At 43.6% G+C, this 288,358-nt stretch overlaps 1 protein-coding gene and 2 pseudogenes across 2 annotated transcripts; 2 read left to right on the top strand and 1 right to left on the bottom strand.

The window, feature by feature from the left end:
• Positions 1 to 64,098: 64,098 nt before the first annotated feature.
• Positions 64,099 to 256,793, bottom strand: LOC134353496 (guanylate-binding protein 1-like; annotated as a pseudogene).
• LOC134354189 (guanylate-binding protein 2-like) lies at positions 97,941 to 125,794 on the top strand (annotated as a pseudogene).
• On the top strand, positions 161,781 to 188,772 carry LOC134353923 (guanylate-binding protein 1-like). Of its 2 annotated transcripts, XM_063062465.1 has the most exons (11): positions 161,806 to 161,892; positions 163,626 to 163,946; positions 170,905 to 171,116; positions 171,620 to 171,747; positions 173,625 to 173,734; positions 175,762 to 175,949; positions 176,582 to 176,827; positions 178,556 to 178,836; positions 180,151 to 180,363; positions 182,111 to 182,213; positions 185,704 to 188,772. In XM_063062465.1, the coding sequence occupies exons 3-11, from the start codon at positions 170,945 to 170,947 to the stop codon at positions 186,051 to 186,053; spliced, it is 1,791 nt and encodes a 596-aa protein (XP_062918535.1). In that variant the 5' UTR covers positions 161,806 to 161,892; positions 163,626 to 163,946; positions 170,905 to 170,944; the 3' UTR covers positions 186,054 to 188,772. The 2 variants fall into 2 exon arrangements, with proteins under 2 accessions (XP_062918534.1, XP_062918535.1); XM_063062464.1 differs by lacking the exon at positions 163,626 to 163,946 and having other exon boundaries at positions 161,781 to 161,892.
• Positions 256,794 to 288,358: the final 31,565 nt, after the last annotated feature.

Genomic DNA, 288,358 nt, shown 5'->3' with positions numbered 1-288,358 from the left:
AAAAATTTTTGAACGTTCCCAGACCCAAAAATAACCTAACAAATCATACCAAATAACAAATAAAACCAAAAATAAATAACAGAAACATAGAGTAAAAGCAGGAATGATATGATAAATGCAGAGCATATATAAAGTAGAAATAATGTATGTACAGTGTAGTCGGGAACATGAAGGCAAAACCAATTTGTGGGAAAAAATCGGCACATATGCGCATGCACACATCACGCTTGCACACACACAGCTGCCCGTGCGAGGCTTCATGGTCATGGTAGTCTTTCCTAGGGTAAAGTGTCCCGAGATTTGACTGCTACTTTTGTCCCTTATTTGGGAGTGAGAAAGTTGGCAAACCTAACTGCTGTAAAAGACATGTTGAGGTGAGTTTAACCCTACTTGAACACTCACGCCACCACCCCCCCCAACCCCCGGTCGGCCAGTCTGCAAGAATTTTGTCAATATTAAAACGGTCCACAGAGCAAAAAAGGTTGGGGACCCCTGCTCTATATCCACAGGCAAGGTCCTGGAGGACTGGCAAGTGGCTAATGTACTTGCATTTAAGGGAACAAGGGAAAATCCCGGGAACTATAGACCGGCAAGTCTCATGTCAGTTGTAGGGAAATTGCTGGAGAAAATTCATAGGGACAGGATATATTCACATTTGGAAATTCATGGCCTAATCAGAGAGAGACAGCATGGGTTTGTGTGGTGCAGGTTGTGTCTTACTGGATTGAATTTTTGACAAGATGACGAGAGAGATTGATGAGATAATGCTCGTGTCTATCTGTGTATATAAAAGACATTAGAAGTGTTAAAACTTTGGATAAATAGTAAAGTTTGCCTTAGTTTACTTACTTGGCATACAAATTTCTTAAATAACTTACACTTTACTTAATTAACATACAGATTACTTATTTCTTTGCAGATTTATCAAATTACTGAAAAACACACAAAAATATTGAGTTGTAAATATATCAGTTAAAACAAATTTTTATTTTAGCTATATTTATTTTATTTTTTTATGGACCTAATTTAAGTTGAAAAGTGGAAGAAAAGAAGTTGGGACACTTCCAAAACTTTGATTTACCATTTCATAAAACTCTTTTCTCGAAGCATCCTATAAAGTAAGTGCAATTATGAAGAAAGCACGGCAGTGCCTCTACTTCGTTAGCAATGTGAAGTTGCTGCAAGATATTTAAAACTGACCGTCTTCTATAGATGTGTGGTGGAAAGTATATTTACAGGCTGCTTCACAGCCTGGTATGAAAACACCAATGCCCTTGAATGGAAAATCCTACACAAGGTAGCAGATACAGCCTAGTCCATCATGGGTTAAGTGCTCCCAACCATTGAGTTCATCTATAGAAAACTTTGTCGTGGAAAAACAGTGTCCATTATCAAACACCCACAACCATCCAGGGCATGCACCCTTCTCACTGCCCCCAACAGGAATAAGGTACAAAAGCCTCAGGACTAGCTCCAAGAGGGTCAAGAACAGTTATTATCCCTCATCCATGAAGCTCTTAAACCAAAAAGGATAACTTCACTCAACTGCACTTGCGTCATCATTGAAAAATTCCCACAACCAATGGACTCACTTTGAAGTACTTGTCATCTCATCTTCTTGAGACTTATTTCTTATTTATTTATCATGATTGTTTCTTTTGGTATTTGTATAGTTTTTTGTCTTCTGCACTATGCTTGAATGCCCTTGATGGGTAGTGTTTCATTGATACTGTTATAGTTATTATTCTATATATGTGTTGTTGAGCATGCCCACAAGAAAATTAATCTCAGGGTCATATTTGGTGACACATATGTTCTTTGATATTAAAATTTATTTTGTAATTACCAGATTACCAAACAAAATAAGAGAGACTTTAGTAAAATCATATGCATTGGAGTTGGTTTGTGGACTGGAACTGAGGGAAATACTGGAATCAGGTCACTTATAAGACCATAAGAAAAAAGAGTAGAATTAAGCCATTTGGCCTGTCAAGTCTGCTCCACTATTCCATCATGGCTGATCGAGTTATTTCTCAGGCCTAATGTCTTTCCTTCTATCTGTATCCCCTCATGCCCTGACTAATAAAGAATCTATTAACTGTTGCCTTAAATGTATCCAATGACTTGGCCTCCACAGCTGCCTTGGCAACAAATTCCACAGATTCATCATGCTCTGGCTGAAGAAATGCGTAATCTCAAGACTAAATTGGCTTCCCTCTATTCTGAGGCTGTGTCCACTGGTGTTAGACTTCCCCTCAAAGGAAACATCTCCTCCACATCCACTCTTCTGATGCCATCTGAACATTCCATAGATTTTAATGAGAACCCCCTCATTGTTCTGAAGTCCAGTGAGTACAGGCCTAGAACAGTCAAATGACCGGACACAATTTAGAAAAGATGATATTTATTTCAACATTTTGAAGCAAGTCATTGGCAGCCTCACAATTCCCATTCAGAATGAAACTACAAACATCTCACAATGTAGTCACCTCCTTGTTTTTGTTTGTTCTGCACATGCTGATGCCATCAAGGAAGAATTCATATTTTGTCACTCCCTTTTGGAAAATACAAAGACCTCAACATTGTGGAAATGGTAAAAAGTTATTTTGCCAAACAAAACTTTGACTGGAAAGGTAAACTCCATGCTCTCTGCAGAGATGCCTGGTAATAAATCAGGATTTGCTACTTTAGTGAGAAAGGAAGCTCTTCACATTGTTGTCACTCATTACCTTTTACATAGGTTTGCACAAGTAACAAAGACTCTTCCAACAGCCCTGAAAGAAGTTTTGTTAACAGCCATGAAAGTCATCAACTTTATTAGAAGCAGATCTTTGAATAATCACATTTTAAAAGACTTTGTCAAGAAACGGGCGTAAAATATGAAGTGCTTCTTTACCACACAGAAGTTTGTTGGCTTTCAAGAGGATCAGTCTTGAAGTGTATTTTCGAACTAAGGACAGAAGTTTCACTTTTTCTGAAAGAAAAAGAAAACCCATTTTTGGGACACCTTGAGAAAAAAAGACAAGACCATATCCATGACAGATATTTTTAACAAAATGAATCAAATAAATCTTTCATTTCAAGGTCCTGAAGCCACCATTAAGGATGCTACTGGAAAATTACAAGCTTTCTTGGCTAAGCTGTCAATATGGAAGAAGGGAGTAGAGGCCGATATTTTTGCAGACTTTCAAATACTGAGGGAAGTGCTTTACCAAGATAGAGCTGAGATACAAATTTGTCTGTCAATTTCTTTGCAGAGAGACATCTACAGAGACCTGGAAACACTTCAAAACTCTCTCAAAAGTTATTTCCTTCTTGATGACATTAAAATGGAACCATGGATCCACAATCCTTTTCCTTCTGATATCGAATGTATCAGAGATGTTGATCTTGCCAACATTGATCTTGAGACAAAAAACTGACTGCAATCGGAGTTTACCTCAAAAAGCCGTGGAGAATTCTGTTGTCCCTTGAGAGAAGCCTATCCTCACCTTGTAAAGGGAGCGATGGAAGTGTAAATTCCATTTGCAAGAACATATAATTGCAAACCAGGGTTTTCAATTAAAACCATTAAAACTAAAAGTTGAAATTGATTGGATGTCCAATATGACCATCCCACGTTAATGTTCTCATTCAAGCTAAACAGCAACAGCCTTTACATTGATATGTCTTTAAATAATAAAACTTAATTTTAGCTGGCCTATATTTTAAATATAAAGTCAAGTTATTTAAAACTTTAATAAAGAAATATATATATATTACTATATCTGAAATTTGTTTTTAAAACTTTGATAATTTATATTTCAATATATATGGTTTCTTTTGTATCCGCTGAACTGAATATTATTTATATATCTAAATGCATTATTCTGAGAAGAGGTCCATAGACTTCACCCAACTGCTAAAGAGGTCCATGACATTTTTTTAAAATATAGTTAAGAGCTTTAAGAGCTCATGATCCAGAGATAAACTCATTTTCTCCCAGTGCACTCAAGAATAGGCCCAGCAACTCTGGCAGGTTCTACAACTATTCAAGAATCAATTATCTGTCAAGCATGAAGATGAAATTCCATGTAACAACAATCTTATTCCTTGAATTTGTTATATCTAACGACGACATACAAATGGACCCCAATAAGACCCAGACCATGCGGAAATGGCCACAACCCACCTCTGTGTAAGAGCTCCGGGGTTTCGAGACTTTGCCAGTTTTTACAGGCAGTTCATCTGCAATTTCATTTCAGTGGTGGCGGCTTTATCAAAGTTAAAACAAAGGTTCATGTCCAATCCTATCCTTGTTCCACCAAACCCAGAATTAACTTTTATGGTGAGGGTCAACACATTGGATATGGGAGTAGGTGCCATCTTGTCCCAGTGACCTCCTCAGATCACAAACTACAATCCTGGGCCTTCTATTCGAGACATCCACAGAAGCAGAAGGAGGCACTGGCCAGAGGGGTCCAAACATCCGTTTGAGATGTGGACCGACCACAAAAACTAGCCTGCAGGATGTGAGGAGGCTGAATTCCAGGGAGGCACATTGGTCCCTATTCTTTAATAGGTTCAACTTCCTTATTACATATCACTCAGGATCACAAAATCAAAAACCAGACACCCTCTCTCGACAGTTCAAAGCACCTATCAGGGAAGAGACCCTTCAAATAAAATTCGCAGCCCTTGAGTAGTGGTGCCCATCTGCTGCAACATAGACTTGATAGCACGCTAAGCCCATGAGCAACATGGGGCAGACCCCGATAATGATCTTCATGGATGTATCTTTGTTAACAAACCTGTTCATTCAGAGATGCTCAACTGAGGACACACTTCGAAGCAGGTTGGGCATTAGGGGTGACTCACATCCTAGAGTTCATCAAGAAACGTTACTGGCAATCAGGCTTGACTAAAGACGTCTGGGAATATGTGATGTCTGTGCAGAAAATAAAGAATCCTGAGTGTAGCCTCAAGGTTTGCTTCAGCCTCTCTCCATTCCAACTAGCCTTAGATCCCACATTTCTATGGACTTTGTCATTTGTCTTCCAGGATCTCAGGGTAATACAGTAGCCATGATGATCAGAGAACGATTCTCCAAAGCCTGCTGCATCATACCCCTTCCCAAACTACCATCAGCTTCAGAGAATGTCAAGCTCATGTTGCAGCACGTCTTCAGGGTTCATGGTTACCCCCAGCACATTGTCTCTGATCGTGGCCCCCAGTTTGCCTCTAGGTTTTGGAACGCCTTTTGAGAGCTCATTGGGCCCTCTGACAGGTTCCATCTGTAGACCGATGGGCAAATGGAAAGGGTCAGGCCGGACCTAAAGAAAACACTCAGATGTCTAGCCTTGGGGAACTCTACCACCTGGAGTGACAAACTGATCTGGGTGGAGCTTGTGTACAACACACTTCAGCATTTTTCTATTGGGAAGTCCCCTTTCCAATGCCAATTCGGGTACCATCCTCCACGGTTCTCAGAAGTAGAACTGGAGGTTGGGTTTTCACCAGCGAATCAACTGATCCAGAGATGTCGACATAAATGGATTAAAGTGAGAGAGATGTTCTTTGCCAATTTATGGCAATAACAAGATCAGGCCAACTACTGGAGAAGCCAGGGACCAGCACTTCCTTCTGGTCAGCGGGTCTGGTTTTCAACTAGAGATCTCCCCATTCAGGTTCAATCCAAAAACATCAGTCCCTTATTCCATCGGTCCATTCAAAATCCTGCAACGCATCAATCTGGTTACCTATTGTCTCCAACTCCCAGGAAACCTGTGGTATCACGCCACATTCCACGTATCCTTCATTTAACTTTTGGGAGCCAACCCCTTGCTTCCAGCTCCCAAACCTCCTCCACCTCCCAGAATTGTCGTGGGACAACCCACCTACACATTATGGTAACTTTTTGGACACCCGCATATTTTGAGGTGAAGGGCAGTACCTCGTGGATTGGGAGTGATATGGCCCAGAAAGAAGAAGAACTCTATTTGTTCATGAAACATCCTGGACCCTATGCTAACTGAGTACTTTCACCGGCACCATCATGATCACCCTGGGCCATCAGCAGATGGCCTAACAGGTGGTTCTGTCATGGTCCTGACTGAAGAGCAGCAGGCATCCAAGTTATGGCCTCCAATTCCCCAGAGTATGGTGAGCAGCCACTATCCCTCTAAGACTCAAACTGCCAATTATTGTCTGCCACAGCCCTTCATAGAAAGTCTGTACTTACAGACCTCGTGCTGAGCACTCACTGCTCAATCATAGGAGTTCCATTTCTAGTACTACTTCTTGTGATTTTGCCCTTGGATTTTGTTGGTATTGTCTTGTTCATATCCACTCCTAGGCTGAGTTAATTCTAGACCTTACTCTGTGCTTGGGTTCACCACTCTCCATCGCTCGCTCATTACAGATACAATATGTAACCCTCTCACCATGGGCTTGTAATGAGTTAGCTATTGGTATGCATACAAGCAAACAGCAACATAACTCAACAATGCATTGGAATGACGATGAAAAGGCCATTTCCAATAAATAAACATGTCTAGGTTAAGTATGATTTGGGTAAATTCAAGCATAAAAGTTTTACTGTCTGTTTCAGGGAAAGTAGGACTCTTACTTGTATGAATACTGACACACCCATGGATAACTATTCACCAGGAAGCAATAATTTAACTCACATCAGTATCTCTTAAATTAAAATTGTATTAACATAATATTTTTGATTGTGGTGTAACCAATCCAATTTGTTTCATTTCATTTGCACATGGTACTGAACCAGTTTTGAACTGAAGAACCTGTCCAAGGAAAATTATATTACACAACATCCAACGAAAAGGTGCTGAACTTCTCCAAGGTTGTGTGGTAACCAGCTAACTAAAAGTTATCTGAACATTCTCTGTGAAACCAAAATCTGCATAATAATTTTCCAACATCAGTAATTGTTCTTCCAAATGGATTCTGTGAGCATTTCAACATGTTCTTCAACAATGTTCATTGTCCATTTCTATTTAACTTCTTTACCGTTCTTCGATCCTATGCTCTCTCTAAAGTGGTTATCCCGCTCTTGAAAAAAATGTTAACAAGACAAATCCTATTGGCTAATATAACAAGCCTAACTTAATCAACTGAATTTTTATTTTAAACAGCAACAATGAAATACTCAATTGTATAATGTAATTTACAGGAATACTTGCTCAATAGCATAATTGTATTAATAAAGTCAATCATGGTCTTAAACCAGGATATTACAAATACAACCACAACTCCTTCAGACCCCTGGGTTAGGACTCAGTCTATAATTCACTCTTGCCTATCTGTTGTTCTATAATATAAACTACAACCACATCCCAGCCCGCTTGATCCCTGCTGTCCCTCGAACTCACTGTTATGAAGACCACTGCCCTTGTACAATTTCATTCCTTCACAAAATTAAATAACAGATTGTGTATATAACATGAACCCTCCTGAATTCCTGTACTCACCAGAATTCCTTTCACCGTAGAGGGCACTGAGCTTTCACCAGGATCCAGATTTATTTTCAATGTTGTTAGCACGTACAGTTCACCTGACTGCAATGACACACTTCTGTCCAGGAAACAACTCCCTGAGAGGGAGTTTGCACTTCATAGGGTGCCACCTTAAAACTAAATTACTTGTAGTTTCAGTCAGGTAGAAATGACAAGTATGGGAAATTAATCCAGACTGACATACTTAGATGACTACAAAAACAGACACTTAAATGCCAGTCAGTAAATCGTTGTGGATATCTATCATCAAACATACCGGATATCCCACCTACCACCCACCAAACTCATGATTAGAACCCACCATGTAATCCATTCCCAAAGATCTGTTCTACCCCAAAAGCCTGGATTACATTTCAGTCTGTAACCCGCTCACAGGGGTAGGTTATTCTCTATATAAACCCCTGAACCTTTAAATTGAATCCCAACATGAACTTCCTTCTGGGGATCTGTTCTTCCATATATAACCCTTCGAACCCCTGTGTTAATTCCCAGCCTGTTACCCACTCCCGGTGTTGTAACAATCTATTAATGACCCCCTGAAACCCTGCATGAAGTCCCAGTCATTAACTCAGTTTTGTGTATATCCAGTGTACATCTATAGAATTTTGTCAAAGTCTTTGGATAATGTCTCTTGTGTTTATTCCTGTAAATAATACATTATTTGCCCCTCTCTGATCTATCCCAGATTTTCTACCCTCTCTGGTTTAAAATTCAACATCCATTTGCCTGCACAAGAGATTTCCCAATGTGAACAATGGTGATCTCATCAGAGTTGTAAGGGCAATCCATGGCCTCCTCCTGTGGCCACCCGCAGGGTGGAGGAGCAACACTTTATATTCCATCTGGGTACTCTCCACCCTGATGGCATGAACTTAGATTTCTCCTTCTAGTGAACAAATCCCCCCACTTCTATTTCCCACTCTGACCTTTCCCTTCTCACCAGGTTATTTCCCCCAGGTCCCCTCCTCCTCCTCCTTTCTCCTATTGTCCACTCTCCTCTCCTATCAGGTTTTTTCTCTCCAGCCCATAACCCTTCACACCCATGGCCTTTCCCACCTCTCATCTCCCAGCAGCTCCTTCCACCCCTCCAACTCTTTATTCAGACATGCTCCTCCCTTTCCTTCTCTATCCTGAAGAAGGGCCTTGGCCAAAAACATTGAATATTTACAGTTTTTCATAGATGCTGCCTGAGCTGCTGAGTTCCGCCAGCATTGGATTTCCAGCATCTGCAGACTTTCTTGTGTTTGTGATTTATACACGTGAGGGATTGCTGCATCTACCAGGTGGTATGACAGCAACTCCAAAGTGTGCTGTGGATTCCTGGTACAATGCCTCTTGGCCTTCCTGTTACAGCCGTTCAAGTTCCTGTCGGAACTCAGTGGGGTCGCTTGTATCATCTGGCTCCTTCCTGGAAGAAACATTGCCAGATCCCCACACTGTGGGGGAAGTGTTCCCCCAGCTATACAGTGCAGACCTCTTTCCAGAGACTGAGAGAAGGGTGTTTATCACCCCATTGGAGGACATGGGTCTGTGATGAAGCTCCTCAACTTGCGCCAGGGGTATCGGTCTGCAGCTGATTATTCTATAGAATATTGTTCCTTGGCCACAGAGAGCAGTTGGAATATGGAAGCACTAACTGATCTATTCCATAAGGGATTGAGTGACAAGCTAAAGGATGCCCTTGTGGCCTGAGGCCCAGTGGATGATTTAGTCCATCTTATGGACCTGGGGATTTGACTCGATAATCAGTTAATGAAAAGAAGGGATAGACAAGGGGGATTACATCGAACAGGCTTTGACTTTGACTGACCTCTCTCTTATTCCGATACCCTGGACTAGGCCTCCACATCAGCCACCGTAGATCCCAGCCTCTGAGGAACCTAGGTAACTAGGCTGGACGAAATTCTCTCGAGCTGAAAGGGAGAGAAGGAGGGAGATTTACTGTATTTACTCTGGAGAGGCTGGACATTATCGGACCTCTTGTCTCAAACTGCTGGGAAACTCACGGGTCCATCCGGAGTAGGGAGGGCTGTGATGGTTGTTAGCCTCACCCTCAGTTCAGATCCTGCTAGAGTGGCGCTCCCCATGTCACTGTCACGGGGAGATCAAAAACATTCCCCAAATACCTGAATGACTCCTGTGCAGTGGGAAATTTATTGGAGTACAGAGTGGCCCGAAGATTGAAAATCCCCATTGACATCTCAACTAGCAGCTCATTGCCATGACCTTTGGTGCCGGGACAGATCAACCACCAAGCTTCCCCACTCAAGCTGAAGATTGGTCAGCATGTGGAATCAATCCAGTTCCATCTCATTTGTTCCACAAATACCACTCATTCTGGGTCATTCCACAATCAGACAGTCAATTGGACTACTGACAACAGTGTGGGCTGTTCAATTCAGTGCAAAAGATACGTCTCCAAAAGAGATGGGACACCTTCCAAGACACCTCCTGAATTATCTGTTGAACTGTCCACCCCTAACCTCAGTGATCAGATTGGTCTAGATACATCCAGAACATTCAGACTTGCTGGAGGTCTGCACCAAGAAAAGGCCACCACTCTACCACATCACTGGGACTATGACTATGCCATCTGTCTGCTACTGGGTACTTGCCCTCCTTGGGGACGGTGCTACTCTCTATCGGCTGTACATCCGAAGTTCGGTTTATTGAACTGTCCACATCTCCTGCTGAAGCCTGTTTTATCTTTGTCACCAAGCAGGATGGTGGATGAAGACCCAGCATATACTATACGGGGCTAAACAAGGTGATTTGTAAGACCAATATAGTCTGACAAATATAGGAGCAGAAAATAGAAGATATAGGAGCAGAATAGGCCATTTGACTCATTGAGATTAAAATTGTATTGACAAAATATTTTAAACAATACAAACAAAATATAAAGGACCCATCATGTATGCATATTATTCTGTCATGTGATCTTAATCATTTGAGCTCATTGCTGCGCAATCAATCCAGTTTGCTTCATTTCCTTCACTTATGGTACTGAAATGGCTTTGCCCTGTTGAAATCATCCCAGGAAAAAAATAGTCACACAGCATCCAAGGAAAAGGGCTCAAATTTTCTCCAACATTGTGTGCGAACTAATTAACTGTAAGTTATCTGCACATTCTCTGTGAAACTAAAATCTGCATGAGGATTTTCTGACAGCAGTATCTGTCCATCCAAATGGATCTGTGGGCATTTCAACATTCTTCTGTGATGTTCATTGTCCAATTCCATTTTCTTTCTTTCTCTTCCATCGATCCTGCACTCTCTCTAAAATGGCTACCCCATTCTTTTTTCCCCCGCTCTCTCCAAAATAAAAATGTTAGAAAGACAAATCCTATTGGCTAATACTACAAGACTAACTTAAGGAACTGAAGTTTTATTTCAAACATCAAAAATGAAATACTCGATTGTATAATGTAATTACAGGAACACTTACCCATCAGCATAAGTGTATCACAAACATGACAGAGAGCTGAACATGTTTGAGGATGTGTGCGCGTGTGTGTGTGTGTGTGTGTGTGTGTGTGTGTGTGTTCATATAAGGGACCAGTCATTTTTGTGTAATTTGGTGAGACAATGCCACCGTTTGTGAAGGTGGTTACTGACCGTTCCGGACACCATTAAACCAGTTCAGGGAACTGTATAGCAGCAGACTCATTTGTGAATCTTTGTGTTTTAAGAACAAACTGGAGCCTTGGAGTAACAGTTAGATGCAAAGGAATATAACAGGCATTATGAGTTCAGACACACATAAGTGCCAGATCACAGAGTACATACTCTGTGGTTTGAAGTATGTACTGTTTAATTTTTACCAGTCATTTATATTTTGCATAATGTGGGAATTAGTGTGGAGATATTTGAGGGAGAGGTTATACCCAGTTATATCTGTCGGGATGACACCTTCTGATGTCAGGCAAAGTCAGGTTGAAAACCCTGATGACCCGCCAGACCTTGACCTCGATTACAACCATCCATTACCGCTTGACAGAGCTTCACTTACTTAAAGCTGCCTGAGGGAAATCAGAATTCTGGTGCACGCTTGAAGAAATAGTTGAAATTTGCTAGGTGCACCTCAGGAATATATCTGTGTTAGCAAAAGCCCAGTTCCCAAGGAATATGTGGGACAGTGTGGCCCAAGGAGTGCTGGATGGTACATGGACAACTACAGGGAACATCAGCATTGAAGAGAGATATCGCTTCTTTAAAAGGAAGGTGAGAGTAACTGGGGGCAATAATGTCAGTGGTTCAGAGAGCAGCCATGGATTATGCAGAACATAAATATCGAGTGTATGAGGAGTATTCAGGGTTGGATAATCTAGGGAAGGATGACCCAGTCTCCCTGAAAATGCGAAGGAAGGCCTGAGCTTAGCTCACCAGGAAGTCTTAGACTTGGGGAGAGCAGTGGTATCGACCTACACCGCAATAGTATCATAGGCCAGTGAGAGAGACCAGAGGAGGGGAAAGAGAAGACAAAGTAGCTGCAGGGGATGTAGCTGATGTGATGTCACAGAGAAATTTCTTTATATGCCGGCAACCAGGGAACTGGACAAGGAACTGTGGAATAGACATGGGAGGGTAAAGGAGAGGATTCATTACAGCTGTTTCCTCTCAGGCCATGGTTGGAGGCAATGTTCTGAAAAGAGAGGAAGTTGTGAGAATCACTCACCAAAGCAGACAGAATCCAGAGCAGGGCCCTTTCTGTCTGATTTGACTGCTGGCCAGGTTATAGAGCAGGTGAGGTCAGACAAACTGCTGATAGTAGCCTCCATTGCCAGTGCTGCTGACCCACGGATGTACACAATGGCATCGTTAGGGGGACAGCAGTGCAATATGTTAGTCAACACAGGGACATCGGTATTGATAACTGTCCCACCCTTTTACCAATGACTGGCCAGGCTATTTATATTACAGGAGTAGGAGGGAAAACAATGAAGGAAGAAAGAAGTGAGTCACAGATACTCAAAATTAGCAGTTCCTAGTAGTGTGGGCTAGACACAAGTAAGATTGTGGTCGAGTGAAGGTAAACCCAGTTAAATTAGAGGAGGATCTACACAAACCCCATAAACAGTATCCTATAAAAGCTGATGCAATGACAACTGTTCAGACTATAGTGAAAGTACTGAATCACCAGGAGATACTAAGAGAGACTGTGTCAACAACTAACTCAGCTATATGACCGGTAAAGAAGCCAGATGGATCATATCAGTTAACAATAGACTATATCGCCTTTAATAAGACCACACCAAGATTGCATCCCATTGTGGCGAGCCCTGTAACAATCCTGAATGGACTGTCTCCAAAACATTAAACTTTCTCAGTCCTGGATATCGCTAATGGATTCTGGGGGCTCCGTTTAGCACCTGAGTCCCAAGACTGATTTGTTTTCACCCTGGGTGGGCCGCAGTATAGGTGGACCAGACTCCTCCAGGGATTCCACAATAGCCCCACCATTTCTCATAGAGTCATGGCACAGACTTTGGAAAAGCTCACTATAACACCCTACCAGTTGAGCATCTTACAATATGTAGATGATCTGCTAATTGCTTTGTAATATGAAGCAGGTCATTTATGGGTGAAACCCAGTGTTTTAGAGATATTGCTGGAGGAGGGGGTTTAAAATCAGTCTACACAAGGCTCAGATAGGAAATCAAGTCATACAGTACCTAGGTTACATGATTTCCCACGGGAGGAAGGAAATGTCAAATGACAGACTTTCTGCAATCAGCTCCATGCCCTGCCTAGTAAACGTAAGGGGAGTAGGGCCATGGGGACTATACAATTACTACCGTAATTTCATACTAGAGCCTTCAGCACTAGTGGTGCTGATATAGGCATTAATTAAAGGAGGGCATCTCCCTCTGGAGGAAGTAACATCGGTGCCAGATGAGGAAAATGTTTTTAGAAATATCACGAAAGCTCTGGTCTCTGCACCTGCACTTGTGTTACCAGATGCGGCTCATCCCTTTTATCTATACTGCAGTAATTACAACATACTGATGGTGCAGGACCATTGGGACACAAGAGGACCAGTGGCATATTATTCAATGAAATAGACAGCTACTGTAGTAGCCACCTTTCATAAAATCATTTTGATTGCGTACCCAAGTTAAGCGAATGGCAGGGTGAAGATACATCTCTACTAAAGGAGGTGTAAGGCATATTTTCTCTTCGCAAGCCGGCAGCTCACCCATGGGCAAAGTGTAGCACCTGCTCAGCCCTCCCACCTCCCAACCCTGCCACCGCCCCCCCCCCCGATCAGGGTCACGAAGCCAGGAGAGCAGAAGGTTCATGACAACTGGTGCACATCATGAGTGCTGGTTATGCGACCACGGACGCCAGGCAGACAATCTTTGGAGAGTATTGATAATGGCTGCGGTCACCTGCTTGTAAGGACACCACCCAGAAGGCAGCAATGCAAATCACTTCTGCAGGAAATCTGCCAAAAACAATCGATGGAAAGTCCTTGATCACCATCATAAGGCACTGCAGATAATGACGATGATGACCCAGATTAAAAGGCACACACTTTTACTGACTATGTTGTCCAAATATAGAATGATCAAAGGGCAAAATAAGTTTTCAAAAATTTTTTCTGTAAGGGGTTTCTTCTTTTATGTTACTGTGTAGGCTAATCAAAATGGCTTCTTTGTTATGTTAACTGCGATGTAAGGAGTTCTCTCTCTCTCTTTCTGCTTGTTTGGGTTATATTTTTGATAAGAGAGGAATGAACCAATTGGGATAGATGTTATTCTTTCCTGTGTGTCTGTAAGCTATTGTTTTCGCGGGTTTTGGGGCAGAAGGCGGATGGGGACAGAGAGAGGAGACGCAATGCTGTAAGCTGGCCGACAGGACGGACCCTGAGTGGGAGTTCGAGTCCCAGGGTCTTCGGGGAAGAGAGGAGGCAAAGACAGACTCGTGTGGAGTGTCTGGTCGACCACCGTGGTTGATCACAGGTGGCGGGTCAAGGGGGCGGAGGGGATCGAATGGTGGATAGAAGACTATGTTAATTGACCTCCAACTGTTGTGCACAAAGTGGTTGAAATTGATAAGTTTGGCGCCTTTTACTTTCCTTTTATATTTTATCTCTATTAATTACATAGTTCCAGTAATATCTATAAATTGTAATCATTTAATTGCATATGGTGCATCGTCTGTTATATGGCGGGGTGGGGTACAATCACATAGCATCCACACAAACTTGATTACCCAGTTTGGCGGGGCCGAAGGCTTCTCCCCATAGACGACAGCGAGTTGAGCGAGCCTGAGGCTTACCAGGGGACTACATTTGGGGGCTTTGTCCAAGATTGGAATCAGTGGTGTGCTGTGTGATTGCCCTGTTTAAATCAGTGCTGCTGTATCTCCGCGGGATTGCGGTGACTGTGTGTCTCTGTGGGATTTCTGGTTATTACTGCATGCATGTTGGGTGGGGTCTTTGTTCGAACTCAGATTAGTGCTGATGAGTTGGAGGTGGGACCATGGGCTGTCCATGTTGGGAGAGAGTGGAAAGAGTGGTCTGATTCGGAGGTAGCATCTGCAAATAAATGTTCCAGCTATGGGACAGCTTTTGGGATATTGTCCACCCCTAAAGGGGCGGAGGCGTACGAGACGTGGGGGGAGCCGATCTCTCAGTTGTTAGATGAGTGGCAGTGCTCGGTTGAAGGAGAGCGACAGGGACTGGTTGAAAGTTTGAGTAGGCGGGCTGTTGACGATATTAGAACTGTCAGGTTCAATTACCCCGTAGTGACAGCTGCTAGTTATCTGAAAGCAGGGGGAAATGCATCTGGTTCAACTGGAAGTAAAATGCAGCGCCTGGGGGGCTTTCCATACCTGTGTCAGAAGATTGGGGAAAAGCTTTCAGTGTATCTTCTCTGGCTAGGAGGGCAGCTAAATTGTTTGCAGTGCCAGAGGGATAATTTCAGGGGATCAGCCCCTCCCTCTGTTGTTCAGTTGATCAGAGCGGTGTCGGGAAACTTAGTGGAGGCCCAGTGGGGGAACGGCTAGGGATCTCTGGTGGAGCACGTTCCCAGCAATGTACCAAGGAACTTCTGAAAGGAAAAGACCCTATTCCTGAAGGTTTAGAGGGAGCACACACTCATGTGTCGTTACGGCTAGATGGAAGCTATGCTAAAGCCATCCTCGACACCAGGGCGCAGGTCAAATTGTTGTACAGTTTGTTTTACAAACGGTGTCTGAAGCATTTACCCTTGGCAACATTAAGGGCACTGGAGATTTGGGATACCAGTGCCATTGATTATCCAGAAGACGATTGTTGGTTAGTCAAACTGGAGTTCATGGGGGCATTATCTGTGCACCCAGCATTTCGAGCTGCTTGAGAGGACGTGTGTTTAGCAGCCTTGGTCCGGTACCGAATTTAAATGAGGGCCGATTGTAGTACAGCCTGGGAGAAGTATCTGAGGGTGAGACCCTCTTAGTAGACACTCCGAAATACCATGAGGTAGGGGAGTTGACCGCTGAAGACACCTCGGTGAAAGAGAGGTCACTGCGACTGGACCCTGTAGCCGTGGAAGACGTAGGCAGTGTGTTCATGGATTATGGGACTCTGAACAGGCGCAATGTCATTGACCAGAATACGGCCCTGAGGACCGAAGACGCGATGGTCTGTTTGTGTGGTGCGATGTGGTTTAATGTGCTAGATCTGAGAAGTGGATGCTGCCAGATCCTGATGAGTGAAGCTGACAAGGAGAAGACGGCCATTATAGGTTCCCTAGGATTCTTCCGATCCGAAAAATGCCACAGGGCATGTCCGGCGCCCCTGCAACCTTCCCGCGGGGCATGAGGAAGACCATGGGGGATGTGGAGGTGTTTGGAGTTTTAGTGTATTTGGATGGTCGCCTAGGGTTTGGATTCGCCTTGGGGGACGATGATGTGAGGCGAGTGCCGGAGCCCGGGAGAACCATTGAAGACTTGGAGTTCACGCTCGTCAAAGTGGAAACGGAAAAACAGAATTCCGAGCCGAAACTGCGTTCATGCACTAACGAATTAATCCAGAGAGACGAAACAATGACCAACCTTCGAAAGGATCAGCAGAAACTCAAGAATTGATCCAGAACAGATTGGTGTAATTGCGTCCCAGATGGAGATGGACGTGAAGAATGGGTCGGAACTGCTGAGACTGGGGTGAGAGTTGGAGGAGTCAGAGAAGAAGCTGACGTCTCGATTGCAGGAGGCTGAAGATGCTGCAGAGGCAGCCCAGGCTAAGTACTTCAGTTTGGAGAAAATCAAACAGCAGCTACCGATCGAGGAAATGAGGTTGAATACAGATTGGAAGGATGATGTGCTGGACGTGTGGTACATGCTGCCTTTCGCTGACTTCCCCGTGATTGAGGAAGAGAATTTTGGCCCTTCTCCCACTGAGTCATGTGCAGTCAGGAGGGCTAGCTGTGGGCAGCCTGGATTACTGCAGGGCCCTGAAGGAAAAGAAGCGGGGCCCTGGACACAGGACAGGGGGTACCAAGTTGCAGTGGGGGCATGAGTGAGAGATTGAGAGAGGAGTTGGTAAGCAGACCAGAGGTATCCCCATTAGTGTCTGAGCCTGAAGGGTTTAGATGAGGGGGGTACGGAGGTCTCGGAGGATTAGAAAACTCCCAGATAGGTTGGCCTACATGGCGCCCGTAGAACAGGGCGTAAGGTCTACTGTTTGGAGAGCCATGTAACTGTTTGTACCTGGATTGGGTTTTTGAGTTTGCAGGAAGGGTGGGTGAGATATTTAGATGTCATGAGGAAATGACTTATTTGGTGGGGGAGAGTGTAAGGGGTTTCTTCTTTTATGTTACTACGTAGGCTAATCAAAATGGCTTCTTCGTTATGTTAACTGCGATGTAAGGAGTTCTCTCTCTCTCTCTCTCTCTCTATTTGTTTGGGTTATAAAGGGAATTGTATTCCATTGCTAACCAATTAGGGTAGATGTTATTCTTTCTTGTGCGTCTGCAAGCTATTGTGTTGCGCGGGCTTTGGGGCAGAAGGCAGATGGGGGCAGAGAGAGGAGACGCGATGCTGTAAGCTGACTGACAGGATGAACCCCGAGCGGGAGTCCGAGGCCCAGGGTCTTCGGCGAGGACAGGAGATGAAGACAGACTCATGTGGAGCATCTGGTCAATCACCATGGTTGATCACAGTCGGCGGGTCGAGGGGGTCAGAGGGGATCGAATGGTGGAAAGAAGACTCCGTTACTTGAGCTCCAACTGTTGTGCGCGAAGTGGTTGAACTTTGGTAAGTTTGGTGCCTTTTATTTTCCTTTTATATTTTATCTCTATTAATTACATAGTTCCAGTAATAACTATAAAGTATAATCATTTAATTGCATATGTTGTATTGTCTGTTATTTGGCAGGCTGGGGTACATCACACAGCATCCACACGAATTTGATTACTCAGTTTGGCGAGGCCAAAGGCTGCTTCCCCTTGACAAAAGTGAGTTATGTGAGCCTGATGTTTACCAGGGGGGTTGCATTTCCTTGCAGACAGATGAGAATAGACCACCTTAAGAGTCAAAGTGGCAAAGGCCATCCAATCCAATCCTGTCTATTAGCTCAAGTGGACAGTACTGTATCTTGATCCCTAATATCAGGCAACTTTCTCTACTAATCCAGCAATGATCATACATTCTCTAAGGAAAAGCAAAAATTTCGAAGACAGAAAGCGGGGGTGGGGTGGAAGAGAAAGGGAAAAGAAAAACTCTTCAGAACCCAACAGTCCTACAGAGGCATTCAAAAGAAAATACTATGAATTAGAGAATCTCACCTTATACTCCAGGTGTCTCAATTGATTTTACATCAGCTATAGAAAAAGATATTCCATGTTAAACTTGCCAATTACGAACACTTAATAACAAAGAAGTTACAAACAATTAATAACAAATAAATGTGCAGGTCTGTCTATTTAGAAAAGGCCAATAGTGAAACCACAATATGATTTATAAATTCTCCAGAAAATGATAGTTTAAATCTTTAACAGGCAGCCAAATATTAAGAAGTGAGCTGTAACATTTTCACATGTATTTCAAAAGAATTCAAAACTACTTGACATGAAGTGTTTCAAATGTTGGCTTATCTTGTTGCGGTTTAAATGTTTAATAAGGAGATGTTGCACAGCTCGGGACAAAGATTCTGAATGTGTAGCCGACAGCAAGCCGTCTGCACTCACACCAGCTTTCTAAACAAGGTTTGAATCTTCCAAGTGCAGCTCACCCACTATTCAGACCTGGCCCATTTTCAGAGAAGACGCTGCATATCATGAAATTGAGTGAGTGTGGTGGACGGCAAGCAAGCTCCAACCACAAAGCAGAAGGTAAAACTGACTTGGTCAGAAGGACAGACAGACTAAAACCTGCTTACAGGAGGATGCCAACATGAACAGTATCTCTGCCACGCTAAAGCAACACCAACTCTGATGTTATGTCATCAGGATGACTATTTACAAACCAGCCAGTGCCAGAAGGACCTTGACAACACATCCAGATAGACTTCACAAGGCCCTTGTCAGAAAGCATGGATCACTTCACCGGGCAGGTAGGGGCTTTCCCAACAAGGGAATGCACCGCCAGCATAGCTGCCTTCCTCTAACCCGTGTGTATTACAACACTTATAAAACATGACATGAAGGCTGCAGTTACTGTACTCGGGTATTCTGCCAGAAACGGCTAAGCTGAAGAGAGGCGTCAATACATGAAGTCTACCATTGCATCACTATCTACCACTACAACTTCCATTAAATCTCTGATACTTACCCTATTTTGAAAGTAAGTTCAATGCACTGTTCTTGGTGAGTACACACATTTTATTACCACAAGAAATCTGCATACATAATAGCATTTTTTAAAATGTATCTGAGAACTGACTAAAAAGCTAATTTTATTTTGCATGTATATTCAATACTGTCGGGAACAGTTGCTTTTATAACTTTTATAAGATACTAGTTGAAGTAATGCAAGACTAAAATCATAATTTTAATTGTGACAGCAAAACAAAAACATAATGTGCACTTTTAATAATTTGTATCTGAAACAAACTCATGTTTTCTTCACAGTGTGTGGTGATTCATCCCTACTTACTGGCAGAAAATGGTATATCAGTTATGTAGCAGTTTACCATTTTTCATTTTAATTAGCTAAGTTTTAACACAACATACATGTGTTATCATATTTTAATTACTTTTTGACAGGATTCTGTTATCTAAGGAATTTCTGTTATCTCGAGTATAAAGATGATAGATTTTTCAAAGGTGCCATCTTGTCATTGAAGCTAATGAATCTGTTTAATTTCTCTCATCTCTCATCTGCCTTGTTACGTCATCTGTATCATTGTTTAAACTTAAAACTGAATGATAGTGAAGAATCAATGAATCAAAGTTTCTTGGTCATTCCTGAACTCCTAGAAGAACCAGGGAACGAAAACTACAGAGATCCAACAAAACTGATACTTTTCATTTGGGATCACACTGATTCTTTGACGTTTACTAATATTCTATGGAGTCTATTCACACAATTGTATTGTTCTTAATAAAGTCTCTCTCTCTCTCTCTCTCTCTCACACACACACACACACACGTATATACTTTTATTTTGTTATATTTTATTTTTTTACATCAGATTACCAATGGCAACTGCAGCAAAGAAAAAATACCAGCATTGAGTATCTTGCCCATGGTTTTATTCCATCACCTCAGGACAAAGGGATACCACTGTGGCTAATTGGTAAGACTTCAGTCAAATGAAAGTATGCAACCATATAAACTGAGGAAACATTTGGAGGCAGCACAAAATGAGACAAGTCACTCGATTACTTAAAAAAAAACTATGTGATAATTTTCAATCAAGGCAGACAGTAAAGCAAATGTTCCACGACAAAAGGTTTATTTGCATCCTATGAGATTCCAAACTCAATTACATTCAATCCACATATTATAGGTGAATCATTGATTCTGCCTGCAGTTTTTGTTGTAATTTCTACTGTTGCGAATCAGGGCACATATTAAACGATTCAAGCCATCCTCTTGAGCATCTCATCAGTATCGAGGCATATTGGTGAAGTGGAAAAACAATTAATTACACAACGGCAAGTAAAGAAGTTTGCCCTGCATATTGACAAAAGCACATTACGTGATAATGAATCCCTTCTGATGACATCAGTTAGGTTTTCGAATGATGATCAAGCCAGAGAGGAAATGAATTTTGCCTGAAAGCTTGAGACAGATATCAAAGGTGAAACCATTTTTGAAGAGGTCAAGAACTATTTCTTTCAATACAATATTCCACTGGAAAATATAATGGCTTGTGCAACGGATGTTGCTGGTTTGATGGTAGGAAGGTACAGAGAATTCATGGCTCATTTAAAATTGCTGTGCCTGACATTTGTCGCATACACTGTGTCATCCACCGTCAGTATCAGATTGCAAGTTGATGATCTGATTTCCATCTTGAGCATTTGAAACCACTGCACACTGATATGGAGACCTGCTGGAGATACCTATTCCAGGTTGGGTTGTGGATCCATTTGGGGTGAATGTGAATGCCGTTGCCACCACAACATCAGTATCACAAGAATTGTGCCGCTGAGTGATATAACAGCCCAAGCAAAATTTCTGGATAACAAGTGATATTGAAAATAATTTTCCACAGCTCTGGGAGAAAGCAAGGGTGTTTTTAATTGGAGTTCCCACCTCTTCTCTAATTTAATATATCTGCTGCCGAAGCACAAATTGCCGGCCGCAGGTGTAGTGACATCAGCACTGCACTTCAAGGTGAGTGGTCCCGAGTTCAAGTCCAGCCGGCCGCTTGCACGCTTTCCAACTGTGCTGGGTGGAGCGAGCAACTCGGCCTCATAAAAAAAACTGTCAAGTGCTACTGAAAACTCAAAAAGGCGCCCCTTCTAGTTGAATGTGGTTATAGTCAGGCTCTTCACCTACTGTCAATATCTGCTCGTAACCATCCTGATCTTCGAAAGGCAGATATTCAAAAACTAGCTAATTTGCATTTGTTGCAAGGATCTCACTAAATACCCAAAGCAACCAACAGGAATTCTGCAGATGCTGGAAATTCAAGCAACACACATAAAAGTTGCTGGTGAACGCAGCAGGCCAGGCAGCATCTATAGGAAGAGGTGCAGTCGATGTTTCAGGCCGAGACCCTTCGTCAGGACTAACTGAAGGAAGAGTGAGTAAGGGATTTGAAAGTTGGAGGGGGAGGGGGAGATCCAAAATGATAGGAGAAGACAGGAGGGGGAAGGATAGAGCCAAGAGCTGGACAGGTGATAGGCAAAAGGGGATACGAGAGGATCATGGGACAGGAGGTCCGGGAAGAAAGACAATGAGTTGGGGGGGGACCCAGAGGATGGGCAAGAGGTATATTCAGAGGGACAGAGGGAGAAAAAGGAGAGTGAAAGAAAGAATGTGTGCATAAAAATAAGTAACAGATGGGGTACGAGGGGGAGGTGGGGCCTTAGCGGAAGTTAGAGAAGTCGATGTTCATGCCATCAGGTTGGAGGCTACCCAGACGGAATATAAGGTGTTGTTCCTCCAACCTGAGTGTGGCTTCATCTTTACAGTAGAGGAGGCCATGGATAGACATGTCAGAATGGGAATGGGATGTGGAATTAAAATGTGTGGCCACTGGGAGATCCTGCTTTCTCTGGCGGACGGAGCGTAGATGTTCAGCAAAGTGGTCTCCCAGTCTGCGTTGGGTCTCGCCAATATATAAAAGGCCACATCGGGAGCACCGGACGCAGTATATCACCCCAGTCGACTCACAGGTGAAGTGTTGCCTCACCTGGAAGGACTGTTTGGGGCCCTGAATAGTGGTAAGGGAGGAAGTGTAAGGGCATGTGTAGCACTTGTTCCGCTTACACGGATAAGTGAAGTGCCAGGAGGGAGATCAGTGGGGAGGGATGGGGGGGAACGAATGGACAAGGGAGTTGCGTAGGGAGCGATCCCTGCGGAATGCAGAGAGAGGGGGGGAGGGAAAGATGTGCTTAGTGGTGGGATCCCGTTGGAGGTGGCGGAAGTTACGGAGAATAATATGTCGGACCCGGAGGCTGGTGGGGTGGTAGGTGAGGACTAGGGGAACCCTATTCCAAGTGGGATGGTGGGAGGATGGAGTGAGAGCAGATGTACATGAAATGGGGGAGATGTGTTTAAGAGCAGAGTTGATAGTGGAGGAAGGGAAACTGCTCTTAAACGCATCTCCCCCATTTCACGTACATCTGCTCTCACTCCATCCTCCCGCCACCCCACTAGGAATAGGGTTCCCCTAGTCCTCACCTACCACCCCACCAGCCTCCGAGTCCGACATATTATTCTCCGTAACTTCCGCCACCTCCAACGGGACCCACCACTAAGCACATCTTTCCCTCCCCCCCTCTCTCTGCATTCCACAGGGATCGCTCCCTACGCAACTCCCTTGTCCATTCGTCCCCCCCATCCCTCCCCACTGATCTCCCTCCTGGCACTTATCCATGTAAGCGGAACAAGTGCTACACATGCCCTCACACTTCCTCCCTTACCACCATTCAGGGCCCCAAACAGTCCTTCCAGATGAGGCAACACTTCACCTGTGAGCCGACTGGGGTGATATACTGCGTCCGGTGCTCCCGATGTGGCCTTTTATATATTGGCGAGACCCAACGCAGACTGGGAGACCACTTTGCTGAACATCTACGCTCCGTCCGCCAGAGAAAGCAGGATCTCCCAGTGGTCACACATTTAAATTCCACATCCCATTCCCATTCTGATATGTCTGTCCACAGCCTCCTCCACTGTAAAGATGAAGCCACACTCAGGTTGGAGGAACAACACCTTATATTCCATCTGGGTAGCCTCCAAGCTGATGGCATGAACATTGACTTCTCAAACTTCCTCTGATGCCTTACCCCCCCCCCATACCCCATCCATTATTTATTTATATACACACATTCTTTTTCTCTCTCTCCTTTTTCTCCCTCTGTCCCTCTCACTATACCCCTTGCCCATCCTCTGGGTTCCCTCCCCTCCCCCTTTTCCTTCTCCCTGGGCCTCCTGTCCAATGATCCTCTCATATCCCTTTTGCCAATCACCTGTCCAGCTCTTGGCTCCATCCTTCCCCCTCCTGTCTTCTCCTATCATTTTGGATCTCCCTCTCCCCCTCCCACTTTCAAATCTCTTACTAGCTCTTCCTTCAGTTAGTCCTGACGAAGGGTCTCGGCCCAAAACTTCGACTGTACCCCTTCCTAGAGATGCTGCCTGGTCTGCTGCATTCACCAGCAACTTTGATGTGTGTTGGATGTTTTTTTTTGTTTTTCAAACCATTCTCTTTACATTCTATAGGCTGTTGTGTGTGAAAATCCTCGGAGATCAGCAGTTTCTGAGACACTGAAACCATCCTGTCTGGCACCAATTAACATTCTATGGTCAAAGTCATTTAGGTCACTTTTCTGACATTTATTCTGAACAACAACTGAAACTCTTGACCATGTCTGCATGCATTTATACATTGAGTTGCTGCCACATATATTGGTCGATTAGATATTTTTCGCAAGCTGTGGGTTTCCGGCCAGGCACTTCGCTTTCACTATTAATGGCCTGAAAGATGCGAGCCCTTGCACGGTGGGGGTGTTGGGGGTTTGTCAGTGATTCTGCTGCATGAGTGGTCATTGGGTGTAGGTGGGGTTCGATATTTTTGCTGTGTCTTGTGCAAGTGGAGGGGGGAGGGGAAGCTATGGGGTCGATGTTTCTATCGTTCTGTGGGGTTTCTTCATTTCATTAATTCTGTTAAGAGGATGAACTTCCGGTAGTACACTGTATACATTATCTGATATTAAATGCACTTTGAAATTTTGAACTTTATTTGCATTAACAAGCAGGTGTAGAGGTGTACCTGATAAAGTGGCAGAAGATCAAGGAGTGACCCAGCCCCACCCATCTTCTTACCGTCAATGCCAAGATACTGGAAATGAATACTGAACTCTGTCACACCCAGTCAGAAATTTTTGAGATTTAAAAGTCTCCAGTTGTTTTTCTGAACTTGAGTCTATAAGGTCCTGGAAATGAAATCAATTCTCACGTGCAAGACTTACTATTGCTGGAACCTGTTTGGTAAACCTTCGGTGCAGTCCACCACTGGTGAGAATATATGGAAGGGCACTAAAACTTTCACTGTAACCCCATCAGTCCCCTTTCTCTGTAACTCCCTCTGGCCCTTGTTCTTCTCCCCAACATTATAACCACCCAGCCCAACCAGTCTTTCTCCTGAAATTACCACCAGATATTTCACTCCTCCCTAGCAACGTAATGCCGTCAGGCACTAAACCACCTTCACATATTTGTAAACTCATCCAGCCCTGTCACGCCTCTCTGTCTCTGTAACTCTCCCAGTTCCCTACACCAATGGTTCTCAAACTTTTTCTGTTTGTGGCCCATTTGTGACTTTCATTTACATCTGTGTCTCCCCTAATGTAGTTGTCATTCGGTGCTAAAGTTGTTTTTTCTTATTCAACTGAGCTAATTATTCTAATATATAGACAATATTTGTGTTTTAGCAAGATATTGCTAATATACGTGTGTTACATGTAATGTTACAGGTGTATATGAAAAATGAAATTATTTCAAAGCTCTGGATAGGATACTTTGTTTATAATATCTATAATATTTTTCTGACCAGCAATGAAAGAGCTTTGGGTATTTAAGCAACACACATAAAAGTTGCTGGTGAACGCAGCAGGCGAGGCAGCATCTGTAGGAAGAGTTTCAGTCGACGTTTCAGGCCGAGACCCCTCGTCAGGACTAACTGAAGGAAGAGTTAGTAAGGGATTTGAAAGTTGGAGGGGGAGGTGGGGCCTTAGCACACACTTTATTACAAGAAATCTGCATACATAATAGCATTTTTTAAAATATATCTGAGAACTGACTAAAAAGCTTGTTTTATTTTGCATGTATATTCAATACTGTTGGGAACAGTTGTTCTTATAACTTTTATAAGATAGTTGAATTAATGCAAGACTAAAATCATAATTTTAATTGTGACAGCAAAGCAAAAACATAATGTTCACTTTCAATAATTTGTATCTGAAACAAACTCACGTTTGCTTCACAGTATGCGGTGATTCATCCCTACTTACTGCAGAAAATGGTATATCAGTTATATAACAGTTGAAAGTGGATGAATTGAAAGTGCAGATTGTTATTAATGATTATGATATAGTTGGGATCACAGAGACATGGCTCCAGGGTGACCAGGGATGGGAGCTCAACGTTCAGGGATATTCAATATTCAGGAGGGATAGACATGAAGGAAGGGGAGGTGGGGTGGCGTTGCTGGTTAAAAAAGAGATTAACGCAATAGAAAGGAAGGACATAAGCCGGGAAGATGTGGAATCGATATGGGTAGAGCTGCGTAACACTAAGGGGCAGAAGACGCTGCTGGGAGTTGTGTACAGGCCACCTAACAGTAGTAGTGAGGTCGGAGATGGTATTAAACAGGAAATTAGAAATGTGTGCAATAAAGGAACAGCAGTTATAATGGGTGACTTCAATCTACATGTAGACTGGGTGAACCAAATTGGTAAAGGTGCTGAGGAAGAGGATTTCTTGGAATGTATGCGGGATGGTTTTTTGAACCAACATGTCGAGGAACCGACAAGAGAGCAGGCTATTCTGGACTGGGTTTTGAGCAATGAGGAAGGGTTAATTAGCGATCTTGTCGTGAGAGGCCCCTTGGGTAAGAGTGACCATAATATGGTGGAATTCTTCATTAACATGGAGAGTGACGTAGTTAATTCAGAAACAAAGGTTCTGAACTTAAAGAGGGGTAACTTTGAAGGTATGAGACATGAATTAGCTAAGATAGACTGGCAAATGACACTTCAAGGATTGACGGTGGATATGCAATGGCAGGCATTTAAAGGTTGCATGGATGAACTACAACAATTGTTCATCCCAGTTTGGCAAAAGAATAAATCAAGGAAGGTAGTGCACCCGTGGCTGACAAGAGAAATTAGGGATAGTATCAATTCCAAAGACGTAGCATACAAATTAGCCAGAGAAAGTGGCTCACCTGAGGACTGGGAGAAATTCAGAGTTCAGCAGAGGAGGACAAAGGGCTTAATTAGGAAGGGGAAAAAAGATTATGAGAGAAAACTGGCAGAGAACATAAAAACGGACTGTAAAAGCTTTTATAGATATGTAAAAAGGAAAAGACTGATAAAGACAAATGTAGGTCCCCTGCAAACAGAAACAGGTGAATTGATTATGGGGAGCAAGGACATGGCAGACCAATTGAATAATTACTTTGGTTCTGTCTTCACTAAGGAGGACATAAATAATCTTCCAGAAATAGTAAGGGACAGAGGGTCCAGTGAGATGGAGGAACTGAGCGAAATACATGTTAGTAGGGAAGTGGTGTTAGGTAAATTGAAGGGATTGAAGGCAGATAAATCCCCAGGGCCAGATGGTCTGCATCCCAGAGTGCTTAAGGAAGTGGCCCAAGAAATAGTGGATGCATTAGTGATAATTTTTCAAAACTCGTTAGATTCTGGACTAGTTCCTGAGGATTGGAGGGTGGCTAATGTAACCCCACTTTTTAAAAAAGGAGGGAGAGAGAAACCGGGGAATTATAGGCCGGTTAGCCTAACGTCGGTGGTGGGGAAACTGCTGGAGTCAGTTATCAAGGATGTGATAACAGCACATTTGGAAAGCGGTGAAATGATCGGACAAAGTCAGCATGGATTTGTGAAAGGAAAATCATGTCTGACGAATCTCATAGAATTTTTTGAGGATGTAACTAGTAGAGTGGATAGGGGAGAACCAGTGGATGTGGTATATTTGGATTTTCAAAAGGCTTTTGACAAGGTCCCACACAGGAGATTAGTGTGCAAACTTAAAGCACATGGTATTGGGGGTAAGGTATTGGTGTGGGTGGAGAATTGGTTAGCAGACAGGAAGCAAAGAGTGGGAATAAACGGGACCTTTTCAGAATGGCAGGCGGTGACTAGTGGGGTACCGCAAGGCTCAGTGCTGGGACCCCAGTTGTTTACAATATATATTAATGACTTGGATGAGGGAATTAAATGCAGCATCTCCAAGTTTGCGGATGACACGAAGCTGGGTGGCAGTGTTAGCAGTGAGGAGGATGCTAAGAGGATGCAGGGTGACTTGGATAGGTTGGGTGAGTGGGCAAACTCATGGCAGATGCAATTTAATGTGGATAAATGTGAAGTTATCCACTTTGGTGGCAAAAATAGGAAAACAGATTATTATCTGAATGGTGGCCGATTAGGAAAAGGGGAGGTGCAACGAGACCTGGGTGTCATTATACAACAGTCATTGAAAGTGGGCATGCAGGTACAGCAGGCGGTGAAAAAGGCGAACGGTATGCTGGCATTTATAGCGAGAGGATTCGAGTACAGGAGCAGGGAGGTACTACTGCAGTTGTACAAGGCCTTGGTGAGACCACACCTGGAGTATTGTGTGCAGTTTTGGTCCCCTAATCTGAGGAAAGACATCCTTGCCATAGAGGGAGTACAAAGAAGGTTCACCAGATTGATTCCTGGGATGGCAGGTCTTTCATATGAAGAAAGACTGGATGAACTGGGCTTGTACTCGTTGGAATTTAGAAGATTGAGGGGGGATCTGATTGAAACGTATAAGATCCTAAAGGGATTGGACAGGCTAGATGCGGGAAGATTGTTCCCGATGTTGGGGAGGTCTAGAACGAGGGGTCACAGTTTGAGGATAGAGGGGAAGCCTTTTAGGACCGAGGTTAGGAAAAACTTCTTCACACAGAGAGTGGTGAATCTGTGGAATTCTCTGCCACAGCAAACTGTTGAGGCCAGTTCATTAGCTATGTTTAAAAGGAAGTTAGATATGGCCCTTGTGGCTACAGGGGTCACGGGGTATGGAGGGAAGGCTGGGTTCTGAGTTGGATGATCAGCCATGATCATAATAAATGGCGGTGCAGGCTCGAAGGGCTGAATGGCCTACTCCTGCACCTATTTTCTATGTTTCTATGTTTCTATGTTTACCATTTTTCATTTTAATTGGCTAAGTTTTAACACAACATACATGTGTTATCATATTTTTAATTACCTTTTGATTGGATTCTGTTATCTAAGGAATTTATGTTATCTCGAATATAAAAATGACAGATTTTTCAAAGGTGCCATCTTGTTAATGAAGCTAATGAATCTGCTTAATTTCTCTCATCTGCCTTGTTACGTCATCTGTATCATTGTTTAAACTTAAAAATGAATGATAGTGAAGAATCACTCCTAGAAGAACCAGGGATCGAAAACTACAGAGATCCAACAAAACTGATACTTTTCATTTGGGATCACACTGATTCTTTGACATTTACTAATATTCTATGGAGCCTATTCACACGATTGTATTGTTCTTAATAAAGTCTCTCTCTCGCACACACACGTATATACTTTTATTTTGTTATATTTTATTTTTTTTACATCAGATTACCAATGGCAACTGCAGCAAAGAAAAAATATCAGCAATATTGCATTGAGTATCTTGCCCATGGTTTTATTGCATCACCTCAGGACAAAGGGATACCACTGTGGCTAATTGGTAAGACTTCAGTCAAATGAAAGTATGCGACCATATAAACTGAGAAAACATTTGGAGGCAGCACAAAATGAGACAAGTCACTTGATTACTTCAAAAAAAACTATGTGATAATTTTCAATCAAGGCAGACAGTAAAGCAAATGTTCCACGACAAAAGGTTTATTTGCATCCTATGAGATTCCAAACTCAATTACATTCAATCCACATATTATAGGTGAATCATTGATTCTGCCTGCAGTTTTTGTTGTAATTTCTACTGTTGCGAATCAGGGCACATATTAAACGATTCAAGCCATCCCCTTGAGCATCTCATCGGTATCGAGGTATATTTATGAAGTGGAAAAACAACTAATTGCACAACGGCAAGTAAAGAAGTTTGCCCTGCATATTGACAAAAGCACATTACGTGATAATGAATCCCTTCTGATGACATCAGTTTGGTTTTCGAATGATGATCAAGCCAGAGAGGAAATGAATTTTGCGTGAAAGCTTGAGACAGATATCAAAAGTGAAACAATTTTTGAAGAGGTCAAGAACTATTTCTTTCAATACAACATTCCACAGGAAAAGATAATGGCTTGTGCAACAGGTGTTGCTGGTTTGATGGTAGGAAGGTACAGAGAATTCATGGCTCATTTAAAATTTCTGTGCCTGACATTTGTCGCATACACTGTGTCATCCACCGTGAGTATCTGATTGCAAGGAGATGATCTGATTTCCATCTTGAGCACTTGAAACAACTGCACACTGATATAGAGACCTGCTGGAGATACCTATTCCAGATTGGATTGGTGATCCATTTGGGGTGAATGTGAATGCTGTTCCCACCACAACATCAATATCACAAGAATTGTGCCACTGAGTGATATAACAGCTCAAGCAGAATTCAAATGTAGCAAGTAAAATTTCTGAATAACTAGTGATATTGAAAATAATTTTCCACAGCTCTGGGAGAAAGCAAGGTTGTTTTTAACTGGATTTCCCACCTCTTCTCTAGTTTAATATCTCTGCTGCCGAAGCACAAATTGTGCCAAAGCGCAAATTGCCGGCCGTAGGTGTAGTGACATCAGCACTGCACTTCAAGGTGAGTGGTCCCGAGTTTAAGTCCAGCCGGCCGCTTGCACGCTTTCCAACCATGCTGGGTGGAGCAAGCAACTCGGCCTCGTAAAAAAACTGTCAAGTGCTACTGAAAACTCAAAAAGGCGCCCCTTCTAGTTGAACATGGTTTTAGTCAGGCTCTTCACCTGCTGTCAATATCTGCTCGTAACCATCCTGATCTTCGAAAGGCAGATATTCAAAAACTGGGTAATTTGCATTTGTTGCAAGGATCTCACTAAATACCCAAAGCTCTTGCATTGCTGGTCAGAAAAATATTATAGATATTATAAACAAAGTATCCTATTCAGAGCTTTAAAATAATTTCATTTTTCATATACACCTGTAACATTACATTTAACACATGTATAATAGCAATATCTTGCTAAAACAAAAATATTGTCTGTATATTAGAATAGTTACCTCAGTTGACTAAGGAAAAAAACTTTAGCACCGAACAAAGAATATGTCGGGGGAGTCACAGATGTAAATGAAAGTCACAAGTGGGCCACAAACAGAAAAAGATTGAGAAGCATTGATGCAGGGAACTGGAGCGAGGTACAGAGACAGCAAGGCGTGACAGGGCTGGAGGAGTTTACAAAAATGTGAAGGTGGTTTACTGCCTGAGGGCATTACATTGCTAAGGAGGAGTGAAATATCTGGTGGTAATTTCTGGAGAAAGACTGGTTGGGCTGGGTGGTTATAATGTTGGGGAGAAGAACAAGGGCCAGAGGGAGTTACAGAGAAAGGGGACTGATGGGGTTACAGTGAAAGTTTTAGTGCCCTTCCATATATTCTCATGAGAGGTGGACTGCACTGAAGGTTTACCAGACAGGTTCCAGCAATAGTAAGTCTCACACATGAGAACTGATTTCATTTCCAGGACCTTATAGACTCAAGTTCAGAATAACAAATGGAGACTTTTAAATCTCAAAAATTTCTGACTGGGTGTGACAGAGTTCAGTAATAATTTCCAGTATGTTGGCATTGACGGTAAGAAGAAGGGTGGGGCTGGGTCACTCCTTGATCTTCTGCCACTTTATTAGGTACACCTGTACACCTGTTTGTTAATGCAAATAAAGTTCAAAATTTCAAAGTGCATTTACTATCAGAAAATGTATACAGTGTACTACCAGAAGTTCATCCTTTTCACAGAAGTCAATGAAACAAAGAAACCCCACAGAATGATAGAAACATTGAACTCCACAGCTTCCCCCCCTCCATTCGCACAAGCCGTAGCAAAAACATCGAACCCCACCTACCCCCATTGACCACTCGTGCAGCAGAATCACTGACAAACCCCCAACACCCCCACCGTGCAAGGGCTCGCAACTTTCGGGCCATTAATGGTGAAAGCAAAGTGCCTGGCCACATAGTTTGTCCGGAAACCCACAGCTTGCAAAAAATATCTAATCGACCAATATATGTGGCAGCAACTCAATGTATAAATGCATGCAGGCGTGGTCAAGAGGTTCAGTTGTTGTTCAGACCAAATGTCAGAAAAGTGACCTAAATGACTTTGACCATAGAATGATAGTTGGTGCCAGACAGGATGGTTTCAGTGTCTCAGAAACTGCTGATCTCCGAGGATTTTCACACACAACAGTCTGTAGAATGTAAAGGGAATGGTGTGAAAAGCGAAGATAACATCCAGTTATTTTCAATAGCAATTCTGTGGCCAAAAACACCTCGTTAATGAGGAAGATCAGAAGAGAATGGTCGGACTGATTCAAGCTGACAGGAAGGTGACAGTAAATCAGATCACCACACAATACAACAGAGGTGTGCACAACAGATCTCATACTCACCAGCCCAACACCCTTTCTTTCCCCTCTCATGCCCTTTTGATCTACCCATCACCTGCATATTCTTCACTCTGATTCCCCTCTTCACCTTCTTCCCTTTGTTCCATCTTTCATTGTCCTCTCCTATCAGATTTCACCATCTTCAACACTTCAGTACAGGAGGCTGTGGACAAACATGTCAAAGTGGGAATGGAAATTGGAATATGGCCATCGGGTGATCCTAGCTGGTGTGTGAGTGTGATTGATGAAATGATTCCCCAATCTACATTGAGTCACACTGGTATAGAGGAGACTGCACCGGGAGCAATAAATAACACAGTGGATTCACAGGTGAAGGACATTGCATTTGGAAAGATTACTTAGAGCCCTGAGTAAAGGTGTATGGTCAGGTGTAACACCGAACACAGTTGGAGGGATAAGTGCCTGGAGGAGGATCGGTGGGAAAGAATAGGCTGACAAGGGAATCATAGAGAGAATGATATCTGCAGAGAGGCTACAGGGAGGGGGGAGATGTGCCTGGTGGTGGAATCCCATAAAGATGGTGGAAGTTGCAGAGAATGATAGGTTGGATGCATATGCTTCTGGGGTGGTAGGTGAGGATGAGGGAAATTCTATACCTGGGATTGTGGGAATGATGCGAGGTTAAATATCTGGGAAGCAGAAGTGATGCAGGCGAGGGCTACGGTGATAACAGTAGGGGATCCCCTTTCCTGAAAAAGGAGGATGTCTTGGATTTCCTAGAATGGAATGTCTCATCGCGACACCAGATTTGAAAAGGAAATAGCGTCCTCATGAGTGAGATCTGATGCTATGAAGAGGCTGGACAATCTTGGGTTGTTTCCTCTGGTACAGCAGAGGCTGATGGGAGACTTCACAGAGATTAATAAGATTTATGAGAGGCAAAAATAGAAACGATAGCTAATATGTTTAACCCCAGTGTGGAAAGGTCTAATACCAGAGGACATGCATTTAAAATGCAAAGGGTTAAGTTCAAAGATGATATGCGGGACAAGTCTTTACACGGAGAGTGATGGGCACTGGGAATGCACTGCCAGGGGGGTTAGTGGAGACATAACAATGGACATGTTTACAGCACTCTTAGATACATGAAACCCCTCCACCCACTAACTCACCCCTCCACAGTCCTAACCAACAGACAGTAAATGGTGTAAAGACAGTAAGGTAGAAGAGCTGAAATGTGTGTACCTCAATGCAAGAAGCATCAGGAACAAAGGTGATGAACTGAGAGCTTGGATACATACATGGAATTATGATGCAGTGGCCATTACAGAGACTTGGCTGGCACCAGGGCAGGAATGGATTCCCAAAATTCCTCGATTTCAGTGCTTTAAAAGGGATAGAGAGGGTGGAAAAATGGGAGGAGGGGTGGCATTACTGGTCAGGGATACTATTACAGCTACAGAACGAGTGGGTAATGTAGCATGATCCTCTTTTGAGTCAGTATGGGTGGAAGGGTGGAAGTCAGGAACAGGAAGGGAACAGTTACTCTACTGGGGGTATTCTATAGGCCCCCTGGTAGCAGCAGAGATACAGAGGAGCAGATTGGGAGGCAGATTTTGGAAAGGTGCAAAAATAACAGGGTTGTTATCATGGGTGACTTTAACTTCCCTAATATTGATTGGCACCTGATTAGTTCCAAGGGTTTAGATGGGGCAGAATTTGTTAAGTGTGTCCAGGATGGATTCCTGTCACAGTATGTGGACAGGCCGACCAGGGGGAATGCCATAATAGATCTAGTACTAGGTAATGAACCGGGTCAGGTCACAGATCTCTCAGTGGGTGAGCATCTGGGGGACAGTGACCACCGCTCCTTGGCCTTTATAATTATCATGGAAAAGGATAGAATCAAAGAGGACAGGAAAATTTTTAATTGGGGAAAGGCAAATTATGAGGCTATAAGGCTAGAGCTTGCGGGTATGAATTGGTATGATGTTTTTGCAGGGAAATGTACTATAGACATGTGGTCAATGTTTAGAGATCTCTTGCGGGATGTAAGGGATAAATTTGTCCCGGTGAGGAAGATAAAGAATGATAGGGTGAAGGAACCATGGGTGACAAGTGAGGTGGAAAATCTAGTCAGGAGGAAGAAGGCATCATACGTGAGGTTTAGGAAGCAAGGATCAGATGGGTCTATTGAGGAATATAAGGAAGCAAGAAAGGAGCTTAAGAAGTGGCTGAGAAGAGCAAGAAGGGGGGCATGAGAAGGCCTTGACGAGTAGGGTAAAGGAAAACCCCAAGGCATTCTTCAATTATGTGAAGAAAAAAAGGATAACAGGAGTGAAGGTAGGACCGATTAGAGATAAAGATGGGAAGATGTGCCTGGAGGCTGTGGAAGTGAGCGAGGTCCTCAATGAATACTTCTCTTCGGTATTCACCAATGAGAGGGAACTTGATGATGGTGAGGACAATATGAGTGAGGTTGATGTTCTGGAGCATGTTGATATTAAGGGAGAGGACGTGTTGGAGTTGTTAAAATACATTAGGACAGATAAGTCCCCAGGGCCTGACGGAATATTCCCCAGGCTGCTCCACGAGGCGAGAGAAGAGATTGCTGAGCCTCTGGCTAGGATCTTTATGTCCTCGTTTTCCACGGGAATGGTACCGGAGGATTGGAGGGAGGCAAATGTTGTTCCCTTGTTCAAAAAAGGTAGTAGGGATAGTCCGGGTAATTATAGACCAGTGAGCTTTACGTCTGTGGTTGGAAAGCTGTTGGAAAAGATTCTTAGAGATAGGATCTACAGGCATTTAGAGAATCATGGTCTGATCAGGGACAGTCAGCATGGCTTTGTGAAGGGCAGATCGTGTCTAACAAGCCTGATAGAGTTCTTTCAGGAGCTGACCAGGCATATAGATGAGGGTAGTGCAGTGGATGTGATCTATATGGATTTTAGTAAGGCATTTGACAAGGTTCCACACTGTAGGCTTATTCAGAAAGTTAGAAGGCATGGGATCCAGGGAAGTTTGGCCAGGTGGATTCAGAATTGGCTTGCCTGCAGAAGGCAGAGGGTGGTGGTGGAGGGAGTACATTCAGATTGGAGGATTGTGACTAGTGGTGTCCCACAAGGATCTGTTCTGGGACCTCTACTTTTCGTGATTTTTATTAACGACCTGGATGTGGGGGTAGAAGGGTGGGTTGGCAAGTTTGCAGACGACACAAAGGTTGGTGGTGTTGTAGATAGTGTAGAGGATTGTCAAAGATTGCAGCGAGACATTGATATGTTGCAGAAGTGGGCTGAGAAGTGGCAGATGGAGTTCAACCCGGAGAAGTGTGAGGTGGTACGCTTTGGAAGGACAAACTCCAAGGCAGAGTACCAAGTAAATGGCAGGATACTTGGTAGTGTGGAGGAGCAGACGGATCTCGGGTTACATGTCCACAGAACCCTGAAAGTTGCCTCACAGGTGGATAGGGTAGTTAAGAAAGCTTATGGGGTGTTAGCTTTCATAAGTCGAAGGGTAGAATTTAAGAGTCGCGATGTAATGATGCAGCTCTATAAAACTCTGGTTAGGCCACACTTGGAGTATTGTGTCCTGTTCTGGTCACCTCACTATAGGAAGGATGTGGAAGCATTGGAAAGGGTACAGAGGAGATTTACCAGGATGCTGCCTGGTTTAGAAAGTATGCATTATGATCAGAGATCACGGGAGAAAGGTCTTTACTCTTTGGAGAGAAGGAGGATGAGAGGAGACATGATAGAGGTGTACAAGATAATAAGAGGAATAGAGTGGATAGCCAGCGCCTCTTCCCCAGGGCACCACTGCTCAATACAAGAGGACATGGCTTTAAGGTAAGGGGTGGGAAGTTCAAGGGGGATATTAGAGGAAGGTTTTTGACTCAGAGAGTGGTTGGTGCATGGAATGCACTGCCTGAGTCAGTGGTGGAGGCAGATACACTAGTGAAGTTTAAGAGACTACTAGACAGGTATATGGAGGAATCTAAGGTGGGGGCTTATATGGGAGGCAGGGTTTGAGGGTCGGCACAACATTGTGGGCCAAAGAGCCTGTACTGTGCTGTATTATTCTATGTTCTATGTTCTATGTTTGCTTGTTCAAGCTCTTCATAGAATTTATCTATGTCTTCATTTGTTCCATCTGTTGTTGGTGCATATACCTGTATAATTGCTAAATCAAATGGTTGTGCTCTGAATCTAACAAGGAGCACTCTTTCTGATATTGCCCAACGCCCTAAAACACTTTTTTGCCATGTTTTCATCCATAAGAATTCCTACTCCATTAGTATGGGATGTCCCACAAGAATAAATTAGTGTTTTATTTCTATTCTGACGTATTCCAGCACCCAACCAACAAACTTTCCTAATTTCCATGATGTTAACTTTTTGTCTTTCTATTTCACTTATCACATTGTCCAATCTTCCTGCTTGATATAGGGTTCTTACATTCCAAGTGGCAATAATTTTCTTTTGTGTTACTTGTATTTTACGAGCAGTAGCAGTATGGAGAGAATAGGTCTTGAAGATCATCATGGAAATGGACGAGATTTGTTAATGAATATTTATCATTACTTTTTACTTGGAGAAATTGATGGGTGTGAAATAAATGTGGGATATGCATGTTGATATCTTGGACCACATTTGAATTATCGAGGAGTAGGTATTGGAGTCCTTGGGGTGCATTAAAATGGATAAACCCCAGAGCCTGACCAACTGTATCCTTGGGCCTTGTGGAGAGATTCAAATGAAATTGTGGAGGCCCTTGTGGAGATGTTTGCTTCAACTGTAGCCACAAGAAGACTGGAGGCTGGCTAATGTTGTGCTGTTACTTAAGAAGGGCAGCAAAGACATGCCAAGAGTTATGGACAGGTGAGTGTGACATCAGTAGTAGGTAAGGTACTTGAGGGGATTCTGAGGGATAAGATGTATTTGGTTAGTCAATGTCTAATTAGGGATAGCCAATGCAGCTTTGCGCGTGGGAAGTAGTGTCTGACAAACATGTTAGAGTTTTTCAAGTTAATCAAGAGGATAGATGAGGATAGGGCAGTGAACATATCTACCTGCTCTTTAGCACAGCTTTTGACAAGGTCCCGCATGGCAGGCCAGTCTGGAAGGTTCAATTGCATACAATCCAGGGAGAAATAGCTAATTGAATTTGTAATTGGCTCAATTGTCAAAGGTTGTTTCGACTACTAGAGGCCTGTCGGTAGTGGTGTGCCTCACAGATTGATACTGGGACCTTTGTAGTTCATTATTTATATAAACAATATAGATGTGAACATCCAAGGCACCATCAGTCAGTTTGTGGATGACTGTAAAATAGGTAATATTGTAGAGAGGGAGAAAGGCTATCAAAATATACAGCAGCTGGGTAAGAAGGTCAAGCAATGAGAAATGTCTTTCAACTTGGATAAATGTGAAGTGTTGCATTTTGGGAAGTCAAACCAAGGTATGACTTTCACAGTGAAAAGTAAACTCTGGAGAGTGTTGTAGAATATAGGGGCACAGGTACATAGTTCACTGAAAGTGGGGTCACAGACAGACTGGGTGGGGAAGAAGTCTCCTGGCATGCTAGTCATTATTAGTCAGGTCACTTCATATAGAATTTGAGAGGTTATGTTACAGTTGTATAAGATATTAGGGAGACAGCACTTAATGTATTGTGTTCAGACATCTTTAAACCAGAAAATGCAAAGAGGGCTACGAGAACGCTGGCAGAGCTCAAGAGCCTGAGTTATAGGGAGAGGTTGTGAAGGCTAGAACATTATTCCTAGGAACTTAGAAGACTTTATAGAGGTGTAAAATCAAAGTACAAAGTTCAAAGTGCATACATATCACCAGATACAACCCTGAGATTCCTTTTCCATGGGCATACTTAGCAAATCTATGGTACAGGAACTGTAAACAGGATCACTGAACAACAAACTGCACAAATGCAAATATAAATAAATAGCAATAAATAACAAGAACATGAAATAACAAGATAGAGTCCTTAAAGTGAGACCATTGGTTGTGGGAATACCGGAAGTAGATATCACCTCTTGTTCAAGAGCTTGATGGTTGAGGGGTAGTAACTGTTCTTCAACCTGGTGGTGTGGGTCCTGAGGCACATGTACCTTCTACCTGATGGCAGTAGGAAGAAAAGAGCACGGCCTGGGTTCTGAGGATCTTTGATGATGGATGCTGCTTTTCTATGCAATGTTTCCTGTAGATGTGCTCATTGGTTGGGAGCGCTTTCCCTTGAGGTACTGGAGTGAATCAACTACCTTTTGTAAGATTTTCCACTGAAAGACATTGGTGTTCCCATACCACACCATAGTGCAGCCAGTCAGCACACTTTCCACCACACTTCTATACAAGTTTGCCAAGGTTTTCAATGACATGATGAATCTCGCAGACTCCTGAGGAAGTGGAGGTGCTGTTGTGCTTTCTTTGTAATTATATGATGCGTCCAGGATCCAGGAATTTAAAGTTACTGACCCTCTCCACCAATAATTACTGGCTCATGGACCCCTGGTTTTCCTCTCTGAAGTCTACAATCAGTTCCTTGGTCTTATTGACATTTAGTGAAAGGTTGCTGTTATTACACCACTCAGCCAAATTTTTAATCTCCCTCCTGTATGCTGATTCATCACCCCCTTTGATACAGCCCTCAACTGTGCTGTCGTCAGCAAACTTGTATATGGTGTAGGAGCTATACTTAGCCACATAGTCATAGGTGTAAAGTGAGTAGAGCAGGGGCGAAGCACACATCCCTGTGGTATTCCTGTGCTGATGGAGGCTGTGGTGGAGATCTTTTTGCCAACCTGAACTGACTGGGTTCTGCAAGTGAAGGAATCCAGGATCTAATTGCACAAGGTTTATTGAGGTCCAGGTCTCTGAGTTTATTGATTAGTTTTGAAGAGATGATGGTATTAAATGCTGAGCTGTAATCAACAAAGAGCATCCTGATGTATGTATAACACCTGTGTAGCACTGGTCTTATCGCATATTAGATTAGATTATGAGGACACGCAGTCCTCTTTTATTGTCATTTAGTAATGCATGCATTAAGAAATGATACAATATTCCTCTGGTGTGATATCACAGAAACACAGGACAGGCCAAGACTGAAAAACTAACAAAAAACGCATAATTATAACATATAGATACAACAGTGCAACAATACCATAACTTGATGTAGAACAGGCCATGGGCACAATAAAAAAGTTCAAAGTCTCACTTCTCACTTCCCACTTCTCACGCAGACGGGAGAAGGAAAAAAACTCTCCCTGCCATGCTCGACCACGGTCTGACTCTGAGTCGTCCAAAAACTTCGAGATCCGATCAGCCCTCCAACACCAAGTACCGAGCACGATCGCTGCCGAACGCTTCGACCCCAGCCTCGGTCACCAGCAGCAGGCAGAGCTGGGGATTTTGGGGCCTTCCCTCCGGAGATTCTTGATTGCACAGTAGCAGCGGCAGCAAACCGGGCATTTCAGAAATTTCTGAAGCTGCTCCTGTGTGCCTCTCACGTCTGTCTTCATCAAATCAGAATTGTGCACGGTGTCCTACTTACAAATACGATATCATTTCACCGGAGAGCTGCGCGCGCTGCATCGCGCCGCCATCTTCTCCTCCCGCTTGTGACTAGTCACCCCACTCTTTGAGAAAATCAAATTATACTAGGTGCTTGTAGGCCATCAAAAGCTCTAGATGTTGGAAGGAGGCAGTGAATAGAAACCACACATTTCTGGAAATAAGGTTTGTTTATATGAAAATAAAACAATATGTACAGAATATATACATGAGCAAGAACAATTCAAAATTCCAACATTCTGTTTAGGTACGAAATCTTAGATATCAAACCACAAAGAATTTGTTTTTAATTAGAATCAGTGAGATTCCTTTATTACTCTAATCTAACTAATTAGATCTAGTGTTATTCCCTATTTAAAAGTTTACAGACTAAACTTTCCTTTTTACTTATCCCTAGTTAATTAGAAAACCAAACATATTTCCTATTCTCAAGTATTATGGTTAACTTCAGTCTCAGTTCCAGGCAGTATATCTACAGGTTTAAATTCAAATTCAAAAATTATTCCTTTCACGACAATTTTCCAACATTACAACTTTTAAACAAAGTAAATCTTATTCAGTAACTTATCAAAGTCTTTGCAAAAATAATCAGTTCTTGCAGAAAATCAAATTCAGATTCTTCAAATGAAAATAAACTTTTACATTCAACGCATTAAAACCTCGGCGTCTCTACATATTTCATCCCCACGCTGGTTCTTCTTCTCCGATGGCTTGCCATCTTGTTTCTTGGTTCATTGGATGAAATAGTTTATCATCCACAGAAAGCCATTTCACAGACTTTTACAAAAACTTGACCAGATCACTTCATATGATTTTACAGAACTAATTCCCAACTACATGGTAGGGATTTTGGACGCTCGTCTCTGCTGATATTGTCTCGTTATAGCTGCTGCCTGTTATAGCTGTAGCTTCAATGTAACTTTTCTCACTGTTTCTCTCCTCCAGGCGCTTCACCCTGAGGTTTTTAAGTTAGTAGGGTAAAGGTATTCACTACTACTTCCACTCATAACAGTTCATGTCTTCAGCTTCGAATTGTTGCTGCGTTTCTCTCCTTCTCCGTCCTGCATCAACCACGCCCGCCCTCGCGTATCTTTTTTTTCAAATTCTCTTTTTTTTTAATTGGTAAATCTAGTTTTCATCCCTCCACCGGTGGAACCTTCTGACATTACATCTTTGGGTTTAATTAACCTGGGTTACATATGCATCTTTGCTGTCCAGATGTTTCAGGGTTGTGAGAAGAGCCAATGAGATGGCATCCACTGTAGACCTGTTACTTCGCTAGGCAAATTGGAACAGGTCCAAGTCGCCACTCAGACAGGAGCTGATATGCTTCTGCACCAGCCTCTCAAAACACTTCATCACGGTGGATGTAGCTGCACCGGGAATTGGTATAAATTCATTTGATAAAATGGAATTTAAAATTGGTTGATAACTTGGGATTTAATTTCACTTCCAATTGTGTATTTAATTTCATTCAGTGCTCGGATCCAAGTTGTTTGTAATGTACAGTATGTGAATGATTTGGATGTGGGGTGTGGGGTCAACAGGTGCATGGATGACATGAAGATTGTGGAGCTGTTGACCGTGTGGAAAGTAGTTGATAGGTGACAGAGAGTTATCAATGTATTGGTGAAACGGACTGAAAATTGGAGTTTAATCCAGACAAATGCGACCTAATGCATTTTGGGAGCTACTGATGGGGCATTGATAGAATTAGTATTGAAGAACAGAGAGACCTTGCATATGTCCATAGATCATTGAAGGTGGCAATGCAGGTAGATATCATGGTTAGGGAGGCCTAAGGGACACTGGCCTTTATCAGTCAGAAGTAGAATACAGATGGAGATAGTATATGCAGCTGTTTTATAAAAGTTACAAGTGTGGGGAGGGTGTACTACTAGAAACCTTTCTCCCATAGCATAAGGGCTAGGGGGAAATAGACATGGAAATGGATGAGATATGCAGAGGGGATCCAATGGTGACTTCTGACCCAGAGAGAGATGAGTACCTGGAACACAGAGCCAGAGAGTGTGGTGGAAGCAGAGTCACTGACAGTGTCGAAGAAGTGTTCTTATGAACACTTGCATTGCCCAGGTACAGAGACTATTGGAAGATGGGATAAACCTGGATGGGTGCCGTTGGGTCAGTGTGGATTCAATGTGCAGAATGGCTAGTTTCTGTGCATTAAGAGTCGATCGCTCCATGAAGTGCGCTCAAGCATGCAGGTGCAACCACACACTTATTGATAAACATCCACATACACACACCGATTGACACGTGTACACAAATACCCAGACTAATAGACACACACACACACACACACACAAACGCAGAAGAGGGAGAGGCTAGGGGAAGTTTCTGTTTCTTTCTTACTGCAATTAGAGCAGAGGGAATAACATCATCCTCCACAACTTCTGCATTCCCCTAAAGGTTCCTACTACTAAACATATCACTACCTCCCACCCGCCTCTCGGCCTTCTGCAGTGATCACTTCCTCCATGATTCCCTTGTCCATTCGTCCCTCCCCACTTATCTCCCTCCTGGCACTCATCCCTGTAAGTTGCCTAAGTGCTACACCTGCCCATTCTCCTCGCTCACCTCCATTCAGGGCCCCAAAAAGTCCTTCCAAGTGAGGCAACACTTTACCTGCACATGTGCTGCGTCTGATGCTCACGAGGTGGCCTCCTCTACATCGTATACTGGGGAATTGCTTTGTCAAGCACTCCCACTCCATTTGCCAAAAGCGGAACTTCCTGGTGGCCAATCATTTTCATTCCCATTCCCATTACATGTTGGTCCGTGGCCTCCTCTTGTGCTCAGATGAGGCCACCATCAGGGTGGGGTAGCAACATCTTATATTCCATCTGGGGTAGCATCCAACCTAAAGGCATGATTATCAATTTCTCCTTAAGGTAAAAACAAATTCCCTTCCCCTCTCCTCTTTTTCATTTGCTCACTCTGATCTTTACCTCTACACACCTGCCCATCACTCACCTCAGGGTTCCCTCCTCTTTCCCTTTCTCCTAAGGTCCACTCTCTTCTCCTTTCAGGTTCCTTCTTCTCCAGCCTTTACCAACCACTTGGCTTCACCTATCACCTTCTAACTAGCCTCCTTCCCCTCCCCCCCCACCTTTTTATTCTGGCATTTTCCCCCTTCCATTTCAGTCCTGAAGAAGATCCACAGCCTGAAATGCTGTCTGTTTATTCAGGGGTTCCTAACCCTTTTTTGCACCGCGGACCCGTTTAATATTGACAATATTCTTGCGGACCGGCTGACTGGGGGAGGGTGGTGTTCAAGTAGGGTTAAACTCACCTCAACATGTCTTTTACAGTTAGGGTTGCCAACTTTCTCACACCCAAATAAGGGACAAAAGTCGCAGTCAAATCCTGATGAAGAGTCCCGGCCCAAAACGTCGACTGTTACCTCTTCCTATAGATGCTGCCTGGCCTGCTGCATTCACCAGCACTTTTTGTGTGTGATGACGGAACACTTGCACTTAACCCATAAAGACTACCATGACCATGAAGCCTCACGCGGGCACCTGTGCGCGCATGCGTGCCGTGCGCATATGTGAAGTGCGTATGCGCGTACGTGACGATTTTTTTTTCTCCACAAATCAGTTTTGGCTTCATCTTCCCCACTACACTGTACATACATTATTTCTACTTTATATAGGCTGTGTATTTATCATATCATTAATGGTTTTACTGTATGTTAGAGTTATTTTAGCTTTTATGTGTTATTTGGTATGATTTGGTAGGTTATATTTTGGGTCTGGGAACGCTCAAAAATTTTTCCCATATAAATTTTTTAAAAACATTTTTATTAATTATTATTGAAAATCAACAACAGAGAAAAATACATCAAAATAATCAAGATAACATATCCATATGTGGAGTAAAAGTTAATCTATCAACCAGGCTAAACGGTATATCAATAATAATCAAAAAACAAAGTATTAAAGCTTTTTTTATGGAAAAAAGGAAAGAAGGAAAAAAAACCCTACTAACTAAAACAGAGAAAAACCCCAAATAACTGAAAAAAAAAGGGAGAAAAACCCATTTGGAGCACAAACCCAGAACTATGCGCCCTACAAGCTTCCATAAAAAAAAGACATCAAACCGCCAAACAAATTCATATAACCAAGCATCAGAAGAGGACCATCTTAATTAACTCAAGTCAAATGGTAATAACCGGCAAAAGAGCCCCACCTTTTCTCAAAGTCAAATTTAGGATCAAAAGTTCGACTTCTATTTTTTTCCAAACTAAGACATAACATCACCTGAGAGAACCATTGTATCAAAGTGGGAGCAGAGGCATCTTTCCATTTTAATAAAATAGCCCTTCTAGCCAATAATGTGACAAATGCAATTACATATTGGTCAGATATGGAAATATCGTGAATATGTTTAGGAATTACACCAAACAAAACTGTCAATTTATTGGGCTGTAAATTGATTCTTAAAGCTTTAGAGGTTATAGAAAAAGTAGATTTCCAAAATTGTTTTAACACAGAACACAACCAAAACATGTGTGTCAATGTAGCTATCTCAGTTTTACATCTATCACACTGATTATTTACATTAGGAAAAATTTTAGACAATCTCTCCTTCATCAAATAATAATGATGTACAATTGTAAATTGAATTAGAGAATGACTGGCACAAATTGAAGAAGAATTAACCAGTTTCAAAATTCGCAACCGATCCTCTGTTATCAAGGTCATATTAAGCTCTCTTTCCCAATCTTGATTGATCTTAAGTAAAGAATAATTGTCCTGTTGTAATAGTAAATTATAAATTTTCCCAATAAAATATTTCACTAAAGAGTTCATTTTTAAAATAATGGCTAACAGGTCAGAATCTTGTATATATGGAAAATTACTTAAATATGCTTGTAAAAAATGTCTGACCTGAAGATATTGCAAAAATGTGAATATGAGAGAGTATTTAGTTACTAATTTCACAAATGACATCAATCGACCTTCTTGAAACAAGTCCATTAATGAAAAAATTCCTTTATTCCTCCAAAGAGAAAAGGTAGGATCATTAAGTGAAGGTTTAAATAAATAGTTTCAATAAATTAAAATAAGAAGATTAATTCTTCTAAGATTAAAATACTTACGAAACTGATACCAAATTCGTAATGATTGATTAATCATAGGATTTATACTTGGAATAGAAATTTTGGCTAATTGTACAGGTAAAGGAGCTCCTAATAATGAAGCTAAATGAAATTGTATCACAGTTTTCAATTCCAAGTCAACCCAAGATGGTCGTTCCTTTTTATCGGTCCAATACAACCAAGAACACACATAACGTATATTAACCACCCGATAATACATTCTTAAATTAGGCAAAGTAAGACCTTCATCCTTTTTTAATTTTTGTAAATGACATTTTCCAATTCTTGGTCTTTTATTATTCTAAACAAAAGATAAAATAATAGTCAACTTGATCAAAAAACTTCTTAGTTAGAAAAATAGGAATATTTTGAAATACATATAAAAATTTTGGTAAAATCATCATTTTAACTGCATGAATTCGACCTGCTAACAAAAGTGAAAGTGGATTCCATCTAGAAAAAAATTGCTTCATAAAATCCACTAAGGGAATTAAATTAGCTCTATAAAGGTCTCCATAATTTTTAGTAATGGTAATACCTAAATATTTACAAGAATCCGTAACTTTTAAAGGAATGTTATCATATATAGAAGCAGAATCATTTAAAGGAAATAATTGACTTTTATGCAGGCTTAATTTATATCCTGAAAACAATCCAAATTCATTTAATAATTTCAATAAGCTAGGAATAGATTCTTCGGGATTAGAAATATAAACCAAAAGATCATCTGCATAAATGGAGATCTTATGAATAGTCCCATTTATAGAAATTCCTTGAATATTTTTAGCTTCATGAAGTGCAATAGCCAAAGGTTCCAACATCAAATTAAATAACAGAGGACTTAACGGACATCCTTGTCTCGTACCCCGAGAAAGTTGAAGAAAGGGGGCTCTGCAGTTATTAGTGATAACAGTGGCAATAGGGCTTTTATATATCAATCTAATCCATTTATTAAAATTAGTACCAAAGCCAAATTTCTCTAAAACTTTAAATAGATATTTCCATTCAACTCTATCAAATGCCTTTTCAGCATCTGGAGAAACAACACATTGGGGAGTCTTAGAGAGGGATGAGTATATAATATTTAACAATCTCTGAGTATTAGAAAAAGAATAACGGCCTTTTATAAAACCCGTTTGATCCTGAGAGATAATTTTGCTAATATATTCTCCATCCAATTAGCCATTATCTTTGAAGGAATTTTGGCATCCACACTTAACAATGAAATAGGTCTATATGAAGCACAATCAGTATGATCTTTATCTTTCTTAAGGATTAAGGAAATGGAAGCTTCATAAAATGTGGAAGGTAACACTCCTGATATAAAAGAATCTTTAAGCATTTCTAACATATAAGGAATAAGCAAATGTTCAAATTTTTTTATAAAATCCTACAGTAAAACCATCCAATCCAAGAGCTTTACCAGATTGCATTCAAAGAATAGCTTTCTGAATTTCTCTTTCAGTAAAAGGAGTATCAAGAATTTGCTGATCTTCAACAGATATTCTTGGAAAATCAATCTTTTGTAGAAAGGCATACATATTAGAAGGGTCAGCTGGAAACTGAGATTTATAAAGTTCACTGTAATAGTCTTGAAAAATTTTATTAATATCTTCATAATTACAAGCTAAACTACCATCTCTCTTACAAATTTTTAAAATTTGTCTTTTAGCTCTAATTGCTTTAAGTTGAGATGATAATAGCTTGTTACTTTAATCTCCAGACATATAAAATTGAGTATTTAATTTAAGCAAATTTCTTTCAATCGGATAAGGTAATAGTAAATTATATTGAGATTGAAGTTCAACCCTTTGTTTAAATAGATCAACATTAGGAGAAACTGCATAAGTATTATCTAGATCTTCAATTAGTTTGGAAATTCTATCTAATTCTATTTTTGTCTGTTTCTTGTTTAGCCAAATAAGATATTATCTGACCTCGCAAATATGCTTTGAGTGTATCCCATATAATCAATTTCGAAACATCTCCCGTATTATTAAAAAGAAAGAAATCTTTTATCTGAATCTCTATAAATTTAACAAAGTCCGAACTTTGTAATAAGTTTTCTGGATAGCGCCAAGGCAAGTTTACATTACTAACGTCATTTAACTCAAAAGTCAAACTTAAAGGCGCATGATCCGAGACTGCATGATCCGAGACTGCAATAGCATCATACTCACATTTCTGAACTTCGGATAAAAATCAGAAATCAGCTATCAAATAATCAATCCTCAAATATTTATTATGAACATGTGAATAAAAAGAATAATCTCTGTCATTAGGATGTAAATTTCTCCAGATTTCTATCCAACCATAATCAGTTAAAAATGAATTAATAAGTGTTGCCGAACGACTCAGAAGCTGCTGATTGGTTGAACGTTTGTCAATCAAAGGATTTAAGCAACAGTTGAAGTCACCTCCCGTCAGCAGCATATATTCATTTAAGTTTGGTAATAAACCAAATATTTTTTTTTAAAAAGAAGGATCATCTACATTAGGTCCATATAGATTAACCAGAACGATTTTTCTATTACAAATAGTTCCTTTAATAATTAAAAATCTACCATTATTATCTGAAACAATGTCTTCTTGAATAAATAAAATATTAGATTTAATAAAAATAGATACTCTGTTTGTTTTATTATGACAAGTAGCATGATATTGAAGGCCCGTCCATGTTTTAGAAAACCTACTTTGATCGCCCATTCTGATATGTGTTTCTTGAGCAAAAATTATATTGGGCTGGAATCGATTAATACTTTAAATGTCTTCCTTCATTTCATCGGGTGATTCCAGCCACGTACATTCCAACTAATAACGTGTATCTCTTTAAATACCATTGGATATTATTCTGAGCACGACAATACACGCATACCATCGCGGGCTAATCAAAGATGGCGGTGATGAACATAACCAAATAGAAAATGCGCATGCTCCGGAACTCCATAATGGGACAAAATACAAAAAGCGTGAGTGAAACAAAATTCCCACAATAAACCTCAAGATAGAAAAATACCCCCAGACATCCCACCATCCCCAAGGAAGAAAATCCGGCAAAAGAAAGAAAGAGCCGTAATGCATCCCCAAGAAAAAAGACATAAGAACGGGGTTCCGCGTGCCGCTCAGTTTAAATAATGATTAAAAGTTTTTACTCCCAATTCCCCCCTCCCCCTTACAAAGAAATTACTTAACCTTAAGATAAAAGTGCCCAGCAAAGAAAAAAAATGTTTATACTTAATCAATAAACATAAGCTAAAAGAATGCAACTACAGTCTCCAAAGACGCCAAAACAATACTACAATTATTGAGAACAACAATTAACCCAGTTTGATCTCTAAAGACAGAAAAGCAGCACCATTATTCATTAATTTACTACCTTATGTAACAAAAGAATGAAAGCTAATTATCTATTACTGAACACTCCAAAAAATAAAAAAAAGATCTATATAAACCGCAAGCAACCTATCGCTTAATTAATAAAGAAAAAGAAAAATAAAAACAGATAATCAAACCAGTTCACAATCTATCCGCTGTATTAATTCACTCCGTGTACTAAACAGTCTTCAAAAAAAGTCATTCTTTAATCAAACCAAGAAGACCATCTCTTCTTTAAGTAATCCATCAATCAAAAGATATCTTCAGCATACCGAGATCTTCAAAAACCTGTTTTCTTTCGGAGAATTATTCAGAGACTCTAATATCTTTCATACATCAGACGATTCCACAATAGAATTGACAAAATCCAATGCCACTTGGGGATCCAAGATGACACGAGGAGTAGAGTCTTTAGGGAATAGCTTTAATTTCGCTGGGTATCTCAGAGTTGGAAACAGAGCTTTTTCGTAAGCAATCTTCATGACCGGTTTGAATTTAATGCGTTGTTGCATAACTTCCCAAAGACAATCTTCATAAAAACGGATCTCGGATCTGTTAAATTTTAAAACTTTCTGTTTTCTTGCACATTTTATAATTTGGTCTTTAACTTTAAAGCGAAGAAAGTTGACTAAAATTGGTCGAGCTTTACCAGACGCAGTGAAAATTCTGTGAGCTCTTTCAATGTCGGGAGGCTGAGATAGAATATCCGGGAACAGAGATTGAAACATATTGGCAAAATAATCCAATAGATCTCCACATTCTGAACCTTCCGAAAGACCTAAAATACGAATGTTGTTTCTTCGAGACTTTGCCTCTAAATCGACAATTTTGCGTTGAGCCTGTTCCAGTCAGGTTGAAATATCCGCAATTTGACATTTTGATTCTTTAAGCTCAGTATTCAGGGAAAGAATATTTTCCTCAATAGTCTGTAAACTCTGTCGGAACGACTTCAACTCAGAAGTGTTATTATCCATTTTATTATCGAGATCCATCAACATACGTTCAAAACGCTCAGCCTGGACAGGCATGTCTTCTGATTTTTCTTTCGAAGTTTTCCCCTTTCCATTGCTGGGTTCAAAAGACTGTTTTCCACTTCTTAAAGGATACGACATAATAACCACTATTTGCCTCCAAGATCCAGAAAATAAAAGTTGAATAATTCAAGGATTAAACTGGGGAAAAGGAGGAATTAAAGGCAGCCACAGAATTTGTATGTTAGTCCATTGAGCAGCAGGCGGAATTCCAACCTTTCCCATATCAATTAACAGTTATTGCTTCTTCGCTTTATGCCATTTCAGCACGAAAGGTTTCATAGGAATGTTCTACCTTAGCGGGGGAAATACTGGACAAGGGTGGTCCCGTATGGGACAAGCCAATTTAGCCCAATATACGGGATGTCCTGGCAATTACGGATAGTTGGCAACCCTATGTTCAAGTTCAACAGTGCGTGACAGGGAATGAGGAAGGGTGCAGCTCACTCATATCGTTTCCTCGTGGCCCGGTAGCTCATGCTTTGCAGCCCGGTATCGGTCCACTGCCCGGTGGTTGGGGACCGCTGCGTTTATTCATGTCTGTAGATGCTGCAGTACTTGTCCAGCATTCTGTGTGTGTTGAGTGAGAATGACAGTCATGGCAGTGGAGTGCCCCTCTTGCTGGATGTGGGAAGACAGGGAGACTTCCAGCATCCCTGAAGTCTACACCAACCAGAAGTGCATCCAGCTACAGCTCCTTACAGACTGTGTCCAGGAACTGAAGTTGGAGACAAATAACCTACAGATCATTTGGGAGTCAGAGGGGCTGACTGGCAAAAGTTACAGGCAGTCAGTTACTCCTTGGTCGCAGGAAGCAGGTATCTGGGGGTCCCTCAGGAGAGGGAAATGGAACAGGCAGTCAGTGCAAGCGACCCCTGTGGCCAGTCTCCACAATAAACAATATACAACTTATAGAGGGTAGGACTGACCCAGCAGAGGAAAGTCACAGCAGTCGGGTCTCTGGAACTGGGTCTGGTTCTATGGCTCAGGAGGGAAAGAAGCAAGCAGTGGTGATAGGACTTCACTGGTTATGGAGGATAGACAGGAGACTCTATGGGACTAGAATGACACTCCCAGATGGGATGTTGTCCCCCAGGTGCAGAGTCCGAGATGCAACTGATTGAGTCCATAGCATTCTTAATGTGGAGGGTGAGCAAGCAAAGGTCATGGTCAACATTTGTGCCAATCATACAGGCAGGAAGGGTGATGATGTCCTGCTAAGAGTATTCAGGATGTTAGATACTACGTTAAAAGACAGGACCTCCAGGGTGGTGATCTTAGGATTTCTACCTTGGCCACTTGCTAGTGAGACCAAAAATAGGAAGATAATCCACTTTAACATGTGTCTATGGCGATGGCGCAAGAGGGAGGACATCAGATTTTTGGATCATTGGGCTCTCTTCCAGGAAAGTGGAATAGGCTGGCTTGTACCTGATTTGAAGGATGACCAATATCTTTGTGCAAAGGTTTGCTAATGATGCCCAGGGTGGGGTGGGGGGTGGGGTTAAATGAGAGTTTCTGTGGTGTGAGAACCAGAGTGGCAGGTCAGCGAGTGGAGTGACTTTGGGGAAATATATGTTGAACCTACATGCAAAAAAAGAAGCTGAAAGGCAGAATACGGTGGGACTAATGTTCTGAGTTGTGTGTATTTCAATGCAAGGAGTATTGTAGCTAAGGCAGATGAACTTAAAGCGATGGTAGGCACGAGGAATTATGATGTTGTAGCCATTAGTGAGAACTGGTTGCAGGAGGGACAGGACTGGCAGATGAATTTTCTGGGATACCGTTGTTTTAGACATGATAGATAGAAAGAGAGAGGGACAGAGAGATATAGTGAGTGAGACAGAGTAAAAGAGCTTTTGAAGAGAGAGCTTCTGGCATTATTCATTAGGGAAAATGTCACAGCAGTGTTAGGAGGGGACATACTGGAAGACTCACCTGTGTGGAATTAAGAAGCGAGATGAGCACATTCATGAGATTGTTTATTGACAATAAATTTATTTTGAACTTTGAAGCAAGTTAGAGTGGATAGATCAACTTGCTCACGTGGGGATTGATTCTGGCCATGGTCAACTTCATCGCAGTGGATGTGAACGGTGCTGGGTGGTGGTCATTGGGGCGGCTCACCTTGCTCTTGTGTACTGGTATGATTGTCACCCTTTTAAAGCAGGTGGGAATGTCTGACTGTAGCAATGAGATTTTGATTTGGCCTATTACTACGTGTTGTGTCTTATAGCCATACCAGCATGATGCTACTACCTAGTGGTTTTGCTAATAAGTTTTGAATTTTTCTGGGACTAAATGTTGCAATAAATTTAAGTTAAAGTTCAGTTAAAGTCCAGTTTATTTTCTAATGCACAAATACATGCATATCCAGATGCTGTGAAAAGCTTAGTTACAGCAGCATTGCAGGCACATAGCATCAGATAAGCAACATTCACAAGAAATGGAATGTATAGCAATACCAGGCGATGGCAGTAAAGTCCCTCAGCAGATAAAATGGATGACATTTGACCACCAGACATTCCAAGTTGAGTGAAGAAGATGGAGACAAAGCCACCATATCTGTGCACCAAGATGAGTTAGTCATTAAGCATACTTCACCACCTCTACTTTTAAGACTTGGCCATCCTTTCTTTACCGCAAATAGTGAAGCCATCGAACTACAACCCTGCATTAGAAATTAGAGTCAGCATGAAGCAGTCCCTGATGTCCTTCTGGTACTGCAGTCTTGCTCTGATGTCTTCAATTTTATTTTCCAGAGACTGTACGTTCGTCAGCAGGATAGTCGGCAGTGGGAGTCTAAGACCTTCGTAAATCGTACCCGTACCTGAAACCAGTGCATCATGCCACATATGTTTTCTTAAGGGGATCTGTAACTGTTACAGTCAGTTTTTATGAGAGAAAGCTGGCAGGAAACATAAAAACTGACTGTAAAAGCTTTCACGCATATGTGAAAAGAAAAAGATTGGTTAAGTCAAATGTAGGTCCCTTACAGTCAGAAACAGGTGAATTGATCATGGGGAACAAGGACATGGCAGAGGAATTGAATAACTACTTTGGTTCTGTCTTATTAAGGAGGACATAAATAATCTTCCGGAAATAGTAGGGGACCGAAGGTCTAGTGAGATGGAGGAACTGAGGGAAATACATGTTAGTAGGGAAGTGGTGTTAGGTAAATTGCAGGGATTAAAGGCAGGTAAATCCCCAGGGCCAGATGGTCTGCATCCCAGAATGCTTAAGGAAGTAGCCCAAGAAATAGTGGATGCATTAGTGATAATTTTTCAAAACTCTTTCGATTCTGGATTAGTTCCTGAGGATTGGAGGCTGGCTAATGTAACCCCGCTTTTTAGAAAAGCAGGGAGAGAGAAACCGGGGAATTATAGACCGGTAAGCCTGACATCGGTGGTGGGGAAAATGCTAGAGTCAGTTATGAAAAATGTGATAACAGCACATTTGGAAAGCGGTGAAATCATTGGACAAAGTCAGCATGAATTTGTGAAAGGAAAGTCATGTCTGACGAATCTCATAGAATTTTTTGAGGATGTAAGTAGTAGAGTGGATAGGGGGGAACCAGTGGATGTGGTATATTTGGATTTTCAAAAGGCTTTTGACAAGGTCCCACACAGGAGATTGGTGTGCAAACGTAAAGTGCACAGTATTGGGGGTAAGGTATTGATGTGGATAGAGAATTGGGTGGCAGACAGGAAACAAAGAGTGGGAATAAACGGGACCTTTTCAGAATGACAGGCAATGACTCGTGGGAGTACCGCAAGGCTCACTGCTGGGACCCCAGTTGTTTACAATATATATTAATGACTTAGATGAGGGAATTAAATGCAGCATCTCCAAGTTTGCAGATGACACGAAGCTGGGCAGCAGTGTTAGCTGTGAGGAGGATGCTAAGAGGATGCAGGGTGACTTGGATAGGTTAGGTGAGTGGGCAAATTCATGGCAGATGCAATTTAATGTGGATAAATGTGAGGTTATCCACTTTGGTGGCAAGAACAGGAAAACAGATTATTATCTGAATGGTGGCCGATTAGGAAAAGGGGAGGTGCAATGAGACCTGGGTGTCATTGTACACCAGTCATTGAAAGTGGGCATGCAGGTACAGCAGGCGGTAAAAAAGGTGAATGGTATGCTGGCATTTATAGCAAGAGGATTCAAGTACAGGAGCAGGGAGGTACGACTGCAGTTGTACAAGGCCTTGGTGAGACCACACCTGGAGTATTGTGCGCAGTTTTGGTCCCCTAATCTGAGGAAAGACATTCTTGCCATAGAGGGAGTACAAAGAAGGTTCACCAGATTGGTTCCTGGGATGGCAGGACTTTCATATGATGAAAGACTGGATCGACTAGGCTTATACTCCCTGGAATTTAGAAGATTGAGGGGGGATCTGATTGAAACATATAAAATTCTAAAGGGATTGGACAGGCTAGATGCAGTTAGATTGTTCCCGATGTTGGGGAAGTCCAGAACGAGGGGTCACAGTTTGAGGATAAAGGGGAAGCCTTTTAGGACTGAGATGAGGAAAAGCTTCTTCACACAGAGAGTGGTGAATCTGTGGAATTCTCTGCCACAGGAAACAGTTGAGGCCAGTTCATTGGCTATATTTAAGAGAGAGTTAGATATGGCCCTTGTGGCTAAAGGGACCGGGGGTATGGAGAGAAGGCAGGTACAAGGTTCTGAGTTGGATGATCGGCCATGATCGTACTGAATGTTGGTGCAGCCTCGTCCTGCACCTATTTTCTATGTTTCTATGTTTCTATCTCCAGGGCCAAAGTGACCCCTCAGTACTTTCAGGAGGCTATTGCAAAAATTGCAGGGGTACTTAAAATGGGTAGTTTTTGAACATATCCTTAGCCACAGGTAAGGCACTGGGGGTTAATAAATTTTGTTCTGTTGTTCAAGAATGCTCTAAGAATAAACTGGAAAACTATAGGCCAGTGAGTCTGATGTCAGTCTTCAGCAAATTATTGGAGGGTGTTCTCAGAGACAGGATATTTCAGAATTGAATAGAGAGGGCCTGAATAGAGAATCAACATGGCTTTGTGGGTGCGAGATTGTGTCTGACCAGTCTCACAGAATTTTTTGAAGAAATTACAAGGAAGGTTGTTGATGGAAAGGCTGTAGACATTGCTTATATGGATTTTAGCAAGGCCTATGACAGATCCTGCTTGAAAGGCGGGTCCAGAAGGTTAAGTTGCTTGGTATTCAGGATGAAGCAGTAAATTAGATTCAGCATTGGCTTTGTGGGAGTAGCCAGAGAGAACATGGTTATCTGCCTGACTGGAGACCGTTAACTGGTAGCGTGCTGCCATATCAGTTCTCAGTAAGTTTAGATGACGATGTGGTAAACTGGATCAGCACATTTGCTGATGACACCCAGGCTTGGGGTGTGGTGGACAGCAAGGAAGGCTATCAAAGCTTGCAGTGTGATCTGCACCAACAGATAAAATTGGTTTGAAAATGTCAGAAGGGGTTTAATATAAACAAGTCTCAGGCATGGCAATTTGGATTGTCAAACCAGGGTCAGACTTGCAGAGTGAATGTTAGGGCACTGAGGAGTGAGTTTGATCTGGGATCTGGGAATACAGACCCATAATTCCTTGAAAGAGATATCACAGGTAGACAAGCCATAAACAGAGCTGTTCGCATATTGCCCTTAATTGCTGGTTTAGGATCACACTGCAAACTTTAATAATTCAGAGCATTTAATACAGGAGTTGAGATGTTATGTTGAATCTGTCTAAGACACTGGTGAGGCCTAATTTGGAGTATTGTGTGCAATTTTGTTCACCTACGTACAGGAAAAATATCAATAAGATTGAAAGAGTGCGGAGAAATTCTATAAGGATGTTGCCTGGACTTTAAGATTGAGTCATAAGGAAAGGTTGAATAGGTTTGATCTTTATTCCCTGCAACGTAGGAAAACAAAAGGAGATTTCATCAAGGAATACAAAATTCTGAGGATATAGAAAAGGTAAAACCATGCAGGTTTTTACCCTCTGAGATTAGAAAGAGTTGTTTTTTTAGGTTCATATGGATGGTTTTGGGGATGACATGGAGAACTGGAGGACAGGTTACAGTTAAGGGTTAGGAATGAGGAGGAGTTAGAGGTCAAGGGCAGGAGCCGGTGGTTGAAGTGCTCCTTAGCCATAGGCCAGCGGATCCCTGTGGTCAATGACCAAGAACACTGTGGCCCAAAGTTAAAGGCTTGTGATTCCTTCCCAGGTCAACAAATCGCAGAATTAAAGATCTATTGGAGCAGAAGGCCCAATGATCCCCTCAGGTTGGCAAGGCCCATGCGAATCCCATGATAGGTAATTCCTGGGGTTGGCTCCTAGAGGTCGGTGAAGTGCAGAGGTGGAAGTCCAGAACAAAGCCTGAAGGTCAAAACCCTTGGGTCGGCATTTCCAGAGGTCAGAGTTCTACAAGTTCAGACCAGGAACTGGAGGTTAGAAGCTTGACAATCTTGGGTTGTTTCCTCTGGTACAGCGGAGACTGATGGAGGTCCTCACAGAGATCTGTAAGATTATGAGAGGCAAAACTAGAATAGATAGCTGGTATGTCTTACCCCAGAGGGGAAATGTCCAATACCAGAGGATATGCCTTTGAAATGAGAGGGGTAAGTTCAAAGGAGATATGCCAGACAAGTCTTTGCACAGAGAGTGACGGGCACTGGGACTGCACTGCGGGGGTGTTGGTGGAGATATTACAATCGACATGTTTAAGGCACTCTTAGATACATGTAACCCCTCCACCCACTAACTCGCCCATCCACATTCCTAACCACCAGTCACTTTACATATAAACTATCTCTAACCTAGCTTCACTTGATGGACATACAATCCATGTATCTGTAAAAGCTATCTTTCATATTTATATTTATTGTCTTTTTCATTACTATTATTATGTCCTCATATTATTGTGATTTTTTTTGTGCTGGATTAATCCAGAGTAACAATTATTTCAGCCTCCTCAACAGCTGTGTGCAGGAAATGACATTAAACAATCTTGACTCTTGACTGTGTAGAAGGATGTAATATAGAAATGGAGGTCATTTAAAGGCAAAATTTTGAGGGTACAGGATCTTTATGTTCCTTTTAGGTTGAAAGGAAAGGTTAAAAGTTTGAGAGAGCCATAGTTTTCAAGGGATATTGGAGACGTGGTTCAGAAAAAGAGAGGGATCTACAATAAATATAGGCAGCTTGGAGTAAATGAGGTGCTCGAGGAATATAAAGAATGTAAAAAGAATCTTGAGAAAGAAATTAGAAAAGCTAAAAGAAGATGTGTGACTGCTTTGGCAAGTAAGGTAAAAATAAATCCAAAGGGTTTCTACAGTTCTAATAATAGCAAAAGGATAGTGAGGGATAAAATTGGTCCTTTAGAGAATCAGAGTGGACTGCTATGTGTGTAGCCAAAAGAGATGAGGGAGATTTTGAACAATTTCTTTTCTTCGGTATTCACTAAGGAGTAGGATATTGAATCGTGTAAGGTAAAGGAAACAAGAAGGGTAGTTATAGAAAGTATAGTGATTAAAGAAGAGGAAGTACTGGCGCGTTTAAGGAATATAAAGGTGGATAAATCTCCGGGTCCGGACAGGATATTCCCTAGGATCTTGAGGGAAGTTAGTGTGGAAATAGCAGGGGCTCTGACAGAAATATTTCAAATGTCATTAGAAACGGGGTTGGTGCCAGAGGATTGGTGTATTGCTCATGTTGTTCCATTGTTTAAAAAGGGTTCTAAGAGTAAACCTAGCAATTATCAGCCTATGAGTTTGAAGTCAGTGGTGGGTAAATTGATGGAAAGTATTCTTAGAGATGGTATATATAATTATCTGGATAGACGGGGTCTGATTAGGAACAGTCAACATGGATTTGTGCGTCGAAGGTCATGTTTGACAAATCTCACTGAATTTTTTGATGAGGTTACTAGGAAAGTTGACGAGGGTAAAGCGGTGGATGTTGTCTATATGGACTTCAGCAAGGCCTTTGACAAGGTTCCACACAGAAGGTTACTTAGGAAGGTTCAATCGTTAGGCATTAATATCGAAGTAGTAAAATGAATTCAGCAGTGGCTGGTTGGGAGACGCCAGAGAGTAGTGGTGGATAACTATGTGTCAGATTGGAGGACGGTGTCTAGTGGTGTGCCTTAGGGTCCAATGTCCAATGTTGTTTGTCATATATATTAATGATCTGGATGATGGATGCTAAATTGGATTAGTAAGAATGCAGATAATATTAAGATAGGTGGAGTTGTGGATAATGAAGTAGGTTTTCAAAGTTTGCAGAGAGATTTAGACCACCTAGAAGAGTGGGCTGAAAGATGGCAGATGGAGTTTAATACTGATAAATGTGAGGTGCTACATTTTGGTAGGACTAATCAAAATAGGACATACATGGTAAATGGTAGGCCATTGAAGAATGCAGTAGAACAGAGGGATCTAGGAATAATGGTGCATAGTTCCCTGAAGGTAGAATCTCATGTGGATAGGGTGGAGTAGAAAGCTTTTGGTATGCTGGCCTTTATAAATCAGAGCGTTGAGTATAGTAGTTGGGCTGTAATGTTGAAATTGTATAAGGCATTGTTGAGGCCAAATTTGGAGTATTGTGTACAGTTCTGGTCACCGAATTATAAGAAAGGTGTCAATAATATTGAGAGTACAGAGGAGATTTACTAAAATGTTACCCTGTGTTTCATCTCCTAAGTTACAGAGAAAGGTTGAACAAGTTAGGTCTTTATTCTTGGAGCATAGAAGGATGAGGGGGGACTTGATAGAGATATTTAAAATTATGAGGGGGATAGGTAGAGTTGACGTGGATAGGCTTTTCCATTGAGAGTGGGGGAGATTCAAACAAGAGGACATGAGTTGAGAGTTAAATGGCAAAAGTTTAGGGGTATCAAGAGGAGGAACTTCTTTACTCAGAGAGTGGTAGCTGTGTGGAACGAGCTCCCAGCAGAAGTGGTTGAGGCAGGTTTGATGTTGTCATTTAAAGTTAAATTGGATAGATATATGGACAGGAGCGTTATGGGCTGAGTGCAGGTCGGTGGGACCAGGTGAGAGTAAGAGTTCGGCATGGTCTAGAAGGGCCGAGATGGCCTGTTTCCGTGTTGTAATTGTTTTATGGTTCTATGGTATTCATGAAATTGCATCTGCCATTTTTCAGCCCATTTTTCCAGCTGGTCCACATTCTGCTGCAAGATTTGGTTGTCTTCCTCACTGTCCACTATGCCCCCAATCTTGTTGTCATCTGCAAAGTTACTGATCCACATCAGAAAAGTGGATGTGATGCACTGGTGTTTGATATGGTCCCATACAGGAAGTTGGTCAGCAAGATTAGACCACATGGGATAGGTGGGGCTGATGTCATGACATGGACTGAGAATTGGTTATTGGATACAAAACGAATCAAAAGAACAAATGAGAACAAGGAAACGGGAGCAGGTGTAGGCCACACATCCTCTCAAGCCGATCCCACTGTTTATGGCAGCTCTGCCCCAGGTCTCAATTCCAGTGTTGATCCAGTGTTTCCCAGTGGAGGCAGCTCTGGCCCTGAGCTGAGCAAGTATCCAAAGTGGCTGTTTGTAGAGTGGCACAGCACAGAAAACGAGCCCTTCAGGCTGGAATCTAATCGCGAGTTAGGGATGATGAGATGGAATATACATTACTGTGTAGAGTCTTAGGCACATACAGTATAAAGTTCGGGAGCCTAGGACTTTTGCACAGTACTGTAGTAATTTTATCTATTGCACTGCACTGCTGCTGCTGCAGAAACAAATTATGACATGTAAGTGTTGATGCTTCATCGGCATTTAGCTATGAAAAGATCCAGAGCAGGTTGAAGACCAGAGCCGGGTGTCCAGGAAGAGGAAAAGGGTTGGAGATGGGGTAAAGGGTCATCGTTGTGGGTTGGAGAGTTCTTGCCAAAGAAGAAGGCACGGAGACCGAGCAGGTGGAAGAAGAACTCAGCGTTGTGGCGAGCGCGGACTCACTGAGGTGTGGGTGCAGGGGGACAAAGTGAGGCATTTACTGATGGCATAACGTCCTGCCTCAGAGAGGGGAATGTCAGAGAGGATGATGAAGACCCGGCAAGGACAAGAGCTGGTATCAGTGACGAGAAGAGGGTTGGTAGTGTCTGAGGACAGGGGAGGGTTGGGGTGTTCAAGGACGGTTGGGTGAAAGGAAAATGGATTTCTGAGGACCAAAGAGAAGGCAGTGGGTCCTGAGAGGCACGGGACTTCAGAGTGGTGTGGGAAGGGTAGACTGGGGTTCCAGCGGCAAAGTACAAAGACCCGGCCTGGAGGTGCCGTCAGTCAAGGTCCAGGCTGGGGTCAGGGTTGGAGGTTCTGCAGTCAGCACTCTAGTGTCTGGGGTCATTGGAAACTGCACTGATGGCGGTGGAGTCCTGATTCTGAATCAGCTCGGGATTGTTAGAACCATTGAGGTTGGCAACAGGGATCGCTGTCTGGGGACATCCGTGGCTGCGGCGTTGGAGACTGTAGGTTCTGCAGTCTGTAGACAGACGACCTTCCGATCCATGGAGCACCAGAGAAAGTTGGATCTCCCGATGGTCACCCATTTCAATTCTACTTCCCATTCCCATTCCGCATATCAGTCTACTGCCGCGATAAGGCCACACTGAAGTTGGAGGAGCAATGCCTTAAATTATGTCTGGGTAGCCTCCAAACTGATGGAATACACATCGATTTCTCAAACTGCTGGTAATGCCCCCCTTCCGCATTCCCATTTCCCTCTCTCACTTTATTTCCCTACCTGCCCATCACCTCCCTTTGGTGCTCCCCCACCCCCACTTCCCTTTCCTCCGTGGCCCTCTTTCCTCTCCTATCAGATTCCCCGCTTCTCCAGCCTTTTATCTCTTTCACCAATCAACTTTTAGGCTCTTTACTTCAGCCCTCCCACCACCCGATTTAACCAATCACATTCCCTCCCTCCTCCCCTCCTCCCCTCCTCCCACTTTCTTACTTTGACTTCTCATCTTTTTCCCTCCAGCCCTGATGAAGGTCTTGGCCCGATATGTCGATAGCTTACTCTTTTTCATAAATGCTGCCTGGCTTGCTGAGTTCCTCCAGCACTTTTTGTGTGTTGCTTGGATTTCCAGCTTCTGCAGATGTTCTCTTGTTAGAAATTCGGCTGAAGTTACCTTGTTATGTTCATATGTTGATTACTGAAGCTCCTGGACACTCAGATTGTTTGGGTCTGGTCAACGCAGCCCATTACAGCTGTTAACATATCAGAAATCTGTCCGTCGACCAGTGCATAAGCACGAAGAAATTTGCTCAGCATTAGCATGTCACCAAAAATATTGACACACCTCTATAGATGTGCAGAGTTGAGTATTCTCATAAGTTGCATCATGGCATGGTATGTAATCAGCAATACCCAGGAATGCACCAAAAATCTATAGGAATTGATTGATACAGTCCAGTTCATCACAGACAAATTTACATCATGTGCTGCCATAAGAAACCAGCATCCATCTTCAAAGATCTCCCCTGAACTATTACCATTGGGCAGGAGGCAAAGATGCCTCAGCCAATCCCCCGCCATTATGTTCAGGAAATCGTCTTACCCTACAACAATCAGGCTCCTGATACGGAAAATAAAACTGTTTAAATCAATTTACCTCCTAGGGTTTTGGGGAAATTGGAAATCTATGCTTTTTACTTCTGGAAAAAACTACTTTAGAGTCCATCCAATTTTTGTTTTACAACTGGATGAAACACCTCAGGCATAAGTGTCACTATCAAATATAGGAACTATAGGCAAGTAGTCACACCGGGGCCTCAGGAGACAGATAAGTGGGTAACAGTCAGGAGAGGAGAGGTCAAGGGTCAGATACATGTGCCTGTCCCCCTTAACAATAAATACTCCTCTTTGAGTACTGTTGGGGGGTGGGGATGGCCTACCTGGGAGAAGCAACAGTGGCTGCGCCTCTGGCACAGAGTCTGGCCCTGTGGCTCAGTAGGGTAGGGAGAGGAAGAGGATGGCAGCAGTAATAGGGGACACTATAGTTATGGGGTCTGACAGGTAATTCTGTGGAGGCAGGAAAGAAGCACGGATGGTAGTTTGCCTTCTCGGTGCCAGGGTCCGGATGTTTCTGATCACATCCATGATATCATGAAGTGGGAAGGAGAACAGCCAAAGGTTGTGGTACATATTGGTACGAATGACATAGGTAGGAAAACGGAGGAGGTCCTAAAAATAGACTACTGGGAGTTTGGAGAAGCAGGACCTCAAAGGTAGTAATCTAGGGATTACTGCCTGTGCCACGTTTCGGTGAGTACAGAGGTAGAATGAGGTGGAGGATAAATGCATGGCTGAGGGATTGGAGCAGGGAGCAGGGATTCAGATTTCTGGATCATTGGGACCTCTTTTGGGGCAAGTGTAACCAATACAAAAAGGGTGGGTTGCACTTGAATTCAAGGGGGACCAATATCCTGGCAGGGAGGTTTGCTAAGGCTATCGGGGAGAGTTTAAACTAGAATTGCTGGGGGTGGGAACTGAACTGAAGAAATGGAGGAAGGGAAAGTTGGCTCACAAATAGAGGAAGCTTGGTGACAGTGGAAGAGGGAGTATAGACAGGTGATAGAGAAGGGATGTGCTCAGAACAATGGTTTCAGATGTGTCTATTTTAATGCAAGGAGTATTATGAACAAAACGGATAAGCTTAGAGCATGGATCAGTACTTGCAGCTATGATGTTGTGGCCATTACAGAGACCTGGATGATTCAAGGGCAGAAATGGTTACTTCAAGTGCCAGGCTTTAGACGTTTCAGAAAGGACGGGGAGGGAGGCAAAAGGGGTGGGGGCGTGGCACTGCTGATCAGAGATAGTGCCACAGCTGCAGAAAAGGAGGAAGTCATGAAGGGATTATCTACTGAATCTCGTTGGCAGTTAGCAATGAAAAGATCCAGAGCAGGTTGAAGACCAGAGTGGGGAGTCCAGGAAGAGGAAAAGGGTTGGAGATGGGGGAAAGGGTCATCGTTGCGGGTTCTTGGCCGATAAATGTGAGGTGCGACATTTTGGTAGGACTAATCAAAATCGGACATACATGGTAAATGGTATGGGATTGAAGAATGCAGTAGAACAAAGGGATCTAGGGATAATGGTGCATAGTTCCCTGAAGGTAGAATCTCATGTGGATAGGGTGGAGTAGAAAGCTTTTGGTATGCTGGCCTTTATAAATCAGAGCATTGAGTATAGGAGTTGGGATGTCATGTTGAAATTGTGCAAGGCATTGGTAAGGCCAAATTTGGAGTACTGTGTACAATTCTGGTCACTGAATTATAGGAGAGATGTCAACAAAATTGAGAGAGTACAGAGAAGATTTACTAGAATGTTACCTGGGTTTCATCTCCTAAGTTACAGAGAAAGGTTGAACAAGTTGTGTCTTTATTCTTTGGAGCATAGAAGGTTGAGGGGGGATTTGATAGACGTATTTAAAATTTTGAGGGGGATAGATAGAGTTGACGTGGATAGGCTTTTTCCATTGAGAGTGGGGGAGATTCAAACAAGAGGACATGAGTTGAGAGTTAAGAGGCAAAAGTTTAGGGGTAAGATGAGGGGGAACTTCTTTATTCAGAGAGTGGTAGCTGTGTGGGACGAGCTTCCAGCAGAAGTGGTTGAGGCAGGTTCGATGTTGTCATTTAAAGTTAAATTGGACAGCTATATGGACAGGAAAGGAATGGAGGGTTATGGGCTGAGTGCAGGTCACTGGGACTAGGTTAGAGTAAGAGTTCGACAAGGACTAGAAGGGCCGAGATGGCCTGCTTCCGTGTTGTAATTGTTATATGGTTATATGTGTAGCTCCCCTGGCCACCCTCAGGGTCTCCCCCACATCCTTCCCATCTCTACCCCCCTCCCCCCTCTCCCCCGCACCCTCCCCCTCTCTCCCCCACACCCTCCCCCTCTCTCCCCCACACCCTCCCCCTCTCTCCCCCCGCATCCTCTCCCCTCCTGCCCTTCGTCCTTCTCCCCTCCTCCTCCTCTCCCATCCTCCCCTCATCTTCTCCCCTCCTCCCCCTCATCCTACTCCCTCATCCCCCATTCACTTCCCCATCATCCTCCCCTTCTCCCCGTCATCCTCCCCTTCTCCCCCTCATCCCACCCTCTTCTCCCCATCCCACCTGCATCCTCCCCTACATCCTCCCCATCTCCTATCCTACCCATCTCTCATCCTCATTACCTCCATCTCTTCCCCTCATCCCCCAATTCTTCCCCTCATCCTCCCCATCTCTACCCCAAATCAAACCCTTCTCTCCCCACATTCTCCCCAACATCCCCTCTGCCCGTCACCCTCCCCATCTCTGCCGCTCATCACCCTCTCCCTCCCCGCATTCTCCCAATCTCTGCCCCGCATCCTCCCTTCTCCCCATCCCCCTTTCTCCCCCTCATCCCCCTTCTCCCCTCATCCCACCCTCTTAACCTGTTCTTCTCCCCCTCATCCCACCAACTTCTCCCCCTCATCTCCTCCCTCATCAACCCCATCTCTCCCCCAATCACCGACTCCCACTCCCGCATCCTCCCCATCTCTATCTCTTCCTCCCCCCTCCTCTCACTCTCATGTTCCTCCCTCCTACCCCTCTCTCACCCTCCCTCCTCCGCATCCTCCCCTCTCTCTCCCTCATCCTCCCCCTCCTCTCCCTTATCATCCCCGCTCCCTCTCATGCTCCCCCCTCCTCCCCTCCCTCCTCCACATCCTCCCCCTCTCTCTCCCTCATCCTCCCCTCCTCTCCCCTCCACACCCACATCCTCCCCCTGCTCCCTCTTATGCTCCCCCCATCCCCGTCTCTCCCTCCCTCCCTCCCCCCCCGAGCATCCTCCCCTTCTCTCTCCCTCATCCTCCCTATCACTTCACCTTATCCTGTCACAAAATGGGATGTTGGGAGCAAGGGTGGACCCAAATGCAAGCCACTAATACATTTTGTGAGGTTAACTTAAATTAAGTTTATTGCTTGTTACAAGGAGAGCAAAGCAGAAGCAGGAATAGCGTACTGGACAAGGACTAGGCTGGAACTAAGGGTCTGGGCAAGGACTTGGAATCACGGATTTCCAGGGCCAGGATGTGATACTTGCAGCCCCCTGGAGCCGGGGCTCGATACTCACAGCCCCCTGGAGCCGGGGCTCGATACTCGCAGCCCCCTGGAGCCGGGGCTCGATACTCGCAGCCCCCTGGAGCTGGGGCTCGATACTCGCAGCTCCCTGGAGCCGGGGCTCGATACTCGCAGCCCCCTGGAGCCGGGGCCCGATACTCGGAGCCTCCAGAGCCAGGAACTCTTCTTATTCACGGGACAGACTCAGACACAGTACATAAAACACTGAGCCAGGAATCCTCCGTAGACACAGTACGGAGTTGGGACTCTTCTTATTCATCGGACAGATTTAGACACAGGACATAAAACTCTGAGCCGGGAATCCTCCGTAGACACAGGACGGAGTCGGGACTCTTCTTGACACAGGGTCAGGACCCTTTCAGGGTAGAGGGCCGGGACCCCTTTTTGACGCACGACATGGATACAGAGACCACACAACGATGGACAGACCTATAACTGGGTTCAAGTACGCTCCAAGCCACAGCGAGCTCTTGACTCACCCCAGCGGGTTAACTTTGACTGACCGGTACTGACAAGGGAAGGCGGCTTGCTGGCACTCGCTTCGGGAGGAGACTCAGCTTGCTCCGGCCAGATGATATTGGCTCGCAGTACCTTCAGAGACTTTGTTAACGCTCTCGCACCGAATGGCTGAAAGCCGGAGACTTATAAACTGCCGGTTCAGCCGAGAGTAAATTGCCTCTAATCACCAAGGCCGAGGGACACAGGAAAACAGGGAACCGAAGGGAAACATGGAGTCAACGGTTCGGATAGTAACATAAAATAAATTGAAAGGGAACCCAATCCGGACCATGACACATCCTCCCCATCTCTGCACGTCATCCTCCTCATCTCTCTCCCTTATCCTCCCCCCTCCTCCTCCCCCTCCCGTCATCGTCCTCCCTCCTCCCCCGTATCCTCACCCTTCTCCTCTCTCAACAATGAAGAAAGCAATGTGAGATGGCTTTCAAAAAGGTAAAAGAAATGGTGACATGAGACACTGTACTGTCACATTATGATCCACATCGTCCAGAGAAGTTTTCCTGCGATGCCTCGTCTTGTGGTATAGGTGCTGTCATGTCACATATTATGAGCGATAAAGTGACCTATACATGATTCTCACTTACCACTGCAGAGAATACATATTGGATTGGAATGACAGGCAGTAGGGAAGATGGGTAGTGTGAATCTGTCTTCTGATCCTGTGTCACCTCTTTCTAAAGATTTAATTTCATTTTTTAAAGATGCAGGATCCTTGTGGATGGAGCTAAGAAAGTGCAAGTGTAGAAAGAACCTGATGAGAGTTGTATACAGGCCTAAGAACAGAAGCCAGGAACAATGGTAGAACAGGGACGTCAAAAGGGCAATGTTGTGATAGTCTTGGGTGGGGGGGTTGTTTTAATATGCAGGTAGATTGGGAATATCAGGCTGGTCCTGGATCACAAGTGAGGGAAATTGTAGAATGTCTATGAGATGGCTTTCTAGAGAAGCTCATGATTTCTCCCATTTCCCATTAGAGGATCAGCCATTGGATTGGGTGCCATGTAATGAACTGAATTTAATCAGGAAGCCAAAAATGAAGAAGTGAACAGAGGTGATACTGATTGAAAGGAAGGGCCGTGCAGGTACATTTCAAAGCCAAGGTGTAACTTGTTCAAGGCAAAGTTGCAGATGGAGTTTGGTATCGGTGTTGTAGTTGGAGTGAACAATTTTGATAGGAGTCTATGTGGAAGTGTTTCAATGCTGGTTCACCTAACCCGGGTGTGAGTTTGGATTGATCAAAGTGCGGAGCCAATTTCGTGAGATTGAGAGAAGCTTTGGCCTGTGCAGCTCAAGTTTGTCGCTGCACTGGGATCTGGGTCCTAGAGCGAGGTATTACCCAGTGCTTGGAGATTTAAACGACAGTCTAGATAGACTGGGAAGTTTGAGTGTCAGGACCAGAGGCGAGGGTTGGGATGATTTTGCTCACTCTCCTGTGATGTTCATACTTTTCTCTGCAGCACCGAGGCTGTGAACTGCCCATCTGAGAGTTTTCCAGCATTTTTGCCCGGCTAATATGATGAACTAAGATTGAGGCCTGGGCCGCCTCCTGCTGCTCTGGGGAGCGGATCTAAGGACTCAGTCTAGTCGGGATGCCGTTGTTTGCTCTGATTGTTTGCATGGTGTGTGTGCGTGTTTTATTTTCTCTTTCTCAGCGCAGTGGTTATGGTCTTTATTTTAAATTATGTTCTTCAGTTTTCTTGCTCTGTGGCTGCTGCCTGTAAGCAATCAAGTCTCAAGGTGTATAATTTATAGATTCTCTGACAATAAATGTTTTTTCAATCTTTGAAATGGATGCTGGCCTGGACCAGAACCAATAAGAAAATGTAGCACAGTCAGATAATCCATAGCCAATGACACAGAAATGCAACATCTGATAGGGATTTGATATAAAAGCAGAGGGTTTCAAATACAAACTAGCAATAACTTCAAAGATTAACCATCTCAGAACAAGAGTGAGAGACCCTACGTGAAACACATGGAGAGTGGATCAGGACTACAAGGAACACCTGGCCAGCGTAGACCCTTTCTACTGTTTGGCCGTTCAGCAGAGTCAGGGAAACCAACTGTGAGTGCAGACAGGTACTTGTTTGTTAATTTTCATGTGCTTGTTAGTATAGACAATGAAGGTAGTTGTTGGTAATCACAGATTCTCTCTGTGCCTCTCTGATCATTATTACAAGGGGTGATCCTTGTAGCAGTGCAGATAGATGCAGACCAGAGATGAAGAAGTATTCTAAAGGGAGGATGACACCTCCTAGGCTGACAAGGTTAGTCAAAGACAGAATAAATGAGATGGCATATAATATGATAAAAATTAATATGATTCCAGAGGATTGGGAAGCTTTTAAAGACCAACAGAAGGGAACTGAAGAAGCAATAAAAAGTGAAAAGATAAAATATGAAGATAAGCTAGCCAATAATATAAGAGGATATCATTTTTTTCAAATATATAAAGAATTAAAGAACGCTGAGAGTGGATATCAGACCTCTGGAAAATGACACTGAGCGTGTAGTAATGGGGTCAAAGAAATGATGGACAAACATATGAATTACTTTGTGTCAGTCTTCACTGTGTCAGAAATTAGAGAGTGTCAGGGGGCAGACATGAGTGTAGTTGCTATTACTAAGGAGAAATTGGTCAGGAAGCTGAAAGGTCTGAGGGTGCATCAGTCACTTTGACTCAATGGACAACACCCCAGTGTTCTGAAAGAGGCAGCTGAAGAGATTGTGGAGATATTTGTAATGATCTGATGACTAGTGGTGTTCTGCAGGGGTTAATGTTGCGATTGCTTCTTTTCAAGTTATATGTCAATGATCTGAATGTCAGAATTGCTAGTTTTGTGGCCAAGTTGGCAGATAATACAAGGATTGGTGAAGGGCCGTTTGAAATGAGGAAGCAGGGAGTTTGCAGAAAGACTTAGAAGAGAGAAATGGGAAGTATTGGCAGATGGAATACAGTGTTTGGAAGTGTGTGGTCATGTATTTTGGTTTGTTTCATGGTTATCCAGAGAATAAGAATCTCAGAGTTTCATATTGCATACATATTTTGATAATAAATGAACATTTGAGCTAATAATCTCCAATTTTGCCTACAGAGGTACAGTCATTACATTATTCTACTCCCAGAATGTCCTAAGTGCAATAGAGAACAACTTTTTGCTTCACACCAGACCTTTATTGGAGTTTCACAGATTTATCAGCAAATACAAACTGCTAGTATTTAAATCCACACTTCCATGTTGTGGGATGAGGATCCAATGTCTAAGTTCATCCACACATATATATCCTGATTCTTATTATTGCAGTTACATTGATTCAGCTAATTGGAAAGATTACTGATTTATACATAGAATTATATTGTCTTTAAGTGTAGCATCTATGTTACCTAACAAATCTATTAGCTAAAACTATTCACTCAACTTATATAAAGCAATAACCTGCTGGAGGATCTCAGTGGATCAAGCACCATGTGTTTTAGGAAAGGAAATGTTGACATTTTTGGTCGGGTCCCTGTGCTGAGGACACTCCTATCAGTCCTAATACATGATCTTGACCCAGCTTCACCAATTCTTCTCCCCCATCCCTGCCAAGAGATACTGCTCAACCCAATGAAGATTCCTCCACCTTTCTGATTGTTGTTCCGGATTCCAGCACCCGCAGTCTCACGTATCTCTACTGAATGTGCATCTGTTCCTGCATTTCAGCTTCTAATTGTTCATTGCTGGCGGTCAGATTTATTGCCTGGATAATTAGTGTGATCCAGTAATCACACCGATCGAGGATTGATGGTGGGAATGTAGCAGCCAGAAGGAGATGACAAGTTCCCATCAGCCTCTGGGAGGAAACTCTGCTGGTGAGAGAGATCTACAGAGCACAGAGCAGAGTGGAGGAAGGCCACATTATCAACACAGGCTCAGTATTGAATAGAGCTGACTGCTGACCCAGAACACTGAACCAGCAGATAAGGAGCATGTGGGAGCTGACATTCTGTGCTAGGGAGAGTTTGATGAATTGCCCAAGGAAAAACAGACCCCCTTATAATTGATAGTTCAGATAATTGTGGAACAGTGTGGACAGGTATATGAGAGGATTGAAAAAAAACATGGATAAGAACTGGATACATAGCTTTATAGCTTTATGTCCATGTGCTGTGGGAGGGAATTCAGTGGTTGGGGTGGGGGAAGTCGGTGGTGCGGGAGAATGTAGATGGGCTATAGGAGGGAATTCAATCGGTGAGAAGAGTGTCTCTGAGCAGCAGGAGAGGATTCAGTGGATGGGGAGAGTTGGTAATTGGGAAGAGTCTGTGGGCTGTGTGAGGGGATTCAGTAGGTGGGGGAGTTGGTGATGAGGGAGACAGTCTGTGAGATTGCAGAGTGGGTTCAGTGGAAGGTGGAGCTGGTTTTCGGAGAGTGTGTCCATCAGCTGTGGGAGAGGATTCAATGAGCTGGAGGAGGGAAGAGTTGGTGATGACAGAGAGTGTACATGGAATCTGTAAAATGGTTTGGTGGGGGTGGGGGGAAGTTGATAATTGGTAAGATTGTCCGTGAGCTGTGGGAATTTGCTCAGTGGATGGTGGGAGAGTGATTGGGCAGAGAGTCCATGGGCCGTGGGAGGCGTTCGGTAGGTTAGGACAGTTGATGACGGGGGAGAGTGTCCATGGGCTGTGGAGGGCATTTTAAGGAGGGGAGTCAGTGACGGGGAGAGTCTTTTGTAGGGTGTGGGAGGGGATTTACTGAGTGGGGGTGAGTGTCCATGGACTGTGGTAGGGGATTAAGTCAGTGGGGAGAGTCGGTCATGGGTGAGAGTGTCCGTCAGCTGTGTGAGGGGATTGAGTGAGTGGGACTTATTACATTGGCCCAGTCACATCCCTGGGGCTCTGAGATTCACCAGCAGGAATCTGGCCCCACTTTAGATGTTTCAGTGTGTGTCTCTGATATCCGGCTGGGGATTGGATGTGGAATGTGTGCGGTGGACAATATTTGGGGTCCAGTTCACTGATCAGACTGGGGAGGGAAGCTGGTAGGGATGTCACAGGATTGGTGATGTGGACACATTTCTAAATGTACATATTTTTTGACTGCTTTCCTGCTATGGATTCAATTTTGCCACAGCGCCTACCACAGTTACCTGATCTGAAATAATCTCAGCAGTCTTCTTATGAATTTCATGAAACTCCATTCTGTTGCCACTTTATATTTCTTCTTCAGGTACTCATACCTCTGCTGAGCCCTTACTACATCCTTCATCCTGCCTTCAACTTCATATTTCTTCATTTCACTCCTCATAAGCTCCATGGCTTCCTTCAGCTCCTCCACGCTGCACATTTTACCCTCCTCAAACCTCTTCTTGATCTGCTCCATGATCTCCTTATTCCTACATTCCTCAAATGCTTTCCTCTTCTGCTCCATCTTCTCCCTCTCACGTTTCACCCTTGAGAGCTCCTCTTCCAAAGCTGACAAAAGGGGCAGAGGATGAATTGGTTAGTCCATGCAGAGAGTGGTGAAGGGGTCATTTCCTTATATGTGTGTGACAGGACATTGAGAGGGAGCTTCATTCACTGTTCAATCTAAGAAAACACACAGAAAATGCTGGAGGAACTCAGCATGTCAGGCAGCATGTATGGAAATGAATAGACAGTCAATGTTTCACCTGAGTCCTGATTTCAGGACTGAGGAGGAAGGGGGAAGATGCCAGAATAAAAAGGTGGGGGAGGGGAAAGATACTAGCTGGAAGGTGATTGGTGAATCCAGGTGGGTGCAAAAGATCAAGGGCTGGAAAGGAAGCAATCTGATAGGAGAGGAGAGTGGACTATCAGAGAAGGGGGAGGAGGAGGGAACCCAGGGTTTAGTAATGGGCAGGTGAGAAGAAGTAAAAGGCCAGAGTGGGGAATAGAGGAAGGAGAAATCAATATTCATGCCATCAGGTTGGAGGCTTCCCAGATGGAATATAAGGTGATGTTCCTCTACTCTGAGCATCGCCTCTTCTTGGCACAAGAGGAGGCTATGGAACGACATGTCAGAATAGGAATGGGAATTGTAATTAAAATATTTGGCCATTGGGAATTCCTACTTGTGGCGGATAGTGCGGAGGTTCTCAACAAAGCAGTCCCCCGGCTTTTTTCCATTCCCATCACCCACAACCAAGATCGGGGTAAATGCTGGGGTCCCACTCCTGCAGTCATCTTCCCACCGTGTAGCCTGTGTTTCTAATCTACATTATCAAACCCCTCTCTCATCTCATTGTATTCTCCCTTATTTCGGCATAATACACCAGGTTTTGGATCAAACTGTTGACTCTCCATTTGTATAAATGTAGGTATTTATGCTCGAGTTCCACTTACATCATATGTCAAGCCCTTCTGTTGTCTTTGCACCTATATCTCTTCAAAAAGAATTACCCACTCCTCACTGATGACCCCTTCTCCAGCCTCAAATCTACTACCTCCTCTTGGGCACTCTAATATGGATTTCTGTTTATGTTCTTCGAGAGACCCAACACCAACTTCTTCATGTGAATAAGTCCAAGAACATCGACTCACCCCTCCCTGATCTCCCTATGACTTTGCTGCTTCTGATGAACTCGGAGGTGAAGCACCCAGCAAGAGTGTATCACATTTTTAGTTTTCAGACTTGAAGAGTTAATTTTAAATATACAGATACACCCTGACCAGAATATCTTGAACATTTTGTTTATTTTCTCACCAGAGACATGCTTTTGTTCCTCTGTCAGCCTGCTGTCTATTTTCTGTACCTGGTCTAGATAAGGTTTTTCCTCTTCCAGGAAGTGGGTGAGGACAGCCCAGCCCTACAGAGAAGAGAAGATACAATCGTTCATGTCCCACTCTCTCCCATCACAGCAGTCCAAAGGAGACCGGAGACGGGCTCTCCCCATCAAATATCTAGTGCTGGGGACTGATACACAATTAAGTAGCTCGTCTTATCAATCTACAGGAAACTGGTAAAACCACAATTGGAAAATATGTACAATTTATATTGTGGCTTTGAATGAAGGCAGAATTTATTTTAATGGCACAAGGCTAAATTGTAAAGATGACACACAGTGGTGACAAAGAGTAGAGAACTGGTTGTGTGAATGGACAAGGATTGATCAGATCTCAATCATGAGAATGCTATTTCATAGAAACATAGAAACATAGAAAATAGGTGCAGGAGTAGCCCATTCGGCCCTTCGAGCCTGCACCGCCATTCAGTATGATCATGGCTGATCATCCAACTCAGAACCCCGCCCCAGCCTTCTCTCCATACTCCCTGATCCCTTTAGCCACAAGGGCCATATCTAACTCCCTCTTGAATATAGCCAATGAACTGGCCTCAACTGTTTCCTGTAGCAGAGAATTCCACAGATTCACCACTCTCTGTGTGAAGAAGTTTTTCCTAATCTCGGTCCTAAAAGGCTTCCCCTTTATCCTCAAACTGTGACCCCTCATTCTGGACTTCCCCAACATCAGGAACAATCTTCCTGCATCTAGGCTGTCCAATCCCTTTAGGATTTTATATGTTTCAATAAGATCCCCCCTCAATCTTCTAAATTCCAGAGAGTATAAGCCTGGTCGATCCAGTCTTTCATCATATGAAAGTCCTGCCATCCCAGGAATCGATCTGGTGAACCTTCTTTGTACTCCCTCTATGGCAAGAATGTCTTTCCTCAGATTAGGGGACCTAAACTGCACACAATACTCCAGGTGTGGTCTCACCAAGGCCTTACAACTGCAGTAGTACCTCCCTACTCCTGTACTCGAATCCTCTTGCTATAAATGCCAGCATACCATTTGCCTTTTTCACCGCCTGCTGTACCTGCATGCCCACTTTCAATGACTGGTGTATAATGACACCCAGGTCTCGTTGCACCTCCCCTTTTCCTAATCGGCCACCATTCAGATAATGATCTGTTTTCCTGTTTTTGCCACCAAAGTGGATAACCGCACATTTATCCACATCAAATTGCATCTGCCATGAATTTGCCCACTCACCTAACTTATCTAAGTTACCCTGAATCCTCTTAGCATCCTCCTCACAGCTAACACTGCCACCCAACTTCGTGTCATCCGCAAACTTGGAGATGCTGCATTTAATTCCCTCATCTATGTCATTAATATACATTGTAAACAACTGGGGTCCCAGCACTGAGCCTTTGCAACATCTGGTGTCGTAATGAGACATTCCATACTAGGACATCCAAGACGTTCTCCTTTTTCAGGAAAGTGTTATCACCGTAACCCTCACCTGCATCACTTCTGTTTCCCATATATTTAACCTCACATCGTTCCCGCAAACCCAGGTATAGAATTTCCCTCAACCTCACCTACCTCCCCAGAAGCATATGCGTCCAACCTATCATTCTCTGCAACTTCCACCATCTCTGTGGGATCCCATCACCAGGCACATCTCCCCGCTTCCTGTAGCCTCTCTGGAGATATCATTCTCTGATTTCATTTTTAAATCTTTTCATTAATATAATCTTCTACAGCTATAAAGTACAGACTCAATAAATTAGTATATATATAATTAATAAAGCTGAAGAAAAAAGCCATATATATGATAATGAAAAAAAAAATTACAAGAGAATAAGAAGGAAAAAAGAGACCCCAGTGGAAAGCAGCCAGTGAGTGAGTGGGCCAGTGAAGGAGTGGAGCTTTGAGGCTTTGACTCGAGAGGCTCGATGAGAGGAGGCGGAGGACAAGCTAGCTCGCAGTTAGTCTTTACAATGTTACCTGAGATGGTGATGTGCTTCTCATGTGAGATGTGGCAGTCTTGGGGGAACTCCCCTCTCACGCAGAGTCACATCTGCCAGAAGTGCATACGGCTGGGCGATCTGGAAGACCGTGTAAGGAATCTGGAGCAGCAGCTGGATGACCTTCGACTCATAAGGTAGAATGAGGCAGTCATAGATGAGAGCTACAGGGAGGTAGTCACACCTAGGCTGTTGGAAGCAGGTCGCTGTATGACAGTCAGAGGGGGGAAAGCGAAGGTAGGCAGACAGGTAGTGCAGAGCACCCTTGTAGCCATTCCCCTGAATAATAAGTTTACCATCCTGGATACTGTTGGTGGGGACGACCGACCAGGTGTGTGCCACGGTGGCAGGGCCTCCAGCACTGAGTCTGACCCTGTGGTGCAGAAGGGTGGGGCAGAGAAGAGGAGAGCTGTCGTCATTGGAGACTGTATAGTCAGGGGAGCAGACAGGAGATGTTGTGGGCGCGAGAAGAACACCCACATGGTTTGTTGCCTCACGGATGCCAGGGTCCGGGATGTCTCTGACCGGGTGCACGACATTCTATTACGACAGGGAAAGCAACCAGAAGTCGTGATACATGTTGGGACCAATGACACAGGCAGGAAGAGAGATGAGATCCTGAAGTGTGAGTTTCGGGAACTAGGCAGAAGGCTGAAGAACAGGACCTCAAGGGTGGCGTTCTCAGGATTGCTGCCAGTGCTATGTGACAGTGATGGTAAGAATTGGAGGAGATGGCAGTTATATGCGTGGTGAGGAATTGGTGCAGGGAGCAGGGGGTTAGATTTTTGGACCATTGCTATCTCTTCTGTGGAAGGTGGGACCTGTACAGATTGGATGGGTTGCACCTGAACTCGAGGGGGAGCAATATCCTTGCAGGTAGGTTTGCTAGCATGGGTCGTGAGGGTTTAAACTACTTTGCAAGGGGGATGGTACCCAGAGCGATAGAGCAGTGAAAGAAGTGCATGGGGTAAAGCCAGATCTAACATATAGAAAGGCTTTGAGGAAAGAGAAGCAGAATAAATGGTGTAAAGACAGTAATGTAGAAGGGATGAAATGTGTGTACCTCAATACAAGAAGCATCAGGAACAAAGGTGATGAATTGAGAGCTTGGATAGATACATGGAATTATGATGTACTGGCCATTACAGAGACTTGGCTGGCACCAGGGCAGGAATGGATTCTCAATATTCCTGGATTTCAGTGCTTTAAAAGGGATAGAGACGGTGGAAAAATGGGAGGAGGGGTGGCATTACTGGTCAGTCATAGTCATTGTTATAGTCATACTTTATTAATCCCGGGAGAAATTGGTTTACGTTACAGTTGCTCCATAAATAATAAATAGTAATAGAACCATAACTAGTTAAATAGTAATATGTAAATTATGCAAGCAAATTATGAAATAAGTCCAGGACCAGCCTATTGGCTCAGGGTGTCTGACCCTCCAAGGGAGGAGTTGGAAAGTTTGATGGCCACAGGCAGGAATGACTTCCTATGACACTCTGTGCTGCATCTTGGTGGAATGAGTCTCGGGCTGAATGTACTCCTGTGCCCACCCAGTACATTATGTAGTGGCTGGGAGACATTGACCAAGATGGCATGCAACTTAGACAACATCCTCTTTTCAGACACCACCGTCAGAGAGTCCAGTTCCATCCCCACAACATCACTGGCCTTACGAATGAGTTTGTTGATTCTGTCGGTGTCTGCCACCCTCAGCCTGCTGCCCCAGCACACAACAGCAAACATGATAGCACTGGCCACCACAGACTCGTAGAACATCCGCAGCATCGTCCGGCAGATGTTAAAGGACCTCAGTCTCTTCGGGAAATAGAGACGACTCTGACCCTTCTTGTAGATAGCCTCAGTGTTCTTTGACCAGTCCAGTTTATTGTAAATTTGTATCCCCAGGTATTTGTAATCCTCCACCGTGCCCACACTGACTCCCTGGATGGAAACAGGGGTCACCGGTACTTTAGCTCTCCTCAGGTCTACCACCAGCTCCTTAGTCTTTTTCACATTAAGCTGCAGATAATTCTGCTCACACTATGTGACCAAGTTTCCTACCGTAGCCATGTACTCAGCCTCATCTCCCTTGCTGATGCATCCAACTGCGGCAGAGTCATCCGAAAACTTCTGAAGATGACAAGACTCTGTGCAGTAGTTGAAGTCTGAGGTGTAAATGGTGAAGAGAAAGGGAGACAAGACAGTCCCCTGTGGAGCACCAGTGCTGCTGATCACTCTGTCGGACACACAGTGTTGCAAGCACATGTACTGTGGTCTGCCAGTCAGGTAATCAAGAATCCATGACACCAGGAAAGCATCCACCTGCATCGCTGTCAGCTTCTCCCCCAGCGGAGCAGGGCGAATGGTGTTGAACGCACTGGAGAAGTCAAAAAACATGACTCTCACAGTGCTCGCTGGGTTGTCCAGGTGGGCGTAGACATGTTTCAGCAGGTAGACAAAGGCATCCTCGACTCCTAGTCGGGGCTGGTAGGCGAACTGGAGGGGACCATAGGCCGGAGCAGCTCCAGAACAAGTCTCTCCAGGGTCTTCATGACCTGGGAGGTCAATGCCACCAGTCTGTAGTCATTGAGGCCGCTGGGGCACGGCATCTTCGGCACAGGGACGAGGCAGGACGTCTTCCACAGTACAGGAACCCTCCGGAGCCTCAGGCTCAGGTTGAATACATGGCGAAGTACTCCACATAGCTGAGGGGCACAGACTTTGAGCACCCTGGTACTGACACCATCCGGTCCTGCAGCCTTGCTTGGGTTGAGACGTTTCAGCTGTCTTCTCACCTGTAGAGCTGTGAAGCCCACCGTGGTGGTTTCATGTGGGGAATTGGTATAGTCATGAGAGCAGGCTGGGGGACTGTGAGGAGGGGTAGGAGGGGAGGCTTGAATATGTTTTGGTTGGGGGCCGACAACAGATGGCTCATGTGGGGGATGGGCAGGGGCCACAACGTCAGATCTGTTAAACAAGTGCATGGAGTAAAGCCAGATCTAACATATAGAAAGGCTTTGAGGAAAGAGAAGCAGAATAAATGGTGTAAAGACAGTAATGTAGAAGGATGAAATGTGTGCACCTCAATACAAGAAGCATCAGGAACAAAGGTGATGAACTGAGAGCTTGGATACATAGATGGAATCATGATGTAGTGGCTATTACAGACACTTGGCTGACACCAGGGCAGGAATGGATTCCCAATATTCCTGGATTTCAGTGCTTTAAAAGGGATAGAGAAGGTGGAAAAAGGGGAGGAGGGTTGGCATTACTGGTCAGGCATATTATTACAGCTACAGAACGGGTGGGTGATGTAGCATGATCCTCTTTTGAGTCAGTATGGGTGGAAGTCAGGAACAGGAAGGAAGCAGTTTCTCTACTGGGGGTATTCTATAGCCCCCTGGTAGCAGCAGAGACACAGAGGAGCAGATTGGGAGGCAGATTTTGGAAAGATGCAAAATAAAACAGGATTGTTATCATGGGTGACTTTAACTTCCCTAATATTGATTGGCACCTGATTAGTTCCAAGGGTTTAGATGGAGCAGAGTTTGTTAAGTATGTCCAGGACGGATTCCTGTCACAGCATGTGGACAGGCTGACTAGGGGGAATGCCATACTAGATCTAGTACTGGGTAATGAATCGGGTCAGGTCACAGATCTCTCAGTGGGTGAGCATCTGGGGGACAGTGTCCATCGCTCCCTGGCCTTTAGCATTATCATGGAAAGGATAGAATCAGAGAGGACAGGAACATTTTTAACTGGGGAAGGGCAAGTTATGAGGCTATAAGGCTAGAGCTTGCGGGTGTGTATTGGGATGATGTTTTTGCAGGGAAATATACTATGGACATGTGGTCAATGTTTAGAGATCTCTTGAAGGAAGTTAGGGATACATTTGTCCCGGTGAGGAAGGTAAAAAATGGTAGGGTGAAGGAACCATGGGTGACAATTGAGGTGGATAATCTAGTCAGGTGGAAGAAGGCAGCATACATGAGGTTTAGGAAGCAGGGATCAGATGGGTTTATTGAGGAATATAGGGAAGCAAGAAAGGAGCTTAAGAAGGGGCTGAGAAGAGCAAGAAGGGGGCATGAGAAGGCCTTGGTGAGTAGGGTAAAGGAAAACCCCAAGGCATTCTTCAATTATGTAAAGAAAAAAAGGATGACAGGAGGGAAGGTAGGACCGATTAGAGATAAAGGTGGGAAGATGTGCCTGGAGGCTGTGGAAGTAAGCGAGATCCTCAATGAATACTTCTCTTCGGTATTCACCAATGAGAGGGAACTTGATGATGGTGAGGACAATATGAGTGAGGTTGATGTTCTGGAGCATGTTAATATTAAGGGAGAGGAGGTCTTGCAGTTGTTGAAATACATTAGGACGGATAAGTCCCCAGGGCCTGACGGAATATTCCCCAGGCTGCTCCACGAGGTGAAGGAAGAGATTACTTAGCCTTTGGCTAGGATCTTTATGTCCTCGTTGTCCACGGGAATAGTTCCGGAGGATTGGAGGGAGGCGAATGTTGTCCCCGTGTTCAAAGAAGGTAGTAGGGATAGTCCGGGTAATTATAGACCAGTGAGCCTTACATCTGTGGTGGGAAAGCTGTTGGAAAAGATTCTTAGAGATAGGATTTATGGGCATTTACAGAATCATGGTCTGATCAGGGATGGTCAGCATGGCTTTGTGAAGGGCGGATCATGTCTAACGAGCCTGGTAGAGTTCTTTGAGGAGGTGACCAGGCATATACATGAGGGTAGTGCAGTGGATGTGATCTGTATGGATTTTAGTAAGGCATTTGACAAGGTTCCACACGGTCAGCTTATTCAGAAAGTCAGAAGGCATGGGATACAGGGAAGTTTGGCCAGGTGGATTCAGAATTGGCTTGCCTGCAGAAGGCAGAGGGTCATGGTGGAGGGAGTACATTCAGATTGGAGGATTGTGACTAGTGGTGTCCCACAAGGCTCTGTTCTGGTACTTCTACTTTTCGTGATTTTTATTAACGATCTGGATGTGGGGGTAGAAGGGTGGGTTGGCAAGTTTGCAGACAACACAAAGGTTGGTGGTGTTGTAGATAGTGTAGAGGATTGTCAAAGGTTGCAGAGTGACATTGATAGGACGCAGAAGTGGGCTGAGAAGTGGCAGATGGAGTTCAACCTGGAGAAGTGTGAGGTGGTACATTTTGGAAGGACAAACTCCAAGGCAGAGTACAAAGTAAATGGCAGGATACTTGATAGTGTGGAGGAGCAGAGGGATCTAGGGGTTCATGTCCACAGATCCCTGAAAGTTGCCTCACAGGTGGATAGGGTAGTTAAGAAAGCTTATGGGGTGTTAGCTTTCATAAGTCGAGGGATAGAGTTGAAGAGTCACGATGTAACGATGCAGCTCTATAAAACTCTGGTTAGGCCACACTTGGAGTACTGTGTCCAGTTCTGGTCGCGTCACTATAGGAAGGATGTGGAAGCATTGGAAAAGGTAGGGAGGAGATATACCAGGATGCTGCCTGGTTCAGAGAGCATTCATTATGATCAGAGATTAAGGGAGCTAGGGCTTTACTCTCTGGAGAGAAGGAGGATGAGCGGAGACATGATAGAGGTGTACAAGATAATAAGTGGAATAGATAGAGTGGATAGTCAGCGCCTCTTCCCCAGGGCACCACTGCTCAATACAAGAGGACATGACTTGAAGGTAAGGAGTGGGAAGTTCAAGGGGGATATTAGAGGAAGGTTTTTTACTCAGAGAGTGGTTGGTGTGTGGAAATCACTGCCTGAGTCAGTGGTGGAGGCAGATACACTAGTGAAGTTTAAGAGAGTACTAGACAGGTATATGGAAGAATTTAAGGTGGGGGCGTATATGGGAGGCAGGGTTTGAGGGTTGGCACAACATTGTGGGCCAAAGGGCCTGATTGTGCTGTACTATTCTATGTTCTATGTTCTATGTTCTAACTAAAAAAATCCCGCTAACTATAAAACAAAAAAAAAGAGAAACAAAAACCATTAGGAACCAACTCCCGGAGTGATACATCTTACAATCATTTATATATATGTATATATACACAAAAGAAAAAGAAAACAACAACCATAAAATCACATTTATATCACATAAAATTGGAAGGAAACCATGTAAATTGATTCAAATTAAATGATAATATTTAGCAAAAGAGCCCCACCTTCTCTCAAAATCAAATCGGGGATCAAAAGCTCTACTTCTAATTTTTTCCAAACTAAGACATTACATTACTTGGGAAAACCATTGAGTTAGCGTAGGAGCAGAGGTATCTTTCCACTTCAGTAAAATAGCTCTTCTTGCCAACAATGTAACGAATGCAATTACATGTTGGTTTGTAAATGAAATACCCTGAATAGGATGCAGAACTATTCCAAATAGAACAGTCAATGTATTAGTTTGTAAATTAATTTTCAAAGCTTTAGAAATTGTAGAAAATAAAGATTTCCAGAAAGGTTTCAGCAAGGGACATGACCAGAACATATGTGACAAAGTAGCAACTTCATTTTTGTACCTATTGCAGTAATTGTCTATATTAGGAAATATTTTGGATAGCCTCTCCTTTGTTAAATAATAGCGGAGAACAATTTTAAACTGAATTAAACAATGATTGGCACATATTGGAGAAGAATTCACCATTTTCAAGACTTGCAACCAGTCTTCATTAACAAAAGTCATACTAAGTTCTCTCTCCCAGTCTTGTTTAATCTTTAGTGAGAGGTTATCTTTTTGTAGTAAAAATAAATTATAAATTCTACCAATGGAACCTCTCACTAAAGGATTCATATTCAAAATAGTGTCCAACAAATCAGATTCTTGCCTATTTGGAAACGTAGAGACATATTTTTGTAAAAAATGCCTGACATGTATATATTGCAAGAAATGTGTGCGAGAGAAAGAATACTTAGTAATTAGCTCTTCAAAAGACATCAATCGACCATCACTAAATAAATCTGCAAAGGAACAAATCCCCTTATTTCTCCATAAAAGAAAAATGGGATCAGTCATTGAAGGTTTAAATAGAGAATTTGGAAATGCAGGGCCAGACAATTTAAATTGTTTAAATTAAAAAAGTTGCGAAACTGAAACCAAATCCGTAAGGACTGTTTAATGACAAGGTAAAAGTTTAAGTTAGAAATTTTAGCATGTTGTAAAGGTAATGAAGCTCTTAATAGTGAAGTTAAATAAAATTGATTAATAACTTTGAATTTTAAATCAATCCAAGCTGGTTTTTGGTTCTTATTGAGCCACTATAACCAAAAACATAATTGTTGAATATCAATGGCCCAATAATACAATCTTAAGTTAGGTAGTGCGAGTCCACCTTCTTTTTCAGGTTTTTGTAAATGAAACTTATTAACTCTTGGTTTTTTATTCTTCCAAATAAAGGACGAAATAGTAGAATCAATTTGATCAAAAAATTTTTTTGGTTAGAGAGATAGGTATACTTTGAAAAATATATAAAAATCTCAGTAAAATCATCATTTTCATGGCATGAATACGAACTATTAAAGAAAGTGTAAGAGGAATCCATCTAGAAAATAATTGTTTCATAGAGTCCAATAAAGGAACTACATTAGCTTTATAAAGATCTTTATATTGTTTTGTAATGGTAATACCCAAATATTTAAAAGAATTCACAATTCTGAATGGAATATCCTTATATATAAAAACAGGAACATTTAAAGGGAACAATTCATTTTTATTTAGATTAAGTTTATATCCTGAAAATTTTCCAAAATCATTCAATAATTCCAAAAGGTTAGGAATAGATTCTTCAGGATTCGAGATATAAACCAAAAGATTATCTGCATGAAGAGAGATCTTATGTATAGTCCCATTTATAGAAATACCACGAATATCTTTAGCTTCACGAATTGTTATAGCCAAAGGCTCCAATGCGAAATTAAATAATAAAGGACTTAATGGGCACCCTTGTTGAGCACCTCATGAAAATGAAAAAAAAGGGAGACCTAGGATTATTAGTAATAATGGTACTGATAGGATTCTTATAGATCATTTGAATCCATTTATTAAAATTATTACCAAAGCCAAATCTAATACATTAAACAAATAAGTCCATTCAACTCAGTCAAATGCCTTTTCTGCATCCAGAGAAATAACACATTGGGGTGTTTTAGATAATGGTGAATATATAATATTCATCAATCTCCGAACATTAGAAAAAGAGTAACAGCCTCTAATAAAGCCTGTTTGATCCATAGAGATAATTTTAGATAAAATGTTTTCCAAACGATTAGCCATTATCTTAGAAAGAATTTTAGCATCCACATTTAATAACGAAATAGGTCTATAAGATGAGCATTCAGTAGGATCTTTATCTTTCTTAAGGATTAAAGAAACAGAAGCTTCATAAAAAGAAGAAGGTAAACTACCTATCTCAAACCATTCATGAAATATTTCCAAAAGATATGGAGAAAGTAATTTTTCAATTTTCTTTGTAAATTCCTATTGAATAACCATCGAGTCCAGGAGCTTTACCTGATTGCATTGACCATATAGCTTTCTGAAGTTCATGCTCAACAATTGGAGCATCAAGGGTCTGTTGATCTTCAGCAGTGATTTGAGGAAACTTAATCTTATATAAAAAAGCTTTCATTTTAGAGGGATCTGATAGAAACTGAGATTTATAGAGATCCGAATAAAAATCCTGAAAGATACTATTAATATCATCATAATTACTTACTATATCTCCATTATCTTTACGAATCTTTAAAATTGATCTTTTAGCTTTAGCAGCCCTTAATTGGGAAGCTAATAGCCTATTATTTTTATCCCCAAAAATATAAAACTGCCTTTTTAATTTAAGCAAATATCCTTCAATAGGATAAGTTAATAATAAATTTTATTGTGATTGTAGTTCCACTCTTTCCACTCTTCTTTTAAACAATTCAACGTTTAGAAAGATTGCGTTGAGATTATCTAATTCTTTAATTTGTTTAGCAATTTTATCTAATTCTATTTTTGTCTGTTTCTTCAATTTAGCTAGATAAGAAATAATCTGACCATGTAAATAAGCTTTTTAAGGTATCCCAAATTACTAACTTTGAGACGTTTCCTGTATTGTTAAAGAGAAAAACCTCTTTTATCTGAGTTTCAATAAACCCAACAAAATCTGAACTTTGTAACAAATATTCTGGAAAACGCCAAGGTGGTCTTGTTGAAACAATATCTTTCAAATCAAATACTAAATTTAAAGGAGCATGATCGGAAATAACAATAGCATCATATTCACATTTCTGAACATTAAATAGAAGTCGAGGGTCGGCTATAAAATAGTCAATTCTTGAATATTTATTATGAACATGTGAAAAAAAGGAATATTCTCTATCAGTAGGATGCATATGTCTCCAGACTTCGATTAAGCCATAATCAATTAAAAAGGAATTAATAAGTGATGCAGAACGATTAGGGAGTTGATGTCTAGATGATGATTTATCTAACAGAGGATTTAAGCAAATATTAAAATCTCCACCCATTAATAACATATATTCATTTAAATAAGGTAATAGAGCAAAAATATTCTTAAAAAATGAAGGATCATCAGTCTTTGGTCCATATATATTAACCAAAACCATTTTTTATTTTAAATGGTTTCTTTAACAATCAAAAATCTATCATTGATATCAGATATAATATCCTCCTGATTAAAAGGAATATTGGAATCAATAAAAATGGAAACACTCCTAATCTTACTTTGAGAGATTGCATGAATCTGAGGGCCCTTCCAAAATTTAAAAAATAGGTTGTTATCACATAACCTGACATGTGCCTCTTGTACAAAAATTATATCAGGTTGGAATCGATTAATAATTTCAAATGTTTTCTTACGTTTAATAGGATGATTCCAACCACGGACATTCCAACTTAAAACATTTAACTGTTTAACTAACATCATGAAACTTTGTATCTAAAGAAAACAGTTAAACACATGTCAGGATAAAGAAATTTTAAATGGCGGTAATAAACACAATAATAATAAATTGTATATGCTCCGGAATTTCATCATGGGAATAAAAAAATAGAAATTTTAAAAAAAGAAAAAAACCCACCCAACCTACAAAGCCCAGAAATGAGTAGATATTAATCGACGCAAGCCCCAAGAAATGCATAGAAGCAAATCTGAACTCCACTTGCCTAGTTAAAAGGTACAAATGAAAAAGTAATCTGTCTCCCTCTCCTGGGTATACGATTCATTACAGTCGACAGAGAACCCATTACAATTAAATTAGAAAAAACAGTTAACAGAAACGGCCTTCGATTTGGAAAATAACTTTCATAACATTAGATAAGAAAAAAAGCACTTCCAAAACAAATTCTTGAAATATTTGCACAGGAAAGAAAACATTGTCATCTTTAAATTTTTACATCTAACTATAAAACGTAAAAAAAACAAATAGTAGTTAAGAGTTCTTAACAAAACCATATAAAGCAAAAAGAATCAATTATATCGTATATATAGCGAACAGAAAGAAATTTTAAGTGGTTTAAAATTTCTACAATCTTCCAATAGATCTCAGAAAATATCTTCTAAAGTTAAAACCGTCCAAGCCAGTCTATCTCAAAAATAAAGGTACATCTTAATACCAAGACTTTCTGTATTTCTCAATTCTTCCGATTTCATCATTCTTTATATCGCAAAACGATCAAATAGTTGAAGTCTTTAAAACTTCTGGCTTTGGACTCATCCAAGAGAGAATTAATAAAATGCATGCACCGGCTGGATCTTCAAGATACGAACCCCAGAGTCTTTAGCGAAAAGCCTTAGTTTAGCTGGATAAAGAAGGAAGGGATGCATCTGCTTTTGAAAGGTCATTCGCATTACGGTCGCGAATCCAGAACGTTGTTGAACAACTTCGCGTGGAAAATCTTGAAAGAAACGAATCTCAGAGCCTTGAAATTTGAACAGTCTTTGTTTTCTTGACAGTTTAATAACACAATCTTTGTCTCGAATATGAAGGAAACGCACAATAACATGACAATCTTTACCTTCTTTTGGAACTCCAATTCTGTGAGCTACCTCGATATCGGGCAATTGTGAAAATGCCTCAGGAAATAGAGATTGAAACATTTTAGCGAAATAGTCCAGGTATGTCAGCAGATTCTGATCTCTCTTTCAATCCAATAATTCAAATGTTATAACAACGAGAATGAGATTCCAAATCAACAATCCGACCTTGTGTTTTTTCCAAAAGAGAAGAAACGTCAGCTACATTACGGGTTACTTCTTTAAGATCCGAGCTCAAAGAATCAATTTTTCCCTCCAAAGGAAGAAGATTTTCTTTTAGTTGAGTTAATTCAGTGACAATAGAGCTCTCTCTAATCTATTAACCCAGGCTGGCTCTTCAGAAGCTGTGTCAGTTTTTTTCAATTTACCATTACCAGTATCGGGAATTTTTTTTGAGCTTCTTAAGGTAGCCATAGTTATAATTAACACTTTGAAAGATCCGACTGAATAAAGTTAAAATTTCAAAATTTAAGTCGGGGAAGGAAGAAATTAAAAGCAGACAGAAAGATGCTGTGTCTTATATGTCCACAGGCAGAAGGCCGGTATCATTCTCTCCATGATTTCCTTGTCTGCCTATCCTTTCCCACTGATCCCCCTCCAGGCAGTTATCCCTACAACTGTGTTTGGTGTTACACCTGACTATACACCTTTACTCAGGGCTCTAAATAATCTTTCCAAGTGACAATGTCCTTCACCTGTGAATCCACTGTGTTATTTATTGCTCCCAGTGCAGTCTCCTCTATACCAGTGTGACTCAATGTAGATTGGAGAATTATTTCATCAATCACACTCACACACCAGCTGGGATCACCCGATGGCCATATTCCAATTTCCATTCCCACTTTGACATGTTTGTCCACAGCCTCCTGTACTGCTGAGTTGGCGTTTCACACAGATTTGAGGAAGAAAAACTCATGTTCTACCTTGGTAGTGTCCAATCTGATGGCATGAATATTGATTTCTCTAACTTCTGGTAACCACTTCCCTCTGTTTCCCCTCTTTTATCTCTCATATTCACCAGCCCAACACCCTTTCTTTCCCCTCTCATGCCCTTTCGATCTACCCATCATCTACATATTCTTCATTCCCATTCCCCTCTTCACCTCCTTCCCTTTGTTCCATCGTCCATTGTCCTCTCCTATCAGATTTCACCATCTTTCCACCGACCAGGTAGCCCTTTGCCCCCACTGGCTATCTGCTCTCTTTCCATCCAGTCCAGATGAAAGGTCTCAACATAGAGCATGGGCTGTCTGTTTTCGTCTGTAGATGCTATCTGACCTGTCAAGTTCCTCCATTTTTTATTGTGTGTGGATCTTTTTATAGCTCTCTTCTAGTCCAGGCATAATCTAGTAAATCTTGTGGAGTCCTTGTACTCAACATCTCCTGTATTACCTGTCTGCCATCTACAAGTCAGCAGGGTGATGATGCACTTCCCACTTCTCTGGGTGGAATCAGTTCATGCACTCCACATGACCTCACTTCCTCCTACAGGTCAGCAGTGTGCTGGAACACTCTCCACTTCCCTGGGTGAGAGTGGCTCAGCACCATCCAGAACAAACCAACCCATTCGATCTGCTCCCCATCCACCTGAAACACAATTGCTGTCCCCCACTGACACACAGTGGCTGTACTGTGCACATCAGCACACTTTATCACAATTTAATTTACCACAGTGTTTGTCCATGTAACTCCAGTAGCATCGAACACACACAACACCACTCTCTCAACCAGGACAAAGGCGGCAGGTAGAGGAGGGCTCCTGGATCACCCACCAATTCCTAGTTCATACTGACTTGGATATATATTCAGTGGCCACTTTATTAGTTTCAGGAGGTGTATGTCCTTGGTGGTTGGCTGCTGTAGCCCATTCACTTCAAGATGCAACTTTCTGTGTGTTCAGAGATGCTCTTGTGCACAGCTCTGTTGTATCGTGTGGTGATTTGATTTACTGTCACCTTCCTGTCAGCTTGAATCAGTCCAACGATTCTCTGCTGATCTTCCTCATTAATGAGGTGTTTTTGGCCACAGAAATGCTATTAAAAATAACTGGATGCTATCTTTACACATACATGAGGAAATCTGCAGATGCTGGAAATTCAAGCAACACACATCAAAGTTGCTGGTGAATGCAGCAGGCCAGGCAGCATCTCTAGGAAGAGGTACAGTCGATGTTTCGGGCCAAGACTCTTCGTCAGGACTAACTGAAAGAAGAGCTAGTAAGTGATTTCAAAGTGGGAGGGGGAGGGGGAGGGGGAGATCCAAAATGATAGGAGAATACAGGAGGGGGAGGGATGAAGCCAAGAGCTGGACAGTTGATTGGCAAAAGGGATATGAGAGGATCATGGGACAGAAGGCCCAGGGAGAAAGAAAAGGGGTAGGGGAGATCGTTTGTCTAAACACCTATGCTCTGTCCGCTAGAGAAGCAGGATCTCCCTGTTGCCACACATTTTAATTCCACATCCCATTCCCATTCTGATATGTCTATCCTCAGCCTCCTCTACTGCAAAGATGAAGCCATACTCAGGTTGGAGGAACAACACCTTATATTCCGTCTGGGTAGCCTCCAACCTGATGGCATGAACATTGACTTCTCAAACTTCCGCTAATGCCCCACCTCCCCCTCGTACCCCATCCATTATTTATTTATATACACACATTCTTTTTCTCTCTCTCCTTTTTCTCCTTCTGTCCCTCTCACTATACCCCTTGCCCATCCTCTGGGTTTTCCCCCATCCCCCTTTTCCTTCTCCCTGGGCCTCCTGTCCCATGATCCTCTCATATCCCTTTTGCCAATCACCTGTCCAGCTCTTGGCTCCATCCTTCCCCCTCCTGTCTTCTCCTATCATTTTGGATCTCCCCCTCCCCCTCCCACTTTCAAATCTCTTACTAATTCTTCCTTCAGTTAGTCCTGATGAAGGGTCTCAGCCTGAAACGTCGACTGTACCTCTTCCTAGAGATGCTGCCTGGCCTGCTGCGTTCACCAGCAACCTTGATGTGTGTTGGATGTTATTTTTGTTTTTCAAACCATTCTCTTTACATTCTATAGGCTGTTGTGTGTGAAAATCCTCGGAGATCAGCAGTTTCTGAGACACTGAAACCATCCTGTCTGGCACCAATAAACATTCTATGGTCAAAGTCATTTAGGTCGCTTTTCTGACGTTTGTTCTGAACAACAACTGAAACTCTTGACCATGTCTGCATGCATTTATACATTGAGTTGCTGCCACATATATTGGTCGATTAGATACTTTTCGCAAGCTGTGGGTTTCCGGACAAACTATGTGGTCAGGCACTTCGCTTTCACTATTAATGGCCCGAAAGATGCGAGCCCTTGCACGGTGGGGGTGTTGGGGGTTTGTCAGTGATTCTGCTGCCCAAGTGGTCATTGGGAGGGGCGGGGGGTTCGATGTTTTTGCTACGGCTTGTGCAAATGGAGGGGGGAAGCGAAGGTATGGGGTCGATGTTTCTATCGTTCTGTGGGGTTTCTTCATTTCATTGACTTCTGTGAAGAGGATGAACTTCTGGTAGCACACTGTATACATTTTCTGATATTAAATGCACTTTGAATTTTTGAACTTTATTTGCATTAACAAGCAGGTGTAGAGGTGTACCTAATAAAATGGCAGAAGATCAAGGAGTGACCCAGCCCCACTCTTCTTCTTACCGTCAATGCCAACGTACTGGAAATTAATACTGAACTCTGTTACACCCAGTCAGAAATTTTTGAGATTTAAAAGTCTCCATTTGTTTTTCTGAACTTCAGTCTATAAGGTCCTGGAAATGAAATCAGTTCTCATGTGCGAGACTTACTATTGCTGGAACCAGTCTGGTAAACCTTTAGTGCAGTCCACCACTGGTGAGAATATGTGGAAGGGCACTAAAACTTTCACTGTAACCCCATCAGTCCCCTTTCTCTGTAACTCCCTCTGGCCCTTGTTCTTCTCCCCAACATTATAACCACCCAGTCCAACCAGTCTTTCTCCTGAAATTACCACCAGATATTTCACTCCTCCTTAGCAACGTAATGCCCTCAGGCACTAAACCACTTTCACATTTTTGTAAACTCCTCCAGCCCTGTCACGTCTTGCTGCCTCTGTACCTCCCATCAGTTCCCTACACCAATGGTTCTCAATCTATTTCGGTTTGTGGCCCACTTGTGACTCTCATTTTCATCTGTGACTCCCCCAACATATTCTTCGTTCGGTGCTAAAGCTTTTTTTCCTTCGTCAACTGAGCTAACTATTCTAATATACAGACAATATTTGTGTTTTAGCAAGATATTGTTATTATACGTGTGTTAAATGTAATGTTACAGGTGTATATGAAAAGTGAAATTATTTCAAAGCTCTGAATAGGATACTTCGTTTATAATATCTATAATATTTTTCTGACCAGCAATGCAAGAGCTTTGGGTATTTAGTGAGATCCTTGCAACAAATGCAAATTACCCAGTTTTTGAATATCTGCCTTTCGAAGATCAGGACGATTATGAACAGATATTGACAGCAGGTGAAGAGCCTGACTAAAGCCACACTCAACTAGAAGGGGTGCCTTTTTGCGCTTTCCGTAGCACTTGACAGTTTTTTTACGAGGCCGAGTTGCTCGTCCACCCAGCACAGATGGAAAGCGTGCAAGCGGCCGGCTGGACTTGAACACGGGACCACGCGCCTTGAAGTTCAGTGCTGATGTCACTACACCTGCGGCCGGCAATTTGCGCTTTGACACAATTTGTGCTTCGGCAGCAGAGATATTAAACTAGAGAAGAGGTGGGAAATCCAGTTAAAAACAACCTTGCTTTCTCCCAGAGCTGTGGGAAATTATTTTCAATATCACTAGTTATTCAGAAATTTTACTTGCTACATTTGAATTCTGCTTGAGCTGTTATATCACTCAGTGGCACAATTCTTGTGATATTGATGTTGTGGTGGGAACAGCATTCACATTCACCCCAAATGGATCACCAATCCAATCTGGAATAGGTATCTCCAGCAGGTCTCTATATCAGTGTGCAGTTGTTTCAAGTGCTCAAGATGGAAATCAGATCATCTCCTTGCAATCAGATACTGACGGTGGATGACACAGTGTATGCGACAAATGTCAGGCACAGAAATTTTAAATGAGCCATGAATTCTCTGTACCTTCCTACCATCAAACCAGCAACACCTGTTGCACAAGCCATTATCTTTTCCTGTGGAATGTTGTATTGAAAGAAATAGTTCTTGACCTCTTCAAAAATTGTTTCACTTTTGATATCTGTCTCAAGCTTTCACGCAAAATTCATTTCCTCTCTGGCTTGATCACCATTCGAAAACCTAACTGATGTCATCAGAAGGGATTCATTATCACGTAATGTGCTTTCATCAATATGCAAGGCAAACTTCTGACGAAGGGTCTCGGCCTGAAACGTCGACTGCACCTCTTCCTACAGATGCTGCTTGGCCTGCTGCGTTCACCAGCAACTTTGATGTGTGTTTCTTTACTTGTCGTTATGCAATTAGTTGTTTATCCACTTCACCAATATGCCTCGAGACTGATGAGATGCTCAAGGGGATGGCTTGAATCGTTTAATATGTGCCCTGATTCGCAACAGTAGAAATTTCAACAAAAACTGCAGGCAAAATCAATGATTTACCTATAATATGTGGATTGAATTCTTTTGTAATTGAGTTTGGAATCTCATAGGATGCAAATAAACCTTTTGTCGTGGAACATTTGCTTTACTGTTTGCCTTGACTGAAAATTATCACATAGTTTTTTTTTGAAGTAATTGAGTGACTTGTCTCATTTTGTGCTGCTTCCAAATCTTTCCTCAGTTTATATGTTTGCATACTTTGATTTGACTGAAGTCTTACCAATTAGCCACAGTGATTTTCCTTTGTCCTGAGGTGATGGAATAAAACCATGGGCAAGATACTCAATGCTGATATTTTTTCTTTGCTGCAGTTGCCATTGGTAATCTGATGTAAAAAAAAATAAAAAAAAACAAAATAAAAGTATATACGTGTGTGTGTGTGTGTGTGTGCGTGTGTGTGTGTGTGTGTGAGAGAGCGAGACTTTATTAAGAACAATACAATTGTGTGAATAGGCTCCATAGAATATTAGTAAATGTCAAAGAATCAGTGTGATCCCAAATGAAAAGTATCAGTTTTGTTGGATCTCTGTAGTTTTCGATCCCTGGTTCTTCTAGGAGTTCAGGAATGAGCAAGAAACTTTAATTCATTGATTCTTCGCTATCATTCATTTTTAAGTTTAAACTATGATCCAGATTACATAACAAGGCAGATGAGAGATGAGAGAAATTAAACAGATTCATTAGCTTCAATGACAAGATGGCACCTTTGAAAAATCTATCATCTTTATACTCGAGATAACAGAAATTCCTTAGATAACAGAATCCTATCAAAAAGTAATTAAAATATGATAACACATGTATGTTGTGTTAAAACTCAGCCAATTAAAATGAAAAATGGTAAACTGTTACATAACTGATATACCATTTTCTGCCAGTAAGTAGGGATGAATCACCACACACTGTGAAGAAAACATGAGTTTGTTTCAGATACAAATTATTAAAAGTGCACATTATGTTTTTGTTTTGCTGTCACAATTAAAATTATGATTTTAGTCTTGCAATAATTCAACTAGTATCTTATAAAAGTTATCAAAACAACTGTTCCTGACAGTGTTGAATATACATGCAAAATAAAATTAGCTTTTTAGTCAGTTCTCAGATCCATTTTTAAAAATGCTATTATATATGCAGATTTCCTATGGTAATAAAGTGTGTGTACTCACCAAGAACAGTGCATTGAAATTACTTTCAAAATAGGGTAAGTATCAGGGATTTAATGGAAGTTGTAGTGGTAGATAGTGATGCAATGGTTGGCTTCATGTATTCGCGCCTCTCTGCAGCTTAGCCGTTTCTGGCAGAATACCCGAGTACAGTAACTGCAGCCTTCATGTCATGTTTTATAAGTATTGTAATACACACGGGTTAGAGGAAGGCATCCATGCTGGCGGTGCATTCCCTTCTTGGGAAAGCCCCTACCTGCCCGGTGAAATGATCCATGCTTTCTGACAAGGGCCATGTGCAGTCTATCTGGATGTGTTGTCAGAGTACTTCTGGCACTGGCTGGTTTGTAAGTAGTCATCCTGATGACATAACATCAGAGTTGGTGTTGCTTTAGCATGGTACTATACATGTTGGCATCCTCCTGTAAGCAGGTTTTAGTCTGTCTGTCCTTCTGACCAAGTCAGTTTTACCTTCTGCTTTGTGGTTGGAGCCTGCTTGCCGTCCACCTCACTCACTCAATTTCATGATATGCAGCGTCTTCTCTGAAAATGGGCCAGGTCTGAATAGTGGGTGAGCTGCACTTGGAAGATTCAAACCTTGTTTAGAAAGCTGGTGTGAGTGCAGACGGCTTGCTGTCAGCTACACATTCAGAGCCTTTGCCCCGAGCTGTGCAATGTCTCCACATTTAAACCGCAACAAGGTATAAGCCAACATTTGAAACACTTCATGTCAAGTAGTCTTGAATGCTTTTGAAATACATGTGAAAATATTACAGCTCACTTCTTAATATTTGAAATGCAAACAACAGGAATTCTGCAGATGCTGGAAATGCAACTTTGATGTGTGTTTCTTAATATTTGGCTGTCTTTTAAAGATTTAAACTATCATTTTCTGGAGAATTTATAAATCACATTGTGGTTTCACTATTGGCCTTTTCTAAATAGACAGACCAGCACATTTATTTGTTATTAATTGTTTGGAACTTCTTTGTTATTAAGTGTTAGTCATTGGCAAGCTTAACACAGAATATCTCTTTCTGTAGCAGATATAAAATCAATTGAGACACCTGGAGTATAAGGTGAGATTCTCTAATTCATAGTATTTTCTTTTGAATGCCTCTGTAGGACTGTTGGGTTCTGAAGAATTTTTCTTTTCACTTTCTCTTCCACCCCGGCCCCTTTCCATCTTCGAAATTTTTGCTTTTCCTTAGAGAATATATGATCATTGCTGGATTAGTAGAGAAAGTTGCCTGATATTAGGGATCAAGATACAGCACTTTACAAATGAGCTAATAGACATGATTGGATTACATGCACTTTGCCACTTTGACTCTTACGGTGGTATATATCCAATCTATTCTCATCAGTCTGCAAGGAAATGTAGCCCCCTGGTAAGCGTTAGGCTCGCACAACTCACTTTCGTCAAGGGGAAGCAGCCTTTGGCCTTGCCAAACTGGGTAATCAAGTTTGTTTGGATGCTGTGTGATGTACCCCACCCTGCCAAATAACAGACGATACACCATATGCAATTAAATGATTATACTTCATAGCTATTACTGGAACTATGTAATTAACAGAGATAAAATACAAAAGGAAAGTAAAAGGCGCCAAACTTATCAAAAGTTCAACCACTTCATGCACAACAGATGGACCTCAATTAATGTAGTCTTCTTTCCACCATTTGATCCCCTCCGACCCCCTCAACCCACCACCTGGGACCAACCACGGTGATTGACCAGATGCTCCACATGAGTCTGTTTTCATCTCCTCTGCTCGTCAAAGACCCTGGGCCTCGGACTCCTGCTCCGGGTTTGTCCTGTCAGCCAGCTTACAGTTTTGCGTCTCCTCTCTCTGCCCCCATCCGCCTTCTGCCCCAAAGCCTGTGCGACACAATAGCTTGCAGACACACAAGAAAGAATAACATCTATCCTAATTGGTTAGCAATGGAATACAATTCTCTTTATAACCCAAACAAACAGAGAGAGAGAGAGAGAGAGAGAGAGAGAGAGAGAGAGAGAGAGAGAGAACTCCTTACATCGCAGTTAACATAACAAAGAAGCCATTTTGATTAGCCTGCACAGTAACATAAAAGAAGAAACCCCTTACACTCTCCCCAACCAAACAAAATCATGTCCTCATGACTTCTAAACAAATCACCCACCCTTCCTGCAGACACAAAAACCCAATCCAGGTACAGTCACATGGCTCCCCAAACAGTAGACCTTATGCCCTGGCCAACCTATCTGGGAGCTTTGTAATCCTCCGAGACCTCCATACCCCCTCATCTAAACCCTTCAGGCTCGGACACCACTGGGGATACCTCTGGTCTGCCTACCAACTCCTCTCTCAATCTCTCACTCGTGCCCCCACTGCAACTTGGTACCCCCTGCCCAATGACCAGGACCCGGCTTCTTCTCCTTCAGAGCCCTGCAGTAACCCAAGCTGCCCACAGCTAGCCCTCTCCACTATACCCGACTCCGTGGGTGAAGGGCCAACAGTCTCTTCCTCAATCAAGGGGAAGTTAGCGAAAGGCAGCATGTACCACACATCCAGCACATCATCCTTCGAATCCGTATTCATCCTCATTTCCTCGATCGGTAGCTGCTGTTTGATTTTCTCCAAACTGAAGCATTTAGCCTGAGCTGCCTCTGCGGCATCTTCAGCCTCCTGCAGTCGAGACGTCAGCTTCTTCTTTGACTCCTCCAACTCTCGCCCCAGTCTCAGCAGTTCCGACCCACGCTTCATGTCCATCTCCATCTGGGACGCAATTACACCAGTCTGTTCTGGATCAATTCTTGAGTTTTTGCTGATCCTTTCGAAGGTTGGTCATTGTTTCGTCTCTCTGGATTAATTCATTAGTACATGACCGCAGTTTCGGCTCGGAATTCTGTTTTCCCGTCTCCACTTTGACGAGCGTGAACTCCAAGTCTTCAGTGGTTGTCCGGGGTTCCGGCACTCGCCTCACATCATCGTCCCCCAAGGCGAATCCAAACCATAGGCGACCATCCACATACGCCAAAACTCCAAACACCTCCACATCCCCCATGGTCTTCCTCATGCCCCGCGGAAGGTCGCAGGGGCTCCGGATATGCCCTGTGGCATCTTTTCGGATCGGAAGAATCCTAGGGAACCTATAATGGCCGTCTTCTCCTTGTTGGCCTCACTCATCGGGATCTGGCAACATCCACTTCTCAGATCTAGCACATTAAACCACATCGCACCACACAAACAGACCATCGCGTCTTCGGCCCTCAGGGTCGTATTCTGGTCAATGACAGTGCGCCTGTTCAGAGTCCCATAATCCACACACACGCTGCCTACGTCTTCCACGACTACAGGGTCCAGTCGCAGTGACCTCTATCTCACCGAGGTGTCTTCAGCGGTCAACTCCCCTACCTCATGGTATTTCGGAGCGTCTACTAAGAGGGTCTCTCCTTCAGATACTTCCCCTAGGCTGTACCACAATCGGCCCTCATTTAAATTCGGTACCGGACCAAGGCTGCTACACACGTCCTCAAAAGCAGCTCGAAACGCTGGGTGCACAGACAATGCCCTCATGAATTCCAGTGTCACTGACCAATAATCGTCTTTTGGATAATCAGTGGCACTGGTACCCCACATCTCCAGTGCCCTTAATGTTGCCAAGGGTAAATGCTTCAGACACCGTTTGTAAAACAAACTGTACAACAATTTGACCTGCGCTCCGGTGTCGAGGATGGCTTTAGCATCGCTTCCATCTATCCGTAACGACACACGGGGGCGTGGTCCCTCTAAACCTTCAGGAATAGGGACTTTTCCTTTCGTAAATTCCTTGGTACATTGCTGGGAACGTGCTACCCCGGAGACCCCAAGCCGTTCCCCGCTGGGCCTCCACTAAGTTTCCCGACACCTCTCTGATCAGCTGAACAACTGAGGGAGGGGCTGATCCCCTGAAATGATGCCACTGGCACTGCAAACAATTTAGCTGCCCTCCTAGCCACAGAAGATACACTGAAAGCTTTTCCCCAATCTCCTGACAAAGGTATGGAAAGCCCGTCCAAGCGCTGCATTTTACTTCCAGTCGAACCAGACGCATTTTCCCCTGCTTTCAGATAACTGGCAGCTGTCACTGCGGGGTAATTGAACCTGACAGTTCTAACATCGTCAACAGCCCGCCTACTTCAACCGAGCACTGCCACTCAGCTAACAACTGAGAGATCCGCTCCGCTCACGTCTCATACGCCTCCGCCCCTTTAGGGGTGGACAATATCCCAAAAGCCAGGCGGAGCCAGCCATAGCTGGAACATTTATTCGCAGACACTAACTCCGAATCAGACAATTCTTTCCTCTCTCTACCAACCTGGACAGCCCATGGTCCCGCCTCCAACTCATCAACGCTAGTCTGAATTCGAACAAAGACCCCACCCAACGCGCATGCAGTAATAACCAGTAATCCCACAGAGACACACAGTCACCGCAATCCCGCGGAGATACAGCAGCACTGATTTAAACAGGGCAATCACACAGCACACCACTGATTCCAATCTCGGACAAAGCCCCCAAATGTAGCCCCTCTGGTAAGCCTCAGGCTCGCTCAACTCGCTGTCGTCTAAGGGGAGCAGCCTTCGGCCCCGCCAAACTGGGTAATCAAGTTTGTGTGGATGCTGTGTGATGTACCCCACCCCCGACAAATAACAGACAGTACACCATATGCAATTAAATGATTACACTTTATAGATCTTACTGGAACTATGTAATTAATAGAGATAAAATATAAAAGGAAAATAAAAGGCACCAAACTTATCAAAGTCCAACCACTTCGTGCTCAACAGTTGGAGCTCAAGTACCGGGGTCCTCTTTCCACCATTCGATCCCCTCCGACCCCCTCGACCCGCCGCCTGGGACCAACCACGGTGGTCGACCAGACACTCCACACGAGTCTGTCTTTGTCTCCTCTCCTCCCCAAAGACCCTGGGCCTCGGACTTCCGCTCTGGGGTCCGTCCTGTCGGCCAGTTTACAGCATCGCGTCTCCTCTCTCTGTCCCCATCCGCCTTCTGCCCCAAAACCCACGAAAACAATGGCTTACAGACACACAGGAAAGAATAACATCTATCCCAATTGGTTCGTTTTCTCTCTTATCAACAATATAACCCAAATAAGGAGAGAGAGAGAGAGAGAGAGAGAGAGTGAGAGAGAGAGAGAGAGAGAGAACTCCTTACATCGCAGTTAACATAACAAAGAAGCCATTTTGATTAGCCTACGCAGTAACATAAAAGAAGAAACCCCTTACAGAAAAGTTTTTGAAAACTTATCTTACCCTTTGATCATTTTACATTTGTCAACATAGTCAGTAAAAGTGTGTGCCTTTTAATCTGGGTCATCATCATCATTATCTGCAGTGTCTTATGATGGTGATCATGGACTTTCCATTGATTGTTTTTGGCAGATTTCCTGCAGAAGTATAGCGTTGTACACTTCCAGCAGGTCTGGGCCCATCCAGTTCCACAGAGCCGAGTACAACTCAGCCGGTAAGCCGTCACTTCCGGGAGTCTTACCGGACTCAAAGGAACGGATGGAGCCTGTCAGCTCGTCCAGGGTCAGGGACTGATCCAGACTCTCCCGCTTGCCGTCGTCTAAGACCTGCGTGATAGACGACAGGAAGTTGCAGGAGGCTGTGGATTCTATGGCCTTTTCGTCGTACACAAGCAGAAGGGGGAAAGGGAGGACATTAGAAATTGGAGACCCATCTCTCTCCTGAATGTGGATTACAAGATCCTGTCCAAGGCTATCACCAACAGGGACAAGTCTGCTCTGGGACAGGTGATCCACCCGGACCAAACCTGTGCTGTACCAGGCAGGAAGATCTCAGACAGCCTCGCGCTGCTGAGGGACACCATCACCTACGTGCAGGACAGGGGGGTGGACGCCTGCCTGGTCAGCTTGGACCAGGAGAAAGCCTTCGACAGGATATCGCACACGTACATGGCGGACATACTCTCCAAAATGGGATTTGGGGAGGGAATCCGGAATTGGATTAGACTGCGCTACATAGACATCCGTAGTGCAATCCAGGTCAACGGGTGGGAAACAGACAGCTTCCCCATCAGGTCTGTCCCCTCTCCCCTGTCTTGTTTGTCTGCTGCATAGAACCCTTTGCGGAAGCCATCAGGACGGATGAGGGCATAAGAGGGGTGATGCTGCCAGGCAGTGGAGGGACCCAAGTGAAAACCTCCCTGTACATGGACGACGTCACCGTCTTCTGCTCTGATCCGAGGTCAGTTCGCAGGTTGATTTGCATCTGCGAACAGTTCGAGCTAGCGTCGGGGGCCATGGTCAACCGCACGAAGAGCAAAGCCATGCTCTTCGGCAACTGGCCCGACTGATCCAGAGTCCCCTTCACCATCAGGTCTGATCACGTGAAGGTATTGGGGATTTGGTTCGGAGGGGCTGAGGCATGCAAGAAGAACTGGCAGGAGCAGACTGCCAAGGTGAAACAGAAACTGGGACTGTGGGGAGGGCACTCCCTGTTGATAACGGGCAAGAACTTCGTCATCAGGTGTGAGGTGCTCTCAGGGCTGCTGTACTTGGCGCAGGTGTGGCCCGACCCCTGCTCCTACAGCTCGGAAATTACCCGAGCTGTCTTCAGATTCGTCTGGGATTCCAAGATGGAGCGGGTGAGGTGGACCGTCATGAACAAGTCCCTGGACAACGGGGGCAAGAACGTCTCCATTGTCGCCCTCACCCTGATGGCCAGCTTCGTATGTGGCTGCATCAGGTTGTGTGTAGAATCCAGGTATGTGGGCACCAAGTACCACTATATGCACAGGTTCTACCTGTCGCCCTGGCTACGAAGGGTGGGTCTGGCTCCACTCCCGCGCAATGCCCCAGTCAGCTGGTCATTGCCGGCATACCTGTCCTACGTAGCAAAGTTCTTCCAGGAGAACGCCTTTGACCAGAGGGCCATCAGGCAGTGGTCGGCACGTAATGTCCTGCAGGCACTGCAGGAAAAGGACGTGATGGACACAGTGGGGTGGTTCCCTGAGCAGACCGCCCAGTTCAACTGGCAAAATGCCTCATCGCCAGATCTCACCAACAGGCACCAAGACCTCGCCTGGCTAGCGGTGAGAGGGGCCCTGCCAGTTAGAGCCCTCCTGTATGCCCGGAACGTTGTCTCCGCACCCCACTATCCACAGGAGGACTGCAGTGAGGAGGAGTCTCTGACCCACCTCTTTGCACACTGTCAGTTCGTAGAGAGGGTGTGGAGGAGGATGGACGGACTAGTGTCACATTTCATCCCCAGCAGCTGCGTAACAGAGGACTCTCTGATCTACGGGCTGTTCCCAGGGACGCACATGGAGACCAACATCTGGTGCTGCTGGTAGATCATCAACTCGGTGAAAGACGCTCTTTGGTTGGCCCGAAACTTGATGATCTACCAGCACATGGAGATGTCTGTGGGAGAATGCTGTCGACTGGCACATTCTCGACTGCAGGAGTACGTGCTGAGGGACGCACTGAAACTCGGTGCAGCCACCGCAAGGGCCCGGTGGGGAAGGACCACAGTATAGGTTTCTCCACCCGTGGGAGTGGGGGGGGGTTGGATGGTGGGGAATATACCCCTCAACAATTATGTGGTAAGGTGAACAACTGGAGTGCCACGTGGGTGGCCATAAATATGGATATGTACTGACTTTAATAGAAACCTATGTAAAGGATGGAAAGTTATTGAATGGTTTGTTGTATATATTTATTTTTGAATAAAGTATATTTTGAAATAAAAAAATTTCCTGCCTTCTGGGTGGTGTCCTTACAAGACAAGTGACCTTAGCCTTTATCAGTACTCTCCAAAGATTGTCTCCCTGGCATCCGTGGTCGCATAACCAGCACTTATGATGTGCACCAGTTGTCATGAACCTTCTGCTCTCATGGCTTCGTGACCCTGATCGGGGGGGGGGGTGCGGGTGGTGTTGGGAGGTGGGGGGGCTGAGCAGGTGCTACACTTTGCCCATGGGTGAGCTGCCAGCTTGCGAAGAGAAAATACCCCTTACATCTCCTTTAGTAGAGATGTATCTTCACCCTGCCATTAGCTTAACTTGGGTACACAATCAAAATGATTTTATGAAAGGTGGCTACTACAGTAGCTGTCTATTTCATTGAATAATATGCCACTGGTCCTCTTGTGTCCCAATGGTCCTGCACCATCACTATGTTGTAATTACTGCAGAATAGGTGAAAGGGACGAGCCGCATCTGGTAACACAAGTACAGGTGCAGAGACCAGGGCTTTCGTGATATTCCTAAAAACACTTTCCTCATCTGGCACCGATGTTACTTTCTCCAGAGGGAGTTGCCCTCTTTTAATTAATGCCTATATCAGCACCGCTAGTGCTGAGGACTCTGGTATGAAATTACGGTAGTAATTGTATAGTCCCCATGCCCCTACTCCCCTTACGTTTACTGGGCAGGGCATGGAGCTGATTGCAGAGCGTCTGTCATCTGACATTTCCTTCCTAAAGGGAGCCCCCAGAATCCATTAGCGATATCCAGGACTGAGAAAGTTTAATGTTTATACACAGTCTATTCAAGATTGTTACAGGGCTCACCACAATAGGATGCAATCTCGGCGTGGTCTTATTAAAGGCGATATAGTCTAGTGTTAACTGATATGATTCATCTGGCTTCTTTACTAGTCGTATAGCTGAGTTTGTTGTTGACAGATTGTCTCTTAGGATCTCCTGGTGTTTCGCTGTCCCTGTGTTGACTAACATATTGCACTGCTGTCCCCTAACAATGCCATTGTGTACATCCGTGGGTCAGCAGCACTGGCAATGGAGGCTACTATCAGCAGTTTGTCTGACCTCACCTGCTCTATAACCTGGCCAGCAGTCAAATCAGAAAGAAAGGGCCGTGCTGTGGATTCTGTCTGCTTTGGTGAGTGATTCTCACAACTTCCTGTCTTTTCAGAGCTCTGCGTCCAACCATGGCCTGAGAGGCAACAGCTGTAACAAGTCCTCTCCTTTACCCTCCCATGTCAAGTCCACAATTCCTCGTCCAGTTCCCTGGTTGCCAGCACACAAAGAACTTTCTCTGTGACATCACATCAGCTACATCCACTGCAGCTTCTTTATGTCTTCTCTTCCCCCTCCTCTGGTCTCTCTCACTGGCCCACAATACTATCACAGTGCAGGTCGATTGCACTGCTCTTTCCAAGTCAAAAACTTCCTGGAGAGCTGAGCTCAGGCCTTCCGTCACATTTTCAGAGAGTCTGAGTCATCCCTCCCTGGATTATCCAACCCTGAATACTCCTCATACACTTAATATGTACGTTCTGCATAATCCATTGGCTGGCTCGTCAGCTCTCTGAACCACTGACATTATTGTTCCTCAGTTACTCTCACCTCCTCTAATTGCTGCCTCACTTCCCTTTTAAAGAAGTGATATCTCTCTTCAATGCTGATGTTCCATGTACCATCCAGCATTCCTTGGGCCACACTGTCCCACATATTCCTTGGGGACTGTGCTTTCGCTAACAGATATATCTTTGAGGCGCATCTAGCAAATTTCAACTATTTCTTCAAGCTTGCACCAGAATTCTGATTCCCCACAGGCAACTTTAAGCAAGTGAAGCTCTGTCAAGCGGTAATGGATGGTTGTAATCGAGGTCAAGGTCTGGCGGGTCATCAGGGTTCTCAACCTGACATTGCCTGACATCAAAAGGTGTCATCCTGACAGATATAACTGGGTATAACCTCTCCCTCAAATATCTCCACACTAATTCCTACATTATGCAAAATATAAAGAACTGGTAAAAACTAACAGTACATACTTCAAACCACATAGTATGTACTCTGCGATCTGGCACTTATGTGTGTCTGAACTCATAATGCCTGTTATATTCCTTTGCACCTAACTGTTACTCCAAGGCTCCAGCTTATTCTTAAAACACAAAGATTCACAAATGAGTCTGCTGCTATACAGTTCCCTGAACTGGTTTAATGGTGCCCCGAGTGGTCAGTAACCACCCATCACAAATGGTGGCATTGCCTCACCAAGTTACAGAAAAATGTCTGGTCCCTTATATGAACAAGCACACACACACACACACACACACACACACACACACGTTCAGCTCTCTGTCATGTTTGTGATACACTTATGCTGATGGGTAAGTGTTCCTGTAATTACATTATACAATCGAGTATTTCATTTTTGATGTTTAAAATAAAACTTCAGTTGCTTAAGTTAGTCTTGTAGTATTAGCCAATAGGATTTGTCTTGCTAACATTTTTATTTTGGAGAGAGCGGGGGAAAAGAATGGGATAGCCATTTTAGAGAGAGTGCAGGATCGATGGAGGAGAAAGAAAGAAAATGAAATTGGGCAATGAACATGGCAGAAGAACATTGAAATGCTCACAGAATCCATTTGGATGGACAGATACTACTGTCAGAAAATCCTTATGCAGATATTAGTTTCACAGAGAATGTGCAGATAACTTACAGTGAATTAGTTCGCACACAACATTGGAGAAAATTTGAGCCCTTTTCCTTGGATGCTGTGTGACTATTTTTTTCCTGGAATGATTTCTACAGGGCAAAGCCATTTCGGTACCATAAGTAAAGGAAATGAAGCAAACAGGAACAATGACCTCAAATGCTTAAGATCACGCGATAGAATAATATGAGTACATGATGGGCACTTTTTATTTTGTTTATATTGTTTGAAATATTTTGTCAATACAACTTTAATCTTGATGAGTCAAATGGCCTAATTCTGCTCCTATATCTTATGGTCTGACAAATGATCTCATTTAGCCCCGTATAGTCTCTGCAGGGTCTTCATCCACCATTCTTCTTGATGACAAAGATAAAACAGGCTTCAGCAGGAGATATGGACAGTTCAATAAACCCAGCTTCTTGGATGTAGAACTGATAGAGAGTAGCACTGTCCCCGAGGAGGGCAAGTACCCAGTAGCAGACAGATGGAATAGTCATAGTCCCATTGAGGTAGTGGAGTGGTGGCCTCTTTCTTGAAGAAGACCACCATAAAGTCAGAATATTCTGGATGTATCTAGACCAATCTGCTACACTGGGGTTAGAGGTGGACAGTTCAACAGATAATTCAGGGGGTGTCTTGAAGGTGTCCTACCTCTTTTGGAGACATATCTTTTGCACTGATTTGACCAGCCCACACTGATGCCAGTAGTCCAATAAACTCTCTGATTGTGGACTGACATCCAGGGATGACCCAGAATGAGTGATATTTGTGGAACGAATGAGATGGAGCTGGATTGATTCCACATGCTGACCAGTCTTCAGTTTGAGCGGGGAAGATTGGTTGTTGATTTGTCCCGACACCAAAGGTCATGGCAATGAGCAGCTAGTTGAGATGTCAATGGGGATTTTCAATCTTCTGGCCAGTCTGTGCTCCAATAAATTTCCGACTGCACAGGAGTCACTCTGGTGTCTGAGGAATAGAACATAGAACATAGAACATAGAATAGTACAGCACAGTACAGGTCCTTCGGCCCACAATGTTGTGCAGACCGTCAAACCCTGCCTCCCATATAAGCCTCCACCTTAAAATCCTCCATATACCTGTCCAGTAGTCTCTTAAACTTCAAGAGTGTATCTGCCTCCACCACTGACTCAGCCGGTGCATTCCACGCACCAACCACTCTCTGAGTAAAAAACCTTCCTCTAATATCCCCCTTGAACTTCCCACCCCTTACCTTAAAGCCATGTCCTCTTGTATCAAGCAGTGGTGCCCTGGGGAAGAGGCGCTGGATATCCACTCTATCTATTCCTCTTATTATCTTGTACACCTCTATCATGTCTCCTCTCATCCTCCTTCTCTCCAAAGAGTAAAGCCCTAGCTCCCTTAATCTCTGATCATAATGCATACTCTCTAAACCAGGCAGCATCCTGATAAATCTCCTCTGTACCCTTTCCAATGCTTCCACATCCTTCCTACAGTGAGGTGACCAGAACTGAACACAATACTCCAAATGTGGCCTAACCAGAGTTTTATAGAGCTGCATCATCACATCATGACTCTTAAACTCTATCCCTCGACTTATGAAAGCTAACACCCCATAAGCTTTCTTAACTACCCTATCCACCTGTGAGGCAACTTTCAGGGATCTGTGGACATGTACCCCCAAATCCCTCTGCTCCTCCACACTACCAAGTATCCTGCCATTTACTTTGTACTCTGCCTTGGAGTTTGTCCTTCCAAAGTGTACCACCTCACACTTCTCCGAGTTGAACTCCATCTGCCACTTCTCAGCCCACTTCTGCATCCTATCAATATCTCTCTGCAATCTTTGACAGTCCTCTACACTATCTACAACACCACCAACCTTTGTGTCATCTGCAAACTTGCCAACCCATCCTTCTACCCCCACATCCAGGTCATTAATAAAAATCACGAAAAGTAGAGGTCCCAGAACAGATCCTTGTGGGACACCATTAATCACAATCCTCCAATCTGAATGTACTCCCTCCACCACGACCCTCTGCCTTCTGCAGGAAGCCAATTCTGAATCCACCTGGCCAAACTTCCCTGTATCCCATGCCTTCTGACTTTCTGAATAAGCCTACCGTGTGGAACCTTGTCAAATGCCTTACTAAAATCCATATAGATCACATCCACTGCACTACCCTCATCTATATGCCTGGTCACTTCCTCGAAGAACTCTATCAGACTTGTTAGACACAATCTGCCCTTCACACAGCCATGCTGACCGTCCCTGATCAGACCATGATTCTGTAACTGCCCATAAATCCTATCTCTAAGAATCTTTTCCAACAGCTTTCCCACCACAGACGTAAGGCTCACTGGTCTATAATTACCCAGACTATCCCTACTACCTTTTTTGAACACGGGGACAACATTCGCCTCCCTCCAATCCTCCGGAACTATTCCCGTGGACAACGAGGACATAAAGATCCTAGCCAGAGGCTCAGCAATCTCTTCCCTCACCTCGTGGAGCAGCCTGGGGAATATTCTGTCAGGCCCCGGGGACTTATCCATCCTAATGTATTTTAACAACTGCAACACCTCCTTTCTCTTAATATCAACATGCTCCGGAATATGAACCTCATTCATATTGTCCTCACCATCATCAAGTTCCCTCTCATTGGTGAATACCGAAGAGAATTATTCATTGAAGACCTCGCTCACTTCCACAGTCTCCATGCACATCTTCCCACCTTTATCTCTAATCGGTCCTACATTCACTCCTGTCATCCTTTTTTTCTTCACATAATTGAAGAATGCCTTGGAGATTTCCTTCACCCTACTCACCAAGGCCTTCTCATGCCCCCTTCTTGCTCTTCTCAGCCCCTTCTTAAGCTCCTTTCTTGCTTCCCTATATTCCTCAATAAACCCATCTGATCCCTGCTTCCTAAACCTCATGTACGCTGCCTTCTTCCACCTGACTAGATTATCCACCTCACTTGTCTACCATTCTTTATCTTCCTCACCGGGACAAATTTATCCCTAACATCCTGCAAGAGATCTCTAAACATCGACCACATGTCCATAGTACATTTCCCTGCAAAAACATCATCCCAGTTCACACCCGCAAGTTCTAGCCTTATAGCATTATAATTTGCCCTTCTGCAATTAAAAATTTTCCTGTCCTCTCTGATTCTATCCTTTTCCATGATAATACTAAAGTCCAGGGAGCGGTGGTCACTGTCCCCACGATGCTCACCCACTGAGAGATCTGTGACCTGATCTGGTTCATTACCTAGTACTAGATCTAGTATGGCATTCCCCCTAGTTGTCCTGTCCACATACTGTGACAGGAATCCATCCTGGACACATTTAACAAACTCTGCCCCATCTAAACCCTTGGAACTAATCAGGTGCCAATGAATATTAGGGAAGTTAAAGTCGCCCATGATAACAACCCTGTTATTTTTGCACCTTTCCAAAATCTGCCTCCCAATCTGCTCCTCTGTGTATCTCTGCTGCTACCAGGGGGCCTATAGAATACCCCCAGTAGAGTAACTGTTCCCTTCCTGTTCCTGAATTCCACCCATACTGACTCAAAAGAGGATCCTGCTTCATTACCCATCCTTTCTGTAGCTGTAATAGCTGTAATAGTATCGGCCTGTAACATCATTTACACCATCATAGCCAGATTACAAACCCAGCACCCGAGTGCCCTCATTACCATCTCGGGTGACTTCAACCAGGTTACCATGGCTGGAACACTGCCCAACTTCACGTAGTATGTGAGCTGTACAACCAGAGGGGAGAGGACTCCGGATTTGATATACACTAATGTTAAGGATGCAAACAGCTCCTCTCCCCTCCCCCCACTGGGAAGGTCAGATCACAACCTGGTGCATCTAAAACCCTGCTACGTGCCTCTGGTGAAGAGTAAACCTGCAACCTCGAGGACAGTGAGGAAATGGTCAGAGGAGGCTTATGAGGCACTCCAGAGTTGTTTTGAGGTGACAGACTGGCAGGCACTCTGTGAGCCACATGGGGAGGATATTGATGGGCTCACAGAGTGCATCACTGATTACAACAACTTCTGTGTGCACTGCAATGTTCTGACAAGAACTGTCCTTTGTTATTCAAATAACAAGCCATGGGTGACAAAGGACATTAAGGACATCCTGAACGCTAAAAAGTGGGTGTTTAGAGATGGAAATAGGGAGGAGCTGAGGGCAATACAGAGTGACCTGAAAGCCAGGATCAGGGAGGCTAAAGACAGGTACAGGAGGAAGCTTGAGTGGAAACTCCAGCAGAACAACATGAGAGAGGACTGGACGGGGATGAGGACCATCACAGGGTTCCGTCAAACTTGCAACAGAGGAGCAGAAGGCAGTGTGGACAGGGCCAATGAACTTAACCTGTTCTTTAACAGATCTGACGTTGTGGCCCCTGCCCATCCCCCACATGAGCCATCTGTTGTCGGCCCCCAACCAAAACATATTCAAGCCTCCCCTCCTACCCCTCCTCACAGTCCCCCACCCTGCTCTCATGACTATACCCTTCCCCACATGAAACCACCACGCTGGGCTTCACAGCTGAACAGGTGAGAAGACAACTGAAACGTCTCAACCCAAGCAAGGCTGCAGGACCGGATGGTGTCAGTACCAGGCTGCTCAAACCCTGTGCCCCTCAGCTATGTGGAGTACCTCGCCATGTATTCAACCTGAGCCTGAGGCTCTGGAGGGTTCCTGTACTGTGGAAGACGTCCTGCCTCGTCCCTGTGCCGAAGACGCCACGCCCCAGCGGCCTCAATGACTACAGACCGGTGGCATTGAACTCCCACATCATGAAGACCCTGGACAGACTTGTTCTGGAGCTGCTCCGGCCTATGGTCAGGTCACACTTAGATCCCCTCAAGTTCGCCTACCAGCCCCGACTAGGAGTCGAGGATGCCATTGTCTACCTGCTGAACCGTGTCTACGCCCACCTGGACAAGCCAGCGAGCACTGTGAGGGTCATGTTTTTTGACTTCTCCAGTGCGTTCAACACCATTCGCCCTGCTCCGCTGGGGGAGAAACTGACAGCGATGCAGGTGGATGCTTCCCTGGTATCATGGATTCTTGATTACCTGACTGGCAGACCACAGTACATGTGCTTGCAACACTGTGTGTCCGACAGAGTGATCAGCAGCACTGGTGCTCCACAGGGGACTGTCTTGTCTCCCTTTCTCTTCACCATTTACACTTTGGACTTCAACTACTGCACAGAGTCTTGTCATCTTCAGAAGTTTTCAGATAACTCTGCCGTAGTTGGATGCATCAGCAAGGGAGATGAGGCTGAGTACATGGCTACGGTAGGAAACTTGGTCACATAGTGTGAGCAGAATTATCTGCAGCTTAATGTGAAAAAGACTAAGGAGCTGGTGGTAGACCTGAGGAGAGCTAAGGTACCGGTGACCCCTGTTTCCATCCAGGGAGTCAGTGTGGACACGGTGGAGGATTACAAATACCTGGAGATTGAATTGACAATAAACTGGACTGGTCAAAGAACACTGAGGCTGTCTACAAGAAGGGTCAGAGTCGTCTCTATTTCCCGAGGAGACTGAGGTCCTTTAACATCTGCCGGACGATGCTGAGGATGTTCTACGAGTCTGTGGTGGCCAGTGCTATCATGTTTGCTGTTGTGTGCTGGGGCAGCAGGCTGAGGGTGGCAGACACTGACAGAATCAACAAACTCATTCGTAAGGCCAGTGATGTTGTGGGGATGGAACTGGACTCTCTCACGGTGGTGTCTGAAAAGAGGATGCTGTCTAAGTTGCATGCCATCTTGGTCAATGTCTCCCATCCACTACATAATGTACTGGGTGGGCACAGGAGTACATTCAGCCCGAGACTCATTCCACCAAGATGCAGCACAGAGCGTCATAGGAAGTCATTCCTGCCTGCGGCCATCAAACTTTCCAACTCTCCCCTTGGAAGGTCAGACACCCTGAGCCAATAGACTGGTCCTGGACTTATTTCATAATTTGCTTGCATAATTTACATATTACTATTTAACTAGTTATGGTTCTATTACTATTTATTATTTATGGAGCAACTGTAACGAAAACCAATTTCCCCCGGGATTAATAAAGTATGACTATGACTATGACTATGACTGACCAGTCATGCCACCCCTCCTCCCATTTTTCCACCGTCTCTATCCCTTTTAAAGCACTGAAGTCCAGGAATATTGAGAATCCATTCCTGCCCTGATGCCAGCCAAGTCTCTCTAATGGCCAGTACATCATAATTCCATGTATCTATCCAAGCACTCAATTCATCACCTTTGTTCCTGATGCTTCTTGTATTGAGGTACACACATTTCATCCCTTCTACATTACTGTCTTTACACCATTTATTCTGCTTCTCTTTCCTCAAAGCCTTTCTATATGTTAGATCTGGCTTTACTCCATGCAATTCTTTCACTGCTCTTTCACGCTGGGTCCCATCCCCCTTGCAAATTTTTTTAAACCCTTCTGAACCATGCCAGCGAACCTACCTGCAAGGATATTGCTCCCCCTCGAGTTCAGGTGCAACTGATCCAATCTGTACAGGTCCCACCTTCCCCAGAGGAGATCCCAATGATCCAAAAATCTAAAACCCTGCTCCCTGCACCAACTCCTCAGCCACGCATTCAATTGCCACCTCCTCCAATTCTTACCATCACTGTCACGTAGCACTGGCAGCAATCCTGAGAACGCCACCCTTGAGGTCCTGTTCTTCAGCCTTCTGCCTAGTTCCCAAAACTCACACTGCAGGACCTCATCCCTCTTCCTGCCTATGTCGTTGGTCCCAACATGTATCACGACTTCTGCTTGCTTTCCCTCTCAAACTAGGATGTCGTGCACCCGGTCAGAGACATCCCGGACCCTGGCACCCAGGAGGCAACAAACCATGCGGTTCTCCTTCTCACGTCCACAAAATCTCCTGTCTGCTCCCCTGACTATAGAGTCTCCAATGACGACAGCTCTCCTCTTTTCCGTCCCACGCTTCTGCACCACCGGGTCAGACTCAGTGCCAGAGGCCCTGCCACCGTGGCTCACACCCGGTCGTTCATCCCCGCCAACAGTATCCAGGACGGTAAACTTATTATTCAGGGGAATGGCTACAGGGGTGCTCTGCACTACCTGTCTGCTCACCTTGACTTTCCCCCCTCTGACTGTCACCCAATGACCTGCTTCTGGCAGTCTAGGTGTGACTACCTCCCTGTAGCTCTCATCTATGACTGCCTCATTCTCCCTTATGAGTTGAAGGTCATCCAGCTACTGCTCCAGATTCCTTACACGGTCTTCCAGATGGTCCAGCCATATGCACTTCTGGCAGATGTGACTCTGCGGGAGAGGAGCGTTCCCCCAAGACTGCCACATCTCACATGAGAGGCACATCACCGTCTCAGGAGACATTGTAAAGATTAACTGTGAGCTAGCTTGTCTTCCACCTCGTCTCGTCGAAGCCTCTCGAGTCAAAGCCTCAAAGCTCCGCTCCTTCTCTGGCCCACTCACTTACTGGCCGCTTTCCACAGTAAATGTATTATCAGTGTACATAGATGTCACCACATACAATACTGAGATTATTTTCCTGCTGGCATACTTAGCAAATCAAAAGTTTTTAGCAAGCTGGCCACATCGAGGATCCAATGGTTGTTGTGGTTGTGGTTGGTGCTGCTCGTACAGGGATGTCCTACCTCATGAACTGTCTTGCGGGAAACAAGAAGGGTAAGGGCAGTGGCTGTAAACTTCTGACTCTAACCTTTCACCTCTGTTTATTATCTATCTTGCAGAAATTATCCCCGAGACCAGTGACACACAGAGCACACTTGCGTTGTGAAGCTGTCAGTAGTGGGAGATGTACTAGAGATGTCACGTTGGTGTTCCTATCATGGTTTTGGACAATGAATCCAGAGAGATCTGGGGAATTTAACCTGCATGTTTGCTTCATATCCTGGGTGCAGATAGCACATTGGTCTCGTTAATGGAGACCAGAGTTACTTGCTGCAAAACCAACACTGTGTTGACCATCAATTGTTCTTTTTCACAAATTCTACAGCAATCCCATTTTATTTCCCATGTTCCCAAACATTCCTCCCAAGCCCTATCTCTCACTCACAAACTAGGGATAGGGTACTCACAACCTGCATGTCTTTGGACTATGGAAGGTGATTGATCCACGTATATTCTTGCGAAGTTGACCTCTTTCTCTCACTATTTCTCTCCCTCTGCAGGATTCTCAATGGATTCAACGGTCCAGTCTCACACCAAATGAATCTGGATGTAGTGTCGATCTCTCCCTCAGAGACCCAGTGAGGTCCTCTTGTTGTTGGACACCGAGGGTCTGAGAGATCCTGAGAAGGTCAGTCCCTCCCTCACAACTATCCCCCTCCTCAGAACAGTGGTTTCATTACCAAATGTGTAACCCACAGACAGGAATGATCCACAGACCAGAGTTCAAATCCCACCACAGGCAGTGGGGACGTTTAAATTCTCTTTACAATCTAGATTTAAAGTAAAACTTAATTAATTAACTTACATTGTCATCTCAGGATCATGCTGAGTCTCAGGGAGGAATTCTGCTGTATTTTCCATTGGAACTGTATGTGGTCCAAGACCATTACCCACTCCAAGTTTCCTGTCCCACTCACACCAATTTCCATCCCCATCCTCACAAATGAAAAGGATGTTAAGATACCATGACAGTGTGCTCTCCCCCAGCGCTGTGTTGGTGAGCACTGGCTGAGACTCGGTCTGTAAGGTTCCCCTTGGCCATACACCTGACACTGGTGGCAATGACTGGAAGGAAGCTATGGAGGGAAGCTTCACCCAGCTAAACACTGAGCAAGAAATGTCCAGAAATAGATGCTTATCTATTAGACTGATCTCTGAGCAAGAGCTCTCACTAACTGCTCATTTGTTCTTCCTGCAGGGAGACAGCCAGAATGATAATTCCATCTGTTCATTGGCTATCCTTCTGAGCAGCGTCTTCATTTACAATGGTGAAAGTCAAATAGACCAGCAAGCCCTGCAGGACCTATAGTATCCTTCACTGGTGTCTCCCAGTCCTTCTTTTTCAGGGTGATATCTGTAGAGTGACCAGTGTCTCTCGTTTCCTCTCTCTTGGGAATATCTGCTCAGTGACTGACGTCTCTCAGTCCAATGTCTTAGACAGAGATTTTACACTGACCAGTTAACCTCAGCCCCTGTCTCTCTCAGTAGGATATCTGTGCGCAGACTTATATTTCTCTATCCCTTTCTTTTGACATATATCTGTACACTGATCACTGTCTCTCAATCATAGTGTCATTGAGTTATACAACAGGGAAAGCATCCCTTCAGCCATACTCATCCATGCTGACAGAAAAGCATTCTTAAGCTGATCCCATTTTCCAGCACTTTCCCATATTCGTCTGAATTCCCCTCATCTTCAGACCTGTTCACATACTTCATAAGTGTGTCTAATGTACATGCTTCACCCACTTCCTCGGCTGGCTGGTTCAATATAATCACCACCCTTTATGTATAAACAAAAAAAAAAATCTCAGCTTCTTATTAATCATTCCACTCTAACCTTAATATTCTGTAGTTTTCACTTCCCCAACCTTGCAAACAAAGAACATTAACCCTATCGACGCCCATCATGATTTTGTTTTTACAGCTATGAGATCACCGCTCAATCTTCTATGCTCAAAAGAATAAAGGCCAAGGTGTCTAAACTCTCAGTTCCATGACTCCTGGCAACATCCTTCTGAATGTTTCTCTGCCATCTTTCTGCTTTAATCACATCTTTGCTACAGCTGCATGTCTGGAACTGTACATAGTTCTCCAAGTGTGACCACACTATTGCTTTATACAAGTGTAGGGTAACCACCCACTTCAAACTTAGTGCACTAACTGATGAAGGCCAGCATGATAAAAAATTTATTCACATCCCTGTTTTCTCTATTTTTGACTTCCCTTTAAGAGAACCACCTCCTTCACTCCAAGGTCCTTCTGTTGTGCAAAAGTATCTAGATCCCTGGCATTCTATGCAAAACTTCTACAATAATTAGTCCTTCCAAAATGTAACTCTGCACACTTACTTGAATTCCATTTGACATTACTGAGCCCGGCTGCCCAGATGACCAAGATCCCATTGCAATTGATGGTACACCTCTTCATTTTCTCCTGTGGCAGTGAAATAATGCTGGAGAATTGTGCCCATCTCCAGCAGTTCCACAAATACATTCCCATTCTGGGCTTTCAGGGGCCCAATTTGCCCCCGTTACTCTTCTTTCACGCCATGCTCCCTTCTGCCCTCCAAACTTCCATCCTGACTTTACTCTGGCATCATCTACATCTAATGATTCGCTTGATCCTACCTGCCAGTTTCTGAATCAAGACATCTCCTCTTTGCACAACCACAGTTACAATAATCCTTGACATCCAGGGTTCACAAACACCAACAGTGTTGCCTTTCACTCATTGAGCCCCTCTCTCTTGGGTAAATATCTCCACAATGACTCGTGTCTCTTAGACACACTCTCTCTAAGAGGGAGATCTGTGCACTGAACAGTGTCTCTCAATACCTGTCTCTAAGGTGGAGATCTGTACTCTGACTGGAGCCTGGGATCAAGCGAATCATTAGATGTAGATGATGCCAGAGTAAACTCAGGATGGAAGTTTGGAGGGCAGAAGGGAGCATGAGGTGAAAGAGGCTGTCTACAAGAAGGGTCAGAGCCATCTCTATTTCCTGAGGAAACTGAGGTCTTTTAACATTTGTCGGATGATGCTGAGGATGTTGTATGGGTCTGTGGTGGCCAGTGCGATCATGTTTGCTGTTGTGTGCTGGGGCAGCAGGCTGAGGGTAGCAGACACCAACAGAATCAACAATCTCATTCGTAAGGCCAGTGATGTTGTGGGAATGGAACTGGACTCTCTGACGGTGGTGTCTGAAAAGAGGATGCTGTCCAAGTTGCATGCCATCTTGGACAATGTCTCCCATCCACTACATAATCTACTGGTTGGGCACAGGAGTACATTCAGCCAGAGACTCATTCCACCGTGATGCAACACAGAGCATCATAGGAAGTCATTCCTGCCTGTGGCCATCAAACTTTACAACTCCTCCTTTGGAGGGTCAGACACCCTGAGCCAATAGGCTGGTCCTGGACTTATTTCCTGGCATAATTTACATATTACTATTTAATTATTTATGGTTTTATTACTATTTGATTATTTATGGTGCAACTGTAACGAAAACCATTTTTCCCCTGGGATCAATAAAGTATGACTATGACTAAAGTGTTGGAGGAACTCAGCAGGCCAGGCAACATCTATGGAAAAGAGTAAACAGTCGACATTTCACACCACGACTCTTCATCAGGACTGGAAGGAAGGCAAAAAATCAGTATGAGAAGGTGGGGAGAGGGGTGAGAAGTATAAGGTGACAGGTGATTTGTGAAACTGGGAGGGGGGAGGTGGTGAAGAAGGAAGCTGGGAAGTTGATTGGTGAAAGAGATAAAGGGCTGGAGATGGGGGAATCTGATAGGAGAGGACAGAAGAGAATGGAAGAAGGGAAATGGGGAGGAGAACCAGAGGGAGGTGATGGGCAGTTAAGAAGAGAAAGTGTGAGAGTGAAACAAGAATGGGTAATGCTGAAGAATATGAGGTTGGTAAATGATCAGATGTTCGAGAAATTGACCTTCATGCCATTAAGTTGAGCACCTTCTCTCTGTCCACCACAAAACGCGGTATTTCCTGGAGCAACCCCCCCCCCACCCCCATTTCACTTCTACTTTCCATTGCCATTCCAACATGTCACTTTGTGGCCTCGTCTGCTGCCATGATGAGGCCACACTCAGGTTGGAGGAGCAGCACCAACCATCTGGGTAGCCTCCAACCTGATGGCATAGATGTTGACTCGATGTGTGTATAACAGATGTGAATGGAAAGCAGATTGGATCCAATTGGAGTAACACATACAAAGTAAGATTTCCAGCAACTGCTTACTTTCTTTTGTTTGTGACTTGATTACCACTCTCTGAAGTCTCTTCCATGGATGCCTACCCTGAAGAAATTTAAAACTTCCCTTCGAGGGGAGTTCAGTGAAACCCTCTGTCATTGCTCCACTCTGTGATCCAACACTGTGACTGCGTACTTACCCGGACACTTTCACTGTGCGATCACCTTGTGTTTCTCTTTCCTCTCTTCCACCTTTTAAATCTACTCTGTACCTTTTTTTCCCCTCCAGTCCTGCAGAAGGGCTTCGGCCCAAAACATCAACTGTGCTCTTTTCCACAGATGCAGCCTGGCCTGCTAAATTCCTCCAGCATTTTGTGTGTGTTGCTCAGATTTCTAGCATCTGCAGATTTTTTCTTGTTTTTGATGGGATCCAATTGGAAGTGTGTGTACTGGAATTGAATGGGAAGGAGTGGGGACAATTGTAATTGTGTTACATTGAAGTGAAAGAGAAGGGGTTGGGATCCCATTGGAAGTGAGAATAGTGGAAATTCATGGGAAGAAGTTGGGATCCCATTGGAAGTGAGTACAATGGAAATGAATGCGAATAAGTAGAGATCCAATTGGGAAAACAGATAATGGGGATGAGTGGGATGGTGTGGGATACCAGCATAAGTGCAGAGGGCAAAAATGAATCGGAAGAGATAAAATCCAGTGCAAGTGAATGGGAAGGTGAATGGACCCACTGGGAATATCAGCTGTGATATTGAACGGGAAGAGTTGGGAGCATGGACTGTGGGATTGAGTGGGATAGGGGTGGGGTCCCATTGAGAGGATGAATGATGGGAGAATTGGAGGGGGTGTGATCCCATTGGAAGTGAGTTAGAATGGGTTGGGTTTATTGGGATATGGAGAGTGGGAATTGAGGTTCTGATCAGATCCCCAGGCACTAACCTCTTGAAACATCCCACACAGGATTTATTCAATTGACCAAGGCATACATGGCCATGATGGTGGATGGGGTCCTACCATGTGTAGAGGGCAGTGTCGCCAAATTAGCGGAGGTGGAAAAGCAAGCAACATTAGATGAAGCCCTGAAATTCTATGATGATGAGATGGCAAAAATCTCAGAATCTGGCAATCTTACTATGAACAAACTCGTAGAGTATTACGATATGAAGAGCAGAAAGGCATTCAATATCTTCCACAAAAAATCTATTAACAACAACAGTGGCAAATACATCCAACAGCTAGAGGTGAGCTTCTAATGTTCAGTGATTACCAACTGTCTCAACTGTACAACAGACCTGGACCCAACCCATACAGACATAAACTGAGAGACAGAGAGCATATATATCATCCTGAAAGTGCTGTCCTTCCCTGAGTGACAGTGGCAGCGACACACCTGTTTGTATACAGGTCACTCCCGATCAGTGTACATACCTCTCCCTGAGAGAGAGAGTGACTCAGTAATACATTTAGTGCACAGATCTCTCACTGAGAGACACTGGTCAATGAACAGATCTCTCCCTGAGAGAGAGCAACTCAGAGATATAGATAGTGTGCAGATATACCACTGAGAGAGAGGGACTGCGAGACACCGGTTAGTGTACAATTGTTTCCTTGCGTACTGTACATCTTCCCTTTACTCCCAGGAGACAATGCGTTCCAGGTACAAGTCTCTTGTGGCCAAGATCAAGGAAAAGTCACAAGATGTGAGACACATCTACAAAAAGTAATGTCATCAATAAAAGCAAACCTGACATCTGGACAGTACCAGAGACCTGGTGGTTTCCAGGAGCTGAAGAAGGATCTTGATAAGGCCATCAAGGAGTATGAAGAAAAGGCTAAGAATGAAATAGAGGTGTGTTCAATATTTTACAGCAAGGCATTTACTTTTCAATTCTTATGGCTTTTTGTTCCTCTGCCTTACATGAATTCAGAGAACACTCTCATTTGCCTCCTCCCTTTCACCCAACAAACATGAATTTGTTTTCCACTCTCCGTACAGCTGGAATGGGATTAACTGGGTAGCTTAGGTTTGTGATCGGAAAACCAGTTTTGGTAGGCTGTGGGAAGAGTTTCAGTGGATAGGATTTGTCAGTGATGGGGTTAGAGCCCTTGGGGTAGTGGAAGGAGTTTCAGTGAGTGGAGAGTCAGTAATGGGGCAGAGTACCCATGGGCTGTGAGAATTATCTTTTAACGCTGGTTTTCAAACTTGTTGATCAAGCTACCAGTTTATCGAACTCAGCTTTGCGATTCATGACCATCTCCCATACATTCACCATCCAGTCCATGTGCTGATTCTGGGTTTTCCCACAGAAGTGTCTAGTCGCAGTCTGTCCTACTTTCTCTAATAATGTCATCTGTCTTTCCAGGTATCAATCCAGGAACCCAGCTCTGAACTGCTTCCAGTGTGTTAGTGTTAAAGGAGACCTATACTGACAATATTCCAGATATAATCTCACCAAAATCTTATATAACTGAAGTATTACCCTTCCACCTTTGTTACACACTCAATCTCTCCCACCTACTTGCACACAAACATTTTGCAAGTCTTGCACTAGGACACCCAGATCCCTCTACATCTCAGAACTTCACAAATTGTTCCATTTGGATAATGTGCTTCTATTTATCTTTCTGCTGTAATGGATATTTTGCATTATCCCACATTGTGCTGGACTTGCATGATCCTCATCCATTCACAGAAAATATCTCTCTACATCACCTCTGTGTGTCATTCTTACAACTTATCCTTGTGTCAATTGGGAAAAAGTTTTGCTTTCATCCAAGGCCACAATATAAATTGCATATAGTTTTCAGGTTGTGGTTTTACCAATTTCCTGTAGATTGGTGAGAGGCGTTTCCAAATTGTGTATCAATCCCTAGCACTAGATGTTTGATGGTGAGAGCCCATCTCTGGTCTCTTGTGGACTAGTGTGGTGGGAGAGAGTTGGCTGTGAATGATTGTATATTCTTTTCTCTGTAGGGATGGGCTGTCCTCACCCATTTCCTGGAAGAGGTAAAACCCCAACTACACCATGTAAAGGAGATAGACAGCAGGCTGACGGAGGGAAAAAAGCGTGTCTCTAGTGAGAAAATAAACAAAATGCTCTAAATATTCAGGTCAAGGTGCATCTGTAGATTTTAAACTAACTCTTTGAGTCTGAAAACTGAAAATGTGAGACAATTCTGCAAGGTACCTCACCTAAGTGTTCATCAGAGACATAGTGAGATCAAGGACGGGTGTGCTTATGTTCTTGGACATGTTCGTCTTCAGAAGAGGTTGGTGTTGGGTCTCTCGAAGAACATAAACAGAAGGTCAGAGTGGGGTACCAAAGAAGAGGAGGTAGATTTGAGAAAGGAGTAGGGGTTATCAGTGAGGACTGGGCAGTCCTTGTTGAAGGGATATAGGTGCAGAGTCAACAGAAGGGCTTGGCATATGATGTCATTGGAACTTGAGCAGAAATACCAACTCATTAACTCTTTATTGTGCATTGGTCATTTATGTTTGAAATATAAATACTATATGTCTTTGCCCTATACTGTACAGCTGCGACAGAACAACAAATTCACATGATATGCTGGTGATAATAAACCTGATTCTGAATTCTGAACTCATTGAGGTGTCAGCACATGGAGGAGAAGGGAAGGCCGTGGCTGAGGACAGAACTCTCCACTTCAGAGAGAGGAAGATCAGACAGACCATTACCGACATGGCAGGAGGTGGAGCTGGGGTCAGTGGTGGGTAGAGGGTTGGAAGGATTGCAGGAAGTAGGGAGGCAAAAAGCAGAGGGCTCAGAGGATTGAATGGGTTGTGGGATAATGGGTAGCATGGGATACTAAGAGTGAGTGAGAAAATTTGGTAGAAGACGAGGAGCAGTACAACTCAGTGGTGGCATGAAATAATGTTACAGTGGCAGAGGCAATAAACAAAAATATCCAATATATATTAGAATAGATCAGCAGGTGCAATGAGGACTTCCTCCTTGAGTGGACAGATCAAATAGGTCAAGGCAATCTTGTGGATGACTTCATAGCTTTCCAAAGCAATGTGTTACTGAACCTACAAGAGAATGTGCTATCTTTTTTCTCATCCTGGGTAATGAGAGATCTTGTAGTTAGAAACCATCTTGGAAAAGGTGATCAGAGTAAAATTGAATTTCTCATACAAATGGAGAGTGCAATAGTTTGATCCAAAACCTGCTGTATTATACCGAAACAAGGGAGAAAACAATGGGATAAGAGAGGAATTGGATAGTGTAGACTAGAAACACAGGCTACATTTTGGGACAGTGGCTGCAGGAGTGAGACCCCAGTATTTACACTGATCGTGGCCTTGGGTGATGGGTACGGAAAAATGCTGTGGGATATTGACCCCTCTTGTGGGCAGAGGAAGGGTGCTCCAGTGGTTGGGGGACCTCCCAGTATTGCTGCTGGGACAGTGAACTCGGTACAAGAAGGATGCAGAACAAAAATGTTGTGTTTTATGTTCAGGCCTCAGGCTAGGCCAAGAGCAGCCTATTTCTCAACAAGGAATATTTTCCCTGGACTTGTTTACTAGGCTTCAGGAATTGTGTGAAGGGTTGAGATGAGGACATTTGCTCCTCTCTACCTCAGGATGTGGCTCTGGATGGACATCCAGACCCAGAAACAATGAGATCATCCTTTAATCTGATACCTTATGTGGAGAGGGTCTATCCCAAAGGCCAGAAACAGGCCCAGATTCCCCTGAGGTGTCTGAGGATTCTTTCACCACTGATGCTGGGGTTAGGATACTTTATACTTGTTCCCAATGCAGCCTCCTCTACATTGGTGAGACCCATTGTAAATTGGGGGACCATTTTGTCAAGTACCTCCACACCATCTGCCACAAGCGGGACTTACCGGTAGCCAAACATTTGAATTCCGAATCCCATTCTGACATCTAGCTTCATAGACTCCTCTTGTACCAAGAAGAGACCACCCTCAGGGTGGAGGAACAACACTTTATATTCCATCTGGGAATCCTCTAAACCAATGCCATGAGTATTGATTTCTCCTTCTGGTAAACAAGTTTCCATCACTCCTTCCTCTATTCCCCACTCTGGCCCTTTACTTCTTCTTGACTGTCTATTACTACCCCGAGTTCACTCCTTGGTCCCTTTCTCCTATGCTCCACTCTCCTCTCCTATCAGATTCCTTCCCCTCCCGCCCTTGACCTTCCTCACCTACCTGGATTCACCTATCACCTTCTAGCTCGTATCTTCCCCCTACCTTTTTTATTCTGGCATCTTCCACTTTCCTCCTCAATCCTGAAATAGGGATACAGCTGAAACGTTGATAGTCTATTCATTTCTATAGTTGCTGCCTGACCTGTTAGAGTTCCTCCAGCATTTTATGCATGTTGTCTTACATTGAACAGTGAATGAAGCTCCCTCTCCATGTTCTGTCTCACAAACCGAGGGGAAATGACCCCTTCACCACTCTCTGCCTGGACTAACCAATTCATTCTCTGCTCTTTTTTGTCAGATTTGGAAAAGAAGCTCTCAAGGCTGAAACAGGAGAAGGAGAAGGTGGAGCAGGAGAGGAAGGCGGCTGAGGAATGCAGAAGTAAACGGATCATGGAGCAGGTCAAGAAAAAGTTTCTGGAGGGGAAAAAGTACGGTGTGGAGGAGCTGAAGGAAGCCATGGAGGATATGAGGAGCGAGGTGGAGAAATACAAAGTCAAGGGCAGGAAGAGGGAAGCAGAAATGGCTCAGCAGATGTATGAGTACCTGCAGAAGAAGTATAAAGAGGCAACAAAATGGATTTCAAGAAATTCGTAACAGTTTTGTGTCAACACCTGAAAGCCCTTATGATATATCTACTTTCATCATAAGACCAAAAGACCTCAAGAAATAGGAGCGGAATTAGGCTATTTGGCTCATTGAGTCTGCTCCACTATTTCATCATGGCTGATCAAATTTTTCCTCTCAGACCTATTCTCCTACCTTCTCCCCATATTCCTTCGTTCCCTGACCAATCAACTTCTGCCTTAAATGTACATACAGACTTGCCCTGCACAACAGCCTATGGTAATGAATTCCATCGATTCACCATTCTTTGGCTGAAGATACTCCTCCTCATGTTCATTCTAAAAGGATGCACCTCTATTTCAAGGCTGTTTCCTCTTCTCTTCAACCATCAGAAACATCCTGTCCACATCCACTCCATCAAGGCCTTTCACCATTCAATAGATTTCAATGAGGTCACCCCTCATTCTTCCTAAATCCACTGAATACAGACCCAGAGCCATCATATGCTCTTCATATGACAAGTTGATCAAACATGGAATCATTTTCGTGAACCTCCTTTGAACCCTCCCAAGTTTCAGCACATCGCTTCTATGATAAGGGGCCTCAAACTGCTCACAATACTCCAAGTGAGGCCTCACCAGTGCTTTATAAAGTCTCAACATTACATCCTTGCTTTTATATTCTAGTGCTCTTGAAACAAATGCTAACATCGCATTTGTCTTCCTCACCACAGACTCGACCTGCAGATTAACCTTTAAGGGATCCTATACAAGCACTGCAAAGTCTATTTGTTCCCAATTAGTTGTATTTTCCCACCACTTAGAAACTAGCCAACCTTTTCATTTCTTCTACTAAAGTAGAAGCGATATACTTCCCCACACTGTGTTCCATCTGTCACTTATTTGTAGCCTTTCTGTAGCCTTTCTGCTACCTCAAAACTACCTGCCTCTTCACCTCTGTTCATATTGTCTACAAGCATTGCAACAAAGCCAACAATTCCATCATTCAAATCATATAACGTTAAAAGAATCAGTCCCAACACAGATCCTGGTGAAACACCACTAGGTACCGACAGCCAAGCAGAAAAGTCTCCCTTTATTTCCACTCTTTACTACCTGCCAATCAGCCACTGCTGTATTCAGACTAGACTCTTTCCTGTAATACCATGGGCTCATAGCTTGTTCAGATACCTCATGTGTGGCACCTTCTGAAAGGCCTTCTGAAAATCCAAAGAACTGAGATTAACTGATTCTCCTTTGTCTATCTTTAGCAAGCAAGTAGTAAAAAAAAAAGTGGTACATTTAGAAATGTGGCAACAGCACCTATCCTGTGACATCCCTAACAGCTTCCATAACCATCACCTTCCACCTCCCACACCGCCACCACAGCAGTCTGATCAATGAACTGGACCTCACTCCACACATTCTACATCCAATCCCCAGCCTGATATTGGGTTGCACACACTGGAACATTTAAAGCAGGGTCGGGAATTTCATCGTAGTTTATGCACAGATTCCAGCTGGTGAATTTCAGAAACCCAGAGATGTGAATGAGATCATTTCCCCATGACCTTGTGCAATATGCCCCCCTCACTAAATCCCCCTCCCACAGCCCACAGACACTCTCCTGCATCACCAACTTTCCCCACCCATCAAATCCCTTACCATGGTCCATAGACACTTGCTCCATCACTGACTATCCTCACCCATTGATCCCCTACCCACAGCCCACGGGCACTCTCCCACCATCCACCGAACACACTCCCACAGCTCATAGACACCCTGTTCAATTACCAACCTCTCCCCCACCCCAACCTCACACACCATATCTCCTCCTGGATACTCCCACCCACCAAGTAGAGTCGTGGACATTTCTTCAGCAGTTGTTGGGCTCCGGAATTACTGCTGCCATAATATATCCTGAGGTCCATTTTCTGCATTCCCACATCAAGGTTCCAGACTCTGTCTAGTTTTTGGTACCTAATTATAGAGGTACAGTGCATGTCTAATTCTTATCCATACGAGTATGTATTTCTTTAATCCTCACTTACCTGTCCAACACTGTACCACAATTACCCAAAATATCAGTTCTTTAATTATTATTGCCCTGGCGCAGAACGTCAGCTCCCACAACCTCCTTTTCTGCTGGTTCAGTGTTCTGGGTCAGCGGTCAGCTCTATTCAATACGTGTTGATAATGTGGCCTTCCTCCATTCTGCACTATTTTCTGTAGATCTCTCTCTCTCCCTGAGAGTTTCCTCTTGTCATCACCCTGTGGCTGCTACATTCCCACCATCAATCGACGATCAGTGTAATTATTGGATCACACTAATTGTCCAAGCAATAAATTTGACCGCCAGCAATGAACTATTGGAAGCTGAAATGTGAGAACAGATGTATATTCAGCCGAGATACACGAGACTGCCAGTGCTGGAATCTGGAACAACAGATAGGAAGGTGGAGAAATCTTCAATGGATCAAGCTGCATTGTTGGTGGAAGGAATTGCTGATGCTGGGTCAAGATCATGTATTAGAACTGATAGAGGTGTCCTCAGCACAGAGTCTCAACCCAAACTGTCGACAATTCCTTTCCTACCACAGATGCTATTTGATCAACTGAGTTCCTCCAGCAAGTTATTGCTTTATATAAGTTGAGTGAATAGTTTTAGTTAATAGATTTGTTAAATAACATAGATGTTACATTTAACGATATAACTTTATGAACAAATCAGTAATCTTTCCAATTAGCTGAATCAATGTAACTGCAATAATAAGAATCAGCATATACATGTGTGCATGAACTTAGATATTGGATCCTCATCCCACCACATGGAAGTGTGAATTGAGATAATAGCAGTTTGTATATGCTGGTAAATCTGTGAAACTTTAATAAAGGTCTGGTGTGAAGCAGAAAGTTGTTCTCTATTGCATTTAGGACATTCTGGGAGTAGAAGAAAGTGATGGCTGTATCTTTGTAGGCAAGAATGAAGGTTATTGGTTCAAATGTTCATTTATTATCTAAGTATGTATGCAGTATGAAACTTTATCCAGATAACCATGAAAGAAAACAAAATGCATGACCATTCACTTCCCTACACTATATTCTCTTCTATGCCCGTGTCTCTCAGCAAAGACTTCCTGCAAACTCCCTGCTTCCCCATTTCAACTGGCCCTCCAGTTTTCTTTGTATCATCTGCAAACTTGGCTACAAAACCATCAATTCCATCATCCAAATCATTGACATACTGTATCATTTGAAAAGAAGCAGTCCCAACATCAATGCCTGCAGAACACCACTAGTCGTCAGATTATTACTAATATCTCCACAATCTCTTCAGCTACCTCTTTCAGGACATTGGGATGTCATCCATCCGGTCCAGGTGACTGGTGCACCTTTTTGCTTCTCCTTATTAATAGCAACTGCACTCATTTCCACTCTCTCACATTCTCTAATTTCTGGCACAGTGAAGACTGACATAAAGTATTTGCGAAATTTGTCCAACCTTTCTTAGACTCCATTACTTCATCCTCAGTGTAGTTTTCCAGCAGTCTGATATCCACTGTCAGCTATATTTTACTCTTTATCTCTTTATACAGTATATCTGAAATTAAACTGATATCCTCTTTTTATATTATTGACTCACTTACCTTCATATTTTATCTTTTTTCTCTCCATGGCTTCTTCTGTTCCCTCCTATTGGTTTTTAAAAGCTTCCCAATCCATAGAAACCATAGAAACTACAGCACAGAAACAGGCCCTTTGGCCCTTCTTGGCTGTGCTGAACCATTTTCTGCCTAGTCCCACTGACCTGCACACGGACCATATCCCTCCATACACCTCCCAATCCATGTATCTGTCCAATTTATTCTTAAATGTTAAAAAAGAACCCGCATTTACCACCTCGTCTGCAGCTCATTCCATACTCCCACCACTCTCTGTGTGAAGAAGTCCCCCCTAATGTTCCCTTTAAACTTTTCCTCCCTCACCCTTAACCCATGTCCTCTGGTTTTTTTCTCCCCTTGCCTCAGTGGAAAAAGCCTGCTTGCATTCACTCTATCCATACCCATCATAATTTTATATACCTCTATCAAATCTCCCCTCATTCTTCTACGCTCCAGGGAATAAAGTCCTAACCTATTCAACCTTTCTCTGTAACTGAGTTTCTCAAGTCCTGGCAACATCCTTGTAAACCTTCTCTGCACTCTTTCAACCTTATTTATATCCTTCTGTAATTTGGTGACCAAAACTGAACACAATACTCCAGATTCGGCCTCACCAATGCCTTATACAACCTCATCATAACATTCCAGCTCTTATACTCAATACTTTGATTAATAAAGGCCAATGTACCAAAAGCTCTCTTTACGACCCTATCTACCTGTGACGACATTTTTAGGGAATTTTGTATCTGTATTCCCAGATCCCTCTGTTCCACTGCAATCCTCAGTGCCTTACCAATAACCCTGTATGTTCTACGTTGGTTTGTCCTTCCAACGTGCAATACCTCACACTTGTCAGTATTAAACTCCATCTGCCATTTTTCAGCCCATTTTTCCAGCTGGTCCAAGTCCCTCTGCAGGCTCTGAAAACCTTCCTCACTGTCTACTACACCTCCAATCTTTGTATCATCATCAAACTTGCTGATCCAATTTACCACATTATCATCCAGATCATTGATATAGATGACAAATAACAATGGACCCAGCACTGATCCCTGTGGCACACCACTAGTCACAGGCCTCCACTCAGAGAAGCAACTCTCTACCACCACTCTCTGGCTTCTTCCATCGAGCCAATGTCTAATCCAATTTACCACCTCTCCATGTATACCTAGCGAGTGAATTTTCCTAACTAACCTCCCATGCAGGACCTTGTCAAAGGCCTTACTGAAGTCCATGTAGACAATATCCACTGCCTTCCCTTCATCCACTTTCCTGGTAACCTCCTCGAAAAACTCCAATAGATTGGTCAAACATGACCTACCATGCACAAAGCCATGTTGACTCTCCCTAATAAGCCCCTGTCTATCCAAATGCTTGTAGATTCTGTCTCTTAGTACTCCCTCCAACAACTTACCTACTACTGACGTTAAACTCACCAGCCTATAATTTCCCGTATTACTTTTCGATCCTTTTTTAAACAACGGAACAACATGAGCCATTCTCCAATCCTCTGGCACTTCACCCGTAGACAGCGACATTTTAAATATTTCTGCCAGGGCCCCCGCAATTTCAACACTAGTCTCCTTCAAGGTCCGAGGGAACACTCTGTCAGGTCCCGGGGATTTATCCACTTTAATTTTCCTCAAGACAGCAAGCACCTCCTCCTTTTCAATCTGTACAGTTTCCGTGGTCTCACTACTTGATTCCCTCAATTCCATAGATTTCATGCCAGCTTCCTTAGTAAATACAGACACAAAAAACCTATTTAAGATCTCCCCCATTTCCTTTGGTTCCGCACAAAACCGACCACTCTGATTTTCAAGAAGACCAATTTTATCCCTTACAATCCTTTTGCTCTTAATATACTTGCAAAAGCTCTTTGGATTCTCCTTCACTTTGACTGCCAAGGCAACCTCATGTCCTCTTTTAGCCCTCCTGATTTCTTTCTTAAGTATTTTCTTGCACTTCTTATACTCCTCAAGCACCTGATTTACCCCCTGTTTCCTATACATTTCATACAATTCCCTCTTCTTCTTTATCAGAGTTGCAATATTCTTTGAGAACCAAGGTTCCTTATTCCTATTCAATTTGCCTTTAATCCTGACAGGAACATACAAACTCTGCACTCTCAAAATTTCCCCTTTGAAGGCTTCCAACCTACCAACCACATCTTTACCAGAGAACAACCTGTCCCAATCCACGCTTTTTAGATCCTTTCTCATTTCTTCAAATTTGGCCTTCTTCCAGTTCAGAACCTCAACCCTAGGACCAGATCTATCCTTGTCCATGATCAAATTGAAACTAATGGTGTTATGATCACTGGAACCAAAGTGCTCCCCTACACAGACTTCCGTCACTTGCCCTAATTCGTTTCCTAACAGGAGATCCAATATTGCATCCCTCTAGTTGGTCCCTCTATATATTGATTTAGAAAACTTTCCTGAACACATTTTACAAACTCTAAATCATCTAGACCCCTAACAATATGGGAGTCCCAATCAATGTATGGAAAATTAAAATCCCCTACCACCACAACTTTATGTTTCCTGCAGTTGCCTGCTATCTCTCTGCAGATTTACTCTTCCAAGTCTTGTTGACTATTGGGTGGTCTGTAATACAATCCCACTAATGTGGCCATACCTTTCCTGTTTCTCAGCTCCACCCATAAAGACTCAGTAGACAAGCCCTCTAATCTGTCCTGCCTGAGCACTGCTGTAATATTTTCCCTAACAAGCAATGCTACTCTCCCACCTTTCATTCCTCTGCCTCGATCACATCTGAAACATCGGAACCCTGGAATATTAAGCTGCCAGTCCTGCCCCTCCTGTAGCCAAGTTTCACTAATTGTTACAACATCATAATTCCACGTGTCAATCCACACCCTCAACTCATCTGCCTTCCCCGCAATACTCCTAGCATTGAAATATATACACCTCAGAAGATTTTTACCACCACTCACAACCTTTCTATCAGCGGATTTGCTTAAACTTTCAACATCATTTATTTTCACCCCAGCCACACTGTCAGCTCTGGCACTCTGGTTCCCATCCCCCTGCAAATCTAGTTTAAAGCCTCCCCAATAGCACTAACAAACCTCCCTGAAAGGATATTGGTCCCCTGTGGTTCAAGTGTAACCCGTCTCTCTAGAATCACAGTAATTTTTATTATATGCCATCTCATTTACTTTCATTCTGTCTTTGACTTCCCTTATCAGCCTAGGATGTGTCATCTTCCCTTTAGAATACTTCTTCATCTTTGCAATGCATCTGTCTGCACTGTTACAAGGATCACCCCTTGTAATAATATCAGAGAGGCACAGAGAGAATCTATGATTATCAACAAGTACCTTCATTGTCTAAACTAACAAGCATGTGAAAACTAACAAGCAAACAAGTAACTGTGTGCAAACACACTTTGTTTCCCTGACTCTCCTGAATAGTCAAAGAATAGAAAAGATCTACACTGGCCAGTTGTCCCTTATTGTTCCGATCCACCCTCCATGTGTTCCGTATAGGGTCTCTCACCCTTGTTCTGTGATGGTTAATCTTCGGTTATATATTCATTCCTTATCAGATGTTGCATTTCAGTGTCATTGACTATGGATCATCTGTCTGACCTATAACACCTTCTTATTGGCTCTGATTTCAAAGAATCCATTTCAAAGATTTAAAGAGCATTTATTATCAAATAATGTATAAATTTTACACATTGAGATCTGATTGATTACAGGCAGCCACAAAGCAAGAAATCAGAGCAAGAGGCCGAGAGTGAAGGAGTAAGGAATCTTGGATGGAAGTCATTTTTTTTACACTGCTTGGGGAAAAGAGGCTAGACTGCACAGGCACGTGATGTAGAGAGTCAAAGGTTTAAAAAGGAGAGGAATTCTTAACGGTCTTTTTTAAATCGGAGCAAGAGGCCGAGAGGGAAGGAGCAAGGAATCTCAGAGGGAAGTCTTTTTTTAACAGTGCTAGGGGTAAAGAGGCTAGACTGCGCAGGCGCGTAACGTAGAGCACCAAAGGTTCAAAAAAAAGATCACCATATACAGCAGGCAGCGGAGTGAGAGGGAACAGAGTGGCATGGCTTTGGCTCAACAGGCTTCGGCGTGAACAGGCAGAGGTGAGGGCAGGTCCTGGTAAGATTTGTTTTGTTTGTTTAGAGTAGAGAAAATGCCAGGTAGGATGTTGGAATGCTCCTTTTGCAGGATGTGGGAAGTCAGGTAGACCTCAGGTGCCCCTGACAACAACACCTGCAAGAAGTGCATCCAGCTGCAGCTCCTAACAAACTGCGTTAGGGAACTGGAGCAGGAGCTGGATGACCTCCGGATCATTTGGAAGAATGAGGTGCTTATAGATAGTGTCTTCAGGGGGGTAGTTACGCCAAAGGAGCAGCGCACAGGTAATTGGGTTACCGTCAGGTGAGGGTAGGGGGAAGGGCAGGCAGCGCAGGGTTCCTCTGTGGCCATTCCCCTTAACAACAAGTATACTGATCTGGATACTGTTCTAGGGGGATGACTTACCTGGGACAAGCTGCAGCAGCCAGATCTCTGGCACTGAGTCTGGTTCTGCAGTGCAGAAAGGAGGATAGAAGAAGAGGAGAGTGGTAATGATAGGGGACTCAATAGTTAGAGGTACAGACAGGACGTTCTGTGGTCGTGACCGAGACTCCTGGATGGTTTGTTGCCTCCCGGGCTCCAGGGTCAGGGATGTCTCTGATCGCGTGCACAGCATTCTGAAGTGGGAGGGTGATCAGCCAGATGTCATTGTACACTTCGGTACCAATGACATAGGAAGAAAGAGTGAGGAGTTCCTGACTAATGAGTATAGAGAGCTTGGTAGGAAGTTAAAAAACAGGACCTCCAGGGTGGTAGTCTCAAGATTGCTACCTGTGCTACGTGCCAGTGAGGATGAATACATGGCTGAGGAACTGGTATAGAGGGCAGGGTTTCAGATTTCAGGATCTTTGGGACCTGTACAAGAGAGACGGGTTACACCTAAACTACAAGGGGACCAATATCCTTGCAGGGAGGTTTGTTCATGCTGTCGGGGAAGGTTTAAACTACATTTGCAGGGAGGTGGGAACCAGAGTGCCAGAGCAGATAGCGGAGTCGGAGTCAAAATAAATGACGTTAAAAGTTCATGCAAAGTCACAAATAGAGGGTTGTGTGTGGTGGTATTAATCTGAGGTGTGTATATTTCAATGCAAGGAGTATTGCGGGGAAGGCTGACAAGCTGAGGGCATGGATTGACACATGGAATTACGACATTATAGCCATTAGTGAAACTTTGCTGCAGGACTGGCAGCTTAATGTTCCAGGGTTCTGATGTTTCTACGTGAAAGAGGCAGAGGAATGAAGGGTTGGGGGGGTGGCATTGCTAGTCAGGGAAAATGTTACAGCAGTGCTCAGGCAGGACAGATTAGAGTACTTGTCTACTGAGTCTTTATGGGTGGAGCGGAGAAACAGGAAAGGTATGACCACATTAATGGGGTTGTATTATAGACCACCCAATAGCCAGCGAGAATTAGAGGAGCAAATCTGCAGAGAGATAGCAGACAATTGCAGGAAACATAAAGTTGTGATACTAGGAGATTTTAATTTTCCACATATTGATTGGGACTCCCATACTATTAAAGGTCTAGACGGGTTAGAGTTTGTAAAATGTGTTCAGGAAAGCTTTAAAAATCTATATATAGAGGTACTAACTAGAGGGGATGCAATATTGGATCTCCTATTAGGAAATGAGTTAGGATAGGTGATGGAAGTGTGTGTAGGGGAACACTTTGGTTCCAGTGTTCAAAACACCATTAGTTTCAACTTGATCATGGATAAAGATAGATCTGGTTCTCAGATTGAGGTTCTAAACTGGAAAAAGGCCAAATTTGAAGAAATGAAAAAGGATCTAAAAAGCGTGTTTTGGGACAGGCTGTTCTCAGGCAAGGACGTGATTGGTAAGTGGGAAGCCTTCAAAGGAGAAATTTTGAGAGTACAGAGCTTGTATGTTCCTGTCAGGATTAAAGTCAAAGTGAATAAGAATAAGGAATCTTGGTTCTCAAGGGATATTGCAACTCTGATAAAGAAGAAGAGAGAGATATACAACATGTATAGGAAACAGGGAGCAAATAAGGTGCTTGAGGAGTATAAAAAGTGCAAAGAAATACTTAAGAAAGAAATCAGGAAGGCTAAAAGAAGACATGAGATTGCTTTGGCAGTCAAGCTGGAGGATAATCCAAAGAGCTTCTACAGGTATACTAAGAGCAAAAGGATTGTAAGGGATAAAATTGGTCCTCTTGAAGATCAGAGTGGTTGGCTATGTATGGAACCAAAAGTAATGGGGGAAGATCTTAAATGGGTTTTTTGCATCTGTATTTACTAAGGAAATTGGCGTGGAGTCAATGGAAATAAGGCAAACAAGTAGTGAGGTCATGGAACCTATACATATTGAAAAGGAGGAGGTGCTTGTTATCTTGAGGTAAAGCAGAGTAGAAAAAATCCCCAGGACCTGACAGGGTATTCCCTCAGACCTTGAAGGAGGCTAGTGTTGAAATTGCAGGGGCCCTAGCAGATATATTTAAAATGTTGGTATCTATGGGTGAGGTGACAGAGGATTGGAGGACAGATCATGTTGTTCCGTTGTTTAAAAAAAGCTCAAAAAGTAATCCATGAAATTATAGGCCGGTAAGTTTGACGTCAGTAGTAGGTAAATTATTGGAAGGAGTACTAAGCGATAGGATCTACAAGTATTTGGATAGACAGGAACTTATTAGGGAGAGTCAACATGGCTTTGATCGTGGTAGGTCATGTTTAACAAATCTATTAGAGTTTTTCGAGGAGGTTACCAAGAAAGTGGATGAAGGGAAGGTAGTGGATATTGTCTACACGGACTTCAGTAAGGCCTTTGACAAGGTCCCGCATGGGAGGTTAGTTAGGAAGATTCAGTCACTAGGTATACATGGAGAGGTAGTAAATTGGATTAGACATTGTCTCAATGGAAGAAGCCAGAGAGTGATAGTGGAGGATTGCTTATCTGAGTGGAAGCCTATAGCTAGTGGTGTACCACAGGGATAAGTGCTGGGTCCATTGTTATTTGTCATCTATATCAATTTCTGGATGATAATGTGGTAAATTAGATCAGCAAATTTGCTGATGATACAAAGATTGGAGGTATAGTGGACAGTGAGAAAATTTTCAAAGCTTGCAGAGGGATTTGGACCAGCTGGAAAAATGGGCTGGAAAATGGCAGATGGAGTTTAATACAGACAAGTGTGAGGTATTGCACTTTGGAAGCACAAACCCAGGTAGAACATACAAGGTAAATGGTAGAGCGCTGAAAAGTGCAGTAGAACAGAGGGATCCGGGAATACAGAATCAAAATTCCCTAAAAGTGGCATCACAGGTAGATAAGGTCGTAAAGAGAGCTTTTGGTACATTGGCCTTTATAAATCAGAGTATTAAATATAAGAGTTGGAATGTTATGGTGAGGTTGTATAAGGCATTGGTGAGGCCGAATTTGGTGTTTTGTGTGCAGCTTTGGTCACACTTTGTTCAAATTACAGGAAGGATATTAATAAGGTTGAAAGGGTGCAGAGAAGGTTTACAAGGATGTTGCTGGGACTTGAGAAACTGAGTTACAGAGAAAGGTTGAATAGGTTAGGACTTTATTCCCTGGAGCGTAGAAAAATGAGGGGAGATTTGATAGAGGTATATAAAATTATGATGGGTATAGATAGAGTGAGTGCAAGCAGACTTTTTCATCTGAGGTTAGGGGAGTAAAAAACCAGAGGACATGGGTTAAGGGTGAAGGGGGAAATGTTTAAAGGGAACATTGTTGGGGGGCTTCTTCACAGAGAGAGTGGTGGGGGTGTGGAATGAGCTGCCAGATGAAGTGGTAAATGTGGGCTCACTTTTAACATTTAAGAAAAACTTGGACAGGTACATGGATGAGAGGTGTATGGAGGGATATGGTCCAGGTGCAGGTCAGTGGGACTAGGCAGAAAAATGGTTCAGCAAAGCCAAGAAGGGCCAAGAGGCCTGTTTCTGTGCTGTAATGTTCTATTTTCTAACTGAAGAACACAACTAAAAACAAAAAGACCATAAGCATGGTGCTGAGAAAGAGAAAATAAAACACACACATTATGCAAACAATCGGAGCAAATGATGGCACTCCGAACCAGATTGAGTCCTTAAATCCGCTCTCTGGAGCAGCCAGATTAGGCCCAAGCCTCATTCTCAGTTCTTCATCTTAATGCGGCAAAAACACTGCACAATTCTCAGAAATGAGCAGATTACAGCCCTGATGCTGCAGAGAGAGGAATGAACACTGCAGGACAGCGAGCAAAACCAGCCTGACCCTTCCATCTGGTCCTAACACTCAGGCTTCCCCATCTATCTGGACCCAGTGTTTAAATTGTCCAAGTACCGGGCAGTACCTCGCTGTAGGACCCAGATCCCAGCACAGCGACAAACCTGGGCTGCACAGCCAAGCTGTTCTCAATCTCACCAAATCGGCTTGGCACTTTGATCGATCCAAATGCACACCTGGTTTAGGTGAATGGGCAGTAAAACTGTTCCACATTGACTCCTCTCCTGATTGCTCACTCCAACTCCAAGAGCGATACCAACTCCATTTGCAACTTTGTCTTGAATAAGTTGCACCTCTGCTTTGAAATGCAGCCGCATTGCCCATCCTTTCAATCAGCATCGCCTCCGCTTGCGGTGGTAGTTTACCACAATTTACTTCAGAAAAAGGGTAGCAGGAATTTCTTTAGTCATATTCCACAAATGACAACTTGTAATTTATGGCTCTTTGTTCTCAATCAGTTACTAAACCAGTAACTAGCTTGCATCACTCAGGGCAGAAACAGACTCCGACGTTCACAAACTTGCAAGCTATATTTAACCAAAGAAAATCTCACAATAACTTCTTACTTGGAAATTATCCCTAGTCTAGCAGATTACCTGGAGCATCATTGTGTCTACTTTAAAGCATTAATCAAATCAAGCAACTCCAGACCCTATCAATCTGTGCATAATTTTTCTCTGCTGTGGTAAGAGAACATCATGCAAAGGCCATGGGCTGGTCACGTCCATCACTCATAATATGTGATACAACTGCACCTATATGATAAAATGAGGTGACACAAGCAGGCTTCTCAGAACAATGTGGATTATAATGTGTTAGTACAGTGTCTGATGTCACCATTTCCATTACCTTTTTGAAAGCCATCTCACACTGCTTTGTTCATTGCCATTTCCTCCCTATCTGCGGTAATGAGTTCAAGGGGTAAAGCACAGTAAACAAGCTTGGCAGGAATTGGTTATGTTAGTTAAAAAATCCCTGAAGGACCACAACTGTGACACATCCTTTGGTCTTGGGACATCCACCACTGCTTGAATTTTTTCAGCCCCCTTGTGTAATCTCTGTGTGTCAATCACGTGACCACAGTAAATGATGCTTGTTTTAAAGAATTCACACTTGTCCTATTGTGCTCTGAGCCAATAGAATATTTAAGTATTAAATACATAGAACATTAGTTAAGGTACTTAGGTCCCAGATACCTCTGAACTTTGAGACGCTCTATTTGGGGCATGTATTGTTCCTTGAACAGAAGGAAGGTATAAAGTTGCTGCAGGCCCTCTTAGCGGCAAGTAGGAAATCAATCACTAGAAAATGGCTAAATCCAATACCACCTACATTAGAAGATTGGTACGAAATTATCTTGGAAATATTTAAAATGGAAAAGTTGACTTACTCCCTGAGAACTCAAAAAGAAACATTTTATCAAATCTGGAATAAATGGATTGAATATATAACCCCAATGCGAGCAGACTTTAGATGACTCTCCTAATGATTTATATTGCTCTTCTCATCAACACAGTAATATTGCTAACATAAGCACCCCTAGTCTAAATGTTTGTTGTTTTTTTTTGGAAAATAGAGAATTAACACAAGTAAAGGGAAAGATTTGGGAAAGGGATAAAAAAAATGAAAAAATTAAGTAAATAAGTACATAGGGATTGGATAATTATGTCTGCGGGCAGGAACAAGCACGAACAAATTGGGATATAAACACCTACAATGGTTGGTATATAGGCTTGTGTGCAACATTTTGGACCAGTGGAAATGGTCCAGAAGGGTTGTATGGGAACTATTATTACCATTCTTCTTAACAACTAATTTCATTACTTAGCCTAATAGGTTAGATTTACCACAGTACATAATTATCTATTTAAATGTTTATTTTCCTTTTATATCATCTCAATGTGTACTTAAGAATGTATAAACAATTGTAGTTTTATACAAATAAAAAAATGGAAAAGGTTAAAAAAAAAGAAAAAAAAATTAAATATACGGCAAAGCTAACTGATAGTCTCAATATACACCTCTGCTTGCAAACCAACATCTCTATACTCAGCTGTACCACTCAGATTCTCATTCCCCTGCCAAATTAGTTTAAACCCACCCAACAGCTCTAGCAAACCTGCCTGCAAAAACAATTGGTCCCTCTGGGTTTAGGTGTAACCCATCCCTTTTCTGCAGGTCATACTTCCCCAGAAGAGATTCCAATGATCCAGAAATTTGAAACGCTGACCCCTGCACCAATTTCTTAGCCACTCACACAATCACCGCTTAAATTGGCCCTGCCTTATTTTTATTTGCCCTCACTAAGGAATCATGATGGCGCCACCAAAGGAAGTGAAACAAGTCATTGATATGATAAAGGGAGGGTTGTGGAGTGAGAATGAGCCTCTAGATTGCAGAAGAAAGCAGAAGCACCAAGGTGGTAATCTTGGGATTATTATCCAAGGCAGCCGAGTCAGTAAAATCAGAAGATTGACTGAATGGTTCAGTTGGGCTGGGTGAAATAACAGATCCCCAAGAGTGGGTTACAGACTGGGACCTAATCGTGGGGTTTGTTTTTTTTTCTATAATAACAAACTATCCCTGGGAGTGGGCTACAGGCTGGGATCTACGTCAGGGGTTTATGAGTTTATATATAGGATAGCAGATCTCCAAGAGTGAGTTACAGATGGGGATCTAATCCAGGGGTTTGGTATGCTATGTGCCTCCATTGGTCAGTGTCAACCATGGATGTTGTCTCCTTGCTGTCTGGATATATAAGCCAGGGCAGTATAATATGGAGAGCAAGCTGGTGCCCATGTAGCAAGCTCCCCCTCTACATGCATCTAATGACTCCAAAGCAATAACAGAGACCAACTGATACAGTTTGGCATCAGCATGAGTTGCCAGTCAGCATTGAACTCAACGTAGGACTGCCTCAAGTACTCCAGCTCTCGATTTTTCCCTTGGGATTTACTCCAGAAGCCTTCCCAGGAGTGGGTACAGCCACAAGGCAGCGGCAGTTTATAATCAGCATTTCCCTTCTCCTAGATGAGCTGCAAACACGTCTTAGAAGCATCATCTGCTCCAGACAACGAGTTTGAAGGTGCCAATAACCCATATATCCCCTTCTTCTGGTAGTAGAAATAGCTCCTCAGGGCTTATTAGCTAAGCCACACATGAAAGCTAGGAGCAGGACTTGGTTGTCAGAGGCTAATTGTGGTGGACACGACAAGGGGTGATTGATAAGTTCGTGGCCTAAGGTAGAAGGAGTCAATTTTAGAAAGCCTAGCACGTTTAATTTTCAACATAGTTCCCTCCTACATTTACACACTTACACGTATCTGGAGCATTTAATAGGTAGTGGGAGCTTTTCCACAATACCATCCCCGGCTATAACAACCTTCACTGGTTTATTTGTAGTATAACAGATCCCTGGCAGTGGGTTACACACTGGGATCTAATCCAGGGGCTTGGGGAGTTTATATTAGAAATACAGATCCCCAGGAGTGGGTTACAGTCTGCGATATACAGTAATCCAGAAGTGAGAACCGGGAGGTCTGGTCTCCAGAACCAGCTTGTGGGGAGCAGGAAAGGTATGTGTGACTCCCTGTAACCATTCACCTTCAAGCATGCGGATCATGAAGAACAGAGAAGAGGGTATTATTTCTACTAGACAATAGAATGGTGAGAGAAATGAGAAAAACATCTAATTGCTGAGAGAGTTTGACAATTTAGTTAATAGACAGAGAAAGTAATTAGGATAGTTCAAAGTAAAATTTATGATCAGGGTACATACATGTCATCACATACAACCCTAATATTCTCCTTCTGCAGGTATAGTTAGCAAATCTATAGAACAGTAACTGTAAACTATAAACATCAAGAGCTGTTAACTGTAAGCAAACTGTGCAAATGCAGGTATAAATAAATAGCAATAAATAACGGACATGAAATAACAATAGAGTTCTTAAATAAGTGTAGCTATCCCCTTTTGGTCAAGAGATTGATGGTTCAAGGTAGTAACTGTTCGTCAACATGGTGGTGCAAGTCCTGAGGCACCTGTACCTTCTACCTGCTGGCAGCAGCGAGAGAAGGGCATGGCCTGGGTGGTGAGGGTCTTTGATGATAGATGCTGCTTTTCTACAGAAACATTTCACGTAGAAGTGCTCAATGGTTGGGAGGGTTTTACCTGTGAGGTACTGGGCCAAATCAACTTCCTTTTGTAGAATTTTCTGCTCAAAGCCACCCAGACAGCTCACTTTCCACTATACATCCATACAAGTTTGCAGAGGTTTTCAGTGACATGCCCAATATCCACAGACTCCTGAGGAAGTACAGGTACTGTCGTGTTTTCTTCGAAATAATATTTACATGATTGGTCCAGGACAGTTCCTCTCAGGTAGTGACACCCAGCAATTTAAAGTTACTGACTCTCCCCACTTCTGATCCTCTGCTAAGTACTGGCTAATGGACCTCTGGGTTTCCTCTCCTGAAGTCAACAATCATTTCCTTGCTCTGACTGACATTGAGAGTTTGTTGTTACTAGACCACTCAGCCAAGTTTTCAATCTCCCTCCAGTACGCTGATTCATCACCCCATTTGGTACAGTCCACGACAGTGGTGTCATCAGCAAACTTGTATTCGGCTTTGGAGCTGTCATAGCTGGAAAGTGAGTCAGAGCAGGGGACTAAGCACACATCCACTTCACCTGAGAGAGGACTTTCCAGAGATCATATCTGCACCTCTTGTAGCATTCTTGATTTCCAGATTTGAATGCCTCTGATCTGGCTCTCAGCAAGTTCTGGATTTCATTGTTCATCCAGGGCTTCTGATTGGGGAAAACCCTGAACAATTTCATGAGGACACACTCAACCACAGCTGTTTTCATGAAGTCTGTAATGATCCCCGGTGTAGTCGTCAGGGTTCATTCAGATTCTAGGATGTTCGTGAGCGTGGCCCAGTCCACTAACCCCAGGCAATCATGTAACCGTTCCTCAGCCTCCCACGATCACCTATTAATTGACTTCATGTCTGGAGCCTTGCTTTTTAGGCTCTGTATACAGGTAGCAGGAATCCAGCCAAATGATTCGACATGCCAAAATGCGGTCAGGGAAGAAACAACGGGCATTCCTTATCGTAGTGTAATGGTGGACTAATGTGTTGGAACCTCTGCTGCAACAGGTTATGTGCTGGTGATAAATGTGCAAGGTTTATTTCAAACATGCCTAGTGAAAGTCGCCGACTATAGTTTGTAATGTGACGGGCTCAGCCGCTTCATGTTTACAGACAGCATCGAGCAGTTTCACGAGCGCCTGCTTATAGTCAGCCACTGGTGGGATGTCATCTGAGGTCAGGATCACGGATGAGAACTCCTGAGGCAAGTAGAAGGGTCTACATTTAATCATCAGTTGTTTTAAGTCAGGAGAACAAGAAGCTGACATATGATACGTCCATGCACCAACTGGAACTGACTAGAACGCATTCCCGCCATCTATTTCCTTACCAGAACTCGAGGTTGGATCCATTCTGAAAATGGTAAAACGTTCTGGTCGGATTGCTGCGTCCGGCGTGTTTGCCGTTAACCAAGTCTCAATACAACAAACAACTGAGATCTGCCTCAGATTCAGCAGTCTTGCCCTGAGATCATCAATCTTATTTTCAAGTTACAGTACATTATCCAACGAAGAAGAGGTATCATCCTCCTGCGCTTCAGTCCCGCCTCTCTTGCCACCTTTTCGGCCAAAGAAATGCATTGGCCCTTGAAGGCGCCGCTCCTAACGGCTCTGTATTTAACCGTTGAATGTGAGATCTGAATATTATTGATATTTGAATGTAGTCCATTGTGAAGAGGAAATTTACATGCTGCAAGTTGCAGCGAAAGTAGTTGAAATGGAATATACTTAAGAGGAAAACTGGTGCGATTTCCTGCAGCCCGCAGAGAGTCGCCGTTGTACTCTGGTGCCATTTTAAGGAACAAAGCTTTTCAAACCACAGTGAGTTCTTCAGTCTTGAGAAGAGGGTTTCCATGGTAGGAGGAAGATCCAAGACTGCGGGTATTATCTTGGAATAAGGGTAAGCTCACTTCAGAGAGAGACAAGTAGGGATTTCTTCTCGTGGGTCTTAGGAATTCTCATTGAAAGGGACAATGAGATATAGAAAGAGGTGGACAACATAGTGTCTTCTCCACCATTCTACCATTTTTCATCCCCATGTTTCCTGCTACTCCCTGCAACCTTTAACCAATCCATAATCTGTCAGTTTATGCATTCAATGCACCCAATAATTTGGCCTCCATGACCATCTGTGGGATCAAATTCCTCCTCATCTTAGATCAAAATGGATGTCCCTTTATATTCTCAGATCTTAATCAGTCCTGCTGAAGAAAATAAATCCTTTTGGTGTCCACCCTGTCCAGTTCCTTCAATATCTTGTACGTTTTACTAACAGCCCGCGACTCTCTAGTCTCCACACTCCCACTGAGAACAGACTCAAAGACATCATATGTTGCGCCTTTCAGAGCTCTGAGAGCCAAGTTAATTCTGCTAATGTTGGGTCTGATGGATTTTTCAATGCAGAGGTCTGGGGAAAGACATGGAAGCATTGAATGAATCATTAAAAAAGTGAGTTTGGTATTGGAAAGAATTAAGAGGGCAGATGCCACGCCTTGGATAGGGTGGAGTTTGTGAAATGTATCTCAGAAATGTTAACCAATATACAGAGAGGGTGCAATATTGGACCCCTCTTAGAAAGTGAGATGGGACAAGTAACCCAAGTGTCATTTGGGAACATTTTGGAATGGGGACCATTACTTAGTTTTTATGTTTTGAATAGATATTGAGAAAGATAGGATGGTTAAGATTAAGATGGTTATGGTTAAGATTCCAAAAAGGTTAATTTGCAGCTTGATATGCTGGTGAGGAAGGGGAATGCAATGTTAGCATTCTTTTTAAGAGGACTAGAATATAACAGCAAATACTTATTGCTGAGGCTGTATGAGGCACTGGTGATGCCTCAATTGGAATATTGTGAGCAATTTTGGGGCTGTTGTTTAAGAAAGGATGTGCTGACATTGGAGTAGATTCAGAGAGGTTCATGAAAATGATTCCAGAGATGAAAAAGTTAACATATGAGCTATGATTGAAAGCTCTGGGCCATACTCGCTGGAATTTAGAAGAATGTAGGGGGAATCTCATTGAAACATATCCAGTGTTGGATTTCTCTTGGTGGGGGAAGTCTAGGACCAGAAGGTATGGCCTCATTATTCTGAACAATGTCACCAGAGAGACACTGAAACTAGTGAATATAAAAGTGTTTTATTCAACAAAAATGAGCAGCAGGCATGAAAAGTAACAGTAGGACAGATCTCCAGAAAAGTTCTTAACAGTCCATTCTTTGTCCCTCCAGGACAAAAATAATTTGTCCCAGGAAAGACCCAACTTTAAGGAGGATCTAATCAAATTGGGCATCAAAAATGCTCTGTAGTTTGTAACCCTCTCTCCATTTACCTATCATTTCCCTATGGTGGATCTACATCTTCACAATCATCCCCAAATGGCTACCTAGAACACTCTAAGCAGAGATTGTTCCAGATATTTGACCAACAAATGCATGCAAACACTCACATTACTATTATAACCAGTTCAGCTCTCTGCCGTGTTCATAGTACTTTGTGACCCCCTAGTGACTGACTCGGAACAGATCCAAGTGTGAGTGCTATCTTTAAAAATACTCACCCACTTTGACTTAAGGAATTGCTCCTAATATGGACTGTCCGGAATTTTATAAATCATTATTTAATCAGTTCCCGAATTTGAATGAGTTTTCATTGATCTGGGGCGGAGATCTTAATACCTGTTTATCTCCAGCTTTGGACCGTTCGGCTCCTCTATGGACCTTACCTAATAAATCTGCAACTTTGATTAATTCATTCCTCTCTGATTCTGGGTCAACAGACATTTGGCGTTTTTTGCATCCTCAGGAAAAAAATTTTTCTTTTTTTTCACATGTTCACCATTCCTATTCAAGAATTGATTATTTCTTTATTGACTCTCATCTTATTTCTTCAGTGATTAAATGTGATTATGACTCTATAACCATTTCGGATCATGCTCCACTTAAGCTTTCTATTAAAATTCAGGCCAATACATAAAATAATAGACAATGGTGTTTTAATTCGCTGTTGCTTCAAGACTTGGACTTTGTTAACTTTATGAATGAACAGATTGATCTTTTTTTTTACAATCAACTATACAGAGGATATTTCTGTGAATATTCTTTGGGATACTTTTAAAGCTTATATTCATGGTCAGATTATCTCGTATTCTGCTGCTTTGAAGAAGAAGCTGAAGCAGGAGGTGTTGGTAATTGTGGACAAGATTAAGGAAATTGATAAGAAATATGTTACAGCTCCCTCTGTGGAGTTATATAAACAAAGAACTGAACTTCAAATGGAACACAGTTTATTACTTTCGTCCTCGATTGTAAACCAATTAAAGAAAATAAGATGTGAATTTTATGTACACAGTGATAAAATTGGCAAACTGCTGGCTAATCAATTGAAGTCTAATTATGCTAAATCTCAAATTAACCAGATTTATAACCAAAATGACCAACTGATACTTGATCATGCGGGGATTAGTCAAACCTTCTGTGACTTTTATTCTTCCTTATATCAATCAGAGTCTCCTCGAGACTCTAAATATATGAATGATTTTTTAGATAACCTAGATTTCCCTGAGATTTCACAGGATATGTCTTCTATGCTAGATACTTCCATTACCATTGATGAGATTAAGAATGTTATTTCCTCTATGAATTTGGGGAAAGCTCCTGGCCCTGATGGGTTTACCGTAGAATTTTATAAATGTTTTGCACCTTCATTAATCCCTTGGTTCTGTAGGGTTTTTGAGGCTTCATTAAAACTTGGTAAACTTCCCGAATCCTTCAATAGAGCGTCAATTTCTCTAATACTAAAGAAGGATAAAGATCCTGCTCAATGTACATCTTATAGTCCAATATCTTTATTAAATGTTGATTCTAAAGTGTTTTCTAAGTTATTAGCAAACAGATTAGAAAAAGTACTTCCTTTTATTATTTCGGAAGACCAAACGGATTTTATTAAAAGTCGTTACTCTTTTTATAACATTCGCACACTGTTAAATATTGTTTATACCCCCTCACAAAATGTTCCTGAATGTGTTATCTCTTTAGATGCTGAGAAAGCTTTTGATAGAGTAGAATGGCCTTACTTATTTAGGGTGCTTGAAATGTTTAATTTTAGCTCGAAATTTATATCCTGGATCAAACTGTTATATCATTCTCCTGTGGCCTTGGTCCGTACTAACTCTCTAAGTTCATCTTTTTTCCCTCTTTTTCGAGGTACTCGACAAGGTTGTCCTCTTAGTCCTTTATTATTTGATATTGCATTAGAACCTCTTGCAATTGCCATTCGAGGATCTCCAAATATTACTGGGATAACTCGGGGCTTAAAGTCCCATAAAATATCACTGTATGCTGATGACTTACTTTTATATATTTCTAATCCTCAAAAATCCATCCCTGCTGTTTTAGAGTTATTAGCACAATTTAGTCTCTTTTCAGGTTATAAATTAAATCTTAGTAAGAGTGAACTTTTCCCGATTAATAAACAACTTCCCTTATATCATAACTTTCCATTTAAATTGATTAATAATTATTTTTCATATCTTGGGATTAAAATTACCTGTAAATACAAAGATTTATTTAAGATTAACTTTTTACCCTTAATTGACCATATTATTCAACTTTCACCTAAATGGTTTCCTTTATATTTAACTTTGATTGGTCGTATTAATGCAGTTAAGATGTTTTTTTTTGCCAAAATTTCTATATATATTTCAGGCATTACCAATCTTTGTCCCAAAATCTTTTTTTGATAAAGTTGACTCAAAAATTTCTTCATTTATTTGGCAAAATAAAAACCTGAGGCTGGATAAAATACATTTACAGAAAGCTAAGAGAGATGGAGGTTTAGCATTACCCAACTTTAGATTCAATTATTGGGCAATTAATATTCGACATATGAAATTTTGGTTATTTGACCAGGATGTACTATCTATTCCTAAATGGGTAGCATTTCTGGTTTCTGGTCGCTCCTTTCCTGCTGCTGTTTTGGGTGACTTTGATCAGGGTGGCCTTCAGGTGCCAAATGAAGCTGAACAGAATTTTCGTGGACTCTTATGATTTTGTGTTTTATATTCTGTGTTTTTTGCTCATTTCTATTTTCTGTTTTTATGCTGTTTACATAATTTGTTTTTTTTTCATGTGGAGGATGTGGTTTGATGTTTTTCTTTGAACAGGTTCCAGGGTTTTATTTGTTCCATGGCTGTCTGTGGGAAGATAAATCTCAGGGTAGGATATTGAATACATACTTTGATAATAAATATACTTTGAACCTTTGAATCTTTGGATGTTGCTGGGACTTCAGGACCCAAGTTATAAGGAAAGGTTGAAAGGGTTCGGATTTTATTCCATGAGGGACAGCAGAATGAGGACAGATCATATTATAATGCCTCTACTTTCTGAGGAAATTCAAGGGAGCTGGACTATTCATATGCACACTTGTGGACTTTTAAAGTTGTGCAGTAAAGAGCATCCTAACATGCTTTATCACTACATGGTACAGAAAATGTTGCATTGAGCGAATGAAGCGAACCCAAGTGCAGGACACAGGCACGGAGATTCAGGCTACTTACGCGGACGTGAACGTTGAACAGCAAACAGGAGGGATCTCGGTACAGAGCCTTGATGCAGAGAGACGGAGTTTCAGAAGTAAACCTTGAAACTGGGACAAAACTTAGAACACACAGTCCTAAGTGGCCGGGAAATGTTAATTGCCACACAGGCAAAACCAATGATCTGGCGACTAGTGGTTGGAATGCCAGGGTTCTTATGCTGCATGTCTTGATGGAAACCAGGTGTGCCATCATCAAAGAGAATTAGAAGCAAATGGGAAATTAACGGTCAGAACCATGTCACAATCAAAGGAAATTTGGAGAAAGATAGGGAATCAATGATTGGGACCGTGACAATACCCCCTCCCCCAACGGGAACCACCAGGCTTCTCCGGATTGGCTTGATGGAGATCACAGAAGAGGGAGGGTCCAGGATGAAGGAGTGGGGAATCCAGGAGCATTCCTCCGGGCCGTATCCCTCCCAATTGACCAGGTACTGGAGGGCACTACCTCAGATGCGCACATCCAGTATTCGTCGGATGGTGTACGCTGGGTGGTCATCAATGATACGGGCGGGTGGGGAGGGTTTGGCAGGAGGGCCCAAAGGGCTGACAGATACAGGTTTCAATTGGGAGATTTGGAACGTGGGATGAATGTGCATGGATCCGGGCAGTTTGAGTCTGACCACAGAGGGGTTGATGACACTCTCAATCTCCAATGGGCCCAGGTAGTGAGGGGCGAGTTTCTTGGGTTAATTCTTGAGGGGGATGTCTTTTGACGAGAGCCAAAACTTCTGACCAAGCCAATGATTAGGAGCAGGAACTCAGTGGCGATTGGCAGTCCTCGGTTGCGGTCAGCTGAGCGGAGCAGTGCCGCACATGCATCCTTCCAGATCTTGGGGCACTGGCGGAGATGGGCCTGAACTGAAGCACAGCAATGTCATCTTCATGTGCGGGAAACAGAGGGGGCTGGTAACTGAGGGAGCATTCCGGTGGCGGTGCTGACTAGGGAGTTGTGGGCGTACTCAACCGAAGCGAGATGCGTGCTCCAGGATAATGGGTTATTGGTGGTTATGCAGCGCAGAGCTGCTTCCAAATCCTAGTTTGCTCATTCTGTCTGACAGTTAGTCTGCAGATGGAAGCTGCAAGACAGGTTTACTGAGGCTCCAAGGGCTCGATAAAAGGATCTCCAGACTTGAGAGATGAATTGGGGACCCCGGTCGGAAATAATGTCAGACGGAATACCATGAAGGTGGAAGACATGATGAACAAGATGGTTGGCTGTCTCACGAGCTGTAGGGAGTTTGAGAAGGGCTACGAAGTGCACAGCTTTGGAGAAGCGGTCCACTACGGTGAGTATGGCAGTGTCCCATGAGAATGGGGTAGTCCAGTAATGAAATCCAGTGCAATATGAGACCAGGGCCAGCTAGGGACAGGCAGGGGACAAAGCAACCCAGCAGGTGGTCAGTGGCAGGCTTTTCCGCAAGCACAAACAGAACAGGCAGAGACGAAGGAGTGACTCTCAACATCCATGGACGCCCACCAGAAATGTCTCTGAAGGGACAGAGTTCGATCGATTCTGGGATGGCAGGCGAGACGTGAAGTGTACCCCGACTGGAGAACCTGAGACTGAACCGAGTCAGGAACGAAGAGGCGATTGGAGGGTCCATTGCCTGGGTCAGGTTGAGTCCGTTGGGCCTCTTTGACAATGGATTGAATTTCCCAGCTGAGGGCAGCCGCTACACGGGATGGTCGAAGGACGGTCTTGGGGTTGGTAAGGCCCCCCTTGGAGACATATTGATAGGAGAGAGCATCGGGCTTCCCATTCTTGGACCCTGGACGATAGGTGAGTGCGAATCTGAAAAGGCCAAAAAATAATGCCCAAGGGGCTTGACGGGAATTTAGACGTTTGGCGGTTTGGATGTATGCGAGGTTCTTGTGGTCTGTCCAGATGATGAATGGATGTTCGGCATCCTCCAGCCAGTGCCTCCACTCCTCTAAAGCGAGTTTGACGGCCAGTTACTCCCGGTTCCCTACATCGTAGTTCCATTCAGTGGGGGATAGCCAGTGAGAAAAGAAGGCACAAGGATGGAGTTTTTAGTCTGGGCTGGAGCATTGGGAGAGGACCGCTCCCATCCCAGAGTCGGAGGCGTTGACTTCCACAATGAATTGGCGACAGGGCTCTGGCTGGACCAGGATGGGAGTGGAGGTGAAACGCCTCTTCAACTCCGAGAAGGCTGAGTCCGCTTCGAGGTCCCAGTGAAAAGGGGTCATAGGAGAGGAGAGAGTAAGGGGCGCTGCCACCCGGCTGTAATCCCTGATGAAATGACGATAGAAGTTTGCGAACCCCAGAAATCGCTGGAGTTGCTTGAGGGTCGTGGGATTTGGCCACTCCGCCACCACCCGGGTCTCTTCGGGATCCGCCCTCTTTTGCCCGCTGTCGATGATGTACCCTAAGAAACTGACAGAAGGGACATGAAACTCGCACTTCTCAGCCTTCACGAACAGTTTTTTCTCCCAAAGCCTCTGCGGAACCTGATGGACATGGCGGGTGTGTTCCTAAAGACTGCAGGAGAAGATTAAGATGTCATCCAAATAAACAAAGACGAAACGGTTAATGAAGTCCCTAAGGACATCGTTTGTCTGGGCTTGGAAGATTGTGGGGGCATTGGTGAGACTGAATAGCATGATCAGGTATTCGATTTTATCATTTATCTGTTTTTTACAAGGCTGAGTTGCTAGCTTGACACTCAACCCAGCATGGTTGGAAAGCATGTAAGGAGCCAGCCGGATTCAAACCCAGGACCACTCGCCTTGTAGTCAGCTACAGATGCCAGGCACCACCTGTCATGCTCCGGTCTGTGAAGTCCGCGTTCCCATTCATGGTCCAGTCAATGTTCCTTATTCCAGGTTTTCCGGTTTTCCCCAGTTTCTGTTGAGGCACCTGATTCTCGTTTGGGCTGGTTTCATAAATATCCTAAGGATTCAGCCCCTGGCTACTGGACTGTTTCCTTCCCTTCCCCTTCCTTCTGAAGCCTTGCCTGCAGCTTTGTCAAGCTCTACCGCCGGAGCAAGACCGGAGCCTTGCTGTGTCTAGATACGAACTGTCTTACGTTGTTTGGAACTGTCTCTGTGTCCACGCCTTCGCTAAGTAGGTCTGGCCGTTTGCCGCTACCTAGTGTTGTGAACCATCTCGTCGTGTTCATCACTCTGTGTATGAGTCCTGGACCTAAGTCCTGTTCACAAGGAGGGGTCCCGCCTCTGTGTTTCATGTTCCTGTCTCCCAAGACCAAGGCTCTGTGTTCTGTATTTCTGTCAGCCAAGACCAAGGCTCTGTGTTCTGCATTCCAGTCCTGCCAAGACCAAGTCTCTGTGTTTTCTGTCCTGCCAAGACCAAGTCTCTGTGTCCCAGTCCTGCCAAGACCAAGGCTCTGTGTTCCAATCCTGCCAAGACCAAGGCTCTGTGTTCCAGTCCTGCCAAGACCAAGTCTCTGTTTTCCAGTCCTGCCAAGACCGTCTCTGTGTTCCTGTGCTCCCCAAGACTAAATCAAGGCTTTTGGCTTTGTGTTCTGAGGTACCTGTCATCCAAAGTCCAAGGTTCCGAGGTTCCAGTCGTCCCATGTCCAAGGTTCCGAGGTTCCAGTCGTCCCAAATCTAAGGTTCTGAGGTTCCAGTCGTCCCAAGCCCAATGCTCGGCTGTTCCAGTCACCCCAAGTCCAAGGCTCAGCTGTTCCAGTCGCCCCAAGTCCAAGGCTCGGCTGTTCTTGTCGCCCCAAGTTCAAGGCTCGGCTGTTCCTGTCACCCCAAGTCCAAGGCTCGGCTATTCCTGTCGTCCTAAGTGCAAGGGTCCGTGAACACATCCTCTCCATGTGCCTCGCCCTGCCCGGTGCTGGAGATCCCTCGTCCTGTGCTGTAGTTCCCTCATCTTGTCCTTGTGCCTCGCCCAGCCCAGTGCTGGATACTCCTCGTCCTGTGCTGGAGTTCCCTCATTTTGTCCTTGTACTTCACCCAACCCAGGAGTATCTCGCCCAGCCCGGTGCTGCAGATTCCTTGTCCTGTGCTGGAGTTCTCTCGTCTTGTCCTTGTGCCTCACCCAGCCCTATGCAGGAGATTCCTCATCCTGTGCTGGAGTTCTCTCGTCTTGTCCTTGTGCCTCACCTATTTGGTGCTGGAAATTCCTCGTCCTGTGCTGGAGTTCTCTCGTCTTGTCCTTGTGCCTCGCCCAGCCCAGGAGTACCTTGCCCAGCCTGGTGCTACAGTGCCCAGGAGTCTCTCGTTCTGTCCTGTAGCCTCACCATGACCTGTAGCCATGTCTTGTCCTCACCTAGATCTGGGGTCCGAGCCCGAGTTAAGACCCAGGTTTTGAGTCCTTGTCCAGTCTCTGGCTTGGAGCTCTAGCCCAGGCTCCTTGTTCCTAGTTCCACATCCTGGTCCTGTGTCTCTAGCCCATGTCCTAGCCCAGGCCCTGAATCCTAGTCTCCTCCAGGGCCTGTCTCTATGTCTAGTGTCATTTATTCCTGTCTTCCCTTGCTTTATTGACTCACCTAGTCCTATTCCTAGTACTTCAGTGCCTGTGCTTGTATTTGGGTCCTTCGATGCCCACCTTATGACACCACCGGCTGGTTATTTGTCATTAGTCAGGTCATTTAATATAGAATTTGAGAAGTTATGTTGCCGTTATACAAGGTATTAGTGAGACATTACTTCAAGTATGTGTTCTGTTTTGGTCCTTGTGTTACAGAGAGAAAATACATCATTAAATGAGAAAGAGTACAGTTTTGTCACCTTGTTTCAGAATGAGATAGCTAAATTGGAAAGCATACAGAAGGAGTGAGGTTGCTGCTAGTTATAAGGAGGGCTTGGCCAGGATAGGTTTTGTTCCTTGGGATGTTGGAGAATGAGGAGTGACTTTGCAGAAAGGTTTTCATTTATAAGAGGCATAGATAATGTGGATGGTAATAATCTTTTCTCTGGATTGGGGAGTCTAGCCCTAGGGGACATAGGTTTAGATGCAAGGGGAAAGATCTAAAAGGACCAAAGGAGCATCTTTTTCAAGCAGAGGGTGCTGAGTGTGCTGAGTATACAAAACAAGCTGCCAGAGGAAGTGGTTGAGGAAGTTACTACAGCATCTTTACAGAAGCACTAACATGGAGGGAAATGGACTGAATGCAGGAAATTCAGGTCAGCTGGTTGGACAATGTGATTAGCATGGACTTTTTGGGCTGAAAGGCCTGAACCCATGCTGTATTACTGAGTCTCTGTTGGAAAGTGTCATGGTCCAAATCACATTCCCTTTAAATTTACTTTGTTTGTGTTATGATCCAGACCATTGACTCCCTGTTTCCCTTTAATTCCCTGTTTCCCCGTGCCCCTCGGGCTTGATGATTAAAGGCAAATTTCTCTCGACTGAACCGTCAGTTTATAAGTCTCCGGTTTCAGCTTTTCAGCGCGAGAGTGTTAACGAAGTCACCGAAGCTAGTGCGAGCCAATGTCATCTGGCCGGTGTTAGAGTGAGTTTTTTGGGTAGATGATTCATTTACACTTAAATGACTTTGGCCACCAGACTTCTTTTTGACAAAGTACTGTGGATTGAGTCCACAGCAATGTGCTTCCTAAAAGGTGTGAATACTAGATGCTTCTGACGCCGTACTTTGACCAGATGCTGTAGTTTCGAAGACAGTATTATCTATACATCATAAATATTAATTGTCTTCTATGTTAGCATGTAAAATACCAAATAAATGTATTGTGGATTTAACTTGCATTCCTAAAGGCTGTGGATACCAACCCAACTCAGTAATACAACATGGGTTCAGGCCTTTTTTTTTTGAGAACACCTGCTCCCAAACTGAGCTCCCGAATGCCACCTGACCTGCCATTCCCCAATTAAGTATATGTTTTGGACCAGTCAGAGTGTAAAGGCACAAATACACAAGGCTGGGGTGGGCAGAACCATGAAAGAAGGTTGTTCAATGACCAGTAAGAAGGTGACCCAGGTAGGCCAGGTGATCTTGAGACAGTGGGATGGAGATCCAATGGTTCAATTGACCAGGAATAGTATAAGATTCATGAGCTCCAAATACACCGGGGCGATAACTCTCCAGCAGGCAGAGACCAAACATCGCGGATAAGGAGGATCCCACGGACACGTGGAGACCAGGGACCACGACGCACACCTGGCCAGCGTAGAATGCCTTCCTGGGTAATACCTTTTTTCTTCATTGACTGTTTGTGGACTGTCAGGGAATTCTAGTAGGGTGCACACGGAGACAGTTTGTGAACACACTGGCTTTTAGTTAAAAGTTACTTTGCAGTAAGTACAGATTCTCTGTATCTCACTGAGCATTATTACAAGGGGTGATTCTTGTAACAATAGGGAGAAGGTTCAAACATCAGAGGTGCAGAGAGACTTCAGAGTCCTTGTGCAAGACTCCCAGAAGGTTAATTTACAGGTTGAGTTTGTGGTTAAAAAAAAGGCAAATGCAATGTTGGCATTTAATTCAAGGGGAGTAGAGTATAACGGCAAGGAGATAATGCTGAGCCCTTATAAGACACTAGTTAGGCTGCACTTGGAGTATTGTCAACAGTTTTGGGCCCCATATCTCAGAGAGGATGAGTTGTCATCGGAGGGAGTCCAGAGGAGGTTCACAAGGATGATTCCAGGAATGAAAGGATTAACATATAAGGAGCATTTGGCAGCTTTACGCCTGTACTCACTGGAGTTTAGAAGAATGCATGGTAATCTCATTGAAGCCTGCCAAATGTTGAAAGGACAAGCTAGGGTCAATGTGGAGATGATGTCTTCTATGGTAGGGGTATCCAGAACTCTTGGACACAGTCTCAACATTGAAGGGCGACATTTTAGAGAAGAGGTAAGGAGTAATGCTTTTAGCTGGGAAGTGGTGAAACTATGGAATGCTTTGCCACAGACTGTGGTGAAGGCCAAGTGCATGGTTATATTTAAGCTGGAAATTGATTGTTTCCTGATCAGTTAGGGTATCGAAGGATATGGCGAGAAGGCAGGTGTATGGGTTGGAGTAGGATCTGGGATCAGCCATGATGGAATGGTGGAGCAGACTTGATGGGTTGAATGGCCTAATTCTGCTCCTTTTGGTCTTATGGTATCACAAAATTACACGTGTAGTGTTCCCAGTGCAGAACACATTTATTGCCACTTTCCTCAAAGATGCTATGTGATAACTTATCATAAAAATGTTATGTATTCCTTGGTCTTGATTATTCCACAACCATTGATTTGATATTGGCACTTGTATCTAAGAAGATATATGTAGTTGCATAACAAAAAGAGCATAGAATCTAATGTATTGTGTTCAGAGCATATTAGCATATATTTCCAATGTCTTCAAATCACAAAATGGTAATTTGTTTTAATTTATGTATGCTGTAGTGTCTTTTGGATTCAGTTATTTAAATGTGCATCTTAAATCTTTGTAGTTCCATGCAGTTGTATAACATAACTGCTCATTCTGTAAACTAAATGAGGGTATTGTACCAAACCAAAGCATTTCCACTTATCTCAAAATTCTATGTGATAACTTGTAAATAAGTTTCTTTTGTGTATCTTGCAGTCCTTATTACCAAATCTAAATATTTGGTAGTGTCACTTATGCCTAAGATGTTTTATTCAGCTGTAAAACAAAAATTGCATAGAATCTAAAATAGTGTTTCCAGAAGTAAAAAGCATAAATTGCCAATTTCCTCAAAAACACAAGGAGGTAACTTGGTTTAAACAAGTTTATTTTCTGTATCAGGAGTCTGATCAGAATCAGAATCAGGTTTATTATCACTGGCATGTGCTGTGAAATTTGTTAACTTAGCAGCAGTAGTTCAATGCAATACATAATGTAGAAGAAGAAGAAACAAATAATAAAATAATAATTTAAAAGGAAATCAATTACAGTATATGTATATTGAATAGATTAAAAATCATGCAAAAAACAAATATATATTTTAAAAAGTGAGGTAGTGTTCACAGGTTCAATGTCCATTCAGGAATCAGATGGCAGAGGGGAAGAAGCTGTTCCTGAATCACTGGATGTGTGCCTTTAGGCTTCTGTACCTCCTACCTGATGGTAGCAGGCTCATACCCAAGATGAAACCAACTAAATTTACAACACTCTGCAGCTTCTTTCAGTCCTGTACAGTAGCCCCGCCCCCCCCTGTCGGAATGCTCTCCACGGTACATCTATAGACGTTTTTGAGTGTATTTGTTGACATACGGAATCTCTTCAAACTCCCAATGAAGTATAGTCAGTGTCTTACCTTCTTTATAACTGCATCAATATGTTGGAACCAGGTTAGGTCCTGAGATCTTGACACCCAGGAACATGAAGCTACGCACTCTCTCCATTTCTGATCTCAGTATGAGGATTGGTATATCATCTTACCCTTCGTCAATCGGCTCTTTTGTCTTATTGACTTTGAGTGCAAGGTTGTTGTTGTGACACCACTCCCTTAGTTGGCACATCTTGCTCCTGTTTGCCCTCTTTTCTCCATCTGAGATTCTACCAACAATGGTTGTATCATCAGCAAATTTATGGATTGTATTTAAGCTATGCCTAGCCACTCAGTCATGGGTAAAGAAAGAGTAGAGCTAAGCACACACTCCTGACGTTCACCAGTGTTGATCGTCAGTGAGGAAGAGATGTTATCACCAATTGGAACAGATTCTGGTCTTCCGGTTAGGAAGGAAGGATCCAATTGCAGAGGGAGGTACAGAGGCCCAAGTTCTGTAACTTCTCAGACAAGATTGTGGGAATGATGGTACTAAATGCTGATATAGTCATTGAACAACATCCTGGCATAGGTGTTTGTGGTGTCCAGCTGGTCTAAAGCCATGTGGAGAGCCATTGAGATTGCATCTGCCGTCGACCTATTGTGGTAAGAGGCAAATTGCAGTGGGTCCAGGTCCTCACTGAGGCAGGAGTTCCATCTAGTCATGACCATCCTCTCAAAACATTTTATCACTATAGAGGTGAGTGCTACTGGGTGATACTCATTAAGGCAGCTCACATTATTCTTCTTTGGCACTGGTATCATTGTTCCCTTTTTGAAGCACGTGGGAACTTCCACCCATAGCAGTGAGAGGTTAAAAATGTCCTTGACTACTCCTGCCAGTTGGTTGCCACAGGTAGTCAGAGCCCTACCAGGTACTCCATTGGGACCTCCTGCCTTGCGAGGGTCACCCTCTTTAACGACAGCCTAACATCGGCCTCTGAGACATAGATCACAGGGTCATCAGGTGCAGCAGAGATCTTCACAGCTGTAGTTATATTCCCTCTTTCAAAATGACATAGAAGGCATTGAGCTCATTTGGTAGTGAAGCATCACTGCCATTCATGCTATTGGGTTTTGCTTTGTAGGAATAATGTCTTGCAAACCCTGACAGATAGTTGCAGGGTAATACATTTTCCTGAACCTAATTGAGTGGGACCTAAGGCATCTTTGCCTCCTGCCCAGTGATAATAGTTCAGGAAGGATCTTTGAAAACGGATACTGTTTCCTTATGGCAGCACATGATGTAAATTTGTTTCTGATGGACTGGGTTGTATCCAGCATTTCGGACAGATTTTTTTCCATTCCTGGGAATTGCTGTTTCCATACTATGTGGTGATGCAACTAATTAGAATACTCAACTCTGTGCATCTATAGAGGTTTGTCAATTTCTGCTGACATGCCAAATCTAAGCAGGTTTATTTGTGCATCTACACTGCTCCCAAGACAGATCCTTTGATATGTTAGCAGCTGTGATGGTTGGTTTGATCAGACCTAAACAATCTGAGTGTCCAGGAGCTTTAGTAATAAGCATATAAATACAACAAGGTAACTTCAGCCTAATTTATAACAAGAGAACAAATGCAGATGCTGGAAATCCAAACAATACACAAAAAACGCTGGAGGAACTCAACAAGCCAGGCAGCATCCATGGAAAAGAGAAGCAGTCGACGCGCCGGGCCGAGACCCTTCATCAAGACCGGAGAAAAAAGGAAGAGAAGTCAGAGCAAGAAAGTGGGAGGAGGGAAGGAAGAAATACAAGGTGATTGGTGAATCCGGGAGAGGGAGAGGGGGAGGGGGAGGGCTGAAGCAAAAAGGTGAGAAGTTGAATGGTGAAAGAGATACAGGACTGAAGAAGCGTGAAATCTTATAGGAAAGGAAAAGAAGAGCCCGGAAGAAATGGAAGGCGGAACAGCACCATAGGGAGGTTTTGGGCAGGTAGGAAGATTACGTGAGACAGGGATATGGTGGGGGGTGGAGGAGCGTAATTACCGGCAGTTCAAGGAATTGCTGTTCATTCCATCAGATTGGAGGCTAGCCAGACGGAATACCGTATAAAGCGTTCCTGCTCCAACTTGAATGTGGCCTCATCGCGGCAGTGGACGGGCATGTCGGAATGGAATGGGAGGAGGAATTAAAATGGGTGACCACCGGGAGATCCCGCTTTTTCTGGTGCCCGGCTGATGGGAAGATCGCCTGTCCACAGACTACAGGTCCTGGAGAATCCAACGCCGCAGCCACGGATGTCCCCGATCCCTGCTGCCGACCTCAACGATTCTAACAATCCCAAGCTGATTCAGAACCCGGACTCAACCGCTATCGGTGCAGTTTCTAACGACCCCGGACACCATCAAAATGCTAACTGCATAACCTCCAACCACGACTCCAGCCTGGACCTTGACCGATAGGACCTCCAGGTCGGGTCTTTATCCGCTGCCGCAGGAACCCCTCTCTACTCTTCCCCCACCATCACTCTGAAATCCAGTGTCTCTCAGATCCCACCGCCAGCTCTCTGGACTTCGGAGACTCCAACTTCCCCTCACCCGTTTCCGAAGACTCCAACCTTCCACTGTCCTCAGACACTATCAACCCTCTTCTCCCCGCCCCCACCCCCGATACCAGCTCTCATCCCGGGTTTCCACCATTCCCTCTGACATTCCCCTCTCTGAGGCAGAACCTTTTGTCATCAGTAAAAACCGCACGTTTGTCCCCCTGCGTCTACACGTCAGTGAGTTCCGCTGCGCCGCGATGCTGAGCTCTTCTTCCGCCGATCTTTTCACAGCTAACTTGTCGACGAGACATCAGCACTCACATGTCATAATTTGTTTTTGCAGCAGTACAGTGGAATACATAAAATTACCACAGTACTGTGCAAAAGTCTTAGGCTCCCGAACTGTATATACAGTGGCGAGCATTCGGTCCACAGTGATAGAAACGGAAGCTCGTTAACTCAACAACCGTTTTATTGTGATAAACACAAAACAGACCGGGCAACATAACCCAGAGAGTGAACACAACCAGTCTCATACAGTCGGAGGAGGTGACCATCACACACCGCGGTTACAGTTTGGGTGACCCACAAATACACAAGCAAATAACTATAAAATCCAAGCTAAAATGTAACAGTAAATTAACTGGAACATCCCACCATAATCCCACCAAAGTATTTTCATACAAGAACAATAAACAGTAATGGTCATTGGAAATGCAGGGGCGGGCTGTCGACCACGCCCATCCCCAGGGCATCACAATACTGTGTGTGCCTACACTCGACACAGTAATGTATATATCATCCCATCACCCCTAACTCGCGATTAGATTCATGCATCGTTTTCTGTGTTGTACCACTCTATGACCAGCTACTTTGGGTACTAGCTCAGCTCAAGGACAGAGCTGCCCGGACTGGCAAACACTGGATCGACACTAAAATGGAGGCCTGGGGCAGAGCAGCCATGAACAGTGGGATCGGCTTGAAAGGATGTGTGACCTACGTTTGCCATTTCCTTGTTCTCATTTGCTCATTGATTTGTTTTGTATCCAATAACCAATTCTCAGTCCATGTCACAACATCAGCCCCACCTATCCTTTGTGGTCTAATCTTGCTGATCAACTTCCTGTATGGAACCTTACCAAAAAACAGCTGAAAATGTAAATGCATCACAATCACTGGCTCATTTTTATCTCTTCTACTAGTTCAATATTCAATACACTCCAACCAAGGGCTGTGACTAGTAGAGTGCAGCAGGGAACGATGTTGGGTCAGTTGTTGTTTGTCATCTATATCAATGATCTGGATGATAATGTGGATGACACAGGATTGGGGGCATAGTGGACAGTGAGGAAACTATCATAGCTTGCAGCAGAATCTGGACCATCTGGAAAAATGGGCTGGAAACTGGCAGATGGAATTTAATGCATGCAATTGTGAGGTGTGTACTTTGGGAGGACAAACCAGGGTCGGACTTACACAGTGAATGGCAGCGAACTGTGGAGTGTGATGGACCAGAGGATTTGGGAATACAGATTCATTATTCCTTGAATGTGGCATCACAGGAAGATAGGGTCATAAAGACAGTTTTTATCATATTGTGTTACAGGGAAAGGTTAATTTGTTAGGACTCTTGCCCCAGAGCACTGGAGAATGAGTGGTGATTTGATAGAGGTACACAAAATGATGAGGGGAAAGGGGAGAAAGAAGTTAATTTAAAAAGACAGTACCAATTTGGCAATATTAAGGCTAAGATATAAGTTCTGGCCAGAAAAATGGAAAGGGAGTTGTACTGTGATTGAAAACTAACTCAATTAGTTACAGGTTACAACAGGCACTAGAAAGGGCATTTTCAAAGGGGCAATATTATGATAGTCATGGAGATTTCAACATACAAGTCGATTGTGGACAATCAGGTTGGTAATGGATCTCAAGAGTGTCAGTTTGTTGAATGCCTATGAGATGGCTTTTCAGAGCAGTTTGGCATTGAGCCTACTAAGGGATCAATTATATGGGACTGGGGGTTATGTAATAACTGGACATGATTAAGAAGCTTAAGGTAAAAGAACCCTTTGGAGGCAGTGATCACAATTTGATTAAATTCAATTTAAAATTCGAGATGGGGAAAGTAAAGTCTGACATAGCAGTATTTCAACAAAGAAAAGGAAGTTAACGTAGTATGAGAGAGGAGTTGGCCAAAGGAAATTGGATGGAGATGCTAGCAGGGATGACAGCACAGCAACTGTGGCGTTAGTTTCTGGGGAAAATTAGGAAAGTGCAGATAGGTGTATTGCAAAAATGAAGAAATACTCAAATGGCATAATAGTACAACCATGGCTGACAAGGGAAGTCAAAGCTAATGTAAAAGTAAAAGAGAGGACATAAAACAAAACAGAAATTAGCAGGAAGGTAAAGGATTAGGAAGCTTTTAAAAGCCTACAGAGAGCAACTAGACTATCATTAGGAGGGAAAAGATGAAATATGAAAGCAAGCTAGCAAACAATATCAAAGTGAATCGTAAAAGCTTTTCCAGTATGTAAAAAATAAAAGAGAGATGAGAGTGGATATAATAACGGGGGACAAGGAGATGGCAGATGAACTAAATGAGTATTTTGTATCAGTCTTCACTGTTTAAGATACGAGTAGTGTGCCAGGTATTGAAGGGTGTCAGGGAAGAGAAGTGAATGCAGTTACTATTACAAGGGAAAAGGTGCTTAAAAAGCTGAAAGACCAAAGGGTACATAAGTCACCTGGACCAGATAAACTATACCCCAGGGTTTTGAGGAGGTAGCAGTGGAGATTGTGGAGGCATGAATAATGAACTTTCAAAAATTATTGGAGTCTCTCATAGTGCCAGTGAACTGGAAAATTGCAAATGTCACTCCACTCTTTGAGAATGGAGGAAGGCAGCAGAAAGGAAATTATTGACCAGTTAACCTGACCGCAGTGGTTGGGAAGCTTTTGAAGTTAATTGTTAAGGATGTGTTATGGAGTACTTGGTGACACGGGACAAGACGGGACAAGATAGGACGAAGTCAACATGTTTTCCGTCAGAGAAAGTCTTGTCTGACGAAGCAGTTGGAATTCTTTGAGGGAGTTACACATAGGATAGATAAAGGCAATCCAGTGGATGTTGTATATTTGGCCTTTCAGAAGGCCTTTGACAAGGTGCCAAACATGAGGCTGCTTACTAAGTTAAGAGCCCATGGTAGAGCACCATCCAGAACAAACCAATTCATTCGATCTGCTCCCCACACACCTGAAACACAATTGCTGTCCACCACTGATGCACAGTGGCTGTTGTGTGCACATCAGCACTCTTGATTACAATTTCATTTGCCACAGTGTTTGTCCATGTTACTCCAGCAGCATCTAACACACACACAACACCTCTCTCTCAATCAGGGCAAAGGCAGCAGGTAGAGGGGGACTCTTGGCTCACCCACCAATTCCTAGCTCATACTGACTTTGATATACACTCAGTGGCCATTTTATTCATTTCAGGAGGTGTATGTCCATGGTGTTTGGCTGCTGTAGCCCATTCACTTCAAGATGCAGCACTCTGTGTGTTCAGAGATGCTCCTGTGCACACCTCTGTTGTATTGTGTGATGATCTGATTTCCTGTCACCTGTTCAGCTTGAACGAGTCCATCCATTCTCTTCTGACCTTCCTCATTAACGAGGCATTTTTGGCCACAGAACTGCCACTCTAAATAACTGTACGTTATTTCTGTCTTTCACACCATTCCCTTTACATTCTAGAGACTTGTGTGTAAAAATCCTAGGAGATCAGCAGTTTCTCAGACACTGAAACCACACTGTCTGGCATCAACAAACATTCTGTGGTCGAAGTCATTCAATCACTTTTCTGATGTTTGGTCTGAACAGTAACTGACCCTATTTACCATGTCTGCATGCTTTTATGCATTGAGTTGCTGTCACATAATTGGTTGATTAGATATTCTTCATAAGCAATGGGTTTCCGGACCAACTGTGTGACCAGGCGCTTTGCTTTCACTAGCAACAGGTGGTCATTGGGGCTGAGTGGGGTTCGATGTTTTTGCTGCTGCTTGTGCGAATGGAGAGGGAGGGGAAGGTATGGGATTGATGTTTCTATCATTCTGTGGGGTTTACTTGTTTCATTCACTTCTGTGAAGAGGATGAACTTCTGATAGTACACTGTATACATTATCTGATATTAAACGTACTTTGAAATTTTGAACTTTATTTGCATTAACAAGCATGTGTACAGGTGTACCTAATAAAGTGGCAGAAGATCAAGGAGGGACCCAGCCCTGCCCATCTTCTTACCATGAATGCCAAGGTACTGGAAATTAATACTGAACTCTGTCACACTCAGTCAGAATTTTTTGAGATTTAAAAGTTTCCATTTGTCTTTTTTATGTACTTGAGTCTATAAGGTCCTGGAAACAAAGTCAATTCTCATGTGCGAGACTTACTATTGCTGGAACCAGTCTGGTAAACCTTTAGTGCAGTCCACCACTGGTGAGAATATGTGGAAGGGCACTAAAACTTTCACTGTAACCCCATCAGTCCCCTTTCTCTGTAACTCCCTCTGGCCCTTGTTCTTCTTCCCTACATTATAAGCACCCAGCCCAACCAGTCTTTCTCCTGAAATTACCACCAGATATTTCACTCCTCCTTAGCAAGGTAATGCCCTCAGGCACTAAAGCACCTTCACATTTTTGTAAAATCCTCCAGCCCTGACACACTTCTCTGTCTCTGTTCACATAGTGTGTTGAAATAACTATGAAGTTTAGATTTGAAAGTCTCTGAGCTATTTCTCACTGTGTAAAGTAATGCTTCCCGATATTTAGCCTAAAATCTCCCTTTAGTCAGGCTCCATCTCTGGCCCCGTGACCTTGATGATGGATTAATTTTGAAGTTGCAACTGGCATGCACCTTACTTATTCCCTCAGTGATTGTGAACACTTCTATCATGTCTCCACTCAATCTGCATCTACTTCAGCTGAAAAGATGTACTTTTTTTCAATTTTCCTTCATAGTTCATGACCTTCAGACCTGGAATTAGTCTAATTGCCTTTCTCTGAACTATGCCCAGTGCCTTAAAAATCCTTCACACAATATGGAGACCAAGATTGTACACCGTATTCAAGGAGTGGCCTCATAAGCACATTATGCAGCTTAAGGAGAACATCTCGAGACTTGAACTCCACTGAGTGCATTAGCAAAATTCCATTAGCCTTCCTAATTGCTTCCATGCGTTGTCTAGCTGCTGACAGCGATGAGTCTACCTGGATGCCCAAATTCTTCCAATACAGCACATTTTCTATCTCAAGTCCCCTATTGCATGTCTATATTTAATAATTCTACTTCCTATTTGTAATACTTTAAATTTCATCTGCCATTTATCTGCCCACATCTGGATTTTGTTTAGATCGAACTGAATTGATTCTCCTGCCTGAATATGATCAGCTCATCCCTCTAATTTTGTGTCATCAGCAAACTTTACTAGTTTATGTGTTATGTTTATCCAAATAATTACTATAAATTAAAACAGCAGTGACCCTAAAATTGATCCCTGTGGAACCCTACTTTTAACATCTTCTAGGTGTGAAAATGATCATCTCACCATATCTTGTTGTTTTCTGTTTTTGAGCCAATCCTGCACCCATTCACACACCTCACCCTGAATCCCTATCTCCTGTAATTTGATTATTAACCTCTCGTGGGGCACCTTGTCAAAAGCATTCTGAATGTCAAAGTAAATATATCAACCGCTCTGTTGTTGCATAAAATTTGGTTGTGTCCACATAGAAGTTCAGCATATTTAGAAAACAGGATTTCCCCTTTCTGAACCCATGCTGGCTTTCTCCAAACATGCCTGTTCTTATCACCTGCTTTCCCGACTCAGTCTTTATTACTGTTTCCATTATCATACCTGTTGTACATGTTATGCTTACTGCTCTATAGTTACCTGTGTCATTGCTGTCACCCTTCCTGTATACTGGGATGTTCGCCCATTTCCAGACCTTAGGGATTTAACCAGTTTTCAATGACTTTTGAAAAATAAATGTTAGGGGTTTGTATATATAATCACAGACCCCTTACAGTACGCTTGGATATACGTAGTCTGGCCCTGGAGGTTTATTAACTTTCAGCCTTTTCAGTTGAAGCAGGGTCTCACTTTCTAAGAGCTCTAAGTCACTTAAAACAAACTTTTTTCCTCTACCCTTACTGGCATGTTGTGAATATCTTTGCAGGTGAATATTTCTGCAAAATATGTTAAGAGTATCTGTTATGTGCTTCTCTGCATAATTTATCACCTCACTCTTATTCCTAATGCACTTAATCTCCACCTTGACTTTTCTTTTACTACAAAATATTGAAAAAAATCCCTTGCATTATCAGCAATACTTTTCTCAACCTGCCTTTTGGCAATCTGGATTTCCCTCTTGGCTATAGCTCTCATATTTTCATATACCCTACAGCTAAAATCATTACTATTGTTTCTGTTTTCCTTATATAGCTGTTTTCTTCAATCATTTTTACATATATCTTTATTGATCCATATAGTTGATCTATTGTTTTTATCGCTTTGTCTGACCTTGGGTATGAACATTTCATTCACTCTGTATTACCTCTCTAAGTTGACTCCTTTCTTCTACAACTGACTCAATGTCAACACTTCCTTCCAGTTTACCTTCTGAAGGCTTTGTCACAAATGCACAAACTTTGTCTTTCTGAAATTCAATTTAATGGCTTTGGTTTATACTGATATACTCTCCCCCCAAAAAAAACCTTTGAGACTAAGAATGTTAAGATCAATTGTTCCTCAAGGCTCAATGACTTCCATACTCAAAATTCTATCCTGATTCTTACGAAATAACGTATCTAGACAGGCCTCCCCTCTTGTTGGTGTATTAACATACTGGGTCAAAAACTGTCATTCAATAACTCAATGAATTTACTTTCCTGTAATCCATTAGTTACTGGGCTCTCCCACTCAATATTTGGGAAATTAAAGTCACCCATAACTACAACATCACTCTCAGAGCTTGCTTTTCTAATTTTCTGATAGAGTTGTATGTCAGCATTAGGGCGTCTATAACATATATCCAATGTCATTCCCTTATCCTTGTAGCTTTCAATTCTCACCCAAATACCGTCACTGTCTCGATTCATCTCCTGTCACAAGCAGCCTCACGTTTAAATTCCCTGTTATGTATAGGGCCATTTCTCCGGCTGTACAATCTTGCCTATCTTTACTAAGTGAAGTATATCCTTTAATACTATATTCATCACCATCCTTTGAGGTCAGCCAGGTTTCAGTTATTACTATTATATAATACTTATACACATATAATTCCAGCACAATTATTTTATTTTTTGTGTGTCTTGCATTTGTTCAGGCCATCTTTAGTCTATTACTGATGTTTTGAAGACTATAATTGGTTTGCGTCCTAATATGTTATTCTCTACTAAGGGGTTTAAACAATTGAGCCTGGCCTGTTTTGTGTTCCCCGTCCCACCCTATCCCCTAGTTTCAACAGTCCTCAACTCACGTAACCATAAACCTGCCCAGTATATTAGTGCCCCTCCGGTTCAAATGGAACCCATCCCATCGGTACACGTTCCATCTGCCCCAAATGGCGCCCCAATATCCCATAAACCAATGGCCCTCTAACCTACGCCATGATTTGAGTCACACGTTAAATCTTCTAATCTCCATTTTACCTGGACTAGTGCATTGCACACAAGAACTTCCGAGGAGACCACCTTGTCCGTTCTGTCCCTAAGCTTCCCACCTAACTCTTTGAATTTGCCTGCCCTTCCCGATGTCATTTGTCCCGATGTGGAAAATAACTACTGGATCCAGGAGCTCTGGCTAGGAGCTTATCTACTCGTCCAGAGAGGTCTCTTGCTGGTTCTCTAGCATTGCTAGAAGTTCAAAATAGTTGAACACTTCCAAGTCTGGAGATGGTGCCCCCAGACAGTGTGCGCCTCGTACCCTGCGCTTCCTTCCCACGGACCTTCTCCCTCTGGTCTGAAGTCTCAATCCGTGCACACCACCTCCCTAAAGGACATCTGGAGGACATCTGTCAATTCTCTACAACATCGCAGGTCATCTACCCCCTCCTCACGTTCAGCCAAATCTTGTTGACATTTCTCACATATGAATACTCCAGGAAGCAACTGTCCGTGAGTCCGAACACAAGACAAGACTGACATTGCAGACGCTGCATTATTATAATTCAGGGGGAAAGAATTACTGAAGATTAGTGGTTGTCTTTAATTAAATTCTTAAAAGTAAACTGCTATTTGTACTACTATTCCTACTTTGCTCCCGATGTACCAGATAACGCCGAACGCCGAGTATGTGCTTGGACCTTCTCCTGACCTTCTAGATTTGCGTCCCCTGATCGGTTCGCATTCTCCACGGGAAAACTATACCCTGAAGCGACTTTTAGCCCCGTCATGTTAGGCTCAAAACAACTTCCCCACTATCTTACTATCGGTTCGCTTTTTCGTCGAAAACAAGCTAAGCGCCCCTATTACCGCTAGAGCTAACGAACAGCACAAAATCAGGAACAGCAAGCGAAATCAAGAAGAGCCGCCCAAAATGGCCGTCCTTTGCGTCACCTGTAAGGCGACCAAACACAAGTTATAAAAGTAGCCGTGTCCAAAATTTAAATCTGAACAAATGAAAAAAACAGAAAGAACAAATCAAACGCTACAACCAAACTTTCTTCTTACACTCTCACACTCTCACCAATCAGCGCCCGCAGTGGCTACACCAATAACAGCACAAGACGGAAGTGCCCTTAAAAAAATTATCAACCCTAAATTTCCCTTTCAGTTGACTCTTGACGCTAGGTTCCAACGGAGAGATGCAGTCGATAAGAGTGCGCGCTGTATCGATATTCGCCAAGATATCCAGGTGAGAGAAGCACGAAAAATTCTCTTATTGATAATCTAAGTCAGTGTTTCCTAACCTTTTTTTTTAGCCTAACACCCCCGTAAAGCACTTTCATGCTTGCCAACGCCCCTATTAGGCATTATATACTTTCCGGGGCCCCATAGTGTAAAACCATGCTTAACATAAGAAAAATTATTCTGCTGTTTTTGTCTTTAAACCGAGTTTACATGGTACCTTTGCAACACGCTGGAACTACCTGTGCGTTGTACAGCAACTTCAATATCAATGTGATCCTTGAGCTTGATGGCTTTTAGCAAGATTTGAAATATCTGGTTCAATTTGTGACAGCAAAAGCCTTAAGTCCCGACGCGTAGTAATGTCCATATTTGTTTTATGAGTATGCGATTCACTGTACGGAGTCTCTTTCAACAATGTAGGAGGACGGAAATGCAATGGAGAGCTGTTTGACTCTTCTCCAAAGACCAGGAAACTTCCTTTCACAGTGCAGCCACAAACCACACAAAAAAAATTTTTGAAAAGTTTTTTTTGCTTCTTTGTCATTCCGAATTTCCATAATTTCTTCTTGCAAGCTCTCTTCCTGTTATTCCATCTTGCCAGGAAATGGGTTAATTACCCAATCGAATTTTCAGATGGTTCAAATCCTTGAATCAATTCTGAAAATCCTTCTTCAGTGACTGCAGGTGAAAGCAGTAATATTGCAAGTCACCGCCTGTAGAGGGAGTGCCACACTTTCCATTCAGGGAAACTGAGAACATCTCCTCCCAATGTTTTGCCGATATTATTTCCTGCTTTCCAATAAAAGTGGACACTGCATTTTTTGGCCGGATTCAATGTTTTGCATCTACATTTCCTGTTTGAAAAAGTAGCTGGCTGAGATTTTGGCCTGCGAGATGTTGACGATGAATTACACAATGGTTTGCAAAGAGACTTGGAATTTCATTTTTTTCATAAATGCCACTAAACCAGCTTGACGACCTGTCAAATGTGGTGCTCCGTCTGTTGCACAAGAATTCATGTTCCCAATCGAAATACTTTTATCCTCGATATACATTTTATACATTGCTTCTCCGTTGATATTTGTTTTCAACTTCTTATAAAAGAGATTCTCTTCATAAACTTTTCCATCCTTGATAAACCATGCATATGCCTCATTGTCTCGCACAGTTGACTCATCCAGTCGTATCCCAAATTCTGTGTTTGTAGCTCTGTTCATAGTTGATACTCAATATCTTCACTCATTTTATCAATACGACAAGCTACAGTTCTTACTCAGAGGAATTGATTTTAAAATACTCGTATTCATTTTGCGAACAGTTGGGAACACTTCTGATACAACAAGCATTATTAATCTTTTACCAATTGTATGAGATTGTTCACACATTGGAAGTATTAGTAGAAGCAATGAGACCGCGATCAAGGTTTTTATAAGCTTTCTTGGAATTGACTGGAGTGTACAACGCTTTTGAAATGCTTTTTTTTTCCACCTTCGGGAACTGAGTAATCCCATAAGTAGCCTTTTCAGGGTGTCTTTTACGGAAGTGTTCCTGCAATCTTGATGGTTTCATGGCTTTATTAGAAGTACAGTATTACAAATTACAAACATGAGGTTTTGCTGATCTGACGGGAACGGACTATAACCGTACTCCAGGTATGTAGTACGGCGGGAGGCGAGAGAGCAGAGTGCCGAGCGTGCGCAGCATTCCGATGAAAATCATATCGTTTTCGTTAAATAGGGGCGGTGGACAATTCTGATTTGATGGAGACAGACGTGATTACACAGGAACATCTGGAGAAACTTCTGGAACGCTCGTTCGCTGCTGTTGTTACTGCACGGTCGGGAATCTTCCGGAGGGAAGGCCTCAAAATCCTCGGCTTTGCCTGCTGTTGGCGACCGAGATTGAGGTCGAATCGTTCGGACATAGATTTTCCTGTCCCTCACAGTCAAATATTTCACAGTCTTGCTTGAAATATCTAACTTCTACACAGTCGTAACAGAAAGTACCGGTCGCTCTTTTGCTAAAACACCCTTTTCAGCAGCATTGCAGGTCCTACAGGTGGGTTGGGTTTCTCAACAGTTTAGCTGAAACATTATCCAGTCAGCTCAGCTCAAAAGGTTTTCACCTCATTCCTCAAAGGCTCTATCTCTGTGGCATCAGGGGTCACTTTAGCAGCAGAAACTATCACTGAAGACATTACCTAGCCTTCGGAAATATTCCGCTTCTCTGTTATTTTTTCCGGCTAACTTCTCTGAGTAAGTCAGTAAAAGATGGAGCAGGGTGCATCTTGAGGGTCATTCGAATACGTAGAACAATCATGCCACGTGACAGCACTGCCTTCACAGCTTCGTCCACCCTCTAACAATTTTCTCTCAGACAGTTGAATGCCCGCTTTGTGACTCAAGCAGCGCAGCCAAAGCCTAATATTAGTCTTCCCCATCGGGTATAGGCTTAACTCCAGAGAACATTCTCAGCCTATGATAACTTCACACATCAGACAACTCCTTTCCCTCACTTCACAGAAATGAAAACAACTTCGCTTTAAAGTCTTCACGCTCAGCCTCTTTCTGCCCTTTTCCAGAGATATCAACTGTCTATGGCCCCGCCTCTCCAGGTGTCCCTAAGCACGGCTTCAGTCAAGTCACTGGTAATCCGGATGAACAGAACATCCGTACCAGCAGCTTGGTCAAAATACCGTTCAATCAGTGTAACTTTCCCCAACACAGAACTCAGCACGCTAAGTAGCAGTTCATTGGGAATTCAAATATCGACCCTGCTCAGAACAAAAGCATTGCTTCTGGATATCTTCTTTGAATTGCTCCAAACCTTCAGCCCCACGGCATCGATTATAAAGTACCTTAATTAGGACACACCTCTCTTTCCACAAACACTAGTTTAAACACTACCTCAGCACACAAATAAACCACTTATTGAATCCTTATATTGCATTCAAGCATTCACACAGTATCAGAATCCCAGAAGAGCCCCCAAAAATGTAACCCTCTCATGAGGTCTCGAATATGAACTTACTCAATAGAAAATTAGAAGGGCTCATTACAGTTCATCCCGTGCAATCTGCACAATAACGATGGTGCTCATTTCCAGAGAAGTCAGGGGTATTACCTTACTCACACACTAAAGCCAAAACACTATCACTAACAGGACACAGTACTTTTGCAGAAAACGGCTTAAATAAAAATACCTCACAGCATAGCCCTAGAAATATTAACCAGTGCATTACAATTGAATAGATTAGGACTGTATTCTTTAGAACATAGAAGATTGAGAGAAGATTCAAAAGAGGTTTACAAAATCTGCAAGGCCTCTTCCACTACGGTTAGGTGGGACGACAACCTGAGAACATGGCTTAAGGGTAGAAGGTGAGTTTTCAGGGGAGCACAAGGGGAAGCTGCTACACTCAGAGGGTCGTGAGAGTTTGAAATGAGCTACTAGCACAAACGGTGCATGCGAGCTTGATTTCAACATTTAAGAGAAGTTTGGATTGGTACATTGATGGTAGAGATATGGAGTGCTATAGTCATGGCGTATTTGAGAGGAGTAGGCAGTTATAATGTTTTCTGCATGTTTTCTGACTGTATTTCTCTATGACTCTATAATTGGAAATGTTTCAAACAGCAATTCAGTATATATTTAGCAGCGATTGGAGCCAGAGGGGCGGAGGAAAAATTGAGTGTGTCTATCTTTCTACACATAGTTGGTAAATATATTTTGGACATCTACAACAGGTTTCAAATTGATAAGACAAACTTTAAATTGGACACTCTGATGACAAAATGTGTGGAGTATTTTTTCCCAAGTAAAGAAAGTCATGTTTGTGAGATGCATTTTCTTCTGCTATGAAAAGAAACAAAGTATTAGCCTTGACCAATACTTAGCTGAATTTCAGACACTGAGTTAGTCCTGTGAGTTTGGAGAATTGAGAGACTCACCAGTCAAAGACAAAATAGTTTGTGGAATCCCAGATAATGGGCTCAGAGAAAGCTTGCTCCATGTAAAAGATTTGATGCTAGAAAAGGTCAGAGTAGAAAATAGAGGGGGAAGGTGGTGTGGATTTGTTCACCAGAAGGAGAAATCGATACTCATGCCATCAGGATGGAGGACACCAAGATGGAATTTAAGGATTTGCTCCTCCAACCTGAGAGCAGGTCATGGATGGATATGTCAGAATGGGAATTGGAATTGGAACTTAAATGTTTGGCCACCGGAAAGCACTACATTTGGCGGATGGTGAGGGTGCTCAATGAAGTTATCCCCAAATTTACACCAGGTCACACCAACTGAGAGGTGTCCACATCAGGAGCAGTGGACACAATAGACAAACCCAGCAGATTCATAGCTGATGTATTATCTCATCTGGAAGGATTGTTTGCAACCCTGAATGGAAGTGAGGGCAGAGGTGTATGGGCATGTATAGTACTGAGGTCACTTGCAGGGAAAAAATGCATTGAGAGAATTGCTGGGGAGGGACGAATAGACAAGGGAATCATAGAGGGAGTGATCCCTGCAGAAAGTGAAGGGGAGAAGGTAAAGTTATTTTTAGTGGTAGGATCCCTTTAAAAATAGCAGAGGTTGTGGTGGATAATGTGTTGGATACTCAGGCTGATGGGGTGGTAGGCAAGGACGAGAGGAATTCTATCACCATTAGGGAGGTGGGAAGATGGGATGAGCATGGATGAATGAGAAATGGAGATGCAGGTGAGGGCAGCATCAATAATAAAGGGAGGGAAACTCCAATCTTAAAAGAACGAGGGCAACCCTGATGTCCTGTAATGGAAAACTACATCCTGGGAACTGATGAGGCAGAGGCAAAGAAAATGAGAAAAGGGAATAGAATTTTTACAGTAAGTATTTTTAAAAGAGGTATAGAACATAAAAGAGTTCTGCACAGGAACAGGCTCTTCAGCTGACAATGGTGTGATGAACCAACTAAAAAGCAAATCACAAATACCCAAACACTAATCTGTCCTACCTACACCATGTCTATATCCCTCTATCTTCTGTCCATCCACGTCCTTATCTAAACATCTCTTAAAGATCTGTAATGTATTTGCCTCTCCCACCATACCATGAATCCACCACACTCAGTAACAAACTTGATCACCACATATCCTTTGAACTTGCACCCTCTCACGTTCAATGCATGCACTGGTTTTTCAACCCTGTGAAACAGATACTCCCTGTCTATGTTATATATGCCTCTCATATTCTCATAAACCTCTGTCAGAACTGCTCTCAGCCTCCGCTGCTCCAGAGAAAACAACCCAAGATTATCCAGCCCCTCCTGATAGCACATACCCTCCAAACAGGCAGTATCCTGGTAAACCTCTTCTGCACCCTCTCCAAAGTCTCAACATCCTTGTGATAGTGGGGTAACCAGAACTTAATGCAATACAGTACTCCAGATATGGCCTCATCAGTCTTATGAAGTTGAAACATAACCTCTTGACGTTTGAACTCAGTGTTTTGACATATTAAACAGGCATTCAATAAACCTTTTTAAGCACCATATTGATCTGTGTAGCCACTTTCATGGAGTTATGAACTCAGATCCCAAGGTCTCCCTGCTCAGCAATACTGTTAAGGATCTTGCCCTTAACAGTAAACTATCTCCTTGCATTTATCCAGTCAAGGTTCAACACCTCACATTTATCTGGGTTAAACTCCATCTCTGCCCATATCTGCAACTGATCTATGCTGTACTGCATAGATCTTTGTCAGTCTGCTACACTATCCACAACTCCACCAATGTTGGTATCATCTGAAAATTTACTGACCACCTAACTACATTTTAATCCAGGTCATTTACTGTATACATATATATATCACAAACAGCAGAGATCCCAACACAGACCCCTGTGGAACACCACTAAATACAGATCTTCAGCTCGAGTAAGTCCCTTCAACCGTTGCCCTCTGTCTCTAATGTGCAAGCCAGTTCTGAATCCATACGGCCAATTCACTGTAGAGCCCATGCATCTTAATCTTCTGGATTAGCCTCATGAGGGACTTTGTCAAGTGCCTTACTCAAATCCATGAAGACAACAGGCACTACCCTCCCCTCATCAATCTCTCTTGTCACCTTTAGTAAAATGCAACCTGCACGGCACAAAGTCATGCCTGGCTCTCTCTAACAAGAGAAAATCTGCAGATGCTGGAAATTCAAACACACAGAAAATGATAGAGGAACTCAGCAGGTCAAGCAGCATCTATGGAAAAAAAGTATGGTCGACGTTTCAGGCCAAGACCCTTCAGCAGGACTGGAAAAGAAAATGAAGAGCAGATTTAAATTGTGGGGGAGGGGATAGTGAAACACAAAGGATAACCAGGACGGGGAGGGATAAAGTAAATAGCCAGGAAGTTGATTGACAAAAGAGATACTGGGCTGAAAAAGAGAAGTCTGATAGGAGAGGATAGAGGGCATGGAAGAAAGAAAAGGATGGAAGAGCATCAGAGAGAGGCAATGGGCAGGCAAGGAGATAAAGAGAGAGAGGAAAAGGGAGATGGGGACTGGTGAAGGAGGGGGAAAGATGACGTCAAGAGCTTAGTGTAAGAGGCAAAAGGCAATGGAATAAAGAAAAAGGGGGGGAGGAGCACCAAGCAGAGGCAATGGGTGGGCAAGGAGACAAGGTGTGGGAAAGAGACGGGGAAGGGAAATGGTAAAGGTGGGATGCATTGCTGGAAGTTTGAGAAATCAATGTTCCTGACATCAAGTTTGAGGCTACCCAAAAGGAATATGAGGTATTGTTCCTCCAACCTAAGTGTGGCCTCATCATGACAGAGGTGGAGGCCATGGATGGACATATCGGAATCGGAATGGGAAGTTGAATTAAAATGGGTGGCTACTGAGAGATCCCACTTTTTCTGGTGGACAGAGTGCACGTGTTTGCCCAAATATTTTGCACATCTACATCGGGTCTTACCAATATAGAAGACACCACACTGTTTTGCTGAGCATTTACACTCCATCCGCCAGAAGATGTGGGATCTCCCAGTGGCCACTCATTTAATTCCACTTCCTATTCCCATTCCTATACGTCAATTCATGGCCTCCTCAACTGTCACATTGAAGCCAGTCTCAGGTTGGAGAAACAACACATTATATTCCATCTGGGCAGCCTTCAACTTGATGGTATGAACATTAATTTCTCAAACTTCTGTTAATGCCCCTACACCCCAGCCCTCTCCTTCACCAGTCTCCATCTCCTTTTCCCTCTCTCACCTTCCCTGACCACCACCTCCCTCTGGTGCTCCTTCACCCTTTTCTTTCTTCCATGGCCTTCTATCCTCCGAGCTGCTGAAAAAGTATTGTTGAGAACATATATAAGGTATAGGTTGACAGTTTCTCTCCAGAGATGGAGACAGACAGAACAAGAAAGTGGAGGGAGTCAGCAAAAATGGAAGACGTGAATTTAAGCGCAGCATGGAAGTTAAAGGCGAAATTGATAAAATTGATGAGCTCAGCATGGGTGCACGAAGCAGCACCAACACAGTCAGCAAAGTCACAGAGGAAGATTTAGGGAGTAAAACTGGGCAAGGTATCGAACATAAACTGTTCTACAGAACCGACAAAGAGGCAGGCATAGCTTGGGTCCATGTGAGTGTCCATAGCTACCCCTTGGGTTCAGAGAAAGTAGGCATTCAAAGTTCAAAGTAAACGTATTATCAGTGTACATAGATATCACCAGATACAACCCTAAGATTATTTTCCTGTGGGCATACTTGGGTAATCAAAAATTTTTAGCAAGCTGGCCTTCATCATCTCGAAGTGGGTGGTTACATTATATTCGTACAAAGCATTAGTGTGGTCACATGGAGTGCTGTAAACATCAGGAACTGAAGGAGCTGAAGGAAATAATTTCAAGGTGAGGACCAGTTCTCTCAGACAGAGGAGGGAGATGGTGGAGGAGAATTGGTTGATTCTTTTGTCAAGAAAGATGCAGATGGCGTTCAGGCCTTCCTGATGGGGGCTAGACGATTATTGACAGTCTCCAGCTCGACCATGCCTGGGCCTGGCAGCCACTCCGGCCGAACTTGGATCCTGCCGACTGGAGTATGAGAGTTTCTGCAGAGTGGTGAGGAGTTCCTGAAGCACGTTGTCAGGTCTGCCTACAGTTGTTCCCTGGTAGGCCAGTGTGGTTTGCAGACATTTGTATTCTGCTGTGTTCGTGATGGCTCAATCGTGCTGTAACGAGAGACATACAGATGGTGGTTAATCCAAGTGCAGAGAAAGGTCCAGAATTAATTAAGAGTCAAAATAAACAAGATGATACAAACAAAATCCAAAGACAAAATCGCAAAGAGTAGTACTAGGAATTGAACTCTTATGATTGAGCACAGAGTGCTCAGCACGAGGCCTTTAAGTATAGATTTTCCATGAAGGAATGTGTCGGCAATAATTGACAGTCTGAGTCTCTAAGGGACAGTGGCAGATAACCATACTCTGGGGATTGGAATGCTGGATCTTGGATGCCTGCCACTGTTCTGTCTGGACCATGACAATATCACAACAGATCCCTTGGAGTGAGTAACAGAAGGGTACTTTCGGGTGTTATGTTATCCAACAATAGACTCCCAGAATTGAGCTGCAGGCTGAAACATAATCCAGGGGTTTGGAGGTTTCTATGTTAAAAATAAACAGATCACTGGGAGTGCTTTAGAGGCTTGCATCTGGTGCAGGGATCTTGGGAAGTTATGTATATGTTGAATAACAGATTCCCAAGAGTGAATTTTTGGTCATAATCTATTCCAGGTGTTCAGAGGGAGTATATGTAAAATAACAGATCAGCAGTAATGTTGTAGAGGCTGGAATAATATCCATAGCATCGGGGATTGGTATATACCGCAGGTAACAGATCTCATTGAGTAAATTGCAGTTTGGGATCTTCTCCAGGGGCTCAGGATTGAGATGCAGGTGTTTCAATGATGTACTCTGTGTTTGTCTGTTCCATTTACTGTCATTCAATCAGTGTTTGATTCCCTTGCTCTGACTTTATAGCTATATCTGGGCAGGACAGTCAGATGGTAACCAACAGAAGATGGAGAAACCCTTGCAGCTGGTTTATAACAAGGACGGGAAGCTTCACCTGAACCCAGAGGCTCTGAAGGTCCTGCAGTCCATCGAGGATCCAATGGTTGTTGTGTCTGTGGTTGGTGCTGCTCGTACAGGGAAGTCCTACCTCATGAACTGTCTCGCAGGAAACAAGAAGGGTAAGGGCAGTGGCTGTAAACTTCCACCTCTCAGCTTTCACCTCTGTTTACTATCTGCTTGCATAACTTATCCCGAGACCTGGGACACACAGAGCACACTTGCATTGTGAAGCTGTCAGTAGTGGGAGATGTACTGGAGATGTCACGTTGGTGTTCCCATCATGATTTTGGACAATGAATCCAGAGAGATCTGAGGAACTTAAACTGCATTTTTGCTTCATATCTTGGATGCAGAGAGCACACTGGTCTCGTTAATGGAGACTAGAGTCTCTTGCTGCAAAACCATCTGTGTTGACCATCAATTGTCCATTTTCAGAAATTCTACAACAATCTCATTTTATTCTTCCCATATTTCCAACGATTCCTCCCAAGCCCTATCTCTCACTCACAAACTAGGGATAGGGTACTCACAACCTACATGTCTTTGGGCTATGGTGGTGATTGATTCACGTATGTTCTTGCAAAGTTTACCTCTGTCTCTCTCTATCTCTCTCCCTCTGCAGGATTCTCAGTGGATTCAACCGTCCAGGCTCACACCAAAGGAATCTGGATGTGGTGTCGATCTCTCCCTCAGAGACCCAATGAGGTCCTCCTGTTGTTGGACACCGAGGGTCTGGGAGATCCTGAGAAGGTCAGTCCCTCCATCACATCTATCTCTCTCCTCAGAATAGTGGTTTCATTACCCAATGGGTAACCCACAGGCAGAGGAATGATCCACAGACCAGAGTTCAAATCCCACCACAGGCAATGGGGACGCTTAAGTTCTCTTTACAATCTAGATTTAAAGTAAAACTTAATTAATTAACTAACATTGTCATCTCATGTTCATGCTGAGTCTCAGAGAGGAAATCTGCTGTATTTTCCATTGGAACTGTATGTGGTCCAAGACCATTAGCCACTCCAAGTTTCCTGTCCCACTGATACCAATTCCCATCCCCATCCTCCCAAATGAAAAGGATGTTAAGGTACCATGACAGTGTGCTCTCCCCCAGCGCTGTGTTGGTGAGCACTGGCTGAGACTCAGTTTGTAAGGCTTCCCTAGGCCATACACCTGACACTGGTGGCAATGACTGGAAGGAAGCTATGGAGGGAAGCTTCACCCAGAGTTAGAGTTAAAAGTACACTTGGACTAAGATGTTAACTGTTCTGTGCTATCACCAGTGGCATCATCAGTTGATCTGCCACCTGTCTTCAGGAGTTTCAGCCCGCTTATGATCAAAACTCCCTCGAGGTGGTGGGCCAGCAGTGCTAAAGCACTACCTCCCACTGGTGAGCTTAAAAACTTGGCATCTGCCTCTATCAGAATTGTTGGTCACTTCCATCCAACAGATAGTCTGCTCTTCAGGTGTCTATGCAACTACTGAAGGGTTTGCAAGATATGTATACACTGTCTGACTGTCTGCCCCTCTGGACATACTTGGTCCACACTCATACTGATCCTTTCTCTGCTGCCTCAGCTACAGCCCTGCTGGTTGACTTTATCTCTCTTCTAATGAAACCAAGGTCACGCAGCCACTTCTGGAAAGTGAACACAATAAACCCATGGCAGCCTACTTCATATGGATAGCATGAGACCTTCCACCCTCTGTCTCTGTACTCTGATCTTGATTCTGCATATTTGGTTAACTTGCGCTCACGGGCTTCATCGATGTTGTCTTCCCAGGGGACTGTGAGTTCACCAATAACCACTTCTCTACTGGTGTCAGACCATACAGTTACATCTGGACGCAACGTGGTGAAAGCTATTTGCTCCGGGAAACTGCCTTTCCCATCCAGGTCGGCCTTGACACACCAATCATTGGCTGAAGAAAGTATGCTTGATCGTGAGCCTGCGCTGTACACCCTTGACTTGGAGCCTTCTTTCACAAATGATATGCGATGTTCTGTGCAGCATGGGGCATGAGATAAGTTGTGCTGCAGTACTCTCTGCTCAACCGCTTCTGTCACAACTTTGAGAACATTGTTATGTCTCCAAGTGTACATGCCAATGGAAAGATTGACTCTGCATGCACTCAAAATATGTTGAAGTGTTCCCTTCTCGCCACAAGCTGCACACCTGTCTGTCTTATCTTCATACCAGGTGCTGAGGTTGGCAGGTGTTGGGAACAGATCGTACGCTGCTCTGCACAGAAAAGAAATTGCGGAGCGGTTCCATCTGCCACAGAACATTCCAAGATAGATGTCGTTGTTCAACACTTTCCCACCAGGTCCAAGCCCCTTGTTTGGCCAGGCCAGCTGTTTTAGCTAACCTCTTCTCCTCTTCTACCTCTCGTACTTCCTGTGTTACAAGCTCACGGCACTCTTTACCTATTAAGACGACCACCACTTGTGCGTTGTCCACCCAAGTCCTTGGCAGCCTAGCTGGATAGCCCCAACCATCTCCTTGTGCTTCAATCTAGACCCAGCTAAACACTGAGCAAGAAATGTCGTCCAGAAATGGGATGCTTATCTATTAGATTGATCTCTGAGCAAGAGCTCTCACTAACTGCTCATTTGTTCTACCTGCAGGGAGACAGCCACAATGATCATTCCATCTATTCATTGGCTATCCTTCTGAGCAGCATCTTCATTTACAATGGTAAAAGTCAAATAGACCAGCAAGCCCTGCAAGACCTACAGTATCCTTCACTGGTGTCTCCCAGTCCTTTTTCGGGGTGATATCTGTAGAGTGACCAGTGTCTCTCGGTTCCTCTCTCTTGGGAATATCTGCTCAGTGACTGACGTCTCTCAGTCCAATCACTTAGACAGAGATTTTACACTGACCAGTTAACCTCAGCCCCTGTCTCTCTCAGTAGGATATCTGTGCGCAGACTTATATTTCTCTATCCCTTTCTTTTGACGTATATCTGTACACTGATCACCGTCTCTCAATCATAGTGTCATTAAGTTGTACAACAGGGAAAGCATCCCTTCAGCCATACTCATCCATGCCGACAGAAAAGCATTCTTAAGCTGATCCTATTTTCCAGCACTTTCCCATATTCGTCTGAATTCCCCTCATCTTCAGACCTGTTCACATACTTCATAAGTGTGTCTAATGTACGTGCCTCACTCACTTCCTCTGCTGGCTGGTTCAATATAATCACCACCCTTTATGTATATAAAAAAAATCTCAGGTTCTTATTAATCATTTCACTCTAACCATAATAATATATCCTGTAGTTTTCTTTTCCCCTACCATGCAAACAAACACCACTGACCCTATCAATGCCCTTCATAATTTTGTTTTTACAGCTGTGAGATCACCCCTCAATCTTCTATGACCCAAAGAATAAAGGCCAAGTTGTCTAACCTCTCTGTTCTAGCAACATCCTTCCCAATGTTTCTTAGCCCCCCTTCTGGTTCAATCTCATCTTTGCTACAACTGCATGACTGCATGATAGTTCTCCAAGTGTTTTCCCACATTCGTCTGAATTCTCATCATCTTCAGGTCTGTTCACATACTTCGTAAGTGTATGTAATGTACATGCTTCACCCACTTCCTCTACTGGTTGATTCAATATAATCACCACCCTTTATGTATTAAAAAAAGACATCTCAGCTTCTTATTAATCATTCCACTCTAACCCTAAAATTCTGTAGTTTTCATTTCCCCAACCTTGCAAAAAAAGAACATTAACCCTATCGATGCCCATCATGATTTTGTTTTTACAGCTATGAGATCACCGCTCAATCTTCTATGCTCAAAAGAATAAAGGCCAAGGTGTCTAAACTCTCAGTTCCATGACTCCTGGCAACATCCTTCTGAATGTTTCTCTGCCATCTTTCTGCTTTAATCACATCTTTGCTACAGCTGCATGTCTGGAACTGTACATAGTTCTCCAAGTGTGACCACACTATTGCTTTATACAAGTGTAGGGTAACCACCCACTTCAAACTTAGTGCACTAACTGATGAAGGCCAGTATGATAAAAACTTTATTCACATCCCTGTTCTCTCTATTTGTGACTTCCCTTTAAGAGAACCACCTCCTTCACTCCAAGGTCCTTCTGTTGTGCAAAAGTATCCAGACCCCTTGCATTCCATGCAAAACTACTACAGTGATTAGTCCTTCCAAAGTGTAACTCTGTGTACTTATCTGAATTCCTTTTGACATTACTAAGCCCAGCTGCCCAGATGACCAAGATCTCACTGCAATTGATGGTACCCCGCTTCATTGTCTGCTGTGGCAGTGAAATAATGCTTGAGAACTGTGCCCATCTCCAGCAGTTCCACATATACATTTCCATCCTGGGCTTTCAGGGGCCCAATTCGCCCCATGTTACTCTTCTTTCACCTCATGCTCCCTTCTGCCCTCCAAATTTCCATCCTGAGTTTACTCTGGCATCATCTCTATCTAATGATTCACTTGATCCCACCTGCCTGTTTCTGAATCAAGACATCTCCTCTTTACACGACCACAGTTACAATAATCCTTGACATTCAGGGTTCTCAAACACCAACACCTTTGCCTTTTACTCATCATGGCCCTCTCTCTTGGGTACATATTTCCACAATGACTGGTGTCTCTTCGACACACTCTGTCTGTACACTGACCAGTGTCTCTCAGTGCCTCTCTCTAAGGGGCAGATCTGAACAGTGACTGACAATCCTCACAATTTTCCTGCCAACCCTTTTATTCCTTTATCCTTGATGTTGCTCCCAGTTTTGTGACTGAACTCTCCAAGCGGATCCAGATGAAGTCCCAGCCCGATGGCTCTGACAGTTGGGACTTTGTCCGTTTCTTCCCTGAATTTATCTGGGTGATCCGTGATTTGACACTGGATTTGAACATCGATGGAAAACCTGTGACTCCGAATGAGTACCTGGAGCACAGTCTGAAACTGAAGAACAGTGAGTATGTGGCAGTGCCATTCTCTGAGGAGATAGGGTGAACTTGGAAAGGGGCCAGAGAAGGGAGGGAGCAGGGTTGAATTCAGTGTGTGAGGGAATGGTGGTGGAACCTTTGAGAATCTGTGCACACACACTCCAGGGTCTCCCGGCTCATTCACATCTCTCATTCCCCACATACTCTGCATTCCCCTGCCCTGTTCACATTCACATTCACATTACCTCACAATTCCCTGCAACAACTTGATACCAGCGTACAGCGTCCTCTGGTTTGCTGGTGTAAATGCACCACTCCCACCCAGCTGACACCTCCTTCCCATCAGAGTTTCATCCAATTGGCGTGCGCACACACACACACCTCAATCAGGATGACCCTCAACTATACTGTATGACACCAATGTCACATCATTCCCCTCCATGACAAGTCACCCATGACCCAACTACAATGTACTTGATGCCCCTCCCACACATCCTGTCCCTCACCATCACATCTTGCAAACTGCCTCCCCTCTGTTTCCTTCCTGTCCTTCCCCTATTCCTCCCCACAGCCCTGTGGGTAACAGTCACCATGTTGGGAATGGGAGAACAGACTTAGTAAGGGTGACTCCTGCCTGATTCCTGGTTCTTTTTTACAGGTGAGCTCAGTGAGCAGGACAAGAAATACAATGAACTCCGCAGGTGTATCCGTAATAATTTTCCCTCACGTTCTGGTTTTGCATTTCCCATTCCCATAAACTGGAAGTATCTCAGCCAACTTCAGGAATTGGAGGACGAGGATCTGGATGAGGATTTCATCGGCAATCGGAAGAAACTCGTCAAATACATTCACACCCACACGAAAGTCAAGAGAGTTCTTGGGGGTCAGCTGGTCACGGGCAGGAGTGAGTAACTGGGCAAAACCTCTCCACCTCTTTTCAGTATAAAACACTAACCGGGCATGAGAAAATCAGCAGACGCTGGAAATCCAAAAAAAACACACACAAAATGCTGGGGGAGCTCAGCTGGCCAGGCAACATCTATGGAAAAGAGTAAACAGTCGACATTTCATACCACGACTATTCATCAGGACTGGAAGGAAGGAAAAAAAAAATCAGAATGAGAAGGTGGGGAGAAGGGTGAAAAGTATAAGGTGGCAGGTGATATGTGAAACTGGGAGGTGGTGAAGAAAGAAGCTGGGAATTTGATTCGTGAAAGAGATACAATGCTGGAGATGGGGGAATCTGATAGGAGAGGACAGAAGAACATGGAAGAAGGGAAAGGGGGAGGAGCACCAGAGGGAGGTGAAGGGCAGGTAAGAAGAGAAGGTGTGAGAGTGAAACAAGAATGGGTAATGGTGAAGAAGGTGAGGTTGATAAATGACCAGATATTTAAGAAATCGACCTTCATGCCATTAGGCTGAGCACCTTCTCTCTGTCCACCACAAAACGCAATATTTCCTGGTGCCCCCCCCCCGCCCCATTTCATTTCTACTTTCAATTGCGGTTCCAACATGTCACCGTGGCCTCGTCTACTGCTACGATGAGGCCACGTTCAGGTTGGAGGAGCAGCACCAACCATCTGAGTAGCCTCCAACCTGATCGCATGGACATCGATTGGATGTGTGTATAACGGAGGTGAATGGAAAGCAGGTTGGATCCAATTGGAGTTACACATACAAAGTTAGATGTCCAGCATCTGCATATTTTCATTTGTTTGTGATTTGATTTCTACTCTGCAAAGTCTCTTCCATGGATGCCTACCCTGAAGAAATTTAAATCTTCCTTTCGACGGGAGTTCAGTGACACCCTCTCTCACTGCTCCCCTCTGTGATCCCTGCTGCTGTCCAACACTTTGAATGCATTCTTACCCGGACATACTCACAACGTGTTTCTCTTTCCTCTCCCCCCAACTTTTAAACCTACTCTGTAGCTTTTTTTTTCTACAGTCATGCAGAATTTTTTTTCTGCCAGAAATGTCAACTATACTGTTTTCCATAGATATAGCCTGGCCTGCTAAGTTCCTCCAGCATTTTGGTGTGTGTTGCTCAGATTTCTAGCATCTGCAGATTTTCTCTTGTTTGTGATGGGATCCAATTGGAAGTGTGTATATTGGAATTAAATGGGAAGCAGTAGGGATGATTGTAATTGTGTTAAATGGAAGTGAAAGAGAAGGGGTTGGGATCCCATTGGCAGTGAGTATACTGGAAACTTATGGGAAGAAGTTGGGATCCCATTGTAAGTGAGTACGATGGAAATGAATGTGAATAGGTAGAGATCCGATTGGGAATACAGATAATGGGAATGAGTGGGATGGTGTGGGATACCAGCATGAGTGTAGAGGGCAAAAATGAAGGGAAGAGATCAAGTCCACTGCGAGTGAATGGGAAGGTGTATGGATCCATTGGGAATATAAACTGTGGTATTGAATGGGAAGGGTTGGGAACATGGACTGTGGGATTGAATGGGAAAGGGGTGGAGTCCCATTGAGAGGATGAATGATGGGAGAATTGGAGGGGGTGTGATCCCATTGGAAGTGAATGAGAATGGGTTGGATACATTGGGATAGGGAGAGTGGGAATTGAGGTGGTGATCAGATCCCTAGGCACTGACCTCCAGAAACATCCCACACAGGATTTGTTGAATTGACCAAGGCATACGTGGAAATGATGGCAGATGGGAACGTACCGTGTGTAGAGGGCAGTGTCGCCAAATTAGTGGAGGTGGAAAGCCAGGCAGCTTTTGATGAAGCCTTGAAATTCTATGAAGATGAAATGAAAAAAATCTCAGAATCTGACGACCTTACTATGAACAAGCTCATGGAGTATCACAATATGAAGAGCAGAGAGGCATTCAATATCTTCCACAAAAAATCTATGAACAACAACAGTGGCAAATACATCCAACAGCTGGAGGTGAGCTTCTAATGTTCAATGATTACCAACCATCTCAAGTGTACAAGAGACCTGGACTCAACCCATACAGACATAGACTGAGAGACAGAGAGCATAGATATCATCCTGAAAGTGAGGGACTGAGAGACACCAGATAGTATAGTTCCCTCCCTGAGTGACAGTGGCAGCGAGACACCGGTTTGTATACAGGTTACTCCCAATCAGTGTACATATCTCTCCCTAAGAGAGAGAGCGACTCAGTAATATAGTTAGTGCACAGACCTCTCACTGAGAGACACTGGTCAGTGTACGGATCCTTCCCCGAGAGAGAGCAACTCAGAGATTTAGTTGATGTGCAGATATACCACTGAGAAAGTGGGAGTGCTAGACACTGGTCAGTGTACTGTTATGCGTCCATAGTTTCGATTCCATGGATGTCAGGTGATATTAGCTTCGTTTACTAAGTGTGATGTATCTATAGTCTTGTTTTGCTGGAAGCTTGTAGTTTCAATTCCTGGGGGTGTCATGTGGTTTACTAGGAATCCATGACTTTGTTTTTGTGAGAGTCATGTGATGATTTATCCCCGACGGTATAAAAAGAGACACAGTTGTTTGTTAAGGGTTCGCTCGTTAGGGAGTCGCTCATCAGGCAATTGCAGTCGTTCATTAAGGAGTCAACGGGAAGACAGACAGTGAAGGCTGCAGACTTTGAACAAACCCAAAGGACTGGGTTAGCTGGTAGCACTCTGTGCATTTCGAATGTGACTGACATTTCGTATAAACCATACGTGGATTGTGGCACACAATTTTGGTTAACCCCTGCATGGTCTCGGGTGTTGTGTGGTGACTATTTTGGGGAAAGGGACATTCCCTGTCAGTTAATCTGTGAAATATCACTCTTCTTGGACTCTTTGGAAAAGGTACTTTGCAGCTGCAATGATAGTAACTGTTTCTTCATCTCTGCGGGATCGCCTCTCCGCTGTATTGTGAACCTCCAAGATCGTCTCTTTATTGCATTGTGAAGAAACAATTCTCTCCTCTCACTTATTTCCTGAATCACTTGGACTTTCTAAACTGCCACTCTAAGACTGTGCTTGAGTAAGACTTTGTTAAGAATCATTTCTAAGTTTGACTCTTTGAACTATAGACGCATAATGCCATTAACTCCTGTTTAAGTTCGTCGTTTGTTTAATTTTCTACATTTCTGCATAAATGTTAATAAATTTCATTGTTTATCAATAATTCCCTGACTCAGTTCTACATCTATTGTTGCTGGTCCGTGACAGTACAATACTTTGTTTCCTAGCTTACTGTACATCTTTCCTTCACTCCCAGGAGACAATAAGTTCTATTTACAATTCTCTCATGGCCAAGATCAAGAAAATGTCACAAGAGGAATGTGAGACACATCTACAAAAAGTAATGTCATCAATAAAAGCAAACCTGACATCTGGACATTACCAGAGACCTGGTGGTTTCCAAGAGCTTAAGAAGGATCTTGATAAGGCCATCAAGGAGTATGAAGAAAAGACTAAGAATGAAATGGAGGTGTGTTCAATATTTACAGCAAGGCACTTACTTTTCAATTCTCATGGCTTTTCATTCCTCTGCCTTATATGAATTCAGAAAACTCCCTCAGATGCCTCCTCCCTTTCACCCAAAAAAAAATGAATTTGTTTTCCACTCTCTGTACATCTGAAATGAGTTTAACTGGGTAGATTAGGTTAGTGATCGGGAAACCAGTTGTGGTAGCCTGTGGGAAGAGTTTCAGTGGATAGGATTTGTCAGTGATGGGGTTAGAGCCTTTGGGACTGTGGGAGGAGATTCAGTGAGTGGAGAGTCAGTAATGGGAGAGAGTACCCATGGGCTGTGAGAATTATCTTTTAACACTGGTTTTCAAAGCCTTCCAATTTCTCCCTTAAAAAATCTTAACTGTGCTTCAGTGGAGAGAGTTCCAAAAGCCAATCCTGTGTTGAGGGAAAAATGTTGGTCTCATATCTCTGTTAATCAACCTACCTGATTATCTACCTCAGCTTTGCGATTCATGACCAACTCCCATACGTTTACCATCCAGTCCATGTACTGATTCTGGGTTTTCCCACAGAAGTGTCTAGTCCCAGCCTGTCCTACATACTCTAATAGTGTAATCTGTCCTTCCTGGTATCAGTCCAGGAACCCAGCTGTGAACTGCTTCTGGTGTGTTAGTGTTAAAGGAGACCTATACTGACAATACTCCAGATATAATCTCACCAAAACCTGATACAACTAAAGTATTAGCCTTCCACATTTGTTACACACTCAATCTCTCCCACCTGCTTGCACACAAACATCTTGCAAATCTTACACTAGGGCATCCAGATCCCTCTACATCTCAGAACTTCACAACCTCACCCATTTGGCTGATACGCTTCTATTTATGGTTCTGCCATAATCGATATTTTGTATTATCCCATATTGTGCTCGACTTGCATCATCCTTGTCCATTCACAGAAAATATCTCTCTACATCACCTCTGTGTCTGATTCTTTCAATTTATCCTTGTGTCAATTGGGAAAAAATTTACTTTCATCCACGGCCACAATATAAAACAAATTTGAGGAAGGACATCCTTGCTATTGAGGGAGTGCAGCGTAGGTTCACAAGGTTAATTCCCGGGATGGCGGGACTGTCATATGTCAAAAGATTGGAGTGACTGGGCTTGTATACTCTGGAACTTAGAAGGTTGAGAGGGGATCTTATTGAAGCATATAAGATTATAAGGGATTGGATACGCTGGAGGCAGGAAGCATGTTCCCGCTGAGGGGTGAGTCCAGAATCGGAGGCCACAGTTTAAGAATAAGGGGTAGGCCATTTAGAATGGAGTTGAGGAAAAACTTTTTGACCCAGAGAGTGGTGGATATATGGAATGCTCTGCCCCAGAAAGCTGTGGAGGCCAAGTCTCTGGATGCTTTCAAGAAAGAGATGGATAGAGCTCTTAAAGATAGTGGAATCAAAGGTTATGGGGATAAAGCAGGAACTGGATACTGATTGTGGATGATCAGCCATGATCACAGTGAATGGCGGTGCTGGCTCGAAGGGCCAAATGGCCTACTCCTGCACCTATTGTCTATTGTCTATAAATTGCACATAGTTGTGGTTTTACCAATATCCAGTAGATTGGTGAGAGGAGTTTCCTAATTCTGTATCAATCCACAGCACTAGATGTTTGAAGGTGAGAGCTCATCTCTGGTCTCTTGTGGACTGGTGTGGTGGGAGAGATTTGGACGTGAATGATTGCATCTTCTCTTCTCTGTAGGGGTGGGCTGTCCTAACCCATTTCCTGGCAGAGGAAAAACACAAACTAGACCATGTAAAGGAGATGGACAGCAAGCTGACAGAGGAAGAAAAGCGTGTCTCTGGTGAGAAAATAAACAAAATGCTGAAAATATTCAGGTCAAGGTGCATCTGTAGATTTTTAATTAACTTTTTGAGTCTGAAAACTGAAAATGTGAGACAATTCTGCAGGGTACCTCACTTCAGTGTTTATCAGGAACATGGTGAAATCAGGGAGGGGTGTGTTTATGTTCTTGGACATGTTCATATTATGAAGAGGTTGGTGTTGGGTCTTTCCAAGAACAAACAGAGTGGGGTGCCGAAGAAGAGGAGGTAGATTTGAGGCAGGAGTAGGGATTATCAGTGAGGAGTGGGGAGTCTTTGTTGAAGAGATACAGGTGCAGAGACAACAGAAGGGCTTGGCATATGATGCCATTGGAACTCGAGCATAAATACCAGTACATTAACCCTTTATTGTACATTGTTCATTTATGCTTGAAATATATATAAGTCGTTGCCTTATACTGTACTGCTGCCACACAACAACAAATTAACACAATATGTTGGTGATAATAAACCTGATTCTGAATTCTGAACTCATTGAGGTGTAAGCACTTGGAGGAGAAGGGAAAGCCCTGGCTGAGGTCAGAATTCTCCACTTCAGAGAGAGGAAGACCAGACAGAGTATTGAAGACATGGCAGGAGGTGGAGCTGGGGTCAGGGGTGGGTAGAGGGTCAGAAGGATTGTAGGAAGTAGGGAGGCAAAAAGCGGAGGGCTCAGAGGGTTGAAGGGGTTGTGGGATAATGGGAGGCATGAGATACCAAGAGTGAGTGGGAAAATTTGGTGGAAGATGAGGAGCAATATGACCCAATGGTGGTATGAAATAATATTACAATGGCAGAGGCAATAAACAGAAATATCCGTTACATGTTAGAATAGATCAGCAGGTGTAATGGGGACTTGCTCATTGAGTGGACAGATCAAATTGGTCAAGGCAATCTTAAGGAGGATTTCATGGCTGTCCAAAACAATGTGATACTGAACCTACAAGGGAATGTGCTATCTATTTCTCATCCTGGGTAATGAGAGAGACTACCGATCTTGTAGTTAGATATCATCTTGGAAAGGGTGATCAGAGTAAAATTGAATTTCTCATACAAATGGAGAGTGCAATAGTTTGATCCAAAATCCGGTGTATTATACCAAAACAATGGGATGAGAGAGGAATTGGATAGTGTAGACTAGAAACACAGGCTACATGGTGGGACAGTGGCTGCAGGAGTGAGACCCCAGTATTTGCACTGATCGTGGTCATATGTGATGGGAATGGAAAAATGCCGTGGGATACCAACCCCTCTTGTGGGCAGAGAAAGGTGCTCCAGTGGTTGGGGGACTTCCCAGTGTTGTTGCTGGGACAGTGAACTCAGTAACAAGAAGGACGCAGACTATAAATGTTGTATTTTACGTTCAGGTTCCAGTGTAGTCCAAGAGCTGCCTATTTCTTAACAAGTAATATTTTCCCTGGACTTGTTTACCAGGCTTCAGGGATTGTGTGAAGGGTTGAGATGAGGATACTAGCTCCTCTCTACCTCGGGACATGGCTCTGGATGGACTTCCAGACCCAGAAACAGTAAGGCCATCATTCAATCTGATACCTGATGTGGAGAGGGTCTATCCCAGTGGCCACCAACTGGCCTACATTCCCCTGAGGTGTCTGAAGATTCCTCCACGACTGATCCTGGGGTTAGGATTGTCTTGGAGATGGAACAAGATGGGGGTTTGGGAGATCAGTGGTAGAGAGAGGAATGTATGTGTCAGCTATAAGTGGCTTCTGCCTGGAGGGGGACAGGTAGTTGTGTAGTTGTGGGGGACTAGCGTCCATTGGCAGTGAGAAGATGGACTGCTGTGGGTCCTGTACAATGATTCCTCTCATCCTACTCCCTGCAAAAAGACACCACTGGCTGTTGACTTCTCAGTTGGAAATGGCACAGTTCATGATGTGCCTCTGTACACCTGGTTCTGTGCTTTTCTTCAATACACCTGATGCTGTGCTCGGACCACCACCTGTTGTGGGCAGAGCTCATTTTATCACACATGTGGGCAGGGTCCACTTACTGGCACTTTAACAACTAACACTTTAACAGGCTGGAGGACAGCCCATTTCTAAGATTTGCTCTGACTGTTGTGAGAGATGTAGAGGGGAGCAGGGGAGTTTCCCCTCTCCAAGGTTCATGGGCAAAACTCACATTTGTCTCTTTATCAGGAGTATATTTGGGCCCAACCAAGGAGCGGTGATTTGAGAAAGAGGACAAAGATGAGAACTTAAATATGTTGTTGTTGATTGCTTATATATTTCTAAAGAGTAATCTGAGAAATATCTAAAAGATTACTTTCCGGAAAAAAAAACAGGTTGATCAGAGATGTCCTTCTTTAAAGAATGGGAATTCCCACCTTCCACTATTGATGCTGACCTCACTCGCATCTCTTCCACTTCACAAACATCTGCATTTACCCCATCTTCTCACACCCTTCATAGTGATAAATTCCTCTTGTCCTTACCTACCACCCCATGATCCCCCAACACATCATCCTCCACAACTTCCATCATCTCCAAAGGGGTCTGACCACTAAATATATCTTTACCTCCCACACTCCAGTTTCTGCAGGGATTCCCTTATCCATAAGTCCCCACCATCCCCTCCCAAATAAACACCCTCCGGCACTTATCCCTGCAAGCAGCCTAAGTGTTCATCTACCAATACGCCTCCTCCATTATCTCCATTCAGGGCCGCATTCAGACCTTCCAGGTGAGATACTTCACCTGCTGGGGTTGTCTATTTTGTCTGTTGTTCCCAATACGGTCTCCGCTATATTGATGAGACCCATTGTAAATTGGGGGGGACCGTTTTGTCAGGCACCTACACACCGTCTGCCACAAGCGGGACTTACTGGTAGCCAAACATTTTAATTCCGATTCCCATTCAAACATGTTGGTCCGTGGCCTCCTCTTGTGCCAAGAAGAGACCATCCTCAGGGTGGAGGAACAACACCTTATATTCCATCTGGGAATCCTCTATATTGATGCCATGAGTATTGATTTCTCCTGGTAAACAAGTTCCCAACACTCCCTCCTCTGTTTCCCACTCTGACCTTTTACTTCTTCTTGACTGTATTACTACCCCCTGAGTTCCCTCCTCCATCCCTTTCTCCTATAGTCCACTGTCCTCTCCTATCAGATTGCTTTCTCTCCTGTCCTTGATCTTCTTCACCTACCTGGATTCACCTATTACCTTCTAGCTCATATCTTCCCCCTCCCCCAACTTTTTTATTCTGGCATCTTTCCCCTTTCCTCCTCAATCTTGAAATAGGGATACAGCTGAAGCATTGATTGTCTATTCATTTCCATAGATGCTGCCTGACCTGTTGAGTTCCTCCAGCATATTATGTATGTTGTCTTACATTGAACAGTGAGTGAAGCTCCCTCTCCATGTTCTGTCTCACAAACCTAGGGGAAGTGACCCCTTCACCACTCTCTGCATGGACTAACCAAATCATTCTCTGCTCTTTTTTGTCAGATTTGGAAAAGAAGCTCTCACAGATGAAACAGGAGATGGAGAAAAAGGAGCAGGAGAGAAAGGCGGCTGAGGAACGCAGGGCTAAGGAGATCATAGAGCAGATCAAGAAAAAATTTGAGGAGGGTAAAAAGTACAGTGTGGATGAGCTGAAGGAAGCCATGGAGCATATGAGGAGTGAGATGGAGAAATACGAAGTCGAGGGCAGGAAGGAGGATGCAAGAAGGGCTCAGCAGATGTACGAGCACCTGAAGAAGTTATATGAGAAGGCAAGAAATTGGAGTTTCAGTGATTACATGGGAGTTCTGTATGACTACCTCAAAGAAATACTGAAAAAGATATCTGCATTATAACACCATAAGACCACAAGAAATAGGAGCAGAATTAGGCTATTTGGCCCATTAAGTCTGCTCCACCATTTCACCATGGCTGATCAATTTTTTCCTCTCAGACCTATTCTCCTGCCTTCTCCCCATATTACTTCATGCCCTGACCAATCAATCTCTGCCTTAAATTTACATACAGACTTGCCCTGCACAGTAGCCTGTTGTAATGTATTCCATCGATTCACCATTCTTCGGCTGAAGAACCTCCTCATCATCTTCATTCTAAAAGGATGCACCTCTATTTCAAGGCTGTTTCCTCTTGTCTTCGACTCTCCGACCAGAAACATCCTCTCCATCAAGGCCTTTCACCATTCAATAGATTTCAATGAGGTTACCCCTCATTCTTCTTAAATCCAATGAATACAGGCCCAGAGCCATCAAATGCTCTTCATATGACAAGTTGATCAAACATGGAATCATTTTCGTGAACCTCCTTTAAACCCTTTCCAATTTCAGCACATTGCTTCTAAGATAAACGGGCTAAAATTGCTCTCAATACTCCAAATGAGGCCTCACCAGTGCTTTATAAAGTCTCAATATTACATCCTTGCTTTTATATTCTAGTCCTTTTGAAACGAATGCTAACATTTGCACTTCCCTTCCTCAGCACGGACTCAACATGCAAATTAACCTTGAAGGAATCCTGTACAAGCACTGCCAAGTCCACGTGCCTCAGTTAGTTGTATTTTCTCTCCAATTAGAAACTAGCCAACCCTTTCATTTCTTCTACTAAAGTAGAAGCGATACACTTCCCCACACTGTGTTCCATCTGCCACTTCTTTGCCCTTCTTTGTCCATTCTCCTAATCTGTCCATGTTCTTCTGTAGCTTCTCTACTACCTCAAAACTACCTGCCCCTTCACCTCTGTTCATATTATCTACAATCATCCCTTTATTTCCACTCTTTACTCCCTGCCAATCAGCCACTGCTCTATTGAGGCTAGACTCTTTCCTGTAATACCATGGTCTCACAGCTTGTTCAGCAGCCTCATGTGTGGCACCTTGTGAAAGGCCTTATGAAAAATCCAAATTATGGTGTCTATCCTTAGCAATGAAGTAGTAAAAAAATAGGTGTACATTTAGAAATGTGTCCACAGCACCTATCCTGTGATATCCCTGAAAGGTTCTAACCCACCCACCCCACCCCGCCACCACCGCAGTCTGATCAATGAACTGGACCTCACTCCACACATTCTACATCCAATCCCCAGCCTGATATTGGGTTGCACACACTGGAACATTTAAAGCAGGGTCAAGAATTTCATCCTACTTTATGCACAGATTCCAGCTGATGAATTTCAGAAACCCAGAGATGTGAATGAGATCATTTCCCCACGACCTTGTGCAATATGCCCCCCTCACTAAATCCCCCTCCCACAGCCCACAGACACTCTTCCCCCATCACCAACTTTCCCCACCCATCAAATCCCTTACCATGGTCCATAGACACTCACTCCATCACTGACTGTCCTCACCCATTGATCCCCTATCCACAGCCCATGGGCACTCTCCCACCATCCACTGAACACACTCCCACAGCTCATAGACACCTTGTTCAATTACCAACCTCTCCCCCACCCCAACCTCACACACTATATCTCCTCCTGGATACTCCCACCCACCAAGTAGGGTCGTGGACATTTCTTCAGGAGGTATTGGACTCCGGAATTACCACTGCCAAAATATATCCTGAGGAGCATTTTCTGCATTCCCGCATCAAGGTTCCAGACTGTATCCAGTTTTTGGTAGCTAATTATAGAGATACAGTACATGCCCAATTCTTATCCATACAAGTATGTATTTCTTTAATCCTCTCATACCCGTCCAATACTGTCCCACAATTACCTGAAATATCTGTTCTTTAATTATAAGGGGGTCTGTTTATACTGAGGCAACTCATCAATCTCACCCTGGCACAGAACGTCTACTCCCACAACCTCCTTTTCTCCTGGTTCAGCAGTCAGCTCTATTCAATTCTGACCATGTTGAGAATGTGGCATTCTGCACTATGTTCTGTGGATTACTCTCTCTCAGCAGTAGAGTTTCCTCTCAGAGCCTGATGGGGAACTTGTCATCTTCCACCATCAATCCACGATCAGTCTGATTACTGGATCACACTAATTATCCAAGCATAAATCCAAACACCAGCAATGAAAAATTGGAAGCTGAAGTGCGAGATGTACATTCAGCAAAGAAACGCGAGACTGCAAGTGCTGGAATCTGGATCAAGAAACAGGAAGATGGAGGGATCTTCAGTGCAGAGCAGCATCTGTTGGTGGGGGTGGGGGTAAAGGAATTGTTGACGCTGGGTCAAGATCATGTATTAGAACTGATAGAGGTGTCCTCAGCACATGGTCTTGACCCAAAATTTCAACAATCCCTTTCCTACCGCTGATGCTGTTTGATCCAGAGTTCATCCAGCAGGTTATTGCTTTATATAGTTTTAGTTAGTAGATTTGTTAAGTAACATAGATGCTACATTTAACCATAATATAACTTAATGACAAATCAGTAATCTTTCCAATTAGCCAAATCAATGTAACTGCAATAATAAGAATCAGGATATTTATGTGTGGATGAACTTAGATATTGGATCCTCATCCCACCACATGGAAGTGTAGATTTAAATACTAGCAGTTTGTATATGCTAGTAAATCTGTGAAACTTTAATAAAAGTCTGGTGTGAAGCAGAAAGCTGTTCTCTATTGCATTTAGGACATTCTGGGAGTAGAAGAAAGTGATGGCTGTATCTTTGTAGACAAGAATGAAGGTTATTGGTTCAAATGTTCATTTATTAAAAACTCCAAGATTTTTCTTATCCAGATAACCATGAAAGAAAACAAAATGCATGACCATACACTCCCCTACACTATATTCTCTTCTATGCCCGTGTCTCTCAGCAAAGTCTTTCTGCAAACTCCCTGCTTCCCCATTTCAACTGGCCCTCCACCTTTCTTTGTATCATCTGCAAACTTGGCCACAAAACCATCAATTCCATCATCCAAATCATTGACATACTGTATAATTTGAAAAGAAGCAGTCCCAACATCAACGCCTGCAGAACACCACTAGTCGTCAGATTATTACTAATATCTCCACAATCTCTTCAGCTACCACTTTCATGACACTGGGGTCTCATCCATCTGGTCCAGGTGACTGGTGCACCTTTTTGCTTCTCAAGCAATTTCTCCTTAGTAATAGCAACTGCATTCACTTCCACCCTCTGACATTCTCTAATTTCTGGCACAGTGAAGACTGACATAAAGTATTTGCTAAATTTGTCCGACCGTTCTTTGATTCCATTACTGCATCCTCAGTGTCGGTTTCCAGCAGTCTGATATCCACTGTCAGCTCTCTTTTACTCTTTAACTCTTTATACAGTATATCTGAAAAGAATTGATATCCTCTTTTTATATTATTGACTCACCTACCTTCATATTTTATCTTTTCTCTCCCCATGGCTTCTTCTGTTCCCTTCTTTTGGTTTTTAAAAGCTTCCCAATCCTCTAGAATCTCAGTAATTTTTATTATATGCCATCTCATTTACTTTTATTCTATCTTTGACTTCCCTTGTCAGCCTAGGATGTGTCATTCTCCCTTTAGAATACTTCTTCATCTTTCGATGCATCTGTCTGCATTGTTACAAGGATCACCCCTTGTAATAATATCAGAGAGGCACAGAGAGAATCTATGATTATCAACAAGTACCTTCATTGTCTAAACTAACAAGCATGTGAAAACTAACAAGCAAACAAGTAACTGCGTGAAAACACACTTTATTTCCCTGACTCTCCTGAATAGTCAAATAATAGGAAAGATCTACGCTGGCCAGTTGTCCCTTATTGTTCTGATCCACCCTCCCTGTGTTCCATATAGAGTCTCTCACCCTTGTTCTGTGATGGTTAATCTTCAGTTATATATTCATTCCTTATCAGATGTTGCATTTCAGTGTCATTGGCTATGGATCATCTGACTGATCTATAACACCTTCTTATTGGCTCTGATTTCAAAGAATCCATTTCAAAGATTTAAAGAGTATTTATTATCAAATAATGTATAAATTTTACACGTTGAGATCTGATTGATTACAGGCAGCCACAAAGCAAGAAATCAGAGCAAGAGGCCGAGATTGAAGAAGTAAGGAATCTCGGAGAGAAGTCATTTTTTTTTCACTGCTTGAGAAAAGAGGCTAAACTGCTCAGGCATGTGATGTTGAGTGTCAAAGGTTTAAAACGTAGAGGAATTTTTAACGGTCTTTTTTAAAACCCACGCATTATGCAAACAATCGGAGCAAATGATGTCACTCTGAACCAGATTGAGTCCTCAGATCCGCTCTCTGGAGCAGCCAGATTAGGCCCAAGCCTCATTCTCAGTTCTTCATCTTAATGTGGCAAAAACACTGCACAATTCTCAGAAATGAGCAGATTACAGCCCTGATGCTGCAGAGAGAGGAATGAACACCGCAGGACAGCGAGCAAAACCAGCCTGACGCTTCCATCTGGTCCTAACACTCAGGCTTCCCCATCTATCTGGACCCAGTGTTTAAATTGTCCAAGTACCGGGCAGTACCTCGCTCTAGGACCCAGATCCCAGCACAGCGACAAACCTGGGCTGCACAGCCAAGCTGTTCTCAATCTCACCAAATCGGCTTGGCACTTTGATCGATCCAAATGCACACCTGGTTTAGGTGAATGGGCAGTAAAACTGTTCCACATTGACTCCTCTCCTGATTGCTCACTCCAACTCCAAGAGCGATACCAACTCCATTTGCAACTTTGTCTTGAATAAGTTGCACCTCTGCTTTGAAATGCAGCCGCATTGCCCATCCTTTCAATCAGCATCGCCTCCGCTTGCGGTGGTAGTTTACCACAATTTACTTCAGAAAAAGGGCACCAGGAATTTTTGTAGTCATATTCCACAAATGACAACTCGTAAATTATGGGTCTTGGTTCTAAATCGGTTACTAGACTAGTAACTAGCTTGCATCACTCAGGGCAGACGCAGACTCCAACATTCACAAACTTGCAAGCTATATTTAACCAAAAAAATCTCACAATAACTTCTCATTTGGAAATCATCCCTAGTCTAGCAGATTACCTGGAGCATCATTGTGTCTATTTTAAGCATTAATCAAGCCAAGCAACTCCAGACCCTATGCTCCCCTATCAATCTGTGCATAATTTTTCTCTGCTGTGGTAAGAGAACATCATGCAAAGGCCATGGGCTGGTCACGTCCATCACTCATAATATGTGATACAACTGCACCTATATGATAAGGTGAGGCAACACAAGCAGGCTTCTCAGAACAATGTGGATTATAACGTGTCAGTACAGTGTCTGACGTCACCATTTCCTTTAACTTTTTGAAAGCCATCTCACACTGCTTTGTTCATTGTTATTTCCTCCCGATCTGCGGTAATGAGTTCAAGGGGTAAAGCACAGTAAACAAGCTTGGCAGGAATTGGTTATGTTAGTTAAAAAATCCCTGAAGGACCACAACTGTGACACATCCTTTGGTCTTGGGACATCCACCACTGCTTGAATTTTCTCAGCCCCCTTGTTTAATCTCTGTGTGTCAATCACATGACCACAGTAAATGATGCTTGTTTTAAAGAATTCACACTTGTCCTGTTGTGCTCTGAGCAAATAGAATATTTAAGTATTAAATACACAGCAAAGCTAACTGTGATTTTACCCTATCACCAGCCTGTCCTTCCTGACAGTCTCAATATACACCTATGCTAGCAAACCAACATCTCTATACTCAGCTGTACCACTCAGATTCTCATTCCCCTGCCAAATTAGTTTAAACCCACCCAACAGCTCTAGCAAACCTGCCTGCAAAAACAATTGGTCCCTCTGGGTTTAGGTGTAACCCATCCCTTTTCTGCAGGTCATACTTCCCCAGAAGAGATTCCAATGATCCAGAAATTTGAAACGCTGATCCCTGCACCAATTTCTTAGCCACTCACACAATCACTGCTTAAATTGGCCCTGCCTCATTTTTATTTGCCCTCACTAAGGAATCATGATGGCGCCACCAAAGGAAGTGAAACAAGTCATTGATATGATAAAGGGAGGGTTGTGGAGTGAAGATGAACCTCTAGATTGCAGAAGAAAGCAGAAGCACCAAGGTGGTAATCCTGGAATTATTATCCAAGGCAGCCAAGTCAGTAAAATCAGGAAATAGACTGAGTGGCTCAGTTGGGCTGGGTGAAATAACAGATCCCCAAGAGTTGGTTACAGACTGGGATCTAATCATGGGGTTTGTTTTTTTTTCTATAATAATAAACTATCCCTGGGAGTGGGCTACAGGCTGGGATCTACCTCAGGGGTTTGTGAGTTTATATATAGGATAGCAGATTTGCAAGAGTGAGTTACAGATGGGGATCTAATCCAGGGGTTTGGTATGCTATGTGCCTCCATTGGTCAGTGTCGACCATGGATGTTGTCTCCTTGCTGTCTGGATATATAAGCCAGGGCAGTATAATATGGAGAGCAAGCTGGTGCCCATGTAGCAAGCTCCCCCTCTACATGCATCTAATGACTCCAAAGCAATAACAGAGACCAACTGATACAGTTTGGCATCAGCATGAGTTGCCAGTCAGCATTGAACTCAACGTAGGACTGCCTCAAGTACTCCAGCTCTCGATTTTTCCCTTGGGATTTACTCCAGAAGCCTTCCCAGGAGTGGGTACAGCCACAAGGCAGCGGCAGTTTATAATCAGCATTTCCCTTCTCCCAGATGAGCTGCAATCCACGTTTTACAAGGATAATCTGCTCCAGACAACTAGTTTGAAGGTGCCAATAACCCATATATCCCCTCCTTCTGGTAGTAGAAATAGCTCCTCTGGGCTTATTAGCTAAGCCACACATGAAAGTCAAGAGCAGGACTTGGTTGTCAGAGGCTAATTGTGGTGGACACGACAAGGGGTGATTGATAAGTTTGTGGCCTAAGGGAGAAGGAGTCAATTTTAGAAACCTAGCACATTTATTTTTCAACATAGTTCCCTCCTACATTTACACACTTACACGTATCTGGAGCATTTAATAGGTAGTGGGAGCTTATCCTCACTACCATCCCCGGCTATAATAACCTTCACTGGTTTATTTGTAGTATAACAGATCCCTGGCAGTGGGTTACACACTGGGATCTAATCCAGGAGCTTGGGGAGTTTATATTAGAAATACAGATCCCCAGGAGTGGGTTACAGACTGCAATATACAGTAATCCGGAAGTGAGAACCAGGAGGTCTGGTCTCCAGAACCAGCTTGCGGGGAGCAGGAAAGGTATGTGTGACTCCCTGTAACCATTCACCTTCAAGCATGCGGATCATGGAGAACAGAGCAGAGGGTATTATTTCTGCTGGACTATAGAATGGTGAGAGAAATGAGAAAAACATTTAATTGCTGAGAGATTTTGACAGTTTAGTTAATAGACAGAGAAAGTTATCAGGATAGTTCAAAGTAAAATTTATGATCAGGGTACATACATGTCATCACATACAACCCCGAGGTTATTTTTCTGTGGGCATACTTAGCTAATCTATAGAACAGTAACTGTAAACTATAAACATCAAGAGCTGTTAACTGTAAACAAACTGTGCAAATGCAGGTATAAATAAATAGCAATAAATAATGGACATGAAATAACAATATAATAGAGTTCTTAAATGAGTGTAGCTATCCCCTTTTGGTCAAGAGATTGATGGTTCAGGGTAGTAACTGTTCTTCAACATGGTGGTGCAAGTCCTGAGGCACCTGTACCTTCTACATGCTGGCAGCAGCGAGAAAAGTGCATGGCCTGGGTGGTGAGGATCTTTGATGATTGATAGATGCTGCTTTTTTACAGCAACATTTTACGTAGAAGTACTCAATGGTTGGAAGGGTTTTACCTGTGATGTACTGGGCCAAATCAACTACCTTCTGTAGAATTTTCTGCTCAAAGCCACTGGTGTTCCCACACCAGGCCATAATGCACCCAGACAGTTCACCTTCCACTATACATCCATATAAGTTTGCAGAGGTTTTCAGTGACATGCCCAACATTCACAGACTCATGAGGAAGTACAGGCATTGTTGTATTTTCTTCGAAACAATATTTACATGATGGGTCCAGGACAGGTCCTCTCAGATAGTGACACCCAGCAATTTAAAGTTACTTACTCTCCCCACTTCTGATCCTCTGCTAAGTACTGGCTAATGGACCTCTGGTTTTCCTCTCCTGAAGTCAACAATCAGTTCCTTGTGCTTACTGACATTGAGTGAGAGTTTGTTGTTATTCGGCCACTCAGCCAAGTTTTCAATCTCCCTCCAGTACACTGATTCATGACCCCCTTTGATACAGTCCACGACAGTGGTGTCATCAGCAAACTTGTATTCGGCAATGGAGCTGTCATAGCTGGAAAGCGAGTAAGAGCAGGGGACTAAGCACACATCCACTTCACCTGAGAGAGGGCTTTCCAGAGATCATTATGCACCTCTTGGAGCATTCTTGATTTCCAGATTTAAATGCCTCTGATCTGGCTCTCAGCAAGTTCTGGATATCATTGTTCATCCAGGGCTTCCGAATGGGGAAAACCCTGAACAATTTCATGAGGACACACTCAACCACAGCTGTTTTAATGAAGTCTGTAACGAACCCCGGTGTAGTCGTCAAGGTTCATTAAGATTCTAGGATGTTCGTGAGCGTGGCCCAGTCCACTAACCCCAGGCAATTATGTAACCGTTCCTCAGCCTCCCACGATCACCTATTAATTGACTTCATGTCTGGAGCCTTGCTTTTTAGGCTCTGTATACAGGTAGCAGGAATCCAGCCAAATGATTCGACATGCCAAAATGCGGTCAGGGAAGAAACGAGGGTATTCCTTATCGTGGTGTAACAGTGGACTAATGTGTTGGAACCTCTGCAACAGGTTATGTGCTGGTGATAAATGTGCAAGGTTTACTTCAAATATGCCTAGTGAAAGTCGCCGACTATAGTTTGAAATGCGTCGGGATGGGCAGTTGTTTACAGGCAACATCGAGCAGTTTCACGAGTGCTTGTTTATCGTCAGCCGCTGGTGGGATGTAAACTGCGGTCATGGTCACGGTTGCGAACTCCAGAGGCAAATAAAATGGACTACATTTAATCGTTAGTTGCTCTAAGTCAGGAGAACAAGAAGCTAACAAAACCCCACCGCCCGTTCACCAACTAGAACTGACTATAAAACATTTCCGTCATCTGCTTCCTTACCAGAACTCGAGATTCGATCCATTCTGAAAATTGTAAAACCTTCTGGTCGGATTGCTGCGTGCGGCGTGTTTGCCGTTAACCAAGTCTCAATGAAACAAACAACTGAGATCTGCCTCTGATACAGCAGTCTTGTCCTGAGATCGTCAATCTTATTTTCAAGTGTCACTACATTCGCCAACAAGATCCTCAGAAGAGGAGGCCTCATCCTCTGCGCTTCAGCCTGGTTTGAATCCCGCCTCTATTGCCGCCTTTTCGGCCGTGGCCATGGCGTTGGCCCCTAAAGGCTCCGCTCTAAACTGCTCCGCATTTAACTGTCGAACGTGAGATCTGAATATCATTGATATTCGATCCCCCACTACCACTCTGAAATCCCGTGTCTCTCAGATCCCACCGCCAGCTATCGGGACTTCGGAGACTCCAACTTCCCCTCATCCGACCATTCCCGAAGATCCCAACCTTCCCCTGTCCTCAGACACTATCAACCCTCTTCTCCCCGCTCCCACCCCCGATACCAGCTCTCATCTGTGCCGGGTCTCCACCATTCCCTCTGACATTCCCCTCTCTGAGGCAGAACCTTATATCATCAGTAAAAGCCGCACTTTTGTCCCCCTGCGTCTACACGTCAGTGGATTCCGTGCCGCCGCGACGCTGAGCTCTTCTTCCGCCGATCTTTTCACAGCTAACTTGTCGACGAGACATCACCACTCACATGTCATACTTTGTTTTTGCAGCAGTACAGTGGAATACATAAAATTACCACAGTACTGTGCAAAAGTCTTAGGCTCCCGAGCTATATATACAGTGGCGAGCATTCGGTCCACATTATAGGCACAGAAGCTCGTTAACTCAACAACCGTTTTATCGTGATAATTTTTTTATATTTCAAAATATACTTTATTCAAAAATAAATATATACAATAAACCATTCAATAACTTTTCATCCTTTACATACGTTTCCATTATACACAGTACATATCCGTATTTATAGCCACCCACGTGGCACTCCAGTAGTTCAGCTTAGCATATCATTGTTGAGGGGTATACTCCCCGCCCTCCGACCCCTCCCACTCCCACGGGTGGAGAAACCTGTACTGTGGTCCTTCCCCACCGGGCCCTTGCGGTGGCTGCACCAAGTTTCAGTGCGTCCCTCAGCACGTACTCCTGCAGCCGAGAATGTGCCAGTCGGCAGCATTCTCCCACGGGCATCTCCATGTGCTGGTAGATCATCAAGTTTCGGGCCGACCAAAGAGCGTCTTTCACCAAGTTGATGATCTGCCAGCAGCACCGGACGTTGGTCTCCGTGTGCGTCCCCGGGAACAGCCCGTAGATCAGAGAGTCCTCTGTTACGCAGCTGCTGGGGATAAACCGTGACACTAGCCTGTCCATCCTCCTCCACACCCTCTTTGCGAACTGGCAGTGTGCAAAGAGGTGGGTCACAGACTCCTCCTCACTGCAGTCCTCCCGTGGGCAGTGGGGTGCGGAGACGACGTTCCGGGCGTACAGGAGGGCTCTGACTGGGAGGGCCCCTCTCACCGCCAGCCAGGCGAGGTCCTGGTGCCTGTTGGTGAGATCTGGCGATGAGGCATTTTGCCAGATGAACTGGACAGTCTGCTCAGGGAACCACCCCACTGTGTCCATCACGTCCTTCTCCTGCAGCGCCTGCAGGACACTACGTGCCGACCACTGCCTGGTGGCCCTGTGGTCAAAGGCGTTCTCCTGGAAGAACTTTGCTACGTAGGGCAGGTATGCCGGCAACGACCAGCTGACTGGGGCGTTGCGCGGGAGTGGGGCCAGACCCATCCTTCGTAGCCAGGGCGACAAGTAGAACCTGGGCACATAGTGGTACCTGGTGCCCACATACCTGGGCTCTACACACAACCTGATGCAGCCACATACGAAGCTGGCCATCAGGGTGAGGGCGACATTGGGGACGTTCTTGCTCCCGTTGTCCAGGGACTTGTGCATGGCGGTCCGTCTCACCCGCTCCATCTTGGATCCCCAGACGAATCTGAAGACAGCCCGGGTGATTTCCGAGCTGTAGGAGCGGGGGACGGGCCAGACCTGCGCCAAGTACAGCAGCCCTGAGAGCACCTCACACCTGATGACCAGGTTCTTGCCCGTTATCGACAGGGAGCGCCCTCCCCACAGTCCCAGTTTCTGTTTCACCTTGACAGTCCGCTCCTGCCAGTTCGTGTTGCACGCCTCCGCCCCTCCGAACCAGATCCCCAACACCTTCACGTGGTCAGACCTGATGGTGAAGGGGACGCTGGATCGGTCGGGCCAGTTGCTGAAGAGCATGGCTTCGCTCTTCGTGCGGTTGACCATGGCCCCCAACGCTAGCTCGAACTGTTCGCAGGTGCCAATCAACCTGCGAACTGACCCCGGATCAGAGCAGAAGACGGTGACGTCGTCCATGTACAGGGAGGTTTTCACTTGGGTCCCTCCACTGCCTGGCAGCGTCACCCCTCTTATGCCCTCATCCCTCCTGATGGCTTCCGCAAAGGGTTCTATGCAGCAGACAAACAAGACAGGGGAGAGGGGACAGCCCTGCCTGACTCCAGACCTGATGGGGAAGCTGTCTGTTTCCCACCCGTTGACCTGGACTGCACTACGGATGTCTGTGTAGAGCAGTCTAATCCAATTCCGGATTCCCTCCCCAAATCCCATTTTGGAGAGCACGTCCGCCATGTACGTGTGCGATATCTGTCGAAGGCTTTCTCCTGGTCCAAGCTGACCAGGCAGGCGTCCACCCCCCCCCCCCCCGTCCTGCACCTAGGTGATGGTGTCCCTCAGCAGCGCGAGGCTGTCTGAGATCTTCCTGCCCGGTACAGCACAGGTTTGGTCTGGGTGGATCACCTGTCCCAGAGCAGACTTGACCCTGTTGGCGATAGCCTTGGACAGGATCTTGTAGCCCACATTCAGGAGAGAGATGGGTCTCCAATTTCTAATGTCCTCCCTTTCCCCCTTCTGCTTGTAGATGAGGGTGATGATGCCCTTCCTCATGGACTCAGACATACTGCCGGCCAGAAGCGTAGCTTTGTACACTTCCAACAGGTCTGGGCCCATCCAGTTCCACAGAGCCGAGTACAACTCAGCCGGTAAGCCGTCGCTTCCGGGAGTCTTACCCGACCCAAAGGAACGGATGGAGCCTGTCAGCTCGTCCAGGGTCAGTGGCTGATCCAGACTCTCCCGCTTGCCGTCGTCTAAGACCTGCGTGATAGACGACAGGAAGTTGCGGGAGGCTGTGGATTCTCTGGCCTTTTCGTCGTACAGACAGCATAGAAGGACTTGCAGATCCTCAGTATGTCGGTCTGCGAGGACGCGACTGAGCCGTCCTCACAACAGACCGGGCACCATAACCCAGAGAGTGAACACAACCAGTCTCATACAGTCGGAGGAGGTGATCATCACACGCCGCGGTTACAGTTAGGGTGACCCACAAATACACAAGCAAATAACTATAAAACCCAAGCTAAAATGTAACAATAAAATACTGGAAATTCCACCATAATCCCACCAAAGCATTTTCACACAAGAACAATAAACAGTAATGGTCATTGGAAACGCAGGGGCGGGCTGTCGACCACGCCCATCCCCAGGGCATCACAATACTGTGTGTGCCTACACTCGACACAGTAATGTATATATCATCCCATCACCGCTAACTCGCGATTAGATTCCAGCATCGTTTTCTGTGTTGTACCACTCTATGACCAGCCACTTTGGATACTTGCTCAGCTCAGGGACAGAGCTGCCCCGACTGGCAAACACTGGATTGACACTAAAATGGAGGCCTGGGGCTGAGCAGCCATGAACAGTGGGATCGGCTTGAAAGGATGTGTGACCTACATTAGCCATTTCCTTGTTCTCATTCGCTCATTGATTTGTTTTGTATCCAATAACCAATTCTCAGTCCATGTCACAACATCAGCCCCGCCTATCCTTTGTGGTCTAATCTTGCTGATCAACTTCCTGTATGGGACCTTATCAGGAAGGTAATAAAGTCCGGCAGGCTGGAGGTACTATCCAGCCTGCCGTCGGCAACAACCGTTTTATTGTTGTTGCCGATAAAACGGCAACAACAGCAGAAGGATTTCTGCTGAATATCCAAATGCGTCACGATCACTGGCTCATTTTAATCTCTTCTACTAGTTCAATATTCAATGCATCCAAACCAAGGCCTGTGACTAGTGCAGAGTGGCAGGGATTGATGTTGGGTCAGTTGTTGTTTGTCATCTATATCAATGATCTGGATGATAATGTGGATGACACAAGATTGGGGGCATAGTGGCCAGCGAGGAAACTATCAAAGCTTGCACCAGGATCTGGACCATCTGGAAAAATGGGCTGAAAAATGGCAGATGGAATTTCATGTATATAAGTGTGAGGTGTTGCACTTTGGGAGGACATTCCAGGGTAGGACTTACACAGTGAATGGCAGTGAACTGTGGAGTGTGATAGACCAGAGGATTTGGGAATACAGATTCATAATTCCTTGAACGTGACATCACAGGAAGATAGGGTCATAAAGATACTTTTTAGCACATTGGCCTTCATAAACCACAGTACCGAGTACAAGAATTGAGATGTTATGATCAAGTTGTATCAGATGTTGGTGAGGCCACATTTGGAGTATTATGTGCACCTCTGACCACCTACCTAAGAAAAGATATCAATAAGATTGAAAGAGTACAGAGAACATACATGAGGATGTTGCTGGGACTTGAGAGCCTGTTACAGGGAAAGGTTAAATAGGTTAGGACTCCTGCCCTGGAGCAGTGGAGAATGAGTGGCGATTTGATAGAGGTACACAAAATGATGAGGGGAAAGGGGAGAAAGAAGTTAATTTAAAAAGACAGTACCAATTTGGCAATATTAAGGCTAAGATATAAGTTCTGGCCAGAAAAATGGAAAGGGAGTTGTACTGTGATTGAAAACTAACTCAATTAGTTACAGGTTACAACAGGAAATAGAAAGGGCATTTTCAAAGGGGCAATATTATGATAGTCATGGAGATTTCAACATACAAGTCGATTGTGGATAATCAGGTTGGTAATGGATCTCAAGAGAGTCGGTTTGTTGAATGCCTATGAGATGGCTTTTCAGAGAAGTTTGTCATTGAGCCTACTAAGGGATCAATTATATGGGACTGGGTGTTATGCAATAACTGGACGTGATTAGGAAGCTTAAGGTAAAAGAACCCTTTGGAGGCAGTGATCACAATTTGATTAAATTCAACTTAAAATTTGAGAGGGAGAAAGTAAAGTCTGACATAGCAGTATTTCGACAGAGAGAAGGAAGTTAACGTAGTATGAGAGAGGAGATGGCCAAAGTAAATTGGATGGAGATGCTGGCAGGGATGACAGCACAGCAACAATGGCGTTTGTTTCTGGGGAAAATGAGGAAGATGCAGAAAGGTGAAGAAATACATAAATGGCAAAATAGTACAACCATGGCTGACAAGGGAAGTCAAAGCTAATGTAAAAGCAAAAGAGAGGACATACAACAAAACAGAAGTTAGCAGGAAGATAAAGGATTAGGAAGCTTTTAAAAGCCTACAGAGAGCAACTATCATTAGGAGGGGAAAGATGAAATATAAAAGCAAGCTAGAAAACAGTCTCAAAGTGCAGAGTAAAAGGTTTTTCCAGTATGTAAAAAATAAAAGAAAGATGAGAGTGGATATAATAACAGGGGACAAGGACATGGCAGATGAACTAAATGAGTATTTTGTATCAGTCTTCACTGTTAAAGATACGAGTAGTGTGCCAGGTATTGAAGGGTGTCAGGGAAGAGAAGTGAATGCAGTTACTTTTACAAGGGAAAAGGTACTTAAAAAGCTGAAAGACCAAAGGGTACATAAGTCACCCGGACCAGATAAACTACACCCCAGGGTTTTGAAGGAGGTGGCGGTAGAGATTGTGGAGGCATTAGTAATGATCTTTCAAAAATTATTGGAGTCTCTCATAGTGGCAGTGGACTGGAAAATTGCAAATGTCAGTCCACTCTTTGAGAATGGAGGAAGGCAGCAGAAAGGAAATTATTGACCAGTTATCCTGACCTCAGTGGTTGGGAAGATTTTGAAGTTAATTGTTAAGGATGTGTTATGGAGTACTTGGTGACACGGGACAAGACGGGACAAGATAGGACAAAGTCAACATGTTTTCCTTCAGAGAAAGTCTTCTGACAAACCTGTTGGAATTCTTTGAGGGGGTTACATGTAGGATAGCTAGAGGGGATGCAGTGGATGTTGTATATTTGGCCTTTCAGAAGGCCTTTGACAAGGTGCCACACATGAGGCTGCTTACTAAGTTAAGAGCCCATGGCATTACAAGAAAGTTACTGGCATAGTTATCACATTGGCTGACCATTAGGAGACCGTGACTGGGAATAAAAGTATCCTTTTCTGGTTGGCTGCCAGTGACTAGTGGTGTTCCACAGGGGTCGGTGTTGGGACTTCTTCTTTTTATGCTGTATATCAGTGATTTAGATGAAGGAATAGATGCCTTTGTTGCCATGTGTGCAGATGATCTGAAGTTTGGTGGAGGAGCGGGTAGTGTTGAGGAAACAGATAGGCTGGAGAAGGACTTAGACTGATTAGGAGAATGGACAAGAAAGTGGCAAATGAAATACAACGTTGGAAAATGCATGGTCATGCACTTAGGTAATAGAAATAAATGTGCAGAATAATTTCTAAACAGGGAGAAAATCCAAAAAACCTAGATGCAAAGGGACTTAGGAGTCCTTGTGCACAACACCCTATAGGTTAATTTCAGGTAGAGTCATGATGAGGAACACAAATGCAATGTTAGCATTCATTTCAAGAGATCTATAATACAAGAGCAAGGATGTGATGCTGAGGCTTTATACGGCACTGATGAGGCCTGACCTTGAATACTGTGAACGGTTTTGGGCTCCATATCTACGAAAAAATGAGCTGGCATTGAAGAGGGTCCAGAGGAGGTTTACAAGGATGCTTCTGGGAATTAAAGGGATGTTATACCAGAAACGTTGATAGCTCTGGGTCTGTACTCACTGGAATTTAGAAGGCTGAGGCGGAATCTCATTGAAACCTTTTGAATGTTGAAAGGCCTAGACAGAGTAAATGTGGAAAGGATGTTTCCCATGGTGGGGGAGTCTAGGACAACAGGGCACAGCCTCAGGATAGAGGGACGTCCATTTAAAACAAAGATATGAAGAAATTTCTTTAGCCAGAGGGCAATGACTTGTCTAATTTTTTACCAGAGGAACTGTGGAGGACAGGTCATTGGGTGCATTAAAGGCAGAGCCCGTTAGGTTCTTGATAGCACATGGCATCAAAGGTTAAGGGAGAAGACAGGGATGTGGGGATGAGGAGGGGAAAATGATCTGCCTTGATTGAATGGCAGAGCAAACACGATGGGCCATATGGCCAAATTCTGTTTCTATGTCTTATGGTAATGAATGTAAATGCGCAAAGGCCACCAATGCTATGCTGAAGAGAAGAGAGACAACCCCAAGGCCTGCCAATCCACCAACAGGGGCTTCAATGAATAAAAATATTGAGAAAAGGATAAAGAAGTTTAAGAAGACGAAGCAGCTTCTGGGGGAGCCCCTAGTGCTTCGAGCTTCCAGGTGAAAACTGTATGCCTGGAAACTGAAAAGAGTAGATATGTGATTACATTTTATAGTGATTTATACCAATAGAGCCAGTGAGACAGGACCTATGGAGGCATTTTGATTTAAAGAAAATTAATTACTGGAAAGGTGAGACCAAATGAGGCGATGGGGACCCGAATTGGGATTTGAAATACATGATGTGGTGTTTCAATAAATGGGAAGATTTGGCTAAAAAGACCCAACACCACCACCCCCCCCCCCCGCACCCAAACCTAAACATAAGACACAGGAGGGTTTGGAAGTAACGCAAAAGAATGGAAGTAGACCATCCTCACCCTCCCTGCCCTTGCGGACTCTATCCTAGGATGCTCGATGACGGGCTGATAGAAGATCCTATTATGGAAATAGCAAGGTTTGGCGTAGCTGCCACACAGCAAAGAGCCTAGCAGCTGCAACGACAACTACAATTGTCTCAGTCTGATTCCGGGAGTTCACCTCCCTCATTGGAACAGGCTTCCAAACAGTGCCCCAAGCACTGGGGATCCTTCTGCTCCCATGGAACGGGAACAGTCACTACCTGTGGACATTTGACAGTGTGTAGGGGTGCAAATGTAGTTACAGGCCAGGAGAGTACAGTCTACGGAGCAGGTCGCAGGACTTAGTGATAGCCACAGGCAAAGTGATCTACCTGGTAGTACAGCTGATACGCAGGTACCCGGAATACTGGTAGGAGATGTACTGATCCTCCGCAGAAATTAGGAGTGTGATCAGTGACGTCCCTAACCCTATTAGGAAACCTATGGCATTCTAAAATTGAAATTTTTAATCCTTTACCCGGAGATGTGAAGCGACTCCAGTGGGCCGGCTATAATAGTGCCTGCTCTACCCTGAAATGAGGAATCGCTGTACCCGGGAAACAAATAGAGATTGGGTCCCAAATGAAAATGAAAGTGAAGGCAGCCTCAGGCAAAAATTGTTAGAACAGGCCAAAGAGATCATTTTCGCAAAAGCCAGACAGCTTAGCAACTTTGGGAAGGTCACAAGGAAAAGGGAGGGCCCGTAACAGATTTCATTTCTCGGTTTAAAAATGCGTGGGAAGATAGTGAGCAATACCACTGAAAAATAATGGACTTTTAGTGGTGCAAACTATTTTAAATTGTCTGCGACCCGAAGTAGCACACTCATTCCAATTGGCTAACCTAAAGTAACAGAAGAAAACATGAGAAGAAGTGATAACTTGATTAATATGAAGTGTAATGGATTGTTTAAAAATACTGGAGAAGCAAAGGGACGTTATGTGCAGCAGGAAAGAGGGCGTTATGAAAGGTCGCAGGAAGAGAAATGAGGGAGGAAGAGAAAGAAAGGAGGATGAAAGACAGGATATTTGCTGCCGGTGTGGAAGAAAAGGACACTGGGCCAGGAATGTGTGGCTTTCATTCTGAGGGAAATGAAAGGCAGGAAAATCTCAGAGAAGAAAGGAGGGAAGAGATTAATCCATTTTCCAAGGTTCAGCAATAAGGGAACCAGGTGGGCTGGATGATTCAGGCAGCAATGATCAGGCTTTCTACTACACTCTTAGAAGACCCCCATAGCCGAATTACAAGCAGGCCAGAGACAGGTGCGAGTTCTGATTGATTATCCCCCTCTGTGGACTTGCCAAAAGGATAGAACAATGTTAACACTGTGGGGATAGCCAGAATTCCCATGCTAGATTTTATCTAAATCTGTTAGTATTAAATTGGTAGAAAATCAATTGTAGTGGCCCAAAATTCATCCGTTAATTTGCTGAGTCGAAAAGTTTTGTGCAAACTTAATGCAAGCATCCATTGTATCTCAGATAGATTGTATCTTGATTTACCTAAACCCCATGTGCCATGATTTCAGGCAATGATATTACAGCAATCTGCTGCTCAAAAGGAGTCGCCTGCCCTATATTGGAGGGAAAACCTGGGAAAATATACTGCAAACCGTAATTAGAAATTAAACCACATTCAGGGACTTTTTGCTGGGGCTAATTACCACTTGCAAATAAGTAACGACATTACATTGCATGGATGCTTTCCAGTTTCCTGATGCTGATGATGGATATAAGAAATAAAAAAACTGAGGTTCGTGATAGAGAGCATTACAATATGTGCTTTAAGGGCCAAATATTTTTAGCCCTGAAGGGTTAGCTGCAGAAACATAGAAATTTGCAGCAAATTACAGGCCCTTCAGCCTACAATGTTGTACAGACCTTGTAACCCACTCCAGAAGCTGCCTTGAATTTCCCTACGGCATACCCCTCTATTTTTCTAAGCTCCACGTACCTATCTAAGAGTCTCTTAAATTACCCTATCGTATCTGTCTCTATCACTGTCACTGGCAGTGCATTCCATGCACCCACCACTCTCTGTGTGAAAAACTTACCTCCGATAACCCTCTTGTACCTACTACCAAGCACCTTAAAACTATACCCCCTCGTGTTAGTATATTCAGCCCTAGGAAAAAGCCCCTGGCTATTCACACGATCACTGCCTCTCATCATCTTATACACTTCTATCAGGTCACCTCTCATCCACCGTTGCTCAAAGGAGAAAAGGCCAGGATCACTCAAACTATTGTTACATACCTTGTGAGTATCTTGTGACTGTCCTATGATCATGATGTAATTGAGTATCTTGTGAACCTGATGTAATGGTCTTGTGATGGTGGGGTGATGTAATTTTCCTGCCAGTGTGAGGTCACGTAATGACATGTTCTCAACAGGTATATAACGGGAAACCCCTATTGTCACACAGTTTAGTCCGTTGTTTAATTTGTCAGTTACTCTGTGTGATGAAGGCCTGTCACTGACTATGGACGGCACATGGCGCACTCGGTAAAACACTCATCCCTAACAGTAATAGTGACTGGGTCTGAACCAGAGCTTCTGCATGGAGGTGTCTCATGTAGAGGCAGCAGCAACCTGCACAGGTGTGTTGATGGTGGAGGATACCATCTTTAATCGGATAATTGAGTTAATTAGCTTTTGGTTGGTCTAGGGGGAGGGGCTTAGCAGTTATAAGCTTCAGGTTACCAAGGCTTTGAGTTTACTGGCATAAAACAAGACACAGACAGACAGGCTTTGAGTTTAGTTTTCTTTTGTGTTTAGTCTGAGGGTGGTTATATATTGTTTTTTTTCCAGTTTTTGTCTTGTTTTGAGGAAAATAAAAGCACCTCAATCTAGTTTTGTGATTCAAGCCATCTTGTTATTTATCTTAAACAATTGACCCACAGTTTTCTGTGACATATGGTGGCAGCGGTGGGATGGCCAGTTGCAAAACTAAGCGTGCTTTTAAAAAACGAACTGGGCTACAGTCTCAAAACCAGCAACTTCAGATGAAGAATGAGGATGAGTGGGAGACAGCGGCGACATCAGAGGAAGCGGCACAAGGGACAAGATCCAAAACCCGACAGCTGTAGCCTGGGCCATCTCTGGAAGGGGGTCCCTCAACCCTAGAGGTGGTAAATTTCTTCAGGGGCTTTTTAGCTGCCCAGCAGAAGAGAGGTGATATTCTCCAAGAAGCGCTCCGGGGCCTACGGATCTCACTGGAGGCCTCCTGACAGCTGGTCCCACAGCCATCCCCAGCAGGGCTGTCCCCAACAGCAGAAGGTGGGAGCCTTGGACTGGAACTTCCAACTCCAGCGCCCAGAAGGGGAGGTCCACCTGACACCTCTGAATTTGGGCAATCGGTGGTATCTTCCCCTGGCAGACTGGGTAATCCTTCTGTTCACCCCCCAGCAGTCCAGCATAAGGAACCCAAGATAACAGTGTATCAACAAGGTGAGGATATTGAAAATTACCTTCTACATTTTGAATGCATGGCAAAAACATGGCAGTGGCCCTGGGAGGAGTGGCCCTGACGACTAATTCCCCTGCTGACCTGGAAAGTCCTGGAAGCCTGCATGGCCATGGATAAAGACCCGGACCTGAGGAAGGCGCTGTTGGCCAAGTTAGACACCTCTTCAGAGACCTACCGTCAACGGTTCCAGGCCAAGTCAACACCATCTGGGGAGACACCAACAGAGACATATCACTGGCTGAAGGGCCTCTATCGTTGCTGGATGCAGAGAGGGCAGAGGAGTAAGGATCAGCTGGGGGAGACCATCATCCTGGAGCAGCTGCTGCAGGTGCTTCCTCCAGACATCGAGACATGGGTGAGAGAACATGAACGGGAGGATGGACTGATGGCAGCAAAGTTGGCCACGCAGTACCTGAACGCCAGAAAGGGGACTCCATCACGACCAACACAGGTGGATTCCAGGGCCTACAACCGCCCCAGGGATAGCTTTACGAAGAACTTTGAAGATAATCGGGGGGCAAATGACAAGGATCACACTACTCAGTCATTTACTAAGACTTTGGTATGCTATCATTGTCAGCAGCAGGGACATAAAGCGTCTGTTTGCCCCCTGAAGAGACCAAAACTGACTGGACTGTGTTATGTGCCTAGACAAGGTGAGCAGAGTGACTGCCAGGACAGGGAGGGAGAGTCTAGATCTGTTTCAGTAAAAGTTAATGGTAAACCCCTCACTGCTGTCCTTGATTCTGGTAGATCCATGTCATTCATAAGAAAAAGCTGTGTGCCCTGTGCTATTGACTCCAGCCAGCGAACAGAGGTTTCATGTGTACATGGTGACTGTAAGCCGGAGCCACAGGTAGAACTTACAGTGGAAGTAGATGGACAAAGTATCTGATGACACTGGGGGTGGTGGAGAATTTACCAGTGGAGATGTTTTGGGGGGGGATTTGCCTGTTCTGTATGATCTCCTAAGCAGGGGTAGAAGTCTCTGTAATGCTCATGAACCTGTGTCAGAACCAAAAATGCACATCTCTTGTTTTGTCATGATACAGTCCCAGGCAAAAACCCAAGCTCAGTCTGGGATACAACCTTTGCCAGACTTGTGTGGTAGTCTGTGCAATGCTGGAACCAAAGGGCCTAGAAAGACACGTTGGCAACGTCGGTTAGAGAAACACGCTGGTACACCTTTATCTTGTGAAATGCCTGAAAATGCTGTGTCAGATGTTAAGTGGGAAGTGCCAGAAAACATCACCATGTTACAACAGTCTGATCCTTTGTTAAAGTCTCTGTTAACCAAGGTCTTAACCTCTGCTAATTACGCCACCCAGGTAGGTGGTTCAGTGTATGTCCTTCACAATGGCATCGTTTATCAGGGACAGGAGCCAGGCAACAGGAGGTTAGTGGTGCCAAATAATTGCAGGTCACTTGTACTACACCTTGCACATACCATTCCCTGGGCAGGACACTTGGGTCACCATAAGACATATCACAGGCTGGCCTCTCAGTTGTTTTGGCCTTCAATGTACACTGATATGCAGACATATTGCAAAACGTGCCCAGAGTGTCAAAAAACCAGTGCTGTCCATAAACCAGACCGAGCACCCCTCCAATCCATGTCAGTGATTACCACCCCATTTAAGCAGATTGCAATGGACATTGTGGGGCCCCCGGAAAAAAGCCTTGATGTACGTGATTATACCACACGATTCCCTGAAGCTTTTCCTCTCCGGTTGGTAACCACTCCAAAACTGATCAGTGCTCTTGTCCAGCTCTTTTCTCATGTAGCCATCCCGGAGGAAATCCTGACCGACCAGGGAACGAACTTTACATCTCGCCTGATGAGCCAGCTGCATAAGGAATTGGGCATAACCGCTATCAGGTCATCTCCTTATCACCCAGAGACAGATGGCCTGGTGGAGAGGTTTAACCAAACACACAAGAGAATGCTCAGAAAGTTTGTATCTGATACAGGGAAGGATTGGGATAAGTGGTTACCCTTTCTGCTCTTTGCCTACAGGGAAGTGCCTCAGGCGTCTACCGGATTCTCTCCTTTCGAGCTGCTCTATGGTTGGCCAGTCCAGGACCCCTGGATCTGCTGAAACTGAACTAGGCGGAGAAAGTGGCAGCTAATCCTGTAGAGGGGCAAGGTGTTGTACAATATGTCCTCCAGATGAGGGACCGGTTGGAACGGTACGGAAAGGAGGCCAGACTCAACCTTCTGGAGGCCCAGAAGACTCAGAAGCAGTGGTATGACCAGCAGGCACGCCAACGTGAGATCAAACCAGGTCAAAAGGTCTTGTTGCTCCTGCCCTCCTTATACAGCAAGCTGCTGGCCAAGTGGCAGGGACCTTTTGAGGTTATAGGGAGAAATGGCCTACAACATATGAAATCCTGCATCCAGAGAAGGGGAAACAAAAGCAAACTTACCATGTGAACCTCTTGAAAGCCTGGGAGGAAAGAAGCAGCCCTCCTTCCATCACCTCACAACTGGTACACCGGATGATTGAGGAAGAGGACTCTGAAGGTGTAGTAGAGGCCTGGAAACAGCCTGCCAAGGTGGATCTCTCTCACCTGGATGGTAAGAAGCCAGTTGAATTGCAAGTCATATTCGACATATTCCCTCAGTTGTTCACACAGAAACCAGGCCATACAGATGTGTTGCAGCATGCCATCCGAGTCAAACCAGGTCAGAGTCCAGTAGGGCAGGTATGCTACCGAGTACCAGAATGTCTGGTGAAGGCGTTGAAGGAGGAGGTCCGCTTGATGTTGGAGCTGGGAGTCATGGAACCATCTGAAAGTGAGTGGAGTAGCCCTACTGTCATTGTGCCGAAGAAGGATGGAACTCTTCGCATTTGCGTTGACTTTAGGAAACTGAATACCATCTCATTTTTTGATGCCTACCCAATGCCCAGGATCGAGGACCTGCTGGAGAGGATTGGGAGAGCCAACTACATCACCACCTTGGACCTCTGCAAGGGGTACTGGCAGGTCCCCCTGGAGAGTCAGTCCTGGCCCCTCACTGCATTTAGGACCCCTCTAGTCCTCTTTCAGTTCACGGTGATGCCCTTTGGCTTGAATGGTGCCCCAGCCACACTCCAGAGGCTTATGGACAGAGTTCTGCAAAGTTGTGAGGACTGCAGTGCCGCCTATTTGGATGATGTGGTCATTTTTAGCCTGACCTGGGAGGAACATCTGGAGCACCTTCGTCGAGTCCTGGGTGCAATCAATGCAGCAGGACTTACACTCAACCTGCAGAAATGTGAGTGGGCCAGGCAGGAAACCTGGTACCTGGGGTATCAGTTGGGGAGAGGAGAAGTCCGGCCTCAGGTGGATAAAGTTGAGGCCATCCTGAAGAGCCCCAGGCCCCGTACCAAGACCCAAGTCCGGTCTTTTCTTGACCTAGTGGGCTGGTACCAACGGTTCATCCCTCACTTCTCAACCCTGGCAGCCCCATTGACCAACCTCACCTGCAAGTTGGCCTGTAATCCTGTGGGATGGAGTGAGGAGTGTGAAAGTGCTTTCCAGGACCTGAAGGAGAAATTATGCTCTTCCCCTGTGTTGCAGAGTCCTGATTTTGAACGCTGCTTCCTGGTGCAGGTGGATGCCTCAGGTGTAGGCATCGGGGCAGTACTGGCTCAAGGAGAGCCAGGTGAGGAACATCCTGTATTATATCTCAGCAGGAAACTTCTGCCCCATGAAACCTGGTACTCCACAATCGAGATGGAGTGTCTGGCAATCAAGTGGGCGTTGGACAGCCTCAGGTACTACCTTCTTGGGAGGGAGTTTGACCTCCAGACGGACCACAGAGCCCTGACCTGGATCCAGACAATGAAGGACCGGAATGCCAGAGTGACTAGGTGGTACCTGGAACTTCAACCTTTCAGGTTCTGTGTGCGGCACAAAGCAGGCAAGGGGAACATCACAGCGGACTACCTGTCAAGACTGTCAAACATTGCCACTGCAGGAGAGGAGGATGGTAATGTGACGAAGGCCCATCACTGACTACGGACGGCACATGGCGCACTCGGTAAAACACTCATCCCCAGCAGTAATAGTGACTGGGTCTGAACCAGAGCTGCTGCATGGAGCTGTCTCATATAGAGGCAGCAGCAACCTGCACAGGTGTGCTGAAGGTGGAGGATACCATCTTTAATTGGATAATTGAGTTAATTAGCTTTTGGTTGGTCTAGGGGAAGGGGCTTAGCAGTTATAAGCCTCAGGTTACCAAGGCTGAGTTTAGTTTTCTTTTGTGTTTAGTCTGAGGGCAGCTATATATTGTGGTTTTTCCAGTTTTTGTCTTGTTTTGAGGTAAATAAAAGCACCTCAACCTAGTTTTGTGACTCAAGCCATCTTGTTATTTTTCTTAAACAACTGACCCACAATTTTTTTGACACTCTGTTATGCTGTGTACTCATCTCATGATGCAGTTTCGTTTTAAAGTGGAGTTTTACTTTCTATTGTAAGTCTAGTATTGGAGAGTGAAGACCTTACTGAAGTATGGGAAATTGAAGGATCGAGTAGAGTTGGTGTCATTCGGCGGTTTCATAAAGGATCGACCTTATTGAATCTTCGTTCAGAAATAGTGACCTGCATCTGGGATAACCCCTGTAAGAACAGGAAGGTTTTTTGCAGTGTTCATTCACCAGGAAAAGGTCATTCCTTTAAGCCATTTTATTTCCTTCGTCGTGAATCCTTTGGACAGAATCAATAGTAACGTCATGTCTTCGAAGATATCCTTTTCCAGAGAAGTCTCTCCTTATTGACTGTGTAAATAATTTGGACTTTTGAACTTACCACTTTAAGAACTGTGTTCGAATTTACCACTTTAAGAACTGTTCCAGAATTAACTTCCGGTTAAGTTAGTCATTTGAATTCTTTTCGCTATTGTTGAGCAGAGTTTAATAAATGTGAAATTACCGGAGAAACAGAGTCACTGCTAGATACAAAGCAGCTTCTTTATTCGACACAACAAGGTACAGCAGGCATCTGAGACGCTTTCCGCAGAAAGGTCTGCTAGCTAAATGTGGGCTCGATATTTATATGCTAAACACAAAGGCAATTGCTACTTAAAAAGTTACAGACAATGCATAGACAGTGCTTCCTATTGAAGCTACATACAACATCACACCTTCGGATTTCATCCTTTCCTTCTGTCCAACTTCCCTGGGTTGGTATCTACAGCCTTTGGGAATGTAAGTTAAGTCTACGATACATTTATTTGACATTTCCCGAGCTAACATAGAAGACAATTAATACAATTAATATTTATAATGTATAGGTGATACTGCCTTTGAAACTACAGTATCAGGTCAAACTACCAGAAGTATCTGGTATTCACACCTTTTAAGAAGCCCATTGTGGTGGGCTCAATCCACAGTCCTTTGTCAAACAGTTAAAATAGAAGTCTGGTGGCCAAGCAACACACATTAAAGTTGCTGGTGAATGCAGCAGGCCAGGCAGCATCTCTAGGAAGAGGTACAGTCGATGTTTCAGGCCTGAAATGTCAGGAAGGGTCTCGGCCTGAAACATTGACTGTATCTCTTCCTAGAGATGCTGCCTGGCCTGCTGCGTTCACCAGCAACTTTGTGTGTTGCTTGAATTTCCAGCATCTGCAGAATTCCTCATGTTTGTGTCTGGTGGCCAAAGTCATTTAAGTGTAAACAAATCATCTACCCAAAAGAAATCCACTCTAACAGTTCCTCCTCTTGGCCCTCCTGGACAAATTAAATTGGTATCAGGAAAGGCCAACCTATGAGGATCTGCTCAAATAGGGCAGCAAAAATGCCCTGTCTCGAAATTCCCCCCCCCCCCACCAATTTTATGTATCTCGATATCTATCCTAGCATTACCTATTGTTGAGCAGAGAGGCTGTTCCAAGTCTGTAGGAATGCGGCTCCTTTGGTGTGCCTGCTCTTTCCCTGCAGGCTGACTGCACCTTAATTACATTCTTTTGTCTTCAGCCCTATATCCTCTGCTCGCTGAAACTCTCCTTCCAGGAGCACCCACAGGCTCTCTCATCGATGTACAGGAAGGGGTTGGGGTGGCCTCTACGTAAACGTCTGCAAGGACCTCTCCCCAGTAGCACCCCCTTCTGAACTGTCCGGTCGATCACTGGCTCAACTGCTGAAAAGGGCTCAGCTCTTCAGACTCGGGGTGACTGCTTTCAGATGCCGTGTGCAGTCTGAAATGCCACTGAAGTGGTGGAACTTGCCATCTCTTCTTTAACTCAAAAATCCCTCCCCATCTATTTCCCAAATAATTTTCTATACTATGCTATAAAATTAATCATTTACCTTCAGCAACCAGCCCTCTTTACAGAGTACCATCGTCATCATACTTTGGCAGGCTATTCATGGTTTTCCAACACGTTCTCAGTGTCTTCTGCCACGCTCTCAGCCTTTTCTGCCTTTGCGTTTTCTCCGGGTATGTTTTCATCAGCTGTGGTCAGGTCTGCCATGGCCGGCTGGTGTTCCTCTCTTAGGTTCTCTGTAATTACATGGTTACTGGGTACACTTGGTTCCCCACTCTGTCTGTGGGAGCAACAAGAGGGTGAGTTGTATGCTTTAACCTGAGTCCAGTGTTTCCACTGGCTGCCTCGCCGAGTCTGTACACAGACACACGTATCATTGGTTAAGAGTACCGTCTGTGGTCCTATCCACCTGGGGGCAAATCCCAGCCTTTCCAGCAGCACCCTCACCATAACTTGGTCGCTGGGCTGTGGAAGAACTATCCCCTTTCCCTCTGGCTCTTTCTGATCAGCAATTCGCTGTTGTTTCGCTCGGTCCTTTAATACTTGACAGTAACTTTCTCCCCTGCTTTTTGGCAGGGGCCCTGTGCAGTCTATCTGGCTGTTTTCCCAAGGTCCCCTCGACCGAGGCTGATTTGCCAGCTGTAGCTTTCTGCCCTTACCAGGGTTATGCTGGCCACAAGTGATACAACGGCGGCAGAATTTCTCAACTTCTCTGCCCATTCCTGGCCACCACCAGTCCTGCCGGAGGGTTGTGATCATGCTCTGCCTTCCCTGATGCATCGCCCCATGATATAACTTTAGTAGTATCTGTCTAAGACAGGGTGGGGCCACCGCGACTCTTTCCTCCCTGTGTGTCCAGCGCCCATCTGATCCCTCCTTTGCTCATTTTCTCCTCCATTTTTCTTCTCTTCTGCCTCTACCTCTTCATATAATTTTACTAAACTGGCTTCTGTCGTTTCCTCCTGCACACTTGCAATTTCAATTGCCTCTTGTCGCCCTGCCGCCTTCTTCACAGTAATATCTGCCCTAGGAGGAACTGGGTAAACTTTGTTCTGGAGTGGCCGCAGTCTCTCTGAGTATCCCGTGGTGTTTTTGTTCCTTCGCTATACCCTGAACAGCGGTCAGTGTGTCAGTTCTAATAGGGTCCTGCTTAGGGGGTTTATACAGACCCTCCTCTATGTGTGTTGCTTGAATTTCCAGCATCTGCAGAATTCCTGTTGTTTGCTCCTCTATTTTAACTGGGTTTACCTTCACCTGCCCACAACCTTGCTTGTCTCTAGCCAACGCAGCTGGGAACTGCTGACAAGGTAACCGATAGACACCATCCTGGCTCCAGTCCCTAATGATCGGGGCAGCTGCGCCTATGCTAGCCAGGCCGAGTATTCTGTTGGTTGTACGCGTTCGCTGCCCCTGACTCGTCCATATTATTTCTCCCTTTCCCGAATCTATAACAGCTCCTGCTTCCCTTAAAATGTCTATTCCAAGGATCGTACCCTCATTATTTGGACATACCCAAAAATACACTGGAAGCTGCACTCCCCTGATTTCTAGTATTTGCTTCTCGCTTCTTTCTGCTTTTACTGTTTTTCCTCCCACACCCCTGATATAACTGGCCTGCTCGGTTGTCGGTAAGGGTAAGTCTGTTATCGATACAGATGCCCCTGTGTCCACTAACATATCGCATTGCCGTCCCCCTAACAACGCCGTAATGTACATCCGTGATTCATCAGACCTGGCCCTGGAGCCCGCTGCCACATCCTTTTCTGCCTTAGAGGCGCTGTCACTAACTCTTTGATCTGATCCACAGTCAGACTGGTTGCTGCTGGGGTGAGTGACTGGGTGTCTGCTGTGACCTTCGCCTGGGTTTTCCCCCTCCCTTTTGGACACTGTCTCCGGCCATGCCCCGATGGGCCACAGCTGTAGCATATCAACTCCTTCACTGCCTTATACCTGGTCCTGCAGTCCTTTGCAAAGTACCCTGACTGCTGGCAAGCAAAACAAACTCTCCGGGACATCACAGCAGCTGCATCGCTATACCCACTTTACGATGTCTCTTGCCTTTTCTTTGGTCTATCTCACTGGCCCGTGAAACTACCGCAGAGTAGTCGGACCCTCCCGTTATGCCTAAATCTACAACTTTCTGGTGGGCTGAACTCAGGCCTTCCTTCAGCATTTTTAGGAAAACTGGGTCGTCCCTCCCTGGGTTATCCAACCCGGAATACTCCTCATACACTCGGTATTTACATTCTGCATAATCCATGGCTATCTCGTCAGCTTTTTGAATCACTGCCATTATCAATCCCCAGCTACTCTCGCCTCCCCGCAGCCGCTGCCTCACTTCCCCTTTAAAAGAGCGATATCTTTCTGCATTACTGGAGCTCCCGGTAGTTGCCCATGGACCATCCCGCACCCCTTGGGCCATCCTGTCTCAGATCAGTTCTGCATCCTATCGATGTTGCGCTGTAACCTCTGACAACTCTCCCACAACACCCCCACCTTTTGTGTCATCAGGAAACTTACTAACCCACCCTTCTACTTCCTCACCCAGGTCATTTATAAAAATCACAAAGAGGAGGGGTCCCAGAACAGATCCCTGAGGAACAAACTGGCAATTGTCCTCCATGCAGAATGTGAATCATCTACAACTATCCTTTGCCTTCTGTGGGCAAGCCAATTCCGGATCCACGAAGCAAAGTCTCCCTGAATCCTATGCCTCAATACTTTCTGAATGAGCCTTGCATGGGGAACCTTATCACATGCCTTATTGAAATCCATGGGTACAACATCCACTGCTCTACATTCATCAATGTGTTTTGTTACATCCTCAAATAATTCAATCAGGTTTATAAAGCATAGCCTGCCCTTAAGAAAGCCATGCTGACTATCCCTAATCAAATTATGTCTCCTCAAATGTTCATAAATCTTGCCTCTCAGAGCTTCTCCAACAAATTGCTCAACACTGATGTAAGACTTGCTGGTCAAAAATTTCCTGGGTTATCTCTGCTCCCTTTCTTGAATTAGAGAACAATATTTGCAAATTTCCAATACCCCAGTATTTTCCTGTCCCTACTGATGATGCAAAGATCATCACCAGAAGCTCAGTAATCTCCTCTCTCACTTCCCACAGTAGCCTGGGGTATATCTTGTGTGGTCCCAGCGACATATCTAACTTAATACCTGACAAAAGCTCCAACACATCCTCTTTCTTAATGTCTATACACTCAAGCATTTCAGTCCATTGTAAGTCATCCCCATAATTGCTAAGGCCCTTTTCACTAGTGAATACTGAAGCAAAGTATTCATTAAATACCTCTGCTGCCTCCTCTGGCTCGAAACATATGTTTCTACGATCGCTCCTGATTGTTCCTGTTCTCACACAGCTCATCCTCTTGCTCTTTATATACTTGTAAAATGCCTTGGGGTTTTCCTTGATCCTGCACACCAAGGCCTTCTCATGGCCCTTTCTAGCTCTCCTAAGTACATTCTTGAGCTCCTTCCTGGCACCCTTGTGATTTTCTAGAGCTCTAACAGAAAGTAGTTTCTTGAACCTTTAGTAAGCTTTTCTTTTCTTTTTGGCTAGATTTTTTAGTTCTTTCTGTGCCTCACCGGAACATATCTATGCAGAATGCCATGCTCCCTGAACATTTGCCACATTTCTGCCGTGCATTGCACTGTGAACATCTGCTCCTAATTTAGGTTCCCAAGCTCCTGCCTAATAGCATCCTATTTCTCCTTACCCAGATTAAATGTTTTCCCAAATTCCCTCTCCTGCGCTATGGCAAAGGCGATAGAGTTGTCAGCACTAGCTCCATAATGCTCCCCTACCATTAGATATGACACTTAACCAGGTTCATTTCCCAATACCAGATCTAATACAGCCTCTCCTCCAGTTGGCTATCGACATATTTTGTCAGGAATCCTTCCTGAACACACCTAACAAACACTACCTCATCGAAACCCTTGCTCTAAGGAGATGCCTGTCAATATTAGAAATGTTAAAATAACTGATCACAATAACCCCATTATTATTTCATTGTTCCAGAATCTGCCTCCCTATCTGCTCCTCAATGTGTCTGTTACTATTGGGGGATCTATAAAAACACCCAGTAGAGTTATAGCCCCCTTTCTGTTTCTGACTTCCACCCACAATGACTCAGTAGGCAGCCCTCCATGACATCCTCCTATTCTGCAACTGTGATTCTATCCCCGATTTGCAATGCCACCCCTACACCTCTTTTGCCTCCCTCCTTGTCATTTTGAAACATCGAAAGCCCGGCATACTCATCCTACCATTCCTGCCCCTGAGATATTCAAGTCTCCGTAATGGCCACAACATTATAGTTCCATGTAATGATCCGTTCTCTAAGTTCATCCGCCTTGCTCATCATACTCCTTGCAATAAAATTGACACATGATAAACAATCTGAGTGCATCTTTGCTCTGTCATCTGCTTTTCCTTCCTCAAACACTTCATACTTGTCTCTACTTGTGTGCCAACCTCTGCCTCTTTGCCTCGGTTCCCACCCCTGCAAATATAGTTTAAACCCTCCCCAACAGCATCAACAAACCTTCTTCCCAGGATATTGGTTCCCCTCCAGTTCAGGTGCAACCCGTGCCACACCTTCCCCACAAAAAGTTCTAAAGATCCAAGAACTTGAAACACTACCCCCAGCACCATCTCCTCAGCCACTCATCCATCTGCACTACCTTCCTGTTCTGAACTTCACTACCTCGTGGCACCGGGAGTCATATGGAGATCACCACCATGGAGGCCCTGCTCTTCAGCCTCCTTCCCAACTCCTTAAACATACTGTGCAGGACCTCTAGCCCTCTCCTGCCTATGTCATTGGTACCAACATGTAGCACAACCTCCGGTTGCTCACCTTCCCCTTCAAGAATGTTATGTAATCCCTGTTGAGATGTCCTGAACCCTGGCACCCGGAGGCAAACTACTCTCCTTGCATCTTTTTTGGTGCCGCAGAATCTCCTGTTGTCCCCCTGACTATTGAGTTCCCTATGACTATTGCTCTGCCTAACTTCACCCTACCCTTGTAAGCTCAGAGCCAGCCACAGTACTATTGGCCTGGGTGCTGCTGCCTTGCCAGATATGTCATCCCCCTCAGCCGTATCCAAAGAGGTATAACTGTTGCTGGGGGGAATGGCCACAGGGAGACCACTGCACTGACTTCCTTCTCCCTTTACCACCCCTGGTGTTGACCTATCTGCTCCCCAAATTCTGCACTCTGGGTGTAACCACAAGCTCAAAGGTCGTATCTATCAATTTCTCTGTCTATATAATCAGCAGCACAAAAGGGGTCAATTTGCTGGACCTGTTAACATGATTTTGTAAAATAAACTGAGCAATTGGCGGCACCTCAGGCCATTTCAATCCTGCCTCTTGGCATACGTTGGCCAGAATGTCTTTCAGTACCCCATTCATTCTTTCAGAATTTCCGATGACTGTGGTTGGTAAGGCACATGTGTCACATACCCTATGATGGGAATAAATAACCAGCAGAAATAGAAAACACTTTGGAGTCCCGTATTGCTATTATCTAATAATATTTATTAGTGAATACGCAATACAGAAATATAAATGTAGATATATAAAACAGGTTAGCAATGATTTTATATGTGTATATGTATGTGTATGTATGTATATATGTGTGTGTATATATATATATGTATGTAAGTGTGGAAACATATGTATGAAAAACCCCGCTTCTTTAAGTCTAGGGGTAAAAAGATACAGTCTTAAGATGATGAGTAAAGTTAAGTTCAGTTTGTGGTATTGAGTTGAGTAGTGATGGAGAGAGAGAGAGGGAGAGATTTGAGTCTTCAGGTGAGCTGACGTCGACGATCTCCTCGTCCTTCAAAATCCTTTAAGAGTCACCGGCTGTAACTTTAACAAAGGGGACTGGTTTTCTGTGGTGGAGCTATCCCCCAGGAAAGGGTGGACACATGGACAACTCCCCACCAGTCAACCCCTTTTCTCTTTCCACTGCAAGAGCAACTGATCAATCAGCCTGATCGATACTCCAAAATCCATTTTTACTGCGGGCACAACAATGCTCATTCAGTGTCCAAAACTTGTGTCTGAGGTCTATCATCTGAGCTCCTATTTTATCTTCCCGTGTTGAGCATCAGCTGTCATTCAAGTAACTCCTCCTTCCTCTCTGTGTGAAAGAAATGCAAGCAGGCAAAAGTCCTTGAGAAGTATCAACAACCTGCCAAAAATCATAACATCGAGTGTCCATTAAATAACACCCTTGGTCACCATAGCAACTTATGAGCCGCTTGGTGCTGTCTCCAACTCAGCAGAAATCCAAGAGTTACTTCCAGTGCCTTAAAGTGACAGTCCAATGGTTAGTCTTCATCTCTCGCTCTTTTACAAACAAGTTGTTGGTGTTAAATAACTCTCTGTCTCTCTCTCTCTCTCTTCAAAAGCACAGTTCATAGAGCAATTGATGAAGACGAATTTTTTTGTCTAAATGTAAATTACTGAATTTGAAACAATACAGGTAAAATCATCAGATGACAGAGCAAAAATGTGTACAATTTCCAACTTAATATCTGGATAAATAATCAGCTAAAATACTGTCAGTACCTTTCACATGTTTGATTTTTAAGTCACATTCTTTCAATATCAGACTCCAATTTAACAACTTTCTATTCTTATCCTTTATCTTAATTAGAAATACCAATGGATTATAACCCATGTAAACTACAAGGGGTCTTTGAGCAGGACAAATATAAACCTCAAAATATTGTAAGATCAGAATAAGTGCTAATAATTCCTTTTCAACAGTTAAATAATTTTTCTGGTGCACCTTGAAGTTCTTTAAGAAATAAGCTACTGGATGTTCAATGTCAGTCACTCCTTCTGTAACAGTACTGCCCCAGCAGCTTCATCACTAGCGTCTGTTGCTATAGAAAATGGCTTGGAAAAATCAGGTGCTTTGAGCACAGGATCATAATACAGGATGGTTTTCAGACATTTAAATGCCTCCTGGCAAAGGTCATTCCATCCAAATCTTTCACTCTTCCCTCGGAGTTTTGTTCGGGGGAGAGCGATATCAGCAAAGTTCTTACATAACTTACAGTAATACCTAACCATTCCTAAAAACCTTCTCAAAGCTTTCTCTCTGTGAAGATGCTGTTTCATAGGCTGGGCTGAATTTATAATGACGTGATGCACTGCACCTGTGCACCATTTCAAAATGTCAATCAGTCCTTTCACTTGTTTTTGCAGTTTAGGGTCCAACTGATAGACCTTATCAGTATTATTTTTCAAAACAATGGAACTCTGACATCTTGGTGAGACGAGATTCAGTGGGTAAACATGTTTTTCCACTCCATTATCAGATTCCACGACTCCATTTTGTTCCATAACAATTCTCCCAGCTGCAATTCTAGCAAACAAGTGTTTTATTTTAATTCGACCATCTTGTGAACTTTCCTTTGCAAGGACACAAAGCTTACTAAATCCCTTCCAGAGTTCTCTGAGTAGGGTCAAAGGTCTTTTTGGCCTGTAACTGAATCGAGGTTTCAACAAACTACCCTTCAATGCCTTCTGAATCGAATCTCCAACAATAAATAAGAGGAGGGGAAAACCCTCATCCCAATTTTTCCCATTTCTCACCCAATGTGCTTTAATTATGGTCTTAAGAGTTGATTTGAGCGGTTCCAAGGCTCCCTTGGACTCTGTGTGATATATAGATGACAACATGTGCTTAGCTTCCAGTTCTCTAACTATCCCCTGGAATGTTCTCGAAGTACAGTTACTGCCCTGGTCAAATTGAATTTCTTTGGGCAGACTTACCAGTGTGAAAAACTTACTGAATGCTGTTACCTGAGTAACATGATTAGATATCCCCTCAACTTGACAGGTATGATCAGTCCCGTAAAAATTCACAACATCCTTTCTTAAACTAGGCCAGTAAAATTCCTTCATAATCATATTTACTGTCTTTCTCAGTCCATGATGTCCACCTAAAGGCATTCTGTAAGCCATGTTTAACATTTCAGCCCTGTAAACTTTCAGAACCACCCTGTGACTTGCAGGTACTGTGGCTGGTCTCCACCTCCTCATCAACACCCCATCTTTAAGGTAATGTCCCACTGACTTTCTCTGAACCTCCTCTCCTGTGAGAGCTATCTCCCTTAAACCCACCATTCCAGAATCTCACTTCCGTTCCTCTAAAAATTCCTTCTTCAATAAAGACAAACCTTTCTCATACACCTTGCTCTCCTCAGCCTTACTACACTTGTAAGTCCTGCTGAAATATGGAAGGTAGAAAAGTCTGTGACACATGATCATAATTTAAACCTCTGGTTTTGCTATCATAGGCCTCAACAGGCTGCTTAATCATCAGCTGAACAGTTGTATCAACCTTACCTTGGAGAGGTGTCAACATGCCTCCATTGTTTACTAAACTTAGCACCATCACCAGGCTTATGAGAACCATGTATACATTATGGAAGAGACCAAACAATCCACCCATCTGGTTACGACCTTCACTTCGACTTGCTTCCATAGCAACTTTCACCCCAGAGCCAGAACAATTCTTCTTCTTCTCAACAACATGACCTTGCAGGTGTCCACATGTCCAAGCAAAATTCAACAGAGTAGCACATCCTTTCTCAGCAGGTCTTTGTCCTGCAAGCAGGGTCAAAGATTGCACAACCAACCCAACCTTTTCCAGCACTTTATCCAAAAGTCCAGGAACAGCACGTTTCCCATTATTTTCAGCAACACTGACCTCACCAATTTCCACCTCTTCACCAACTTTTAAAACACGGTCTAATACAAGTGACTGAGAATCCTCTCATTCCATGGTACCAAGGTTAACCCCTTATTCACTGAACCAAGATCATCCGACACAAAAAAAACTGCATTCCTTTTCAACCAAGTCAGACACTTCTGACTTTAACTGAGCTTCAACACAAGGTTCAGAATCCTGTGAATTCGCAGGTACTTCCATGACCTGAACACATTCAATCAGAACAGCTGCCTCTTCTGGGCTGTCAATACTTGTCCCAGTTTCAAATTCAAGGTCACCCCGAACCTCCCAGCTATTCTCTGGCAAACCCTTTTCTGGAATAAATTCAACCTCGTGGGTTAAAACCTCCTCGTCTGCTTTCTTATCAAACCCCTGCAGGGTAGCGGCATCCTCTGCATCTGGGTATCCCCTTACATCATCAGGAACACAACTTTTCAATTCATCACAGAAAACAAGCCCCTCCAAGCTGTAAACATCATCAGGATCTGACACTAAACCTCTTTGCTGCCATATCTCTATCTTTTCCAGCTCAAACCACCTCTGCTTGTCTACCACGTGATCTTCACGTTGCCATTTCTCCCTTTCGAGCTGTCTCTGTCTTTCTGCCTCTCCTCTCTGTCTTGCTGCCTCTTGTCTCTGTTTTGTGCCTCTTCTCTCTGATTTGCTGCCTCTTCTTAGTCATGCTGCCTCGCTAACCTCTCTCTTGAGCTGTTTTAATTTCAATTCATGCTCAATTCTTAATTTTTTCAACATGAGCTCATCCTCAATAGATTTACCTTCCACGAACATTTTCAACACATTCTCATCAAATGCTCCCTTATCTATATTGTGCTCGGCTATTATCGTCTGCATCTGAACTTTCCTCATTATAGTGGTCACCTTTAGTTTTAACTTTCTGGCAATTCCCAACAGCACAACACTCGTAGCATCATCCAACCCTTCCGGGGTTTGTTCCAACTCCTCAACACTAGCATCCATTCCTGCTGTACTTACACACAACCAAATCAAAAGGGATTTTTTTCCCCAATCAATTTAAACAAGCCTCCCAGCCAATTTATTCATATCCCGGACTAGCCCCCAATTTTGTCACGTACCCCGTGACGGGAATAAAGAACCAGCAGAAATAGAAAGCACTTTGGAGTCCTATATTGCTATTAACTAATAATATTTATTAGTAACTACACAATAGAGCAATATAAATGTAGATAAATCAAACAGGTTAGCAGTGATTATATATATAAGAGAGTATATCAGTAAGTGTGGAAATATATGTATGAAAAACCCAGTTCTTTAAGTATAGGGGTAAAAAGATACAGTAATATGATGATGAGTAAAGTTCAGTTCAGTTTGTGTTATTGAATTGAGTAGTGATGGAGAGAGAGAGGAAGAGATTTGAGTCCTCAGGTGAGCTGACGCCATTGATCTCCTCGTTGTCCTTCAAAATCCTTTAAGAGTCACTGACTGTGACTTTAACAAAGGGGACCGGTTTTCTGTGGTGGAGCTATCCTCCAGGCAAGGGTGGACACATGGACATCTCCCCACCAGTCAACCCCTTTTCTCTTTCCACTGCAAGAGCGACTGATTGATCTGCCTGATCGATCCTCCAAAACCCACTTTTCCTACGGGCACAACAATGCCCATTCAGTGTCCAAAACATGTGTCTGAGGTTTATCATCTGAACTCCTATTTTATCTTCCCGTGTTGAGCATCAGCTGTCGTTCAAATAACTCCTCCGTCCTCTCTCTGTGAAAGAAATGCAAGCAGGCAAAAGTCCTTGAGAAGTATCAACAACCTGCCAAAAATCATAACATCGAGTGTCCATTAAATAACATCCTCGGTCACCATAGCAATTTACGAGCTGCTCGGTGCTGTCTCCAACTCACCAGAAATCCAAAAGTTACTTCCAGTGCCTTAAAGTGACAGTCCAACAGTTAGTCTTTGTCTCTCTCTCTCTCTCTTTTACAAACAAGTTGTTGGTGTTAAATAACTCTCTCTCTCTCTTTTCAAAAGCATAATTCATAGGGGTAATTCAGGACCCCGTCACACATGCCACTTGCAGAAGAATCCCTGAGTTTGCCCCAATGCTTCAGTTAATTTCCCCATAAAGTGCATTCTTCTATCACTATTAAACTTATAATGAATCCCAAATTGGGGAATAATATCCTTCATCAGTAATTCGGACACTGCCGTGGTGTCATTTTCTCATGTGGAAAAGGCCTCCATCCATTTAGAAAACATGTCCAATATTACTAACAGATACTTATATCCTCCACTATGTACATAGTCTATCTGTAAATTCATAAACAGTGCCTCTGGGGTGTGCAGATGATCAGATTTAGCAGGGGACATCTTCCGATTAATTATTTGGCAAGTCTCACAAGTTTGGACCATCTGTTCTGCTACTGTTAACCCTGGCCCAGACCACTGCTGTCGTATTTAGTGTGTCACTTCTCCTTTTCCTACATGTTTTTGGCCATGTGCCAGTCTACAAGGCATAGAGGGGACAACGGGGACAAAGGGGCGGGCCATCAGGGTGCGACCATAATTCACCGGTATCACGAGTGCAGCATTTAGTTTTCCAAAGCTGCTGTTCTTCTTCACCACTGTCTGCTGCGCAGCCAGTAAGGAATCTATGGTCGGGCGTTAAGGTGTCGATTGTCGTAAATTCACTGAAACGCTTATGGCCTCTCCAGAAAGGGTAGCGGATTTAGCGGCCGCTTCAGCTCAACATTACCTTGTGTCACCGGGTCAAAGTGTCTCATGCCATTTCAATGCCAAAATCATTAGGTTCACATGATGAACCGTCAGTAAAAAGAATCACTGGGTTATCTAAAGGAGTAGAACTCAGATCTTTAATGCCATGTTGTTTGGCGTCACTATGAATGCGAACAAGTGTGGCGGATTAAGAGCAGGTGCTCTTTTAAAAAATGAAATTTGGTTCTGGTAATAACAAACTCTCATGCCCTGGTCACCTTGCTGCTGGGAAGTGTTGGTAGCTGTTGAACTGAGGAGTAGCATCACTGCATGAGGAGTCAACATTGTGCAGAAATGATCCAATATAACAGGCGTTGCCTTTTCAACCACCACTGCTGCTTCTGCCACACCTCAAAGGCAACCAGACAGTCCGCGGACCACAGGTGGCAATTGATCGGAGTAATATGTCACCGGTCTGTTCAAGCCACCGTGTTCCTGAGTCAATGAGTTCGAAAATTCCTCCTTTTCAGTAGTATATAACTGGAAGATTTAGAGTAGTCAGGAATGCCCATGGCTGGTGCGTGGAGCAGTTTCTCCTTCAGAGTCTATATGCGTGTTCCATTTCCAGACTCCACTGAATCTGAGACGGTACATCCACAACATCATAGATTCTTTATTCAGCAACACAGTGTCGACAGTAATTTGTCATTCGGAAAAAAGCAAACATCTCTCTTTTTATATTCTGGTCTAGGAGAGTGTACACGTTCCAGACCAAGTACACTAGCACCTTGCTGCAGAACATTGCTCAAATAGGTAACAGTTATTTGTCAGAACTGTAACTTAGATAATGAGACTTGGTGTCTATGAGTTGATAGGTGGCTTAACAATTCTACACTCTTTCTGGTAATCTGCCAGCCGTGAAGTCATTGACAGATCATCAGCATATTGTAAAATTACTCTAGTGCCTGGCAACAGTAACGTGTTCAGATCGCCTTGTACTGCAGCTGCACATACCGATGGGCTCTCAGTATAACACTGAGGCAACTTCAACTAGATATATTGAGTCCTCCTGCAGAGAGAACAGGAAGAAGGCAGAACAGAGGTCAATCACCTTGTACCATTGAGATCCAGATGGTAGAGAGGCCAAAGTGATATTTGTGTCCTGCACAAATGGGCTGTATTATCTGGTTGACAGCCAGATATTGCATAAACTGCAATTCATTGGGCCTGCTGGGCTTTGGGATTGGTAATATGGGGATATAGCTCGGGCTTTGCATCATGAGCAGTGAACATAGGTACCATGCTCTTCAGCACAGCCTTTGATAAGGTTCCACATTGTAGGCTAATCTGGAAGGATCGATTGCATACAATCCAGGGAGAGATAGCGAATTGAAGTTGTAATTGGCTCAATTGGCCCAATGTGAGGCCTGTCGGTAGTGGTGTGCCTCAGATTAATGCTGGGACTTTGTAGTTCATAAATAATATAGAAGTGAACATCCAAGGCACAATCAGTAAGTTTGTGGATGACAGTAAAATAGGTAATATTGTTGACAGCAAGAGAGGTTACAAAAATTACAGAGGCATCTTGAGTCGCTGGGATAAGTTGGTCGAACAATGACAAATGGCTTTCAACTTGGATAAGTGTGAAGTGTTGCATTTTGGGAAGTCAAACCCAGGTATGACTTTCACAGTGAACAGTAGAACTCTGGAGAGTGTTGCAGAATATAGGGACCTTGGAACACAGGTACATAGTTCACTGAAGGTGGGGTCAAAGGTACATGGGGTGGGTAAGGTGGCTTCTGGCTTAGTCATCTTTTTTCTTCTCCACAACTTGTAGTGCATTGGGTGGCAACCTTGCCATTTCTTTAGCATTTGTCTGTTTTGTACAAGGCTGAGTTGCTAGCTTGACACTCAACCCAGCATGCATGGAAAGTGTGCAAGGAGCCGGCCGGAATCAACCTGGGACCACTCGCCTCAAAGTTGACTGCAGATGCCAGTACACCACCAGCCAGCTATTAGTCATTAGTCAGGTCATCTAATATAGAATTTAAGAGGTTATGTTGCTGTTGTACAAGATACTTGTGAGACATTACTTAGGGTATTGTGTTCAGTTTTGGTCATTCTGTTACAGAAAAATAGACATCATTAAATCAGAAAGAGTACAAAGAGGTTTATGCTGCTAAGGCTCAAGATCCAAACATAGAGGGAGAGGTTGTGTAGGCTAGAATGTTATTCTTCAGAACATAGAAGATTGAGAGGTGACTTTATGGAGGTGTATAAAATTATGAGGGTATAGATAAGGAGAATAGTCACAGTCATTTTCCTAGAGAAGAGGAACTAAAGGTGAGGGGTGAAAGATATAAATGGGACCTGAGGGGCAGAGAGGATGAAGCATTTATGGAAAGTGCTGCTGGATAAAGTTATTGAGGCAGGTACAACTACAACATTTGAAAGGTATTTGGACAAGTAAGTCGATAGGGAAGTATTGGAAAGATATGGACCAAATGCCACATTTCAGGTACTGTTTACAGTTGTGATGCCCTGTTTTAGAATGACATAATTAAATTGGAATGAATGCAGAGAGGGTGAAGCTGCTGCTATTTATAAGGAGGGCTTGGCCAGGCAAGGTCTTTATTCCTTGGAATGTTGGAGAACGAGGAGTGACTTTATAGAAAGGTTTTAATTTATGAGAGGCATACATAATGTGGACAGTAATAATCTTTTCCCAGGGTCTGGGAGTCTAGAACTAGGGGAGATAGATTGATTGTGAAAGGGGAAATATTTAGAAGGACCAGAGGAGCATCTTTTTCACACAGAGAGTGGATGGTTTGTATATGGAATGAAATTCCACAGGAAGTGATTTGAAGTTAGAAAGATATCATTTAGGAAGCACTAATATTGAGGGAAATGGACCAAACCGGCGGGAGGAGAGACAGCAGCGCGCTGCGTGTGTGCAGCCCTCTGGTGAAAAATGATATAGTATCCGTTAAATAGGGGCCGTGGACAATTCTGATTTGATGGAGACAGACGTGAAAGCACAGAGGAACATCTGGAAAAATTTCTGAAATGCCAGTTCGCTGCTGTTGTTATTGCATGATCGGGAATCTTTCGGAGGGAAGGCCTCAAAATCCCCGGCTTTGCCTGCTGTTGGCGACAGAGATTGAGGTCGAATCATTCAGACAGAGATGGCGCTCAGTACTCGGTGTCAGAGAGCTGATCAGAGCTCGAAGTTTTCGGATGACCCAGAGTCGGACCGTGGTCGGGTATGGCAGGGAGAGCTTTTCTTCCTTCTTCCGTCTGCGTGAGATGTGGGACATTTGAGAGACTTTGAACTTCTTACTGTGCTCATGGACTTCTTCGTCAAGTTATGGTATTGTTGCACTGTTGTAACTATATGTTATAATTATGTGGTTTTATTAGTTTCTTCAGTCTTGGTCTGTCCTGTGTTTTGTGATATCACCCCGGAGGAAATATTGTATCATTTCTTAATGCATGCATTACTAAATGACAGTAAAAGAGGACTGCGTGTCTTCATAATCTAATAAATGCAGGAAATTGGAGCCAGCCGGTTGGAGAATGTGGTTGGCATGGACTAGTTGGGCTGAAGGGCCTGAATCCATGCTGTATCGCTGTGTCTCTATTGCCAAGCCCTTCTTATGTCCCTTCTATCTCTCATAAATCCTTCATTGGCCAATGCATAATTCTGAAAAAGCCCTATCTAATTTTTGTTTCTTTTAAACTTAAAATTTTCTTTGTTTATACTCTAGACTAAATGTTCCACTTCCCTCGTTCCTTCAGCTACCGTCCTCTGTCAGTAGGACAGACCTATCGAGAAGCCTATGTAAATGTTCCCTAAACAACCTCTACATTACATGTCTGCTGAGTATTTTTCTGAGAACACCTTATCCCTATCTAGGCTCCCAATTTTATGCCCATTGCCAGTTGACCTGCCATTCCCCAATTAAATACATAGGTCTTGTCCTGAAACATCAACTGCTTATGCATTTCCATAGTTGTTGCCTGACCTGCTGAGTTCCCCCAGAATTATATTTGTGCTGCTGTAGATTTCCAGCATCTGCTGAACCTCTTGTGCTTACATAATCTAAATGAGTTTTACCAGATCAAAGAGCATATATTGCCATGTTCCTCAAAAATGTTATGTGGTAACTTGTTGTAAGCAACTTCCTTTTATGCATTCCACAGTCTGATTACTATGCTTGGGTTTATTTCATAGTGGTACTGAAGCCTGTGAAGGCACCGTACATCCAGTTGTATAACAAAATGTGAACTGAATCTAAAGTAGTGTTTCCAGGGGAAATAAAGCATACATCTCCAATTTCCTCAAAAACACTAACAGGTACTGTATTTTGTTTAAAACAGTTTTATTTAATGCATTTCGTGCTGGAATGCTTAGGAATTAGTTACTTGAATGTGCAACTTCATTCTTAGAAGATAGATGTTTATTACTTTCAGTCTAGATTTGCCTGTGCTTATAACTCTCATTTTGGCTTAGCTTGTGAGTATGCTACCTGAACCAATATGACAAGTTGCTGGGTGTGTATGGAGATTCCTGCACATGCAGGTGAGGGTGTGCTTTTATGACCAATACCATTCAATAAAAAAGAATTGGAATGCTTCCGGGATGTAACCAAGGCCCTAGCCTTGAGAGGTGACCTGATAGAGGTGTATAAGATGAGGAAAGGCATTGATTGTGTGGATAGTCAGCTTTTCCCCAGGGCTAAAATGGTTGTCACAAAAGGACACAGGTTTAAGGTGCTCTGGAGAAGGTACAGAGGAGATGTCAAGGGCAGGTTTTTTATGCAGAGAGTGGTGAGGGCATGGAATGGGTTGACAGCAACGGTGGTGTAGGTGGATATGATAGGGTCTTTTAAGACACATTGGGATAAGTACATGAAGCTTAGAAAAATACAGGGTTATGAGTAACCCAAGTAATTTCTAAGTAGGGACATGTTCGGCACAATTTTGTGGGCCGAAGGGCCTGTATTGTGCTGTAGGTTTTCTGTTGGCTCAACGGTCAAAGATCGTCTCTTCTACGAGAGGCCTGTCGGTAGTGATGTTCCTCACGGATTGGCACTGGGACCTTCATAGTTCATTATTTATTTAAACGATATAGGTGTGCACATCCAAGGCACAATCAGTAAGTTTGTGGATGACAGTAAAATAGGTAATATCGTAGAGAGCAAGAATGGGTACCAAAAATTGCAGAGGCATCTTGAGCAGCTGGGGTAAGTGTTCGAACGATGACAAATGTCTTTCAGCTTTTAAGTTTGAAATGTTGCATTTTGGGAAGGCAAACCAGGGTGTGACTTTCACAGTGAACAGTAGAACTCTGGAGAGTGCTGTAGAATATAGGGGCTTCAGAGCACAGGTACATAGTTCAGGGAAGGTGGGGTCACAGATAGACTGGGTAGGGAATGTGGCTTCTGGCATTAGTCATTTTTTTGCCTCTCAGCAACTTGTGATGCATTGGGCGGCAACCTTGCTATTTCTTTAGCATTTGTCTGCTTTTTATGAGGCTGAGTTGCTACATCAATGCTCAACCCAGCATGGATGGAAAGCCTGCAAGGAGCCGGCCGGATTCATCTAAACATAGAAAACCTACAGCACAACACAGGCCCTTTGGCCCAAAAAGTTTTGCAGAGCATGTCCCTACCTTAAAAATTACTAGGCTTACCTGAAGCCCTCTATTTTTCTAAGCTCCATGTACCGATCCAAAAGTCTCCAAAAAGACCACTTCCACCACAGTTACCGGCAGCCCATTCCACGCATTCACCACTCTCTGAGTTAAAAAACTTACCCTGACATCTCCTCTGTACCTACTCCCCAGCACCTTAAACCTGTGTCCTCTTGTGGCAACCATTTCAGCCCTGGGAAAAAGTCTCTGACTATCCACGCGATCAATGCCGGGAGCACTCGCCTCAAAGCCGACATTACACCACTGGCCAACCGGCCAGCTAACAGGCATTAGTCAGGTTATTTAATGCAGAATTTAAGAGATTATATTGCTGTTGTACAAGATATTAATGAGACATTACTTTAAATATTGTGTTCAGTTTCGGTCATTCTGATACAGAAAAAAAGACATCATTAAACCAGAAGGAATGCAAAGAATTTGATGAGAATGCTGCCAGGGCTCAAGAGCCAAAGATAGAGAAAGAGGTTGTGTAGGCTAGAATGTTAATCATAGAAGCATAGAAAACCTACAACACAATACAGGCCCTTTGGCCCAAAAGCTGTGCCGAACATGCTCCACCTTAGAAATTACCTAGGGTTACCCATAACCCTCTATTTTTCTAAGCTCCATCTACCATCCAGGAGTCTTTTAAAAGACCCTATCGTATCCTCCTCCACCATCGTCGCCGGCAGCCCATTCCATGCACTCGCCGCTCTCTGTGGAAAAAACCTACCCCTGATCTCTCCTCTGTACCGACTTCCAAGCAAGTTAAATCTGTGCGCTCTCGAACTAGCCATTTCAGCCCTAGGAAAATGCCTCTGACTATCCACAAGATCAATGCCTCTCATCATCTTATACACCTCTATCAGGTCATCTCTCATCTTCTGTTGCTCCAAGGAGAAAAGGCCGAGTTCACTCAACCTATTCTCGTAAGGCATGCTCCCCAATCCAGGCAACATCCTTGTAAATCTCCTCTGCACCCTTTCTATGGTTTCCACATCCTTCCTGTAGTGAGGCGACCAGAAGTGAGTACAGTACTCCAAGTGGGGTCTGACCAGGGTCCTATATAGCTGCAACATTACCTCTTGTCTCCTAAACGTAATTCCACGATTGATGAAGGCCAATGCACCGTATGCCTTCTTAACCACAGAGTCCACCTGCGTAGCAGCTTTGGGTGTCCTGTGGACTCAGACCCCAAGATCCTTCTGATGCTCCACACTGCCAAGAGACTAAGCATTAATACTATATTCTGCCATCATATTTGACATACCAAAATGAACCACCTCACACTTACCTGTGTTGAAATCCATCTGCCACTTCTCAGCCCAGTTTTGCATCCTATCATTGTCCCACTGTAAACTCTGACAGCCCTCCACACTATCCACATCACCCCCAACCTTTGTGTCATCAGCAAATTTACTAACCCTACCCTCCACTTCCTCATCCAGGTTAAATATAAAAATCACGAAGAGTAGGCGTCCCAGAACGGATCCCTGAGGCACACAATTGGTCACTGACCTCCATGTAGAATATTACCCTTCTACAACCACTCTTTGCCTTCTGTGGGCAAGCCAGTTCTGGATCCACAAAGCAATGTCAACTTGGATCCCATGCCTCCTTACTTTCTCAATACGCCTTGCATGGGGTTCCTTATCAAATGCCTTGCTGAAATCCATATACACTACATCTTCTGCTCTACCTTCATCAATGTGTTTAGTCACATCCTCAAAAAATTCAATCAGGCTCGTAAGGCACGACTTGCCTTTCACAAAGCCATGCTGACTATTCCTAATCATATTATGCCTCTCCAAATGTTCATAAATCCTGCCTCTCAGGACCTTCTCCATCAACTTACCAACCACTGAAGTAAGAATCATTGGTCTATAATATTCTGGGTTACCTCTACTCCCATTCTTGAATAAGGGAACAACATTCGCAACCCACCAATTCCTCAGAACCTCTCCTGTCCCCATTGATGATGTAAAGTTCATTGCCAGAGGCTCAGAAATCTCTTCCCTCGCTTCCCACTGTAGCCTGGGGTACATCCCATCCAGTCCCAGTGATTTATCCAACTCAATGTTTTCCAAAAGCTTCAGAACATCCTCTTTCTTAATATCTACCTGCTCAAGCTTTTCAGTCTGCTGCAAGTCATCCCTACAATCATCAAGATCCTTTTCCACAGTGAATACTGAAGCAAAGTATTCATTAAGTACCTCTGCTATCTCCTTCGGTTCCATACACACATTTCCACAGTCACACTTGTTTGGTCCTACTCCCTCATGTCTTATCCTCTTGCCCTTCACATACTTGAAATGAAAAGAAATGAAATGAAATATCTTTATTGTCATTGCATAGTACAATTTCTCACGCACGAATACAGCGAAAATGAGTTTGCAACTCTCATATTCAATGCTATAAAACAATAAAATAAATAAACAATAAATAAAATCAAGTAACTAGCCAGTACAAGCAATGTCCAGCAGTACAAAAGCGCAACTCAGATGCATGACAGCCATAAAACCAGTATTAAAGTAGCAATATAACAAATTTATGGATGATGCTTGATCGATTGGTTCAGAGCAATTATAGCTCTGGGGAAAATGCTATTTTTCAGTCTGGAAGTGCAGGCATAGAAAATCTTATAACGTCTGACAGATGGAAGAAGTTCAAGCAGATGATTGCATGGGTGTGTATTGTCCTTACAGATGCTTGTAGCTTCCCTTAGGCAGCAAGAGCTGTAGGTGTCCTCCACAGCTGGGAGCTGAGTCCCAATGATCTTCTATGCACTAGAGACAACTCACTGAATTGCTTTCCTATCAGCTGCTGTACAACTGAGATACCACGCAGAGATGCAGTATACTTGTAGAATGCCTTGGGATTTTCCTTAATCCTGTCTGCCAAGGCCCTCTCATGGCCCCTTCTGGCTTTCCTAATTTCATTCTTAATCTCCTTCCTGCTAGCCTTATAATCTTCTAGACCTCTATCATTATCTACTTATTTGAACCTTTCGTAAGCTTTTCTTTTTTCTTGACTAGATTTACAAAAGACTTTGTACACCACGATTCCTGTACTCTACCACCCTTTCCCTGTCTCATTGGAAAGTACCTATGCAGAAATCCACGCAAATATCCCCTGAACATTTACCACATTTCTTCCGTACATTTCCCTGAGAACATCTGTTCCCAATTTATGCTTCCAAGTTCCTGCCCGATAGCCTCATATTTCCCCTTACTCCAATTAAATGCTTCCCTGTCTGTTCCTATCCCTTTCCAATGCTGTGGTAAAGGAGATAGAATTGTGATCACTATCTCCAAAATGATCTCCCACTGAGGACCTGACACCTGACCAGGTTCATTTCCCAATACCAGATCAGGTACAGCCTCTCCTCTTGCAGGCTTATCTACATATTGTGTCAAGAAACCTTTCTGAACACATCTAACAGACTACACCCCATCTAAACCCTTTGGTCTAGGGAGATGCCAATCGATTTTTGGGAAATTAAAATCTCCCACCATGACAACCCTGTTATTATTACTCCTTTCCAGAATCTGTCTCCCTATATGCTCCTCAATGTCCCTGTTACTATTGGCTTGTCTATAAAAAACACCCTGTAGAGTTATTGACCCCTTCCTGTTCCTAACCGCCACCCACAGATACTCTGTACAAAATCCCTCCATGATTTCCTCCTTTTCAGCAGCCGTGACACTATCTCTGATCAACAGTGCCACGTCCCCACCTCTTTTGTCTCCCTCTCGGCCCTTTCTGAAGCATCTAAAGCCTGGCACTCGAAGTAACCATTCCTGCCCCTGAGCCATCCAAGTCTCTCTAATGGCCACAACATCATCGCTCCAAGTACTGATCCATGCTATAAGCTCATCCACTTTGGTCATAATACTCCTTGCATTAAAATAGACACACCTCAAACCATTGGTCTGAGCATGTCCCTTCTCTATCATCTGCCTATCCTCCCTCTCGCAATTGTCTCCAAGCTTTCTTTATTAGTTTGGTTCCCACCCCCCAGCTGTTCTAGTTTAAACTCTCCCCAGTAGCCTTAGCAAACCTCCCCGCCAGGATATTGGTCCCCCTGGGATTCAAGTGCAATCCATTTTTTTCTACAGGTCACACCTGCCCCAAAAGAGGCCCCAATTACAGAAATCTGAATCCCTGCCCCCTGTTCCAATCCCTCAGCCATGCATTTATCCTCCACCTCATCCTGTTCCTATACTCACTGTCACATGGCACAGGCAGTAATCCCAAGATTACTACCTTTGAGGTCCTGCTTCTCAGCTTCTTTCCCAACTCCTTGTATTCTGTTTTCAGGACCTCCTCCCTTTTCCTACCTATGTTGTTGGTACCAATATGTACCACGACCTCTGGCTGTTCTTCCCTCTTCAGGATATCATCGACATGATTAGAAGCATCCTGCATCCTGGCACCTGGGAGGCAAACTACCATCCATGTTTCTTTCCTGCGTCCACAGAATCACCTGTCTGACCCCCCTTACTATAGAGTCCCCTATCACTGCTGCCATCCTCTTCCTTTCCCTGCACTTCAGAGCCACACAGCCAGACTCTGTGCAAGAGGCACAGCCACTAATGCTTCCCCCAGGTAGGCCATCCCCGCCCCCCCCCCGCAACAGTACTCAAGCAGGAGTACTTATTGCTAAGGGGGACAGCCACAGGGATACTCTCTAGCATCTGACTCCTGCCCTTCCCTTTCCTGACTGTTACCCACTTGTCTGTCTCCTGAGGCCCTGGTGTGACTAGCTGCCTCTTTAGCCTCTCTTTATCACCTCCTCATTTGCCCTGACCAGATGAAGGTCATTGAACTGCATTTCCACTTCCCTAATGCGATCCCTAAGGAGCTACAGCTTGATACACCTGGCGCAGATGTGGCTGTCTGAGAGGCTGGGAGTCTCCCAGACATCCCGCAACTGACACCGAGCACAGAACACCGGCCTCACATACATATTCCTCAGCACCTAGAAGATTGAGAGGTGACTTTATGGAGGTGTATAAAATCATGGGGGTATAGACAAGGAGAATGGTCACAGTCATTTTCCCAGGGAAGAGGAACTAAAAACTGAAGGGAACAGGTTTGAGGTGAGGGGTGAAAGATATAAATGGGACCTGAGGATCAATTTCTTCACAGAGAGAATGAAGCATTTGTGGAAAGTGCTGCTAGATAAAGTTATTGAGGCAAGTACAACTACAACATTAGAAAGATATTTGGACAAGTAAGTATATAGGGAAGTATGAGAAAGATCTGGGCCAAAATGCCTTATTTGGAGTACTGTTTACAGTTGTGACATCCTGTTTTAGAATGACATGGTTAAATTGGAAATAATGCAGAGAGGGTGAGGTTGATGCTAGTTATAAGGAGGGCTTGGCCAGGATAGGTCTTTATTCCCTAGAATGTCGGAGAACGAGGGGTGGCTTTTGTGACGACAAACCAAGTTATCAGAAGATTGATGCTGATGAGAGAGATAAGGGAGACAATGGAGAAACATTCAAAATGCTAATAAGAGAGAAGAGAGAGATTAACGAGAAAGAAACACATTTCAGAATATTGACAGACCGGTTGCTTTGAACCTGAACCGTTTGAAGTTTGATGGACAGGCGATACCCCAGCAGGGGGATAAAAAGAACAGGTTCGCTAAGGCACGACACACACCACGAGATCATGAGATAACGAGACCCTGGAAGAGCGGTGTGCCCCCACAAGTTGGTGGGAGTTGGAGGTCTGGTTGCAGGAACCGACCATAGATGCAAAGGGTGAAAGGATACGATCGGCGGGAACCTGATGTGTGTGTCCGCCCTTGCCTGGGTACCGGGTTCACCGCGGAAGAACGGTCGTATCCGGAGTGGAGGGGTCACAGGCAGTGACCACAGAAGACATTAAAAGGGTTCACCTGAAAGCTAACTGTGAAGAACATCAAAGGTCTGTTTGAATCAAAATTTGCATTCTCTCTCTCTTTCCAACAGCACAACAGCGATTACTGCGAACTGTACTAAGCTGAACTGAACTCTGCGTCACTTGAGACTGATCATTTTACCCCTAGACTGCGATAGAGCTTGGTTGATTCCTATTACCCTAGTTCTGTGTACATGTGTGTTTTATCTTTGCTAACCTGTTGCATTTATATCCATACGATTAGAGTACTGTGTTACTTATTTCTTTAATAAAACTTTCTTAGCTTCCAGTAATCCAGATTCCAACTAGTGAGTCCACTTCTGCTGGTTTGGCAACCCAGTTACGGGGTACGTAACACTTTGTAGAAATGTTTTCATTTATGAGAGGCATAGATAATGTGAATGGTAATAATTTTTACCCAGGATTGGGGAGTCTAAAACCAGGGAACATAGAATTAGGTGAAAGAGGAAAGATTTAAAAGCACCAGAGGAGCATCTTTATTCACACAGAGAGTGGGTGGTTTGTATATGGAATGAGCTGCCAGAAGAAGTGGCTTGAAGTTAGAATAGTATCATTTATGAAGCATTAAAATGGAGGGAAATGGGCTGAATACAGGAAATTGGGGCCAGCCGGTTGAAGAATGTGGTTGGCATGGACTAGTTGGGCTGAAGGGCCTGAATGCATGCTGTATTACTGTGTCTCTGTTGCCAAGGCCTTCGTACGTCTCCTTCTATCTCTCATAAATCCTTTATTAGCCAATGTATAATTCTCAAAAGCCCTGTCTAATTTTGTCTTTTTTTTAAATTTAAATATACTTCTTTCATCCTCTTGACTAAATGTTCCACCTCCCTTGTTCCTTCAGCTACTATCCTTTTCCTCTCTCAGTGGGACAGACCTATCTAGAAGCCTACGCAAGTATTCCCTAAACAACCTCTACATTACAATTTTGCTATGTATTTTTCTGAAAACACCTTCTCCCTATTTAGGCTCCCAATTTCCTACCCATTGCCAGTTGACTTGCCCTTCACCAATTAAACACATGGGTCTTGACCAAAACATCGACTGTTTATACATTTCCACCATTGCTACCTGACCTGCTGCGTTCCTCCAGCATTATATTTGTGCTGCTGTAGATTTCCAGCATCTGCAGAATCTCTTGTGTTTACATAAGCTAAATGAGTTTTACCAGAAGCAAAACACATATATTGCCACGTTCCTCAAAAATATTATGTGGTAACTTGTTGTAAGCAACTTTCTTTTATGCATTCAACAGTCTGTTTACTATCCAAGGTGTTTATTTGACAGTGGCACTGAAGCCTGTGAAGGTATCATACATCCAGTTGTATAACAAAATGTGAACTGAATCTGAAGTAGTGTTTCCAGTGGAAAGGGAGCATACATTTCCAATGTCCTCAAAATCACTAACAGGTATTACACTTTGGTTAAAACAGTTTTATTTAACGTATTTAATGATGGAGTGCTTAGAAATTAGTAACTTGAATGTGCAACTTCATTCTTAGAAGATATATGTTTATTACTTTAAGTCTAGATTTGCCTGCGCTTATAATTCTCATTTTGGCTTAGCTTATGAGTATGCTACCTGAACCAATATGTCAAGTTGGAGATTCCTGCACATGCAGGTGGGGGTGTGCTTTTATGACCAATAAAAAGGAAAGGTATGTCGCATCCAGAATTTCTCCAGTTAGCAGACGACTTCCGCCCATGCCGCTCCGATGTAGTGGGAAATTGCATACTGGGCAGGTTATAGCAGTGGTTTGCCATTCCCTTCTGCTGAGTGATTTTTTTTCCAAAGAGATCACCAGCGCTTAATCCAGCATGGAAAGCGTGCAGGGGAGCTGGCTGGATTCGAATTCAGGACCTCCCACCCCACAGTCCAGCGCTGATGCCACTACACCAATGCTTCCAGGATATAACCAAGACTTTAGCGGCACACTACTGGCCAGGTGAAGGAAAAGAGTGGATAATGTACACCAGTCATTGAAAGTGGGCATGCAGGTACAGCAGGCGGTGAAAAAGGCGAATGGTATGCTGGCATTCATAGCAAGAGGATTCGAGTACAGGAGCAGGGAGGTACTACTGCAGTTGTACAAGGCCTTGGTGAGACCACACCTGGAGTATTGTGTGCAGTTTTGGTCCCCTAATCTGAGGAAAGACATTCTTGGCATAGAGGGAGTACAAAGAAGGTTCACCAGATTGATTCCTGGGATGGCAGGACTTTTATATGATGAAAGACTGATTCAACTAGGCTTATACTCTCTGGAATTTAGAAGATTGAGGGGGGATCTGATTGAAACGTATAAAATTCTAAAGGGGTTGGACAGGCTAGATGCAGGAAGATTGTTCCGATGTTGGGGAAGTCCAGAACGAGGGGTCACAGTTTAAGGATAAAGGGGAAGCCTTTTAGGACCAAGATGAGGAAAAACTTCTTCACACAGAGAGTGGTGAATCTGTGGAATTCTCTGCCACAGGAAACAGTTGAGGCCAGTTCATTGGCTATATTTAAGAGGGAGTTAGATATGGCCCTTGTGGCTAAAGGGATCAGGGGGTATGGAGAGAAGGCAGGTACAGGGTTCTGAGTTGGATGATTAGCCATGATCGTACTGAATAGTGGTGCAGGCTTGGAGGGCTGAATGGCCTACTCCTGCACCTATTTTCTATGTTTCTATGTTTCTATGAAGCAAGCTGACAAATAACGAGCTAGTAAGTCTGAATGGTTATCAATTTCTGGGAGTAATTGCTCCAAGGGATGGTGCAGGCCTAACTATAATTTAACAAACCCTAATGTGCTGAAGTCCAACAGCTGCTGAAGAAATGTCTGCAATTCTAACTTGGAGAAGAACTCACTGCATTGAAATCTAGACATGTTCACCTGGAGCAGGTAATGTATGAACACAAGTGGAGATTGTGATACTAAAAAGTAAAAGAATTGTTTGAAACTGCATACTAAAGCTTTGATATATTTGAACTAACCATGATCAATCAAGTAAATTTATCAGGCAAAATTACTGTGTGGTGTGTTTCTTATGCACTGTATTGAATACAAAATTGAGTATTCTCTGGGTGCGAGGGGGGAGTGATGGGAGAGAATTTCCATGGACTGTATGAGAGAGTTTAATGTGTGCGGACTATTAGAAATTGGGAAGCGTGTCTATGGGCTTCCAGAGAGGATCCAGTGAGAGAGGAGAGCTGATAATTGGGAAGAGTGTCTGTGGGCTGTGTGAGGGGATTCAGTAGGTGGGGGAGTTGGTGATGAGGGAGACAGTCTGTGAGATTGTGAGTGGGTCCAGTGGGTGGGGAGAGCTTGTTATTGGAGATTGTGTCCGTCAGCTGTGGGAGAGGTTTCAATGAGTTGGGAGGGGCGGTGTTACTGATGAGAGAGACCGCATGTTGAACATGCAAGGGGATTCTGTGGGGAGAGGGATTTGGTAATTGGAGAGATTGTCCATGCGCTCTGTGAAATTGTTCGGTGGTTGGCGGAAGAATGTCTGGGAAGAGCATCCATGGGTTGTGGGAGCGGATTCAGTGGGTGGGGACAGTCGGTGATGGGGAAGAATGTCCATGCGTTGTGGGAGGGGATTTCAAGTGGGGAGGGGTCAGTAATGGGGGAGATGTCTGTGTGTGGTAGGGGATTTAGTGAGTCACCATATTACACCAGGTCATGGGGAAATAATGATCTCATTCACATCCCTGTAATTCTGAGGTTCACCAGCTGGAATCTGTGGAAAAATTGGGTGAAAATTCCAGACCCTGCTTTAAATGTTCCAGTGTGTGTGTCCCCGATATTGGGCTAGGGATTGGATGTGAAATGTGTGGGATGGACAATATTCGGGGTTCAATTCATTGATCAGATTGGTGCAAGGGGATGGAAGATTTTTGGGATGTCACAGGATTGGTGCTGTTGACACATTTCTAAATGATCTTTTTTGACTACTTTCCTGCTTTGAATCATTTGAATTTTACCACAGCGACCACCACAGTTAGCAGCACACCGAAAATCGCAGGGGCATACTTCATTATGAAACTCCATTTCCTTTCCTCTTCATACGTCTTCTCCAGGTAGATGCACCTCTGCTGAGCACTTTCCGCATCCTCCATCCTGCCGTCGACTTTGTATTTCTCCTTCTCACTCCTCATATGTTCTATGGCTTCTATTAGCTCCTCCGCACTGCATGTTTTACCCTCCTCAAACCTTTTCCTGAGCTGCTCCATCATCTCATTATCCCTGCATTCCTCAAATGCCTTTCTCTTCTGCTCCACCTTCTCCATCCCTTGTTTCGCCCCTGAAAGCTCCTCTTCCAAAGCTGACAAAAGGGACAGAGGATGAATTGGTTAGTCCATGCAGAGAGTGGTGAAGGGGTCATTTCTCAAGGTGTGTGTGACCAGACATTGAGAAGGAGCTTCACTCACTGCTCAATCTAAGACAACACACATAAAATGCTGGAGGAACTCAGCAGGCCAGGCAGCATCTAAGGAAATGAACAGACAGTCAACAATTCACCCAAGTCCCTATTTCAGGACTGAGACGGAAGGGGGAAGGTGCCAGAATAAAAAGTCAAGAAGAAGGAAAAGATACTAGCTGGAAGGTGACAGGTGAATCCACGTGGGTGGGAAAGGTCAAGGGCTGGAGAGGAAACAATCTGATAGGAGAGAAAAGTGGGCTACAGGAGAGTGAGGAGGGAACCAGGAGAAGGTCACAGTGGAGAATAGAGGAAGGAGCGGAGGGGATTTGTTTATCAAAGGAGAAATCGATATTCATGCTATCAGATTGGAGGCTTCCTAAATAGGATACAGGTGTTGTTCCTCCACCCTGAGGGTGGCCTCTTCTTGGCACAAGAGGAGGCCATGGACCAACATGTCGGAATGGGAATCAGAACAAAAATATCTGGCCACTGTTAAGTCCCGCTTGTGGTGGATGGTGCAGAGGTGATTGATGAAGCGGTCCCCCAGTTTATGATGGGTCTTGCCAATGTAAAGGAAACCGCATCAGGAGCACCAGACACAAAAGGACGACTCCAGCAGATTTGCAGGTGTCGTGTTGTCTCACCTGGAAGCACTGTTTTGGGGTCCTAAATGGAGGTGATGCAGGAGGTGTATGGGCAAGTGAGTTCTTAGGATGCTCGCACGGAAAAGGGCCAGGAGGAGAGATTTGGGCCATGGGAATTAATGTATAAGGGAATTGTGGAGGGAGTGATCCCTGTGGAAAGCAAACGGAGGGGATGTAAAGATAAGTTTATTAGTAGGATCCCTTTTCAGGTGATGGAAGTTGCAGATGATGATGTGTTGGATGCGGAGACTCCTGGTGTAGTAGGTAAGGAGAAGATGAACTGTATCACTGTTAAGGCTGTGGAAGGATGGGATGAGTGTGGATATTCCAGAAATGGAAGAGATGCGGGTGAGGTCGGCATCAATAGTGGAGGGAGGGAAATTTCATTCTTTAAAGAAGGACATCACTGTTCAACCTGCTTTGGTTCCAAAAAGTAACTTCTTAGATATTTTTCAGATTATTCTTTACAAATACACATGCAATCAACAACAAACTATTTAATACCAACAATCAACAACCTCATGAGCTGTGCCATTTCCAACCTAGAAGTCAGTAGCCAGCAGAGTCTTATTGCAGAAGTAGGATGAGAGGAATCATCGTACAGGACAAACAGCAGTCCATCTTCTCACTGTCAATGGAGACCAACACCCCCAACTACCACAAGTACCTGCCCCCCCACCCCAGGCAGAAGCCACTCATAGCTGACACGTGCATTCCTCTCTCTCTGCAGTGGGTGTCCGAAACTCACCAGCTTGTTCCATCTCCAACACAATCCTAACCCTAGGATCAGTGGTGGAGGAATCCTCGGACACCTCAGGGGAATCTGGGCCTGTTGGTGACCACAGGGGAGGGACCCTCTCCACATCAGGTGTCAGATTGAAGGAAGGCCTCATTGTTCCTGTCTCTGGATGTCCAGACAGAGCCACGTCCTGAGGTAGAGAGGAGCAAGTCTCCTCACTGCAACCTTTCACATAGTCCCTGAACCCTGGTAAATAGGTCCAGGAAAAATATTCCTTGTTAAGAAATGGGCAGCGCTTGGCCTACCTTGGAGTCGGGACATAAAACCCGACCTTTATGGTTTGCGTCCTCTTTGTTAATGAGTTCACTGTCCTAGCAGCAGTGGGAGATCCCCAAAACACTGGAGCACCCTTGCTCTGACCCATGAGAGGGGTCAGTGTCCCACATGTTCTTTCCTAACACGCATTGCCACAATTGGGGTAATTGCTGGGGTCCCATTCCTGCTGCTACCATGTAGCCTATGTTTCTAATCTACACTATCCAACTTATCTCTCATCCAGTTGTATTCTCCATTGTTTAGGCATAATACAGTAGGTTTTTCTTCAAACTATCTGTACGAAAAATTCTGATCATCCTTTCCAAGGTGATCTCTGTGACGGGATCCTGAATCATGTCCAACCCTCTACGTGACATCTCTAACAACAAGATCGTTACCCTCTCTCATTACACAGGATCAGGAAAAGATAGCATGTTCCCCTGTAGGTTCAGTAACACACTGTTTTAGAAAGCTATCACAGATGCATTCTCTGAAGTCCTGCTCAAGATTGCATTGACCAATTTGATCTGTCCAATCAATGTGCAAGTCCCCATCACACCTGCCGATCTATTCTAACATGCATTGGATATTTTTGTTTATTGCCTGTGCCTCTGTAATGTTATTATTTCACGCCACCACTGGGTCCTTCTTCTCCTCATCTTTTAACAACTTTCCTCACCCATTCCTGGTCTCCCATGCCTCCCAGTATCCCACAACCCCTTCAACCCTCTGAGACCTCCACTTTTTAACTGCCTACTTTGTGCAATGCTAGTTTTTTGAGCACTTTGTTTATTTTCTCACCAGAGGCACACATTCCTTCCTCTGTCAGCTTGCTGTCCATCTCCTGTACATAGTCTAGTGGAGGTTTTTCCTCTTCCAGGAAGTGGGTGAGGACAGCCAACCCCTACAGAGAAGACAAAATACAATCATTCATGTCCCACTCTCTCCCATCACACCAGTCCACAAGAGACCAGAGACAGGCTCTCACCATCAAACGTCTAGTGCTGGGGATTGATACACAATTAGGGAACTCTTCTTACCAATCAACTGTCATGGTCCAGTCCGTGAAGTCCTTATTCCGGTTCATGGTCCAGTCCATCGACCTTTGCTCCTGGTTTTCCTGTTTACCCTGTTTCTGTTCTTGTTTAGCTCTAATTCAGGCAGCTGATGCTCATTGGGGCTGGCTGCATAAATACCTTCAGAGACCAGGGCGTGGTGGCTGGATTGTTCTTGTCCTTACTCCTTGTATCCCTTGCTCTGCCTTCTGTTTCCTCGCCTGAAGCCCTGCCTTGTCTTGCTGGTAATTCTCACCTCACCTGAAGTTCTCATCTCGCCCTGCATTGCCCGAAGCCTTGCCTTGTCTTGCTGGTAGCTCTCGCCTTGTCTCGTCTGCAGTCTTGTGCTGGAGCCACCCTGTACCTAGCCCCCTTCCTGTCCCTTGCCTCCGCCCAGGTAAGCCAGGCCGTCTTGCTGTTACCTGCGGTTGGTTCTGTCCCTTCCTGTCCCTTGCCTCTGTTGGGCGGTGGTCCGTGCCCTGCCCAGGTGATCCGCGCCCTGCCCAGGAGTACCGCGCCCTGCCCAGGTGAACAGCGCCCTGCCCAGGAGGAGCCTGCCTAGCCTCAAACCTGAAGACCCCAGCCTCCTGACTAGCCTCAAGCCTGAAGACTCCAGCCTCCTGCCTCCTGCCAAGCCAAGTCTCTAGACTCCTGCCTCCTGCCAAGCCTTGTCTCTAGCCTCCTGCCTCCTGCCAAGCCACAAGCCTGAAGACTCCAGCCTCCTGCCTAGCCTCAAGCCTGAAGACTCCATCCTCCTGCATCCTGCCAAGCCTCGCCTCAAGTCTCTAAGACTCCAGCCTCGTCCTGCCTGCCTGCCAAGCCTCGTCCTTGCCTAGTTCTGGGGTCTGAGCCAGAGGCAAGACCCAGGTTCTGGATCCTTGTCCAGTCTCTGGCTCGGAGCCCAAGCCCGGGCTCCTGGCTCTTTTGTCCAGTCCTGTTCCAGGTTCGTGGTTTTCCTGTCCATGTCCTTGCCCTCAGCCTGTATCCTAGTCCTGTCCCTAGTACTTTAATGTCTGTGTCTTGCACTTGGGTCCGTTCCCCAGCCACCACCTTATGACATCAACAGGAAATTGTTAAGACCACAACTGCAGACTACCTACTATTTATATAGTGGCCTTGAATGAAGGCAGAAAATATTTTTAAATGACACAAGTGTAAGTTGTAAAAATGACACCCAGTGGTGTCAGAGTAGAGAGATAGGTTCTGTGAATGGACAAGGATCAGCTAAATCAAGCACAATGTGGGATAATGCAAAATATCCATTATGGCAGAAAGATAAATAGAAAGCATATTATCCAAATGGAAGAGTTTGTGAAGTTCTGAGATGCAGAGATCTGGATGTCCGAGTACAAAATTCACAAAATGTTTGTGTGCAAGTAAGTGGGAGAGATCTAGTGTGTGAAAAAGTAGAAGGGTAATACCTCAGTTATATCAGGTTTTGGTGAGATTACATCTGGAATATGGACAGTATGGGTCTCCTTTAACACTAACACATTGGAAGCAGTTCAGTGATCGTTTCTTGGACTGATATCTGGAAGGACAGGTTACCTTATTAGAGAAGGTAGGACAGGTTAGGACTAGACACTAGAAAAACAGCACTAGGAGTCATGAACTGGATGGTTAACGTATGGGAGATGGTCATGAATTGCAAAGCTGAGTGTGATAAACAGCTAACTGTATCAGCGGAGATATGAGACAAGCATTTTTCTCTCAATGCATGATTGGTTTTTGGAACTCTCTCCATTGATATTCAGTGGAAGCAAGAAGTTAAGATTTTTATGGGAGAGATTAGAAGGCTCTTAAAAACCAATGTTGAAAGATAATTCCCACGGACATGGATACTCTGCCCCATTACTGACTCTCCAACCACTGAATCCCCTCTCACATCCTATGGACATCTCCACCATCACGAACTCTTCCTACCCGCTGAATCCCCTCCCACAGCCACAAAAGGCACTTACCCTCATCACTGACAAATCCCACCCACTGAAACTCCCCCACAGCTCACCAACTCTCATTCCCTGATCACAGACTCACTCCACACAGTTAATCCCATTTCAGATGTTACAGAGAATGGAAATTACATTTGTTGGGTGACATGGAAGGAGATGGGGGCAGGGGGAGTTTTCTGAATCCATGCAAGGCGGAGGAAGGAAAAGCTATGATAATTGCAAAGTAAATGCCTTGCTCCATAATATTGGACACACCTCCATTTCATCCTCGGTCTTTTCTTCGTACCCCTTGATGGCCGTATCAAGTTCCGCCTTCAACTCCTGGAAACCACCAGGTCTCTGGTAATGTCCAGATGCAAGGTTTTCTTTAATTGATGACATTTCCTTTGCTAGATGTGCCTTACATTGCTTTCGTGAGTTTTCCTCGATCTTGGCCATGAGAGACTTGTAAGTAGAACTTACTGTCTCCTGGAAATAAAGGAAATATGTACAGTAAATAGAATACCAAGTATTGTACACTAAAGTGGTGTCTCTCAGTCCCTGTCTTTCAGGGAGAGATCTGTACACTGAACACCGTCTCTCAGTCCACCTCTTTCAGAGGTCTATCTGCACACTAACTGTGTCTCTGAGTCACACTCTCTCTCTCTCTCTCTCTCGCTGAGAGAGAGTTGTACACTAAATGTATCACTGAGTTGCTGTCTCTCAGGGAGAGATCAGTACACTGACCGATGTCTCTCAGATCCTCTCTCTCAGGGAGCGATCTGTACACTGACTGTATCTCTGAGTCACACTCTCTCTCAGGGAAATATATGTACACTGACTGGTCGTGATCTGTATTCCAAATGGTGTCTCTTCACCACTCTCACTCAGGGACTGACCTGCGCTATCCGGTGTCTCTCAATCCCTCACTTTCAGGATGATATCTATGCTCTCTGTCTCTCAGTCTATCTCTGTATGGGTTGGGTCCAGGGACTGGTGTTCGGAGATGAGACAGTTGGTAATCACTGAACTTTAGAAGCTCATCTCCAGCTGTTGGATGTGTTTGCCATTGTTGTTGTTCATAGATCTTTTGTGGAAGATATTGAATGCCTCTAAGCTCTTCATGTTGTAATTCTCTGTGAGTTTGGTCACAGTAAGACAGTCAGATTCTGAGATTTTTTTCATTTCATCATCGTAGAATTTCAGGGCTTCATCTACTGCTGCTTGGTTTTCCACCTCCGCTAATTTGGCAACACAGCTCTCCACACACGGTAGGATCCCATCCGCCATCATGCCCACATACGTCTTGATCAACACAACAAATCCTATTTGGGATGTTTCTGAAGGTCAGCACTTGGGGATCTGATCACAACCTCAATCCCCACTCTTCACATCCCAATGTTCCCAACCCATTCTCATTCACGTCCACACCCCCCTACAGTTCTCTCCCATTGTTCATAGACAAAATGGGACCCCATTACTTTCCCATTCAATCCCACAGTCAACACTCCCAATCCTTCCCATTCAATACCACACTTGATATTCCCAGTGGGACCCCACACCTTCCCATTCACTCTCAATGGACTCTGTCTCTTTCCATTTACTCCTACCCTCTACACCCATGATGGTATTCCATGCCATCCCACTCATTCCCATCATCTGTAGTCCCAGTGGGATCCCAATCTCTTCCCATTCACTCCCATTATATACACACCCAATGAGATCCCAACTCTTTGCTCATTCACTTCCATTGTACCCACATCCAATGAGATTCCAAAACCTTTCACATTCACATTCACTTCCATCATACACACTTCCAACAGGATCTCAGGCCCTTTGCATTTTTTTCTATTGTTCACAATTCTAATGGGATCCCAATTTGCTCCCATTTTATATGTTTCTGAAGATTCTGATCCCTTTCCATTCACTTCCATTGTACACAAATCCAATAGCATTTAATCTCATTGCCAACACTCTCATGTACTCCGATAGTATATTTCTGCTCCAGGCATGCATTTTGGGCTGAGACCCTTCATCAGGAATGGAACAAAAGGGGAGATATCAGAATAAGAAGGTGGGGGAGGTGGGAAGAAGAAGTCCAAGGTGGCAGGTGATAGGTGATACCGAGAGAGGAGGAGGAGGTGAAGTTAAGAGCTGGGAAGTTGATTGGTGAAATAGATAAAGGGCTGGAGTAGAAGGAATCTGAAAGGAGAGGAGTGAAGACCATGGAAGAAAGGGAAGGGGGGGAGCAACACAGGGAGCTGATGGGCAGGTAAGAAGTTCGAGAAACTTATGTTCATGCCATCAGGTTGGAGACCACCCAGACAGAATATAAGCTGGCTTCATTGTTCCAATAGAAAAGGCCATGGTTTGACATGTTGGAAGGGGAATGGGAGGTAGAATTGAAATGGATGGCTACCAGAAAATCTCGCTTTTTGTGGCAAAGGTGATCTCACCTGTAAAGTAAAGGTGCTCAACCTGATGACATGAACATTGATTTCTTGAACTTCCAGTGATTGCAACCACCTCCATCTCTTTCACCATTCCCCATTCTTGTTTCCCTCATACCTCTCTTCTCATCTGCCCATCACTGCCATCTGGTGCTCCTCCCCCTTCCCTTTTTTCCATGGTCTCCAGTCCTCTCCTATCAGATTCCCTCTTCTCCAGCCCGTTATCTCTTTCACCAATTGACTTCCCAGCTCCTTTTTCACTCCTCTGCTCTCCCAGTTTCACCTTGTATTTCTTCCTCCTCCCCCCTCTGCATCTTCTTATTCTGATACCTTCCCTTCCTTCCTTTCTAGTCTTGATTAAGGGTCGTGGCACAAAACGTCGACTGTTTACTCTTTTCCATAGATGCTGCCCAGCCTGCTGCGTTCCTCCAGCATTTTGCATGTGTTGCTTTGGATGTCCAGCATCTGCTGATCTTCTGATGCCCGGTTATTGTGTTATACTGAAGAGAGGTGGTGAGGTTATGCTCAGTTACTCACTCCTGCCCGTGACCAGCTGACCCCCAACAACTCTCTTGACTTTCTTGTGGGTGTGAATGTAATTGATCAGTTTCTGCCACTCCGTAACAAAATCCTCATCCAGATCCTTGTCCTCCAATTCCTGGAGCTGCTTGAGTTTCTTAGGTAGTGTGGGAATGGAAAATGCAAAGCAGCAACGTGAGGGAAAATGATTGCGGATACACCTGCGGAGTTCATTATATTCCTTGTCCTGCTCACTGATCTCACCTGTAAAAAAGAACCAGGAATCAGGCAGGAATCACCCTTACTGAGTCTGATCTCCCATTCCCAACGTGGTGACTGTTACCCACAGGGCGGTGGGGGGGAATAGGGGAAGGACAGGAAGGAAACAGAGGGGAGGCAGTTTGCAAGGTGTGATGGCGAGGGACAGGATGTGTGGGAGGGGCATCAGGTACTTTGTAGTTGGGTCATGGCTGACTTGTCACGGGGGGGAATGATGTGTAATTGGTATCAGACAGGGTAGCTGAGGGTCATATAGATTGAGAGGGATGTGTGTTTGGGAGAGTGGCAACCAGCCAATTGGATGAAACTCTGATAGGAAGGAGGTGTCAGCTGGGTGGGAATGGTGCATTTATACCATTAAAACCAGAGAATTGTGTACATTGGCATCAAGTTATTGCAGGCAATTGCGAGGTAATATGAATCGGGTGTAGGTTTTCTCAAGCAAAACAAAGTGTGGCGTTTTGTTTAATGAAACCCGTAACACATTTTTTGGTACTCCAAAGCCTAAAGACTAAAAACGCACTAAAAATCCTTATATAATGGCATCGTCATGTCAGAAACCAAATTCAATGTCGGTGGTTGTGAATTATGTACATTTCTCCCAATTGTCGGTACCCTCCAGGGAATTGTGAGGTAATGTGAATGTGAACAGGGCAGGGGAATGCAGAGTAAGTGGGGGATGAGAGATGTGAAGGGGCTGGGAAACACTGGACTGTGTGTGCGCACAGATTCTCAAAGATAACAGGTTGCCCCGTCCTCCAGCACCCCCTGACACACTGAATTCAACCCTGCTCCCTCCCTTCTCTGGCCCCTTTCCAAGTTCACCCTATCTCCTCAGAGACTGGCACTGTCACATACTCACTGTCCCTCAGTTTCAGACTGTGCTCCAGGTACTCATTCGGAGTCACATCTTTTCCATCGATGTTCATATCCAGTGTCAAATCACGGATCACCCAGACAAATTCAGGGAAGAAACGGACAAAGTCCCAACTGTCAGAGCCATTGGGTTGGGACTTCATCTGGATCTGCTTAGAGAGTTCAGTCACAAAACTGGGAGCAGCATCAAGGATAAAGGAATGAAGGGTTGGCAGGAAAATGGTGAGGAATATCAGTCACTGTACGGATCTGCCCCTGAGAGAGAGGTACTAAAAGTCGCTGGTCAGTGTACAGATCTTCCCTTGTAAGTGAGAGAGAGAGAGAGAGAGAGAGAGAGGCTTAGTGGCACCCGTCAGAGTACAAATCTCCCTTCGAGAGAGTGTGACTAAGGGACATTGTGGAGATATCTCCCTGAGAGAGACAGAGACAGACAGCCACTGGTCAGTGTACACATCTCTCCTTCAGTGACAGGGTGACTAAGAGGCACATGTCATTGTAGCGATATCTCCCTGAGAGAGAGGGTCTCGATGAGTAAAAGGCAAATCTGATGGTAGTTGAGAACCCTGGATGTCAAGAAATATTGTAACTTCAGTCAAGATAACAGGAGGTGTCTTGATTCAGATGCAGGCAGCTGGGATCAAGTGAATCATTGAATATATACAGAGTATGTCAGAGAAAACTCAAGATGGAAATTTGGAGGGCAGAAGTAGGATGAGGTAACTTTATCTAAGAAAATTAAGGAGAATTCCGAGGGACTTTACAAATATATTAATGAAAGAAGAGTAACATGGGGGCAAATAGGACCCCAGAAAGATGGAAATGTATTTGTGGAACTGCTGAGATGGGCACAGTTCTCAAGGATTATTTCACTGTCACAGTGGACAGTGAAGAGGGGTACCAGCAAATACAGTGGGGTCTTGGTCAGCTGGACAGCTGGGCTCAGGAATGTCAAATGGAATTCAGGTAAATACATGGAGTTACGTTTTGGAACGACTAATTATTGTAGGACTTTTACTTTGAATGCAAAGGTTCTCAGTACCTTTGTACAAGAGAAGGATCTTGGAGTAGAGGTGCTTGGTTCCATTAAAGGGGAGTTACATGTAGAGACACTGAGGGTGTGAAGAAGGTTTTTGGCAGCCTGTCCTTCATCAGTTAGAGCACTGAGTTTGAAGTGGGTGGTTACACTACAGTTGTACAAAGCGTTGGTGAGGTCACACTTGTACTGTGTACTGTACAATTATGATCTCACTGTTATAGCAAAGATGTGATTAAACCAGAAAGTAAAGAAACATTTAGAAGGATGTTGCCAGGAGTCATGGAACTGAGAGGTTAGACACCTTGGCCTTTATTCTTCGGAGCATAGAAGATTGAGGGGTGATCTCACGTTGTAATAACAAAATCATGAAGGGCATTGATAGGGTCAGTGGACTTTGTTTGCAAGGTTGGGGAAATGAAAACTATATTAGGGTTAGAGTGAAATGATTAATATGAACGTGTGATGTCATTTTCTTTTATTGACATAGGGTGGTGATTATATTGAACCAGTCAGCAGAGGAAGTGGGTGAGACATGTACATTAGACACATTTACTAAGTATGTGGACAGGTATGATGATGATGAGAATTCAGAGGGATATGGGAACCTGCTGGAAAATGGGATCAGCTTGAGAATATATTTTAGTCAGTATTGACAAGCATGGCTCAAGGGATACTTTCCCTGCTGTATAACTCAATGACTCTACAATTGAGAGACAATGGTCAGTGTACAGATACATGCTGAAAGAAAGGGACAGAAAAATGTCAGTCATGCACTGATATCCCACTGAGAGAGACAGGGGCTGCAAGAAACTGGTCTGTATACAATATCTCCCCAAGAGAGTGAGATTGAGAAACAATGGTTAGGGGGTGGGAATCAAATTAAAGAGGCTAGGTGTGAGGAGGTTAGTTCACAACAGCGGGATGGGAACCAGTGCAGAGAGACAGAGAGGCGTAAAGTGAGGGTAGAAGCAAAAAGTACTAAGGAGAAAAGTAAAAGTGACAGGCCGACAAATCCAGGGCAAGCATTAAAAAGGACCACTTTTCAACATAATTGTATAAGGGCTAAGAGAGTTGTAAAAGAGCGCCTGAAGGCTTTGTGTGTCAATGCAAGGAGCATTCGTAATAAGGTGGATGAATTGAAAGTGCAGATTGTTATTAATGATTATGATATAGTTGGAATCACAGAGGCATGGCTCCAGGGTGACCAAGGATGGGAGGTCAACGTTCAGGGATATTCAATATTCGGGAGGGATAGACATGAAGGAAGGGGAGGTGGGGTGGCGTTGCTGGTTAAAGAAGAGATTAATGCAATAGAAAGGAAGGACATAAGCCGGGAAGATGTGGACTCGATATGGGTAGAGCTGGGTAACACTAAGGGGCAGAAGATGCTGGTGGGAGTTGTGTACAGGCCACCTAACAGTAGTAGTGAGGTCGGAGATGGTATTAAACAGGAAATTAGAAATGTGTGCAATAAAGGAACAGCAGTTATAATGGGTGACTTCAATCTACATGTAGATTGGGTGAACCAAATTGGTAAAGGTGCTGAGGAAAAGGATTTCTTGGAATGTATGCGGGATGGTTTTTTGAACCAACATGTCGAGGAACCAACTAGAGAGCAGGATATTCTGGACTGGGTTTTGAGCAATGAGGAAGGGTTAATTAGCAATCTTGTCGTGAGAGGCCCCTTGGGTAAGAGTGACCATAATATGGTGGAATTCTTCATTAAGATGGAGAGTGACATAGTTAATTCAGAAACAAAGGTTCTGAACTTAAAGAGGGGTAACTTTGAAGGTATGAGACGTGAATTAGCTAAGATAGACTGGCAAATGACACTTAAAGGATTGACGGTGGATATGCAATGGCAAGCATTTAAAGGTTGCATGGATGAACTACAACAATTGTTCATCCCAGTTTGGCAAAAGAATAAATCAAGGAAGGTAGTGCACCCATGGCTGACAAGAGAAATTAGGGATAGTATCAATTCCAAAGAAGAAGCATACAAATTAGCCAGAGAAAGTGGCTCACCTGAGGACTGGGAGAAATTCAGAGTTCAGCAGAGGAGGACAAAGGGCTTAATTAGGAAGGGGAAAAAAGATTATGAGAGAAAACTGGCAGGGAACATAAAAACGGACTGTAAAAGCTTTTATAGATATGTAAAAAGGAAAAGACTGGTAAAGACAAATGTAGGTCCCCTGCAGACAGAAACAGGTGAATTGATTATGGGGAGCAAGGACATGGCAGACCAATTGAATAATTACTTTGGTTCTGTCTTCACTAAGGAGGACATAAATAATCTTCCAGAAATAGTAGGGGACAGAGGGTCCAGTGAGATGGAGGAACTGAGCGAAATACATGTTAGTAGGGAAGTGGTGTTAGGTAAATTGAAGGGATTGAAGGCAGATAAATCCCCAGGGCCAGATGGTCTGCATCCTAGAGTGCTTAAGGAAGTAGCCCAAGAAATAGTGGATGCATTAGTGATAATTTTTCAAAACTCGTTAGATTCTGGACTAGTTCCTGAGGATTGGAGGGTGGCTAATGTAACCCCACTTTTTAAAAAAGGAGGGAGAGAGAAACCGGGGAATTATAGACCGGTTAGCCTAACGTCGGTGGTGGGGAAACTGCTGGAGTCAGTTATCAAAGATGTGATAACAGCACATTTGGAAAGCAGTGAAATCATCGGACAAAGTCAGCATGGATTTGTGAAAGGAAAATCATGTCTGACGAATCTCATAGAATTTTTTGAGGATTTAAGTAGTAGAGTGGATAGGGGGGAACCAGTGGATGTGGTATATTTGGATTTTCAAAAGGCTTTTGACAAGGTCCCACACAGGAGATTGGTGTGCAAACGTAAAGTGCACAGTATTGGGGGTAAGGTATTGATGTGGATAGAGAATTGATTGGCAGACAGGAAACAAAGAGTGGGAATAAACGGGACCTTTTCAGAATGACAGGCAATGACTCGTGGGAGTACCGCAAGGCTCAGTGCTGGGACCCCAGTTGTTTACAATATATATTAATGACTTGGATGAGGGAATTAAATGCAGCATCTCCAAGTTTGCGGATGACACGAAGCTGGGTGGCAGTGTTAGCTGTGAGGAGGATGCTAAGAGGATGCAGAGTGACTTGGATAGGTTGGGTGAGTGGGCAAATTCATGGCAGATGCAATTTAATGTGGATAAATGTGAAGTTATCCACTTTGGTGGCAAAAATAGGAAAACAGATTATTATCTGAATGGTGGCCAATTAGGAAAAGGGCAGGTGCAATGAGACCTGGGTGTCATTGTACACCAGTCATTGAAAGTGGGCATGCAGGTACAGCAGGCAGTGAAAAAGGCGAATGGTATGCTGGAATTTATAGCAAGAGGATTCGAGAACAGGAGCAGGGAGGTACTACTGCAGTTGTACAAGGCCTTGGTGAGACCACACCTGGAGTATTGTGTGCAGTTTTGGTCCCCTAATCTGAGGAAAGACATCCTTGCCATAGAGGGAGTACAAAGAAGGTTCACTAAATTGATTCCTGGGATGGCAGGACTTTCATATGAAGAAAGACTGGATGAACTGGGCTTGTACTCGTTGGAATTTACAAGATTGAGGGGGTATCTGATTGAAACGTATAAAATCCTAAAGGGATTGGACAGGCTAGATGCAGGAAGATTGTTCCCGATGTTGGGGAAGTCTAGAATGAGGGGTCACAGTTTGAGGATAAAGAGGAAGCCGTTTAGGACCGAGATTAGGAAAAACTTCTTCACACAGAGAGTGGTGAATCTGTGGAATTCTCTGCCACAGGAAACAGTTGAGGCCAGTTCATTGGCTGTATTTAAGAGGGAGTTAGATATGGCCCTTGTGGCTACGGGGATCAGGGGGTATGGAGGGAAGGCTGGGGCGGGGTTCTGAGTGGGATGATCAGCCATGACCATAATAAATGGTGGTGCAGGCTCGAAGGGCCGAATGGCCTACTCCTGCACCTATTTTCTATGTTTCTATGTTTCTATCAGTCACAGTAGATATTCGCGAGAGAGAGGAACTGAAAGACACCGGTCACTGTAGAGATATCACCCTGAAAGGGAAGGACTGAGAGACACCAGTGAAGGATACGATAGGTCTTGCAGGGATTTCTGGTTTATTTTATTTTTACCATTGTAAATGAAGACGCTGCTCAGAAGGATAGCCAGTAAATAGATGGAATTGTCATTGTGGCTGTCTCCCTGCAGGTAGGACACACAACCAGTTAGTGAGAGCTCTTGTTCAGAGATCAGTCTAATAGATAACCATCCCATTTCTGGACATTTCTTGTTCAGTGTTTACAGAGGTTGGTGGGTGAGGCTTCACTCCACAACATCCTTCCTGTGAATGCTACCAGTGGTAGGTGTATGGACAAGGGAAGACTTATAGACCAAGCCTCAGCCAGTGCTCACCACCACAGTGCTGGGGGAGAGCACACTGTCATGGTACCTTAACATCCTTTTCATTTGGGAGGATGGGGATGGGAATTGATGTGAGTGGGACAGGAAAATTGGAGTGGGTCTTGGACCACATACAGTTCCAATGGAAAATACAGCAGAATTCCCCTGGAAGCTCAGCATGAACCTGTGCTGACAATATTAGTTAATTAACAAATTAATTAAGTTTTACTTTAAATCTGGATTGTAAACAGTATTTACAAGTCCACACTGCCTGTGGTAGGATTCGAACTCTGGTCTGTGGATCCTTGCTAACCCATTTGGTAATGAAACCACTGTTCTGAGGAGGGGGATAGTTGAGAACGAGGGACTGACCTTCTCAGTATCTCCCAGACCCTCGGTGTCCAACAACAGGAGGACCTCATTAGGTCTCTGAGGGAGTGATCGACACAACATCCAGATTCCTTTGGTGTGAAACTGTATGGTTGAATTGACTGAGAATCCTGCAGAGGGAGAGAGATAGAGAGAGACAGAGATAAACTTTGTAAGTACAAAAGTGGATCTATTATGTTCCATGGCCAAAGTTGTGCAGATTTCTGAGTGAGGTATAGGGTTTGATGGGAATTGATGGGAGCATGGGAAGAATAAAAGGGAATTGTTGTAGAATTCATGAAGAAGTACAATTGATAGTCAGCACAGAGTCCGTTTTACAGCAACTAACTCTGGTCGCTGTTACGAGAATACACATAAAATTAAGATGTTTGCTGGCCTGGGCTAGCATCAGTGGCATCAGCAGTTGGTCTGCCACCTGCCCTCAGGGGAAGGAGAGATAAGGAACAATGGAGCAGCGTCTGGAGATGTGTAATGAAGGAACGTGGGAGAGAGAGCTGTCTGGAGCGGCTCCCCCCCTTTGAACCCTGAACTGTTTGAAGTGATGGACAGGCGATACCCCAGCAGGGGGATAAAAAGGGACAGGTTCGCTAAGACGGACACACACGCCACCCGAGGTAACGAGACCCTGGAAGCGGTACGCTTCTCACGAGTGGGTGGAAAGGTACGATCAGCGGGAACCCGGTGTGTGTCCGCCCTTGCCTGGGTGCCGGGTTCACTGCAGAGGATCGACCGCATCTGGAGGAGGGGTCACAGTCGGTGACCTCAGGTGACATCACCAAGGACCCGCCCAAAAGCTGTTTGTGAGCCATCCCGCTGGTCTGTGAGTGAAGCAGTGTTCTGAATGATCAGTTGTTCCTATTCTGTCTCTCTTCCCCCACCTTGTCCATCGCCATGGCAACGATTACTGCGAACTGAACTACAAACTGGACTGAACTTTGAGTCATTTTGAAATTGATCATTTACCCCTAGACAACGATAGAGCTTGATTGATGCTGTTATCTTAATTCTGTGCACATGTGTGGTTATCATTGTTGAATTGTTGCATTTATTATCCTTTCGATTACTGTGTTGCTTGTTTCTTTAATAAAACTTTCTTAGTTCTAGTACTCCAGACTCCAACTGAGTGATCCATTTCTGCTGGTTTGGCAACCCAGTTACGGGGTACGTAACATCGCCAATAACCAGACCAGTGTGCTCTCTGCATCAGAGATATGAAGCAAGCATGCAGTTTAAATTCCCCAGATCTCTCAGGATCCCTTGTCCAAAACAGGGATGGGAACACCAACGTGACACCAACAGATGTCTCCAGTACATCTCCCACTACTGACAGATTGACAATGCAAGAGTGCTCTGTGTGTCCCAGGTCTCAGGATAATTTCTGCAAGACAGATAGTAAACAGAGGTGAAAGGTTAGAGGTGGAAGCTTACAGCCACTGCCCTTACCCTTCTTGTCTCCCGCGAGACAGTTCATGAGGTAGGACTTCCCTGTACGATCAGCACCAACCACAGCCACAACAACCATTGGAACCTCGATGGATTGGAGGACCTTCAGAGCCTCTGGGTTAAGTTGCAGGTTCCCATCCTTGTTATAAACCAGCTGCAAAGGTTTCTCCATCTTCTGTTTGTTGGCATCAGGGTCCCTGGTTACCGACATCAGACAGTCCTTTCTCGAAGTGTCTACAAAATCAGAGCAAGGGAATCTCACACTGATCAAATCAGAGTAAATGGAATCAATGAAACATAGAGCACATCAGCAAAACAACTGCATCTCAATCCTGAGCCCCTGGAATAGATCCCAAACTTTAATCTCTGGGATCTGTTAATCTGCAGTATATACCAATCCCTGATACCATGGATTGTGACCCAGCCTCTAAGCCACTACCGTATTTCTTTTTTTTCATATATATAGTATATACTCCCTCTGAACACCAGGAATATATTATGGCCTTTAACTAACTCCTAGGAATCTCTTATTCAACATATAATCTCCCCAACCCCTACATTAGATCCAAACCTCTAAAGCACTCCCAGTGAGCTGTTTATTTTCTATATAGAAAGCTCCAAACCTCTGGGTAAGGTCTCAGCCTGTAGCTCACTCCTGGGATTCTATTGTTGTATAACATAAAACCCCAAAGATCCCTTCAGATACGCACTCCAAGGGATCTGTTTTGATCTTGTCATGGTCCTGACTGAACAGCGGCAGGCATCCAAGATACAGCCCTCCAATTCCCCGGTGTATGGTTAGCTGTCACTGTCCCTTAGAGACACAGACTGCCAATTATTGCCGGCACATTCCTTCATGGAAAGTCTGTACTTAAATGCCTCATCCCAAGCACTCAGTGCTCAATCATAGGAGTTCCATTTCTAGTTCTACTGTTTCTGATTTTTATCTTTGGATTTCATTTATATCATCTTGTTTATTTTGAGTCTGAATTAATTCTGGACCTTGCTCTGCACTTGGGTTAACCACCATCCATAGGTCTCTCATTACAGCACGATTGAGCCATCATGAACACAGCAGAGTATGAATATTTGCAAACCACACTGGCCGACCAGGGAGCAACTGTAGGCAGACCTGACAACATGCTTTGGGAGATCCTCAACACTCTGCAGAAACTCTCATACTCCAGTCGGCAGGATCCAAATTCGGCTGGAGTGGCTGCCAGTTCTAGTCATGTTCAAGCTGGAGACTCTGTCAATAATTGTCTATCCCCAATAACTAAGGCCTTAAAGCCCTCTGCTTCTTTCTTGACAAAAAAAAAACAACCTATTCCTTGACATCATCACCCTCTTCTGTCACACAGGACTGGTCCTCACCCTGAAAAATATCTTTGTCGGGTCCTCCCACTTTCTCTGAACCCAAGGGAAGCTTAAGCCACTGGCCTAGGCCCAAGGTATGTAGAATAGTCTGTTTGAAACCTTGTCCAGTTTTACTCGGTAATTCTTCCTCCGCCACATTGATGACTGTTAGTGCTGCTTCATGCACCCTTGCATGTCAGTAAGTGAAGGATCGGACCAGAGGTAGGTATCAGGGCAAGTATTCAAATGCAAAATTGAAATAACAGCTATGATGGGTCGGATAGTTTGAAGTGTGTATATTTTAATGCTTTGAGTATTATTGGGTAAAGTTGATGAACTTAGAACATAGATCAGTACATGGAAATACGATGTTACAGCCATTACTGAAACTTGGTTGAGAGAGGGGTAGTAATGGATGATTTATGGACCGAATTTTAGAAAAGACAGAGAAGGAGGTAAAAGTTGGGGGAGGGAAAGATGCACGACTAATCAGGAACAATATCACAGCTACACTCAGAGCAGACATAAAGGAGGGATCAGACACTGAGTCCATTGGGTAGAACTCAGGAAGAGGAAGAGTACAATCTCACGGAGGGGATTGTACTAGAGACCCCCTGATAGCCACCGGGCATTGAGGAACAGATAAGTAATCAGATTAAGGAAATGTGTGAAAATTATAGGGTTATTGTCATGGGGGATTTCAACTTCCCTAACTGGGACTTTCTTGGTGTAAAGGATTTAGATGGGGCAGAATTTGTTAAGTGTATCCAGTAAGGTTTCTTAAATCAATACATGGACCGTCCAACAAGAGGAGGGGTCGTACTGGACCTGGTGTTGGGTAGTGATCCTGGCCAGGTGACTGACCTTTCAATCGGTGAACAGTAACTCAACTCCTTAACATTCAGAATAGATATAGATACGAACAGGCATGGTCCTTGTGGGAGAATTTTAAATTGGAACAGGGCAAGTTACAAGGGCATTAGGCAGGAACTAAGAAGAGTTAATTGGAAACATCTTTTTTCAGGCAATTGCCCTTTCTTCAGGCAATTCCACATCAGACATGTGGAGGGTGGTTAAAGATCAATTGCACAGAGAGAAAGAAAGATACCTGTTAGAAAGAAGGATGGAGATGGAAAGATAAAAGACTCTTGGATGTCCAGAGAGGTGATGAATTTAGTCACAAAGAAAAAGGAGAAGTAAGTAAGGCTTCCAAAGTCGGGATCAAATGGAGCACATGAGGAGTATAAAGAAGCCAGAAAAGAACTAAAGAAGGGAATTAGGAAAGCCAGGAGTGGCCATGAAAAGTCCTTGGCAAGTTGGATTAAGGTGAATCCCAAGGCATTCTATACATACATCAAGAGCAAAAAGATAACAAGGGAATTGGTGGGACCACTCAACATAAAGAGGGGAACATTTGCTTTGATGCGGAAAATGTGAGGTACTTGATGAGTACTTTGCTTCAGTAATTGCCAAGAAAAAGGATATGGAGGACCAGGAGATCAGTGCTGAGTGTATAAATACGTTAGGGCATTTAGAGGTGAAGAAGAAGGAAGTGTTAGGTCTCTGAATGTGTGTTCAGGTGAATAGGTCCCCAGGGCCTGATGGGATTTACTACCGGTTATTGAAGGAGGCAAGAGCCAAGATTGCTGGGGCCTTGACCAGTATTTTCATGTCCCCTAGCTACAGGCGAGGTCCTGGAGAACTGATGAGTAGCTAATGTTGTACCTGTATTTAAGAAGGGAACAGGGAAAATTCCTGGGAACTATTGACCGGTGAGTCTCATGTCTGTTTTAGGGAAACTGCAGCAGAAAATTCTTAGAGACAGGATATATGAGCATTTGGAAATTCATGGCCTAATCAGAGAGAGTCAGCTTGGTTTTGTGTGGGGCAGATTTTGTCTTACTAACTGGATTGAATTTTTGACAAGATGTTGAGAGAGATTGATGAGAGAATCTATCTGAGTATCTAAAAGACATTAAAAGTGTTATAACATTGGATAAATTGTAAAACCTGCCTTATTTTACTTACTTGGCATACAAATTTCTTGAATATCTTACACATCAGTTAATTAACATACAGATTACTTATTTCTTTGCAGATTTATCAAATTACTTAAAAACATCCAAAAATATTGAGTTTCAAATATTTCAGTTGAATCAAATATTTCATTTAGCTATATTTACTTTATATTTTTATGGACTCAATTTAAGTTGAAATGTCAAAGAAAAGTAAAAGTGGGGACACTTCCAGAGCTTGGATTTGCCATTTCATAAAACCCTTTTCTCGAAGCATCCCATAAAGTAAGTGCAATTATGAAGAAAGCACAGCAGTGCCTCTACTTCCTTAGGAGTGTGAAAATTCAGCAAGATACTTAAAACTGACAGCCTTCTTATAAATGTGTAGTGGAGTGTATATTTACTGGCTGCATCACAGCCTGGTATGGAAACACCAATGCCCTTGAACGGAAAATCCTGCAAAATAGTGGATACGGATTAGTCCATCACAGGTAAAGTGTTCCCAACCATTGAGCTAATCTACATAAAACACTGTCGCAGGAAAGCAGTATCCATTACCAGGCACTCACCAGGACATGCATCCTTCTCACTGCTCCCGAAGGGAAGAAGGTAACAGCGACTCAGGACTAGCACCAAGAAGGCCAGGAACAGTTATTATCCCTCATCCATGAGACTTTTAAACTAAAAAGAATAACTTCACACAACTTGATTTGCCTCATCATAGAGAAGTTCCCACAACCAATGGACTCACTTTGAAGTACCCGTCATCTCATCTTGTGGAAATTTATTGATTATTTATTTATCATTATTGTTTCTTCTTTTTGTATTTGCATAATTTGATGCCTTCTGCACTCTGTTGAATGCCCTTGTTGGGTAGTGTTTCATTGATTCTATTATAGTTATTATTCCATATATTTGTTGTTGAGTATGCCCACAAGAAAATGTATCTCAGGGTCATATATGGTGACGTATATGTCCTTTGGTATCAAACTTTACTTTGAACTTACCAAATTGCCAAACAAAATAAGCCCCGCACTATTGGAGAGACTTTAGTAAAATCATGTGCATTGGAAATGGTCAAACTGGTTTGTGGACTGGAACAGACGGAAAAGCTGAAACCAGATCCCTTATAACACCATAAGATTAAAAGATATAAGAGCAGAATTAGGCCATTTGGCCCATCAAGTCTGCTGCACTATTCCATCAAGGCTGATCGAGTTCCTTCTCAGGCCTAATGTCTTGCCTTCTCCCCGTACCTCTTTATGCCCTGACTAATAAAGAATCTATCAACTGCTGCTTCTAATGTACCAAATGAATTGGCCTACACAGCTGCCTTGGTAACAAATTTCACAGATTCACCATGCTCTGCTAAAGAGATTTCTCAACTCAAGACCAAATGGGCTTCCTTCTATTCTGAGGCTGTGTCCTCTGGAGTTAGACTCCCCCATGACAGGAAACATCCCCTCCACAGAAAACATACCCTCCACGTCCACTCTATTGAGGCCATTTGAACATTCAAGAAGTTTCAATGAGATTCCCCTCATTCTTCTGAAGTCCAGTGAGTACAGGTCTACAGCAATCAAATAATCCGATAGATCCTAAAATAGATTATATTTCTTTCAATGTTTTGAAGCAGACCATTGAGGAGTTAGCAGCCTCACATTTCCCATTCAGAATGAAACAACAGACATCTTTCAGTGTATTCAGTTCCTTGTTTTCATCTGTTCTGTGCATGCTGATGCCATCAAAGAATTCTTATTTTGTCAGTCCTGTTTGGAAAATACAAAGACCGTCAACATTGTGGAAATGGTGAAAAGTTACTTTGCCAAACAAAACTTTGACTGGAAAGGTAAACTGCATGCTCTTTGCACAGATGGAGCTCCTGTGATGCTTGGTAATTCATCAGGATTTGCAACTTTAGCGAGAAAGGAAAGATCCTCACACTGTCATCACTCGTTACCATTTACACAGATATGCACTTGTTCCAAAGACTCTTCCAACAACCCTGAAAGAAATTTTGTCAACAGCCATTAAAGTTGTTAGCTTTATTAGAAGCAGGCCTCTGAATAATCACATTTTAAAAGACTTTGTCCGGGAGAAGTTCTGGAAGATTGGAGGGTTGCAGATGTTGTTCCTTTATTCAAGAAAGGGAATAGAGATAGCCCAGGAAATTATAGATCAATGAGTCTTACTTCAGTGGTTGGTAAGTTGATGGAAAAGATCCTGAGAGGCAGGATTTATGAACATTTGGAGAGGCATAATAAGTAGGCATGGGATCCAAGGGGACATTGCTTTGTGGATCCAGAACTGGCTTGCCAACAGAAGGTAAAGGGTGGTTGTAGATGGGTCATATTCTGCATGGAGGTCAGTGACCAGTGCTGTGCCTCAGGGATCTATTCTGGAACCCCTACTCTTCGTGATTTTTATAAATGACCTGGATAAGGAAGTGAAGAGATGGGTTAGTAAGATTGCTGATGACACATAGGTTGGAATTGTTGTGGATAGTATGGAGGGCTGTCAGAGATTACAGCGGGACATTCATAGGATGCAAAACTGGGCTGAGAAGTGGCAGATGGAGTTCAACCCAGATAAGTGTGAAGTAGTTTATTTTGGTTGGTCAAATATGATGGCAGAATATAGTATTAATGGTAAGACTCTTGGCAGTGTGGAGGATCAGAAGGATCTTGGGGTCCGAGTCCATAGGACAGTCAAAGCAGCTGCGCAGGTTGACTCTGTAGTTAAGAAGGCATACGGTGTATTGGCCTTCATCAATCATGGAATTGAATTTAGGAGCTAAGAGGTAATATTGCAGCTATATAGACCCTGATCAGACCCCACTTGGAGTTCTGTGCTCACTTCTGGTCGCCTCATTACAGGAAAGTTGTGGAAACCATAGAAAGGGTGCAGAAGAGATTTACAAGGATGTTGTCTGGATTGGGGAGCATGCCTTATGAAAACAGGTTGAGTGAACTCGACCTTTTCTCCATGGACCGACGGAAGATGAGAGGTGACCTGATAGAGGTGTATAAGGTGATGAAAGGCATTGATCATGTGGATAGTCAGATACTTTTTCCCAGGGCTGAAATGGTTGCCACAAGAGGACACAGGTTTAACGTACTGGGGAGCATGTACAGAGGAGATGTCAGTGGTAAATTTTTTATGCAGAGAGTGGTGAGTGCGTGGAATGGGCTGCCAGCAACAATAGTGGAGGCAGATTCGATAAGGTCTTTTAAAAAAACTTTTGGATAGGTACATGGAGCTTAGAAAAATAGAGGGCTATGGGTAAACCTAGTAATTTCTAAGGTGGGAATATGTTCGGCACAACTTTGTGGGCCGAAGCGGCTGTATTGTGCTGTAGGTTTTCTATGTTTCTGTTTTCTAAATGGGCACAGAATATGAAGTGCTTCTCTACCACACAGACATTTGTTGGCTTTCAAGAGGCTTAGTTCTGAAGTGTGTTTTCAAACTGAGGACAGAAGTTTTACTTTTTCTGTAAGTAAAAGAAAATGCAGCTTGGGACAATTTGTGGGGAAAAAAAAGAGATTTTATCCTTGAGTTGGCTTAGCTGGCAGATATTTTTAACCATGTGAATCAAATAAATCTTTCATTTCAACGTTCTGAAGCTACCATTATGGATGTGACGGAAAAATTACAGGCTTTCGTGGCTCAGCTGTTGGTATGGAAGAAGGGAGTAGAGGCTGACACTTTTACAGACTTTCAAACTCTGGGGAAGACCTTTACCAAGATGGATTCTAGATGCAAATTCCTCTGTCAATTTCTTTGCAGAGAGACATCTGCAAAGACCTGGAAGCACTTCAGAACTCTCTCAAAAGTTATTCCCATCTGCTTGGCATTAAAATTGAACCATAGATCCACAATTCCTTCCCTTCTGATATAAAATGTATCGAAGATGTTGATCTAACCAAAGATGAACTCATTGATCCTGGGACAAAAAACTGACTGCAATTGGAGTTTACCTCAAAAAGCCTTGGAGAATTCTGGTGTGCCTTGAGAGAAACCTCTCCTCACTTTGTAAAGCAAGCGATGGAAATGTAAATTCCATTTGCAAGAGCAAAATGGTTAAGAGCCCCTGAGCTAGATGATAAACTCATTTTCTCCCAGTCCACTGAGCAACAGGCCCAGCAGGTCTGGCAGGTTCTAGAACAACTATTTAAGAAATAATCATGTCAAGCATGAAGAGCAATTTCCACGTAATAACAGTTTTGTTCCTTGGATTTGTTATATCTAATGATGACATACAAATGGACCCTGATAAGACTCAGACCATGTGCAATTAGCCACAACCCACCACCGTGATAGAACACCAGTGATTTCTAGATTTTGTCAGCTTTTACAGGCAGTTCATCTGCAATTTCATTTCAGTGGTGGCGGCTTTTGCAGAGTTAAAACAAAGGTTCACGTCCGCTCCTGTCCTCGTTTAACCAGACACAGACTTTTGCAGTGGAGGTCAACACGTTGAACATGGGAGTAGGGGCATCTTGTCCGAATGACCTCCTCAGATCACAAACCACACCCGTGGGCCTTCTATTTGAGACGTCTTTCTCCCGCAGAGGCAAACTATGACATCTGGAATCAGGATCTGTTGGCCGTTAAACTGACACCAGAGGAGCGGAGGCACTGGTCAGAGGGGTCCAAACATCTGTTTGTGATGTGGACCGACCACAAAAACCAGCCTACAGGATGTGAGGAGGCTGAATTCCAGGGAGGCACATTGGTCCCTGTTCTTTAATAGATTCAACTTCCTTATTATGTATCATTCAAGATTACAAAATCAAAAACCAGCCACCCTCTCTCGACAATTCGAAGCACCTATTAGGGAGGTGCCCATCTTCTGCAACATGGACTTGATAGCATGCTAGCCCAAGAGCAACACGGGGCAGATCCTGGTAATGATGTATGTTTGTTCCGGAACCTGTTCGTTCGGAGATGCTCAACTAGAGACACGCTTCAAACGAGGCTGGGCATTTAGGGGTGACTCACATCCTAGAGTTCGTCAAGAGATGTAACTGGTCATCAGGCTTGACTAAAGATATCTGGGAATGTGTGATGTCAGTGCATGAAATAAGGAATCCCAAGCATAGCCTCAAGGTTTGCTTCAGCCTCTCCCCATTCCAACTAGCCTCAGATCCCACATTTCCATGGACATTGTCAATGGTCTTCCAGGATCTCAGGGTAATACAGTAATCATGGTGATCATAGAACAATTCTCCAAGACCTGCCGCTTCATACCCCTTCCCAAACTACCATCAGCTTCAGAGAACGCCAAGCTCATGTTGCAACACAACTTCAGGGTTCATGGTTTCCTCCAGCACGTTGTCTCTGATTGTGGCCCCCAGTTTGCCTCTAGGTTTTGGAAGGGCTTTTGAGAGCTCATTGAGCCCTCTGCCTGTCTGTTATCCAGGTTCTATCTGCAGACCAATGGGCAAATGGAGAGGGTCAGCCAGGACCTAAAGTTAACACTCAGATGTCTAGCCTTGGGGAACTCTGCCACCTGGAGTGACAACCTGGTCTGGGTGGAGCATGCATACAACACACTTCAGCATTTATCTATTGGGAAGTCCCCTTTCCAATGCCAATTGGGGTACCATCCTCCACTGTTCCCAGAACAAGAACCAGAGGTTGGGGTTCCATCAGGGGATCAACTGATCCAGAGATGACGACCTAAATGGGTTAAGGTGAGAGAGATGTTGTTGGCCAATTCATGGCAACAATAAGACCAGGCCAACCACTGGAAAAGATAGGGACCAGCACTTTTTTTCTGGTCAGCGGGTCTGGCTCTCAACTAGAGATCTCCCCATGAGGGTTGAATCCAAATAATTTGTCCCTTGTTCCATTGGTCCATTCAAATTCCTGCAACACATCAGTCTGGTTACCTATTATCTCCAACTCCCAAGAAACATGCGGATTCATGCCACATTCCATGTATCCTGTCCCAAACCCTTGGGCACCAATACCGACTCCTGTTGCCAAACCCCCTCCACCTCCCAGAATTGTTACCTACACATTATGACGACTGTTGGACACCCGCATTATTCAAAGTAGAAGGTAGTACTTTGTGGATTGGGAGGAATTTGGCCTAGAAAGAAGCTTGATTCATTCATGGGACATCCTGGACCCTATGTTGACTGAGGACTTTCACCTGCATCATCATAATCACCCTGGGTCATCAGGAGTTAGCCTAAGGGGTGGTTCTCTCATGGTCCTAACTGAACAGTAGCAGGGAGCCAGGTTTTGGCACTCCAGTTTCCCACAGTATGGTTAGCTACCACTATCCATTTTAAGACTCAGACTGCCAATTATTGCCTGCTGTGTTTCTTCATGGAAATTCTGTACTTAAAGGCCTAGTGCTGAGCACTCAGTGCTCAATCATAGCAGTTCCATTTCTAGTACTATTGTTTGTGATTTTGCCTTTGGATTTCATTGGTGTGGTCTTTTTAGTTTCCAGTCTGAGTCTGAGTTAATTCTGGACCTTACTCTGCACTTGAGTTCACCACCCTCCATAGCTCTCCCATTACAGATATAATATGTAACCCTCTCACCATGGGCGTGTAATGGATTAGCTATTGCTGTGAATACAAGCAAACAGCAACATAACTCTCCAATTCATAGGAATAATGATGAAAAGGCCATTTCCAATAAATAAACACATCTAGGTTAAGTATAATTCAGGTAAGTTCAAACATAAAAGTTTGAATGTCTCTTCAAGGACTCTTACTTGTATAAATACTCACACCAGTATAAACTTATATTAAAATTGTATTGACAAAGTATTTTCGATTGTGGCGTAATCAATCCAGTTTGTTTCATTTTGTTTGCACACAGTACTGAACTGGTTTTGTATTGAAGATCCCATCCCAGGAACGAAGTATTCATGCAACGAGCAAGGAAAAGCATCAAACCCTCTCCAATGTTGTGTGATAAAAGTTACTTGCACATTCTCTGTGAAACAAAATCAGCATAAGAATTTTCTGACAGCAGTATCTGTCCTTCCAAATGGATTCTGTGAGCATTTCAACATGTTCTTCAACAATGTTTGTCGTCTGTTTCCATTTTCCTTCTTTGAACCTATGCTCCCTCTAAAATGGCTACCCAATCTTTTTTCCTGCACACATTCTCAAAAAAATATTCACAAGACAAATCCTATTGGCTAATATAACAAACCTAACTTAATCAACTGGATTTTTATTTTAAACAGCAAGAATGAAGTACTCAATTGTATAGTGTAATTTACAGGAACATTTACTCAATAGCATAACTGCATTAATAAAATAAAGCATAGTCTTAAACCAGGATAATACAAATACAATCCCAAACCCTCAAACCATTGGGTTAGGACTCAGCCTGTAACTCACTCTCACCTATCTAATGATCTATTATATAAGCCACAACCACACCCCAGCCCGCTTGATCCCTCCTGTCCCTCAAACTCACTGTTATGAAGACCACTGCCCTTGTACAAGTACATTCCTTCATAGAATTAAATTACTGATCGTGTATATAACATGAACCCTCCTGAATTCCTGTACTCACCAGAATTTCTTTCACCGTGGAGGGCACTGAGCTTTCAGCAAGATCCAGATTTATTTTCAATGTTGTTAGCATGTACACGTCACCTGACTGCAATGACACACCTCTGTCCCGGAAACAACTCCCTGAGAGGGAGTTTACACATTATAGCGTACCACCTTAAACTACATTGCTTGTAGAATTCAAGTTTCAGACAGGTAGAAATTAGAAATATGGGAAGTGAATCCAGAACAACATACTGTACTTAGATGATTACAAAAATATACCTCTGCTTTGTGTTGTGATCAGACACTTCAATTCCAGTCTGTAGATCATTGTGGGTATCCATTATTGAACATATAGGATATCCTCCTACCACCCTCCAAACTTGTGATTAGAGCTTATCATGTAATCCATTGACAGAGATCTGTTCTACCCCAAAAACCTGGATTACATTTCAGTCTGTAACCCACTCTCTGAGAAAGGGTATTCTATATATAAAGCCCTGAACCCTTAAATTGTATCCCAGAATTAACTTCCTTCTGGGGATGTGTTATTCCATATATAACCCCTCGAATCCCTGTGTTAAATCCCAGCCTGTCACCCATTCCTGGTGATGTGTCATTCTATTAATGACCCACCCCCCCCCACCCCGAAACCCTAGATTAGGTCCCACTCATTAACTCAGTCTTTTCTTGTGAACATCTTTTGAACTTTGTTAAAGTTTTTGATGGGGATATAATTACTAATATAATAATTATAATTAAAAGTTATAATATCTCTTGTGTTAATTCCTGTAAAATGAGTGGGAAAGCAAATTGGGCAGAAAATAGGGAGAGTCTGCAGAGAGATACAAATAGGTTAAGTGAGTGGGCAGATGGAGTATTATGTTGGAAACTTAAAGGTCATCCACTTTGGAATGAGAATTGAAAGAGTAAATGAATTAAATGGTAAAATATTGCAGCATGCTGCTGTACAGAGGGACTTGGGAGTGCTTGTGCATGAATCACAGAAGGTTGGTTAGCAGGTGCAGCAGGCTATCAAGAAGACAAATGGAATGTTGGTGAGGGATATAATTTTTATTTTAAACAGCAAGAATGAAATACTCAGTTGTATAATTTAATTACAGAAACACTTACTCAATAGCATAACTGTATTAATAAAATAAATCATTGTTTTAAACCAGGATATTACAAATACAATACCAACTGCCTCAAATTCCCCAGTTAGGACTTTGTCAGTCTTTAGTCAGTCATATGGACCTGGCGATTTTATTCAATAATCGATTAATAGAAAGATGGTATAGACAAAGGGCAGTACTCCAAACAGACTCTCCCTTTGTCTGTCCTCTGTCCTCTCCTATTCATAATCCCTGGGCTAGGACTCCTCCTCGACTACCGTAGTCCCCAGCCTCTGAGGAACCCATGCAAATAGGCTGGACCAGGCTCTCTCGAGCTGAAAGGGAGAGAAGGAGGGAGAGTTGCTGCATTTACTGTGGAGAGGCTGGACATCATCGGACCTCTTGTCTCAAACTGCTGGGAAACTCACTGTTCTGTCCAAAGTAAGGAGGGCTGTGATAGTTGCTAGCCTCACTCTCAGTTCACCTGCTGCTGAACTGGTGCTTCCCATGTCACTGTCACAGGGAGATCAAAAACATTCCCCAGACACCTGAATGATTCTGGTACAATGGAAAATTCTTTGGAGCATAGACTGGTCAGAAGATTGAAAACTCCCTTTCACATCTCAACCAGCAGCTCATTGCCATGACCTTTGGTGCTAGGGCAGATCAACCACCAAACCTTCCTGTTCAAGCTCAAGATTGATCAGCAAGTGGAATCAATCCAGCTCCATTTCATTCACTCCCCACAAATACTATTCATTCTGGTCAACCCTGGCTGTCATTGCACAATTACAGTCAATTGGATTACTGGCATTGGTGTGGGCTAGTCAAACCAGTGCAAAAAGAAATCCTCCAAAAGGGGCCAAAGTCACCTCCCAAAATATCAATTGAACCTGTCACCTCAAAACCCAGTGCATCTGGTTTGTTTACATACATCCAGAATATTCAATCATGCTGGAGGCTTTCAGCAAGAAAAAGGCCACCACGCTACCACCTCACCAAGACTACAACAATGCATCTGTCTGCTACCAGGTACTTGTCCTCCTTGGGGACAGTCTTAACTCTCTATTGGTTCCAGGGAGAAAAGCCACATCCAAGAAGCTCTGATTTCTGTGTTTATTCAACCATCCACATCTCACGTTGAGGCTTGTTTTTTTTCCCCTTGTCACCAAGAAGGATCGGGAATGAAGAAACTATGGAGCTAAATAAAATCGTTTGTCAGACCATAAAATATAGGATCAGAATTAGGACATTTGGCTCATCGAGATTAAAATTGTATTGACAGAATATTTTAAACAATATAAACAAAGTAAGACAAGGGCCCATCATTTATATATATATATGTCTGTAACATGACCTTAAATCATTGAAGCTCATTGTTGCACAATCAATCTAGTTTGCTTCACTTTCTTTACTTATGGTACTGAAATGGTTTAGCCCTGTGAAACTCATCCCAGGAAAAAAAATTTTCAGATATTCTATGTTCTATATTCTACATCGTCCAAGGAAAAGGCCAATAACTGACTCAAAGGTCATGTGCACACTGACTAACCAAACGTTATCTGTCTAATCTCAACAAAACTAAAATCTGCATGAGAATTTTCTGACTGCAGTATCTGTCCTTCCAAATGGACTCTGTGAGCATTTCACTGTGTTCTTCAGTGAAAATGGCTACCCCGTTCTTTTTCCCCGATCTCTCCAAAATAAAAATGTTAGCAAGACAAATCCTATTGGATAATACTACAAGACTACCTTAATCAATGGAAATTTTATTTTAGACATCAAAAATGAAATATTTGATGTAATTACAGGAACACTTACCTATCGGCATAAGTGTATCACAAACATGACAGAGAACTGAATGTATGTGTGTGTGTGTGTGTTTATGTAAGTGACTAAACAGTTTTGTGTAATTTGGTGAGACAATGCCACCAGTTGCGAAGGGTGGTTACTGACCACTCGGGGTACCATTAAACCAATTCAGGGAACTATATGGCAGCAGACTCATTTGTGAATCTTTGTGTTTTAAGGAAAAGTTGGAGCCTTGGAGTAACAGTTAGATGCAAAGGAATATAACAGGCATTATGAGTTCAGACACACATAAGTGGCAGATCACAGAGTACATACTCTGTGGTTTGATGTATGTACTGTTCAATTTTTACCCGTCATTTATATTTTGTATAATGTGGGAATTAGTGTGGAGATATTTGAGGGAGAGGTTATACCCAGATATATCTGTCTGGATGACACCTTTTGATGTCAGACAGCATCAGGTAGAGAACCCTGATGACCCGCCAGCCCATAACCTTGATTACAACCATCCATAAGCCCTTGACGACAGGCGAGAAGCAGAAAATTTTGTCAGAGCTGCTCTTACTTAAAGTCGCCTGTGGGAATCCAGAATTCTGGTGCAAGCTTGAAGAAATGGTTGAAATTTGCCAGATACACCTCAAAGGTATATCTGTGTTAGCAAAAGCCCAGTCCCCGAGGAATATGTGGGACAGTGTGGCCGAAGGAGTGCTGGATGGTACATGGACAACTACAGGGAACATCAGCAATGAAGAGAGATATCACTTCTTTAAAGGGAAAGTGAGTCAGCGATTAGGGGAGACGAGAATAACTGGGGAACAATAATGTCAGTGGTTCAGAGAGCTGACGAGCCAGTCATGGATTATGCAGAATGTACATATCGAGTGTATGAGGAGTATTCAGGGTTGGATAGTCCAGGGAGGGATGACACAGTCTCCCTGAAAATGCTGAAGGAAGGCTGGAGCTCGGCTCACCAGCAAGTTTTAGACATGGGGAGAGCAGTGGTATTGACCTACACTGCGATAGTATCATGATCCGGTGAGATAGTCCAGAGGAAGGGGAAGAGAAGACATAAAGTAGCTGCAGTGGATGCAGCAGGTGTGATGGCAACCAGGGAACTGGACAAGGAACTGTGGAATAGGTAAAGGAGAGGAGTTGTTACAGTTGTTGCCTCTCAAACCATGGTTGGAGGCAATTATCCTGAAAAGACAGGAAGTTGTGAGAATCACTCACCAAAGCAGGCAGAATCCACAGCAGGACCATTTCTGTCTGATTTGACTGCTGGCTTGGTTGTAGAGCAGGTGAGGTCAGACAAACAGCTGATGGCAGCCTCCATTGCCAGTGCTGCTGACCCACGGATGTACACAACACTATTGTTAGGGGCCGGCAGTGCAATATGTTCATGGACACAGGGCATCAGTATCAATAACTGACCTACCCTTACCAATGATTGGACAGGCTAGTTATATTACAGGTGTAGGAGGGAAAATACTGAAGGCAGAAAGAAGTGAATCACAGATACTCAAAATTAGCAGTTCCCAGTAGTGTGGGCTACTAGTAAGATTGTGGTCGAGTGAAGATAAACCCAGTTAAAACAGAGGAGGATCTACACAAACCCCATAAACAGTATCCTATAAAAGCTAATACACTGACAACTGTTCAGAGTACAGTGAGGGTACTGAAACACCAGAGGATACTAAGAGAGACTGTGTCAACCACAAACTCACTTATGTGGCTAGTACAGCAGCCAGAAGAAAGTTATCGGTTAACGATATACTATATTGCCTTTAATAAGACCACACTGAGATTGCATCCCATTGTGGCAAGCCCTGTAACAGTCTTGAACGGACTGTCTCCAAAACATTATCTCAGTCCTGGATATTGCTAGTGGATATTGGGGGCTCCCTTTAGCACCTGAGTCCCAAGACAGATTTGCTTTCACCCTGGGTGGACAGTAGTACATGTGGACCAGACTCCCCGAGGGATTCCACAATCGCCCAGCCATCTTTCATAAGATCATGGCACAGACTTTGGAAAAGCACAATATAACACCCTACCGGTCAATCATCTTACAGTATGTAGATGATCTACTAATTGCTTTGTAATACGAAGCAGGTCATTTATGAGTGAAACCCAGTGTTTTAGAGATATTGCTGGAGGAGGGGGTTTAAAATCAGTCTACACAAGACTCAGATAGGAAGCCAAGCCATACAGTACCTAGGCTACATGATCTCCCACGGGAGGAAATACACGTCAGATGACAGACGTTCTGCAATCAGCTCCATGCCCTGCCCAGTAAGCGTAAGGGGAGTAGGGGCATGGGGACTATACTATTAATGCCGTAATTTCATACCAGAGTCCTCAGCACTAGTGCTGCCAATAATGGCCTTAATTAAAGGAGGGCATCTCCCTCTGGAGGAAGTAATATCGATGCCAGATGAGGAAAACGTTTTTACAAATATCATGAAAGCCCTGGTCTCTGCACCTGTACCTGTGTAACCAGATGCGGCTCATCCCTTTCACCTACACTGTGGTAATTACTACGCAGTGGTGGTACAGGACCATGAGGACACAAGAAGACCAGTGGTATATTATTCAATGAAATAGACAGCTATTGTAGCAGAATGTCCCCACTGAATAGCAGCTTTAGACTGTACAAGGAGGGCAGTTTGAGTAAGTGAACCTGTTGTGTTGATGGAACAACTCACAGGACACATTGTAGAACTCCTGAACTCCGGGAGGCTGAGTGGGCAGACATCAGTGTGACGGGGACAGCAGATAAACAAGAGGCAGCTGAAATTGCAAGTGTGCAGGAAGAAATTACTGAGAAGTGGGGTCAGAGGAGAAAGAGAACTGGAGGAGAAAGGGAGCAAAGGAAGGTCCAAATGGGAGCTGGACTCACAGGGAAGCAGGAATCTCTGTGGCAGATACTACTGAAGTTATATCATGGGGTGATGTATCAGGGAAGGCAGAGCCGGATCCTAACTCACCGGCAGGATTGGTGCTGGCCAGGATGGGTGACAATGTTGAGAAATTCTGTCATTGCTGTATATTTGTGCCCAGCATAACCCTGGGAAGGGCATAAAGGTGGGAGAAAAAACGATGTCCGCAGAGAGATGTCAATGTAAAGATATTTTGGTTGTTTACCCAAATTAAGCGAATGGCAGGGTGGAGATATATCTGTACAAAAGGAGGTGCAAGGTGTATTTTCTCTTCGCAAGCTGACAGCTCGCCCATGGGCAAAGTGTAGCGCCCGCTCAGCCCCCCCACCTCCCAACCCTGCCACCCCCCCCCCGATCAGGGTCACGAAGCCAGGAGAGCAGAAGGTTCATGGCAATACGAGCAGTTGGTGCACATCATAAGTGCTGGTTATGCGACCATGGACGCCATGCAGACAATCTTTGGAGAGTATTGATAATGGCTGGGGTCACTTGTCTTGTAAGGACACCACCCAGAAGGCAGCAATGACAAATCACTTCTGCAGGAAATTTGCCAAAAATAATTGATGGTAAGTCTATGATCACCATCATAAGTCACTGCACATAATAATGATGATGACCCAAATTAAAAGGCACACACTTTTACCGACTATGTTGTCTAAATATAAATTGATCAAAGGGCAAAAGGAGTTTTCAAAAAATTTTCCTTGCAGACAGATGAGAATAAATTGGATATATGCCAGTTTAAGAGTCAAAGTGGCAAAGTCCATCCAATCCAAACTTGTCTCCTAGCTAAAGTGTAAAGTACCGTATCTTGATCCCTAATATCAGGCAACTTTCTCTACTAATCCAGCAATGATCATACATTCTCTAAGGAAAAGCAAAAATTTCGAAGACAGAAGCGGGGAAGGTGGAAGGTGGAAGAGAAAGGGAAAAGAAAAATTCTTCGGAACCCAACAGTCCTACAGAGGCATTCAAACAAAGATATTATGAATTAGAGAATCTCACTTTATACTCCAGGTGACTCAATTGATTTTACATCAGCTATAGAAAAAGGTATTCTGTGCTAAGCTTGCCAATTAACTAACATTTAATAACGAAGAAATTACAAACAATTAATAACAAATAAATGTGCAGGTCTGTCTATTTAGAAAAAGCCAACAGTGAAACCACAATGTGATTTATAAATTTTTCAGAAAATGATAGTTTAAATCTTTAAAAGGCAGCCAAATATTAAGAAGTGAGCTGTAACATTTTCACATGTATTTCAAAAGAATTCAAAACTACTTGACATGAAGTGTTTCAAATGTTGGCTTATACCTTGTTGCGGTTTAAATGTTTAATAAGGAGATGTTGCACAGCTCGGGACAAAGGCTCTGAATGTGTAGCTGACGGCAAGCCGTCTGCACTCACACCAGCTTTCCAAACAAGGTTTGAATCTTCCAAGTGCAGCTCACCCACTATTCAGACCTGGCCCATTTTTAGAGAAGACGCTGCATATCATGAAATTGAGTGAGTGAGGTGGACGGCAAGCAAGCTCCAACCACAAAGCAGAAGGTAAAACTGACTTGGTCAGAAGGACAGACAGACTAAAACCTGCTTACAGGAGGATGCCAACATGAACAGTATCTCTGCCACGCTAAAGCAACACCAACTCTGATGTTATGTCATCAGGATGACTATTTACAAACCAGCCAGTGCCAGGAGGACCTTGACAACACATCCAGATAGACTTCACAAGGCCCTTGTCAGAAAGCATGGATCACTTCACCGGGCAGGTAGGGGCTTTCCCAACAAGGGAATGCACCGCCAGCATAGCTGCCTTCCTCTAACCCGTGTGTATTACAACACTTATAAAACATGACATGAAGGCTGCAGTTACTGTACTCGGGTATTCTGCCAGAAACGGCTAAGCTGCAGAGAGGCGTAAATACATGAAGTCTACCATTGCATCACTATCTACCACTACAACTTCCATTAAATCTCTGATACTTACCATATTTTGAAAGTAAGTTCAATGCACTGTTCTTGGTGAGTACACACACTTTATTACCACAGAAATTTGCATACATAGAATTTTTTGAAATGTATCTGAGAACTGACTAAAAAGCTAATTTTATTTTGCATATATACTCAATACTGTTGGGAACAGTTGTTTTTATAACTTTTATAAGGTATTAGTTGAATTAATGCAAGACTAAAATCATAATTTTAATTGTGACAGTAAAACAAAAACATAATGTGCACTTTTAATAATTTGTATCTAAAACAAACATGTTTTCTTCACAGCATGTGATGACTCATCCCTACTTACTGGCAGAACATGGTATATCAGTTACGTAACAGTTCACCATTTTTCATTTTAATTGGCTGAGTTTTAACACAACATACATGTGTTATCAGATTTTTAATTACCTTTTGATTGGATTCTGTTATCTAAGGAATTTCTGTTAAAAGATGATAGATTTTTCAAAGGTGCCATCCTGTCATTGAAACTAATGAATCTGCTTAATTTCTCTCATCTGCCTTGTAAGTTCATCTGTATCATTGTTTAAACTTACAAATGAATGATAGTGAAGAATCAATGAATCAAAGTTTCTTGCTCATTCCTGAACTCCTAGAAGAACCAGGGATCGAAAACTACAGAGATCCAACAAAACTGATACTTTTCATTTGGGATCACACTGATTCTTTGACGTTTACTAATATTCTATAGAGCCTATTCACACGATTGTATTGTTCTTAATAAAGTCTCTCTCTCGCACACACATGTATATACTTTTATTTTGTTGTATTTTATTTTTTTACATCAGATTACCAATGGCAACTGCAGCAAAGAAAAAATATCAGCAATATTGCATTGAGTATCTTGCCCATGGTTTTATTGCATCACCTCAGGACAAAGGAATACCACTGTGGCTAATTGGTAAGACTTCAGTCAAATGAAAGTATGCGACCATATAAACTGAGAAAACATTTGGAGGCAGCACAAAATGAGACAAGTCACTTGATTACTTCAAAAGAAATCTATGTGATAATTTTCAATCAAAGCAGACAGTAAAGCAAATGTTCCACGACAAAAGGTTTATTTGCATCCTATGAGATTCCAAACTCAATTACATTCAATCCACATATTATAGGTGAATCATTGATTCTGCCTGCAGTTTTTGTTGTAATTTCTACTGTTGCGAATCAGGGCACATATTAAACGATTCAAGCCATCCTCTTGAGCATCTCATCAGTATCGAGGCATATTGGTGAAGTGGAAAAACAGTTAATTACACAACGGCAAGTAAAGAAGTTTGCCCTGCATATTGACAAAAGCACATTACGTGATAATGAATCCCTTCTGATGACATCAGTTAGGTTTTCGAATGATGATCAAGCCAGAGAGGAAATGAATTTTGCGTGAAAGCTTGAGACAGATATCAAAAGTGAAACAATTTTTGAAGAGGTCAAGAACTATTTCTTTCAATACAACATTCCACAGGAAAAGATAATGGCTTGTGCAACAGGTGTTGCTGGTTTGATGGTAGGAAGGTACAGAGAATTCATGGCTCATTTAAAATTTCTGTGCCTGACATTTGTCACATACACTGTGTCATCCACCGTGAGTATCTGATTGCAAGGAGATGATCTGATTTCCATCTTGAGCACTTGAAACAACTGCACACTGATATAGAGACCTGCTGGAGATACCTATTCCAGATTGGATTGGTGATCCATTTGGGGTGAATGTGAATGCTGTTCCCACCACAACATCAATATCACAAGAATTGTGCCACTGAGTGATATAACAGCTCAAGCAGAATTCAAATGTAGCAAGTTCTGAATAACTAGTGATATTGAAAATAATTTTCCACAGCTCTGGGAGAAAGCAAGGTTGTTTTTAACTGGATTTCCCACCTCTTCTCTAGTTTAATATCTCTGCTGCCGAAGCACAAATTGTGCCAAAGCGCAAATTGCCGGCCGTAGGTGTAGTGACATCAGCACTGCACTTCAAGGTGAGTGGTCCCGAGTTTAAGTCCAGCCGGCCGCTTGCACGCTTTCCAACCATGCTGGGTGGAGCAAGCAACTCGGCCTCGTAAAAAAACTGTCAAGTGCTACTGAAAACTCAAAAAGGCACCCCTTCTAGTTGAACATGGTTTTAGTCAGGCTCTTCACCTGCTGTCAATATCTGCTCGTAACCATCCTGATCTTCGAAAGGCAGATATTCAAAAACTGGGTAATTTGCATTTGTTGCAAGGATCTCACTAAATACCCAAAGCTCTTGCATTGCTGGTCAGAAAAATATTATAGATATTATAAACAAAGTATCCTATTCAGAGCTTTAAAATAATTTCATTTTTCATATACACCTGTAACATTACATTTAACACATGTATAATAGCAATATCTTGCTAAAACAAAAATATTGTCTGTATATTAGAATAGTTACCTCAGTTGACTAAGGAAAAAAACTTTAGCACCGAACAAAGAATATGTCGGGGGAGTCACAGATGTAAATGAAAGTCACAAGTGGGCCACAAACAGAAAAAGATTGAGAAGCATTGATGCAGGGAACTGGAGCGAGGTACAGAGACAGCAAGGCGTGACAGGGCTGGAGGAGTTTACAAAAATGTGAAGGTGGTTTACTGCCTGAGGGCATTACATTGCTAAGGAGGAGTGAAATATCTGGTGGTAATTTCTGGAGAAAGACTGGTTGGGCTGGGTGGTTATAATGTTGGGGAGAAGAACAAGGGCCAGAGGGAGTTACAGAGAAAGGGGACTGATGGGGTTACAGTGAAAGTTTTAGTGCCCTTCCATATATTCTCATGAGAGGTGGACTGCACTGAAGGTTTACCAGACAGGTTCCAGCAATAGTAAGTCTCACACATGAGAACTGATTTCATTTCCAGGACCTTATAGACTCAAGTTCAGAATAACAAATGGAGACTTTTAAATCTCAAAAATTTCTGACTGGGTGTGACAGAGTTCAGTAATAATTTCCAGTATGTTGGCATTGACGGTAAGAAGAAGGGTGGGGCTGGGTCACTCCTTGATCTTCTGCCACTTTATTAGGTACACCTGTACACCTGTTTGTTAATGCAAATAAAGTTCAAAATTTCAAAGTGCATTTACTATCAGAAAATGTATACAGTGTACTACCAGAAGTTCATCCTTTTCACAGAAGTCAATGAAACAAAGAAACCCCACAGAATGATAGAAACATTGAACTCCACAGCTTCCCCCCCTCCATTCGCACAAGCCGTAGCAAAAACATCGAACCCCACCTACCCCCATTGACCACTCGTGCAGCAGAATCACTGACAAACCCCCAACACCCCCACCGTGCAAGGGCTCGCAACTTTCGGGCCATTAATGGTGAAAGCAAAGTGCCTGGCCACATAGTTTGTCCGGAAACCCACAGCTTGCAAAAAATATCTAATCGACCAATATATGTGGCAGCAACTCAATGTATAAATGCATGCAGGCGTGGTCAAGAGGTTCAGTTGTTGTTCAGACCAAATGTCAGAAAAGTGACCTAAATGACTTTGACCATAGAACAATAGTTGGTGCCAGACAGGATGGTTTCAGTGTCTCAGAAACTGCTGATCTTCGAGGATTTTCACACACAAGTCTCTAGAATGTAAAGGGAATGGTGTGAAAAGCAAAGGTAACATCCAGTTATTTTCAATAGCAGTTCTGTGGCCAAAAACGCCTCATTAATGAGGAAGATCAGAAAAGAATGGTCGGACTGGTTCAAGCTGACAGGAAAGTGACAGTAAATCAGATCACCACACAATACAACAGAGGTGTGCACAACAGATCTCATATTCACCAGCCCAACACCCTTTCTTTCCCCTCTCATGCCCTTTTGATCTACCCATCACCTGCATATTCTTCACTCTGATTCCCCTCTTCATCTTCTTCCCTTTGTTCCATCTTTCATTGTCCTCTCCTATCAGATTTCACCATCTTCAACACTTCGGTACAGGAGGCTGTGGACAAACATGTCAAAGTGGGAATGGAAATTGGAATATGGCCATCGGGTGATCCCAGCTGGTGTGTGAGTGTGATTGATAAAATGATTCTCCAATCTACATTGAGTCACATTGGTAGAGAGGAGACTGCACTGGGAGCAATAAATAACACCAGTGTATTCACAGGTGAAGGACATTGTCACTTGGAAAGATTATTTAGAGCCCTGAGTAAAGGTGTATGGTCAGGTGTAACACCAAACACAGTTGGAGAGATAAGTGCCTGGATGGGATCGGTGGGAAAGGACAGGCTGACAAAGAAATCATGGAGAGAATGATACCTGCAGAGAGGCTACGAAAAGGGAGATGTGCCTGGTGGTGGGATCCCATAGATATTGCAGATGTTGCAGAGAATGATAGGTCGGATGCATATGCTTCTGGGGTGGTAGGTGAGGATGAGGGAAATTCTATAGCTGGGATTGTGGGAATGATGTGAGGTTAAATATCTGGGAAGCAGAAGTGATGCAGGCAAGGGCTACGGTGATAACAGTAGGGGATACACTTTCCTGAAAAAGGAGGACGTCTTGGATTTCCTAGAATGGAATGTCTCATCGCGACACCAGATGTGAAAAGGAAATAGCGTCCTCATGAGTGAAATCTGATTCTATAAAGAGGCTGGACAATCTTGGGTTGTTTCCTCTGGTATAGCAGAGGCTGATGGAAGACCTGACAGAGATTAATAAGATTTGTGAGAGGCAAAAATAGAAACGCTAGCTGATATGTTTAACCCCAGTGTGGAAACGTCTAATACCAGAGGACATGCATTTAAAATGCAAAGGGTTAAGTTCAAAGAAGATATGCGGGACAAGTCTTTACACAGAGAGTGACGGGCACTGGGAATGCGCTGCAGGGCTGTTGGTGGAGACATAACAATGGGCATGTTTACAGCACTCTTAGATACATGAAACCCTTCCACCCACTAACTCACCTCTTCACATTCCTAACTTTACATATAAACACTCTTTAGCCTAGCTTCACTTTATGGACATACAATCCATTTATCTGTATAAACTAACTTACATATTTATATTTATTGTGTTTTAGTTTATTATTATTGTATTCCTTATCTGATTGTGATTTTTTTTGTGCTGGATTGATCCAGAGTAACAATTATTTCATCCTCCTTAACACTTGTGTGCAGGAAATGACATTAAACAGTCTTGACCCTTGACTGTGTAGAGAATCGATGGAGATGGTATTGTGTAGGCAGAAAGCATGAGGTGTCATTAGTTAGACACTGCATTGTAGGCCAAAGGGCCTGTTCCTGTGCTGTACTCACAGTCACAGAGTCATGGAGCACTACAGCACAGAAACAGGCCGTTTGGACCATCAAGTTGGCCTCGTCCCATTGACCATTCTCTTCCCATGTTTTCCATGGTAGGAGGGAGTGATCTAGAACTGTGGGCATCATCTTGGAATAAAGGCCTGCCCACTTCACACAGAGAGAAGTAGGAATTTTTTTCTTGTGGATCTGACTAATTCTCATTAAAATGGACAATGAGATATAGAAGTGAGTAGAAGACATCATGTCTTCTCCACCATTCTATGATGGCTGCTAGTTCCTGCAACCCTTAATCAATTAAACAATTATGAATCTGTAAATTTATGCATTAAATACACATAATAATTTGGCGGCTATGACCATACGTGGTGATTTCCGGAAGAAATTCGTCCTCATCGCATATCTAAAAGGATGTCTCTTTATATTCTCAGATCCTAAACACTCCTGCTGGTGAAAATATCCTCTTGGCATCCACTCTATCCATGCCTTTCAGTATCTTGTATGTCTTAATGAGACACCCCACACTCCATTGAGAACAGGCACAGAGACATTTAACACTCCACATGTGTTAAGTCTTTTAGAGTTCTGAGTCCAAAGTGAATTTTTCTGATGTTGAGATTGATGGATTTTTCAACTGCAGGTGTGAAAAAGGTTTGGGTAAAGACAGGCGAGAATTGGATGATTCACAAAAATTTGTCATGTGAGTATAAGAACGAGTTAAGAAGACAGGTGCCACATTGAATGGAACACGCAAAGTGCAAAGAACTTGGATGGAGTGGAATTTGTGAAATGTATCTAAGAAACCTTAATCAATATATAGAGCACCCTACCAGAGAAGTCCAATACTAGAGCCCCTCTTATGAAATGAGATGGGATAAGTAACTGAAGTGTCAGTTGTGATCAGTTTGGGACTGGAGACCATTATTCAATCAGCCTTTATTCAATAGTATTGGAGAAAGATAGGATGAATCCACTGGTTAAGACTTTAGAACATAGGACAGCACAGCACAGTACGTGTCCCCCGGTGTTATACCAACCTATAGAAACCTTTTCCACAATCACTCTGACCCTTCCTCCCACAGAGTCTGTAACCCTTTATTACTCTTACATTGATTTGCTTAAGAGCCTCTGAAATATCCATATTGCATCAGGTTCTACCACTGACCCCAGCAATGTGTTCCAGGCAGTGACAACACGCTGTGTAAAATATTATACACCTCTGTCAAGTTGCCTCTCATTCTCCTTCTCTCCAAAGACAAAAGCCCTACCTCACTCAACCTTTCCTCATATGACATTTTCTCTAATCCAGGCAACATTTCCTCTGCACTCTGTCTGAAATTTCCCCATCCTTCCTATATCGTGGTGACCAGAACCGAATGCAATGAGTTTACAGTATGTAAGACGTTGGTGAGGCTGAATTTGGAGTACTATGTACAGTTCTGGTCACCTATCTACAGGAAAGATATCAATAGGATTGAAAGGGGAAGGAGAACAGTTACAAGGATGTTGCTGGGACTTCAGGACATGAGTTACAGAAAAAAGTTGAATAGGTTAATATTTTATTCTTCGTAGGACAGGCGATTAAGGACTGATCATATTATAATGTCTGCGGGGGCGGAAGAGAGCTGGACTATGCACATCTATAGTAAAAGTAAAAGGGAGGCTAGGGAGAGAATCATCATCATCATCAGGTACTGTGCCCAGTTTGAGTTTGACTGCCATGGCCCACACACTCCTGTTTCGGGTCAAGTGGATCAATTCATTGGTATTCATTTCCAGTTCCCTAGCTGCTGTCTCCATCATCATTTGCCTTTGTCTTCCTCTTGCTTTCTTCCCTTCAATCTTTCCCATAATTACTGTGCATTCTAACTCCTCTTTCCTAATCACATGCCCAATGAAGTTACGTTGCCTTTTCATGATCTCATACATTATTCCTCTTTGTTTGCTCTGTTCATGACATCCTCGTTAGATATTCGTTTCGTCCATGATATTCTTTGCACCTCCTCAAAAACCATACCTCTGTTGTTTCAATTCGTTTCCTCATGTTACTAGATATTGTCCAACATTCTGAGCCATATAACATAACTGGATAAATGTAACATTTCAGTACTCTGATGTGGGTTTCATGCCTAGTTTAGTATTGGTCAGTATACTCTTCATTCTCATAAAGCTGTCTTTTGTCATCCCTATTCTTCTTTTGATGTCTATGTCGCACTTGCCATCTGATGTCATCCAGCTTCCTAAGTAGCAAAAGTTCTGTACTTGTTTTATGTCTTTCCCGTTTATTCTCAGCCTGCAGATAGGATTCTCCTTCTTTTTGGATATCACCATACATTCTGTCTTTTTGCAATTGATAGATAGACCCATTTTTGCACTTTCTTCAACAACTATATCAATTAAGTTTTGTAGTTCTTCCTCCGTATTTATAATTAACACAGTGTCATCTGCATATCTGAAATTATTGATGTTTTCACCACCAACTTTGATTCCCAAGATGTCTCTTATTTTTTGTAATATTGTCTCACTGTACACATTAAAGAAATCAGTGGAGAAAACACACCCTTGTCTAACGCCTCTCTTGATTTTCGTAAACTGATTCACTTCTCCATCTGTTCTTACAGCGGCAGTTTGTTCCCAGTGAAAATTTCTGATTAGGCAGAGGTCTTTCCAATCTAGATCTGGAGTTTTCTGTAATATTTCAAATAACTTATTGTGCTTCACTTTACCAAATGCTTTTGTGTAGTCGATAAAACAAACAAAAAAATCTTTTTGCACTTAAATAGCTCGTTCTGATAGTATCCTTAACATCAATATTGCGTTTCTTATTCCTTTGTCTTTCACAAAACCACATTGTTCTTTACTTATTTCAGCTTGTATCTTACTTTTAGCTCTTGTCATCAAAATTCTTAGAAGTGTCTTGGTGATATGACTCATTAAACTTATGGTCCTATGTAATTCACATTCTATTGCTCCAGGTTTCTTAGGAAGAGTGATAAATACCGAATTTTTTCATCTCTTCTGGTATTATTCCAGTCTCATAAATGTCATTGATTAAATCAGTAAGTTTTTCAATTCCATAATCTTCAAGGGTGATAATTTGTTCTATTACTAATTCATCAGGACCTGTTGCCTTTGCTTTCTTCATCTTATTTATTGCATTACGAACTTCAGATTTTAAAATACTTGGACCTTCAATGTTTTCCTTAATTTCTGGTTTTTCGCCTCAATCGTCTTCAAACGATTCCTGAATATATTCAGTCCATGTGTTCATAATCTCATCTTTTTCCATGATAATGGTACCGTCCTTTGCTTTCAAACATCCACCTGAAGAACAGAGGAGCTTTTTACCAGTGATTTTCTTGATTTGTTGATGTAACCTTTTTGAATGAGTAATAGGGATTCTTTCTATTTGCCCACATTCCTGATTTAACCATTCTTCTCTGGCTTTTTGACATAATCTTTTAACTTTTCTATCTAAGGACTTATATTCTATAGGATTTGCCTTTTTCTGTCTCCTTTCTTCCATTAGATTTTTGATTTCATCTGTCATCCATTTATTCTTTGTGTTTTTTCTTTTTTAGGAATCACTAACTCTGCTGATTCTACCAAGGCATCTTTTAGAGTGTTAAATTTCATTTCTACATGATTGCTATCATCTTCAACAGATTCTATTTCTGGACTTTGAAATTTATTCCTTACTTCAATTGTAAATTTTTGTCTTAAGTTTTCTTCTTTAATTAATTGCAAGTAGTCAAGGGGTTATTCAGGTTTTTGCTTCTTTATTTTTTTAAGTTTTACTTTTTCATGACATACTACTGGGTTATGGTCACTACTACAGTCTGCACCTGGATATGTTTTGCATTGAGTCACTGAGTTTCTAAAGCTTTGGTTTATAGTAATAAAGTCAACTTGATTTCTGGTGTTATCACCTGGACTTTTCCAGGTCCACAAGCATCTTGGATGGTTTTTAAAGTAGGTATTCATAATGACCTGATTATTCATCTTGCACCATTCTACCCATTTCTCAGCTCTTTCATTTCTTTCCCCTTGTCCAAATTTTCTCACGTAATTTCCATCAGCACCTTGTCCTACTTTAGCATTTAGATCTCCTATGACATTAACAATATCTTGAGATTTGCATCCATTCTCTGACCGGGTGCACGACATCCTGGTGCGAGAGGGAAAGCAACCAGAAGTCATGGTACATGTTGGGACCAACGACATAGGCAGGAAGAGGGATGAGGTCCTGAAGTGTGAGTTTCGGGAATTAGGCAGAAGGCTGAAGAACAGGACCTCAAGGGTGACGTTCTTGAAATTGTGGAGGCCCTTGTGGGGATGTTTGCTTCAACTGTAGCCACAAGAAGACTGGAGGCTGGCTAATGTTGTGCTGTTACTTAAGAAAGGCAGCAAAGACATGCCAAGAGTTATGGACAGGTGAGTGTGACATCAGTAGTAGGTAAGGTACTTTAGGGGATTCTGAGGGACAAGATGCACTTGGATAGTCAATGTCTAATTAGGGATAGTCAATGCAGCTTTGCGCATGGGAAGTAGTGTCTGACAAACATGTTAGAGTTTTTCAAGTTAATCAAGAGGATAGATGAGGATAGGGCAGTGAAAAAATCTACCTGCTCTTTAGCACAGCTTTTGACAAGGTCCCGCATGGCAGGCCAGTCTGGAAGGTTCAATTGCATACAATCCAGGGAGAGATAGCTAATTGAATTTGTAATTGACTCAATTGTCAAAGGTTGTTTCGACTACTAGAGGCCTGTTGGTAGTGGTGTGACTCACAGATTGATACTGGGACCTTTGTAGTTCATTATTTATATAAACAATATAGATGTGAACATCCAAGGCACCATCAGTCATTTTGTGGATGACTGTAAAATAGGTAATATCGTAGAGAGGGAGAAAGGCTATCAAAATATACAGTGGCACTTTGAGCAGCTGGGTAAGAAGGTCAAGCAATGAGAAATGTCTTTCAACTTGGATAAATGTGAAGTGTTGCAATTTGGGAAGTCAAACCAAGGTGTGACTTTCACAGTGAAAAGTAAACTCTGGAGAGTGTTGTAGAATATAGGGGCCTCGGAGCACAGGTACATAGTTCACTGAAAGTGGGGTCACAGACAGACTTGTTGAGGAAGAAGTCTCCTGGCATGCTAGTTGTCATTAGTCAGGTCACTTCATATAGAATTTGAGAGGTTATGTTACAGTTGTATAAGATATTAGGGAGACAGCACTTAATGTATTGTGTTCAGACATCGTTAAACCAGAAAATGCAAAGAGGGCTATGAGAATGCTGGCAGAGCTCAAGAGCCTGAGTTATGGGGAGAGGTTGTGTAGGCTAGAACATTATTCCTAGGAACTTAGAAGACTTTATAGAGGTGTAAAATCAAAGTACTAAGTTCAAAGTGCATACATATCACCAGATACAACCCTGAGATTCTTTTTCCATGGGCATACTTAGCAAATCTATGGTACAGCAACTGAAAACAGGATCACTGAACAACAAACTGCACAAATGCAAATATAAATAAATAGCAATAAATAACAAGAACATGAAATAACAAGATAATGAGTCCTTAAAGTGAGACCATTGGTTGTGGGAATACCAGAAGTAGATATCACCTCTTGTTCAAGAGCTTGATGGTTGAGGGGTAGTAACTGTTCTTCATCATGGTGGTGTGAGTCCTGAGGCACATGTACCTTCTACCTGATGGCAGCAGCAAGAAAAGAGCATGGCCTGGGTTCTGAGGATCTTTGATGATGGATGCTGCTTTTCTATGCAATGTTTCCTGTAGATGTGCTCATTGGTTGGGAGCGCTTTCCCTTGAGGTACTGGAGTGAATCAACTACCTTTTGTAGGATTTTCCACTGAAAGGCATTGGTGTTCCCATACCACACCATAGTGCAGCCAGTCAGCACACTTTCCACCACACTTCTATACAAGTTTGCCAAGGTTTTCAATGACATGATGAATCTCGCAGACTCCTGAGGAAGTGGAGGTGCTGTTGTGCTTTCTTTGTAATTATATTTATATGATGCGTCCAGGATCCAGGAATTTAAAGTTACTGACCCTCTCCACCTCTGATCCTCCAATGATTACTGGCTCATGGACCTCTGGTTTTCCTCTTCTGAAGTCTACAATCAGTTCCTTGGTCTTATTGACATTTAGTGAAAGGTTGCTGTTACTACACCACTCAGCCAAATTTTTAATCTCCCTCCTGTATGCTGATTCATCACCCCCTTTGATACAGCCCTCAACTGTGCTGTCGTCAGCAAACTTGTATATGGTGTAGGAGCTATACTTAGCCACATAGTCATAGGTGTAAAGTGAGTAGAGCAGGGGCGAAGCACACATCCCTGTGGTATTCCTGTGCTGATGGAGGCTGTGGAGGAGATCTTTTTGCCAACCCGAACTGACTGGGTTCTGCAAGTGAAGGAATCCAGGATCTAATTGCACAAGGGGTATTGAGGCCCAGGTCTCTGAGTTTATTGATTAGTTTTCAGGAGATGATGGTATTAAATGCTGAGCTGTAATCAACAAAGAGCATCCTGATATATGTATAACACCTGTGTAGCACTGGTCTTATCACATATTAGATTATGAGGACACGCAGTCCTCTTTTATTGTCATTTAGTAATGCATGCATTAAGAAATGATACAATATTCCTCTGGTGTGATATCACAGAAACACAGGACAGGCCAAGACTGAAAAACTAACAAAAAACACATAATTATAACATATAGATACAACAGTGCAACAATACCATAACTTGATGTAGAACAGGCCATGGGCACAATAAAAAAGTTCAAAGTCTCTCTAAAGTCCCACATCTCACGCAGACGGGAGAAGGAAGAAAACTCTCCCTGCCATGCTCGACCACGGTCTGACTCTGAGTTGTCCAAAAACGTCGAGCTCCGATCAGCCCTCCAACACCGAGTACCGAGCACCATCGCTGCCGAATGCTTCGACCCCAGCCTCGGTCACCAGCAGCAGGCAGAGCCGGAGATTTTGGGGCCTTCCCTCCGGAGATTCTCGATTGCACAGTAGCAGCGGCAGCAAACCGAGCATCTCAGAAATTTCTGAAGCTGTTCCCGTGTGCCTCTCACGTCTGTCTTCATCAAATCAGAATCGGGCACGGTGTCCTACTTACAAATAAGATATCACTTCACCGGAGAGCTGCGCGCGCTGCATCGCGCCGCCATCTTCTCCTCCCGCTTGTGACTAGTCACCCCACTCTTTGAGAAAATCAAATTATACTAGGTGCTTGTAGGCCATCAAAAGCTCTAGATGTTGGAAGGAGGCAGTGAATAGAAACCACACATTTCTGGAAATAAGGTTTGTTTATATGAAAATAAAACAATATGTACAGAATATTTACATCAGCAAGAACAATTCAAAATTCCAACATTCTGTTTAGGTACCAAATCTTAGATATCAAACCACAAAGAATTTGTTTTTAATTAGAATCAGTGAGATTCCTTTATTACTCTAATCTAACTAATTAGATCTAGTGTTATTCCCTATTTAAAAGTTTACAGACTAAACTTTCCTTTTTACTTATCCCTAGTTAATTAGAAAACCAAACATAATTCCTATTCTCAAGTATTATGGTTAACTTCAGTCTCAGTTCCAGGCAGTATATCTACCAGTTTAAATTCAAATTCAAAAATTATTCCTTTCACGACAATTTTCCGACATCACAACTTTTA

The sequence above is a fragment of the Mobula hypostoma genome, chromosome 11 (assembly GCF_963921235.1).
Source record: "Mobula hypostoma chromosome 11, sMobHyp1.1, whole genome shotgun sequence".
Lineage (NCBI taxonomy): Eukaryota > Metazoa > Chordata > Chondrichthyes > Myliobatiformes > Myliobatidae > Mobula > Mobula hypostoma.
Note: the sequence above shows the minus strand (reverse complement) of the source record. Positions and strands in the feature narration are given on the sequence as shown.

Coding starts and splice junctions, on each gene's coding strand:
- LOC134353923 (XM_063062464.1), top strand. CDS start 161,843: ATGCAGTCGATAAGAGTGCGCGCTGTATCGATATTCGCCAAGATATCC. Junction 176,828..178,555: donor TCAGCTGGTCACGGGCAGGA/GTGAGTAACTGG, acceptor CATCCCACACAG/GATTTGTTGAATTGACCAAG. Junction 180,364..182,110: donor AGACTAAGAATGAAATGGAG/GTGTGTTCAATA, acceptor TCTTCTCTGTAG/GGGTGGGCTGTCCTAACCCA.